General features: G+C 44.1%; 7 protein-coding genes across 26 annotated transcripts; 5 read left to right on the forward strand and 2 right to left on the reverse strand.

Moving 5' to 3' along the window:
• The first annotated feature begins 13,087 nt into the window (after nucleotides 1-13,087).
• Nucleotides 13,088-51,226, forward strand: LOC112299351 (protein argonaute-1). Of its 3 annotated transcripts, none has more exons than XM_024554569.3 (19): nucleotides 13,088-13,342; nucleotides 18,699-18,882; nucleotides 23,931-24,051; nucleotides 24,488-24,669; nucleotides 25,066-25,202; nucleotides 25,426-25,560; nucleotides 25,711-25,798; nucleotides 26,435-26,582; nucleotides 30,066-30,185; nucleotides 30,546-30,677; nucleotides 30,792-30,925; nucleotides 34,203-34,387; nucleotides 40,037-40,196; nucleotides 40,372-40,462; nucleotides 41,478-41,672; nucleotides 43,407-43,541; nucleotides 44,385-44,486; nucleotides 44,823-45,022; nucleotides 45,268-51,226. In XM_024554569.3, the coding sequence occupies exons 1-19, from the start codon at nucleotides 13,318-13,320 to the stop codon at nucleotides 45,374-45,376; spliced, it is 2,583 nt and encodes an 860-aa protein (XP_024410337.1). In that variant the 5' UTR covers nucleotides 13,088-13,317; the 3' UTR covers nucleotides 45,377-51,226. The 3 variants fall into 3 exon arrangements, with proteins under 3 accessions (XP_024410337.1, XP_024410338.1, XP_045046763.1); XM_024554570.3 differs by having other exon boundaries at nucleotides 30,546-30,668; XM_045190828.2 differs by lacking the exons at nucleotides 13,088-13,342; nucleotides 18,699-18,882; nucleotides 23,931-24,051 and having other exon boundaries at nucleotides 24,532-24,669; nucleotides 24,984-25,202.
• A 4,519-nt stretch (nucleotides 51,227-55,745) lies between these two features.
• Nucleotides 55,746-174,169, forward strand: LOC112299352 (protein argonaute-3). 6 transcript variants are annotated; one of them, XM_024554572.4, is made up of 19 exons: nucleotides 55,746-56,068; nucleotides 79,587-79,758; nucleotides 91,972-92,092; nucleotides 96,388-96,596; nucleotides 97,808-97,944; nucleotides 124,646-124,780; nucleotides 129,072-129,159; nucleotides 129,280-129,427; nucleotides 129,840-129,959; nucleotides 135,428-135,550; nucleotides 135,825-135,958; nucleotides 139,582-139,766; nucleotides 150,020-150,179; nucleotides 151,489-151,579; nucleotides 153,787-153,981; nucleotides 154,779-154,913; nucleotides 156,779-156,880; nucleotides 159,521-159,720; nucleotides 160,281-174,169. In XM_024554572.4, the coding sequence occupies exons 1-19, from the start codon at nucleotides 56,050-56,052 to the stop codon at nucleotides 160,387-160,389; spliced, it is 2,583 nt and encodes an 860-aa protein (XP_024410340.2). In that variant the 5' UTR covers nucleotides 55,746-56,049; the 3' UTR covers nucleotides 160,390-174,169. The 6 variants fall into 6 exon arrangements, with proteins under 6 accessions (XP_024410340.2, XP_053775582.1, XP_053775583.1 ...); XM_053919607.2 differs by lacking the exons at nucleotides 55,746-56,068; nucleotides 79,587-79,758 and adding an exon at nucleotides 81,600-85,417; XM_053919608.1 differs by lacking the exons at nucleotides 55,746-56,068; nucleotides 79,587-79,758; nucleotides 91,972-92,092; nucleotides 96,388-96,596; nucleotides 97,808-97,944 and adding exons at nucleotides 104,930-104,999; nucleotides 106,328-106,650.
• Nucleotides 174,170-182,772: 8,603 nt separating this feature from the next.
• On the forward strand, nucleotides 182,773-186,415 carry TEKT2 (tektin 2). Of its 3 annotated transcripts, none has more exons than XM_045190372.2 (10): nucleotides 182,773-182,827; nucleotides 183,461-183,657; nucleotides 183,738-183,863; nucleotides 184,070-184,275; nucleotides 184,805-184,948; nucleotides 185,035-185,149; nucleotides 185,331-185,438; nucleotides 185,574-185,717; nucleotides 185,898-185,977; nucleotides 186,121-186,415. In XM_045190372.2, exons 2-10 carry the CDS (start codon nucleotides 183,502-183,504, stop codon nucleotides 186,332-186,334), a joined length of 1,293 nt encoding a protein of 430 aa, XP_045046307.1. In that variant the 5' UTR covers nucleotides 182,773-182,827; nucleotides 183,461-183,501; the 3' UTR covers nucleotides 186,335-186,415. The 3 variants fall into 3 exon arrangements, with proteins under 3 accessions (XP_045046307.1, XP_024410605.1, XP_045046308.1); XM_024554837.3 differs by having other exon boundaries at nucleotides 182,777-182,827; nucleotides 183,464-183,657; XM_045190373.2 differs by lacking the exon at nucleotides 182,773-182,827 and having other exon boundaries at nucleotides 183,008-183,657; nucleotides 185,898-185,981; nucleotides 186,121-186,206.
• A 659-nt stretch (nucleotides 186,416-187,074) lies between these two features.
• ADPRS (ADP-ribosylserine hydrolase) lies at nucleotides 187,075-194,103 on the forward strand. Of its 3 annotated transcripts, none has more exons than XR_006654673.3 (7): nucleotides 187,075-187,316; nucleotides 189,800-189,896; nucleotides 190,154-190,361; nucleotides 190,461-190,645; nucleotides 190,977-191,077; nucleotides 191,870-192,215; nucleotides 193,013-194,103. XR_006654673.3 is itself a non-coding variant. In XM_024554573.4 (6 exons), the coding sequence occupies exons 1-6, from the start codon at nucleotides 187,094-187,096 to the stop codon at nucleotides 192,160-192,162; spliced, it is 1,107 nt and encodes a 368-aa protein (XP_024410341.2). In that variant the 5' UTR covers nucleotides 187,075-187,093; the 3' UTR covers nucleotides 192,163-192,733. The 3 variants fall into 3 exon arrangements, 1 of the variants encoding a protein (XP_024410341.2); XR_002974258.4 differs by lacking the exon at nucleotides 193,013-194,103 and adding an exon at nucleotides 192,470-192,733; XM_024554573.4 differs by lacking the exon at nucleotides 193,013-194,103 and having other exon boundaries at nucleotides 191,870-192,733.
• Nucleotides 194,104-194,149: 46 nt separating this feature from the next.
• Nucleotides 194,150-218,478, reverse strand: COL8A2 (collagen type VIII alpha 2 chain). Of its 3 annotated transcripts, XM_053920934.1 has the most exons (4): nucleotides 218,343-218,478; nucleotides 210,186-210,230; nucleotides 198,673-198,914; nucleotides 194,150-198,114 (listed from the first exon to the last, which is right to left on the reverse strand). In XM_053920934.1, the coding sequence occupies exons 3-4, from the start codon at nucleotides 198,896-198,898 to the stop codon at nucleotides 196,196-196,198; spliced, it is 2,145 nt and encodes a 714-aa protein (XP_053776909.1). In that variant the 5' UTR covers nucleotides 198,899-198,914; nucleotides 210,186-210,230; nucleotides 218,343-218,478; the 3' UTR covers nucleotides 194,150-196,195. The 3 variants fall into 3 exon arrangements, with proteins under 3 accessions (XP_053776909.1, XP_053776910.1, XP_053776911.1); XM_053920935.1 differs by lacking the exon at nucleotides 210,186-210,230 and having other exon boundaries at nucleotides 218,343-218,476; XM_053920936.1 differs by lacking the exon at nucleotides 198,673-198,914 and having other exon boundaries at nucleotides 218,343-218,472.
• Nucleotides 218,479-227,084: 8,606 nt separating this feature from the next.
• On the reverse strand, nucleotides 227,085-237,620 carry TRAPPC3 (trafficking protein particle complex subunit 3). The gene is made up of 5 exons (XM_024554574.4): nucleotides 237,461-237,620; nucleotides 230,210-230,307; nucleotides 229,869-229,968; nucleotides 228,323-228,505; nucleotides 227,085-227,850 (listed from the first exon to the last, which is right to left on the reverse strand). Exons 1-5 carry the CDS (start codon nucleotides 237,500-237,502, stop codon nucleotides 227,731-227,733), a joined length of 543 nt encoding a protein of 180 aa, XP_024410342.1. The 5' UTR covers nucleotides 237,503-237,620; the 3' UTR covers nucleotides 227,085-227,730.
• A 5,004-nt stretch (nucleotides 237,621-242,624) lies between these two features.
• MAP7D1 (MAP7 domain containing 1) lies at nucleotides 242,625-264,490 on the forward strand. 7 transcript variants are annotated; one of them, XM_045190838.2, is made up of 18 exons: nucleotides 242,772-243,084; nucleotides 255,211-255,564; nucleotides 255,767-255,835; nucleotides 256,336-256,499; nucleotides 257,482-257,596; nucleotides 259,028-259,138; nucleotides 260,274-260,396; nucleotides 260,493-260,665; nucleotides 260,768-260,913; nucleotides 261,398-261,726; nucleotides 262,042-262,219; nucleotides 262,308-262,446; nucleotides 262,554-262,658; nucleotides 262,955-263,008; nucleotides 263,190-263,232; nucleotides 263,335-263,425; nucleotides 263,544-263,737; nucleotides 263,904-264,490. In XM_045190838.2, the coding sequence occupies exons 1-18, from the start codon at nucleotides 243,039-243,041 to the stop codon at nucleotides 263,912-263,914; spliced, it is 2,445 nt and encodes an 814-aa protein (XP_045046773.2). In that variant the 5' UTR covers nucleotides 242,772-243,038; the 3' UTR covers nucleotides 263,915-264,490. The 7 variants fall into 7 exon arrangements, with proteins under 7 accessions (XP_053776474.1, XP_045046773.2, XP_053776472.1 ...); XM_053920497.2 differs by having other exon boundaries at nucleotides 260,274-260,665; XM_053920498.2 differs by having other exon boundaries at nucleotides 257,482-257,587; nucleotides 260,274-260,665.
• Nucleotides 264,491-282,821: the final 18,331 nt, after the last annotated feature.

Here is a 282,821-nt window from a genome sequence, read left to right on the forward strand (position 1 = left end):
CTGGCACTCAATCCACTGAACCACACCAGCCAGGGCTGCTTTTAACTCTTAAATATAGATCTTTAAGTGAAATGTCTTTCTGGGTTCCACATCATATGTTGAACCATGGATGAGACAACTGTGCTAGGATGTCTTTCAGGCTCTCCAAGCTCAATACATCAAAAACCATACTCGTTATCTTTCTTGCCAAGCCTGCTCCTCCTCCAGTGTTTACAGTCTCAGGATATGGTACCACCAACCTCCTATTTGCTCAAGCCAGAAACCTATGCAGAGGTGACTACTGGAGCCCAAGTTAGAAGCAGATAGGGATATAAGTATTTTAAAGGGTGTGACAGATTTTCTCTCCTCTTCACTTTCTATTTTTATTTACTATTAAAGGAAAATAAAACCACAAGAATGATTGAAATGATGTAGAATTAAAAGAAGGACCTGTTTCAGGAACATTATCAAAGGACCATAAGAATTATCATGTATTCAGCACCTATAAGCCCTAAGTACTGTGCTTAACCTTTGCCAGTCACTAATAATTTAATTTTCTCACAACTCTATGAGATGTTCATGGATGATGAAATTATAGTTCATAATGGGAATATGGCTTGCCCAAGGTTATATGTCCACATATGGTAGAGCTGAGATATGACCCAGGTTTGTCTGAGTCCACGTGCTTCAGTATGTAACTGGGTGGAATTATACATGAAAGAGCAGAAACACATCATTATGGCTGTTCATAAATATTACCAAATTGCTTTCTAAAGTAACATATTGGTATAAAATGCCAACGTACAGTTCCACCACAATATCTTTATTATCGATATATAATACAATTTTTAAAAATTAATAGACATAGAATTATTATTATGTATTGATTTATTCAAGAGTAATGATGATTATTTAGTCCTACTTGTGAAGACTGTTGTTTTTCCCTGACCCATTGTTATGCTGAGGCCATGTTTATGTGAATTTTTTTCATTGAGCCCAATTACAGATTAATGGAGGTGGGGGAAGATAATAGGAGTTAATTCCAGGTTGACAGTTGAGTTGTTAGTTTACATTTTCTAAGTGGTCAGGAAAGGACCCCACAGGTTAGCTACCATCTTTGGTGTCCACTTGCTATAGTAGATCTACATCTACTTTTATTTCAAACATGATGCCTTTCTTGGCCATACCTGACTCTAAATTTCAGATTCCTAGGGTTCTCTTCTTAGACTTGGATGTTTCTAAGATTCTTTAAACCACTCAGTATCAGCCTGTCGAAAGGCCTCTCCTGTTCTTCCAGGCCAGGTTTAGGGTTCTGGGTCGTCCATATGTGCTGCAGAAGACCCTGGAAAATAGGCTCGTTCTAGGTCAGCTCAGTTCCAGCGTGGTGGAACGAAACTGTGAACCTGCCTTGGGTGTCAGAACCAGGGACAGCTCCTCCTCTCCCTCCCCCTGCTGACCCTTCCCTGGTTTGGGCAGGGGAGAGAATGAGCAGATTTGGGCATGGTATACTTCTCTAGCATTTTCTCACTGTTTCTTGCTTCCTTCTTTATGATAGAATCACTACTGATAGTTCCTGGCATATATGTGCTGTTACTTCATGCTTTCTGCTAATGCTGCTTAGAAAGTCCCAGCCTTTGTCTAGCTAACTCCTGTTTATCCTTCCAACCTGTTCAAGTAGGTATTTCTTCTAGGAAACCTACTGTGATTACTCCAGACTGGGTTAGACAGACCTCCTTTTAGTTCCCATGGCATCCATGCTTGCCTCTGTCATTATACTCAAAATTACATTGAAATCAACATCAGTGCTGTCCAGCACAGTAGCCACTTGAAATGTGGCTAGTCTGAACTGAGATGTACAATGAGTGTAAAATACACATCAGATTTCAAAGACTATATAAAAAGAATGTAAAATATTAATAATTTTTATATTGATGGCATGTTGAAATGATAATATATTGGGGTTAAGTAAAATGTATTATTAAAATTAATTTCCTGTTTCCTTTTTACTTGTTATAATGGGGCTACTAGAAAATCTAAAATTACATACATATCCCACATGATATTTCTATTGGATAGAATTGATCTATATATTTCTCTCTTCTTAGGGGTAGAGACTGACTCAAATCCATCCTTGTCTCTTTGTATTTCTCGAGCATATTACATGAGATGGTTGGGGATAGCAGATGTCAGTCCTATTAACTTTGGGCTGGAGCATCAAGGGTTCAACACACATTATCACATTATTTGCTTTTTCTGACTAGGAAGTTGGCCTCTCTCTTTACTTAATTCAGGCTTTGTAAATGTCTTATTGATTCTTATAGATTTTCTCATAGATCATAAATATGTCTTAAAGTTTATTTCTAAGTATTTTGAATTGGATATTTTATTATTGTAGTTTATAATTAGTTATTACTGGTACCATCAGAGAATGCTATAGATTTTTTAATAACAATACCTGCCTGTTCTGGTTTTTTACCTATCGCTTCTCAGCTGAAGCTCACCTATTGTTCAATGATGCTCCAGGATTTTTGTGAGGATTATTTGAGTTAACATATGTAAAGTTTTGGAACAGTGCCTGGCACTTAATATTAACTAAACACTTAACATTAGTTATTATTATTATCATATTTAATTACTCTGCTATAGAATTCTGTATGCTAGTGTTGGACTTATGATATTTGCCTCCACATTCCTGAGGTCACTTTTTGTAGTACCATCATCTAATAAAAGATGAAGCTCTTTATCTGCTATTATGAACAAATTAGAAAAATCCTCCTTAACCCATATTCTATTTATTAATTTTTTGAGAGAGAGAGAAAGAAGAGAGGAGAGAGAGAGAGAAAGAAACATTGATCTGTTATTCCATTTATTTATGTATTCATTAGTTGATTCTTTTTTTAAATCCTCACCCGAGGACATGCCTTCATTGTTTCCAGAGAGGAAGGGAGAGAGAAACATCGATGTGAGAGAAAAACATCAATTGGTTGCTTATAATTGGTGCCCCAACTGGGGATCAACCCCCACAACCCTTTGGATACCAGACAGCTCTCCAACCAACTGAGCCAAAAACAAACTAAACTGAGCCATACCAGGCAGGGCTCATTGGTTGAGTCTTGCATGTGCCCTGAACAAGGATCAAACCCACAAACCTTGGCCTATGCAGGATGATGCTCTAACCAACTGAAGTACTTGGCCAGGTCCTTTCCCATACTGTAAAACCATTCATATAATATGGAAGAGAATTATCTCTTTCAAGAATGGTTAGAAATACTAAACAGTGAATCTTCTAGGTCAGGTATTCTTTGGTCATTTTTGATAACTTTCTCAGTGTCCTCCTTAATTGTTGCTCAATCTTTGTTTTGCATTTTTAAGTATATTTTATTGATTATGCTATAACAGTTGTCCCATTTTTTCTCCCCTTTATCTCCTTCTGTCCTGCACCCCCCTCCTGCCAGCATTCCCCCCTCTTAGTTCATGTCCATGGGTCATACATACGAGTTCTTTGGCTTCTCCATTTCCTACACTATTCTTAACCTCCCCCTGTCTATTTTGTACCTACCAATTATGCTTCTTATTCCCTGTACCTTTTCCCCTATCCTCCCCACTCTTCCTCCCCACTGATAACCCTCCATGTGATCTCCATTTCTGTGATTCTGTTCCTGTTCTAGTTGTCTGTTTAGTTTGTTTTTGTTTTTAAGTCCAGTTGTTGATAGTTGTGAGTTTGTCGTCATTTTACTGTTCATAGTTTTGATCTTCTTTTTCTTAGATAAGTCCCTTTAACATTCACATAGTAAGGGCTGGGTGATAATGAACTCCTTTAACTTTACCTTATCTGGGAAGCTTTTTTTTTTTCTCCCCAGGTGCTTGTTTCCAAGATCTGAAACTGAGAGCCACCAGCCAGGCGCTCAGTCATGTGTCACTGGAGCTGCTATGGAACGGAACCCGTCAGTCACAGTGGGTTGATGGGTCACAAACAGTGCTCCTGGGAAGCATTTTATCTGCCCTTCCATTCTAAATGATAGCTATTCTGGATAGAGTAATCTTGGATATAGGTCCTTGCCTTTCATGACATTGAATACTTCTTTCCAGCCTCTTCTTGCCTGTAAGGTTTCTTTTGAGAAATCAGCTGATAGTCTTATGGGAAACTCCTTTGTAACAGTCTCTTTTTCTCTTGCTGCTTTTAAGCTTCTCTCATCTTTAATCTTGGGTAATTTAGTTATGATGTGTCTTGGTGAGTTCCTCCTTGGGTCCAACTTCTTTGGGACTTTCTGAGCTTCTGGACTTGCATGTTTAGTTCCTTTGCCAGATTGGGGAAATTTTCCTTCATTACTTTTTCAATTTCTTGCTCTTCCTCTTCTCCCTCTGGCACCCCTATGATTCGGGTATTGGAACATTTAAAGTTGTCCCAGAGGTTCCTAAGCCTCTCTTAATTTTTTTGAATTCTTATTTCTTCGTTCTGTTCCGGTTGAATGTTTATTTCTTCCTTCTGTTCCAAACCATTGATTTGAGTCCCGGCTTCTTTCCCTTCACTATTGGTTCCCTGTGTATTTTTCTTTATTTCACTTTGTAAAGCCTTCACTTCTTCCTTTATTTTGTGTCCATACTCAGTCTTTTTTTTCCTCTTTTTTTTAAGTTTTTTTAAATATATTTATTGATTATGCTATTACAGTTGTCCCATTTCCCCCCCTACTCCACTCCATCCTGCCCACCCCCCTCCCTCCCACATTCCCCCCCCATAGTTCATGTCCATGGGTCATACTTATAAGTTCTTTGGCTTCTACATTTCCTACACGATTTTTACCCTCCCCCTGTCTATTTTCCACCTATCATCTATGCTACTTATTCTCTGTACCTTTCCCCTCCTCTCCCCCTCCCACTCCCTTATTGACAACCCTCATGTTCTAGTTGTTTGCCTAGTTTGCTCTCGTTTTTGTTTTATGTGTGGTCATTAATAACTGTGAGTTTGCTGTCATTTTTACTGTTCCTATTTTTGATCTTCTTTTTCTTAGGTAACTCCCTTTAACATTTCATATAATAAGGGCTTGGTGATGATGAGCTTCTTTAACTTGACCTTATCTGAGAAGCACTTTATCTTACCTTCCATTCTAAATGATAGCTTTGCTGGATATAGTAATCTTGGATGTAGGTCCTTGCGTTTAATCTTGGGTAATGTAATTAGGATGTGCCTTGTTGTGTTCCTCCTTGAGTCCAGCTTCTTTGGGGCTCTCTGAGCTTCCTGGACTTCCCGGAAGTCTATTTTCTTTGCCAGATTAGGGAAGTTCTCCTTCATTATTTGTTCAAATAAGTTTTCAATTTTTTGTTCTTCCTCTTCTCCTTCTGGCACCCCTATAATTCGGATGTTGGAACGTTTCAAGATGTCCTGGAGGTTCCTAAGCCTCTCCTCATTTTTCCAAGTTCTTGTTTCTTCATTCTTTTCTGGTTGGATGTTTGTTTCTCCCTTCTGGTCCACACCATTGATTTGAGTCCCAGTTTTCTTCTCATCACTATTGGTTCCCTGTACATTTTCCTTTGTTTCTCTTAGCATAGGCTTCATTTTTTCATCTGTTTTTCGAACAGATTCAACCAAGTCTGTGAGCATATTGATAACCAGTGCTTTGAACTGTGCATCCGATAGGTTGGCTATCTCTTCGTCACTTAGTTGTATTTTTTCTGGAGCTTTGAAGTGTTCTGTCATTTGGGCCATTTTTTGTTTGTTTGTTTGTTTGTCTTGGCGTGTCTGTTACTTTAAGGGGCGGAGCCTTAGGTGTTCACCGGGGTTGGGTAATGCTGGTCGCTGCGTTGTGATGCTGTACGTGGGGGAGGGGCCGAGTGGGAGCAATGGCGCCGGCCTCACTCTCCTCCGGATTTCAATCTTTCACTCCGATGCCCACAATCAAACTGGGCCACTCTGGTGCTGGTTTCCGAGTAAGTGGGCCTGTGCACACTCTAGGCCCCTGTGGGTCTCTCCAACAACCTCTCCCGTGAGGCTGGGAGTCTCTCCTGCTGCCGCCCCAACCCCCAGGGGCGCTTTCAATCAGAGGTTTGAGGCTTTATTTCCCCAAGCTGGAGCCCTGGGTTGCGCCGTCTGTTTCGCTCCCCGCCGTTCGTCCGGTTTATCTGTGGGCGAATGTGGTGCCGCAGGGTGCTACCCGCTGCTCTGCCTGCCCCGTTCTCCGCCACTCTGAGTCCGGCCCTCTGGGTTTATCTGTGCAAATGTGGGGCCGCAGGATCTGCTAGCGCTCGGACTGCCTGCGCCATTTGTCCCACACTCCGTCAGTCTCAGTCCTGCCACAGCCATGCGAGTCCTCTCCACCCCGGTGCCCATCTCCGCCCCTCCTACCAGTCTGGATGAATGTTTATTTTCTATTTCCTTGGTGTTGGTCCCCCTTGCTGTTCGATTCTCTGTCAGTTCTGGTTGTGCGAGGAGGTGCAGTGTGTCTACCTACGCCGCCATCTTGGTTCTCCCATACTCAGTCATTTTTATGAGCATCCTGATCACCAGTGTTTTGAACTCTGCATTTGATAGGTTAGCTACCTCCTCATCACTTAGTTCTTTTTCTGGAGTTTTGATCTGTCCTTTTATTTAGGCCATATTTCTTTGTCTTGGTGCACCTGTTACTTTGTAAGGAACAGAGTCTTAGGTATTCGTCTAGGTTAGGGGCAACCCACTCTGCTGCATTGTGGCAATGTATGTGGGGGAGGGGTCAGAGAGGGAACGATGCCACTTGCTTGGGTCTTGCCCCACTTTAAGTCACTTTCCCCGCTACCCACAAGCAAACTGAGCCCTTCTGGTGCTGATTGCCCTGCTGGGTACCTCCCATGGACTTTCCTGTGAGACTGAGAGTTTCTCCACTGCCATAACATGCACAGATTTTTATAGTCAGATGTTTTGAGACTTTATTTCCCTGTGCTGGAAACCTGGGTTGTATCATCTGTCCCACTCCCCAGTTGTTCCTCCTGGTTTATTCACACATGAATATGGGACTGCCTGGCCTGCCAGCCACTGCCTTGCCACACCCCCACCACCACCCCGCTGCCCATCTCTGCCCCTCCTACTGGTCTGGATAAATGTTTCTTCTTTAACTCCTTGGTTGTAGGACTTCCATACAGTTCAGTTTTTCTGGCAGTTCTGGTTGTTTTTTGTTTTTAAATAGGTTGTTGTCCTTCTTTTCTTTGTGTGAGGAAGCAAAGCATATCTACACCTCCATCTTGGCCGGAAGTCAGCATTTTTTAAAAAAACATTTTTATTGTTGTTCAAGTATAGTTGTCTCCATTTTCCCCCTACTACTACCCCCACCCAGCCATCCCCACCTCCCACCCTCAATCCTATTCCCCTTTGGTTTTGTCCATGTGTAGTTTATAGGTGTTCCTTAAAACCCTTTCCCTATTCCACTCCCTCCTATTATCCCCTCTGGTTACTGTCAGTTTGTTCTTAATTTCAACGTCTCTGGTTACATTTTGCTTGTTTGTTTGTTTTGTTGATGAGGTTCCACTTTTAGGTGAGATCATGTGGTATTTTTCTTTCACTGCCTGGCTTATTTCACTTAGCATAATGCTCTCCAGTTATGTGGCAACTTAAAATTTTATACAGGGTTTCAAATTTTTATAGTTATATAAAAATTCCCTTATATTTATCGAATCTCTGTAATGAGTTTGAAAATTGGGAGAGATAGATATGTTCACTGTCTTGTGGTAATATTTCACAAGTTGATGCCTATGTTAGAATTGATTATATTGTACACTCTTATGTATGTCCAGTTTATTATGTCAATTATACTTCAATTCTTATTTTTTAAAAGATTTTATTTATTTATTTTTAGAGGAGAAGGGGAGAGAAAGAGAGGGAGAGAAACATCAATGTGTGGTTGCCTCTGGAGTGCCCCCTACTGAGAACCTGGCCTGCAACCCAGCCATGTGCCCTGACTGGGAATCAAACCAGTGACCGTTGCTTTGCAGGCTGGCACTCAATCCACTGAGACACACCAGTCAAAGCACACTTCAATTTTTAAGAAAGTAATTTAAAAAGTCTACCAATTTCATAAATCTTTTCAAAATACCAGCTGATATTTATTAGTTTCAATGTACATGATTTCTTTTTTATTTTTATTTTTTATTGTTGACATTATTACAGATGTCCCTTTTCCCCCGCTTTGCCCTATTCATGATTTCTGATTTTTAAAATTATCTTCTGTAATACCATATTTTGCCATGTATAATGCACACATTTTTGAGGGAAAAATAAGTATGCACATTATACATGAGGATTACTAATTCTGTATCTATATAAATGTCTTTAATTCTTTTATTTATGCTTATGTGTTAAAAGCATAACTCGTATGCAAAATAATACCCTGGAATACAATAATCAGTTTTGTTTCTAAATATAAATAAATAAATAAATTGAGTTAAAAAGTTAAAATAAGGTTTTTTTCTTGAAAGTTTGGGCCAAAAGCATGGGTGCGCATTATACACAGCAAAATATGGTATATGAGAAATACATTTCATTATAGATAAAAAGAAGTGTGCACGCAAGAGCTGTTGGCGATTCGTTTCCTGATCGTTGGCACATATAACTTGTTTTATGTCTTTCATATTACCTGATTTCATTGTTCCCAGACCGTTTTTTAAATATCAAGGAACGGAAAATATAGACAGAGATGCAATCCTTCTTTTTCAGGCCATTCTTGTTTTGGGGCCAGGAAGCTGTAGGTGTAGAGAAGGTGTAAAAGAGGCTCCCGCCCACACAACAGGGGCCCTGGGTGTGAGATGCAAGGATTGAACTGGAAACACAAAGAGCAAATAGCTTTCCGAGAAAGTACATCAAGAGTTACTGAAGGCCCTGGCTGAGTAGTTCAGTTGGTTGGAATGCCATTTGTGCACCAAAAGGTTGCAGGTCTATCTCCAGTCAGGGCACGTACCATATTTTGCTGTGTATAATGTGCACTCACATTTTTGTGTGCATTATACACAGGATTATTATACCCATTTTTATACTCATGGCATGTACTCATTATACCCATGTATAATGTGCATCCTTGTTTTTCCCTAAAATATTCAGGCAAAATAGTGTGCATTATACATGGCAAAATATACTACCTAGGTTGTGGGTTCGATCCCTTGTCAGGGTGTGTAGGGGAGGCATTGTATTAATGTTTCTCTCTCATGCTGATGATCCTTTCTCTCTTTCTCTCTCTAAAAACAATAAATACATCTTCAGGTGAGGATTTAAAAAAAAAAGAGTGACTTTGTTTTTTTTATCAGTGTAAAAAAGCAAAATGCTATCTGTATTTTCCTTATACTCTACCACCTTGCCTAGCTGCGAGTGAAATCCCTAATGATGGAGACATTCTGCAGAAAGACATTGAGAGGCCAGGGCAGGCTTGCCTCTGCCAGCCACTTTGAAGAGGAGTCAGAGTAGTGACAATCACCCTTCCACAAACTTAAGTGTGAGGCTTGGTATTTTAGAACAAGGGATTCAAACTCTTACAGAATCCTGAGCTTCCAGCTTAGTTACACCATGGTAGAAAGGTCTTGCTGTTTTCTTTTTTTTTTTTTAATGAGTAAGAATATCAGTGCATTTATTTTCTTTCTTTTTTTTTGTATGTCTATGCTTTTTTAAAAAAGATTTTGTTTAGTTTTTTTTTTTAGAGACAGGGGTAGGGAAAGAGAAAAAGAGGGAGAGAAACACCAATCAGTTGCCTCTTGCATGCCCACAACTGGGGACGTAGCCTGCAACCCAGGCTTGTGCCCTGGCTGGGAATCAAAGTGCACAACCCATTAGGCAACACCAGCCAAGGCTACATTTATTGTACATTCATACAGGTAATTTTTCTACAGCTTCAACATTTTCCTCTCACAAAATAAAAGGACAAAAGAATCCCAAAGCTTAGAACTGGATGACTGGACATACAGGGAGTCCTCGTCCTTCTTATGCTGGGTCAGATTGTTAGGCTGATGCTTTCCACACTTCTCACAGGAAGTACTTCGGGTTTTAGGTACATTGATCATCTCTGCAGTAAAGCTGTTGGGAAACTCTGAGTCCACATTCCTCACCTTGCTCCGCTGGTGCCTAACAGGAAAATTGCCACTTTTAAAAAAGATTTTATTTATTTATTTTAAAGAGGGGAAGGGAGGGAGAAAGAGAGGGAGAGAAACATTGATCTGAGAGAGAAAAACATGTATCCGTTGCCTCTCAAATGCACCCCTACCAGAACAGAACCCACAACCCAGCCATGTACCCTGAGCAGGAATTGAACCTAAGACCTTTTCTTTACAGAACAATGCCCAGCCAACTGAGCCACACTGGTCTTGGCGGTCTTCCTATTTTTGAGGATATTTTGATGCCATCTGTTTGATTCAAATCAACCCAGATTTACTGATCATTCTAGGCACAGCTTTGTGGCAGGCACTAAAAGGGGACAGAAATGCATCTGATATGGGCCCTATTCTTTCTTTTTTTAAGATTTTATTTATTTACTTTTTTTGAGAGAGGGGAGGGGAGGGAGATAGAATGGGTGAGAAATATCAATGTGAGAAACAAACATTGATTGGCTGCCTATTGCATGCCCCCGGACCAGGGACAGAACCCACAGCCCAGGCACGTGCCCTGCAGCAACCTTTTGCTTTTCACTGTGCAGGATGATGGCCAACCAACTAAGCCACGCCAGTGAGGGGGGGCCCTATTCTTAAAAAGTTATAGTGCAAGAGGCAGATAATTGTGATAGCAGCCAACACTTTGCTTTCATTCTTGTAGGCACTATTCTAAGGTCTTTATATGTATTAACAACAGTCCAATGAGGTGGGTACTATTTTTCACCTCCTAAAATGGGGGAGGAAGAAATTGAGACACAGAGAAGATAAATAATTTGCCTAGTGTTACACAGCTAGTAAATGACAGCACCAGGACTGAAACCAAAACAGTCTGGCTCTGAACTCTTTGCTCTTAACTTTATATTCTGGAGCAGTAGTTCTCAAAGTTCAAAGATCAGCAGCATCAACCTCATCTGGAATCTTATTAGAAATGCACATTCACCCTGGCTGGTGTGGCTCAGTGGATTGAGTGCCGGCCCGTGGACCGAAGGTTTGATGGTTAGATTCCCAGTCAGGGCACATGCCTGGGTTGTGGGCCAGGTCTCCATTTGGGGGTGCACGGGAGGCAACCAATTGGCATATCTCTCGCACATCGATGTTTCTCTCCCTTTCTTCCTCCCTTCCTCTCTCTGTAAAAATAAATAAATAAAATCTTTTTAAAAAAAAGAAATGCACATTCTTGGGTCCCACCCAAGACCTACTGAATCACAAACTTCTGGAGGTGGGGCTCAGCAATCAGTGGTTTTCCTTTTTGAGAGAGAGAGAGAGAAAGAAAGAAAGAAAAAGTTGATTTGTTGTTCCACCCATCCGTGCATTCACTAGTTGAATCCTGTATGGGCCCTGTGCACTGACCCATGATCGAACCTTCAACCCTGGTGTATTGGGACGACACTAACCAACTGGCCTACCCGCCCAGGGCCACAATCAGTGTTTTAACAAGCTCTCCAGGTTATTCTCATGCCTGCTGCTTGAGAACCTTTTCTAGAGAGAAGTGAGGCAGACTGTGATGAGGGTCAGAAATTAATCTCTTTATGGTCAGGGACTGGGTACGGTCTTTCTCTTAAGTCCCTAGCCTTCTGCACAGCATCTAGTGTAAAGTAGGCATCAAGAAATACATATGGGTGAATACATATGAATGAATATAAGGGAAAATGATGTCTGAGCTGGGTCTATTACCGCCTATCAACTACAGCAGACCAAATAGAAGGAAGCTCCCCAGAAACTGTGAGGCTAGCAAAGAAGTGGTATACTTTGGGCAAAGTATAATAAGGGTCTGCCCTACCACAAGGAGTCATCAGAAAGGCAGGGAGATCAATCATGAGAGTAATTAAGGAGGTAAACATGTCAGGACTTGGTGAACAGCTGAATGGGGGGAAGAAGCAAGGGAGAGAGAGAAACTTCATATCTGGGATGAAGATGCCACTTGCAGAATTAGAAGGCATAGGACAAGCACATTTGTGGGGTAAAGATAGAGAATTCGGCTTTGGACTCTTTAAATTGAACGTGCTGGTAGGATATCCAGGTGGAGCTGTCCAGCAGACGCTTAGAAATACGAGTCTGAGACTTATCTGGAAACAGAGATTTGGAAAGATAGGTGAGCCATAAGAATGGATGAAACCTTCAAGAGGAAAATGGAGAGTTGAATTAGAAGAGAGCTGGGTTTGAAATCATGGTGAACCCTGTTAACAGGGCAAAAGCAAAAGGGGGCCCTTGAAGAAGACTGAAAAGGACTTAAGCAGTTGACCTCAGAAAATGCTGAAGCCAAGTAGAAGGCTCAAAAAGGAAGGAGAATCATAGTGTCAGAGAAATAAGACTTGAAAATTATCCTTTGAACTTCGACACAAGTCTTAAGTGACGTGGTGAGGACAGAAGCACATTGACTGAGTTCAGGCATCAGCAGTAGATGAGAAAGTGGAGACAGGTGCTTCCCAGGTCCCACACATAGAGGTCTGTAGGCGCACTTGAGTGTGACATCTTCCAGGGTAGGCAGGGTCTCTTTCATATCTGTGGTCTCAGCACCCAGCACGCGGCCTGGAAAAGAGGGTGGCGTCAGAGAGTTCAGTGACTAGGGACGGAGAAAGGCTTCGCGGAGGCAGTCGCCTTCCAGCCAAAGCGTGAAGGATGAGAGAGATTGGGAAGAAAGGTGGGAGGCAGGGCCCCTGGGTAATGGGTTGCTCGGAGTGTTGAGGGGGACCTGGCAATGAGGTGGGGTTCCGTAATGTGCTCGGGGCTCCGTGCAAAGCGGGGAGGCTATGTGTAGGCTCGAAGGGACCTATTTGGGGAAAAGACACAAGGCCCGAGGTTGCTGCTGGTGGGTGTCCTCCCCGCCCCGCCCCACTTACGCCGCTGCGCGGTTCTGCTGCGCCTCTACCGAAGCCCTCCCGCCGGGCTGCACGTTGACAGGCGACCGCCAGGGGCCGCTGCATCAGGTCCCCGGTGCCCCCGCCCCTCTCCATTGGCCTTTGTTGCCGTCGGAGCGCCCCGCTTGACTCGTTCCCGTCCGCCCCCTGGGCCTGGCGGTCGCGCCTGCGCACTGGCAGCTGGCTGGGTGCTCGCAGGGGGAGCTGCTGCAGGCTCCGCGGCGGCGGCGGCAACGGAGGCTGCGGGGGTGGCGGCGCGAGCGGCCGGGCTTGGGGCGGGAGCCGAGCCCGGCCCGGGAGCCCTAGCAGCTAGAGTGCGGGGTACCTAGGCCCCTCACACTGGACTCCACAGTCTCCAGGCCGCCTGATCTCCGCACGGGTATATGGGATGGAAGCGGGACCCTCGGGAGCAGGTAAGGGCCCCGGGGAGGTGGGGGGAGACGGTGCGCGTTCCAGAGGACCAGAAGACTCCCGCGTGAAGAGTGGGATTTCCGAGTGAGAGGAGGTTTCCTGAGTGAGGAGAGAGGTTCTTATGGGATGGGGGGCCCAGTTTAAAAGGGGCTGCGTGCAGTTCCGGGGGAAACCTTGTGAATGGAGCTCTGAGATGGGGGCCTTTTTATCAAAGGAGGCTCTATACAATCCTGGAGGTGGGAAGTAATCTAGAGAAGGGCCGCAACACACGTAAGAACTCCCGGAGGTCCCGGGAGGCCTAGGGAGAGTCCCGGCAGGTGGCAGGGGGCGGGCTCCAGGTGTCCTGGAGAGGAGGGGGTCGACGCAGATGGGCCCTAGCCGCAGCATGCCAGGGGCGGGGGTTCAGCGGCTCTGGGCTGGGCTAACGTCTCTTGGGGGAAGGCGCCAGGGCTGGACTGTGAGCTCCGCCCAACCGGGCCTGACGCGGGGGCGAGGGTCAGGGGGCGGTGGGTGGGGATCCAGCCCCAGGATTTCCCCCCGTGAGTCCGGGGAGCTGGAGCACAGGCGCCCGAGCATGCGCGGAGGTAGCCGTTGGAAGGGGCTGCCCTATGTGGTGGGGGCGTGGCTGCTCGAATTCCCCCCACTCTCCATCCCGCGTGGTTTGGCTTGGAAAAAGGAGCGCGCTGGTGGGGTACAGTCTCTCTAAGATTATGCTGGCAGAGTGCAAATGGAAATGGTCCCCTTCCCTATCTTAGGGGTTCTTACACTAGCCCTGAAAATCCTCAGTCACAGTTTGCCAAGTGCCTTATTCTGCCACTGGGATGAGGAAAGACTGGGATGGACGCAATGTTCTTGGGGCGGGTCCTCCTTAAAGATAGGCCTTAGAAAAGGTGTTGGTTACTGATGGACCAAGGCCAGGACCAGGTTTACCTGGAAGAGGTTGTCTGCCTGGTTTGCTCTCTTCTGGTCCAATACTGCGTAGAGGTGGGATCTTTTAATCAAAGGATAATGACCTTTGCGTTGAAATGGCCCCCAAGGTGACAGCTATCTCATTCTGTACCTTAATATGTCTGTGGCTCCACTCTCCCACTGGGCATCTTATCTATTTCCTCTCTCTAATCCCCAGAAACTGCTAGGGCCATGTCATTAGACCCAAGGTTGCCAAGTTAGCCTTTTGTCACAAATAAGTTGTTTGGGGGAGGGAGGGGATTATATCGTTTACCTTGCTGGGTCTCCTTGCTCACGGGTAATCAGGAGTAAAGGAGATAATAACAGGAGAAACTGAGGCTTGGCTTCCACAAGTAGACTGAAGTCCCCAGGATGGGTGGTGGGATGGTGACACCTCCTGTGTCCTAGGTACTTTGATGGGCAGAGCAGCCTGGACCTGGGAATCCTTTTTTTTTTCTTTTTAAAGATTTTATTTATTTATTGTTAGAGAGAGAGGAAGGGAGGGAAAAAGGGAGAGAAACATCAGTTGCCTCTCATAGGCGCCTGACCAGGGACTGAACGCAGGTTGCCCACAACCCAGGCATATGCCTGACTAGGGAATCTAACAGGTGACCATTTGCTCTGTAGGACAAAGGCCATCCAACTGAGCCACACTGGTCAGGGCTGGACCTGGGAGTCCTTTAGATCATATCTCACACCACCTCCTTCCAAGTGGTCTGGGAGTGGGAGTAGGATTTCCATTTGGGACATGAATTTCATTTCTGGTGGAAGAATCTTGGTCCTTTATACCAGACCTAATTTCAAGGAAATAGCTCCTACCAACTCATTCAAGTTATCTATTCAATGATCTGTAAGTCCTTTTCCCCAAGCAAAAACAACCTGGTAAAGTCTGGATAGGTCTTAAGATAGAGATCAGGGAGCAGCTGAGTTCAGAGAACTACTCCTTCTCTTAGGCCTGTCTCACCATTCCAGGAACTCTCTTGGTTTTCTAGGCTGGAGACTGTTTGCAACAACCTGTGGACTACACTAGGAGTGGGGCACAGAGGTTACCACAGATTGCCAGGAGCTGACATCCATACCAGGCTGCTAATTATTTTATGCTGATGAGTTCTTAATGGGATTCTTGAAGAATTGGCTGGAGCGATTAAAAAACAAACAAAACTCAGCCTGACTGGTGTGGCTCAGTGGGTTGGACATCGTGCCACAAACGAAAGGTCGCTGGTCCCACTCCCAGTCAGGGCACGTGCCTGGGTTGTGGGCCAGGTTACCTGTTGGGGGTGTGCAAGAGGCAGCTGATCGATGGTTCTCTCTCACATCAATGTTTCTCTCCCTCTCTTTCTCCCTCCTTTCCCGTCTCTCTAAAAATAAATAAATAAATAAATTTAAAAAGCGTTAAAAAAACCAGACTGGTTATAAGAAATGAGCTTCTAGGGGAGGGACTACAGCCTGGTATCTGGAGTTGACTGTAGCCTAGTAGGGCAGGCTTTGACTCACCAAACGGTGTCATTGAAATTCATTCTGGAAGCTGTGGATGAAGGTACCCCATAACTGTCTCCTTGCCAGGCCCAGACTATTATTCTCTAGGAACTGGGAGGCCAGAATCCACAAAAGTGAGGTGTTGTTGCTGGCTTCACTGGGCTTGTGTCCAAAGGTGCCTTCCGTGCTCAGGTGTGTTCTGAGCACATGTACTGGCCTGGGAGCCCCCTGGGGGTCCAGGTAGTGTCAAATGTTTAGGCCCTGACACAAAGTGCATATTTATTAAGTTGAATCCCATTCCAGGGTGACATAAATTGTTAATAACATAATCGGATATTTAACATTTTGTATATACTTATGTGTAGACAAATTCTCCTTGGAGAATTGGCCTCTTAGCCTTGCATTTGTCTTTTGTACAAGCTGTCTGGTTCCTTGGGAGGTTATGTGTCTCTGAACTGCAGGGAAGGAGTCCCTGAGCCTGGCCTTTCAGCTCTGTTACTTTTCCTTCTCAGGGCTGGTTGGGGATGGGGGAGGGGGAGTGTCCTTTTCACAGCCCCTCCTTCCTTGCTTTTGTCTGCAAGGAAGGGCCCCGCCCCTTTCCCCCAAGGCCCAAGCTTTGTCCTCTCTGCTGGGGCCCTCATCTGCATCACAAAGTGGCCGTCTGTCCCTGTCTGGGTTTGAGGGGAAGTGTCTCCCTTTCTCAGACTAAAAGATGGGGGCAGGGTGAAGTAAGGGGGGGGCTTGGCTACAGCTGTGAGGCTTGCAGGGGGATGGGATGGGTCAGAACTTACTCCTTCCTCTTGCCTTCCCTAGTTTGGGGATGAGGGAGTGCTCTGGGCCTTTCCTGTTTTCCTAAAGCCTCCTTGGAGTGACGGGTGCCTGGTACCTAAGACTGTCTGGCCTATAGTCCTCTTTCTGGGGATGAGAAGGCTTTGAGGATCCAGTGTTTGTCCCATCCCCGGTCAGTTCTACCCTGCCCCCAGCTCTAGGGACGCCTTTCTCCTAGGCTCCAGCTGATTATTCAGTCTGGGGAGGCTAAGGAGGTTAATGGAATGTAAGAACTTGGAGAGGGGAAGGGTGTCTTTTACCAGCTACATCTACCAGGGTGCGTGTTTGTCCTGCGCAGAGTTTATAATTGTTTATAGTTTGCAGGTGTTTTTGTGTTTGTGCGCTGTGTCTGTTCTTTGCGGTGTGTCTGTGGATCTGTTTGTTAACTTAGTATCTGTATATTGAACATTTCCTGTGTGTCAGACATCCACACAGGAGAGTCAGCAGTGACCAAAGAAGATGGTCCCTGCCTTTGAAGAGCTTACAATCTAGGGTAGTAAGGGGTATTTGTATAAAGGTTTTGTCCAGGTCTAAATGAGTGTTTGAATGCCAATGACAGGTATGTGTCACGTTGTGTGTGTGTGTCTGTGCCTTGTGTGTAATTTCTGTCTACCTCTTTTTAGGGTAGGTGGTCAGGTGCTCAGAGTTAGGCTTTCACTTCCCCACGTGGCTGACTCTTGAAGGTCTTTCCCCTCAGGCTGGGCCTGCCTTCCCCAGTCTGCATGGTGGGGGTGGGGGGGGGGGCTGGATTTGACAGGTGGTTAGAAGGAGACAGCAGCTTAGCTCTGGGAAGCGTGCCCCTCTCCATGAATGGTTCTGACCTCTTCCTGACCCCCCAGCTGAGGATATGCCCCATCCCCCCGCCGCTTCCCCCCCTCCCCAGTCTGGCCCACTGTGAAAACCGAGCTCTGGTGATGGGAGGTTCTGGGCTGGCTTATTCATCTTGCCTCCCACCTGAGCTGGTCCTCTACTGGCAAGGACAATAGTAGCTCTGGACAAAGGCTTCTCTTCTATTGTTTTCCTTTTCCCTTTAGATAGAAAATAAAACTAGGGGCAGCGATCAGGCTGGTAGCCAGAGAGGAGAAAGTAGTGGGAGCTGGCCTTGCCCTAGCCCTGTCCCCAGGGCCCTATCCGTCTTGCAATTGATTCCCTTCTGCTGCTGTCTGGCTCTGTGTGGAAGGAGCTGTGGGCCATGGAGACAGTCCTGTATCCTCCCCAGAGCCCATATCTCTCCCTTCTCCAGCGTTCTAAAGGCTGCCTCTGCTTCCCAAGTCCTCTACTCTAGCCTCCGCTTGCCTCAGTCTCCTATATTCAGTGTGTCTTCATTCCCTAGCTTTTTCTTCTTGTGAGCTTTTCCTTTATTGTTTCCCCAGTTGCAGGCTTGCTTCTTGACCAAACTCCCGACTCTAACCTGTCTTACCTCAGCCCCTAACTGCAGCCTTCTGTCTTTCCCTGGCTCCCAGTTCAACCCTTTTTTTTGTTAAGACCACCAGTCTGGTTTCTTCATCAGCTCCCTATTTCAGCCTCTCTCCTTTTCTTAGTTTCCAAACTCTATCCTTTTAGCCTTTTCTTCTTTTCTGTCTCCAGCCTCAGCGACTCAGTTGTCTTTAATCCTTTCTCAAACACTGTCCCACCCCTCAATCTGGCCTTCTTTGGAATTTCCTCCTGCCTACAGAGGAGCATTAAGGTGATGCTATTTTGCGTTCAGGGTGGTGATGAATGAAGTGAGCATCTGGCTGGCAGAGAATAGGGCATTCTTGGTCTGTTAGATACCTGGTGGAGGCATGTATCTTAATCTGGTAGAAGGAAGGGTGTTGTTACTGGGAGCCAGATTTAGACCCTCTACTTAACATGTAATAGGAACTTATTACATATTCACTTGATGAATTTATGATAGACAAGGGTAATTTTCCTAATTGGAGAGAGCTTTTAAAAAAATGAAACTGGGATGTCTGAGCCAGTGGAAACCCTCAGTTTGCTTAGGTGGGCAGAAAAGATGCTCCCCTTGCACTCTCCTGCTCCTCTTCTGGGGAGCCTTGTGCCTTCTCTGATACGTGTGTAAGGAGATCGCCAGACTTTACCCTCATCAGCCTCTTTGTCTTGTAGCTGCGGGCGCATACCTGCCCCCTCTGCAGCAGGTGTTCCAAGCACCTCGCAGGCCTGGCATTGGCACAGTGGGGAAACCAATCAAGCTCCTGGCCAATTACTTTGAGGTGGACATCCCTAAGATTGACGTCTACCACTACGAGGTGGATATCAAGCCGGATAAGTGTCCTCGCAGAGTCAACAGGTAAATGATGCACACCTAAGACACCAAGTGCAGGAGAATTTACTTTTCTGAATCTCAGAACCTTGAAAGAGGATCCAGAGAGGTAAAAGAAGAAAAAAGAAATACACACACACACACACACACACTTATACACTAGAGGGTGATACCACTAAATTTAAGATAGTTTTTGAGGAGGAGATTTCAAGTAGGGAAGATGCTGAAAAATATCATTGGATTTGACTATTAGGTATCCTCTGTTAGAGCAGTTTTGTTAGAGTAGTTCGGCTAGTAATATAAGTACAGTGAGTTAAGGAATAAGGGGAAGGTAATGCGGTAGGAATAGTGAGACCAGATAGCTTTTGCCAAGTAGCTTGGCAGTGAAACGTGGGGAGAGGAAATACATTGGTTAGGAGGATTATAGTGGTCACGTACAGTGCCTAACCTAGCACGTTTTAATATTTGTTGAAATGAATGAATGAAAAGTATTTAAGAATGAGACATGGATATATTTATAAACTGAGGAGAAGGAGCTAGTGGAGAAGAGCTTAAAGGTGCATGACAGAGGGGAGGAATGAGTGGGATGTCCTTGCCGAGGCAAGGAGACTTTATAGGACACACATTTGGAAGGACTAGCCAATTTAAAATCTTTTATTTTAATTTTATTACTATTTGAAAATTATATATATACAATATAAAGAAATTTAAAAAGCCCTTGCTGGTGTGGCTCAGTGGATTGAGTGCCAGCCTGCGAATCAAAGTGTCGCCAGTTCTATTCCCAGTCAGGGGACCTGCCAGGGTTGTAGGCCAGGTCCCCAGTGGGGGACACATGAGAGGCAACCACACATTGATGTTTCTCTCCCTCTCTTTCTCCCTCCCTTCCCCCCTCTCTATATAAATAAATAAAATTTTTTAAAAAGAAACAAATTTAAAATATTAACAAAAAGAGTAGCAGTGAAAAATGTCTTCTGTTACCCTGGTTTCCAGTGCCCTAGTCCCTTTCCCTGGAGGCATCTATTGTTACCATTTTTGAGTATGTTTGTTACAATTCTTGAATGTGCTTCCAGCTATTTTTCTTTGCACATGCAAGAATATATGTATGTAGAGCATTTTTTTAATTGTATAGGATATAGAATCCTGTATACCTTACTCTGTATTTTGTTTTTTTCCTACTGAACAATACATTTTGGAAAATAATATATATCAGTGCATACATATCTGCCTCATTCTTTTTCATAACTCTACAGGTATTCCCTTGAATGTGATGTTGTTATAACTTATTTAATAACTCTATTGAGGAACATGTAGGGTGAGTCTAAACTTGTTACAAAAATGAAACTATCAAATATTATTAAATATAGATACATTTTTGAACTCAAGTATGAGTGTATCTGTAGGATAAATTCCTAGGAGTGGATTTGCTGGCACAGTGCATTAAAAATTTTTGAGATAATTGCTAGTTTTTATTAGGTTAGTTGTACCAATTTATACTTCCATGAGCGAGTTATTAAGAATGCCTCTTCTCTATATCTGCAGCAATCCAGTATATTGTATTTTTTGATCTTTGACATTTTGATAAGTAGAAAATTCATTTGAATTTAGTTTTTCAATTAAATTTCCCATCTTTTATTATAGAATTTTAATTCATTTGAAAAATATTTATCATCTCATAAGTTGAGTCATGGTTTGGCTTTTTTTTTTTTAATTGAGATAACATTGGTTAATAATAACATATTTCAGGTATACAACATTATAATTTGATATCTGTATATTCTGTTGTGTGTTCACCACCAAAAGCCTGGTGTTCCATCCGTCACCATGTATTTAACCCCCTTTATCTGTTCTGCCCTCCCCTGACCCCTCTTCTCTCTGGTAACCACCAATATGTTGTCTGTTATCTATGAGTTTGTTTTTGTTTTGTTTTGTTTGTTCATTTGTTACTTTTTAGTTTATGTTCCATGTATGAGAGAAATCATAAAGTTTTTGTCCTTTTTCTTCTGACTTCACATAAAACTGTCAAGATCCCTCCCTGTTGTCACCAATGGCAGTATTTCCTCATTTTTACGGCCGAGTAGTGTTCCATTAATAATACATCTCACGTCGTCCTTATCCATTCATTGGTTGGTGGACACTAGTGGTTGTTTTGAAATCTTGACTATTATAAATAATGTTGCGATGAACATTAGGGTACATATATCTTTTTGAATTAATGTTTTCATATTCTTTGGATAAATACCCGGGAGAGGAATTGCTAGATCATATGGTAGTTCTTATGTTTTTTCGAGGATCCTCCATACTGTTTTCTATAGTGGCTGCACCAATTGACAGCTCCACCAACAGCATATCAAGGTTCTATTTTCTCCATACCTTGCCAACATTTGTTATTTTCTCTTTGAAAATAGCTATTGATTTTTTTCATTTTTTAATATATTTTATTGATTATGCTATTACAGTTGTCCCATTTTCCCCCTTTACCCGCCTCTGCCCTTCACACCCGCTCCTGCCCACATTCCCCCCCTTTAGTTCATGTCCATGGGTCATACATATAAGTTCGTTGGTTTCTACATTTCCTATACTATTCTTACCCTCCCCCTGTCTATTTTCTACCTATCATTTATGCTACTTATTCTCTGTACCTTTTCCCCCATTCTCTCCCTCCCATTCCCCTGTTGATAACCCTCCATGTGATCTCCATTTCTGTGGTTCTGTTCCTCTTCTAGTTGTTTGCTTAGTTTGCTTTTGTTTTTGTTTTAGGTGTGGTTGCTATTGATTATTTTGATAATAGCTATATGATAATAGCTATTTTGATAATAGCAATTGCCAGCACTTGTTATTTTCTCTTTTTGATAATAGCCCATGGTTTTGATTTGCAGTCCCCTGATAATTAGCGATATTGAACATTTTTCCTGTGCCCGTTGGCCACCTATCTGTCTTCCTTTGAAAAATATATGTTCAGCTCCTCTGTCTACTTTTTTATTCAGTTATTTAATTAATTAATTATTTTCAAGATTTTATTTATTTTCAGAAAGAGGGAAAGGAACATCTGTGTATGAGAGAAACAATCAGCTGTCTCTCACATGCCCCCAGTGGGGACCTGGCCCACAACCCAAGCATGTGCTCTGACTGGGCATTGAACCAGCCACCTTTTGGTTTGCAGGCTGGCACTCAATCTACTGAGCTACACCAGCCAGGGCTAATTTATTTTTTTATTGTATTTTTTCTCATTACTATTTATCCCCCTTATAAAATGGGCCCTCGCCCCATTTGTTTGTTTTTTTGTTATTGAGTTGTATGTGTTCTATATATATTTGGATATTTACCTCTTATTAGAAATATCATTTGCAAATGTTTACTCCCATTCAGTTGGTTGCCTTTTTGTTTTGTTGATGATTTCCTTTGTTGCAAAGAAGCTTTTTAGTTTGATGTAGTCCCATTTGTTTATTTTTGTTTTTTGTTTCTCTTGCATTTGGAGTCAAATTCACAAAAACACCACTAAGGTCAATGTCCAGAAGCTTTGTGTCTATGTCTTTATTCATTTTATTGTTTCAGGTCTTACATTCAAGTCTTTAATCCATTTTGAGTGAATTTTTGTGTATAGTTTAAGATAGTTGCCTGGTTTCACTCTTTTGCATATGGCTATCCAATTTTCTCAATACTATGTATTGAAGAGACTTTCTCCATTGTGTATTCTTGGCTCCTTTGTTGTAAATTAGTTGTTCATATATGTGTGGGTTTCTGGGCACTCAATTCTGTTCCATTGGTCCATGTGTCTGTTTTTCTGTATTTTAGTCTAATTAAAAATTATGTTCCTGTAACGAGTGAAATTGGACATATTTTTTAGATGTTTAAAAATCACATATGGGCGGAGGAGGGTATAAAGGGATTAAATGGTGATGGAAAAAATACAATAAAGATTAAATTTTAAAAAGTCATATATAGAAAGATTTCAAGTGAGGAAAGAAAAAGAAGAGGCTTGCTATGGTTTACTCTGTTTAGAGTTATAGAGTTGCTTTCTTTTTTTTAAAGATTTTATTTATTTTTAGAGAGGGGGAGGGAGGGAGAAAGAGGAAGACAAATATTAATGTGTGGTTGCTTCTTGAGCGTCCCCTACTGGGGATCTGGCCTACAACTCAGGCATGTGCCGTGACTGGGAATCAAACCAGTGACCCTTTGGTTCTCAGGCTGGCACTCAATCCATTGAGCCACACCAACCAGGGCAAGTTGCTTTTTGAAAGGAAATAGAAATGGATTCTGGATTTAAAAGGTAGTAGAGAAGTTTTGACATAGTCTGTGAGGGGTGGGAGTGATCAGGAAGATGAAAAAGATTGTTGGGTAGCACTGAAGCCTAATTGGGATTGAAACCATGTGTTTACAGTTGCTTCCAATATACATTTTGAGTCTTTTTTATCCAGTAGTTGTTAAAAGCTTTGGTTTAGAAAGTGAAGATGTGAGATCGTTGGATGGGCTGGGATTTTGAAGGGTAGATGGATACGTTGTTATCTAAGTGGCAGAGGACAGGAAGTGAAATCTAGTAAGAGATGAAAATGGAGAGGAAACAGGGTGGTGGGACCTAGGGCTTCAGAGACATGGGAGAGATGAGGTTCTTCTTTCATAGTTCATTCCTATTCCAATTTGGATCTCTTCCCCATCTATATGTTTTGCTTACCAGCTTGGGAATTGGAGGGGCCTCAGTTCTGTTCCTGATTCTTGATAGGCCCTCAGAGGAAGCCCTTCTCCCCTCAGCCTCCCTCTCTGTTCAGAAGGCACTTACTCTTTCAGGTCCTTTAGAGCATTAGTAATGTGAAGACCAGAAGCATCGCCTGGGGTGTTAGAAATGTAGAATTTCAGGCTTTGCTCTAGATCTACTGAGTCAGAATCTGCATTTTACTAAGATCTCCAGGTGATTCATAGGAACATTGAAGTTGGAAAAGCACAGTGATAGAGTAGATGAGATTAAACGTAGTTACTAGGAGAGAATGTAGTAGACGAGACATTGCCTGGACTTTGAATTACTTCCAGAAGCTCGAAGTGGTAGTCTGTCAGCTTTTACAGGCTGTTCCTATCCCTCACAGGGAAGTGGTGGAATACATGGTCCAGCATTTCAAGCCTCAGATCTTTGGTGATCGCAAACCCGTGTATGATGGAAAGAAGAACATTTACACTGTCACAGCACTACCCATTGGCAATGAACGGGTAAGGTGGGAGTGAGGCCTGTTTCAGGGGGCCTGGGGCAGGACAGAGCTCACGTAAGCCTCTTTGGAGTCAGGCATTCCAGAGATCCCTTTCATCTTTTGTGCTGAGAAAGTGTGTTTTAGGGTGAGGGAAGGGTAGGTACTGGTGTTTATTTAGCCTATTGTATGTCTATCCCTGTTTTAGACAGATTGAGAGTAGACTCAAAATAGACCTAGACCTTGAGGACTTTCTGCTAAGTGTGGGTGAGAGAGACAGAAGCACTGAGCCAAGGTGGCTGGAGACTAAGGGGCTGCATTTACTCTGAAGTCTTCCTTGTGAGCCCCTTTAGGGCTGAGTCTTAGCAAATCCATGGGGAGGGGGACAGTTGAGGCAGGGCAGAGGATGTTGGCTTGTGGGAAAGTACTGGAAGTCCTTCACCCCTTTCTCTCTACTGAAGGTTGACTTTGAGGTGACAATCCCTGGGGAAGGGAAAGATCGGATATTCAAGGTCTCCATCAAGTGGCTGGCCATTGTGAGCTGGCGCATGCTGCATGAGGCCCTGGTCAGTGGCCAGATCCCTGTTCCCCTGGAGTCTGTGCAAGCCCTGGATGTGGCCATGCGGCACCTGGCATCCATGAGGTACTGGGTATAGTTAATATTTGGGCTACTGCTGGTGTCAGAACTGCTATGGGGGGAGGAGGGGAACGAGCACATATTAAGGTTCTACAATGTGCCTTTAAAACAATATTCTTTGAAGCCCTACAATATGCCAGGCAAGCATATATATACATTTAGATGGTTTAAACCATTGGCCCTGTCCCTTTTAGATATCTTTGGGCTGTGACCCATCTGTCCCTTCAGGGCAGAGAAAGGGTAGAGACTTTCACAAGGTCAGTTACACAACTAGCAAATGATCAGAGCTGGAATTAAAGCCCTGGTGTCCTGCCTTCCAGGCCAGGGCTCCTCCGTGCCCAGGATGCCTCACAGGGTGGGGGCCTGTGCCCGAGGGACCAGTTCTCTGCCTGTCCCTGCCAGGTACACCCCTGTGGGCCGCTCCTTCTTCTCACCGCCTGAGGGCTACTACCACCCGCTGGGGGGTGGGCGCGAGGTCTGGTTCGGCTTTCACCAGTCTGTGCGCCCTGCCATGTGGAAGATGATGCTCAACATTGATGGTGAGTGGGGAGAGCTATGGAGCCAGGGGCACCCTGAGTCCAGTGACCACACTCCCAGCCTTATCCCTCCCAGCTCTGCAACCACACTCCTAGTCTAATCCCTACAGCCCTGGGACCCCTCCCCCATCCCAAACCCTATGAGGAAGAGGGTGTACAGAGCAGTATTTCCATTTATTCTGGAAGAGAGAACCTCCGTTGAGCTAGGCCTACTCTGTCCCCACAGTCTCAGCGACTGCCTTCTACAAGGCGCAGCCGGTGATCGAGTTCATGTGTGAGGTGCTGGACATCAGGAACATAGATGAGCAGCCCAAGCCGCTCACAGACTCTCAGCGTGTGCGCTTTACCAAGGAGATCAAGGGTAAGGACCCAACCAGGCAGGGCAGGGAAGCAGCCTTACTTTCTCATTAGCCCTAAAAGGAAATTCCCCTGGGATATGTTCAGGAGAGGGGCCAAGCCTGGGAACATGAGCAACCTATTTCAACCCTGACAAGCAGTGTGTGTATTCTAGGCCTGAAGGTGGAAGTGACCCACTGTGGACAGATGAAGAGGAAATACCGCGTGTGTAATGTTACCCGCCGCCCTGCCAGCCATCAGACGTAAGTTGACAGGGCTGCCCAGCCATACCTTCCGCGGAGGAGTGCTGATACTTCAACACACTCCCATCACTCCTTCCTGCCCCACTGGCCCTGAGAATGAGCCTTGGACTGGCCCTGTTTTTGAATAAGCTGAGGGAATTTGACATCCCTCTCCCAACCTTATGGTCTGTTGGTATTCAACCTACCATTTTTACTTTCTTGGTCTCTCCTTTCCTCTGTGGGCCTTTATCATAGATCAGGCATCTTCCCTTGACTCCTTTATCAGTTCTGTAAATGTTAGAATCTCTTTCACCTTATTTTGCCTCCTGAGAAAGAAAGCTCCTGGGCTAGACCTTGGGGAAGCCCTCACTGATTTCACCTACCTTCTTGACCTCAGCCTATACTGGGTTAGGAGTGTCTACTATGTGTCAGGCTTTATGCTCCACACTAGAAATACTGGTGAGTCAGGTACGGTCCTGACGGTTGTGGATCTTGCTTCTCTTTTGGAGCCCTGTATTGCCTGCTTTCCCAAGAGTGGCAGAACTCTAACGAGGCTGGGTAGGGATAAAGCCAAGTCTGGGTTTTCCTGTGGTTATAGGTCTAGAGAGTTGAGATTCAATCCTGGGCTATGATACCTCCTTCCTTTCCCCAAAACAGGTTTCCCTTGCAGTTGGAGAGTGGACAGACTGTGGAGTGCACAGTGGCACAGTATTTCAAGCAGAAATATAACCTTCAGCTCAAGTATCCCCACTTGCCCTGCCTGCAAGTTGGCCAGGAACAAAAGCATACCTACCTGCCCTTAGAGGTAAGGCTGCCAAGTAATGGTTGGGCTGGGGAACAAGCATTGTATCTGCACATTGACCATCGGAGGTGTGTTCTTCCATTTGTAATCTCTCATCTTCATTTTGAAGTTCGGAAAATTGACATTCTGAGAGGTATAAGGTCATTCTGTGAAATGTAGGCCTCATTCTTACCTGCTAAATTTTCTTCTTCTTTCCAATCCTGCTCTCACGTTTTTTCAGGGCTGCCAGGCACAGGTGAAGGCTGTACTTACTGTTTAGTACGTAATTAGTTTGTTCAGGACAGAGATTTCAGATACCCACATTTGTGCCCTCTTAATTTCTCTTTCTCTGTCCTCTGAAGCTGGGGGTCTTAAGTAACCTGTAGATAAAAATATACCTTGTTTTACAGAAAATGGAGGTGAATGTTTACCTATAATGTGAATCCTATTTTCCTAATGGTCAATGTGAAAGAGTTTTAGCCCCAAGATTTTTTATATTTTTATACTTCAACAGACGTTTCAAGTCCTGCAATTAGAGAAAGAATAGTAATACTTCTTAAGTTGTAGCATACAAATACAGAACTATTTGGTTAGTCATACACTAGCCAAAATGTCTAATGAGAAACTACTACTGTTGACCACTCCATCGTCTAGCCTATTGCTGTTGGAAGTGTGCTCAGGGCAGATTCTCAGGTTCCACCAGACCTACTGAATCAGAATGTCTTTAAGCAGAATCCGTAGAGGATTCGTAGGAACATGAAATTCGGAGAAGCGCTAGCCTGGACTGTCGTCTTTGTTCCAGCAGCGGGAGTCAAATAGGGCCACAGATCAAGTCTTCTGTGAGCTTCTGGGATTTCAGAAGTAACTAGAAGAAATTGGACTGAAGGGAGAAGAAATTCCAAAACCCAAGAACTTGGATTTAGTTAGTAGATGCTGATGCACAGAAAGTGGGATGAAGGCAGTATTTTCTCTGAGGGGTAACAGAAATCTTCAGGGAAGAGCTAAGTAGATAGGCTGTAGGTAATAGCTACCACCAGTTGAGACTTCTCAGCAAAGTAACATTACTTCTGTTTAAACAATAGTTTTCTAGGTGAATAATTTATATACGACTTATATTTTGATTTTTACTGTTGTTTATTTGACAAATATTTATTGAGCTCCTACTATGTGTCATATACTCTTTTAGGTGCCGGGAATATAGAGATTAACAAGACAAGGTCCCTGCTGTCATGGAGCTTACATTCTAGAAGGGGGAGATAGACAATAAATTGATAAATAAGATAGTTTCAGATGGTGGTAAGTGCTATAAGAATAATAAAACAGGTTAAGGGGATAGAAGTAAGGGTGGAGAGGGTTGGAGAGCCACTTTAGTTATTGTGGTCAAGGAAGGCCTCTTCTAGGAGACATTTGAGCTGAATCCCAAATTACGAGATAGAATCAACCTGGTAACAACCGAGGGAAGAGACCTCCAGGCACGAGTTAAATAGCAAGTACAAAAGCTCTAAAGCAGATCAAAGCTTGGATCTTTTGAGGGATAGACGGAGGCCATAGTGGCTGACTGGCATGTAGTCTATGAGAGGAAATGCAGTGGATGATTTGGGGGGAGAGGTTCAGGGTCAAGTGATGCAGGCTATTATAGCCTGGTGGGATTTTTTTTTTTTTTTTTAAGAATAGCTTTATCAAGATATAATGCATGTACCTTAAAATTCACTCTCTTTAAATGCACAGGTGAGTGGATTTTTAGTACTTTCACAGTTATGCAACCATCACCACTGATAGTAAAATGTTTTCATCACCCCCAGAAGAAAGTCCATACCCATTGTAAGTCACTTGCTATTCCTTCCCCTCCCCCTCTCTCCAGTCCCTAGTAATCTCACTACTCTATTTCTGTCTCTGCGGATTTGTCTATTCTGGACATTTCATATAAATTAAATTACATACTATGTGGCCTTTTGGACGGGCCTGTTTGACTTAGCATAATGTCTTCAAGGTTCATTGATGTTGTAGCATATGTCAGAATTTCCTTTCTTTTTAAGGCTAAATAAGTCGTCGTATATACATACTACATTTTGTTTATCCATTCATTCACTGACAGACGCTTGGGTTGCTTCTTCCTTTTAGCTATTGTGAATAATGCTGTTTTGAATGCTGTGTACAAATCATTGTTTCAGTCCCTGCTTTCACTTCTTTTGAGTAGATCCCAAGAAGTAGAATTACTGGATCATGTGGCAATTCTGTGTTTAAATTTTTGAGGAGTCACCATACCGTTTTCCATAGTGGCTGGACCATTTTACATGCCATCAGCAAGGGTCCAATTTTCCACATCCCTGCTTTAGTCTTTTGCTTAGTGTGGCTAAGATTCCGTAGCTGAAATCATCTCTAGAGAGTGCTACAAATTTAAGGTGACTTCAAGAGAGTAACCTCATACATTTTAATTCTGGATTTCTGCTAAGTGAATTTACTGATTTGTGTATTCCTTGGGATACAGAGTTTAATGGCAGGTGACCTTGTCCTGGTTTTCCCAACCCCTGTTCCTCATGAACTCTGCTGCAGATTAGAGTGAGAAGTGTGCTGTCATAGTGTTGGCCCTGTGCAAGCAAGTTCTATATTTCATTTCTTCTAAATCCTCACAACAACTTCACGAGACAGTGTTTTCTCCCCGTGACTTAAAGCAAAGAAGCAGTTAAGTGACCTAGACCTGCCCAAGGTAACATAACTAGATGTGGCAAAGCTGGGCTTTAAATGCAAGTCTTCTGTACCTTCTGGCTTTCTCTACTCTGAAAGGCTTTCTGTCCATGGCATCCTGAATATAGTATATTGGGGAATGGAATTCCTGTATATCACTAGAAAGTCTTTTCTGATCTCCACTGTATTCTTTGGGGCCCAAAATAGAGGGACCGAATGGCAGGATATTTCTCACACCAGCAGAAGACACTCAGTCAACTGAGACAGTGATTTCTATAGCGGTCATCTGTAGATGGGCTCAAGAGTTAATGGCCGTCCCTTATTCTTTTGGTGGGTTTCAGGATGGAGCAGCAGACTACCTGCCACCGTTTACCGACTACCTGCTGCTTACTCCTTTAGGAATCCAGTTTGTGTAGATTGAGTTTTTTAGTATTTAGAAGAGCTCTATGCTGAGACCTTTGGTAAATAATAAGTTATCCTGCAATTTATTGAGCATTTTCTGTGTTCCAGAATTGTACTCAGTCCTTTAAGTGCTTTATTTTACTTAGTCTCTGAACAACCCTGTTTGATTCTTACTGTTCTCCCCACTTAACATATGAGACCTGAGCCCAGATCTGGTGCTAGATCCCTAGCTCTCAATCACAAAGTGGCTATATTGTCTTTGGTATTGCACACGGGTATTTTCTAACTAACCTGTATGCCCAAGGGATTTTGCGGTCTTCTTCCCAGGGCTGACAGGCCAGGTCTCTTCCCTTACTCTGGGGCTGAGTATAGGGCGGACTGAACTCCAGCCAGAGCTACTTATCCTCCTTGTTTCCTCAGGTCTGTAACATCGTGGCCGGACAGCGCTGCATTAAGAAGCTGACTGACAACCAGACTTCGACCATGATAAAGGCTACAGCTAGATCTGCCCCAGACAGACAGGAGGAGATCAGCCGCCTGGTCAGTGGGGCTTTGGAGAAATGCGTGCTCTGTTGCTCAGTCACTGGGGCCCCTGGGAGCATAGATGCTTTTCTGCCTGGACAGGACCCTCAGGAGGGCTCAAGTCTAGATTTGTTGCTTGGGACTCTGTAGGACCACTTTTGCTTCTTGACCCTATAGCTACTTTGCTTCCTGTTTTTTTCCCTTTTATATTACTTCCCTATGTTATCCACTCCCACTACATCATCTTCCAGTTTCCCTCCTTTTTTAGGGCTATTTCTCACCACTCTCAGCTGCCCAGGGAATTCTACTTGGGACCCAGAGGGTGAGCAGTATTGCCAAGGGGCTGCTCTCCTGAGATCCCCTTTTATTGTCTTGCAGATGAAGAATGCCAGCTATAACCTAGACCCCTACATCCAGGAATTTGGGATCAAAGTGAAGGATGACATGACGGAGGTGACGGGACGAGTGCTGCCGGCTCCCATCTTGCAGTATGGCGGCCGGGTGAGCAGGGTCAGGGCCAGACAACATCTCTGGGGCATTTTGGGGGGAGGTTGGGATTTATAACCAGGGGCTTTTACTCCCTACCCACGAGGCTCACCTGGGCTCCCCGTTTGCCTACCCCAGAACCGGGCCATTGCCACACCCAATCAGGGTGTCTGGGACATGCGGGGGAAACAGTTCTACAATGGGATTGAGATCAAAGTCTGGGCCATCGCCTGCTTCGCACCCCAAAAACAGTGTCGAGAAGAAGTGCTCAAGTAAGGAGGGCTGGGTGTATGGAGGGAAGGGTGGGAAAAGGACCCTAGGTTGCCTACTTTCCCCTACTTCCGAGAGGCCACGATTAGATCTGCAGTGTGCTCTCGCTGATTTTTGGCTCTGCCCCTGGTGCTGTCTGGCTCAAACTTCTGCTGTTCCTCTCTGCCAGTCTGTGGTCGGAGTCTTGATAAGGAGCCCTCTCTGTTCAGAGATGATGATGTCAGGGCATGAATCTCCTAAGGGCGTCCTGAATTCTTTTATTGTTATAATTATTGACATGGTAATAGGTAATAGTAATGCCTAGCATTTATGCCAACACCGAGCCTAATTTTATGGTTTTTTATTTCATCTTCACAGTGAGTAGGTGGTGGTATTTCCATTTTCAGGAGACTGAGGCTCAAAGAGGTTAAGTAACTTGTACAAAGTTTGCATATGAAGAAGGTGTCAGGGTTTGGGATCAAATTGGATTTGAGGCTTCAAAGCTTACATTCCTAATTGGAAACAAAAAAGAGCAACTTATTCAGCTGGTCCTCTGAGCTGTCCTCTCCTTGCACAAAATTTGTTCAGCCAGGTCCAAATAACCTGAATCAGGTGAACGTGAGTTGTAAAGGCCTCTGAGCCACCTCCAGCTGTCGCTGAGGGGCTAGCGTAGATAGCAACGAAGAAAGTGATGCAGCCAAGTGGTTTAAAGGAACAGGGTAGGGGAGTAATGGTCTGGAGTGAGTGAATGAGTTAGGTGGAAGAAGTCACTGACTCTTTCCCTGCAGTCTTTTTTTTTTTTTTAATTTTATTTATTTTTAGAGAGGGGGAAGGGAGGGAGAAAGAGAGGAAGAGAAACATCAATGTGTGGTTGCCTCTCCTGCACCCCCTACCGGGGACCCAGCCCACAACCCAGGCATGTGCCCCGACCCTTTGGTTTGCAGGCTGGCACTCAATCCACTGAGCCACACCAGCCAGGGCCAGTCTCTCTTTTTTTTTTTTTTTTTAAAGAGAGCTCTATTGAGATATATTTCAAATACCAAAACATTCACTCTTTTAAAAGGTACAGTTTGGTAGTTCCTACAGTCTGTTGAAGTGGTAGTTTCTTACTTCTCTGGATCTGGGGTAGGGTCGGTTTCCTATGAGGCTGAGGAAGAGTTGGTGGAGCTGACCACTTTGGACATTTATAAGGATAATAGAGATGTGTGCCCTGGTGAGTTCAGCTGGCCTTGATGAATATGGGGACTCTGGTTTCCCTGCCTCCTCCTTCTCCCCTCTCCTCACAGGTAACCAGCTACTACTGTATTTTGCTGTACTTTGTTTTAAACGGGTTCCTCTTGTGCCCTTTCCTGGGTTCTTGGTATTTTAATCCCATCTAAGCCAGGCTTCTTCTAGCCTTGGCCTAGCATTGGAGGGCTGGTCCTTAGCAATATTAGAAATGCTCCCAAAGAGCTTTGTGTCCTTTATGCCTTTGTGTCCCCTTGTTGGTGGCTCTATTCTCTGTGTGCTTCTCTCTTATTCTCGTGTCTTCTTGTCTCATGGATGAGGCAATACTCTAGGGCCAACCCTCAGATGTTTATTTATTTATTTATTTTTGTTTTGTTAAAGAGGCCCCTTATATTTCAGATATATATATAATTTTTAGCATAGGATTTCAGGACCTTCCCCATTTTAAACTTCGCTTTAAGACTTTGTGGCCCCCAGCACTGGACGCAGTGTCCCAAATGATCTGGTAATAGAGAGAAAATTGGGACTACCAGTTTCCTTGAATTAGACATACACTAGTGGAATCTAGTCGCACATTGGTTTTCTTAGTGGCTACATTGCAGTTGTATATAGAGAAATGGAAAAAAAAATACTGGTAACAGTTTGTCAGAGACATAACTCTTTATTTACATGAAATAATTGTTAGGTTGTATTTATTTATTCTAAGATTTATTTTGAAAAATTAGAATAATATGGCAAACACCCATGTATCCATTATCCTAGTTATATCATTTATTTTATTTTTTTTAGGTAGATACAACATTATAAATAAATTTGACATTTCCTTTATATCCCCCATCCTGGTCCCATTTCTCCCTTCTGATGCAGCTAGTCTTATGAATTACTATATATAACCTTCCCATCCAATTTATATCTATATGTATATAAATGATATTAAATTTTACATAGCAGTGTCTTTCTTATGGTTTTTAATAAACATGTGGAAAATACTTTCTCACTACATCGTGTTTACAATCATATTGATATTTATATATTATATAATAACATTCTCTAAACAATTCACTTTTTTCTCTATTTGTACATTATTGCTTTTTTTTTGAGAGAGAGGGGAAGGAAGGGAGAAAGGAAGAGAAACATCAGTGTGCGGAACAAACATTAATTGGTTGCCTCTCACACGCCTCCAGATGGGGACCTGGCGTGCGACCCAAGCATGTGCCCTGCCTGGAAATTGAATTAACAACCTCTTGGTTTGCAGGCTGGAACTCAGTCCACTGAGCCGCACCAGCCAGGGCTCTTTTCTTTCTTTCTTTTTTTAAATCCTCACCTAAGGTTATGTTTACTGATTTGCAAAAAGAGAGAAACATTAATTGGTTGCCTCCCACATACGCCCTGACGTGGGATCGAACCCACAACCCAGGCATGTGCCCTCACTGGGGATCGCACCCGCAGCCTCCTGGTGTATGGGATGATGCTCCAACCATCTGAGCCGCCTGGCCAGGGCGTTACTGGTTTTAATCTAAATGCAGGATTCTCACAAATTCCCTACTGTTCATTGCAGTCGCTATACTTATGTAGCTTAATTTTTTAAACCTATTACATGTGTATCCTCTCTTCCAACTTTGTCTTCCTTTCCCAGGGTATGGCCCTAAAGCCAAAGGAAAGAGGCTTGTTGAATTACTCTTTCTTATTCTTAGCCTCAAAGAAACAGTAGGGGAGGAGGGAGCTCATTTTTACTGAACATCTCCTATGTTCCAATCACTTAATTTGAACAAAGAGGGCATCTGCCTATTGCTGTGCACTTGTAACAGCATGGGAATAGCTGCTTTGAGTGGGAGATGGTGAGGACCCTGAGAATTCCCTCAGGTCCCCCTGAGCTCTCTGCATGTGCCTTTAAACATTTGGCGAGCTCTGTCTTGTCCTCCTCAACTATGAATGTTTTTGGCACTGGTTGCGATCATGCCTCATTCATCTCTGTACCTGTCATAGTGCTAGGAACCTAAGATGGAGGCGTTTGATCAGAGGTATTTAAGTGGGACCTAACTGCCTCCTGTTATGACCATGCTTGTGCTGCAGGAACTTCACAGACCAGCTGCGGAAGATTTCCAAGGATGCGGGGATGCCCATCCAGGGCCAGCCTTGCTTCTGCAAATATGCGCAGGGGGCAGACAGCGTGGAGCCCATGTTCCGGCATCTCAAGAACACCTACTCAGGGCTGCAGCTCATTATCGTCATCCTGCCAGGGAAGACGCCAGTGTATGGTACAGTTCTCGTGGGACAGTGATAACAACGATAGAACTCTTCTCAGGGTAGTTTCCTGGAGGCTCCAAGGCAGAACTAAGTGTGGATTCTTGGATCTAGCCAGAGCTGAGCTGTTCCTTAATGTCAGTGCCCCTCTTAGAGGAGAAATGTCAGCCTGTATGAGCCATTGAGTATACTACCTGCTCAGACCCCCTTCCAGTAACATTTACTAGGGTCCTCTGTGTGCTGGCCTTTATGCCAGGCTAAGCTGGGCCAGGTACAGAGATGGGTTAGTCCACATTCTTGTTCTTAGGAGAGCGTTGTCCATCAGGACCCAGTGCAGCACACCCAAGGAAAATGTGTGGTGGTTCTTTTACTGCCTGGGAGTGACTTGGACTTTCTTGGAAGTTTTCTTTTAAGAATAGGAATGACTGTTCATTTTTGGCTCAATACTTTCACTCCATTTTCTTTTTCCACCTCTTCTGGAAAAGGTGTCCCTCTTCTTACACTGCTCAACCTGTGTGTGCTTTTGTTCCCATCCCCTGCTGCCACCATTGGGAGTTCTACCCTTTAACCCTGAAGCCCCTTCAGATTTCCCATCTTAGAGCACATTATACAATCTGCCGTCTCCTTTAGCTTTTGTGTTTCTGTTCTCTTGTTTTTCTTAATCAAACTCTTTGAATGAGTACATCCACTTTCTCGTCAGCCACTTATCCTTTGCCGCTTTCGCCTATTTTACTTTTGTCTCTGGAACCTCTGCACAGGGTCACCAGTAACCTTTCTCAGTTCTTTTCTTGATATTTTCTCCTGTCTCTCCTTATTTTTCTCATTAGCAGGAATGCCTGGCATTCTCCAGATTTCTGTACTCTCCTTCTCTTTTCCTTTACATTCTAGTGAAATTCTCATGCATTCAGTTGCTTCAGTCATCACCTGTTATTATATGTTGTAATGTATATAATGTTAATATCTGGATCCAACCCTTGGTCTCTGTAGCTCCCATCTATCTCTTTGACCTCTCTCCCTTTATCAAGAGTTTATTGATGACCTACTCTGTGTGAAACACTGCTAGATCCTGAATACACTGGTGACAAAAGCAGTGCAGTTTCCGCCCTTACGAAGTGTTTCAGTGGACCATCTCCTTAGGAGCTTGTCGTTCCTGTCTACCAGTAAGCCTCTTTCTTGACTTTTCTGTGTCTGGCATCACAATTGCTTCTGGGTACCTTCATCCAAACTTTGGGGGCAGTCTGTCTTCTCTTTGCCTCAGCTTGGGTGTTCTTTTTTATAGTTTTAAGATAGATTTCCTACTTTCCACCCATACTTCTCAACTTAGTTCTAATATTTCTTCTTAAGTCTTTCTTGATTTTGTTATTGGATGAGACATTTGTAGACAAAAAACCCTTAGTCCCCATTCACAAAATAAAAGGTTTTCAGAGCCCTGATCTTAGCTTAACCTTTTTGGCTTTATCTTGTACTCTTCCCATTGCCACACATACAGGAAAGCTCACATGCTGTGGAATTAGATAGAACTGGATTTTAATCCTGGTAATGCCAGTGTACTGATTTAGGCGAAGTGCCTAACCTTTCTGAGCCTCGTGAATTAACCGCATAAAAAGTAGCATCTAACACGATGCCTGGTGCAGAGTAGATACTCTAAATGCTTGTTCCTTGTTTGTGCTTTTTCCAGTTTCCAGTTTTGCTCACATCATTTGCCTTTGCCTAAAATATCTTAGTACTTTACTTCTTATCCTCCACATTGCCCGTAAAATTCTCTTTGTCCTACAAGTCTCAGTTTAAATGTACTTATTCCTTGAAGCCTTCTCTTGTCATTCCACCTGAAGGATGAAGTGGTCTCTCTGGATTCTTGTACAAATTTTATCAGGTTGCTGATCTATTACTATTATGCTTGATATTATTTTGAGCATGGAGTAGATCTGAATCTGCACTGAAACCTCCCTTCTGAATATGTACACCTAAGGTAGAGCCTTCTGTTGACATAATGCTCACAATTTATGGATGGAAGTTGGTTGAGCTCTGATCCATGTCCCTCTTGGGCCTTAAATTGATGGTCCTTGGATGGAAGATAAAGGCGCTTTTTAGAACTGCCTTGAGTAAATATCCATGTTTCTGGTTCTCGCCATTAAAGGGAGAATCTAATGTTTTGGCTTGCCTGGGGTGTATATAGTGCAGGATGCTTGGGGAAGGCAATGCTTACCCGGAGAACTTTCCCTTCCCTGGAGCCAGTAATGGTATACCTCTCTACAGTCCTAATACCTTTATTAGGACCTTGGGCTTCTTCCACTCACATGCTGTTCCTTGATGATACCATTTAGACAATGGGACCACCTGCCTAGGCATTAAACCAGCAGAGAAGAGCAGCAGTCACAGTCTTCTAAAGACCCTCGTCTTTTCTCTTGGGAGGCCAAGTGAATGGAATTCTCTGTGTGATTGTCTGAGTCTATTTACGTTGTGGTTGCCCTGAGAGTGTGGGACAGTGTGACATTGCCCGGTTTTGATCCGCCGTATCTTGTCCTTTCCTCAATGTTTACCTTCTTTCTCCCCACTAAATCAATACTATTGTCATTTTTTTAACGTAAACATTTTAAATTTACTTTTTTTAATCCTCACCCGAGGATATGTTTTTTATTGATTTTCTTTTTTATTTTTTAAAAAGATTACTACTTATTTTTAGAGTGAGGAAGGGAAGGAGAGAAATAAAATATTGGTTGCCTCTCGCATGCCCCCAGCTAGGGATCTGGTCCACAACCCAGACATGTGCCCTGACTGGGGATCAAACTGGTGATCTTTGTGTTCCCAGGCCGGTGCTCAAGCCACCAGGCCTCACCAGCCAGGGTTGTTTTTATTGATTTTAGATAGAGAGGGAGGGAGGAGAGAGAAAAACATCGATCAGTTGCCTCCTGTGTGTGCCCCAACTGGGGATCAAACCTGCAACCTTTTGGTGTACTGGATGATGCTCCTATCAGCTAAGCTCCCCAGCCAGGGCTTTAATGTAAACTTTATTGACATACAATATACATATGGAAATACTATGTATTCAGTTCAGTGAATCTGCACAAAGTCCATAGAAGTATAAACAGTACCCAGTTCTGTCTGGCCGCAGAACATCACCGCAACCCCAAACTCCCAGTCGCTACAATGCCCCCTCAGTGGTAGTCACTGTTATTCTGGCTTCAACACCATAGATCAGTTTTGCCTGTCTTTAGGCTTTATATGAATGGAATCACATGCTATGTACTTTATTTCTGTCTGGTTTCTTTCTTTCAACATTATGTTTGTGAGATTCATCCACGTTTGTTTGTGTACTTGTAGTTTGTTAGAATTTTCCATCATGTGAATATGTCACGATTTAATGTATTTATCCATTCTACTGTTAATGGACATATTTGGGGTGTTTCCAGTTTCTACTTTATAAATAATGCTTCAGAGAATGGGAATCGAACCGGTGACCTCCAGCTTTGCATGAGGATACCCAGCCAACGTAGCCACACTGGTCTGGGCTGTCTTTTCCATTTTAGCTGTTCTTGTGGGTGTTTGGTGGATAATGCATTGTGGTTTTAATTTTATTTCTCTGATGATTGGTAAGGTTGAGTATCTTTTTCTGTGTCTATTGGTTATTTCACTAGTGTGTTTTGTAAAGTGCCTGCTTAAGTCTTTTCCCTTTTATTATTGACTAAACTACCTTTTCCTTACTGATAAATATTCTTTTTAAAAAAATTTATTTAATTCTGATTAATTTTATTTAATTTTATTTATCTATTTACTTTTAGAGAGAGGGGAAGGGAGGGAGAAAGAGAGGGAGAGAAATATCAGTGTGTGGTTGCCTCTCATGCACCCTCCACCAGGGACCTGGCCCACAACCCAGGCATGTGCCCTGTCTAGGAATTGAACCAGTGACCCTTTGGTTCGCAGTCTGGCCATCAGTCCACTGAGCCACACCAGCCAGGGCTGATACATACTCTTTGTAATGTCTTTATTAAATATGTATTTATATTACACATGTTCTCTGCTCTGTGGCTTGCCTTTTTACTTTTTAAAGGTGTCTTTTGTTGAACAGAAATTTAAAATTTTAGTGTAGTCCAGTCTATCAATATTTTTCCGTTATGGCTATATTTTCTGTGTCCTATTTAAGAACTTCCCAGGTCATGAAGATACTAGTCTATGTTTTCTTTTAAATTTTTTTTAAGCCTTTCATGTTTAGAACTGATCTATCTCTGCCAGAAACTCTGTTGCTTTCTCTGTCTCCTGTCAGTGGTTCCTCCGCTGGCACAAAGCCTGGACTCTCAGCTCCCTGCCCACACCTAGAATCAGCAGACGTACCCAGGATATAAGCAGCTGCAGAAGATAGCTCACCTCTGTGAGATTCCCTTTGTGGCGTTTTAGCCCCTCCAGTTCTTATTGGTATCCCTCTGCTGCCTTCAAAAAGATGATTTCTGTACTTTATCTGACTTTTCTGAATGTTTTCTGTAGAAGCTCTGGTTTACCACTAACTATTCCCTCTCTCTTGAAAGTGGAAGGGATCCCTTTAGCTTTTTAAATATGCTAAAGTCTCTCCCATTGAAAATATACCTACCCCTTCCTTGGTCCTACATCTCCTTAATATTTCGCATCACCAACATAGTTGTTGCCTCTATATGTTAATTTTTAGATAACACTAAATCCAAAGGGCATTTCTGGTCCTCATTTTACCTGATTTCTTAGCAGCATTTGACTTTGTTGAACACTTCCTTCTGCTTGAAACACTCTCTTCCGTTGGCATTCATGATACAACTGTCTTAGTATTCCTCTTAGTTCTCTGGATTTTTCTCCTTTGCAGACTCATCTTCTTCCTGTTCTGCAAATATTGGGAGTTCCTGAAGATTGGGGTCTAAGCTGTCTTCTCTTTTGATTCTGTTCTCTTCCTCGGCAACCCCATCAAGGTCATGCCTTCACTCACCTGGGCCTAAGATTCTCACAGATTTGCATCTCTGTTTGACTGCTCTTCAGCTGCCACTATACCCAGGCTCCTAGTTGATGTCCTCACTGGGATGACCAAAAAGCACTTTCAACTCGAAATGTCTCAAAAAGAGCGTATGATCTATCTATTCTACTGCAAAAGCGAGAAACTCAGATGTTACCCATAAAAATTATTTTTTCTTACATATGTAATGTGAGTCGTTTAAATATGTCTTGAATCTATTTGTTTCTATCTCAACAACTGCTCGTTAATACGAGCTATCCTCATTTCTTCCCTAGGGCAGTCCCTTGGCTCTCCTTTGTAGTTACTTTGACTTTTTCATTTCTCAGACACATAATGCTGTCTCCTCGCACAGTGCGTTTTTGCATGCTATTCCCTCTGCCTGCATTGCTCTCTACCAAACTCCCCCTCTTTTCTAGGTCTTTTTTTACCTTTAGATTTCAATTCAGTCAGTACCTAGTTCTTTCCTGGCTAGGGTATTACCCCCTATTGAATGCTGTCATAGCACCCTGAAGTTTTCTGTAGTATTTTTCATGACTTTTAAACTTAATCACTAGGTAGTAAACACTGTAAGATTAGGGGCCCTGTGTGTTTCTGGTCACCAGTGTGGTCCCTAGTACCTCATGTACTTCCTGGATCTCATAGGCATCCATGAAGTATCTGTGAATGCGCTAATCACTCCTCTCCCTGCTCGTAGCTGAGGTGAAACGTGTTGGAGATACACTCTTGGGGATGGCTACGCAGTGTGTGCAAGTGAAGAACGTGGTCAAGACCTCACCTCAGACTCTGTCAAACCTCTGCCTGAAGATCAATGTCAAACTTGGTGGCATAAACAACATCCTAGTCCCACACCAGCGGTATGAACTCTATTGCCCACTTGCCCTTTTCAAGCAAGGTACCATTCTGGGGATTGATGGAAAGATAGGACCCCGGCCTGGCAGAGTGAGTCGGGCACAAGGGAGAGATGACCAAAGTGGGTGCCAGGAAGGGAAGACGCACCTCCTCACCATTTATTTTCTCTTCTTTGTTCAGCTCTGCAGTCTTTCAACAGCCAGTGATATTCCTGGGAGCAGATGTTACACACCCCCCAGCAGGGGATGGGAAAAAACCTTCTATCACAGCAGTGAGTTACACTCTCCGACTTCCTCAGATGGTTCTCTTAGCTCTGAGCTCCCAAGACGACACATTCCCTTAGCTCTAGCACTTGACCCTTCATAAGAACTTTTACATCCAGCTGATCATCCCCATTAACCACTCCCTTGGTGTCTTCATAAAATTAACTGTATGATGTCTTCTTTTTTCCCCCAGTGAGAGCAATGGGTGTATAGGCTGTGGCCAGAGACTTGGCCCAGTCTCCATCACTCCTGCCCCGTGTTTAAGCATTTCTTTCTCTCCCTGCCCACTTTTGGGATTTGGTAGTGACCTATCTCTTTTCTGAAATCCCTTTGAAGGGAGTTACTTAGTTGCTGAGACTGTCCTTTCCTCTTTCCCATTCCTACCCCTGATCCACCTAGTAGATTAGTTATCTCTCTTATCCCTCTCCTAACTTCTCTGCTCCCTGTCCCCTAGGGGCTTCTGAATTGCTGGAGAGATCAGGCCTTCCTTCCCACTTCTATTTCCCACATTTCTCTAGGCAGACTGGGATGCAGGGAAACCCTATACTATGCATATCCCTATTTTTCTTGTGGCCAAATATCTTAGGCTCTGGCCACTGTCCCCTTTGAAAATGATGTTACTCTCGCCACCTGCAGGAACAATTTTCACTGTGGTTCCTGGGTAGATTAGCACTTGAATGAAAAAAAGACAAACTTGTGGCTAAGGGGTAGGGAAATCAAACTTATTAAGGACCTTCTGCGGGATAGACCTTGTGCAGGGTGCTTTATATGTACTATAACAGCACTGCACAAAGGGGTGTTCTTATTCTTATCTCCATTGGAGAGGAGGAGAAAGATCAGATGGATTGAGTAACTTCAACATGTGTGATAGAACAGAGATTGAAACCAGGACTCATTGAATCCAAAGCCCTACTCATTTGGTGACATAGTTTTCTTTCTGAGAAGCCTTTGCCCAAACCCATAGCCTGATGATGTTGGGTGGGTGGAGTTTCTAGGAGCTCATCCTGCTTCTCTGATTGTCAGGTGGTAGGCAGTATGGATGCCCACCCCAGCCGTTACTGTGCTACTGTACGGGTGCAGAGACCTCGGCAGGAGATCATCGAAGACTTGTCTTACATGGTGCGTGAGCTGCTCATCCAGTTCTACAAGTCCACCCGCTTCAAGCCTACGCGTATCATCTTCTACCGAGATGGGGTTCCCGAAGGCCAGCTCCCTCAGGTAGGGCCCACAGTAGGTGGGTAAAATCTTCATATTGAGGCCACAGGGCCTAATGCTAGCAGAAAGTACTGCTACCTCTCCTAAGCTATTAGCACTTGGAACTTGGCTAGGTGGAAGGGGTTTAGGAGAAGAGATCACAACTGAGAGGTGGTCTGTACAAGCATGTGTAGACCTTTCTTCTTCTAACAGAAGACCCTCAGTGCCTGTTAGTAGTTGTTTCATGTTGGAACACAGATTCTTTACACCAGCGGTCCTCAATCTGCAGTGCGCGTCAGAGTCATCGGGAGGGCTTGTTAAAACGTTTTGCAGGGCTTACCCTTAGAATTTCTGATTTAGTGAGTCTAGGATGGGGCACTAGAATCCGTAGTTCTGACGAGTTCCTTGGTGATGCTGCTTGTCTGGAGGCCACTGCTGTTGATCTTTCTTCATCACGTTCCTTCTGTTCTTTCTGCCTGCCAGGGCTTCATATTTTGTTGTTTAAACTTGTAGACCGAAGTAGTGTCCTTGACTGCCATTCACTACTGTAACTACCGTTTACTGGGTACGTTTTATGTGCCACAAACTGTGCTAAGCACTTCACATGTGTTCTATTTAATGCTTACAGTAGCCCTATCAAATAGTAATTATTCCATTTGACAGATAGGAAAACTGGGGCTTGGAAATGTTAAGTGATTTCTTCAGTGTCACCCAAGCTGTAGGTGGTGGAACTGGGATTTATTTAGACAAATTGGTCTGGTTCCAAAGTCCACGCTATTAACCATTATGCTCAGTTTCCTCCAAGGCATCATCCAGTGTTTCCCAGAATACCAGATACATACATCATATCACTTTTCTGTTCAGAAATGTCTAGTTCACGTAGCCTTGGGTTAAAATTCAAACTGCTTAGCAAAGCAGTCAGCTATTATAAGCCCCTGCTAGGTTTTATATGCTTTACTTAATTATTTGTTTTAGTCTTCACAACAGCTTTGTGCAGCTGGTCTTACTAGTAACTTTAGTAATTATGGAGAAAATGAGACTTTAGAGGGGTTAAGGAACTTGCTCAAGGAACTACAATTAGATAAAACTTGGGTTTGAACTTAGTTTTAATCGATTGTCAATTCTACCCACTTTCTACCGTACAGTTTTGGCTCCTGATAACTGATATCCAGGGCCACAAGGCAACTATTGCCTATGGTTACTTACCTGTGGCTGCTTCTTTAGCTAGTCCATTTTCTTCTAATCCCGCCTCTTTGTAGGACAGAATTTATCTACTCCCTCTGCTTCTGTTTCTGAGCTATGTGACGACTCTTCTCTGGTCGTACCAACCTTGCCTGCTTTTGCAGGTCCCAGGGGAATTCCCACTATCCTCCTGATACTGAAAGTGACCTTACTTTGGGCATTGCGATTTTGGGCATTGGGATTTCTCTGTGAACCTTGGTTCTGTGTCTTGATTTAGGCCATAAAAAACAGGTAAGTGCTCTCTGCTGATGCCAAAACTCCTAGCCTAGGTTTTATAGGAACATCTTAGGTGAACTGCATATAAGGCTGATTTTGGCAGGATGGGCCCATCAGCTCTAATGGTTGTGTGTCAGCTTATAAAGGGAGACCTAGGGAAAAGCCATATTATGCATCTTGACTGAACTCTTCCTGAGTTCACTCATCTTTCTGAACTGAGGGGTTGCCGTTAGTTCAGAAAGATGAGTAAACTCAAGAGGAGCTGTATGCCCTTTGTCTCCCTCCTCACCCTTTGCCTAGATCCTCCACTATGAGCTGCTGGCCATTCGTGATGCCTGCATCAAACTGGAAAAGGACTACCAGCCTGGAATCACTTATATTGTGGTGCAGAAACGCCATCACACCCGCCTTTTTTGTGCTGACAAGAATGAGCGAGTGAGTGAGGGATTGAGGAAACCACCTATACCCTCATCCATGCTGTCTCCCTTCTCTTTTTCTTTAAATTAAAAAAAAATTTTCTTAGATTTCATTTATTTATTTTTAGAGAGGGGAAGGGAGGGAAAAAGAGAGGGAAATATCAATGTGTGGTTGCCTCTAGTGTGCCCCCTTCTGGGGACCTAGCCCACAACCCAGTCATGTGCCCTGACTGAGAATCGAACTGGCGACCCTTTGGTTCACAGACCCACACTCAGTCCACTGAGCCACACCAGCCAGGCCTGTCTCCCTTATCTTAATATGGAAAGAAGCCCTTGAGATAAAATCTGGGGATTTAGTCCTTGGCCTATTCATCCCCTCTGGCCCCTTCCCTCTAGCTCTTGTGGCCCTTCCTGTACCACTTCCTTCCCTTTATTCCCCCCTTCTCCCCTCCTTCCCTTATACTTCCTCTCCCTCCTCCTAGCTCCCTGGCCTATAGACCCCATATATAGACCAGCTCCCAGAGAAGGGAAAGGGAACTACCATTTATTGAACTTCTCCTATGTGCCAGACAATGTACAAGGCGTCTTCCTCACAGCAGCCCTGTGAGGTAGGTACTATTATTACCTCTAGTTTAACCTCAGAAGGTTAAGTGACTTGCTAAGATCACACAGCTAATAAATGGTGAAACTATCACTTAGAACACTGCTCTGTGTGACTTCAGAAGCCCATTATTTCAAGACCCAGTGCCCTCTGGGAACAGTGATCCTCTGGGATTCTGGCGGAGTCAGAGTAGAATTGAATTGGGGCCCTAGTTAGGGCCAGGCAGGTCTTGGGATCTTGGTTGTCTTTGTCTCTGTACAGATTGGGAAGAGTGGTAACATCCCAGCTGGGACCACTGTGGACACCAACATCACCCACCCATTTGAGTTTGACTTCTATCTGTGCAGCCACGCAGGCATCCAGGTAGCTGGGCTGTGTCCTGGGGTTTCCAGTGGGTTGAAAATTAGTTGATTATTAGCAGTACCTCTAGAATATATTCGTCATCACTGAGTGGCATTCAAATTAGGATTGCTCTCTTAAATAGAGTGTACCTTTTAGTGTACTTGAACAGAAGTACACTTTGGATATCTTAGGCAAATTGTCCATAAGAGGGGTTCTTTATGTCATAGGTGACTTTGTGTTTGCCTGTTTATGGGTGGGTCTTCCAACATAGCCATAATCTTAAACAGTGATCCTGTTCCTTATTATCAGCCATCCCCTCTGCCCAATCTGGGGCCCCTCACCTTCCTATCTTCCCAGGGCACCAGCCGACCATCCCATTACTATGTCCTTTGGGATGACAACCGTTTCACAGCGGATGAACTTCAGATCTTGACGTACCAGCTATGCCACACTTATGTACGATGCACACGCTCCGTCTCCATCCCAGCACCTGCCTACTATGCCCGTCTGGTGGCTTTCCGGGCACGATATCACCTAGTGGACAAGGAGCATGACAGGTGAGGCATGGGATCAGGCTGGCTTTCTTTTTGCTTCAGCCTCTGGTACCAGACCCTCCCAGCTTTCCTTGGGTAGAAGGAACGTGGGTATTGTTCAGTTTGGTGTCTCTGGTGTCATCTGCCAAATCTGGGTTGGATTTTTTTTTTTCTTAAGCCGGTATGGGAATTGGCACCCTAGGGTTGGGGGAAGGGATTAGCAGCAGCTCAGTTTACCAGGAAGGACTTCTTTCATTTTTCCTTTTCAGTGGAGAGGGGAGCCACATATCGGGGCAGAGCAATGGGCGGGACCCTCAGGCCCTGGCCAAAGCCGTGCAGGTTCACCAGGACACTCTGCGCACCATGTACTTCGCTTGAAGGCAGAAAGCTGTTACCTCACTGGATAGAAGAAAGTTTTCCAAGCCCCAAGAGCTGTGCTGCCCAAATCCAGAGGAAGCAGGGAGGAGGGAGGTGGAGTAGGGAGGAGCGCAGAAGGCCTTGTTTCCTTCTACAGATGGGGCAGAAGGGTGGGGAACAGGGCCAGTAAGCCAGAACACCAGCCAGAAATTTCTGATACTCACCTCATACCCCTCACCCCATCTTGTCACATCTGGCCCTGACCACTGGACCAAGAGGGGCAGCACCGGTGCCCACCATATACACAGGTGTCTCATGTGACTCACAGTGCTAAAGACTCATGCCTGACAGCTTGGTAAGGTCGGCTCTGCAGTCCTTCGGACGAAAGCTGGTAGGTTTGGGTTTGATACTTTAGATGGGAAAGTGAGGTACTTGAGAAAGTGGGTGGGAGGAGGGAAGGATTTTTTAGGAGCCTTAATCAGAAAAGGTCTAGATTTGTTTAAAAAGAAAAACGAAACCAGACCCAGATCAATATTTTAGGATACAAGATGTTTTGATGGGTTAAGTATCCACTTTGTAGGAAGGTTTTTTAATGCTAATGGTTGGTTGCTCCTCCCCCTGCCGCCACCCCCCCCCCCCTTTTCCTTATTCTTCTCTCTCCACCTTTTCCTACCCTACCTTATACCTCCTCCCTGATAAGACATCCAGCCCCTACTATGACTTAAGGCACTATGGCACTTAGCTCTGAAGTGACATGACCCTGTCTTCCTTCCGCCTGCTGGTGGGTAACCAGTGCCTTCCCTGTAACGGTAATGCTGCAGAACTGCAACCTTTTGTACCTTTCTTTGGGGGGATGGGGTGGGGGTGGGAGAGGAGGTAGGTAGGTGGGGAAGAAATACCCCTAACCCAACAAGCCTCCAGCCAGACCGCCAGCTATTTTGCATTTAAAGGAATTGACTTTCATATTCATTGAGCTTTTTAAAAGGTTACAACCTCAAGATGGTTAAAATCCATTGACATTTGCACTTTCAGACCTGACAAGTCTCTGAAGCTGCTGAGATGACTGGCTATACCTCCTTTCCTCCCTGTCCTCCCACCACCGTCCCGCCTGCCTGGGTCTGGAGTTACTTTCATAGCTTTTCTCACTCTTGGCTTATTTTTTCCCCAATGGTCAAGTCTCGTATGTTTCAATATTTCTTAACTGGGGTGTCTTAAAACAAACGATCCTTAGGTCTAAAATAAGAAAAAAGAGCAAAAACTAAATGTTATTTTTATACCATAACTTGAGTCTATTGCCAAAATCTGGATATCCCTCCAATGCCCAATGAGTTTACATCCCAGAAACATTGAGCCATTAGAAGGAACTATGTACCTGACTTGTTCTTTGGCCTGGCTGGGTAAGGGGCGGTTATCTCCCCAATGTGGGGCTCAGGCCCCATCTTTCCTCCGTGCAGAAAATACCTTTTTCTTGCTACAGCTCCCCCTCTGCACTGCCCTGCACTCTGTCCTGCAAGTGCGTCTTCCCCTTCCTCTGGGCTGTCCTCTGACACTGCGGCTCACCCCAGATTCCAGCGTGTCCCGTGAATAGGCTGGAGGATTTTGCTGCTCCCTATTGCTTCTGTTTACACAAATGAATTTTTCCTGGTTTCCCACTAGGGCATGTGAATGAGTGGCATGGGCTTTTTTTTTATTTGTTTGTTTGTCTGTTTGCCTGGATAGAAATGGGGTTTGGCTGTCTTGTAGAACTGGAAACGTACGGGGTTCTAGCTTGGTGCCTGCTGGCCTTAAGGCAAGGCCCCCTCTTTCTTTGACTGTTCATTTTCTCCTTTCCCACTGCTTGGGATGAGAACTTGCAGCTTCATTGTGGAAATTCCTCTTTTTGAGGAGCCTGGGCTTGGGTTTGCCCCAGTCTGGTGATAAAGCCATGACACTTTAGACCTAGTTCAGGCTTCGAGGCCAGTCGGAGGAGAGCTGGTCTGAATCTGGCCCTGTGCGGTTAAAGCTACCACTTTCCCTCCCCAGCCGCCCTTGTACAGACCCAGATTTGCTATGCAAAACAGTCACTCCCAGGTTCTGTTCTGGTTGGCTACTTTGTTCAGTAACTTCACAAAACATAGCACAAACATTGACTATGGAGGAAGGCATCAGGACTGTTGAGTAACTCTTCCTTTACTTTTTTCCTACTGGCTACAGCATTGGGTGCCCCATGGGCACAGCCCAGCTGAAGAACAGAATGGAGGGCTGTGGGAGGAGTTAGCTCACTGGAGAGCCTACATTCCTTACACAAGTGCCTAAAGAGAGTGATGCCAACACTCCATCTGCCCTGTCCATCGCCTTCATATACTGTCTACTTCGTGTTCAGTCACCCTTAGGGGAGGGGAGCTCTCTTGGGACAGTGGGCTCTGCATGTTCTCTTCTTGGGTGCATTTTGGGGCTAGGATCAGGGCATTATTCCTGAAGGGTCCAGTCATTCACCAGCATTTGCAATTATCCATAGGGAGCTGGTGGTAGCCACCTCCTCTCAGCGACAAGTTTGTGTTCTTTTTCTCTTTGCCTCACTCTCTCCAGTTGAGTTTGGAGCTGGGGCTCGAAATGTATTTTTTAGCCCTTTGGCATTGCACATGCCATTCAATAAATAAAAGCAAGAGAAGCAGCTTGGGCAATAGCAAGAAAATGACTTCTTGCTCTGGTTTTATTATTTTTTTAATCTTTGAGACTTGAAAAACAACCTTTGACCTTGAGGATTATTCTTGTTTGAAAGGTGGTGCATGCAGATTGGGAATTGGTGTTGGCAACAAGCTTTGGCTTTCTTGGATATGGTTTAGGTGGTGCTACTCACTTAAGCTCTGAGGAAGCACTGGATAACCCCAGCCTCATCTTTTTAGACCAGTCTCTTGCTCCTTTGTTCCACTCTTTGCCTTGCTTTTCCTCTTCTCTCTTTGCCTGGCTTCCTTTTTTCTTTTTCTTTTTTTTTTCTTTTCACTCAGCTTGCTTGCTGATCTGCCTGCCTGAAGATGAATTCTCTATATGGCTACAATGATCCCACTGTTAGCTGGCAAGGTCAGGCTTAGCTTTTTGGCTGCATAAGACCAAGAATCTGTTCCCCAAGCCCAGTGATATTCTCCTTGGGCTGGACTGCGCTTGAGCTTACAAAGGGGCTGAGCAGCAGGCCTGCCCAAATGGCATGAAATCGGGGGCTTCTGTCAACTTTGACACCTATCCACTCCTTGGAGTTGGTTTCTCTCATTGCTTTTCCTAGATCTAGTTCCATTTTTCTCTACCTTGGGCTTCCCTATCCTGAGAATCTGTTAGGATTGAGCTAATTAGGTATCCAGGGTTCAGTATTAGGGGATAGACATGAGGAAAGAAGAGAGTGATGGGAAGAGAATGGAGAGAATTTGGGGGGAAAAATGGGAAGGGAGAACACTGCTCATTGATCATTTTTCCAGTCCAGCCTGGGCCCTTGGGGGTTGAGGTGCTATTGCTTATATCTGGGGATAAGCCCGGTCTCCTATTGCTGGGAACTTTGGGTCAGAATAATACTGAAGAAGAAGGTACCTAAAGGCATAAAACCTCCCTAAAAAGCTCCTGGTTTTCACCTAGTAGATTGTTCTTCTTTGGCTAAGCTACAGTGTTCTTGGAGTTTTCTTTTTCTTGTCCAGAATTCTGTAAATGAGACTTAGCACCAAGATGGGCAGCCAAAGAGATATTTCTTAGCTGGCCCATGGAACATCTGCAATGTAGGTGGGGCAGGGTTTTAGACCTGGCATCATAAGTAACACAGAAAAATGGAACTTTTTTCCTCTTCAAGGTAGAAAGTCATCTCAAACTAGCCAAAATGCAGTTTTGGAAATTACATAGGGGGAAGCTATTTTTATTTATATTTATTGGGCCTAGGCCAATCCAGGATGGTAGCTGGGATGCCTTCCTTTTTAAAGTCTGATCATGGCAGGGATGTGCGGGGCTGTCTTTTCTATTTGGCCTTCTAAGCTGATTGGGGAGAAGGGAAGCTCCGGTTTTCTGTTTCCCCCATTTATTAGGACTTGCCTTCTCCCTGAGCAGGGAGAAGCTAGGTTGGTGCTTTCCTCTTACTCTACTCCTATTGACTTAGAACCTCTGGCTGTTGTTTGAGAGCCCAAGAATGGGAGTGGAGGGAATGGCTCAAAACAACAACAAAAAATCAGAATAAGGTGGGGAAGGCAGACTTCCTTTTTTAAAAAGGAAAATAAACTCCAAGGATTGTGCAAGTAAAGACAAGGTATCAAATGCACGGTGTCCCCTGGTATAGTAGCAATAAGGAAGAATGAAATGACTTTCTTGTGCACACAGTCCAACCTGAATGGTGTGTGATGTTGGCACTTAGCAGCCATCTGGTGGGCATGTGTGACTACTCTGGGTTTTACTTTAGTTTCTAAACTTTTTATCTTTCTCAAGTCCAGCATGGATAGGGAGATGTCCCTGGAGCCCCACAGCTGTGTACTTGTTTGCATTTGTTTCCCTTTGAGACTTGTGTTTGTGTCCTGCTTTGAGCTGTACCTTGTCCAGTCTATTATTGTAAAATTATCCCAGCAGCTGTAATGTACAGTTCCTTCTAAAGCAAGCAACAGCAGCAGCACAATTCCGTGTTTTATAAAGATATTGGTGGCTTCTGTTTCTAAAGTGCGGTCTCTCTCTCGCTCTCTCTCTTTTTTTCCTGTTGGCGAAGCGAACTGTTGGGATTAATTATATCTCTGATAAATTTTAAGCTAGGATAATTGATTGCTACAAGAGCAGAACCATCACTTCTAAGGGAGGAAAATGGACAAAACAAATCCCAGAGTGTTGAAACTGCAGATTGTATGTAATCATACTTCACAGGGCCTCCATTTATTCTTCAACAAACATGCAGAGTACTGTGTCCAGAAATATTGTTGGGAGAAAGGCAGGCACAATTCCAAAATGAGGAAGACTGTCCTTAAGGAGCCTAAAAGTTTGGTTGGGGTTATGAGTAGCCATATGGTCCCCTGGTACAGGACAGAGATGATGAGGGACTGAAACAAGGCTTATAAGGCTATAGCAATGAAGATAGGAAAGGGCAGATTTGAGGCACACTCAGGAGTTAGAATTAATAGGACTGAATGGATAATGGAAGGGGAAGAGAGGAGTAGAGGCTAATGACCACGTTTCCGCTTGAGCAATTGACTGTACTGGGACATTCTTCTAACCAAGATGTGAATAGAAAAGACTATAGAAGGAAGATGGTGAATTTTGAGAAGAAAGACAATTAGCCTTGTATAGACTGAGTTTTGAGGTTCCCATGGGGCAGTGAGGTTGAGGTTTCCAGTAAACAACTTATGTTTTGGTGCTCAGGGAAGACTACAAAACTGCAATTATAGATACGGGATTATAGATGATAGTTAAAGCCATAGGAATGAAAAAAATGGTTTAGATAACGAGTAGAGTGAGAGAAACATATACAACTCTAGGAAACAATGTGAGGGATGCGGAGAGGAAGCAGAGCCTAAGATAACTGTCAAATCACTAGTAGATATTTTGTATATTTTTGATTTAATGAGGTGGGAGAAAAGTCAAAAGAATGGAATAGAATCCAAGAAGGGCGTGATTAACAACATGAACTGCTACAGTGGGAAAGGGGTATATTTTTCTACTCAGTTTACCATCCTCCACCCCATCTTCTTTGAGATTTTAGAACTTTATGGTCATTCTCCAGTATTTCTTGAAAAGGAGCATTGGAAAAACCTAATTTAAATAAGGCTAAGACTAGGTCTTCCAAGCTGTTCACCACAACCGCCACCACCACCTCCAGCTTCCTCCTGTTTTCAGGAGATACTTGTAAAAGAATAAAATAAACAAGTCTAATTTTGTTCCTAACCAGTGTCATAGATGGTGTTCAGTGCATTCTACATCTACAGCACTTAGCAGCTTGCTCTATTTATTTTCATGACTTGTTTCCCTTAGAGCCTGTGAACTCCTAAAAAGCAGAAACTACATTCTATTCACTTTTGTCATCTTAGGGCCATAGCATATATTAAGGGGTTGATATTTGTGAACAGAATTGAAATGAGCTAGAAATCTGTGGTTTATAGTGTGGTGGTGGGGAATCAAGATGATACTGAGTGTACAGGATGGATTTAGCACTTCTAAATCTTCAGGTAAGCAGAAACTTAACCAGATTATCATCATCTTTTCTCATTCTCATCCCACCTTGGAGGTCCCATGGTCTTGTATTGTACCCTCAGCTGATGGCACAAATGTCGAGCATGTAAGCTCTGGCATTTCTCCCTGGCACTGTGAGAGCATTGCTGCTCTGTGGGGAGATTGCTTGGAGGACTCTGGCACAGAGCCCAGTGAGAAATTTTCAGCGGCAGCTAGTGTGTGCATAAGTGGGCCTAGCATTCCTCTGCAGGCCACATGTGATTTTTCAAATTTCGGAGGGAACCTGTGGACACCACCTGCCAGATTCCCTTGGGAGCAAATAATCCAGACCCATGCTCCTTTTCAGCAGCACGGTTTAGTGAGTTTAAGTGAGGTTGGTTAAACTGAGCAGATTGGAACACAGAGATTTTTTTCCCCCAATTGAAATAAGGCTTAAATTTATGACCCTTAATGAAACAAGTGAAGTATTTAGCAGAGCAAGTGGGAAGATGATCATTATGGCACTTTTTTTTTTTTTTGCCATAAATTCCCGTTTTTAGAAATGATTGATGTTACCAAAAAAAAAAAAAAAAAAAAAAAGGTTTCAGGATTAAATTAAATAGCTGTTGATCGCTAATAAAGAGAAAAATATGGTGGGAGCCCAAGCCTGACTTATCTGGTTCTGGAGCTCAAGATTTTTAGTTAAGGCTTGTCCTAGCACCCAGGCACATCTCTTTTCAGTATTGGTTGAGCAGTGTTCCCTCTGCCCTGTTAATTGGCAACATATATTTGTAGCAAGTGCTTGAGGAGGTGTTTTGTACAGTGTCTATTTACCTTATCTGCATTTTCACACCATTCATGTGAAGTAGTTTATCAGTTAACTTTGATTGCCTGTAACAAAACACCAGTTAAGTTGGCTTAAATAAGGGAACTTTCACATTACAAGAAGTCTTGATTTAATATGGTGGCTTAATGATAATACCAACAAACCAGGGTCTTGCAGGCTTTTTGCTCTGCTGTCCTGTGTTGGTTTATGCTCATCTGGTTCACCTCAGGGTCCCAAGATGGCTATTGTAATTCCAGGAAGGAAATGCTGACAGAACAATGTCTTGCAGAAGAGGGACTAATTTTTTTTCCCAATGTTTCTTTTAAAGTTAGAACATCCCTGGAAACCCCAGTAGATATGGCCTCATCTCATTTGCTAGAAATGGGTCACCTTCCCACTCCTGCCATTGGCAAAGCTAATGAGATCATCCATCCTGCCTGGCTGAGATTAAATCAGTGTTACCCTCTAAATCAGTGGATTAGAAAAACAAATCATGTCTCTTAGGCAAGAAAGAAGGAGGTAAGGGCTTGGATAAGTATCCAGCAGTGTCTGCTCTATGTAGGTCCTTTGGTGTTTACAGATGAGGAACATCAGGACAAGAGAGAATGACTTTAATAGGATCGGAGATAGTAGCGGAGGGTCTTCCGTGTCGGCTTTGACTGTCACTAAAGCCAGGATGTTTTATGTTATGTCCTGCTGCAGTACAAAGTACAGTTGACCCTTGAACAGCATAGGCTTATACTGCACAGGTTCCCTTATATATGGATTTTTTTTCAATAATTACATAGCTAGCCCTTTGTAGTCCCAGGTTTTGCACCTGCAGATTCAACCAAGTGCAGATCGAAAACAGTACTGTATTGTCAATCCCCAATTGGAATTCTGTAAATGTGGAGGGCCAACTGTACACATTGTTCTACATCATATAAGGAACCTGAGCATCCTTGGATTTTGGCATCCACAGGGACTCCTGAAAATAGTCCCTCAAGGATGACCATAGTTAAATTTGGGGAAGTCAAAAATTAATACCCAGGATTTTAACTACCTGGGGCTCAGCATCCGTAACCCCAATGTTATTAAAGGGTCAACTGTAGCTTGCTTTCTGCTATTTAAAAACTTCTGGTCTAGGAGAAGAGATTTGAACTCATTGCAACTAACTTCACCCTGTGAGAGGAGAGAATTCAATCCAGTTGCCCTCATCCAGTGGCATTTATCTAGCACAGGAAGCCTAGGAATGCAACATTCAGCGTGCATTGATTTCCTTGCCCCTGAGATTGCTGTACTATTTTACACTGCCTTCTGAGAGCAACCAGTGCCATAAGGGATAAGGGCAGAGTTTTAGCCTACTTCCTGAGCCCCAATCTTGGAGCCCACTTATCCACCTATCCCACAACTATTTATGGAATGCTGCTATGTGCCAGGCACTGGCACCGTTGTAGGCACTGAGGCTGTGACCGTTAACACGATGCACAAAGAGCCTCTTGTTTGCCCTTAAAAGCAGACTCATTTGGGAATGAGGTTATCCAAAACTAGGGTGTGTGTTTGGTTAAGAGCAAGCTTCATACAACTTTTGTTTCTGGTGGAATCATTCAATTTTTTTTTGCCTTTCCTCTTCCTGACATTACAGTTCATGATATTTAAGATGGGCTCACTCCAATGAGGTGGAGGTCATAGCAGAAGTAGATGGGAAGACGACATTGACATTTGTTACTCTGGATCTAATTAGAAGGTCCAAATCCTGCTTCATCAGTGTCAACAAAGAAGACAGTGGCCCACTTCTGGGGTCCATCACGATCACTATGTCTACTCTGGGAGACGCAGAAGCAGCCTGCAGTCCTTTAGGGGACAGTTCCAGAATTCGGGGTTGAAAGCGTGATAGAACCTTGCACAACAGTTGGTATTTACCCTGTTAGGCGCTCCTATAGACAGGGATTGAACATAATTTTGAAGATACCATGTTTTACCTGATGACAATTAATTTGACATTTTTAAATTGGAGAGGCATTTTCACTAAAAGGTGTAAGGATGGAAAGGAAGAAATGAGAGAAAGACTTGAAATCAGATATGGGTTTGAATCCAGTTTATGAAGTGTTTACAGGCACGTGCATCTATTAAGTGCTTTAAAATGGTAACAATAGTAACCATCTTAGTAAATAATACAAGAGTAATCAAATAACTACTTTTTAAATTCACTAACATTTAGGGAGGGTTTTCTTTGTGCTTTATGTACATTCCTTAACCTCACAACTCTAAGGTACATATTCTCTACATTTTTTAGATGAGAATGAAGCCCAGAGGCTCAGGTGACTGAAGTCCCACAGTGATTGGGGGAGGCGAGAGGGGACACACTTAGGATACTTTTTCTTCTTTGTCCCAAGCTTTTAAGAAAACGAATATACTTGATTTTTTTTTTTAAGTCTAACCATTACTGATGCGTAGGGACAGGGAAAAGTCATGAATCATTCCTGAGCCTGAATAAAATAGTATCACCAGTAAAGTCAACAAATAAGGACCTACTACCTGCCAGTTAATGTGCAGGTCCTGCTAATCTTAGAGTTTACATTCTACTGGGAGAGGGTTAACTAGTAAAAACAAGTTACAGATTGGGACAGAGTTATTAAGGAAAAACACTGTAATAGAAAAACGGGTGCCCATCATACCGGAAAAGCACTCAGGTAAGCTGAGGTAAAAGGCGGCAAGAGTGGAGGGAGGGGAGAGAGAGAGAGGATTCCCGACCAAGGGAAGGAAAAGCAGAGACGCCCCACGCCAGACAGAGGTGGCTCGCCGGTGCGGGGAGTGAAGCAGAGCAGTACAGGTGTACGAGTCTCGCCAAAGACAGGGTCCCCGTTACGCCAGGCGTTTTGGCCCTGGAAAGGAGTTCGGGTCTTCTCAGTGTGACGAATTGCTATTAAAGAATTTTAAACTTGAAAATTATTCGATCTGATCTTTGCCGGAATGTCCTGTTTCTTAATCATCTTTTCCCAAGTTAAATTGTACATTCCCCCCCCCCCCAAAAAAAAAATGGTCGTCAAAGCAACCCGATTGAGTTGATCAGCTGTGGCGGTTCCGTGCTCTCCGGTAGAGGAGGAAGAGCGTGGGGCCGCCCAAACTGGGCGTGGAGGGAAGAGTTCGGGAATGAGGGCGGCCCTCTCCGCTGCAAGTCAGGGCCCTGCACCTCCACCCGCCTCGCTCCAGGTAGGCTCTTCCCCGGAGAAGCCACACCGCCCTCCGCGACGTCACGTCGGGCAGGCACGGCTCCGCACCGGGGCGGTGCGAGGGGTGCGGCCCCTCCGGGTCGTCGCGGGCCGGCACCGCCCGCACCCGGCCTCACTAGCCGCAGGCTCCGCCCAGCCTCGGCGTCGGCCGCACGGACGTCGGGCGAGCCGGGGCAGCGGAACTGACGCCAGCGGGCTTCCGGGGGCGGCCCCCGGGGAGGTCGGCGGCGGAGCCGCAGTCCTGGAGGGGCAGTGGTAGCGTAAGCGCCTGCGGGCGACGCAAGTTCCGCGCCGAACTCACCTCTCCTTCCCTCACACTTCCTCCTCTCGCCTAGCCGTGTGCGGCCGGCGGCTCCTCCGGACGAAAGCTTTCGGAGTGCGGGCGCGGAGAAGGAGCTGTCGCCACCTCGCCTCGCGGCCAAGTGAGAGTGCCTGTCGCACCTCGTCGCCCCCCATCGCCGCCTCTTTGCCCCCAGTTGCGGGCGCCCTTCTCGCTCGAAGCACACCCCCCAGCTCCATGAATGGAAATCGGCTCCGCAGGTGAGTGTCAGAGCTGTTGGCCGGCTCAGTGGGGTGTCCCCGGAGCTTTGTCGCTCTTCAGCCCCGGCGCCGGTGTGCGAGGTGAACGCGGTCCGGGCGACTCTCCTTTCTGCCGGCCCCTCCTCCGCGCAGCCCCGCCGCAGTTTCCCGGAGCCACTGAGTAGGCGAAACTGCGGGGAGGGGACACTGCTTAAAGGATTAAAGTTTGGGGCTCTCTAGGCGATGTTATCCTTCCTGGAGCCATCGTTTTGTTACTCCGGTTGGAGATGTAACGGTGTGCGTATCCTTTAACCGGGTTGCGTGTCCCGTAGAGGCGCTTGGGCGGCCAGCCTTCTCCATTCCTTACCTCTTAAGGTAGTTAGGAAGATAGAGTGAGATAACAGATGAGAATTAAGCTTGGTTTTAGTGCAACGTCATCCCCGATTCTCTTCTGATGTTTGTGGCGGCGTAGGATATACAGGGTGTGGCAAAAGTAGGTTTACAGTTGTTGGTATGGAAAACAGTACAATGATTACTAAATAACCCAAGGATAAACTATATTTCGCGTACTCACCACTGTAAACCTACTTTTACTCCAGTATGTAGTTCCTGATGCTCTTAGAAATGTCCTTCCTATCAGGCTGGATCACTGTTTACATGAGGTGGATCCTAAAATTGCTGACAGTATTTTATTGTTTATTCTCTGGTCCCTAGAGAAGCGTTGTCATATTCCTGGAAATTCGGAATTTAAGAAAACCACTTTCTCTCCTTAGGAAAAACGGTAATCTTGAGAAAAACGGTAGTCTTGAGAAAAAAATCCAACTTGGGCAGTACTTATCTTAAAAGAAAACACTCTTTATGGTTCTAAAGTAATTAATTGAGGGACATAAAGTAGATGTTACATAATGGTTTGCTTTCCAAAGGATCACTCATACTTGGTATGTTAAATTTGAAAGTTTGCTTCATCCAGACTGTCACAAACGTATAAATTTTCAAAATATTGGGGGGGGGGCGCTTGTTACTAATGGTATAATAAGCCCTGAATTTCATATTTCGTTTTGCCAATTTGTGAAGTACCTGAATATGAGATAAGAAGAACTTACATGAAAGAAGCCGGTAACATAGTGATAACAGAGAATTTGTTGATTACGTTAAGAAGTATAATTGTCAAATACAAGCAAAAACAATCCAGTGGTAGAGGTAGGATGGGGAGTTTTATTATAAGTCTTAATGTATGGAATTTTCTCTAATCAATTTGTACCATTCTCTTTTGCATGCTCCATTTTTTTTCTTAATATCTTCTTAAAAAGGGAAAGTTTATCTAGATTGTGAAAAGTTTTAGACTGTCAATTTGTCATTGATTTGTGTTTTTCCGCAACTGTGTCCTGCCTTTGTTTTTTACTTTTGTTTTTTTTTAATTTTCTACTATACTATTAAGGGAATGTGATAATTTGTGGATATCGGTGATTTTTACATAACTATCCTGTTGTTAAGCCTAGAAAACAAAATGTGAAAGTTAAACTTTGTTAATCATTCTGAAACTTTTAAAGATATTTCAATTTTTTTTTCAGAAACATCTTTTCTCTATACTGTTCTAGTCTGGGTTTTTTTATATATGAAATTATGCCCAGTATGGACAACATCTTAGAAATTTTTCTGAAATCAAACCACCTAGTCAACTGGTCCAAGTAGCCAAGTATGATTCAGTAAATGCTACTATGAATTCTTGATCTAAGAATTGGACATCTTGAGATGCAAAGTGTATGCATAATTGACTGTAATCTCTAATGAAGATAAGTCATCATCAAAAACAAAATTTCATTCTTCCTGAAACTTACATGCAGTTGTTACGCTGAATATGGAATTGAAACTATGCAATGGGGGAAATGTGCAAGTAAGTTTTAAGTCAAGAATCTGCCGGATACATTTTTTGTCTTAAAATATTTTAGATGTAAATGTTCTCTAATTGTCTGTGAAATCAGTATTGGATCTTGGCTCTCCAATTCTTTTTAAGTTTTTCTTATGTATGGAGATTTTTCAGGAATCCTCTTAAGTTTATTTACATTAGAGACTTTAAATACAAATACTACATAATTGTTTCTTGATGAATCATTCCTCACTAAAAGTTTTATTTGTCTTTTCTTCCCTTTTGCATGAAACCTCTTAAGTGATTTTTAAGCGTGTTGTATACAAACTACTGACCGAGTACTATGTGAACTTTGATTTAACCAAAGCTGGCACAATTGTTTTGGTTTTTTTTCCTTAAGATTTTATTTATTTTTAGAGAGAAGGGAAAGGAGGGAGAAAGAGAAAAATTGATTGGTTTCCCCCTTCAAAGGCCTGGACCAGTCCCAGATTAGGATGGAACCTACAACCCAGTCATGTGCCCTAACTGGGAATCAAATCGGTGACTTTTTGGTTCGCAGGCTGGCACTCAATCCACTGAGCCACACCAGCCAGGGCTCTAGTCTGTATTTTTAAGTCAAGTCAGAATACTGTTTAGGGCCAATGGAATTGCACTTATCTACCAATGGAAGAAAAACATTTACTTTTATCTTAAATTATTGATATGCAAATCGATTTGACAAGTTTGGGAGGTGTCTTATACATTCATTGATTTTAGAGAGAGAGGAATGGGGGTGCAGCTTAGAAACATAGATTACCTCTTGTAAGGGCCCCAACTGGGGACTGAATCCTCAACACAGGTATGTGCCCTGATCAGGAATCGAACCCAGGACCTTTCAGTGCACACTGGACAAGGCTCCAACCTGCTGAGCTACACTGGCCAGAGCTCTTAGGTGTACTTTTAAGTTCATGTTTAAATAGTTGCTTTAGGGCTCTGCATTCTTTAGTAATAAAAATCGAGAAAAATCATTTGAGAACTAAGTTCCAAAGGGATAAAAAACTTTATGTATAAAAGCTAGATTTGGATGAAATTGATCAGAGTGGGTTCAAAATACTAAAAAATATAATGCCATTAGGTTCTCAGTTGAATATTTAAATCTCTAATCACTTTGGAAAGTTTTTATTGTTACATAACTTTTATATAAATTTCCTCACTTATAGATTTTTGTCTTGGAAAAAATGTCAAAATACTGCTCTGGAAGGGCATGAATTTTGAACATGGAAAAGATTTTTTTTTTTTTACTTGGTTGTCACTTAAATTTTAGCTTGTGCTGCTCTGGAGTGGCTATTAAAACTTTTCCCACCCTACTGGTGTGGCTCACTGGGCTGGGCATCACCCTACAAAGCAAAAGGTTACTGGTAGGCTGGTCCCCAGTTGGGGCACGTGCAAGAGGCAACCCAAACAGATGTTTCTCTCCCTCTCTTTCCCCGTCCTTTTTCCTCTCTCTAAAAAATATGTGTGTGTGTGTGTATAAAAGAAAAAAAACTTTTTCCCTAATATTTGCTGTTCATAATTGGCAGTGAGACATATAAAATTGTGGATGATTATTTTGATTTTTGAGGGTTTTTTTAGGAAATTTCTGACAGTGATGGAATACCATTGGGGGAAACTAAAAAGTAGACAAGAGATAACTTATTTCTTCTAAACAAAGACTTTACAGGAAAAAAGAACCTACATGTAACCCTCAAATATAATTCCTTGAACATGATAAAGACTCATGATTCACTCCCCCAATATAACTACTCTTTAATAAATTTTTAAACCAAATTCCAAACTAATAACTCTATTAGTTTTAAAAAATTATAGAAATTAAGAAATTTAGGAAAATGGTTAGAATGAATGAAATGATTTCTAGATACTACTTCCTTTTGCTCTTCTGGAAAATTTTATATAATAAGTTGGTATTTTAGAATATATTTATTTTTTCCATTGAGAATATATTCCATTTTTTCCATTGTACCCATTTGATTCTACAAGCGTGGCCTGATAGTATGCAAAGAAGTCCAGGGCCCTGTGGATTCTTGCAGGGGACATTTCCTGCAAGAATTCTCTGTTGCACACGGGAAAACCCTAGTTCAGAGTAGAAACCTTGCCAAATTGTCGTAAGCTGTTGAATTCTAGTTGAATACTATGTTGCTTTATATCACAACCTTTTTCACATTGGTTTCCGGCCTTAAAATACTTGAGGGTCTACCTGAAAGAAGAATTAAATATATTTTGTTAATCTTAGAAAATATTTTCTTTTAATAGCTAGAGCTGGGATCTTAAATAACTTTTTTTTTCTTTTTTGTTTTTTTTAATGGATAAGGAGAAAAAAAGTCAAATGATAGTTCTCTTTTCATGCAGGTAAAACTAAAAAGATATTTTATTTAAGATCAGTGTCCCTTCCAAACCTGCTTACTCTCAGTTTTGTTGGGATGAGCAGCCTTCACCAGAAACTCCTACTTCTATTTCAGTTAACTAGGATACTTAATAGACACTCATTCTTGGCTCATTAACAAAATATGTGAGAGAGAATATTGTGTGGTTTTTCAACCATAATGGTTATGCTGTTAGGATACATGAAAAGCCTTTCTGTATTTGGAGTTCCTGTAGTTTTCTGCCATTGTCTGTTAATATTAATGACTTTGGCTACCCATTACTTAAAAAAAAAAACACACAAAACTTGAAATTTAGCAAAACTTTGTCATACAACCAGTGCTTGCTCTTATATCTTAAACGTGGGCTTTTTGGGGTTTGATTGCAATGAAAATTATGTGTATTATTCTGGAAGGTCAGTTTAATTAAATAATTTGGAAAAACTCTGATTTATATCAGTCAGTTTTTCCTACATTGTTTCTAAATTGCTAAGTTCTTGAGAAATGAGAAGATAGCTATAGAATATAGACAGGGATATTTTTATAATTTTCATTTGTGAAAGAATTTTGCAAGAAAATGTTCTCTGTTGTAGGCTTACATAATAGTATTTTTGAGTCATTACCAATACTTGATATTTTAAGTGACTTCTAATCTAATAACAGCACTTCATTAGCGTATCTCTGAATTTTAAAAATGGTTGAAGAATAGATTGCAAAGTGGGCTTATACCTTAGCAGTGAATTTCTTTTTTAAAGAATCTTTTGGCTTCTAGATTAGGACTTGATTTCTATCTGTGGCATTACTCTAAAGTTATGGAAAAAATTTCTAAAATTTTTGCTTGGGTACTCAGTTTTTCAAAAGCTACCTAGCAAACAATTAAAATTTTGTTAATTGCAAAATAAATCTCAAGGCATTGCCATTGGACAGGAGACTTGGATAATGTCCTTTCTTGTTTTCAAGGGGCAAAATGCCTTTTAAAAATTGTTCCCCAGACTGCCATCTGAGAAAATTAATCATCAACAGGCTGAATGTTCGTTCTCTGAGTGATTATTTAGCTGTAGTGATTGTAGTATATATAATATGATAATAAGTACAGTCTGTACAGGTCTGTTGAATGAATTAAGTGGAATTATTAGGTAGGTAATTACTAAAATCTTATGCTGATATTTACTAGTTAGTTTTGTGGGTTTAACTAGTAAACAGAAGCATTTTATTATGTCACATTTTGAGGTCAACACGTTTATTTTTCCAAAACAAAAATAGAATTTTTTCTGATTATAAAAATGCATGTTTATAATTTAAAAAAAACCAATATAGGAAAGTCTAAAACAGAAAGTGAAAATATGATCCCATCCTCCAGCTAAAATTATTGTTAATTTTTTATTGTATTATCTTCCTAAACAAACATCTGTCTATCCATCCATCATATTAATTGTTTTTAACCTTTTTCTATTCAGTAATGTATTGTGGACATTTTCCCCATAATAATACGTAACCTCTGTATAATAATATAGTAATGTTTACCAAGTACATAGCACTTAAATTTATGTGTAATTTATGTAAATAAATAGTTTAGTTTTTATTGATGGTGGTTTAGGTTTTCTCCAGTTTTTAAAATTATGGATCAAACTTTGGCAAGTATCCTAATATATACATCTTTGTATAGTGGGTTCAGTGATTGCTTTAAGGTAAATTCCTAGAAGTAGAATTGTTGAAACACAGTATTCCATGAATATTGAAGCAGAAGTTCCTAGTGAAAACCTGTGGTTTGGAACTAGGCTGTAGTAACGCTATGGTAGATTTTGATTTATTCACTGCTTATTTTTCATTAGTTATGTTTGCTTTAGGCTGTTATTTCTCTTGGGACTCAACAACTAGTACCCAGTAGGTGGTTAGGTCAGTGAACAGCATACACACGCGCATGCTTCGAAAGGTACGGTTTTATGTTTGCAGTTTCATATGGCTAACTGACATTGGCCAGCACTTGCTGTAGTTACTGAAAGAAAAGTTTCAGGTGGAGAGGTATTCCAGATAGTGCTTTGAATTTCTGTGTAATTGCGTTTTTAACTGTAGTGGCAATATGTGTATTTGTTAAGTAAAGTATGCTTCACTAGGAGTGTCATTTGTTGTATTGGCAGAATTGTTTCTTGTATTAATTTACATTACAATATTTTTGGGTACTTAAACCTTATTATTTTACAGCTAATAACAGTAGACTTCTGTCACATTGCTTATTCATGAAGCAGAATTTTGGTTTTCGCCAGTTTGTATAAAAAGCACCAAGCAAAATAATGATAATGGAGAAAAATGGCAGTGTGATAATAGTGTAAAAAGCATGGGTTTTAGAGACAAATCCTGCCTCTCAACTTATCTGTAACTTGATAATAATGTGTCGTTTTAGATTTGTTTATTGTAACAAATGTACCATTCTGGTGCCAGGATGTTGGTAGTGGGGGAAACTGCTTACGTGGGGGCAGGAGGCATATGGGCAATCTCCACCTTCTGCTCAATTTTGATGTGAACCCAAAGCTGCTCTAAAGAATAGTCTATTTAAAAAAATTAACTGTGACTTTGAGCAGTGCATTTTATTTTCCGTAGCTGTACAATGGGATAGTAAAAAGAGATTTAAGAATACAAAGGAAATGGGACTTCTCTTCTTATTTTTAAGACAATTTATTTATTATAGAGTATTGAGCATATATAATAAATTCCCATGTACCTATCACCTAAACCCAACAATTACTAACCCATGTCCAATTATGCCCCTTCTACTTTCCCCACTACTATATCTTTTGAAGCATATTTTAGACATAACACTATTTCATTCATAAATGTCTACTAAGTATATCTATAAAAGGTATAGATTCTTTAAATAAGCAACAGTACCATTATCACATCAAAATAATAATAATGTTTTATATCAAGTATCAAGTCAATGTTCAAATATTTACTTGTCTCCGGTATTATGTTTGTTTTAACAGTTTGCCATTTCTTCATTCATTCATTCTTTCTTTCTTTCTTTTCATTTCATTTCATTTCATTTCATTTTTGAATCAGGATCCAAATAAGTTCCACACATTGCGATTGACTGATAGGTATTTTTTAAAAGATTTTATTTATTTTTAGAGCGAGGAGAAAGGAGGGAGAAAGAGAAGGAGAGAAACAATCGATGTGCAAAAGAAACATCTATCAGTTGGCTTTCACATGCTCCCAGCTTCCAGCCTGGGACCTGGCCCGCAACCCAGGCATGTGCTATGATTGGTAATCCAACCAGCGACCTTTCGGTTTGCGAGGTCACGTTCCACCCACTCAGCCACACCAGTCAGGGCTGATAAGTCTTTTAAGTATCTTAACCTGTAAGTTCTCTCTTCTTTTCTTACCCTCCAGCATATTATTATTTTTCCTTTTAGTTTTTCTCAGTCTGGATTTTGCTGGTTCCATCTTTATGGTGTAATTTAACATGTTCCTCTGAGTCTTCTGTAAACTGCTGGGATTTAAAAGCTTGGTCAGATTTAGGACATTCTTTTTGAACTTACCCCAGTCAGATTTTTGTCTCCACTACTCCACTGAAATTGTACAACTCAATAGTTAATTTCCAAATCTTCATTTTATTTACTTTTCAGTTGCATTTGATTAAGTTTCTTCTTTCAACCCTCTTTCCACTTGGCTTCATGGGTATCACTCACTCCAGGTCCTCCAACAACCTTATTGGCTATCACTGTTTCTCTTCTTTTGCTGTTTTCCCTTCATCTCCCCAGTCTCTAGAGTGAGAGAGTCCCAGGGTGAGTATTCTTCTGTAAGCCTACCGCAGTCTGGGTGATCTCTATTCCTGTAGTTTCAAATACCACTAATAAGTTGAAGATACTCATATTTACATTTCCAGCCTGGGTCTCTCCCTTGAACTTGATAGCCATCTAACTGCCTACTAGACACCTACTTGTATAGAGACCACAAACTTACAAAGTCCTAAAAATCCCCTTGAATTTCTCTCTAAACTTTCTTCTATCACTGAGTCTTTCCTATCTCAGTGAATGCCACTTCATTCTTTCAGTTGCTCAGACCAAAATACCTTGAGTGCTTTTTCTTTCTCTCATACCCCGCACCTAATTTATTAGCAGTTCCCATCAGGTTTATGTTCTCATGTTTTCCACATCAACATTCCCCTAGTTGCTACCACCCCTGCCCTAGTCAACATTGTCCTTTGCCTGGACAGTCAATTGGCCTACTAACTAGTCTCTCTGCTTGAACCCCACATAAAATTTTTCATACCAAGGTGCATTTTTTAAAAATTTTAAGTCAGAACCTTTTGGTGGTTTCTCATGTCTCAGCACAAAGACCTCATCATGGCTTACAAATATGCTCTGATCTCCCATTATCTCTCTGATGTCATATCCTACTATTCTCTCTCTCACTCACTCTGCTCTCTTTGCTATTCATCAAACACTAAGCAAGCTTATGCTTTTTCCTTTACACCTGTTTTTTCCTCTGCCTGGAATGCTCTTCCAGATATCTACATGACTTGTTTTCTCACTTCCTTCTGTTTTGTCTACTTGTTACCCTTTCAAAGAGGCCTTCTTTGACAAATCCATCTAAATGGCTACCTAGTCTATTTTTCTCCACCCCCTACCCCCACAAACGTATTCTATCCCCTTAACCTATTTTATTTTTCTCCATTGCACTTACTAGTTATCTGATTGGCAAAAAAGAAATACAATATAATTTGCCTCCCACCCCTCCCATAAAACTTTCCTCAGGACCAGGTCTTCATTATTATTATTAAAGTTTTTTCTCATCTGATGCCAGACCAGGAACAGAGAGGTCACTGGTTTGATTCCCAGTCAGGGCACATTCCTGGGTTGCAATCTAGGTCCCTAGTTGGGGGCGAGCAAGCTTACTTGAGCCTGAAAAATGTTTGACATTTAGAGACAGTCTAAATATTTGTTTGTTTGTTTTTAATTTAATTTACTTTTAGAGAGGGAAAGGGAGGGAGGAGAGCAACATCAGTGTGTGGTTGCTTCTTGAGTGCCCCCAACTGGGGACCTGGCCCGCAACCCAGGCATGTGCCCTGACTGGGAATTAAACCAGCGACTCTTTGTTTTACAGGCCGGCACTTAATCCACTGAGCTATACTAGCCAAGGCTAAATATTTGTTAAAATAATGAGTCAGTGAATAATTAATGATAGACTTTCACAATGTTAGTTTATAGTATAATACTGTGTACTGAAATAAAAAATGCTGGCTCTCAAGTCAGACTATTTGCAAGTCATGGCTTTGCTACTTTCTAACTGTGAGCATCTTTTTTAATCTCCCTGTGCTTCAGTATAATATAGTGCCTGCCTCAAAAGTTATATTGTAAGGGATCACCTAAAGTATATCAAATATGTAATACTCAATACAAGTTAGCTACTGTTGCTAATATTACATTCCTTAAATATTAAGGTGGGGTTCCCCCCAATACATTATGAATTATTTAAGCAAAGTAACTTTGAATTATTAGTCTATGTATCTGTAAAAAACTTGAACATAATAATTTTAAAATAGAGTAGGAAAATGAATTTTTATGTTTTTGATTTTTTTAAAGTTATCTATGGGGGCAGTGAATTTCATAAGAGAATGGGGAATATGAAACAATAAAATGCTACTTTTAAGCCAGTCTTGTTAGTAATTCACATGTAAATAAAACAAAATTATTTTTTAACACATAAAAGGTTTTTTAAAATTCTAATGCTAGAGAACATAATGGAGAGAAGTCTGGTGATAGTAATATGTTCACATGCCAGTTTCGCAGGAAATATCAAGAGTCAGAAACTTGTTTGTGTTCCTACCTTTGACCTGGTAGGTCTACTTCTTAAATTTATCAGAAGAAAAAAATTCTGTATGCCACTTTTCCTCCACCTCTCTCAAATAGGCACTTGATGCAGGAAAAATGCACTAAGTATATTGTGTGACATATTGTAGATGCTTATTAATATTTGTTGAAGAGCGACTATACTTTTATAACTTATATAGCAACTACCTCCATAATGTATAAGTAATTTTATCTATTTTTTAAAATAACTGATGTACCTCAAAATAATAAAGGCCATGTATGAAAATCCTACAGTTGTGCTCACCTAAGATCAGGAACAAGACAAGGATTCCCACTTTTGCCACTTTTATTTAAACTGGTACTGTAAGTTCTAGCCAGAACAATTAGGAAAGAAAAAGAAATAAAAGGCACCCATATTGGAAGGGAAGAATTAAAATATTCAGTACAATTCATATCAAAATTTCATTGGCATTTTCCACAGAAATAAAAAAAGTAATAAAAGAAAAAACTACCCAAAAATTTATATGGAACTACCAAAAGACTTCAAATAGTCAAAGCAATCTTGAGAAAGAAAAGCTAAGCTGGACACATCAAACTCCCTGATTTCAAACTATATTACAAAGTTATATCAAAACAGTATGGTGTTGGCATAAAAATAGACAAACAGATTAATAAGTGGTGTTAGGAAAATGGATATTCACATGCAAAAGAATAAAACTGGACCCCTACCTTACACCGTACACAAAAATTAACTCAGAATAGATTGAAGTCTTGAATGTAAGACCTATAACCATAAAACTCCTCGATGAAAACATAGGGTGTAAATTCCTTGACATTGGTTTTGGTGGTGATTTATTTATTTATTTATTTATTTATTTATTTATTTATTTATTTAAAAAAGATTTTATTTATTTATTTTTAGACAGAGGGGAAGAGAGGGAGAGAAACATCAGTGTGTGGTTACCTCTGGCACACCCGCCACCAGAGACCTGGCCCACAACCCAGTCATGTGCCCTGACTGGGAATTGAATCATTGACCCTTTGGTTCCCAGGCTGGCGCTCAATCTACTGAGCCACACCAGCCAGGGCTGGTGGTGACTTAGTTTTGACACCAAAAGCAAAAATTAACAAGTGAAACTACATCAAACTAATAAGCATCTGCTCAGCAAAGGAAAAACCATCAGCAAAATGTAAAGGCAACCTATGAGATGGAAGAAAATATTTGCAAATCATATATTCCATAAGGGGTTAATATCCAAAATACATAAAGACTTCATACAACTCAATAGCAGAAAAAGAAAAAAAAACCTGATTTAAAAATGGGCAAAGGTCCTGCATAGACATATTTTTAAAGAAGACATGCGTTTGTCCAAGGTGCTCAACATCATAAATCATCAGGGAAATGCGAATCAAAACCAAATGAGGTGTCACCTCACACCTGTTAGCATGGCTATTATCAAAAAGACAGGAAATAACAAGTGTTGGTGAGGATATGGAGTAGAACTACTATATGATCCAGCAATTCCACTTCTGGGTATATATCCAAAGGAAATGAAACCATTATCTTGGAGAGATATCTGTACTCCCCTGTTCATTGTAGCATTTACAGTAGCCAGGATATGGAAACACTCTTCATGTGTCCATCATGGATGAATGAGTCCAGAAAATGTGATGTAGGTATACATAAAGCTATTATTCAGCCTTAAAAAGAAGGAAATCCATTGTTTGTGACAACATGGATGAACCCGGAGGGCATTACGCTAAGTGAATAAGGCAAAGACTAATACTACATGATATCGTCACACATAGAAACAGAGTAAAAAAATGGTTGCCAGGGGGTAGGAGACATAAGGGATTGTTAAAAGGGCACAAAGTTTAAATTATAAATGAATATGGTCAGAGTATATAATATATAATATGGTGACTGCTTGATAACACTATGTGCTGTAATTGAAAATTGCTGAGAGTAAAACTTGTGAGGTGATGGATGTGTTAACTAACTTGACAGGGAGAATACTTTCAGAGTGTACATTTATATCAAATTATCGCCTTGTTAAAATGATATTTAAGGCAACTGACTCTTAGAGGTTGTGGCTTTGCCATGGTGATTTGATCTGGAATTTGAACTTAGGTCTGAGACCACACTTCAGTTGAAATGATTACTATAAGTACTCTTTCTATCAGTTAAGACTTAGCTACAAATGACAGAAATCCAGCTGAAACTAATTTAAGCAAAAAGGGAGATATAATGGTTCATGGACTCCAAGGAAGGTTGAATAGCAATGGGAAGAACAGGTTTTCAGTTGAGCTTGCCTCTGAGCGGTTGGAACTAGGAACTCATGGTTTCAAACTACTCCATCTCTTATTTTGACTTCTCTCTACACGTGTCTTCCATTTTTCTCTTGAGTGTTGATTGGCTTTTTCTACATATTGGGACACCTGACCTCCAAGAGCTACTACATCTTTCAGCTTTAACCACTAGGGAGGAAATGCCTGATAGTTGTTTAAGTCCCAAGTTAAACAAAAACAGTCCCAGGGTAAGGACTCGTTACTTGGTCTTGGATCTGGTCTCCATTCCTGGACCAATCAACTGTGAATCAAGTTCATGTAGCACATAGCAATTGCTGGTATTCATGTACTTGAGAGAGAGTGCAGTTTTCAAGAGAATAGCCAATAGGTGGAGGAAAAGGTTGAAGGTATATTTGGTATACAGTCCTGTGAGTATCTACTATAACTTCTTATGTTTCACTATTTATGAGAGTGAAAAACTGGAAGCAAGCTAAATATCCTTCAATGGAGCTTGATCAATTATAGTTCATTGACTTAATGGATTACATAATCATTAAAATTACTATTATTTTGAAGATCTCAGAAATATAGATATGCTTATGATGCTAAATGGGAACAATATAATGTTGTATACACAATGTGTTTGCTACTGTGAGTATTGAAAATGTAGTAGAAGTGATTCAGCTTACTCAAACAGAAATTTACGAAATAGGATGAGACAGGGTCACGGGGGTCCACAGTCTGGTCCCTAGCTTGCAGATCTTCGTGCTTGTTTTTCTCAGGGCATCCAGAGGTGATTATTATCATGAGGGACTGATTGATGCTAACTGAATTCACAAAAGACTAATATATAAATTATAATGCTAATTTAATAATTTACAAAGAAAAATATTTCAGGAGCATCAAGATGATTCATATTGACTAGTCAGCAGCTAATCTTCCTCAGGTATTCTGTCTGGGTATCCAGACAATAATCAAACCATTGCTCTGTGATCATGGAATCAGAACAAGGGACTTTATATATGATGCACTCTTAAGCATTAGGGATAGAAATATGAATCACAGTTTCTGTCCTCAGATCACACTCATAGTTTGTATGGAAATATAGGCAGTTAAATAAGTATAGAATTTTCTCTGTGTATAGTAGGCAGACTTTTATTAGGCTCTCTCCCACTCAAGAAAGCTAAAAAATATGTGGATAAAATACAACAAAATGTCTTCTTAAAAGCTTGAAAGAACTGATTAAGAGCAGGTAGTAATCTGTTCCTGAAAATCAGACATTCTGCATCACAATGACTAATTAGGAGGCTGTTTCCTATTATTTTAAATGGGAAAGACAATAATGTATTAGGTATCATCCTAACCTTAACTAATTTTTAAAAATGTAACTAAAATACAGTGAAATATCACAGATTATCATGTTAAGATTAAAATGCTTAAAACATCCTTTCTGATCACCAAATAGTTAATGTGGTTGGTTGGTTACATATGGTGGCTTTGAGAGTAGTACATGACTAGAACCTGACCTTTTTTTCTTACTTTATTGTATTCCTTCTTAAATTGAGATAAAATTGACATATAACATTATATTAGTTTCAGATGTACAGCATAATAATTTGATACTTGTAAATATTGCAAAATGGTCACCACAGTAAGTCTAGTTAATATCCATCACCATATATAGACTTTTTTTTCTTGTAATGAGAACTTAAGATCTCTCTTAGCAACTTTCAATTATGAAATATAGTATTATTAACTATAGTCACCATGCTATGCAGAACATTCCCATGACCTCATTATTTTAGCATTGGAAGTTTGTACTTTGTGACTCGCATCACCCATTTCATATTCCCCTCCCCCCTCCTCTGACAACCACCCTCTGTTCTCTGTATGTCTGAGCTTAGGGGATTTTTTGTTTTGTTTGTTTTGTTTTAAATTACACATATAGGTGAGATGGCGAGATCATGTGGTATTTGACCTTTTCTGTCTGACATAATTTCACTTAGAGTAATGACCTCAAGTTTCATCCACATTGTTGCAAAAGGCAAGATTTCCTTTTTTGTGGCTGATTTCCTTTTATAATATTCTAATGTGTATACATAGCACATTTGCTTTGTCCTTTCATCCACTGATAGACAATTAGGTTGTTTCCGTATTTTGGCTATTGTAAATAATGCTGCGGTGAACTTGGAGTGCTTGTATCTTTTCAACTTAGTGTTTTCATTTTTTTTTTATAAATCCTCTCTGGAGGATATGTTCATTGATTTTTTTATTTTATTATTATTATTTTTTTAGAGAGACGAAAGCCAGGGGGGGGGGGGGAGAGAGAATATCATCAATGTGAGAGAGAAACATCAATCAGTTGCCTTCCTTACATGCCCCAACCAGGACTCAGCCTGAAACCTAGGTATGCGCCCTGACCAGGGATCAGACCCCACTTCCTTTTGGTGTGCTGAATGACCCTCCAACCAGCTGAGCCACCTGGCCAAGGCAGTGTTTTCCTTTTCTTCAAATAAATGCCCAGAAGGGGAATTGCTGGTCATATGGTAATTCAGTTTTTAATGTTTGAGAACCTCCATGCTGTTTTCCATAGTTGCTGTACCAATTTACATTCTCACCAAGAGTGTACAAGTGTTCCTTTCCTTCATATTCTTGCCAACACTTGTTTTTCTTTATTTCTTTTTTATAATAGCCATTCTAGCAGATGTGAGGTGATATCTCATTGTAGTTTTGATTTGCATCTCCCTGATCATTAGTGATGTTAAGCACCTTTTCATGTATTGGATTGGCCAAAAAGTCTGTTTAGTTTTTTCTGTAAAATAAAAGACACATTTTTCATTTTTACCATTAACTTTATTGATTTGGATAATTCGAATATGTCGGCTATCTCCTGCTATTGGCTTCTAGTAGAGGTCAGGGATGTTGCTAGATATATTCCAAAGCATAAGACAGCCCCACAGCAGATAAAATGTCAATAGTACCAAGACACTTCACAGACCACTTTTGACACATTCGATCAGTCACAGCACCTTCTCTGTATACTGCACAAATCTTTTTTTGCATTTCAGTTGTGTTTTTACCTTTCCTGAAATAGTAAAGCATAATATGCCAAAAATGTTGCATATTATCTTCCATCTTCAGTATTAAAATGGCTGCACAAAAATTCACCAATTTTGATTTTTTTTTTTAAATGCACGCTGATATGACAGCTGTCCCAACACAATCTAATAGAATTGTTTTGAATGAAGTTAAAGACAACTAAGCACAACTAGAGCCATCATACAGAAAATAGATGAACGTTTTGGCCAACTCAATACCTCTTGGCCATCTGCATGTTTTATTTGGAAAATGTCTGTTCAGATCCTTTGCCCATTTTTTTTTAATATATTTATTGATTATGCTATTACAGTTGTCCCATTTCCCCCCCCCACTCCACTCCATCCTGCCCACCCCCCTCCCTCCCACATTCCCCCCCTATAGTTCATGTCCATAGGTCATACTTATAAGTTCTTTGGCTTCTACATTTCCTACACTATTTTTACCCTCCCCCTGTCTATTTTCCACCTATCATCTATGCTACTTATTCTCTGTACCTTCCCCCCCTCCCCCTCCCACTCCCTTAATGACAACCCTCATGTTCTAGTTGTTTGCCTAGTTTGCTCTCATTTTTGTTTTATGTGTGGCCGTTAATAACTGTGAGTTTGCTGTCATTTTTACTGTTCCTATTTTTGATCTTCTTTTTCTTAGGTAACTCCCTTTAACATTTCATATAATAAGGGCTTGGTGATGATGAACTTCTTTAACTTGACCTTATCTGAGAAGCACTTTATCTTACCTTCCATTCTAAGTGATAGCTTTGCTGGATACAGTAATCTTGGATGTAGGTCCTTGCGTTTAATCTTGGGTAATGTAATTATGATGTGCCTTGGCGTGTTCCTCCTTGGGTCCAGCTTCTTTGGGACTCTCTGAGTTTCCTGGACTTCCCGGAAGTCTTATTTCCTTTGCCAGATTAGGGAAGTTCTCCTTCATTATTTGTTCAAATAAGTTTTCAATTTTTTGTTCTTCCTCTTCTCCTTCTGGCACCCCTATAATTCGGATGTTGGAACGTTTCAAGGCGTCCTGGAGGTTCATAAGCCTCTCCTCATTTTTCCAAGTTCTTGTTTCTTCATTCTTTTCTGGTTGGATGTTTGTTTCTTCCTTCTGGTCCACACCATTGATTTGAGTCCCAGTTTCCTTCGCATCACTATAGGATCCCTGTACATTTTCCTTTGTTTCTCTTAGCATAGGCTTCATTTTTTCATCTGTTTTTCGAATAGATTCAACCAAGTCTGTGAGCATATTGATAACCAGTGCTTTGAACTGTGCATCCGATAGGTTGGCTATCTCTTCGTCGCTTAGTTGTATTTTTTCTGGAGCTTTGAAGTGTTTTGTCATTTGGGCCTTTTTTTTTGTTGTTTGTTTGTCTTGGCGCGTCTGTTACTTTGCCCATTTTTTAAATAACTGACTTTTTTCTGTTGAATTGTATGAGTTCTTTATATATTTTGAATATTAATCCTTATTAGATAAATGTTTTGCAAGTATTTTCTCTCAGTCTGTGGCTTGTAAGTTCATTGTCTTTCAAAGAACAGAAGTTTTTTGGGGGGGGGTTAAAGATTTTATTTATTTATTTTTAGAGAGAGGGGAAGGAAGGGAGAAAAAGAGGGAGAGAAACATCAATTTGAGAGAGCAACATGGATCAGTTGTGTCTCCCACACACCCAGATCAGGAACTACTCCCGCAACCCAGGAATGTGCCCTGACCAGGAATCAAATAGGAGACCTTTCACCATGCAGAGCTACACACAACCAACTGAGCCATACCAGACAGGGGGAGAAGTTTTTAATTTTAATGAAAACTTACAATTTTTATTTCATGGACTGTGCTTTTAGTGTCCTATCTAAGAAGTCATCACCAAACCCATGGTCACCTAGGTTTTTGCCCATGTTACATTGTAGGAGTTTCAGTCTTACATTTTACATATAGGTCTATCAGCCAGTTTGAGTTCATTTTTTAAAAAAAGTATAAGGTCTGTATGTAGATTCTTTTTCTTTTTCTGCATGTGGATATCCACTTGTTTGGTACCATTTGTTGAAAAGATTATCCTTTTCCATTTAATTGCTTTTGCTCCTTTGTCAAAGATCAGTTGGCTCGGTGGGTCAATTTTTATGCTGTGTGTTTTGTACCATTGATTTATTTGTCTATTCTTTGACCAGTAGCACACTGACTTGATTATTGGAGCCTTATAGTAAGTCTTGAATTATAGACAAGCAATGAACAATTAGAATTTGAAATGAAAAGCACACAACCATTTGCATTAGCACATACACACAAAGAAATACTTAGGTATAAATCTTAACAAAATATGTACAAGATCTATACGAGGAAAACTACAAAACTCTGATCAAAAAAATCTAAATAGAGATATTCCATGTACGTGGATGGCAAGTTCTTTCCAACTTGATTTATGTATTTAGCACAATCCCAATCAAAATCCCAGCAAGTTATTTTATGGATATCAGTAAAATGATTTAAAGTTTATAAGGAAAGGCAAAATACCCAGAATAGCAACACAGTATTAAAGGAGATTAAATGGAAGTATGGACAGTGTGTAACTTCAAGACACTACAAAACTGTAGTAATTGTGCTATTGGCAAAGAGGTAGACAAAATATATCGATGGAACAAAATAGAGACCCCCAGAGGGTGGATTCCAATCCCAGTCCTGCTACTTACTAGCTATGGAAATTTTAGTCAAACCATTTCAGTTTTCTTCATCTATAAAATGATTAAAGGGTTTGTATGAAGACAAAGAGAGATAATTTATATAAAGCATTTAGCAACATTGCCTGAAACATAATAAGAACTTGATAGATTTTAGCTATTGTACATTTTCTAATTTGATCCTAACAAGATTTATGAGAGTAGCAGATCAAGTTTCAGGGCTATTAATATTTGACAGAGGTCAAGTGGTTAAATAAATGGCAGAGCCAGAATTATGACCTAATCTAGAATTACTCAATATTACCCACCTCACTCTAGGATAACAGGAAGGAGTACGCTTTCAGAAGAAATTTTACAGATATGAGAAAATAAAGTTAAAAATAAATTACACAAGCAGCACTTTAATGTACTTTTATCCACAGTGAAAAGAATTCTTGTTAACTCAACTTTTAATTCCTGATATAAACTCATCTTGGTAATGACGTGTTGTTCTTTTGATGCGTTGATAAATTTTATTTGTTAACATTTTATTAGGATTTTTGTATGTATGTCCTATGATTTTTCTTTTTCGTAATGTTCTTGTCAGGTTTTTGTATTGGGTTTTTCTGGCATCATGAATTGAATTGTGGTATGTTTACTTTTTTCCTGTTCTCTGGAAGAGTTTGTATAAGATTGCTATTATTTTTTCACTTGAATACTTGATATAATTCTTTAGTGAAGCCTTCTGGGTCTAGAATCTTTTAGTGTGTATGAAAATGTTTTTAATTATGGATTTAATTATTTTCAAATAAATAATTTGAATAAATAATTTTCACATATTTTAAATGTAAGTCCACTCAGATAGTAGTTACTAATTTATAACTGGGTTTTTGTTTGAACTTTGTTTAACAATGCTACAACATTTTGAGCTTTAAAAACTTAATGTTGACTTCCACTCAAGATGTCAGCGTAACCAGACATGGCTCGCTACTTCACAACTACATCAAAATTACAACTAAAATATAGAACAACCATCACTCAGAACTGTCAGAAATTGAGTTGAATGGAAGTCTGACAACTACAGAATTAAAGAAACCACAACCATCCAGACTGGTAGGAGGGGCGGGAGCACAGACACAGAACAGGCTAGTCCCTCACCCACATACGGCGGATAAAAATCTGTGAGGGATATCTCAGGAGCAAGGAGTCCCAGCCCCGCACCAGGCCCTCCAGCTCAAAGTTCCAGTGCCAGGAAGATAAATCCCCACAACTATGGCTGCAAAAACCAGTGGGGATTAAATCAGTGGAAGAAACTTCTGGAGCCCCAGCAGTTCTTTTTAAAGAATCCACACACATACCTACTCAGACTCACTCCCTCTAAGCTCCATCACTGGGGTAGCAGCTTGAAAGGCACCAGTGACATACGGGGAGAAACAAGTGTCTGGCATCAAGGCGAGCAGAGGCCATTGTCCCCTTTCTAGACTCTTCCCTCACAGAGCCAGCAGGCTGGTGCTGTATCTGAGACTGCATCAACCTGGCTAACACTGTTTGACCCAGCTAGGAGATCCCCAGAGACTCCCCGCCTCCCAACTTACAGGCCCACCTAACCCGCTTTTCCATATGAATGGCTCGTCTTGGCTTTTGCTTCACAACTTCCTAAATCCTCTCAAACAAGCAACAGCTGGCCTCAGTGAGCCCCAGGCCTAGCACTAGCAGTATCCAGCCTAGAGTCACAGCTTGGCTTCCTCTGGGAATTTCCAAGCCCACAATGAGTAGCAGCAACCTCAGATTGCTTTATAACTCAGGCAGGATGGCCCTGGGCAAAACACAGGTGGTAGCTGACCTTGGCCTGCACCACCCGGAATCCCCCAGGCCAGAGCACCCAGTGGACAGGTACACACCATGTCTGGAGCACCACCATCCTGCTTTTGTACAGCTAATCCTCCACAGAGGGCTGAGGTTGGTGGCAAGTGGTCACAGCCAATCCTTGCAAGCAACTGGCCTGGGTAAATCCCTCCCATTGATCTGCCAACAGCAACCAAGGCTCAACTACAAGAGGAAGATGTACTCAACCCACACGAAGAGCACACCTCAAGTACCCAGCTGGGGTCATAAGGGAGGCATTGTTACTGGACCCTATAGGACACCTACCACATTAGGCCACACTACCAAGACACAGAGTCAAAGCAGCTCCACCTAATACATAGAAGCAAACACAAGAAGGCTGCCAAAATGAGGAGATACAGAAACATGGCCCAAATGAAAAAAACAGATCAAAACTCCAGGAAAAGCTAAATGAAATGTAGATAGGCAATCTATCAGGTGCAGAGTTCAAAACACTGATTGTAAGGATGCTCAAGGAACTCAGTAAGGACCTCAGAAGTATTAAAAAAAAAATCCAGTCAGAAACAAAGGATACACTAGTTGAAATAAAGAATTTTCAGGGAAACAACAGTAGAGTGGATCAGCTGAGAAATCAATGATTTGGGACATAAGGAAGCAAAAAACAACCAATCAGAACAACAAGAAGGAAAAGAATCCAAAACAATGAGGATTGTGTAAGCAGCTTCTGGGACAACTTCACGAAGTCCAACATTCACATCACAGGGGTGCCAGAAGGAGAAGAGAAAGAACAGGAAATTGGAAGTCTATCTGAAAAAATAAGAAAATAAAACTTTCCTAGTTTGATGAAGGGAATAGACATGCAAATCCAGGAAGAATAGAGAGTCCCAAACAAATGGATGCAAAGAGGCCCACTCCAAGACACATCATAATTAAAATGCCCAAGGTTAAAGATAAAGAGAGAATCTTAAAAGCAGCAAGAGAAGAGAAGGTAGTTACTTACAGGGGAGTTCCCATAGACTGTTAGCTGATTTCTCAAAAGAAACTGCAGGCTAGTCGAGATTGGAAAGAAATATTCAAAGGCATGAAAAACAGGGACCTACAGCCAAGATTGCTCTACCCAGCAAAGCTATCATTTAGAATCGAAGGGCAGATAAAGAGCTTCCCAGACAAGAAAATATTAAAGGAGTTCATGATCACCAAACCAATATTATATGAAATGTTAAAGGGACTTATTTTAGAAAAAGAAGATCAAAGCTATGAACAATAAAATGGCAAAAAATACATATCTTTGAACAATTGAATCTAAAAATCAAACTAAGCAAACAAAACAGAGACAGAAACATGGCTACAGAGAATGTTTTGATGGTTGCCAGATGTGAGGGTTGTGGGGGGAGGGGATTAAGAAGTACAAATAGGTAGTTACAGAATAGGCATGGGGATGTAAAGTACAATGTAGGAAATGGAGTAGCTATAAAACTTATATGCTGTGTGGGAGCTCTGACCAACAGAGCCACCCCCCACGGCCGGCATGGATTAAAGTAAGTCTACCAAGACATGATCTGCTTGGGGAGGAAAGGTAGCCAATCTCTCAAAGGAGAAGGGCCTTGAGCCTGTTCCTCAATGGGCTTTTATTGGGTTTAATTTGTATAGGAATACAGGGTGTATACATAAAGCTCAGTCATTGTCAGGCAGTAATGATCAAACAATATATAAAATTCAAAGAAGTCTGAGGGCTTATTCTGAGTCAGGGTCAGATAGCCAAAGGGCCATAAAACTTTGGGAAACAAACTCATTTTATGCTTGGACCCTTATCATTTAAATTGAGGACATTCTTAGCAAAGCAGGTTTCACAGGATTTTATGCATTCTTTGTTAGGCCTGATTTCCTTGGAGAACCCACCCTTTCCAGCACAGCACAGCACCGCACCCACCTCCGGCCTTGTTTCAGGCTTAAGTCAGGTAGAAGATGCAAGCAGCCAAGAGATTAGAGGACTTCTTACAGATAGAATGAGGACTCAGGCTATGTCAAAGCCAAGGGATGAGGATCCATCACCCCTGTGTTCTATAGTACCCCAAGTCCTTCCCTGATGGCCCCATCGTGACCATGCCTGTCTTAGGTCGTCTCTCCCTTGAGGAATCTTACCCGTCATTGGCTAACCAGTCATCTGCCCAGGACCAAGCAGGGTGAAGTGGGCAGAGGCTGCACCCCTGCTGAGAGGATAAGCTTTGTCTCCTTAGTGGCTTATGGTCCCAAACTCTTTTTACTCAGCCTTAGCCATGGGGCGTTACAACTTCCGAAACCAGGTGCTACGGTTCCCAACAATACCCATCACCTGTGGACATGAACAATGGTGGTGGATTGCCTGAGGGATCAGGGGGTGCTGGGTGGAGAGGGACAAAGGGAGAAAAATCAGGATAACTGTAATAGCATAATCAATAAAATAATAAAAAAATAAAAACAATGTTAGCTATCACTTAGGTTTCTTTTAAACTGTGATAAAATATAGTGTTAAGCTTACCATGTTAGAAATTTTTAAGTATACTGTTCAGAATGTATATAAGTACATTCACATTGTTGGCAGCCAATCTCTAGAAATGTTTTCATCTTGAAAAACTGTACCCATTAAGCAACAATTTCCCATTTTCTCCTTCCCCCAACTCCTGGCAACTGCCCTTCTACTTTGTGATACTAATAATAGGAATCATACGTACAGTGTCTTTTTGTGACTGATTTATTTAACTTAGCATAACTTCTACAAGGTTCATCTATGTTGTAGCATGTGTCAGAACTTCCTTTTTAAGACTAATATTCCAGTGTATGTATATATCACCTTTTGTTTATCCGTTTATCTATCAGTGTACATTGAGGGTTGCTTCCACCTTTTGACTATTGTGAGTAAGTCTTTGAGCAATAGGTGTACAATTATCTCTTCAACACCCTGCCGTCAATGTTTTTGGTAAATACCTAGAAGTAGGATTGCTGCATCATATGGTTATTCTATTTTTAAAGTTTTGAGGAACCGCCATACTGTTTTCCAAAGTGACTGTACCGATTTACATTTCTGTCAGCAGAGGACTTTTCATATTTCAAATTTTTTCTGTTGTTAGTAAGCTATATTTGTTTCATCAAGCCTTGAAATTTATTGACACAGTGTTTATAATGCATTCAGTGTCTGGGATTTGTAGATTATATTTTCAAATAATTGATCTGGTGCTTTGCTGACCCTTCTTATTGTATATTGTTTTTATTTTGTTCATTTGCTCTAATGCTTCTAGTCTCTTGAGTTTGCGGTGCTGTCTCACTCTTTGGGTCTGATTTGTGTTTGCACATGCTCTCCTGAGTTTGTGTGGTGGTTCTCCCTTCTTTCTACCCTTCCAGAACAATTTTCCAGAAGAACTCATGGTTTTGTTTGTTTGTGTGTTTTAATAAGGAGAGTAAATTGGGAGGAAAGAAGTAGAGGTGTTAGAAATTGTCATCTTTGAGCACTAGGCTTCAACCCCATTATCAGCTATGCTTAAAATTCTAACACACTCTGAATGATAAGATTATCAAATGCAGTTTGTAACATTGTTACTTTTTTCCCCTCCCTCGCAGGACCCGTTGGGGCCCAGCCCCTACTCATGGTGCCCAGAAGACCTGGCTATGGCACCATGGGCAAACCCATTAAATTGCTGGCTAACTGTTTTCAAGTTGAAATCCCAAAGATTGATGTCTACCTCTATGAGGTAGATATTAAACCAGATAAGTGTCCTAGGAGAGTAAACAGGTAAGAATCATGAAGTCTTGGAGATTTTTTTTACTCTTGGTATTTGTCTTTACCATAGTAATTGTTTATCTTGTATATCTGAATAAATGTGATAATGTCTAACAGTTTGACCAAGGGCACATGGTAATTTGTTTTGAAATTGATTGTTCTTTAGGTGTGTGATGTTAGGTAAAATCTCCATACAGCCTTGAAATTTTTCCATTATAACATGAACTCATATGTTCTCTCTGTGATGATAGAAAAAGTCCAAGTCATTTTTAGGTGCTTTTGAAGTCACTGAGCATCTTTTCCTTTGCTGTTAGGTAATATATCTCTTAACTCCCCACCCCACCTTATTTACCCCTTTTCTAATGTTCCCTTTAAGATGATGGTGGTGTAGAGGTAGTGGTGGTTGTCATGGTTTCATGCTTTCTAGTCCCCTGATCCTCAACTGCTAACTGTTCCTTAATCTTACATAGGTACAAGTACATAATGGTATCTAAAGGTTTTTCAGTCTGCTTTCAGTAATCTGCTTTTCTCACATTCCCTAAGTACTCTATGTGTGTGTATGTGTGTGTGGCTGTCGTTTAGGAAATACAGGAAATAGGAAAGGGAATATGAAAAACATCACAAAAGGAGGTTTTTTATAAAAGACTATGAAAAAAACATTTAGAAAACGATGCTACTCAACATTTTGGTTTGTAGAATAAAATATCTCAGATTTTTCTTATTCAGTAGTTATTGTTAAGTGCCTTCATTTAAGACATAGGTGAGTACACCTGAAACTTATCTATATTATAAATCAGTCTTACCTCCATTAAAAAAAATAGATGGTTCTTTCTGTCAAGAAACTTATAATTTAGTGGAGGAGTTAAGACACATAAGATAGATGAAGTGAATGATGATAAGAATCTTTGTGATGGCATGTAAAAAATCATATGAATATTATAACTAACATATAATGCCAAATTCTTTCTGAGGTCAGGGAGGTAATTGTGGAGTACTACATGTGGAAAGAATCAAAGAGATCAGCTAATCTGATACTCTTTTTTTTTAATAGCTGAAATCCAGAGAGGTTAAGGGACATTCAAGAACACATATTTCTAATAGCAAAAGTGAGACCAGAACTCCAGAATCCTAACTTGATAATCATTAAGAAATATTTGTAAAGCAAGAAGATAATAAAGTCTTGCTATTTGTGACGACTTGAATGGACCTTGAGGAAATTTTGCTGAATGAATGAAGTCAGACATGGAAAAACAAATACCATATGATTTTACTTACGTATGGAATCTAAAAACATCATAAATGAACTTTATACTTTGTTAATATTATGGCTTGATTTTATATCAACATCTGCAAAGCTTAATTCCCTTTATTTCCTTCAAAAGACTAGGTTTTTGTTTTAACTTTTTGTAATATCACTACAACTAGTCAGTTAAAGTTGTTGGTGGGCTTTTGAAATTAGTTACTACACCTCAACAGTTGGACTTCTGGAAATTAGAAGGAATTAGACAGAACTACAATTCCTTTTCAGTGTTAGCTCAACAGTTACAGGCCAAAATGCAGCAGTATTTAAATCAATACATATGAGGTTTCTCTTCTCCACATGCCACATGCTCAAACATTTGGCACTATGACATTAATCACAGTGGCAGCATAGTGATATATTGTAGCCACACAAGTTTCCACTTTAGTCAGAGGAGTTTTCGTGGACAAAATATCCAAGAAATGCTCATGAATCTTTGTGAGTTGACTTCTCTACTTTAGATTTTCTGTCCATTGGTTTTCTTTTGCTTTCCTCACCCCTTTGGTGTGGTGTGGTGTGGTGTGGTGTGGTGTGTGTGTGTGTGTTTCTTATGTAATGATTTTGATTGAAAATGATTGTTTGGCTTAGGAGCATGTTTAGCAGACTTTAAATGTTTTTGGGTTTTTTAACAAGTGAATGGTCTTAATAACTAAAGATAAATTTTTTTAGAAATATGACCTAGAATGTAAGTTCTATAACTTAGATTTTATGTTAGTTTGTCCAGCTACTAAATACTTGTCTATATGGGGATAAACCCTGAGTAGACTGTTATGTACTTATTCAAAATCATTGAACAATGAAATACATGGAAAAAATTATATACACAATATGAATATAACAAATCTATTTTAGACACATAAAAATTTGAAAGAATCTTAAAATAATTGATAGTAGATGTAGTTGGGGGTTTTTTGGTTCAATTTTCTTTTATAATTTAAACACTATAGACATTTTGCTGTTATAATTGTTGGTTTTTAAATATTTTATTTATTTATTTTTAGAGAGAGGGAAAAAGAAGGAGAAAGGGAAAGAAACATCAGTGTGTTGTTGCCTCTCACATGCCCCCAACTTGGGGACCCCGTCTGCAGACCAGCGCTCAATATACTGAGCCACACCAGCCAGGGCACTATTTTAATTATTGTTGCTTTTTCTTTTAATTTTTAAATTGACTTTTAGATTTTGGAGATAGGGGGAAGGGTGGGGGGAGAGAGAGGAGTGAGGCAGACATCAGTCTGTTCCACTGATTTATGCATTCATGGGGGTTGCTTCTTGTATGTGCAGACCTGGGATTGAACCCATAACCTTGGCGAATCAAGGAGGAAACTAACCAACTGAGCTACCTGGCCAGGACACCATTACTATTATATTATGACTAATGGTATAGGGACAAATATTTGTGCATATTGTATATGGATGTAATATAATTCTGATTGAATTTTAGAAGGAAAAAATAAATCTATATTGATGTTATTTCAGATTTTAAATGGAAATCTCAAATCAGAGTGTTTGAAGGAACACCTTTTCTGCTGTTATTAGGAATATCATTGTCATAGTGTTATAATTGGGTAATATGCCAAGAGAGGGATATACTTTTTTAATGTAACAACTTTATTGATGTAAAATTCACACACCATACAAAAATTCACTCAGAGGTGATGTACAACCATCACCACTCTCTAATTTAGAACATTTAGATTCCTAAAAAGAAATCTCATAGCCATTATCAGTCACTACCCATTGCCTCCTTCCCCACAGCCCATGCTAAACACCAGTCTACTCTCTGTCTCTGTAGATTTGCCTTTTCTGGACATTTCATATAAATGGAATTATACAATGCCTGCCTTTTTGCATGACTTCTTTAAATTCACATGTTTTCAAGATTCATCCAACTTGTAACATGTGTTACTACTTCATTTTTTTTGTTACTAAATAGTATTCCATTGTATAGATAGTTTATAGATTTATCAGTTGATGGATATGTGAGTTGTTTGTACTTCTTGGCTCTTATGAATAATGCTGCTATGAACATTTGTGTACAGGATTTTGTATGGACATATGTAACTTTTCCTTTACTCTTTCAAGGAACTGCCAGACTCTTTTCCAAAGTGGCTGCATCATTTTACATTCCCACTAGCAGTGTGTGGTGATTCCAATTTCTCTACATCCTCACCAAGATTTGTTATCTGTCTTATTTGTTATAGCCATCTTAATGACTGTTAAGTAGTACCTCATTGTCATTTTGATTTTTCATTTTCCTGTTGGATAATGATGTTGAGCATCTTTTCATGTACTATTTGCCATTTGTATTTTTGGAGAAAAGTCTATTCAAATCCTTTGCCCATTTTTAGATTGGATCTTTTGTCTTTCCATTAAGTTGGATTTCTTTACACGGTCTAGTTAAAAGTCTCTTATTTGACCTTTTGATTGATAATGATAATGGTCATTGATAATGATTTGCAAAATTTTTTTCCCTTTCTGCATGCTGCCTTTTCACTTTCTTGATGATGTCTTTTGAAGCACAACATTTTTAATTTTGATGAAATTCAGTTTTTTCTTTTGCCAGTTGTTCTTTTGGTGTGATACCTAGAGAACCATACTTAGAGGACATTAACCCCAAAAAACATTAGAGGACACTGACCTCTAGAAAACACTGCCAATGAAAAATCAAATAGTACGGTGTTTAGCTATCTTGGGGAAATTGTACCATGCAAAATATGTCAATTAATAATGTGTCACTTTGTTTTCCTTGTTTGTTAATCACTTGGAAGAAAAGAAATCTAACAGATAGGGATTATTTCAAATCTCAGAATTGTTCTTTAAAAAATTTATTTTTATTGTGTTTTTTTTTTCATTACCATTTAGTCTCCTTATACTCTCCACCACCACCACCACACCCACCCCCCCAGACCCCACCATCATAATCACCACATTGTTAAAGTAGCACCAGAATAAATTACTCACTGGTAATTATAGTCTTTTGGTTAATAGTACAGTATATTTGGGATTGAAAGATACTTTTATAAGTAAATATATGTCTAGACATCAGGGACTAGTAGGTAGAGTTTATTCCTAACATCTATCCATTGTGTAGATTTAAATTATAATAACAGCTATATAATATCCCATTGTATGGATGTGCCTTAATTTGTTTACTTTAGGTCTGCTGCAGTTTTTTTCCTTAGACTAAGTTAATAAGTCCATTTAAACCAATTACCTCAATTTACCAAATAGTTTTACCAAAAATAGAATGCTGTTGGTACTAGATACAAAAATATATGGACCCTTACTGGAATTACAATTCTAAATCCTGCAGTAACTTTACAAACTTAAAGATTATTTTTTGGATACTCCCTATTTTCATTTAACTGTTTAATTTATTGTGCTCCTGCTTTTTGTTGCACACCGTGCTATGTTCTGGAGGTCACAAGGTAAATACGACATGCCCCTTGGTAAGGATTTCATAGTCTATATGGAGTGACAAGTTCTGTGAGATGTGCATTATGTGCTGTGATGAAAGAGTAATGGTAATTTTATTAACCACTGTCACTCCAATCAATTCAATGATTTTTTTTAAATTAATGGTTTCTGCTTTTGGTTAGGGAAGAAGATGGGGTACATGACATGGTATTTGAGCTGAATAGTTTGTCCAGTGAGTCAGGGGAAAGAATAATCTGTATAGAGAGAGCATGAGCCAAAGGTAAGACATGTTTATGTAACAGAGGTAGGCCAGTATAAATAGAGTCTGAAAAGTTAGCTTGAGAGTACATCATTATGCTAAGGCCTGTGAATTCAGAAACAGTAGAGAGCCATTGGAGGCTTTTGAGCAAATGAGGAACATCTATATTTAAAAGCATTAACTAATGGAAGTGTGGAGAATGAATGAGAGAAGAGAAAGACCAGTCCTAGAGAACATTTTTAAGGCTGTTGGAATAGTCTATATCAGTGGTCTTTAAACTTTTGGTCATACATTCCCATTAGTTAAAATGTTTGACCATACACTTAATAGACAAATATATATACATACATGTGCTTAAAAAATGTATAGACATGTGCTACTATTTTAACATATTGCATAATTATAGAAAACTTAAAGGTGGAAAACAGTATTTTGAAATAAACTTTAAGAATATATTTACTAATTTGAAATTTTTAGGTTAATGTATCAAAAACCTGACAATGTGTACCATACAATTGAACTGAAATAAGTTGCAACATGCTGAAAATGAAGAATGAATGAGAGTTCACCATTAACCCTTATATGTTGCAGAGCTCCCATTATTCTGTTAGGATTCCTGGTGTACCATGTTACACCTAACCATCTGACATGGACTAAGTCGGGGCACCAGTATCAAGCCATATTCATGAATATTAGTAAGTCTTAATTTCAAATTGTTAGCTGAAAATTAAATATAAAAATTTTTTTCTCATGCTTCAGCATACTGTTACTATAGCACTTTTCGTACCTACTTTTCTAGATTAGAAGTAGTGTGTCGTAAGACTTAACTAACAGCAGTGGTGAAGAGAGGGCTTAGATGATTTAGAACAATAAATAATTTAGGTATGTGAAGAAAAGGAAGAAATAAGAATGGCTTCAGAGTCCCTAGCTTATGTAATCGCAATGACTTTAACAGAAATACAGATGGTGAAAGGACCAAATTTCTTATTTTCTCATTTGGACATTTGGATGTTGAAATGTGTAAGAAACATCAAAATGGAGTTCAACAGATTATTGGAAATAAGTGCCTAAAGCTCAGGAGATATGTCAAGGTGGAGATTGAGATTTGAGACTCGTCAGCATATAGGTGATAGTTAATAGGGAGAGTGAGTAGAGTCAAGATACGAGGACTGACAATAGATCTCTGGGGATACAATTGTTTCAGGTTTGCCAGTGAAGACACGTAACACACTAGAAAGGAAGGAGAACCAGGACAAAGTAGAAGGTGTTTTAGAAAAGGTTTCGCCCCATGCAAGATAGATACTCTACTCAGTTTTTCACATGATTCCATCAAAATAGCCAAAGACTCACATAATTTCTTTTGAGTCTTCTATTCTAAACTAAAAGTCCTTAGTTTGATTTATTTTTACTCATATTACATGAGTTTCTATCAGGATTACCTTCTGGTGGTTTCATTTTTTAGGGCCTTATTTCCAGATTGAACAAAGTACTCCACAATATGAAATGACCTCTGCAGTATAGGATGGGATGATTACCCACCTTGTACAGGGTACTTAAATATGTGCAGCCTGAGTTCTTCAATTTTGAGGAAGCTACATCATACCATTAGCTCTTTCTGGACTTACGTCACCCAAAGCCTCTTTCCACAAGAGCAATAGTAGGTAAGTTCAGATAGGTGCTCTAATTTGTTCTTACTGCAGTTGAACTTTTCAAACAAGTGCTTAAATTTCATAATTGCCCTTGTTACGCTTCATCTTCAGTGTTATAGTTTGTCAGTAGCTTTTAACACACTTATTTGTTTTTAGCTTACTAGTCATGTCTCCCAAGTATGTATCATTTGGGGGTTTCTTACACAATAGGTATTTTTGATTATTTATTAAAGGTAGGACACTAGATACGTTTCTTTTGCTTATCGTATTGATAGGGGTTTTGGGGGAGAGGCACTTTAGAAGTTTATTCTGAGTAAAAGTTTTCGTGAATGTCTAAGTTAAGTTAGAAAAAGAAAAGGAACTGGCCTTCCTCCACGTTATAACATAACATAATAAAACCCTCTAGTAATCGTGAAAACATATGATACTGGTCCGATAACAGACAAATAGACCACTGGGATAAGATAGAGAACTAAGCCATATTTGTTTATATGTGAGAACTCAAGATAAAACAGAACCTGTCAAGATGGAGGTTTAGGTAAACATGGCTTGCCTCCTCACACAACCACAGCAAAAATTACAACTAAACTACAAAACAGCTATCACCCAGAACTGTCTGGAAATTGTTCTGTGTGGAAGTCCGATGAGCAAGGAATTAAAGAAGTCACATTCATCCAGATGGCTAAGAGGGGTGGAGATGCAGAATGGGTGGTCTTACACCCTTGTGTGGTGGATAAAAATTGGGAGGGATCCCAGCCTCACACCAGACCACCCAGCCCAGGGTTTCAGTGCCAGGAAGGTAGGTCCCCATAACTTCTGGCTGTAAAAACCAATGGGGGTTGGAGCAGCAGAAGAAACTGCAGGATTCTCAGGTGTCTCCTCTTAAAGGGCCCACAACAGTCTTAGGAGTTATGCAGACTCACTCCCTCTGGGCTCCAGAACCAGGGCAGCAACTGGAAGGGTGCCAGTGGCATATGGGGAGAAACTGAAGTGTCTGGCACTAGGCTGAGTGCTGAGGAACAACTTCCTCTCAGACAAAACTCCAGAGGCCGGGTAGCAGCCATTGTCCCTTTCATAGAATAGCAACACCATATCTGAGACTCTTATCAGCCTGGTTCACAGGGTTGCCTTGCCCTGGAGATAACCTAAGGCTCCTTCCCATCCAATTTATGGGTATACTTTTCTATAATAGGCCACACTGTAAGACAGAGAGTCAAAGTAACTCTATCCAATAAATAGAAACAAACACAGGGAGGCTGCCAAAACAAGGAGACAAAGAAACATGGTCCAAATGAAAGAACAGAACAAAACTCCCAAAAAAGAACTAAACCAAACGGAGGTAAGCAATCTATCAGATGCAGGGTTCAAAACACTGGTTATTAGGCTGCTCAAGGAACTCACTGGGTACTGTAGCAGCATAAAAAGACCCAGGCAAAAGCATAGGTTGCATTAAGTGCAATAAAGAAAAGTATACAGGAAACCAACAGTGGAGGGGATGAAGCCAAGAATCAAATCAATTTAGAACACAAGGAAAAAGCATTCAATCAGAACAGCAGGAAGAAAAAAAGAATTCAAAAAAAAATGAAGATAGGCTTAGGAACCTCTGGGACATCTTTAAACATACCAACATTAAATCATAGGGGTACCGGAAGGAAAGAAGAAGAGGAAGAGCAAGAAATTGAAAACTTATTTGAAAAAATAATGGAAGAAAACTTACCTAATTTGGTGAAGGAAATAGATTTGGTCCAGGAACCACAGAGAGTCCCAAACAAAGAGGACTACACCAAGACACATCATAATTAAAATGCCAAAAGTTAAAGATAAGTAGAGAATCTTAAAAACGGCAAGAGAAAAGCAGAGAGTTACCTACAAAGGAGTTCCCATAAGGCTGTCAGGTGATTTCTCAAAAGGAAGTTTGCAGACTAGAAGAGACTGGCAAGAAATTTTCACAGTGATGAAAAGCAAGGACCTACAACCTAGATTACTCTATCCAGCAAAGCTATCATTTAGAATTGAAGGGCATATAAAGTGCTTCCTAGACAAGGTAAAACTACGGAGTTCATCGTCACCAAGCCATTATATGAAATACGAAAGGGAATTATGTAAGAAAAAGGAGATCAAAATGATGAACATTAAAATGGCAGTAAATTCACAACTATCAATAATTGAATCCAGAACAGAAGCAGAACAGAAGCAGAATCATAGATATGGAGATCATTTGGAGGGTTGTCATTTGGGAGGGGGAAGGAAAAAAATGGGGGAAAGATGCAGGGATTAAGAAGTACAAATTGGTAGGTACAGAATAGACAGGGAGATGGTAAAAACAGTACAGGAAATGGAGTAGCCAAAGCACTTATATGCATGACCCATGGACATGAACTAAGTAGGGGGATTGCTGGAGGAAATAGGAGGTACTGGGGGAAGGGGGAAAATTGGCACAACTGTAATAGCATAATAAGAAATTTTTTTTAATTATAAAAATAGAATTATAGATTGATCAGTTATTATACTGGTCAGTAGATGGTATGAGAAAACTGGCTCACAATATGGGGAAAAATGAAATTGAGTCCTTACATAACACTGTTTATAAAGGAGGGCCTCAGGTGGATTAATGACCAAAATAATGTATATAAAACCATAAAGTTAATAAAACATAATGCATCTTTGTGATGTAGCATAAGGAAAGTATTTCTTAAACCCTCAAAAGCATTAAACCATAAGGTGAAAATAATTATTTATTTGATACAACAGTAAGAATTTCATTTCAACAAATACATGAATCATGTTAACAAGCAGGTAGCGTTTTGGGGAAGGTATTTGCAATAACTAAACCTGTTAATGAATTAATATCAAGAATTAAAGCCGGAATAAAACAAGCCTTTAGTTTTACCAGTAGGCTAGCAAAAATTAGAAAGCAAAATTGGATAATGCCAAATCATGTCTGGGATGTAGCGAAATAGGAATCTCCGGGAGTATAGATGAGTGCAGCCACTGTGGAGAGCAGTTTGGCAGTTCATCATCTAGTTGGTAAAACTCACTTGGATCTAATAGTTCTCTTTCCGGGAATATAACCAGAGATTAAGTCTCACGCAGGTTCATAGAGGGCCATAAAATAAGGTACTGCATGGTAGCATTGTTTTTGGTGGCTGGCAGTGAATAGACAACACGTAGAGTACTTCGCATCAATCAGAAAGAACTAAATATCCCACAGCAACTTACTTGTTTTCAAAAAACCTAGTACAGAGGATAAAAGTAGGAATATATACAAACAGAAGGATATTCATGAACACATTAAAGAAATAACTTATTGGGAATGGGTTTGAGGATAAGGAGTATGGAAGGAAAGAAATCCGTTAGAGGAGGGGTCTTAACAGATGAATGATGATAATGTACCATAAATTGAGGAGTGTGATTAACCTACCCTTTGTCCTAAGGAATACAAGTGGAGTTGGGGGACTCATTTGACAGTGGTGTGTAAATTGGGTTAGAGAAGAAAAAATTAAAGGCATTAAAAAAACAAGAAAAAAATAACTCAGGTATCAATACTAGGACATGAAGTTTTAATGTAGGATAGTGGTACTAAGGAATGGAAAATAAAGGACTGATGTAAAAAATACTGCAGCCTGGGCTGGTGTGGCTTAGTGGATTGAACATCAGCCTGCGAACCAAAAGGTCACTGGTTCAATTCCTGGTCAGGGCGCATGCCTGGGTTGTGGGCTGGGACATGCAAGAAGCAACCAGTCAATGTTTCTCTCTTTCTCCTTCCCCTCTCTCTAAAAAGTAAATAAATAAAAATATATGCCAAAGAAATACTGCAGGGAGGTGGAGTCAGCAACTAATTGAATGAAGAGATGAGCCATGTTTTGAATCTGGATACTTATCCAAAGTGGAAAGAGGTGCCAGTAATTAAAAAGAAGTAATAAACAGGAGGATAACCATATTTGATGTGGGGAATATATGTTGAATTCAACTTTAGATATATTCCATTGGAGGTCCTAGCAGTTCATTGAGGTACACTGTCCACTGTTAGAACATTGATCAAGAATATACTGTATGCTAGGCATCAAAGCAGAATATTTTTTATCTCTGATATGTTCTGGCCCTGCTGTTTTATTTTAATCTCCACAGCTGTGATCCTTAGAGTGGTTTACCAGGATTTGGTTAGCTTAAAACTACACCAATTTGCCATTAATTAAAAAGTGACAAAATAAATCAAAACATTCTGACAAATTAGATCTGTAAAATTTCACCTGAGAAACTGGAATTGGTGTTAATGGCCACGAAAGTAAACTTAAAATTGAAAAAAAAATCTTTGAAATTTGTTTTGTACCTAAACACTGATCAGTGAATCAAATCTTCATTGTAAAATTTAGTCTAGAGAAGACTTGATTTAAATAATTTCAATAAAATAGGAAAGGGGGGGAATATAGAAACTTTGAGCATGTAGAAAATTGCTCTGGGTGTCAAGTCAGCTTAATTATTTGTTCCAGAAAATGCTTTTTTCCTCCTTTCCTCCTCACCTATTCACTTCACTGGGCTAGAATTTTTTTTTTAAGATTTTATTTATAGAGAGAGGGAGAGAAACATCGATGTGCGATAGATACATCGATAGGTTGCCTCTCACATGCCCCCTACTGGGGACCTGGCCCGCAACCCAGGCATGTGCCATGACTGGGAACCAAACCTTCAACCTTTTGGTTCACAGGCCGGTACTCAATCCACTGGGCTACACTACCCAGGGCTGAACCTTCTTTTAAAATTCTTTCACATGTATTACAAATTATACCAGTACTATGTAAGTATACTCTTATTGTAATATATTTAGATTTGTATAAACAAAATAAAAAATCATTCTTCTCTCCACCTCTCTCTCCAGAGGTAGCCTTTGTGTGTATTTTGGTATCTATCCTTCTAGGTATCATTCCACTGCTTTTACAAAGAATGTGTGTACAAAAATAAATATTGACTATTGGATATTTGGTAATTCTCTCTGTAGTCTGTACTTTTTATAAAAAAATATATGTCTTGAATATCTTTCCATGTAAGTATGTGGGATAAAAATGTTTGCTGGGTAAAAATGGAGGTTTCAAAGTATCCTTACTAGCTAATTACTATGGTAAAAGTTGGGAGCAGGAGGTAAAAGGATAGGGGTGGTGGGAGATACAGGTGTGCTTATTGCTGTCAAGAATCTCACAGTCTAGTAGAAGTGAAATATATAATAACGGTAATACAGTGGAGTCACTGTTCCCATACATACATGTACTAGTTGCTATTTGAGCGCACAAACTCTGACAAAGAGAGGTGAATGAGTCAGGTGATGGTGAAAGGGATTTTGGATCAGTTTCTGAGGTTAGTATTTCCCAGGTCAACTGTGACCCAGAACAATTAAGTAATTCCCTGAATTCACTCTTCTCTGTTTTTGTGAAGTTCAGATCATTCCTTTCTGGTATCCTAAGCCATAGTTCTGAAAGCAAAACTTTTATCATGTATGATTGTCTTTTAAATTTTTGATAGCTTTAAATAATGTAAGAAATTACTTTAGCTAAATTTTTTAAAATTTCATCATATAGAGGATTATGTTAATGTATTCCCTTTTTTAGGGAGGTGGTTGACTCAATGGTTCAGCATTTTAAAGTAACTATATTTGGGGACCGTAGACCAGTTTATGATGGAAAAAGAAGCCTTTACACAGCCAATCCACTTCCTGTGGCAACTACTGGGGTAAGATACGTGTTCCTTTTTTGGAAAGCTATATTTTTTCAGTGTCTCCTTTTAAATGCACTTTTTATCATTTTACTTTATTACAGCCCATATATCATTTATCTTTTTTAACTTTTTATTTTGAAATAATTTCAAACTTAAGGAAAACTTGTAAGAATTATGTAGAGAACCCATGTGTATCCTTTACTAAGACTCACCAGTGTTCTTAATATTTGCCACATTTGTTTTAATATTCGCTTTCTTTCTCCCCTTTGCTGCCTCTATATCTAATAGATACAGGTATATATATACATATACATAGTTATTTTTTCTGGACCATTCAAGAGTAGTTCGTATACACCATGCTTTTTAATGTGTATTTCCTAAGAACAAAGATAAAAACCATAGTACAGTTATCAGCTTCGCTAAGGTTTACAGTGATACACGGTACTTTTTATCTAATCAACAACCCATATTCCAATTTTGTCATTTGTTCCAATTATGTCCTTTAGCATTTTTTCCTTTAGTACAGAATCAAGTCCTGGTTGATGTTTTTATTTACATATCATGTCTTTCTAGTTGTCCTTATTCTGGAGCAGTTCCTCAGACTTCTTTTCTTTCTTTCATGACATTAACATGATTGAAGATGGCGGGCAAATTATTTTTTAGACTGTCCCTCACTGAGTTTATCTGATGCTTCCTCTTTATTAGATACTGATTAAGCATTTTTGGCAGAAATATTACATGTGTTCTTTCCTTATCAGGGCATCATAGCAAGAAGCACATAGTGCGTATTTGTTCCATTAATGGTGATGTTAACTTCGATCCCTTGGTTAAGTTTGTATCTGCCAGGTTTCTCCTCTCAAGTTACTCTTTTTCTCCTTGCTCATTGTGGGGAGATAAATTTTTTAGAAATTGTGGTAAAATACACAACATAAAATCTACTATCAGAGCCATTTAAAAAAAATAAAGCTCTTAACACTTTTTAATGTCCTAAATATTTTTTTAGTCTTTTTTTAAAGATTGTATTTATTTATTGTTAGAGGGGAAGGGAGGGAGAAAGAGAGGGAGAAAAATACCAACTGGTTGAGGGAAACATCAATTGGTTACCCCTGGCAGGTGCCCCAGCTGGGAACCAAACCAGAACCAAGGCATGTGCCCTAACTGGGAATTGAACCAGTGACCTTTAGCTTTGTAGGACAATGCCCAACCAACTGAGCCACATGGGTCAGGGCCATCTGAGCCATTTTTAAGTACAGTTCTGTGACATTAAGTACATTCACCACTATCACCACGCATCCATCTCCATAACTCTTTTCATCCTGTAAAACTGAAACTCTGTACCCCTTAAACATTAACTCACCCTGGCAACCATTCTACTTTCTGTCTCTAGGAATTTGACTATTCCCATTACCTCATATAAGTGGAATTACACATTTTCTTTTTGTGACTGGCTTATTTCACTTAGCACAATGTCCCCAAGGTTCATCTTCGTTGTCACATGTGTAGGGATTTTCCTGCCTTTTTAAGGCTGAATAACATTTCTCTGTGTGTGTGACACATTTTCTTGTTTGTCCATCCATTGATGGATACCTTTGAGCTATTGCAAATAATGCTGCTGTAAGCATGGTTGTAGCAATACCTGTTCTAGTCCCAGCTTTCAGTTTTGTTGTGTGCATACCCAAAAGTGGAGTTTCTGGATCACATAAATGGTAATTCTGTTTTTAATGTTTTAAGAAATCACTATACTGCTTTTCACAGCAACTGCACCATCTTATATTTCCACCAACAACAGTACACAAGGTCTCCAAATTCTCTACACCTTTGTCATCACTTGTTGTTTTCTGATGTGTTGATAGTAGCCATCCTAATGTATATAAGGTGATACCTGATTGTAGTTTTGATTTGAATTTTCCTAATTACTGGTGATGTTAAGCATCTTTTTTGTGCTTATGGGTCATTTGTGTATATTCTTTGGAGAAATGTGTATTCAAGTGCTTTGCCCATTTTTTAATTGAGTTTGGTGGTTATTGTTGAGTTTTAGGAATTCTTTATGTATTGTTAGATATATGATTTGCAAATATTTCTTTATATTTTATCGGTTACCTTTTCACTTTGTTACTTTTGATGCACAGAAGTTTTTAATTTTGATATGGGTGATACTTTTAAGAATCTTGTTTCTTTTTACAATTTTTAAATAATTGATGTTTCCTGCTTGGAAGAATTATTTCTATATAGTAATGGCGATTTCCTAATTCTCTCATTCCTTCTACATTTATTAGATGTATTCTACAGTAAGGAAGAGGATTTTCTTCTCCTCTGTATATTCTATTTAATTTGACTGCTCAAATTGGTTCCTTTGTCCTTTTGACATGACACACATCTTTTTTTTTTCTTTGAGTACTTCCTTACTTTGTGGCACAAGATGTTCCAGGCTCATCTTATTTTTTCCCTGCATAAGACCTGCAACAGGCCATTTCTCAAAGGAACACTAGTTTCTTTCAGTTGGGGAACGCAGTTTAGAAACCAGAATCTGGTTTACTGCATGTGCTCATTGCTACTAGGGTATATGTGCTTCCAAGCCCTTTCAGTGGACAGAGGTAGGAATAGAAATACATACATATATACATACATACTTAGATACAACTAACAGACAGTAACAAGTAAATATTAGATGGCATACAGTAAACCTAACTTAGGTATCCTGCAAGTACCACTATTTGTGTATAACGTACAGTCTATTGTATGTTGGAAGTCATGACTTCAAATCAGTTCTTCCAGTTCTAGTCTGTCCTCACAGGATTTCTCCTTAATTCTTCACATTAAATATTTGAATCTTCTCCCCTAGCTGGTGTGGCTCAGTGGATTAAGCGCCAACCTCTGAATCAAAGGGTCACTGGTTCAATTCCCAGTGTAGGGCACATGCCTGGTTGCAGGCCAGGTCCCCAGTAGGGACACGCAAGAGGCAATCACACATTGATGTTTCTCTTCCTCTCTTTCTCCCTCCCCTCCCCTCTCTAAAAATAAATTAAAATATTTATAAATAAATAAATATTTATTTGAATCTTCTTTAATCCCCTGGCTCCCCAAAACATCGCCACTTTTACTTATGTGTTCAATCCTACAGTACATATAAAACAGTATCTGAATGACTATACCATACCACTGGAGAAAACAAACCTAGTAATGAGAGTTTAAAGTTTTATTTTGTAGGCCGTTCTTTCCTACTTACCCCTCCTCCAAACTCCCAACTGAGACTAGAGTCAATATACTGTGTTCAAGAGTTACTTGGATTGGCCCTGGTTGGTGTGGCTCAGTGGATTGAGTCCTGGCCTACAAACCGAAAGGTTGCTGGTTCAGTTCCCAGTCAGGGCATATGCCTGGGTTACAGGCCAGGTCCCCAGCTGCAGGCCTGCAAGAGGCAGCCAATCAAGTTTCTATCATTCATTGATGTTTCTCTCCCTCTCTTTCTCCCTTCCCCTCTTTCTAAAAATAAATAAATAAAATCTTAAAAAATAAAAAGTTACTTGGATTAGTGTTTTATTTCTTGCTTTCTCTTCTTTTGGTGTGGTATATTATTCATTTGAAATGCATTTGGTTTCATTTGATTTTGTTTATATTCAGTTTTAGTCTTTTTCCTCCAGCCTTGTTGATTTTATTTTTAATTTTTAATATATAGAACTTTAACATGCTTTCAAAAGTCAAAACTATACTGAAAAATATACTCTGAATTGTTAATTCTTCTTTTATTTCTTCCAGTTTGTTTCTTCCCATCCTTTCAGAGTAACTAATTTCTTTGTTTCTGGTTTATGCATCCTGTGCTTCTTTTTACATAAATAAACAGATACATAAAGATTGTTCCATTTTCCCCTTCTTTCTCATATAAAAGATGACATAATATTTGTAATCTTCTGTACTTTGCTTTTTTTCACCTAACAATTTAGCTTGAAAATCATTCCACAACAATTCGAAGACATTTTCCTCCTCGTTTTTTTATAGCTACCCAAATGTTTGGGCATTTAGGCAGTTTTCCAATATTTTGCAGTGACAAATAATTCTGGCATAAGTAATTGTCATTTAAATTTTAGTCTATTGATTTAACATTTAGATTGGGTTTTTAAATTATATTTGCCTTGTTTTCTCTGAAATATTTTTATGAATAAAAATTAAATTTTAGTCTATTGATTTAACATTTAGACTGGGTTTTAAAATTATATTTGCCTTGTTTTCTCTGAAATATTTTTATAAGTTAAACTTAAAAATAATTGTATTTGTATTTTTCAACTCTTACCAGATAAGTCTTTTCCCATCAACAGGTAGATTTAGATGTAACTTTACCTGGGGAAGGTGGAAAAGATCGACCTTTCAAGGTGTCAATCAAGTTTGTCTCTCGAGTGAGTTGGCACCTACTACATGAAGTACTGACAGGACGGACCTTGCCTGAGCCACTGGAATTAGACAAGCCAATCAGCACTAATCCCGTCCATGCCGTTGATGTGGTGCTACGACATCTGCCCTCCATGAAGTGGGTCCTTTGGCTTATTTTTTATCTTTAGATTTTAAATGTGAGGGCTTTCCTCCCAAGAGTTGTGCGGGCCTCCTTTGGTTAACCTTCAGATGCTGTGTATTTTGATTATTTCAGTTGAAGAATAGCATGCATACAAGTTCATTGACAGATGTAAGTTATAGAAAGTTCTGACTTTTTTTTTTTAAGATTTTATTTATTTATTTTTAGACAGAGGCAAAGGGAGAAGAACATCAATGTGTGGTTGCCTCACATGCGCCCCCTACTGGGGACCTGGCCTGCAACCCAGGCATGTGCCCTGACTGGGAGTCGAACCAGTGACCCTTTGGTTCAAAGGCCAGCACTCAATCCACTGAGCCACACCAGTCAGGGCTAATTTAACTATTCTAATGGATAATTTTTAGAGAAATGTCTAACCCTTTCTCCTAGGAGCCATAAATCTTGAGTAACTGATATATTTTCAGATACATTCCTATAGTTAAATCACCTTGTGTTAAAGGTAATTTCATTGTTAATATAGTAGTGTCAAATTGTGTTAAAATGGCTGTTTTAATCACACTAGCACCTCACATGTGTATGTGTATATCTGTGCTTATATATACAGGATCAGGTAAGCTTTGTCTTTTTAAAGAAAAGTATTATGTCTTACAAACACATTTATATAAATAGCTTTTTGATCAATGATTATTTACTATAGCATTTTCTAAGACTGGAACTGTTAACTTTTTAAATCTATTTTTAAGAAAGTATTTTAGCTCTGGCTGGTGTGGCTCAGTGGATTGAGTGCTGGTTCGCAGTTCAAAGGGTCACCAGTTGGATTCCCAGTCAGAGTACATGCCTGGGTTCCCAGGCAAGTCTCCAGCAGGGGGCACTTGAGATGCAACCACACATTGATGTTTCCCTCTCTTTCTTCCTCTCTGTAAAAATAAATAATCTTTAAAAGAAAAAGATATTTCAAATAAACTTTATTCTTATTCAGACTAACATTAGTTGTAACAGTAGAGAATTTCAGTGAAGGATGCTGACTTTTTTCATTTAGGATGGCTGCTTTTTTTGCTTTCACAAATTGGAAAGTGTTTATAGTTTCCTATGTTCATAATGATAAGTATCATTATGATAGTATAGGTTATGTGCTCTAGAGTTACCTGTTCTGCAGATTTAAATACTTACACAGGAAGGAAGGATTGAACATACTATTTTGATTTTTGTAGGTATACACCCGTGGGGCGTTCCTTTTTCTCGGCTCCAGAAGGATATGACCACCCTCTTGGAGGGGGCAGGGAAGTATGGTTTGGATTCCATCAATCTGTTCGGCCTGCCATGTGGAAAATGATGCTTAATATTGATGGTAAGGGAACTAAACCCAAATTTTGTATTAAGTAGTTGATTTCTGTATGGCTTGTTTGTGTGTAATATGTATGTGTGCATTTTATGTATAATTATGTGTACTGGTGTCTTGAAGTAATATTTGGACATCTACTAAGACAAACTGGAAAACCTTCATATTTATAACACATTTCATTTAGAAAACCTTTACACAGAACTTGTCCTGGTTTGCTACTAAAGCAAATAAAAAAGCTTTGACATGATTAGTAGAGCAGTCTTCTGTTATAACTCACTTTTGCCCTTTTAACCATAAGTCAGTATTTCATTATAAAATACATGTTTTACAGGAGGAGAAGTCTTTTGGTCGTGGTGACCCCTAGCATTATGCCTACTGCTGATGCATAATGTGGAGCTAATTGCATCCATTTTTAGGTGTTCTCTTAGATTTTTGAGCTTATGGTAAAAGTAGAGAGAATAGTATGATAAACTGCCACCTATATAACCATTATCCAAATTGTCAGTATTTTTTTCTATCTTTACTCAAACTCTCTCCATTTCTTCCTCTACTATAGTAGTTTAAAGTCAAATCCCAGAATGTTATCTTGTCCCTACTAATTCAGTATGTACCTCTAAAAATAAGGATGTTTTCTTCTACAGTCAAAATGCCCCTGTCATATATAAGAAAATTGAAAATAATCATTTATTTGTAGACTCTACTACTCTGTCTATAATCAGATTTCCCTGATTGTTTCAAATATCTTCTTATAGTTCGTTGGTTCTAATCAGTGTCTAGACAAGATTCACACCTTACATTTGGCTATTATGCCTTTTTTTAATGTACTAGTCCCATTTCCTTCCCTCTTGTTTTAGTTTGTTTGGTTTTTCCTTTTTTTTTTTTTTTTTTTTTTTTCCTAGTGCCATTGGTTTCTTGTCGGTTGTCCAATAGAATATCCAAAAACCTGGGTTTGGTTTTTGTTTTCTTGTGGTGTCATTACTTTGTTCCTCTGTCCCCTATATTCCCTGAAAATGAAAGTTGGCCCTAGAGGCTTCATTCAATTCTAAATCAAAGTACTTTATAAGTGCTTTATATTTTTATCATATTAGGCACACAGAATTTAATGCCTCCATTTTTTAATGATACTAAAATTGTTTAGTATGTTTGGAGATCAATAGGCCTGATCTCTCCATTAAAATTTCACAATCAACCTTTCAATTTCTAATATTCCATTCATCGATCATTGTTACCCGAATCACTTGTTTCACTAGGGATTTATCTACTGGTATTTTTCCAATTCTGTTACTCCTTTTGCATTAGATGGAATTCTTATGTGGAAAAAACACAATGTCCTATTGATAATTCATTAGTCTTTGATAGCTTTCTTGATTTCTGGCACAGCAGGATATTCCAGGCTCATCTTATTTTTCTTATCCTATACCTGGAATCAGCCATTACTGCAAGGATCTCTGGATCTTTCTAGATCAGTACATAGTTTCCTCATTATTTTCAGCTGCATCTGCCATTGTGGAGATATGTCATTGAGGGGATGTATTTCAAAAGTCTCCTTTGGATGTGCTAGGACAGTTTTTAAGTGTATCCCATTGCAGAACATCATTTCATATATATGTAGGTGTTTCTTTAAGATAAATTCCAAGTAGTGAGATTGATGGGTCGGGGGCAAATGTATTTGTAATTTTGATTGCTATTGCCAGATTGCCCTCCACCAAGGTTATAAATATTTATTTTACATCAGTGATTGAGACTACCTGTTCCCTTACGCCTTTGCCTCTATAGGTGTCAGCCTATTATTTTTGTCAATCAGATTTGCAAGAATTAGTTTCATTATGTGCTTTTGTTTTCCATTTGACCATCTTTTCACACATATAAGGGCCACCTTTCTTTTTTGTTAACTGTTTATGTCCTTTACCCATTTTTTTTTCTGTTGGATATTTGGTCTTCTCATTTACTGACAGTGCTTTCTAAATTGAAGAGATTAGTTAGCCCCTTTTCTGTGAAGTGAGTTACATATAATATCCATTGGTTGTTATTTGTCTTTTAAAAGCCTTTGATATGGTCTTGTTTTTGTTTTTGCTGCATAGAAATTTATCCCTGCGTGTATGTGTGTGTGTCTACACATACACACTTAAAGGTGATCAATAGTTTCTTTTTTGACTTTTACTATCTAATAGAACTAGTCTCGTTTTTTGTTTCAGGTTTTTCTAGGCCTTTCTTACTTATTTTACCACATAAGCGTTAGAAACACCTTGTTTAGATCCGGTGGGTGTGGTGGAATGGGCTGTTATTTTTATTGAGATCTAATATTAATAAGTTAAGTTAGGACAAACTGGCATCTTTAAAATACTGAATCTTTCTGTCAAAGGAAATACTACACCATTCCATTCGTTCAAGATTACTTTTGTTTTCTTAGGAATGTTTTAAAGTCTGCACATAAAATTTATACATTTCTGGATATTTTCTCCCTTCTTTTTGCTGTTAAATGCATTTATAGGTCTAACTGGTTATTGTTCATAGACATGAAGGCTTTTGATTTCTATATACTAACATTTCTCTCTGCCTTATTGAATTCCATTATTGATTGTAGTAGCCTTTTAAGTGATTTTCTTGGAGTGTCTAGTTATAATCATTTCATCTACAGATAGTGATAGATTTTCCTCTTCCTTTGGATTTTTATACCTTTTAACAGGTTATATTAACTAGTTAGGGCACTGTTAAACATTAGTGGTTAATGGGCATCTTCTTTTTATTTCTAACTTTAGAAAGAATGCTTCCAGGATTTCTTCATTAAGTATAATGCATACCCACGTATATGCATAAAGCATCTGTTGCTTCCTGTTAAGTACTTTTCAACATCCATTTCTGATTAATTTTCTCCATAAATTAATATTTATGGAGCTAATGATATATTTCTATTTTTATAACAAATATTGAACTAAACTAATGTTTCTGGAGTTTAATGTGATGCTGGATTCTCTTAGTACTGCATTTAATTCAAATGCAAAAGTAAGATGGATCTGATCTGCAGTCTTCTTTTGGGGCAGTCTTTTTCACGTTTTGGTATTAATGTTACATTTTATTAAAAATCTAGAAGTTTTCTGTTTTTTTAACGTATAACAGTTTTTTAATAGTATTGAAGTTATCAGCTCTTTTAAGATTTTGTAGAATTTTCCTGTAAACTGTTGGGGCCTATGTATTTTGTTTGGTAGGTAGATAGTTATTTTAAAACTTCATTTATTTTGTGAAAGTCTGTTTAGGCTCTCTGGATTCAGTTTTGGTAGATTATATCTTAGTAGAAAATTATTTTATCTATATTTATTTGTACGGAGTTTTATAAAGTAGTTTCTTATATTTTAAAATTTTGTCTATTTCTGTGGTTTACCCTCATTTCTTATTTTGTGTGTTTTGCTTTGTCCTTTTAATTTTTGCTCTTGATTAGGAGAGGTAGTAATTTAATCACATGACTTATCCCCTTCCCCTGCCCTCAGCAAAAGAGATTTTGAAATTTTTTTTCAGTTCCCTGGCTTTCTGTTTTTTACCTTCTTAATTTCTGCTTTTAGCTTTATTCTTTTCCTTTTCTTTAGTTAATTTAGTTGTTTTTCTAGCTTTTGGAGCTATATTAGTAACTCATTTACTTTCATTTTTTCTTATTGATAAAAGTACTTAAAACTGAATTTTCTTCTCATCACTGTCTTAGCTATATTCCAAGGCTTACAATACGTAGTAAGTATTTTATTATATGTTGTAGAAACAGCACAAATTTTATTTGTATTTCACCTATTACCCAGTGTTCTTTGAGAGACTTTTTAAGTTTTCAGATTGGGGATCTCTTTTTTTCTGATTTTGTTATAAATTTCTCATTCTGTTGTGTTGTTTAATCAGAGAATGTTTTGTATTCTACTTTTAGAATTTGTTGGGATATTTTTGTAGCCTAATATTTGGTCAGTTTTTACAAAAGTTCAATAATCTTTAAAAATATGGTATATTCAATTATTTGGTAGTGTTAAATGAATATCCATCCACCCTACCATTTTGATTATGTTGTTCAGATAATTTATTTCCTTATTTATTTTTGTTTACTTGTTTTCTCAGACTGGTAGAAATAAATTTAAATTTCCTATTATTACTCTGTTTCTGTGTATTTCTCCTTTTATCTCCTATCATTTCTCCTTTTTTAATGTTGCTGCCATATTCTTGGGAACACACACATACCTGTTTTCTTCATTGTGAGTTGTATCTTTTACAATGGTACACTTTTTTAAATACTTTTAGTGACTTTTTCAAATGCTTTTGAGCCAAAATTTGTTTACATTATCCAAATAAAGGATGACAATCCATGTTTTTGTGAATCTTACCTATCCATTAATTTTTAATTTCCTTTAAATTTTCTTATATTTCCTAAATTACAAATACATTGTGGCCATAGTATAGAGTGGTTTTACTTTGTGGGTCAGTCCAAAGCTTTCTGTTAGTGAATGGATCATTTATGCCAGATGGATAGGAATAATATACATGTTTCATCTTTGTGTCAAATTATTTTATATCTTCTATTATATATGTTTTTTTTAAATGGTCTGTTTTGTGCTTTTTAATTGATAGTTTTGGTATTAGGAAGGTTTTCTTTTCCCATCAGTGGGTTACCTGTATACTTATAACTTCAAGTAATACCTGACTTTCTTTTTTAAAGCAGTGTCTTTTGTTTTCCTCAGCGATTTACAATCATATTAGCTTCATTCTCTTTTCTTTCCTCCCTCTCCTTTACTAATTAGTTTTAGCAATTATAGCATTATTTTATTCTTTATAATTTTGCCCAAATTTTTACTACTTGACTTTCAGCTCTGGCTGTCTATTACTCTAAGGTGCAATCAGTGAGTTGATTCTACTTTTATGTCCTCTACTCCTGTCATTTCATTTATTTGTATGTATTATGATCCCCGCAGTGTTCGAGTATGTAACAGTTACAGTTCCTTCTGTCACATGTATGTTCACTTCTTTTCATCTTAAATTTACAATGAACTATATTGGTGTTACCAGTCTTCTAACATTTGTCCTGTCATCTCTTGATTGCAATATGTCCTCATTATTTCTTCAAGAAAGGCTAATATGAATTAAGAGCTGAGTTTTTGCTTATTGAAAACCATTCGCCTACACCCTTATTCATGAAGGACTGCTTGGCTAGACATAAAATTATTGACTCGTACTTTCCTGAGTACTTTATAGGTATTTTTCCATTGTCTTCTGACAGTGAATGTTTAGTAGGTAAAGTATGATGTCAGCTTGATTTTCTTTTTTAAACTATTTTTAATAGTATTTCACTAGATTATTTCTCAGTTTTGACTGTTTGGGGTTAGTTTTATTTTTAAAACTTTCGATTTCCTTTGAAAATGTAAGTTTAAGTCTTTTTTTTTATCTATCATTTTCTTTTAAACATTTTCTATCCTATTTGTCCCTTATTGTGCCTTTTGTGGTATAATTTTTACCATGTATTCATTGTATTGAATAGTTTAGTCTTCATTTTTTGAATTAAAAAAAAATCTTTCTATTTCATTTCTTTCATTGGTTATGCAATGCTTATTTCACTTTCTCCTGTTGACTGGGCTGTCTCTTCCCTGAGTTTTTAAATTTCTGATCTGAGGTCTTTCATCATAGCTGTTTTAAGAATCTTTGAATTTATATTAAAAAGTAGTGTTACAATTTTCATCTAATTTGTGATGTCTTCTGTTGAGTTTTCTTCATCAGGGATGTTGTGCTGACTTTTTATGGTATCTTTCCATGGTTATCACTTTTTTGTTATTCATATTTAAATCATACTAGTTTTTCCAAACCACCTATTTAGAAGAGACTAGAGTGGGAGAGAGAGGAGGGACAGGACATTAGGAGCAAAGTAGTTTTCCAGGTTTCTTGCCCGACCTCTGTCCTTTTGTTCTGATGGGTTCTTTCTTCAAAATATAACCACGTCTCCTTTGCCTTTCAGTAATTTACACGTTTAAAAGATGTGAACTACCAGCCATAAGTTCCACCGGGTCCTCACTAGCTTCCGCTAATGCAGCTCCTGCCTTTTAAAGTGCCTGCTCAAATGTTAATAATTAGAGAATTTGGGAAGGTTATACAGGAGTTCTTTGTACTGTTCTTTTAACTTTTCTGTAAGTTTGAAATTAGAGAAGAAAAGTGCATGCCTTTGTTTTAGAAGGGTAGTCCTATCTGAGATCTGTCACTTCTGAATCACCCTCCACTCACTCTCATGACACTTTCTACATCTCCTTTCTCTACTTTCCTGCTGAGATTTCCCCACTCAGTCTCAGTTCTAAACATTGCAGTTCCCTATTAGGATAGTACCCTCTCTTTGTGGGAGTGAAAATTTACTCTTCCCCCCTACCAGGCTCCTTTCATACTTTGTGTCCCTCTCCCTTGCATAGGTTCTACTAGTCCCAAGTACTTGGTACTATATTTCCTTATAACTTGGCATTTTTGGGTTTTATTGTTGTGTAGGTTCCCTGAAGATACAGGGTTTTCTTCTTTTTATTGACATCCTTTTTGTAGTTATGTATTGAAGAAAGTGGGAAGATTAAATAAGTTGGTGCTATTTTCCCACTGGAATTTAAAGTCCAGCTTTGGACATTATTAATAAATAATCTCTAAATAACCTATTGGTAAAAGATATCACAATGAAAGTTTTTAATATTTTGAACTGAAGGGTAATGAAAATGTACATATTGGTATGATTAGCTAAAGCAATGCTTAGAGAGAATTTAAAACCATAAATCTATTAGAAAAGAAGAAAAGCATCAGTGACCCATTCATCTTAACAAGTTAGAAAAATAACAGAAAATTAAATGCAAAGAAAAATATAAGGAAATGAGAGTTAAAAACAGAAATTAATGAATAGTAAACAAATTTACCTCTGTCCTGTAGATAGGAAGACTTCAAAGGTATTTAAGAAGGATAGTGACATGATCATATTTGTTTTCCAGAAAGAGACCTCTGGCAGCAGTGTGGAGAATAGATAGAGGAGAAAAAACTAATCTGAGAAGCCAGTTAGGAGGCTTTTTCAATCACTAGTTCAGGTAAGAGATGGTGATGGTCTAATGCGGGATGGAGAGGAAGGAATATATTAACAAGGATTAAGTTTAAAAAAAAAAAAAAAAAGGTTTAAGAACCATAGCCAGGAAAAAACTTTGTGTATAGTTACTAGCACATGGAACTGATTGGAAATGGAATAGAGCAGAGGGTTTACTAGATTTTTTAAGGAATTGTTATTGGAAATAAACCTTACACCTGGTTTATTAGTTAGGTTCAACCACAGAAACATAACCTGCAGGAGATATGTATGGAGAGAGAGATTTGCCTTGCACATTTGTAGGGGCTAGGTGGGCAAGTCTGAAATTCTTAGGGCAGGCTATCAGGAAGGGCAGGCTGGAACTCATGGGCATTGGCTGAAGCTGCTCTCTGTAGGTGGAATTTCTTCTCTCTCTCTCGGAGAAGCCTCAAGCCCACCTTTAAGGCCTTTCAGCTGACTGAATGATGCCCACCTATATTGTCCAGAAAAATCTTAATGTCAACTGATTATGGACTTTAATTACATCTAAAATATATCTTCACAGCAACACCTAGATTAGTGTTTGAATAACTGGCAACTAGTAGTCTAGCCAAACTGATACTTTAAAATTAAAAAAAAAAAAAAAAGAGCATACCTTACCTGCAAAATTCTGTGGTTATTCAATCTTTGAAACAGCCTTCACGTTCCCAAACCTCAGGCTCAGTAACTGTGCTATGTTATAAACTAGCTTCTAAGAAGGACATAGTCACCAACATACATTCAGAGCAGTGACTCACTCATTCATACCCAGTATGAATGGTTATGCTGTCAGCTGAATATGGGAGGTAGATCTGCTGTTGCTGGTTAGTTGGCAGTGTGCACCATGTATAAAAATAGACCAAATGTTAATAAATCTAAAGCTTGAGGATTCTTTGAGACATCTGGGTAGAGAAATTTAGTATATAGTTAGAAATGCAGGTATGAAAATCTGTAGTGGCAGGAGCTAAAAATAAAATTTTGGGACTCCTCCATATATAAATCTGTACTTAGACTACAGAAATGGAAAAACTCCTTTAGGATAGTATTTAGACTGAAAGCATGAATGAGAAGGATAATGCCATGGGGAATACTAGCATTTAAGGAAGGACGAAGGACCAGTGAGCAATTGATGATTATTGCAGTCAATCTGAGAGCCAGAAAAATGGTGTCAAGGGAGCTGAGGGAGGAAACATTCAAAGAGTAGATACCACAGTTAAGCAGTGGGAGCTTTTCCGACAAAATCAAGAGTAAGTCAAGGGTATCAGTGCTATGATATTTAGTCACTATTGTGTTTGCTAACTTCTGTTCTTCTTACAGGTTTCAGTCTACATGTTACTTCCTTGAGAAGCAGTATTTGACACCCTTCACCCCCCAAGTCTGAGTTAGGTATTTCTCTTATGTATTCCCATAGCACAGTGTACTTGCCCTGTCATAGCATGTGTCACCCTGAATGACAAGTTTTATTGTTCTGTGTCTCCTATTAGAATGAAAGCTTTATGAAGCTAATCTAATTCGCCAGTGTATGTACCCTCCATGCCTAGCACAACTCTTGGTCATATTAAGTAAAGAATAAACAAAACCATGAACATGGAGGAGGAGCATCCAAATGAGCTTGGAAAATTAGAAAAATGTTTGTAGAAGTAAGTGATGTCTTAGCTGAGCTCTAACAAATATGATGAGATCAAGAATTTGTATTGAAAAGGAGTTACACAGAAATAAAAGATTTCTGAGAGGTCTCTAAAATGTAAAATTTTATTAAAAGACATAAGAGAAATACTGAATGAAATATATTAGGCTTATTGAGAAGACTCAGTTTGATGTTAGTTCTCCCAAAATTAATCTGTAAATGCAGTTTTAAGTAAAAATCTCAATAGGGATTTATTGATAAGTCAATATGAAGATTTATATGAAAAAATTAATGACCAAGAAAAGCCAGTATAATTTTCACCATCCGTAACCAGTTTAATGTAAGGTAAACTGATCAGTGTGTTACCACTGTATCCCTATTCATCTATCCTGGATGATATTTAGAACATTTGTGAGAATCTGTTATGTTTTACTTGTGAAAAATATAATCAGGATTATATTAAAAGCCAGTATAATTTTCAAAAAGGATAAAGAGGGAGGAATTGCCCTTCTTACTTTAAAACTGTAATAATTGTAGCGTACTGATTTTAAGTGAAGGGACAGACAGATTAATGAAACAGAATACAGAGCCTAAAAAATAAACCATGTGTGTATATGGAAATTGTGTAAATGTTAAGGTGGTATTTCAAATCATTAATGAAAGAGCAGAATATTTAATTAATGGTATTTATACAGTTGTTAATTGTATGGAAAAAATAGTTAGACTCATCTCACATCATACCCCAAATTTCTTTCTAGGTGGATTACAAATCCTAAATTTGAAAAGCAGAACTTTGAAGTTCTTTTAGGAAAATAAAAATCTATCTCTCATATTGAAGAAAATATAAAATTACAAATCATAAAATAAAATACTGATAAACTTGGCTACATTAAAATTAAAAACTTGTATATCATAAATGACAATAAAGTTAAAAGGCTAGGAGAATATTTTCATAAGGATAGATCGATATAGAAAAGCACTTCTCAAAAGAGGAAACCCAAATGGCTAATAAACACACGAAAGTCAGATTGTCAGATTCACTAGTAATCAGGAAAATGTAAATGAAATCATTATGTTACCATTTCACACCCATCAGATTTGTAAAAATTAAAGTCTTATGTCAAATGTTAGTGAGGATAAAATAAAAGGAACTCTCGTGCACCGCTGCTACGAGTGTGACTTGATATTACTTTGCAGAGCAGTTTTCAATATTTAGAAAAGATGAAGTGAAGATGAAATTACAGCCCTGACCAGTGTGGCTCGGTTGGTTGAGCGCTGTCCCACAAAGCAGAAGGTCACCGGTTCAATTCCCTGGTCAAGGCACATGATTGGGTTGTAGGCTAGGTTCTCTGTCAAGGTGCATACAAGAGGCACCAGTCGATGTTTCTCTCTCACATCAATGTTTCTGTCCCTCTCTTTCTCCCTCCCTTCTCTCTCTAAAAATAAGTAAATAAAATCTTTTTTTTTTAAATGAGATTATATGTGTCTTAAAATCCGTAGTATATCATAGATATATCTGTTATATGTGCCTGAAGTATTATATGTAATAGCAGGAAATTGGAAACCCTAATTCCTATTAATAGCAAGCAGAATGAGAAAACATTGTAAATGATTACATAAATTGTTATATAATATTATATAATAATATATACTGTAATAGTTGAATGAATGAGCCAGATCTACATTTATCAATATTGAAACCAAAGTTAGGGGCAGAGCATATAGCAAAAGAATACATTATTTATGCAATAATTTAAAACGGAACAGAAGTATATACTGGGTATATACAAATGCAGTAAAATGAACAAAACCTAGATGAGACCAATACATACCAATTTCAAGATAGTAGTTCCCTTTAGGTAGAAAGAAAGAAGAGGAATGGAATGGGTCGGCTGGAGTAGGGAGAAGGGATCGACCTGCAAGACTGCATATTTCAAGAAAATTTGACAGTTATGTTCATTTGTATAAACAAAGTCTGTAGATAACTTATTGTGCCATTGTGAAGCAAAGAAATCAGAAGATTGATTGTATTTTTAAAGACCTATATTTACTTAATGAAATGAAAATAAAACCTAAAATTTTAAGTGGGTTAATTTTTTAATTGTAGTAGTATGCAACGCTGCTCTGAAAAATGAGTGAAAATACTGCACTGACCACCTTACTTGCTTACATTTCCTTTTTTGTTTTTGTGTGATACTGATTTTGCAACCCTTGCACTTAGTATATGGTGTTGACTTTAAAACAGCCCTTACTGAAATCTACTGGAGAAGACTGGTATTCCGTAATATAATGAGTACTACAAGAAGTACTGAGTGCAATGGGAGCATATAACAGAGGGATCAATCATTCTAGTCTCAGAGGAACATTTCTCTGAGGAAGTGACAGATGGGAGCTGGGTGAAATTGGTGGAGATAAAGAGGGCAGTTTAATTCTTATTGTGTGACTTAATCTTGTCTGCAAAATGATTATTTTCATGGTACTTAATAACCTAACTCTCAACTATCTATTAAAGTTAAACTTACTTGATTTTACCAATTTAAGTCTCAAAATTTTTTCACGCTTCTTCATCTCTGAAATTGGGAGATGTCTTATTGTTGATGGTTTAATTGTCACAGTTTAATTGGCAGGTTTCTTTTTTAGGTTACATAAAATATTGATAAACCCTACCTTCTTTGGCATCTTAGATTCAATGAAATGTGGAATTTATTCTTAGTTTAGCCTGCTTTTAGGCCAAACTCATTTTCAGCTTTCATTTTACTATTTTGATTCACACATTTTAAGAGCATCACAATGAATCTGATGTTTATTAGTTGTACCTCCCTTAAGGAGATACTTGTATTTACCTGTTACCAGATAGAATGCTAAGGGTTTTTACATGAATTATCTCATATAAACTCCATCACAGTTGTATTGGTTAGGTGGTACCCCCAACTGAAGTTTAGAGAGTGAAAATCTCTAAACTTTCTCTAAAGTAACTCTCTCTCTCCCTCTCTCTCAAGGTCACATAGTTTATATTTTATATTTATATTAATACCCTATTAAACCTATACTTAAGTGTAACTATAGTTTACATTTAAGGCTCAAGATCATATAGTTTATATTTAAAAGATAGAGGTCAACTTTTCTGACTCCAAAGCTTATGTTCTGAATAGTCACAGCTTTTTACAATATCCCTTAAGAAGCAAGATTTCTGGCGTTTAATTTGAGAATGTTACTTTATTTTCATTTACTTTTTTGTGCTTTTCAGTAAAAAGTAGCTTTCTGTTAACATATTCACTGTGTGTTTTGCTTCTAGTAGGAAGTAGTCAGAAAATATAAATGGTTGTAAATTTTAGTAATTATAATTTATTCTGGCTGAGTCAGAAGTTCTTTGTAAGGAAAAGAGATTTTTAGTAAGTAGTTTATTGATCACTGTTAGTATTGCTTGCTTCATATGTTTGTCTTTAGTTTAGGTATAAGATCTCTGAAGATTAAGAAATAGTTTTATTTTTATAATATTCCTATTAGTCTTCTGAGAAGTAGATCAGAAAGGAGAACATATCTTTTTAGTGAAATTAGAGTCTGATTTCAGGCAGGCATGGCAGGAACTTCATCAACATGAGATCAAGCAGGGCCAAGTACAGATATCTGTATCAGGCTATGCATTCGATGCTCTCATTAGAAAACCAGTATAATAGCTGCAGGAATCTCGGTGACAGTCTTCATCAGATCTGTTTCTTGATTCACCCTGTTTCCGTCTGGTCAAGCATGCCCTTCATATTTGATGCACAGCTATCTTCTTGGAATCACACTTCACTATCTCCCTGGGGAATTTTGTCTTTCTCGCAAATTAATCTCCTGTTTCCTGCGTCCTTTTTCAACCCTACTTCCCTTTTTTCAATGTTCAGAAGTTTCATGAGAAGAGTACACAGTAGCTAAGGGTGTGTTTGGGTTTTTTTGACACTTTAAACATTGGAAAAATATATCAACAAACCTAGATGATACTTTAGCTGGGTATTTATGTTGGAAATAATTTTCCTTCATAAATTTGAAAGCAGTGCTCCATTTTTTAATAGCTTTAGTGAGGTTCAATTTACATAGAAAAATCACAGAAATCACCCATTTTAAGTATATCTCCATTGTTGCACACTTATTGTCTTGTTTCCCTTGTTTTGGCTTTACTTCGTGGAAAATGTTCACTTTTTTTTCCTGCTATTATGTTTTATATTTCTGTTTTGTTTTTATTGTCTGAGTGTTCTAATATAGAATACTATTCTTATTTCATAAATGTACTATCCTCTCTTAGCTCTGAGAATAATTTATTTTGGTTTTTCTTTTACCTGCACATGCTTATTTCCCATCCATCCCACCCCACCCCCCCAATTTTTTTTGTTTAAATCTATCTTCCATTTTGGAGGTTTTCCTCAAATATGTATTATCCCTGACTATTTACTCGTGATTCAGTGGGAGTATAAATACTGATTAGAAACTTTGAATGCATTGGTGGGGCCTGTTGACCTTGAGCTTCTTCACTGGGTGATTTCAGTCGGCTGATGTTGGGGAGCCTACAATGTTAGAACCTTTAGGTCTCTCCTCCTGGCTAATCAAGTCACCCAAACATGAGTCTTCCAAACACCTGCCTGAGAGTAACAGTCTGATTGCCCGCCTTCTGGAGGCCAAGTTGGGGATTCTGGCTTGGGGAATGTCTGTCTGTATTTAATATTTATAGTTATTTAATCCATTGTTTTTGGTACAGTTGTTTGCCCTCAGTTGTACCTGAAACCCTCTTTCCAAACAGCCTTTTACTTTGTCCAGAGAATAAACCTCCAGACTTATACAGGGATGAAAAAGAGGCAGTTGTTCAGTAATGTGCAGCTAGACAAAGGATCCAGGACTTCACCTGTTTCTCAAACAGTTTTTCTCTGTTTTTCTGTACCACCCCTTCCTTCTGTCACCAGTTTCAAAGGTACCCAGTACTGCCGTGTCTTGTGCCTTTTAAAGATTCTATAGGGTAAATGCAGTTGTTTCTTATTCCCAACATAGCCGGCTTCTAATTTTTTTTTTTATCTGCTGTGTCAGTTACAACTTGTTCACTTGCTTTTCATCTTCTAAAATATTGGTGCACTTCCTGTTTTCTTCCCTCCTTCTAGATTTATGTCTTTTGTTTGTTTGTTTGTTTGAATTCCTTACTGTAGTTATACTGGAGTTTGGGGAAGGAATGAAATGTGCTCCTTCTGGTTACTCTTTAACCTTAACCCAGGATCTATTCTTACAAGGCAGAAGTTTTGTCTGATTCCTCTCTAAATTCCAGCCCATGAAGGAGTCCCTAATAGTCACTTAATCAGTGTTTAAGTGGAGAATTAAATCTTGTTTGACATCTGTAAAACTCAGTTGGTAACAGTTGCACTGGAGGCCTAATATCTTGCCCCTGGACTTCTCAACAGGGCTGGTTGTGTCTCATGATGTTGTACCTGGCTTTCTCTGGAGTAATCCTGACCGAGCAAAAGAGAAACTGTAATGGCATTAAGGCCTAGCAGTGAAAGTTACATTCTGCCATTTTTATAATGTCCTATTGGTTACACAAATCAGATACGGTTAGTGTAGAAGAGACTTAGAAAGGTGCAAATCTTACAAGACAAGACTTACTAGGGACGTATTGGAGGCTGGCTACCACACAAAGCTTTTGTCTTCAGCTAGAAGAAGAACACATTAAACCCGAAGTTAGTAGAAGGTAAGAAATAATAAAGAGTAGAGCAAAATTTAAATAGAAAACAAACAGTACAGAAAATGAATGAAGTCAAAAGATGGTTCTTTTAAAAATATTAATAAAATTAATAAATTCTTATCAATACTAATGAAGAAAAATAGAGAAGAACAGATTATGAGAATCAGGAATGAAAGAAGGGGTTGTCACTAAAGATCCTTCAAAATTGAAAGGTTAACAAGAAAATGTTATGAACTTCATACCAATTAATTTGATAACAAACACACTTTATAAAAATTTTCTCAGAATCTGAATAGCTTTGTATCTGTCAAAGAAATTGAATTCATAATTCTTTCTAAAAAGAAAGCCCATCCCAAATTATTTCACTGGTGAATCTTATCTAACATTTAAGAAAAATACCAATCTTTCACACCTTCAGAAATCAGAAGAGGAGGAAAGGCTTTTCAGTTCAATTTTATAGGTTAGTATACCTTTTGATACTGATACCTGAGGAAAAAATATTAATAAAATCCTCTCAACAGAAAAATCATTTGACATATTTTAATATTCTCATGACAAAAATTTACAACAAACTAGGAATAAAAAGAAAAACTTGGTCAACCTGATCAAAGTACCCAGAAAAATATACAAGCATCATCACAGCAAATGCTGAAAAGATTTAATGCTCTTGCCTAAAGATCAAAAACAAGGCAAAGATACCTGCTCTCCGTACTTCTATTCAGTATTGTGCTAGATGTCCGAACCAGTGCAGTGAGGGAGGAAAAATAAAGACATAATGTTGTGAAGGAAGAAGTATCTCTTTTTACAAAAGACATAATTGTCTACATATAAAATCCTAAGGAATCTGCAAAAAAAAAAAAAACCTATTAGAATTAGGCAAGGTCACAAAATATTAGTTATATAAACAAAAATTCACATTAGAAATATAACAAGAAATAGTACCAGCAGTCAACAGTTGGGAAAATGGAAAAGTATGCATACCATTTACAATAATATGACAAAAATAGATTTAAAGAGACATGTGCAAGACTTCTACATTGAAAGCTCTAAAGCATTCCTGAAAAAGATAAAAAATAAACAGAAATACCATGTTTGTGGACCAGAAGACTCAAGATATCTGTTCTCTCCAAATCTATAGATCAATACAATCTCAAAATTTTATAAAGCTTTTTAAAAATATAAATTGATGATCTGATTCTTAGGATTAGTATTGAGATGCAAAGAACCTAGAATAGCCAAAGCCATCTTGAAAAACGGAGTTGGAGGATTTATACTACCTGATTTCAAGACAAGCGTTAGCCCTGGTCAGAGTGTCATCCTGTAACCGAAAGGCTGCAGGTTAGTCCCCCAGCCCAGGTGCGTGTGGGAGGCAACCAATCGATGTTTCTCTCCACTCCTCTCTCTAAAAGCAATGGAAAAAAAAATCCCTTAGGTGAGGATTTAAAAAGAAAAAAAGACATGCTTTAAAGCTACAGTTATAAAAAGGCATGAAAGTCGGGTAAAGATGGACATGTAAATTAAGTTATAGAATAGCTACAGATACAACACTTAATCTTAGCCAAAAGGCTGAGGAGCAATTAGAATAGCTACAGACATAGACCCACCCATGGTTTGGTTGATATTTGTCCAAGGGGCCATCATAACTTCAATGGGGGAAAAAATCTCAAATGATTCTAGAAAAACTAGATATTTATATGAAAAAAATAAACATTAACCCCTATTTCACACCATACTCAAAAAGTAATTCAAAGTGTTATCACAGTCCAAAACATAAAAGCTAACACTGAGAAATTTCTAACAGGAAAAATGTTCATGTCCTTGGAGTAGGCAGATTTCTTCATGTGTATTGGAAACCTCCTCTCAATGAAAACCCTCTCCTAAGAACACTTAAGATGAAAAGGCAAGCTACTACCATGAGAAAGTAATTTGCAATACATATCAGGACAAAAAACTTGTACCCAGAATATATGAAAAATGAATAACTCACACAATTTTTAAAAATATGTGAATGGACAATAAGCACTTGAGAAGATACTAATCATTGGTCATTGGGAAATGCCAGTAAGAACCATGATATATCATTTCACAATCACTACTAGGTTGGCAGCTAAATTTACAAAACTGGTATATTAAGTGGAACAACTGGAAATTGTAGTAATGAAAAATTGCACTACTTTGAAAAAATGTTTGGCATATTTTAAAATTAAACATTATCTTGCCATATGACCCACAAATTTTGTTCCTAGGTCTTTCCCCAAAAGAAAAGAAAAATAGGTCAATACAAAGATTTGTGCATGTATGTGTACATGTTCATAATAACCAGAAACTAGAAGCAATCCAAATGTCCAGCAAGACAGGTGAATGGAGAAACAAATTGTGATCTATTCATACAAGAAATACTACCCAGCAATTAAAAAGAACTAACTGCCACCTGGCCAGTGTGGCTCAGTTGGTGGGAACATCATCCCATACACCAAAAAGTTGCTGGTTCAATTCCTGGTTGGAGTATGTACCTAGATTGAAGGTTTAGTCCCCAGTTGGGGCACGGGCAGGAAGCAGCCAATTAATGTTTCTCACAAAAATGTTCTCTTTCTCTCTGGAATCAATAGACTTTTTTTTTTTTAAAGAGCTAACCACTAATTTATTCAATGATATGGATGAATCTTAGCTAAAATGTTCAAAAGAAGCCAGATACAAAGTGGTATATATAGTATAATTCCATTTATGTGAACTCCTGGAACCAGTTAATCTGTTCTAAGAAATCAGTTAAGTGGCTGGCTGGGGCAGCTGTAGGTAGGAGGAACTGATTACATTGGGGCAGCAAAGTACTTTTCTGGGGTGTTGTAAATGTTCTGTCTCAACGGGGCTGGTATTAGCCAATATGTGTACATTTGTCAAAATCATTGAACTTCACATTTAAGATGCATTTTATTGCGTGTAAATTATACCCCAAAGTCTTTTTTATGTGACATCACTGCATACCCACCAGAAATTCTAAAAGTCTGACAATACTAACAATTATTGAAACTGTGGCACAACAGTGATTCTTACACGCTGCTTACAAGTGAGAGGGTCACTTGTTAAAACTACTTCAGAAGTGTTTGGCATCACCCAGAAAAGTTAGAGATACACATCCATCATGATTATGGCTCAGCAGTTCTCCTAGATACAGCCTTTTCTAGAGAAATTTCTATGTGTGTGCATCAAAAAGGCCATCTGTAAGAGTGTTCGTAACATTATGCTAGTAACCAAAGTACCAACACAAACATCCACCAGCATTAGAATGGATAAGTTGTATATTTCTTCAACAAAGTGTTGGAGCAATGCAAATGAAGAAACTAGTTACATTTAATTAATATAGATGATTTAGACACAATCTTTATCAACCGTCTCAAAAAGAATACATGGTTTATGTTTCCAGTTATATAAAGTTCAAGAACTAGGAAAACTGGTATTTAGGGATCTGTACTTATGTTGTACATCTGTAGAGAAAAGGAAGTGATTACCACAAAAGCCAGGATTTTGGTTACTTTTAGAGGGGAGAGTTGAGAAGAAGCTAGGGAAATGTTTCTAGGATACTGGCAATATTGAGTTCTTGATCTGAATGCTGGTTATATGGTACTCACTTTATTGTTTTCTAAGTGGCACATTCATGTTTTCGACACTTTAGTAAGTATGTGATACTTTGTATTTTAAAAAACTTAAACAGTTTTTCAGAATCTGTGGATACTATGTCATTAATATTTTGCTAGGCAGTAATATAAAATGCAAAGATGTGTAATACCACCTCAGAAGTTCTCACTAATGATTTCCATAAAAAGGCATTGTATAATGAATGAGTGCTCTAAATTTCTGTTCTTAAACCTTCAGAGTCATGGAAATAAACTATAAAATTGAGCCAGATGCCCTGGCTGGTGTGGTTCATTGTTTTGAGCACCAGTTTATTTCCCAGTTAGGGCACATGTCTGGGTTGCAGGCCAGGTCCCCAGTTGGGAGCATGCGAGAGGCAACCACACATTGATGTTTCTTCCCCCCTCCTTCCTTTCCTCTGTTTAAACAAAATCCTTTAAAAAAATAAAATAAAATAAAATTGAGGCTGATAACAGCCATACCATGTAAACTCTCAGGAAAAGTATGTACAATGTTTAAAGTATAATTGTTATGTTTTTGCCAGGATCCAACATTAATTACTGCTTTGTTTTATACTATTCCTTTGGACCTAGACTCATTTTGATATGTGTATTTCTAGTTATTTTAACTATGGCAAATACTTATTATTTTCTTTTTCACATCTGTTATTTTAGCTGTGTCCTAACAGAAACGTTTAGGTTCAGTACAGTGAAAAGTGAAGTTAAGAATCTTAATCTCCTTTGTGTAACATTCTCTCATGTAACTCCTTTAAGGAGTTCACATTGACAAAATGAGTTTGCCTAGAATTAAGACTTAATCCCTGGAGAACCAAGATGGCGGCGTAGGTAGACACACTGCGCCTCCTCGCACAACCAGAACTGACAGAGAATTGAACAGCAAGGGGGACCAACACCAAGGAAATAGAAAATAAACATTCATCCAGACTGGTAGGAGGGGCGGAGACGGGCACCGGGGTGGAGAGGACTCGCGTGGCTGTGGCGGGACTGAGACTGGCGGAGTGTGGGACAAATGGCGCAGGCAGTCCGAGCACTAGCAGACCCTGCGGCCCCACATTTGCACAGATAAACCCAGAGGGCCGGACTCAGAGTGGCGGAGAACGGGGCAGGCAGAGCAGCGGGTAGCACCCCGCGGCACCACATTTGCCCACAGATAAACCGGACGAAGGGCGGGGAGCGAAGCAGACCGCGTAACCCAGGGCTCCAGCTCAGGGAAATAAAGCCTCAAACCTCTGATTGAAAACTCCCGTGGGGGTTGGGGCGGCAGCAGGAGAGACTCCCAGCCTCACAGGAGAGGTTGTTGGAGAGACCCACAGGGGCCTAGAGTGTGCACAGGCCCACTTACTCGGGAACCAGCACCAGAGTGGCCTAGTTTGATTGTGGGTAGCGGAGTGAAAGATTGAAAGCCGGAGGACAGTGAGGCCGGCGCCATTGCTCCCGCTTGGCCCCTCCCCCACGTACAGCGCTCGGCCCCTCCCCCACGTACAGCGTCACAGCGCTGCGACCAGCATTACCCCGCCCTGGTGAACACCTAAGGCTCCGCCCCTTAAAGTAACAGACGCACCAAGACAAAAAAAAAAAAAATGGCCCAAATGACAGAACACTTCAAAGCTCCAGAAAAAATACAACTAAGCGACGAAGAGATAGCCAACCTATCGGATGCACAGTTCAAAGCACTGGTTATCAATATGCTCACAGACTTGGTTGAATCTATTCGAAAAACAGATGAAAAAATGAAGCCTATGCTAAGAGAAACAAAGGAAAATGTACAGGGAACCAATAGTGATGAGAAGGAAACTGGGACTCAAATCAATGGTGTGGACCAGAAGGAAGAAACAAACATCCAACCAGAAAAGAATGAAGAAACAAGAACTTGGAAAAATGAGGAGAGGCTTAGGAACCTCCCGGACGCCTTGAAACGTTCCAACATCCGAATTATAGGGGTGCCAGAAGGAGAAGAGGAAAAACAAAAAATTGAAAACTTATTTGAACAAATAATGAAGGAGAACTTCCCTAATCTGGCAAAGGAAATAGACTTCCGGGAAGTCCAGGAAGCTCAGAGAGTCCCAAAGAAGCTGGACCCAAGGAGGAACACGCCAAGGCACATCATAATTACATTACCCAAGATTAAACGCAAGGACCTACATCCAAGATTACTGTATCCAGCAAAGCTATCACTTAGAATGGAAGGGAAGATAAAGTGCTTCTCAGATAAGGTCAAGTTAAAGAAGTTCATCATCACCAAGCCCTTATTATATGAAATGTTAAAGGGAGTTACCTGAGAAAAAGAAGATCAAAAATAGGAACAGTAAAAATGACAGCAAACTCACAGTTATTAACGGCCACACATAAAACAAAAACGAGAGCAAACTAGGCAAACAACTAGAACATGAGGGTTGTCATTAAGGGAGTGGGAGGGGGAGAGGGGGGGAAAGGTACAGAGAATAAGTAGCATAGATGATAGGTGGAAAATAGACAGGGGGAGGGTAAAAATAGTGTAGGAAATGTAGAAGCCAAAGAACTTATAAGTATGACCTATGGACATGAACTATAGGGGGGGAATGTGGGAGGGAGGGGGGTGGGCAGGATGGAGTGGAGTGGGGGGGGGAATGGGACAACTGTAATAGCATAATCAATAAATATATTAAAAAAATAAATAAATAAATAAAAGGGCTGCATCACCAAAAAAAAAAAAAAAAAAGACTTAATCCCTGGCTGGTGTAGCTCAGTGGATTGAATGCCAGCCTGCAAACCAAAGGGTCACTGGTTCGATTCCCAGTCAGGGCACATGCCTGGGTTGCAAGCTCGGTGTCCAGGAGGGGTCACATAGAGGCAACCACACATTGATGTTTTTCTCCCTCTTTCTCCCTCACTTCCCATCTCTCCAAAAAATAAATAAGTAAAATCTTTTAAAAAAAGAAAGAAAGAAAGATATATGAGAGTAGTTATAGGGTATATTATAAAACCTTAATGAAATTTAAATGACCTTAATAAATTCAGAAATATGCTGTATCCACAAATTGAAAGACTGTCTCACTGGTGTTCTAGATATCTAGTCAATTTTTGTAAAAGAAAAAATTCCCTTAGTTTTGTTTGTGCATATCTAGATTCTAGCAATGTAACTAGTTGAAAATAATCTTAACTTCCACCAAATTCCTCTTAAGTAAATGTCTGTACTTTATTTCTCAATTTTATTTATCTGAAATCTTGTACCTGCCCGTTAACTTGAATTGTATGAATGAATATACTGTACATCCATTCAATTGATGGACATTTAGGTTGTTTTCATTCTTTTTGCTATTATAAACAATGCTACAGTAAGCATTCTTATTTATATCTCCTTTTGCAGATATGGAATTTCTCTAGAGTATATATTCCAATATAGTGGAATTGCTGAGTTGAAAATTATGCCCATCTTTAAATTTACTGGATATTCCTATAATCTTTATGAAAACTTTCTTTCATTGGCTTGTCAGTTTGGGTTACTACTCGACATTTTTTGCCCATCTTAATTAGTGTAAAAAGGGTTTTTACATAATTACCTTTATTACTAAAAAGAAAAATAATGAAAATTCACGTTTTTAACACTTGGCTTTTTTCTTCAATGAAATGACTGCCACTTTTATTGTTTTACCTTAACTTTTAGGAACTCATTAAATGTCTTATGTACTAATCATTTGTTATATCTATTACACATATTCCCTACCACTCTATAGCCTGGTTGATGGGTTGGGGTTTTTTTAGCTTTGTTTATGTTGTCTTTTTTCTTACAGTTTTAACATCTGTAGTTCTGCATCTTGTTTAGGAAATTCTTACCTCCAAGTTTAACATATTCTATTTTTTCCTCTAAAGTCTTTCTTTTCATACTTAGTTTTCTGAATAGGAATTGGCTTTTGTATGGAGTGTGCTACAGGCATTCAGGTCTATTCTGCTGGTCTGTGTATCTGTCCCTACAGTCTCTTGATTTGAATAGGATTATAAAATCATAATGAATGATAGGGCCTTATTAAAAGTTGTCTTGGCTATTTTTTATTACTTTTTCATACTAATTTTAGTATCAGCTTCTTAAGTTCTGGAGGTTGTGGGGGTTGTATCCTGTTGGTATTTTGGTTAAAATTGCAGATTAATTTGGAGATAATTTACATGAATTGGGTATATTCATATATTTAGACCTTTTGTAATATCTTTCAATAGGAAAGACACCTGTTACTTCTATAGGTCTTACACATATTTTGTTTGGATTTCATTCAAATTACCTTATGTTTTTGTTGTGATTGTAAGTTTTTATTACATTTTAAGTTGGTTGCTAATGTATAAGAATATAATATATTTTCATATGTTGATCTTAAATCTAGCAACCTTGCTGAACTCTCTCATTAATCCTTTAATTCATCTGTAGATTACTGGGCTTTCTGTGTAGACAGTCATATTGCACAGAATAATAATTTTGTTTCTCCCTTTCCATTCTCTTTACCTTTTATTTCTTTTAACTTGAATTACTGTGTTAGCTAGGACTTCCTATCAACTGAAGTCGACCTTGCCGTAGATTTTTGGTAGATAACTTTTATCAAATTAAGAAAACTCCCTTCTAGCCCTTGTACTGTGAGAGAGGTAGCTATGCTACTGAATTTTATGTAATGCTTTTTGGGGGGAATCATCTGTGGAAATGCTTATGTGCTTATTTCCTTTAACAAATTAATGTGATACATTTTGTTAATAGATTTTTTTTAAGGTTTAACAAATATTTTTCAATTAAAATTAGCTAATTTATGAAAGGGGAAGGAATAAAATACATATATATGTAGGTTTATAAAATGTTAAGGATTTGACCAAGGGATGTAGAAGCAGGTCTTTGCTCATTGAAACTCATACCTAATTCTGCTGTGCTCAACGCATCTTTTGTAAGAGCTGTTTTAAAAATTTTTTTGAAACATTTATATGGTAACAACTGTCTTTGATATTAATCAGTTCACAGAGTGTTTCCCATACACATTCATACTTAATTACTACTGTAAATGAGATACTCATAATTTCTCCAGTTTCGATCTGAACATCTACCTTGTTCTAGATGTGGGGTCTAGTACAGGTTTTCTCATTCGCTCTATGCACAGACGCGCATTTTAGATCTCTACCTTCTCCCACATCTAACAGGGGTAATAAATAATACCTTTCTAAACCTACTCTAGAGGGAAGTGGGCATAGGATTTATATGAAAACATTTTGCTAAACTTGCTAAACAACCATAAGGTAAAATATGCAACATTTTATTATACCTTTTTCTAGTATTTGACTTTCTTTTTATATTTTAACCAAATAAAGATTACATACTTTCAAACTACAAAATTCAGTAGTTATACAAGGTGAATTAAAGTAGTAAAGCTGGCCATAATAGTAAACCCATTCATCCATGCTCTCATTTAATTATATTAAAAAATAATATTTATATAAAATAGGTTAAACTTTGTGAAAATATTCCTATTTATTCTATGCTAGGAGTGTTTGCCCATTTTAGTAGATTGTCTGGCACTAGCCATGGGATCAGGCAGTGGAACAGTCATTTTTTCCATAGACTTTGTCAGATTTGGCAGCCCAACCAGGATCCGTTAGCTGAAGGCCAGATCAGACATGCCATTCTCCTCATCAGAGATTGTTTCCGATTTCTCATGTACATGCTTTTCAAAAATGAGGTGACAGAGTGAGCCAAGGTCCCCTCATGTGCACCCAAGCCATCAGTATCTAGATTATTTTCAACCACAACATCTAGCAGAGAGCCACCGACTTTTCCTCTGGTTATTAATGTTTCACCCTCGCGGTTTAAAAAGTGGACTCTTATCTTCTGAGCTGCTCCATGTCCATGCCAACACGCTCAGTGTCCGGATTGCCACTGCCCAGACCCACCTCAGTGCTCCCTTCTGGCCTGGGTCCCGCGTGGGCTGTGGCGAGGAGCAGCCACCCATGGGCCACAGAGGAAGTGTGCAGAAGCCGGGCGCCGCAGGCTGCACAGTAGCTGCAGTGAGAAGTTCCCATTTGCAGGTGGAGAGCCTGAGCCCGGGCCTCCGTGAGGGGCCCGTGGGCTGGGGTGCCGGAGTAGTCCCACTCCGTGCCACGTGTTGAGGCCTTAAGAGCTTTTTTCCACTAAGTTTGTCACCTCAGATGCACACATTTCTTCTAGAGAAGATGGTAAACAGTAAAATGATTAGGAAGCATAGCGGGATACATAGTAAGGAAAAATAATAGAACATTAAATAGGATACATGGTTGTTCCCTAGTTTCAATGCTGATGTAAGCACACATTGGTTATTGGCTAGTATTACAGTAATCCAGTGAAAAAAATTTATCTGTAGGATTAAAGGAAAGACAAATGTGTTACTTATCATATGTTTATTTTCCTTTATTTACTTTTTAAAAATTAACCTAGAAACAATATGTGCTTATTTGGTATGTGTCCTGCCAGCCTTTTTCGGTGCACAAGAACAGTTTTCCCTCTTTTTATTATTTATTAAATTTATTGGGGTGACTGGTTAATAGGGTCGTATAGGTTACAAGTGTACATGGCTATGATACATGATCTGTATATTGTGTTTCCGCCACCTATAGTCAGATCATCTTCCATCTTCAAATATTTGGCCCCCTTTACTTTCTACCACCCTCCTACCTCCTCTCTGATAGCCACCATACATTTTCAATAGAATGTAATGTATACATTTTTTTTAAATCTTCATCCATGGATATGTTTATTGATTTTAGGGAGAGAGAGAAATATCAATGTGAGAGAGAAACTTCAATTGGTTACCTCCCATAGCCTCCCCGATGGGGGATCAAACCTGTGGCCTTTTGGTGCAGGGAAGACGCTCCAACCAACTGAGCCACCTGGCCAGAGCAATGTATACACTTTAAAAACTACTTTGGATTTGAATAAAATATCCAAAATGTTAATCCACCCTTACCAGTCTCTCCTTTTTTAAGTATTTGAAATTGTGGAGGTGTTTCTAAAGTTTATTTGCATGGAATTTTAGCACTGAGGATTGATTCCTCTTAAATCTTCTAGAGAAGTGCTCATGCATGTACATGAACACACACATAGGCCATTCAATAGAATATTTTTTGTGCTAGTAAAAAAACAAAACCAACGTAACTATTCATTGTTAGGGGCTTGAATTATTGGATACATCCGTGCAATGAGATACCTGTAGCTGTGATAAATGATGGCACAGTTCTTTATTAGTACATATGGATGGATCTATTAGTTATATAATGAGAAAAAAGAAATCAAAGCCCAAAATAGTGTTTCTAATGTTTCACCATTTGTGTTCTTTTTCACTGAGGGGAAGGATCTATATACTTCCTTAATTATTATGCACCAAACTGTAGAATAAAACGAAGCCATTACAAAGTACGTTATGACGTGGAAGCCATTATAAAGAATGTTATAAAATGAAGCCATTATAAAGAATGTTATGAATGTTATTCTCTTAAGACACGTCATTGATTTAAAAAATCATAAATAAGCCATAGAACATTGATCTCATGTAAAAAAAAGTTGTATGTACATTTTATCCCTGTAAGTGCACATCAGAAGAACACAGCATATTCACATATACTCACCTACCAAAAATGGTTACTTGGAGACTGGAGAAAGTCTTTATTCTGTATATATTATTGGAATTTATAATAAAGGAAAAGAGAACATGTGCTCACTATAAAAAATGAAGATTTAAAGATCAAAAGAAGACAAAAAGTATCTACAGTAGCTTCACCACCCACACACATCCTTAGATAACTGCTGTTAAAGCCTTGATAAGCGTTCTTCCAGAGGGAAGGGGTGTTTTGTGGAGGACATACAATCCTAAACCAAGTAGAGGGAGAGAAAGAGCACCACATAAAAAGTTTACACTTATCTTAGCAGACAGTGGGCATGTTTTTTTAAGAAGGAAAATAATATAGCATGTAGCTTATTGTCTATTTTGGTTTTACTTTTCATTATATCCCTACTGTCTTTATAGCATATAGTAGCAGTCAGTAAGTATGTGTTTAAGAAATATGTGAAAGTGATCTACCAACCATTTGTGAAGTCCTTGCAGTTCCAAAACTCAAGATTAAGAAATCATGCTGATTGACTATTAGAAAAGTTCAACTGTAGCTAGATAACATTGGGCGATACTCCTTACTATGATTACTACCTATAGCTTGCATTAGTACTAATAACATTTAATACTACTGTCCTCTCAAATCTGTACAAGACAGGGAATGCGCTCATTAGAATAAACATTCTGGAGTGGCGTAGAAAGCTTTGTTTAAGAAGTAATACCTAATCTTTTCATTTGCTAAGGAGCTCAGGCTTGCTTTGTCCCTTTACAGGCCTTGTCTCACACCCAGAACACTACTCTGTACCTGTAGTAGAGAATGCAATGATTCAATTACTGTGGTGAAAGAGAGAGATTATAAGAACCGTAGTGTTTAGCTTTTCTGTTCTTGTGCTTGTCTTGCAGTCAGAGATCAAATTGAAACTGCTTAATTGGAAAATATTTTTATATGTATGTAAGTATACATAAAGGATAATTTTAACTCTATAATTAGTTCATTATCATGGACCCTGATACTGTTTCTGAATTTTTTAAGGAAACATTAATTTGTACTGTTTGTGTTTTTCTTCTTAGTTTCTGCCACTGCCTTCTACAAAGCACAACCTGTAATTCAGTTCATGTGTGAAGTTCTTGACATTCATAATATTGATGAGCAACCAAGACCTCTGACTGATTCTCATCGGGTAAAATTCACCAAAGAGATAAAAGGTGAATTAGTATTTGGAACAACTTAATCATAAAATGTATGGGTATAACAAACTTTTATTTAAAAAACTTTTAATTAAAATCTAGTAGCATTACCAGTAAAACAAAAATCAATTATAAAATGTTGCATTAAGTTCATTACCATAACATATCAGGTAGTGTTTTAAGGAAAGAAGTACCAAGTAATGGAATTAATATTAATACCAGCTAATTTTTTGTTAATACTTTTCCATACTAGCTGACGGTATAAGAGCATCTCATAGGAAATACTTCTATAATACCAATAAATGTGGAAAGCTTATTTCTACAGTGTTAGAAACATTGTTACTTCAGAACTAGAATCATCCTTTGAACATACTCTAATACAATGACTTATATTTCTGAAATGATAACAGACTATTTTATTCCTTTTAAAATTTACGGATGTGGGGTTAGCCTGTTTCCAGAGTTAGAACATAGTTATTTCACATACGTGATATAGTTGATCATGTATCTTGCCTTTTTTAGTTAGTAGCTAAAATATGTACAGTGGTGTTGCATCGTGTGTGTTTTTTACTGATAGAAACTCACCTCTCTACACCGTCTTCCGGAAAAAAGAAAATAATTTTAATAGTGTTCTAAAATGTATATTATTTACTCTTTATAGGTAGGTACATTTCTGTATACAGTTAAATATACATACACGGTTTTATGTACAAATCCACATACACTGACTCTATCAGCAAGTTAAAGGATTTTTGAAGAGCAGTTTTGATTCAGAGTAGCTGAATACATTCTGCTTGTTACAGTAATCAATCATTCTTTGCCATTTAGTGACCAGGAAAGAGGTAATCATTGTAATAAAACATTACAAGGAAAATCCTTACAACTTTGAAAATAAGTATCCATTTACCTCAAGTAATGGAAGTACCAAAATGAGAAAATCTTATGTAATGCTCTGTTGCTGTTATACCATTATCCTTTCATAGTCCGTATTAACTGCATGGTTAGCATTTTGGGAGGTAGTACATTACACACCATCGATATGTGATTATCTAACTGCCATGGTTTCCAGTGGAGTTACTGCTTAGTTACCACTTCCGATATCATGAAATCACTTACATTATCTTATGGTAATTATATGTAATGAACTCATACCACCACTTTATCACAGAAAATACAAGATTTTCAGAACAAGGATTCAACTACTGCCCAAAGAGCATGGACTCGATCTTAACTTCAACTGCTCAGGGGCCTAAAGTAATGACTGAAAAAATGACTAGAAAAAATTTTAAAGTTGATCTTATAGTGAAGGTAAAGCAAAGTTGATAGGTTAAATATTTATTAAAGCCTTCTTTTTTTTTGGTTGGATGGAAGATTTGAAGAGGAACCTGGGCAGAGAATTATGTAGTTGTTTTTTTTTAATTTCAACTTTTTTCTAACCCCTGGATTTGGGTCTAATCCTTAGGAACCTATGACGTTAGATTTAGGGTAGAAAAAATCTGAGTTGGATCTAATTAACAAACTAATGATTTTTTTCTCCACTCAAAGTCAAGAGGACTTTTTTTTAAAAGAGGGCTCTTTAAAATATATCATGTTTTCCTACCACAGTAAATCAAGAAAATGAAAGTTAATACGTTCTGGTCTGTATATTTGGGTTTAATTTTTAGCTGGTTTGAGGAATTTGATGAAAATTTAAATAATGATTCAGAGTGTGCTATACAAAGTGTGAACACATTTCCTTAGTATATTCGTTTGGTGCCATTTGAACTTTCTCCTAACTATTAGGTGGATTCTTCGTGTAGTAATTCATCATGGTTAAACAGCAGAAATACTGGGGGAAGAGTATGGTAAAAGTACCATGTGTATATAAGAATACTAATTTATTTTGTAAAAACTTACAGTAGGCTTGTAGAACCTTATTAGTAAATTATTTAGGGGGAAGACTTGAAAACAAATTGCTAAGTGGTGTAAGATAACAGAAATTTGTTATAAATTTTCTGTTTTTTCCCTAAACATACTATTTTCATATATTATATACTTCAGATTGTTGGTATTTCCTTCTTTTAAGGCCTTCCCTTGATAATATTTTATTTTCTAGTCTTCTTAATAACGTAGAACATAGATCTGAAATTTTAGTTTATAAAAAGGTAATTATTAAAAAATTATTTCTCATTGATTCAGTAGAGTACTCAAGAAAAACCCATACCAATCTGGTACAGTGACACTGTGTTCATTTAACATTAATTTTTGCTGATAGATCAGAAAAAACAACTACTGTGAGCAAACTTTATATTTGGTTCTGTAGTTAGTAATTAGATAGGAAAATGAGTTATACTATCGTATGGTTTCTCAGCATTGGCACTGTTGATATTTGAGCTGGATAATTTTTTACTGTGATCAGAGGTGGGAGTTAGTGCTGCCATATGCATCATAGGATATGTAGCAGCATCTCTGGATCTAAGTATCCCTAAATCTAGCATCCACTAGATGCCAAGAGCACCCCTAATTGTGACAATCAAAAAAGTCTGTAAAGAACAGCATAGAAAATACAGTCAATAATATTGTAGTAATTATATATTATACCAGTTGGTACTTGAAATATCAGGGCTGATCGCTTTGTAAAGTAATATGATTGCCTAATCACTACGCTATACACCTGAAACTCAAACAAAATAATATTGAATGTAAACTGTAATTGAAAAATTAAAATTTTTTAAAACTCTCCAAATATTACCAAATGTTCCCTGGAGGGTAAAGTCACCTTTGTTGAAGAACCACTTCACTATAGGAATCACAGACATAAAAGGAAAATAATACAAAAGTAACTGTAAATACTAGCACGGAACTAAAGTTGTCCTCCATCTATCCCCTTTTAGATTTTCCACCTTTGGAGTGTAGGCCATTGAAGTGGAATTGCTCATCTGTGAGCAGGAGCCACCGTACCTGTTTAACTCTTCTCTAGGTAGCTCCGAAACCACTGGCCTACGCAGGAACCACTAGCCACGTGTAGCTTTTTAAATTTAAGCTAGTTAGAATTAAATTGAGTTTTCAGTTTCTTAGGCGTACATATTGCTAGTGATGACCATATTAGCACTGAGATAGAAAACTCGTATTTTATCATCTCAGAAAACTACTGGACTGCACTGCTTAAGAAAATTCATCCCAAAGAATTTCAGCCAATGATTTAAAAGTTCGTTGCTTCACTTTCTAAAACAGGCCTGGGATCCAGAAACCCCTGGAACAGCGATTTTCAACCAGTGTGCCGCAAGAATTTTTAAAACATGCAATACCTGACTACTTAGTCAAGGGCATTGACCTCTTTTCCCTTAGATTGTCAATAAAAAATTATAGGTCTTATAATAGTAGAGTTGCATCTTATTAGTCACATCACATAATAAGGTTGCATCTGATTGGTTAATTCTTAATACTAGAAATCCTTATATACAAGTATAGGCGCCTGATTTTTTTTTTAAGTCACTTTGGAGCAAAAGGAATAGGCAATTACTTTTTTTTCTTTTTTTTTTTTTTGTAAATCAAAATTATACCCTTTTTTATCAGATTGGCAAAAAATATTTTTATTGTGTGTGCCGCATAATTTTAGTCATTAGTTTGTGTGTGTCACGAAATGAAAAAAGGTTGCAAATCACTGTACTGGAGTCCACAGATGGGCTACAAGAATCCAGGAACATATAAAATCATATGTTAAATTATGTGCATTTTCCTCAGTTTATTGCTTTCATCAGATTCTCAAAGAGGTCAGTGCTTCCATAAGAAAGTAGGGATCACCTGATGTAGGAATTATTTTGGTTACATTTGATTTCTAATAGTCAGTAGTAAAAGCTGTGTCACTATATTATACTTCCACAAAATTGTCACTCTGCTTAAATTTAAAAGACCAGGAATTTTTTTTTTTCTTCCCTGCTTTAAAAAGCTGTGAAGGACTTCTTTCTTGAACTTGATGAAATTCTGATCTTCACTCAGTATGTGATTGGGCTATTCAGCCATCACGCACTTTGAAGGTTATAGAATATCCTGAGAATTACTGCAACTCCTTCCCTTCCTCCTTATGATACTATTTTTTTTTTAATGTGTAGGGTTGGACATGACAGGGAAAATGTTTGGAATTAGGTGTATTGAGATTGTAACCATTATTTTCAATGTTATATATAAAATTCTTTGTTAATATCACAGTGCCTATAAAACAGGTTTTCTGTTTAGAATTTATTTGACTTTTTATAATAGTGAATAGGCTTCATAGATACAAATATTCATGTGACAGTTCAGTAACCTCAGTTTTTCTTGTTGGGAACAGGTCTGAAGGTTGAAGTGACTCATTGTGGAACAATGAGACGGAAATACCGTGTTTGTAATGTAACAAGAAGGCCTGCCAGTCATCAAACGTAAGAAAAGCTGGTGTTTGTCAGCAGAGAGGATATGAGGTGGCTTGCTATAGTCAGCAGATTGGGACTTTTGCTGGCTCATAATGAGATGAGTTATTAATGTGTACTTTTTTTTTCCAGCTTCCCTTTACAGTTAGAAAATGGCCAAACTGTGGAGAGAACAGTAGCACAGTATTTCAGAGAAAAGTATACTCTTCAGCTGAAGTACCCACACCTACCCTGTCTGCAAGTGGGGCAGGAACAGAAACACACTTATCTACCACTAGAAGTAATGTGTTTGGGCTTCTTATTACTATTCTCTTACTCATCTTTCTGTTGTGGCCTGTTATGGGCTGTAACAATTTATATTCACATTTATACTCACATTTATTTTGGAGATTTGTTTTTTAAGTTTTGTTCCAAATTTTTGGTAATGAAATAATATGGAAAAAATTTATCCACGATCCTGCTACCCTAAATGTAACCACTCTTAGCATTTTGATACACTCCTCAGCCTTTTTATTCAAGCGTACATTTTACCCAACTATTATCATACTGTAAAGCAGTGTTGTTCACTATTTTTCTATTTAATATGATATTAAAAAGAAGCAGTTTAATGAACTAGATTTTAAAATTTATTTTCATATGTAATTAGCACTGAGTTAAAAATATATATATACATCTAGATTTTTTATTTATAGGTTTGTAATATTGTGGCAGGACAACGATGTATCAAGAAGCTAACGGACAATCAGACTTCCACTATGATCAAAGCAACAGCAAGATCTGCACCAGATAGACAAGACGAAATTAGCAGATTGGTTCGTACTTAACCCCTAGACATGGGAATTAAAAATATATTAAGGCGGCCCTGATCTGTGTGTCTCGGTTGGTTGGTTTCACAAAGCGAAAGGTCACCAGTTCTATTCTGGTCAGGAGACATGCCTGGGTTGCGGGTTCGGTCCCCTGTTTGGGGGCGTACCAGAGGCAACCTATAGATGTTTCTCTCTCACATCAATTTTTCTCTCCCTCTCTTTCCTCCCTCCCGTCTCCTGTCTCTAAAGTAAATAAATAGTAAGGTAACATAAACACACATACACACAGTGATGCCTCAGTGCTCATCCTTCAGAACTTGTTAGACCTGCTCCTCCTCACATTTTGACGTGAAAAAATGTTTTAGTACTTGGTACTCAAGCGTTGCACCTGCTAGAACTTGTATGAGTCACACCACCACCGCGCAAGAGAAAATACTTCAATTGTTGCTTGCCCACCCCTCATGAGAATGAATGAGTACTGAAGTACCACTCTGTGTGTGTATGTGTGTGTGTGTGTGTGTTAGGGTGAGCTACTGAAAAACCATATCCTTATCAGCTCATACCTTATTGCTGTTTCACGAGCTATCAGAATTAGAACAAATCATGGAAGTAAATAATCTAGTAGTTTTCTGGGCGTAGACCTTAGTGGGTTCTACGAGAAGGGTTAGATTCTTCTAATTTAATCCCAAACTCTAATTAGGTTCAGAACAGATTCTCTCAGAACTAATGTTTCCATTTAGTGAACTGAAACTTTACTGCCTCCCACCTAAAAGAGGAAGGAAAAAGGAAGAAAAGTAAAGGTATTATGACTAGTGATAGTGAAAATTTAACACTCAGCATAGAAATGCCTAGTCCCCAGTATCAGGATGGCAACTACAAGATGAAGAAAGAAATATAAAACAGCTCTCAACTTCCGGCCAAGATGGAGGCGTAGGTAGACACACTGTGCCTCCTCGCACAACCAAAAGAAGGACAACAACAATTTAAAAACAAAAAACAACCAGAACTGACAGAAAATCGAACTGTATGGAAGTCCAACAACTAAAGAGATAAAGAAGAAACATTCATCCAGACCAGTAGGAGGGGCAGAGACGGGCAGCCGGGTGGAGAGGACTCATAGCAAAGTAGCGGCTGCCAGACCCAGTGAGGTGGCGGATTGTGGGGTGGGACAGGCCAGGCTGCAGCTGGCTGGTGAGGCAGCACTGGTGGACCGGGCAACAGACTGAGCAACCCAGGGCTCCAGCGCTGGGAAATAAGCCTAAAACCACTGATTGAAAACACCTGCGGGGGTTCAGGCAGTGGGAGAAATTCCCAGCCTCACAGGAGAGCTCATTGGAGAGACCCACAGGGGCCTTCAGTGTGCACAAGCCCACGTACTTGGGAATCAGCACCAGAGGGGCCCAATTTGATTGTGGGTAGCGGAGGGAGTGACTGAAAACTGGCAGAGAGTGGAGCAAGCGCCATTGCTCCCTCTCGGCCCCTCCCCCACATACAGAGTCACACTGCAGAAACGAGTGTTACCCCGCCCTGGTGAACACCTAAGGCTCTGCCCCTTTAACAGAAGCACCAAGACAAAAAAAAAAAAAAAACCCAAATGAAAGAACAGATCAAAGTTCCAGAAAAAATACAACTAAGCAACGAAGAGATAGCCAACCTATCAGATGCACAGTTCAAAACACTGGTAATCCGGAAGCTCACAGAATTGGTTGAATTTGGTCAGAAAATAGATGAAAAAATGAAGGCTATGCTAAGAGAAACAAAGGAAAATGTACAGGGAACCAATAGTGATGGGAAGAAAACTGGAACTCAAATAAATGGTGTGGACAAGAAGAAAAAAAAAAATCCAACCTGAAAAGAATGAAGAAACAAGAATTCAAAAACATGAGGAGAGGGTTAGGAACATCCAGGACATCTTTAAACTTCCCAATTATAGGGGTGCCAGAAGGAGAAGAGGAAGAACAAAAAATTGAAAACTTACTTGAACAAATAACGAAGGAGAACTTCCCTCATCTGGCAAAGGAAATAGACTTCCAGGAAGTCCAGGAAGCTCAGAGAGTCCCAAAGAAGCTGGACCCAAGGAGGAACACACCAAGGCACATCATAATTACATTACCCAAGATGAAACAGAAGGAGAGAATCTTAGAAGCAGCAAGAGAAAAGGACACAGTTACCTACAAAGGAGTTCCCATAAGACTGTCAGCTGATCTCTCAAAAGAGACCTTACATGTAAGAAGGGGGTGGAAAGAAGTATTCCAAGTCATGAAAAGCAAGGACCTACATCCAAGATTGCTCTATCCAGCAAAGCTATCATTTAGAATGGAAGGGCAGATAAAGTGCTTCTCAGATAAGGTCAAGTTAAAGGAGTTCATCATCACCAAGCCCTTATTATATGAAATGTTAAAGGGACTTACCTAAGAAAAAGAAGATAAAAAATATGAACAGTAAAAAGGGCAGCAAACTCACAGTTATTAACAACCACACCTAAAACAAAAACAAAAGCAAACTAAGCAAACAACTAGAACAGGAACAAAACCACAATAATGGAGATCACATGGAGGGTTATCAACAGGGGAGTGGGAAGGGGAGAGGAGGGGGAAGGTACAGAGAAAAAGTAGCATAAATGGCAGGTAGAAAATAGACAGGGGGAGGGTAAGAATAGTATAGGAAATATAGAAGCCAAGGAACTTACAAGTATGACCCATGGACATGAACTGTAGGGGAGGAATGTGGGAGGGAGGGGGTGTGCAGGATGAAGTGGAGTGAAGGGGGGGAAATGGGACAAATGTAATAGTGTGATCAATAAAATATATTTTAAAAAAAAGAAAAAATACAAGACATACAAAAAAAAAAAACAGCTCTATCTGTGTAGGGCAGCATTTTTCAACCAGTGTGCCATGGCAAGCATACAAGAATTTTTAAAATATTCAGTACCTAACTATTTACTCAGGGACACTGATCTCTGTTCCCTTAGATTGGGGGGAAAAAAAAAATTACAGTAGTCAACACAGTAGTTGTCCAGTGTGAATGAGTCAAAATTATACCTATCTTTTGGTGTGCCACAAAATTTTAGGAATTAGCTTATGTGTGCCATGAGATGAAAAAGGTTGAAAATCACTGACGTAGGGTTTCTAAGCTCTCCCATTGTTCTAAATGGGGAGGAAGGAGGAGTTATAAATACCACTTTATAAAACTGATGGGATAAGGCAAAATGAAAAATAAAAGGCACCTGGATTTTATGTTCTTTAATATCATTTAAATTGCCCAAGTGAAGAGAAAAAAGTCTAGTAATATGAGTATTACCTAAAACAATTTAAAAACACTTTCAAAAGCAGTCTTAAAGATTGGTGAAAAAAGATTACAGGGCTCTTTCATTTTGTAAGCCAATTACAGAAGAAAGAACTTTTTTTCCTTATAGTTTTATAAGGAGTGCATAAAAGTTATTGCGTGATATTTAATTAGGAAAATACAGGGTGGTTCTCATGGATTTTTCTCTGATCTATGACAAGATTTTAAAAACTTTAAAGAGACTAGAACCTCTCACTGTCTATAAAATCCCAATAACTACTTCCAACTTATTATAGCTTTTCTGTTCGTGGAGACAATGTTGTACAGTGGTTAAAAAGTGCTGGCTTTAGAACCAATCAGCTCTGGGTTCACACACTAGCTTCTCCACATACTATTACTAGTAATGTATTACTATAATTATGGCATCTGGAAGGCTAGCACAGTGATTGAGAGTAGAAAATCTAGAATCAGAACATACATGGTTTCAGATTCTGTGTCACTTGCTTAACTGTATGGTTTTAGGCCAGTCATTTCACTTTACTAAGCTTTAGTTTCAGCCTCTATAAAATAAAGATTATAAAAGACCTACTTTTGTAGATATAAGACTAGTGTCAAAATTAATGATTAAACATTTAGCACCTAGCACATCATGCAGCAAGTCTTGGTAAACAGAAATTGTTATTCTATATAATCTTACTATGAAAAAATACATTAAAACACACAAGAAATGGATGGAGTTTAAGCTTGAAGAAATGCTACACCAGTGACTGGCTTGTGAACAAAGTAAACTAAGGAACAAAATAGAATCAGAAACATTAGATACATAGAACAGACTGACAGCTGTTGGAGGGGAAGGGGGAAGGGAGGGCGGGAAGAAAGAAGGTAAAGGGAGTACCCAGAGAAATACATGCGTGACCCGTGGACACAGACAATAGTGTGATGATGGCCTGAAGGTGGGATGAGGGGAGCACAGGGGCTAGGTGGAAGTGATAAAAAAAAAAAGGGGGGGGGGAGTGGGACAACTGTAATAGCATAAACTATAAAAAAAAATAGAAAAAAGGTGCATCAGTGTCTCATTAGAAAACAACTTTTCCTGCCTTTGGGGGGAGATTCTTTTTACATATTTAGATCATATAGTTTTGGGGGGGGGGTTTAAGATTTTATTTGTTTTTAGAGATAAGGGGGAAGGAAAGGAGAAAGAGAAGGAGAGAAACATCAATGTGTGGTTGCCTCTCACATGTCCCCTACTGGGGATCTGGCCTGCAACCCAGGCATGTGCCCTGACGGGGAATTAAACCAGCAACCCTTTGCTTTGTAGGCCAGCACTCAATCAATCCATTGAGCCACACCAGCCAGGCTCATATAGTTGTTTTTTAAATGGATTGTTACTCAAAGACTTGAACATTGCCTTCTCTTGGTAATCTTATTTGCCCTTTACTCTGAGACCAAGTAAATATATTTTGAAAAACTGTCACTATATAGCATGCTGTAAACATGAATTACACTCTGAGAGCCAAGTCCACATCAAATTATGATAAATTCCTTATATGTATGGATGTGATAAATTTCTTATATATATGGACATACTATGTAAAAATTATAATCTGTGTTTTGTATTGGCTTTCTTATCTGTCTTAAGTGTATCCCATTAAGTAAATTTTTGCAACATGGCACTTTTTATCTCAAAATACTGAAGTAAATTTTATATAAATTATAAATCATGTAATTGTGGGGGAAGCCATAGTAATTAGAAAAATAATTATCAATAGTTGCTATTAGACTCTGTGTAACTTTAATAGTATATATCTGGATCTTCTAACTAGAGGTTCTTAACCTTATTTAGGTTAGGCATTTCCCTTACAATCTCTAGACCACCCTCCCCAAAATATATTAGTTTTAATCATATAAAATTACCATTTTCATGTGTTGAAGATAATTGAAATTTCTATTTTTCAACCTAATACATTCAAATCTTCTATACTTTACCAGGACATTCACAGACTCCCTGCAATCCGTTAATAATCTGAGGTCCTGGGTTAAGATCCTCTTCTCTGTAGTTTAGGGCACCACTAACTCGACCTGCTGTAAAACATTGTTGACATAGCGAAGGAAAAAAATAAAGAGTTCTAATAAGTAAAGCAGGACATTTGGGAAAATTTTGAAAGTAACTGCTAACTTTCTCTTGTTAGGTAAGAAGTGCAAATTATGAAACAGATCCATTTGTTCAGGAGTTTCAATTTAAAGTTCGAGATGAAATGGCCCATGTAACCGGACGTGTACTTCCAGCTCCTATGCTCCAGTATGGAGGACGGGTAAAACCTCTTGATAGTTTTTAATTATAAACATATAGTTTCTGTGTATGGAGAGAAGGGCATTCCTAGCTAAGTCTGGAATTTAGAAACTTTTATTGTTCCGACAATATTTTTTTGTTTCAAGATGTCTTAGCTTGATTAAAATATAACTAACATTGGTTTAGAATAATCTGTTCCATGTAGAATATCAGATATATACATATATGCTTATTGAAATAAACTATGTTAAGTGTTTGTTCTTTATTGCTCATATTTCTTTCTTCTTTTCCTGCAGAATCGGACAGTAGCAACACCAAGCCATGGAGTATGGGACATGCGAGGGAAACAGTTCCACACAGGAGTTGAAATCAAAATGTGGGCTATAGCTTGTTTTGCCACACAGAGGCAGTGCAGAGAAGAAATATTGAAGTAAGTCTTGTCATTAGTTTGGCTTTGGAACCTTTTTGTGTTTAAATTTTATATTTCAGTTTTAAATTATTCAGAGAATGTTCTAACCCATATTGCCTCAGTATCAAGTATACTTAATCACTGAGCCTTTAACAATGCTTTTTCTAATTGCTTCTTGGCCTTTTGGCTAAGATCAAGTGTAAAAATGCTTTTTCTCTCCCCGGCCGGTGTGGCTCAGTGGATTGCGGGCTGGCCTGCAAACCAAAGGATCACCTGTTTGATTCCCAGTCAGGGCACATGCCTGGGTTGTGAGCCAGGTCCCCAGTAGGAGGTGCTTGAGAGGCAACCACACATGATGTTTCTTCCCTCTTTCTCCTTCCCTTCCTCTCTCTAAAAATAATAAATAAATAAAATCTTTTTTAAAATGTAAATGTATAAAAATGCTTTTTCTCATTATTTTTATGAAGATTATTAAATTTGTTAGTCGTAGTAAAGTCACTGATACATTCTTCTAGGCATTTGTGGTATAGCAAGGAGCATCACTGACTTTTGGTAGCAAAAAGGTTTTTTTGCACTTCCTAGCTTTTTTACTGTAGATAATTTTTTAATCTTACTTTCCTTCAGTGTTCACCTTTTTAGAGTACAGATAATAGTATCAACCTGCTGGGTGAAGATTAAATGAGATTCTTATTTCTCATTTGAGTTCCTTGAAAAAGTGGTTTACCCCCTCATTTCCATTTCCTTACTTTCCAAGATTTGGCCTCCATCTCCAACATTTTCTTTCTTCCCCAGATTTTTTTCCCTCAACATGTAAGTGCTCAACAACCTTCTGTTTAAACTTTTTAAAAATCTGCAGTTTTCAGTTACCTAACTTATTCTCTCGGGCTCTCAAGGCTTCCAAATCTTAGTGCTCTGCTGAAACTGGTTTCTGAAAGATCTCCAGTATCTTGTCAGTTCTAATGGTCTCTTCTCAGCCATTATTTTTCTCAAAGTTTGTGCAGCTTTAGGTACAAGTGACTGTCTTGTTGACATTCCATTCTTGCTTCCTGGTTCCTTTTTATGTTGGCTTCTTCTCTGTCTCCTCTCCTTTGGAACTCTAAGGACATTGGGCCTTTGGCAGTCCTGGGAGCTTCTGCTGTCACTCTTGTTCGAGGAGGCATGCTGCTGTGGAAGAGCACCAAGCCCTTTTGTGACCACCCCTGCTCCAAAACTTTTAGGCTTCTCTTTGACAAAGAAAAACACTAAAAGTCAATATCTCCCTGGCATTTTTTTTTCCATTTCCACGCATGCTTCTGTTTACTGTCTCTACTCATCTAAATACTACTCAGTCTTCTGTGATTTGTGATGCTGGAAGTAATCTCTTAACTCTAAATATACTAATTTCCTAATATCCTCTTTATTTGCACTTGTCACTTCCTATGTAAAGTAGAATTATATTATAATTATTTGTGTAGCCCTGGCTGGTGTGGCTCAGTGGATTGAGCACCGCAGCACCTGCGGTTCAATTCCCAGTCAGGGCACATGCCTGGGTTGCGGGCCAAGTCCCCAGTCAGAGGCACATGAGAGGCAACTACACATTGTTATTTCTCTCCCTCTCTTTCTCTCACCCTTCCCCTCTGTCTAAAAATTAATAAATAAAATCTTTACATAATAATAATTATTTGTGTAAATTTTTTATCTCCTCTCTAGAATCTAATTTCCTTAAGAAAATGATTATTGTCTAATTTAAATCTCTAGTAATTGCGGGCCAGGTCCCCAGGTGGAGGTTTGCAAGAGGCAACCAGTGGCTGTTTCTCACACATCAAAGTTTCTCTCCCTCTCTTCCTCCCTCCCTTCCCCTCTTTCTAAAAATAAATGAATAAAATTTTAAAAAATTATTTTAAAAAATCTCTATTAATAGATCCCATAAAGTATGCCCATAATGAATAGTTGTTAAGTGATTTAGAGACCAATTACACAAGTCATTTCAAAATCTACCTTATTTTCTTACATGAGAAATAAATTTTTTTTTCTATTCTGTTCACCCTTTTTATTAGCTTCAAATCTCTAAATGTATGATTTAAGATTCACTAAGTATACTTTCCTCTAAAGTTTTTAACCCCCTGCTTTTTTTTTTTAAGATTTTATTTATTTTTAGAGGAAAGGAAGGAGAAAGAGAGGAAGAGAAACAGCGATGTGTTGTTGCCTCTTGTGCACCACCCACTGTGGGGCCTGGGCCATGACCCAGGCATGTGCCTTAGACTGGGAATCAAACCAGTGACCCTTTGGTTCGCGGCCTGTGCTCAATCCACTCAGCTACGCCTATGCCAGCCAGGGCATAACCCCCTGCTTTCAAGTGAAATGTCACAAGGACAGTTTAACTACAATGCTACGGTTATCTTACTTAACCTCTAGAGACCAAAGAAAAATTCTCCAATTATTTTTCAAGCTTAGAGTTATTCTTTTCCTTTTACATTTGTTATTCTTGGCTTGACAGAAGTCTCATAATCATTGGGCTTATGGCTCTTGCTCAGGCTGATTGAAAATATTCACCTTTGTACTCCTTGAATTAAACACAAATAAGAAAATAGAGAAGGGAATTTCTGCACACTTAATCTCTGTCCTAACAGAATTGCAGTGTTTTTGATCAAAGATAATTCAGATCCTTGGCTTAGAACCTTATTTTTGTTTTGATTTTTCATTGAATGGGTTAATTTATTTTATTTTTTATTGTATTTTTTCCATTACCATTTATCCCGCCATACCCTCTTCCACCTCCACCCACCCCTTCCCCCCAAGACCTTATTTGTTTTAAAAACAAGTAAAGTTATTATTAAACCTTGACATCATTACTCATTTATCCCAGGCTAAATGCAGAATTTTGTCTAAATATGAAATTATTAGTCTTTGGGGGGGTTTAGGATGGATAAAAGTACATTAAAAATGCTGCCTGCCTAATTTGTTTTTAAATGTTGGTTTCTTTTTTTTTTTTAATGTTTTCTGAGGGCACAATCTTTCCCGATATCTTAGTTTGAGAAAGGTGATACTATGGAAGGAAATTTAGGACTAGGTCAGAGTTCTGACTCTACCATCTGACCTTGGCCAACTACTTAATGTGTCTGAAACTGTTTCCTGATCTATAAAATGGAAATAATACCTGACGTACCACTTTCTTATGAATTTTGTCAGGATCAAATTAGAAAAGGTATAATAGCTTAAATTTATCATTTTAATGTCTTGGGCAATATGTAAGTGCTTTGCATGTATTGTCACATTTAATCTGCACATCAACCCTATTCTTAATGATTTTACAGATAAAAGGAACTGGAAAAAATTGCCTAAAATTTCATAGCTAGTTAGTAACAGAACTAGGATTAGAATCTCTCAGGCAAACTCTAGTGCTGAGCTCCTAACCAGCACACTCTATTACTAATGCCCTTTGTAAACTACCAGAATGCCACATAACTGTATAGTAGTGTTAGTGTTAATTTGCAAAATAGATTACTGACCCACATTGTCCTTAACATCAGCGGTCTAGTGACCTCTTCATTTATGGAGCACATTAATCTTTGCTTCATTCTCCGTTCCCTTCCCAAACTTTCTATTACTACTTGTAGGTGTTGATGACTAGACAAAGGTTTTATTTTAGTGTTTTCTCCTTCTAGGGGTTTCACAGACCAGCTGCGGAAGATTTCCAAGGATGCAGGGATGCCCATCCAGGGCCAGCCTTGCTTCTGCAAATATGCGCAGGGGGCAGACAGCGTGGAGCCCATGTTCCGGCATCTCAAGAACACCTACTCAGGGCTGCAGCTCATTATCGTCATCCTGCCAGGGAAGACTCCAGTGTACGGTAAGGATATCTTAAGATTGCATTTTTCCTCAACTATGTCATATTCCGTTTAAAATTATGCTAAAAGATATCCTAAAACTTTGAAAAATTGAAACATTTATAGCTTATAGTATTTTAAAACCATGTATTGTTACTCTAAAAAGACAGATCGGGAGGGGCAAACTTAATGGTCTACGAAGAAACCCTATAAAAAGAATTTCAGTAATTAAAGTAGGCATTACAAAATAATGGTTAAGGGAAGAATTGTTATTAAAAATGCCCCTGAGATAACTTGATTACCAGTTCAATATAATGGTTATGGAGTCAGACTATGGTCTTAGACTAGGCTACTTAATACCCAGGTTACTGACGAGTATAGTGCCTGTATATGATCTGGTTGAATTACTTAAACCTTAGTTTCCTCATCTGTAAGATTGGGATGCCAATACCTGATCCCTACAAGGTAGTTGTAAGGATTAAATAAGTTTACTATGTAGAGCCTAAAATAGCACCTGTCATATACTAAAAACTTGGTATTTATTAGCTATTATTATAAACAAATAAAAGTTTTGTGAAATTAGTGTAAATCATTGAATCATTGAAAACAAAGAAAGTATAATTTTCAAACTACTGAATGGAGTACGATCAGTGAAACCTAGAAATTATCAAAACATTCACAAAGGAATTATTACATTTCACTGCATAAAAATTAAAATCTGTATGTCACAAATGTATAACTAAAATTTAAAGGAAACCAATAGAAAGTAAAAGATATTTGCAGTAAATGGAGACAATAAAAGACTAGTTTATTAGTTAAAATATTCTTATAGGTATGTAATCATGTTCAACAAAGAATTACACTTTTAGATGAATATACAAAGAATATGAACCAGCCCTGGCTGGTGTAGCTCAGTGGATTGAGTGCAGGCGTGCGAATCAAAGGGTTGCCAGTTCGATTCCCAGTCAGGGCACATGCCTGGGTTGCGGGCCAGATCCCCAGTTGGGGACACTTAAGGAGCAACCACACATTGATCTTTCTCTCCCTCTCTTTCTCCTTCCCTTCCCCTCTCTCTAAATAAATAAGTAAAATCTTTAAAAAAAAAAAAAAAAAAGAATATAAACCAAAATTTCTCAAGAAAACACAAAACAATAAATATATGAGAAAATGTTAGTTTTTACCAGTAGTTAAAGTACAGATTAATAAAAAGTAAAAGTGTAAGCTACTAAATTAACAAATATATTTAAATAATATAATACCTACTGCTTGTGAGTATGCAATGAATCTGTCATTTTAATGCCTTGTTGATGTATTAAAATTGGTGATATCCTTCCCATCAAAATTATAGAAATATGTTTTTAGTCTGCACTTCAGTATTTCCAATTTCAAAAATGTATTCAAAGGAAAGAATTCATAATGTAGAACCACCTTGGCTGGTATGGCTCAGTGGATTGGGTGCTGGCCTGTGAACCAAAGAGGCAATGGTTCAATTCAGGTCTGGACACATTCCTGGGTTTTGGGCCAGGTCCCCAGTAGGGGGCATGAGAGAGGCAACCACACATTGATGTTTCTCTGTCTCTCCCCTTCCCCCTCTCTATAAAAATAAATCTTAAAAAATTTTTTTAAAAAAAGAAAATACTGAGAACTGGTCTTAATCAATGGGTAAATTATAATACGCTGATGAAATATTATGCAATGATTTAAAACTATGGTTATAAATTCAAAAGATTTTTAAAGTTGTGACAGAATACAGAGGTTTTTAACTGAAAGAGTTTGTAAAATCAGTAGAAGAACAAAAAACTGAAAAAGAGACACATGACATAAAACAGAAAAACAGATGGTCAAGTATCTTATAAAAAAAGGTGTTCTGCCTCATTAGTCATTAAAGAATACGAACTAGAATAAGTTATTTTCACCAACAATTATAACACTCATTTTTGGCGAAGGTATGATTAAATATACATTCTCATACACTGTTGATGTGAAGAACAGCCACCAAACTGGTGTTCTTGCCTGCTTTCCCTCTATTTCTCTTTTAGTCCATTTTCTACACTGCTTCCAAGGTGATATTTTTAGTTAATAGATTTGATTTTATTTATGTTTTAGAGTACTCCGTTTATTAGTCCTCTCATGAAAAATCTGCACACTCACCACAGTCACGGAGGAACCTTCACTGCCGTTGGCCAGCGTCGCTTTCTGCGGCGCCAACGCTGGCCTGTGCAGTCCCCTGACTGTCTCACGTCGCTTCTGCGCGCCTCCCTCTGTTCTGAGCGCTTCCCGTGCAGAGTGTCTGGCAAGTCTGTGGGCTCGTTTTTCTTGGTGTGACCCAAGGAACCATACGTCACTACGCCAAAGTCCACTGTCTTACCACCCCCGAGACGGGTTCTGAATCCAAACACACATGATGTCTGGTGTGGTCTTGCACATTTTGGCTCGTTTTCCCCAAATTTCTGTCTCAGGTACTGTTGCCTTCCCACAGTGAAGGACGTCAGTGACCATTTTTCTCTGAAGTAGTCTGGTGTTCATGAACAACCAGATAGTTAGTGTGTCGTTCATGATGGTGCCCCATCTTCAAGGAACCAGGGAAGAAAAGAGCTAAATTTATTTTTTAGAAGAGTTTTAGATTTACAGAAAAATTGAGCAGATAATATAAAGTTCCTGTATGCCTCCCCTCCCTACTATATGCACAATTTTCCCTACTATTAATATTTTGTGTAAGTGTGGTATATTTAATGAACCAATATTGATAAATTATTATTAAATAGCTCCACAGTTTATTCACTCTTTGTGTTGTAGAGGTCTGTAGGTTTTGACAAATGCGTGACGCCATGAACCTACTATTACAGTGTCTTAAAGGATAGTTTCACTGTGCCAAGAGTCCCCGGTGTATCCCATCTCTCCATCCCTCCTTCCTGCCCTCCCTCTCTCTCCTCAGACCCCTGACAGCCACTGGTCTTTTTATGTTTTTATAGTTTTGCCTTTTCTGAAATGTCATATAGTTGGGTCTTTGTATGTACCCTTTGTTAATCGGCTTTGTTCACCTAGCAGTGTGCATTTAATGCCCCTCCATATCTTTCTGTGGCTTGATAAATAATTTCTTTTGATTGCTGAAAATTTGTCATTGTATGGATGGACTACAGCCTGTTAGCCATTTACTTATTGAAGGGCAACTTGATTGCTTCCAGGTCTTGTCAATTATGAATAATGCTCCTATGAACATTCATGTTCAGGTTTTTGTGTGGACATGAGTATCTTTTTTTTCTTTTTGTACTAATGAAAGTCGTATTGTGTTTTTAATTTTAAACTCCAGTTTATTTTTGGTATTTAGGAAAGCAGTTGACTTGTCCATGTAACTTTGTATCCTCAACCTTGCTATAATCGCTTAATTAGTTCCAGGAGGCTTTTTGTCAATTTGAGGGGATTTTCTGCATAAACAGTCATGACCATTGTGATCAGAGAGTTTTATCTCTCCCTTCCCAGCCTGTACACTTTCATACTGTTTTTCTCGCAGCAGCTAGGACTTCCAGTATGATGTTGAATGGGGTGGTGAGAGGAGACATCCTTGCCTTGTTCCTGACCTGAGGGGGAAAGCATCTAGTTCCTCAGCAGTAAGCATGTTAGCTACAGGTTTTCTGTAGTTGTTTTTTTTATCAAGTTGAGGAAGTTCCCCTCAATTCTAGTTTGCTGAGAGTTTTTATCATAAATGCATGATGGAGTTTGCATATCCTTTTTCGGTATCTGTTGATATGACCCTATGATTTTTCATTTTAGTCTCTTAATGGGATTGATTACTTTGATTGATTTTTGAATGTTGAGCCCACCCTTACATACCTGGGATAAATCCCACTTGATAGTGGTATAAAATCCTAATACAATTTTAGATTCAATTTGCTAGTATTTTCTTGAGGATTTTTGCATCTATGTTTATGAGAGATGATGATCTATAGTCTTTCTCGCAAGGTCTTTATCTGGTTTTGATATTAGGGTAATATTGGCCTCATACAATAAGATAAGAAACATTTCCTCTTGTTCTATTTTCTAGATGCAGTTGTGGAAAATTGGTATCATGTCTTCTTTAAATGTTTGGCATAATTCACCAGAGGAACTGTCTAGGCCTGCTACTTTCTTTTTTGGAAGGTTATTAATTATTGATTCAATTTCTTTAATAGACGTAGACCTATTCAAACTATCTAGTTTTCTATGTGGGTTTTGGTAATGTCATTCAAAGAATTGGTCCAGTTTATGTAAGTTATCAAATTTAGGTCCTAGAGTTTCATATTATTCTTTTAATATCTTTTAAATGTCAGTGGGATCAGTAGCAATGATCCTTTTTTCATCTCTGATATTAATAATTTGTGTCTTCTCCTTTTTTTCTTAGTTAATATGGCTAAAGTTTTATCAATTTCATTGATCTTTTCAAAGAACCATCTTTTTGGTTTTGTTGATTTTTTTCTATTGATTTCTTTTCAACTTTATTGATTTGTACTCTAATTATTAATATTTCTTTCCTCTGCTTGTTTTAGGACTATATTGTTCTTATTTTCTTTCTAAAGTGGAAACACAGAAATTGATTTTAGATCTTTTCTCCTTTTTAAAAAAATTTTTGTTGATTTTTAGAGAGAGAGAGGGAGGGAGGGAGAGAGAGAGAAACATTGATTTGTTGTTCCATTGATCTGTGCATTCATTATTGTCTTCTTGCATGTGTCCTGACCAGAGATTGAACCTGCCTCCTTGGAGCATTGGGACAATGCTCCAACCAGCTGAGCTACCCGGCCAGGGCCTTCCTCTTTTCTAATAAATGCATTCAAGTCTGTAAATTTGCCTCTAAGCATTGCTTTCACTGGATCCCACAGATTTTGATAAGTTGTTTTTCATTTTCATATAGTTCCAAATATCTTTACATTTCTCAAGACTTCTTTGATCCATGTGTTACATAGAATCATGTCATTTAATGTGGAAATATTTGGGGATTTTTCAGCTATCTTTCCATTATTGCTTTTAGTTTAATTCCATTGTGACCTGAGACCACATTATGTATGGCTTCTATTCTTTTATATTTGTTAAGGTGTGTTTTTGGACCAGAATGAGATCTATCTTGGTGAATGCTCCATGTGAGCTTGAGAAGAAGGTGTTTCTGCTGTTATAAGTTGAAATATTTTACAGATGTCTCCTAGAGGCAGTTGATTGATGGTGCCATTCAAGTCATCTGTATTCTCACTGATCTGCCTACTGGATCTGTCAGTTACTGATAAAAGTGTGTTGAAGTCTCCATTATAATAGTGAATTTGTCTATTTCTCCTTGAAGTGTCATCAATTTTTGCCTCGCTTATTTTGATGTTCTTTTGTTAGGTGCAGACATGTTCAAGATTGTTATGTCTTCTTAGAGAATTGACCCTTTTATCACTAATGTAATGTCCCTCTTTCTCCCTGATAATTCGAGTTCTGAAGTTGGCCTTGTATGAAACTAATACAGCTATTCCAGTTTTCTTTTCCTTGTGTTAGCATAGTATATCTTTCGGTCTTGCTTTATTTTTAATATGTCCTTAATTAAACATTTCTTTTTTTTTTTTTTTTAATCCTTACCTGAGGATATGTTTATTGATTTTAGAGAGAGAGGAAGGGAGGTGGAGAGAGAGAAACATCAATGTGAGAGAGAAATATGGATCAGTTACCTCCCATACATGCCCCAACCGGGGATTGAACCTGAAACTTAGGTATGTGCCCTAACCTGGGGTCAAACCCTCAGCCTTTTGGTGTATGGGATGACGCTCCAACCAACTGAGCCACCCAACCAGGGCTTAATGAGTCCTTATATTTCAAGATGGTTTTTTGAAGGCAATATGCAATTAGTTCTTAATTTTATCTTCCCCTTTTACTGCCTTTTCTGGTTTTAATTAAGCATCTTTAATTATTATTTCATTTTCTTTCCTCTCTTAGCATATCAACTATACTTGTTTTATTTTATTTATTTTTTTATTGGTTTGAGAGATCAATTCATTGTTCTACCCACTTATGCATTCATTGGTTGATCATTGTATGTGCCATGACCAGGGATTGAACTGGCAACCTTCATATATCAGGACAACATTCCAACGAGCTGAGCTGCCAGGCCAGGGCCAATTTTAGTTGTTTGAAAAAAATTTTTTGGTGGTTGACCTAGAGTTTGCAATATACACTTACAACTGATCTAAGTCCTGTCTCAAATAACTCTATACCACTTCACAGATAGTGTAGGTACCGTATAACAAAATATTCCTAATTCTTTGCTCCTGTCCCTTAAAACATTGCTGTTACTCATTTCACCTATTCACAAACTATGATCACCCAATACATTATTATTATTATTATTATTATTATTATTTCAAATAGTTGCCTATTCATTTAACAATAAGAAAGTAAAAGAGTTTATTAAAATTTTACTTACTCTTCTCTGACCTATATAATTTTCTTTCTCTCTGAAAAACTATCATTTCTTGTAAGGCAAATCTACTGTCAACAAATTCATTTTGTTTTTATCTGCCTGAGAAAGTATTTCTCCTTCATTTTTTAAAAAGTCATTTAATTGTTTAATGTATGCTTATAAATCAAATTACCACCCACATAGTTTCAAGTGTTAAAGCTTTCCAGAATTCTTATTTTTAAAAACAGTCCTTTTATGCCCTGGCTGGTGTGGTTCAGTGTATTAAGTGCCAGCCTGCAAACCAAAGGGTCGCCAGTTCCATTCCCAGTCAGGGCACTTGCCTGGGTTATGGGCCAGGCCCCCAGTAGGGGGCACACAAGAGGCAATGACACATTGATGTTTCCCTCCCTCTTTCCCTCTTTTTCTCCCTCCATTCCCCACTCAATAAATAAATAAATAAATAAATAAATAAATAAATAAATAAATTTTAAAAAAAGAACAGCCCTTTTAAACCCTTTATCCCATTTGTTTTTCTCATAGAAAAAATCATCATTTGCCACTTCTTTTTAATTTTGTGTTTCCTGAGTGCAGCTACCTGTATTTCAGCTGCTTCTGTATGTAGTCTTGCCCTCTTTTGCCTGAGCCCTAGGATCTCTGCATTTGTCTCATGTTAGTAGAGGTGATGGCATCCTTACGTCATTCGTTTGGTGTCAGGCTTTGATTATGGTTTTCATTCCTTCTGATGTGCTGTTTTCATGGGGGTATTCCTGGGTTAACTATTTTTTAAACAAGTTTTTGTGTGCATGTGTGGTAAAATTTACCATTTTAACCATTTATAACTGCACAATTCAGTGGCTTTAAGTATATTTACATTGTTGTGAATCACCACTTACCCATTATCCATTTCTATCACCACTACTCAGTTCCAGAACTTTTTTATAATCCTAAACAAAAACTCTGTACCCTTTAAACAATAACCTCCCAATCCCCTCCCATCAACCCCTGGTAGCCTCTGTTCTGCTTTCTGTCTCTATGAATTTACCTGTACCTGGTAATTCATATAATACAATCACATAATATTTGTCCTTTTGTTTCTGGCTTATTTCACTTAGCATAATGTCATCAAGGTTTATCCATGTTGTTGCATGTGTCAGAATTTTATTCTCTGTTTGGGATAGTATATATAACATAAAATTTGCCATTTTAACGAGTGTACAGTTTAGTGGCATTAAGCATAGTCACATTTCTTGCACGACCATCGCCACCACCCACCTCCGGAACATTTTCATCATCCCTAACTGAAACTCTGTACCTGTTAAACAATAACTTCCCACTCCTCCCTCATCTTAGACAACTACCATTCTTTCCATCTCCCTGAATTTGACTGTTCTGGTTTCCTCATCTAAATGAATCATACAGTATTTGTGGCTGGTTTATTTCATTTAGTGTAATAGCATCACGGTTTATCCATATTGTAGTATGTGTCAGAATTTTTTTTTCTTTTTAAAGCTGAATGGTATCACATTGCATGTGTATACCACATTTTGTTTATCTATTCATCCATCAATGGACACTTGGATTCCTTCCATCCTTGCGCTATTGTGAATAATACTGCTTTGAACATGGGTTTGCAGCTATTTGTTCCAGTCCTTTTACTTCTTTTGGGTGTATTCCCAGAATTGAAATTTCTGGATCATACGGTAATGCTATGTTTAATGTTTTTAGCAATTGCCATACTGTTTTTCACAGTATCTGCACCATCTTGCATTCCTGCCAGCAACGCACAAAGGTTACAATTTCTCCATACCCTTGCCAACACTTACTTTCCTCTTTTTAAACGTCATCCTAATGAGTATTGAAGCGGTATCTCATTGTGGTTTTGGTTTGCATTTCCCTAATGATTAGTGATGTGGAGCATCTTTCCATGTGCTTGTTGGCCATTTGAATATCTTCAAAGAAATGCCTATCCAAGTCCTTTGGCTACTTTTTAATTGGCTTATTTGTTTTGTTCTTATTGAGTTGTGGGAATTATTGTTAATTGTTCCTACCAGTTACTGGCTTCATCAGCTTCTACTTGTAATAAGCGGGTCTTTAATGTGATTCTGTACATTTGCCTGTTTTGGGGTGGTATTCTGTTCTGTGACTCAGTTCTCTGATAGATCTGAGAAAAGTCAGTGATTGTCAGTTTGTGTAGCTTTTGCCTTATGAGGACAGGAGTGGTGACTTGCGAGCCTTTTTACATATTGGAGCTGTACCCAGCATCCGGGGTGGTCTTTTTAAAATACAAATCTGATTTTTATCTCCTTCCTGTCACCCCCTACTTTAATCATTTTTCATTATGTAATTGATAAAATTAATATTTAAGTGAATTTTCCAAGGATTTGCATATTCAAATCATGACTTTCTACCCTTTAAGATTCATCTCACTTTATGCTTTTTTCCCCCCACAGAAATTCTTTGTTCATCCCCTTCCTTCTACCTGTATTGCTTCTCATAACCCACTTTCCACCCGTCACCAAGCAAATGTACACTCTTGTGAATTTAAGCTCAAACATCCCTTCCTTGGGAAAAGCTTTGCCTGACCTACTTGACCAGGTCTAATTCTTTCACTTGTACTGTCTTACAGCACCTTGTACCGCTCCTTTATGTTGCTTTCACAGTTGTAGCGTTAAATTTGAGTTGTAATTTAATTAGTGCCCATTTCTCTGACTATACTATAAGCTTTGTGAAGACAGCCACAGTGTCTCTGTTGACTCATTATTGTATATCGAGAACCTTGCACAGTACTAGCATGTATTAGGTGCACATTAAACATTTGTTGAATGAATCTTTAAAGAGAGCTTTTTGTCATTATCTATAAAAATGTTAAATATATATATTCCTTTGACCCCTAATTCTACTTGTAGAAATTTATTCTGAAGCTATAGTTTCACAACCAAACAAAAATAACTATACAAGGATATTATTCATAGCATCATTTGAAATAATGAGAACTGAAACAAGCTAAAAAGATATCAGTGTATGACTGGTTAGATACCTTATGGCATTTAAAAGCAGGATAACTATAAGAACATACTGTATTAGTAAGTGAAAATGACAAGTTGCAAAATAGAATGTATAGTGTTCTCAATTTTTATTTTAAAATGCTTTCAATGTGTTTTATATATAAAAAGTTATATACACTGAATTCTTTATAGTAGTTATAATGACAGAGAAGGAGAAATAAATAGGAGCCTTTTATTCTTTCCACTGTAATATCTCTGTATTTTTAAATTAAAGGTTGGAGAATAGGATTATAACTGCATTAAAATCATATAAATGAGAAAATTACTGGAAGAGAGTACAGTAAAATACTAATAAGTGATTTATGTATAATTTTTCTTTATGCTTTTTCAGTTATGGGTATAGTTTTATAAGATATTATTTTTGAGAGAGAGGAAAAGGTGGGAGAAATAGAGGGAGAGAAACATTGATGTGTTAGAGAAACATCAATTGGTTGCCTCTCTCATGCCCCCCAAATGGGGACCTGTCCTGTAACCCAGGCAAATGTTCCCAATGGGAATCAAACAAGCGACCTTTTGGTTCACAGACCAGCACTCTATTCACTGAGCCATACCTGTTAGAGCTAAAGTTCTTTTATGCTAGTAAAAATAAACTTTCTTTTACAAAGAAGAAAACCATTGGAAAAATTATCAGTAAATACTTAAGCTGATCTTCAAAGCAGCATACATTAACTTTTAGCATTGTTTTAGTAGTGCAGTAATTTTTGCTACCCTGTAATACAGTAATATATTTCAAGGGGAAAAACACAGTAGCTTAATTTTCAGTAAAGTCCGGCCTTTTTTCTAACGAGAGATACCTGCATTTGTTCCATAGCGGAGGTGAAACGTGTGGGCGATACACTTTTGGGTATGGCTACACAGTGTGTTCAAGTCAAGAATGTAATAAAAACATCCCCTCAAACTCTGTCAAACCTGTGCCTAAAGATAAATGTTAAACTCGGAGGGATCAATAATATTCTTGTACCTCATCAAAGGTAAGTTAAGCTATTCACTTAATAAAATATTCATTATTTTTAGTATTTCAATTTTTTCTGTATATTGCCATATCTAACATCTGTGTAAGAAACCACTTTGATGATTCTAAGTAGATATTTTGGCAAACAATTAAAAGATTTTGGATTGGCAAGATTAAGAGATTTTCTTGTGAAATCCCCTCCCACCTCCATTTTCACTTAGTATGCAAAATACCTCTTGCCTAGCTAAAAAGTATGGAGAGCTTTATTTATTACTGGAGAGCCCACCTTGAAGAATTGTTTCGTTTTGTGATAGTCATCTTCAATCTGATGTCATGTGGCTGTTTACCTAGAAAGTGAGGGAAGAGTGGAGGGTCTGAGGGATGGGGAGGAGTATCAGTTCAGTAGATCAGTGAAGGGAACCCATATTAATCCTTGTTGCAGTCAGTGGGACAGCAGATGTTACTGTTGGGTCACCGTCATGTCTAGGAAGCTGTCAGGAAGTATCGAGACATAAGAAGCTAGAGACCGGAGCTGGCGAAGAAGCTGTTACGTGGAGAATTGAACAGCAGGTTTCCTTTTAATAGCTGAAGCAACTAGGGCTTTAAAAAGTTAAATATCTTGACCATTATGCACACAAACAATTATTACAATAAGGATATATGTTTAACATAAAAGCTCTTTTCCTCTTTTTCCATCTGCCTCTACTTCCTATCCTTATTAAATATGAGAGGAGATTCATAAATGGAATGAATATAGAATGTTATCAACAATCCCAAAAACTAAAAAATAATCGTTTGAATCTTAAAAGATATAGTTTCAGAAATAAAATGAACTACTTGAGGATGGTAACTATGTGTTATTCAAATTTATACTTTTCGCCATAGCATGGGGAGTAGTAATCCCTTTCAGTGTATAGTTTAATGATTCTTTTTCTCCTTAAGAGATTACATAAGCTAAAAACATAAGTAGATTAAAGAAAGATTAATACAGATTGGTAGATTGATATGAAGAAGTTTAGCATTTTATGCCTGTTATGAGGAACACTGGCAGCAGTTGCCCTTTGCAACCACCATCACCAAGACTTAAGGCAGAAAACTGCTCCGAATAAGACACTGGAGAGACCCACGGTGACAGCTTTTACTTCATTGACGGGGGGATTCATGAATCAAGAGCAGAATGCTGTCAGTATTTCAGGCCTATGAAGCTGTCTGTATAGAACCTCCTCTGTGCTGTGTCAGCAGCTTGCAGCTGTGTTACAGTAGTATGAAACAGTTAAATGGATAATGAAAAGATTGATTGACTAACTCTTTTTTAAAATGTGTTTAAGACCTTCTGTGTTCCAGCAACCAGTGATATTTTTGGGAGCAGATGTCACTCATCCACCAGCTGGTGATGGGAAGAAGCCTTCTATTGCTGCTGTGAGTATCATGTATCATAAGGCAGATTTATCTTACCTAAAGTTTAGATCAATATTTTGGTTTCAACTTTTGAATTTTAATGATAGTTTCTTTGAAACCAACTTTTATAAATATATATAGAGAGAGTCAACTTTCATATGTTCTTTAGGTTTTTGGAAAGAATGATTCTGCTCTGGTTTGGGGCTACAGGTTCCATATATACCTATTAAATCGTTTATTAATTATATTGCTCAAATCTTCTGTTTCCTACTTTAATTTGTCTATATGACCCCTCCATGATTGTATATTTTCAGTTACTTTTTGTAATTCAAAGAGATTGTTTATGTATTTCAGTGGTGACTTTGATACAGAAAGATGCATTATATTTAAGATTGGTAGAATGAAGTTTTTCAATTTTAAATATCTTCCATCTTCATTTTAATACTTTGCACTTGAATTCTTTGTTTTAATGCTGCCACTCCTACTTTTAACATCTGCCTGCTGTAGCTTTGCCCATTTCTATGCCTGTAACCATTCTGTGTCAGTTCTTCTAAGTGTGTCTCTTACAAACCACAGAAAGCCAGATGATATTTTACCCAACTTGAAAATTGCTTCATTTTAACTGCCAGTGCTTTCCAATGTCAACATATTTTAGGAATACTTAGTAAAGTTTAGAAATTAAGCTGTAAGATTTTTATATATTGTTATTATCCATTATAATAATCTTTATATATATTTTAAGTTTGAACAATCTGATAAACCTTACTTATCTTTGAAAATTATAGTAACATTAAAATTTTTTACATATTATTGAAAAGCTATTTTTATTAGTGAAGAAAATTGACTTTTATCTTTTAATAAATTATGTTGCTTTGTATTCTTATAGTTATACATGAATTGTTTAATTTCAAGTGCCCTAGAGATGGTAGTGAGCCATTTGATATTCATAGAAATGTTCTTATAAAAGATAAAATGATTTAAAAAAGAAATTCAGAAGACTTACTTTGGATTTGCTATTTTGAGGTCCTTTTCAAAAAAAGTTTAAGCATATTGGAATTCTTTTGGACTTCTGGGTAGTCATTGCCCTTTTCTACTAAACCGGTTTTTACCAAATACCCACTTTTATGATTATTAGAGATCTTGGAAATAGATTTTATTAACTGATTCTTTTTGCTGTATGGCTTTTTTTCCCAAGACCTTAAAGACTAGTATGAGAAACACATATAAGTAATAAATGCCACATAGTATAATACATGTAACCTTGATTGTGATGGAAATTAAAATTCAGATTGCCAAAACCTGGTGCATTTGGAGAACGTTGAAAAATGCAAGGAATGGAAATGTAGTATAGCAGCCCGTAAGGCCAGTACGCTTTTGTGAGGCTTTTTGTGCCATCAGAAGGGGTATAGATTTAGTTTTCGGTAGTGAGATGCCATACAAGGGGGTGTGTGTGTGTGTGTGTGTGTGTGTGTGTGTGTGTGTGTAAAATGAAGAAAAAACAGATACAACCTCATGTACATAAATAAGTAGGCAAGTTCTGGCTCATTTTTGTAAAACTTGGTTATTTTCTAATCTAAGACAAAAGAAAAAATGTAAGAATTTTCCACATTTCAGTTTCAAATGAGTAAGATATACCTAACAGGAAGTTAGCTTCCCTAAGTACTAGATAAAAAAACACAAGTACATTGATTATGGATTCAAGCCTTCTGGTCTAGGATATTGCAGTAAGAGAGGTAGAATTCTTTTAAAATTTATGAAACTTAGCATTTCTAAGGTGATGCCAAGTCTTCAGTATGGCTTCTGGTGGTGTGGTTTCCTGAAGTGTAAAAGATACAAAGAGAAATCAAGGGTTTGAATGGGTCCTCTTTTTTACTTACCTCCTTTATCTTACTGTCTATGTACATCTTTTGTCTCTTCCCCCCTTGCTAATCACTAGGTCTACTAGCAACATCCAAAAATTCGAATCTAATTGTTAAATGTGAAGTGCAGCCTTCTTATAGGAAAATAATTTTTGACCCTGTACTGGGCCTTTTTATTTTGTTCTTCACTAGGAATGAGCTATTTTTTATTACTCCCCAAATGAACAGTGGTAAATAGTAAGGTTAAAATAAAATACAAATTTAAATGAAATCCATGTACTTTTTTTCAATTTTTTTTATTTCAGTAAGTTCATACTCATATAGTTTTGATTATCTTAATTTTTCTTTTTCTTTACTTTTCCAACTTAGGTTGTAGGGAGTATGGATGCCCACCCAAGCAGATACTGTGCTACAGTAAGAGTTCAGAGACCCCGACAGGAGATCATCCAGGACTTGGCCTCCATGGTCCGAGAACTTCTCATTCAATTTTATAAGTCAACTCGATTCAAACCTACTCGTATCATCTTCTATCGGGATGGTGTTTCAGAGGGACAGTTTAGGCAGGTTGGTTGCCTGGGATCTCATCATACTATGGTTAAATCAGATACTGTGTTTATAATATGGTGTTTAGTTCTGAAGTTAGAAGCCTTAATTAAGTCGAGAGTTCCTAAAGTCAAAATTTGTTGCTTCCTTAGAGATTTCCCTTCTAAAATGTTTACTGTGGATGTGTAAGCCTAGATTGCTAAGACCATCCTTTATTGCTAAGACTGTTCTCTGATAATAGTTAAGATGAAATAGATGAGATTAAGAAATACTGAGACTGCTTTGACTGGTGTGTCTCAGTGGGTTGGGTGTCATACCACAAACTGAAAGGTTGCCAGTTCAATTCCCAGTCAGGGAACATGCCTGGGTTGTGGGCCTGGTCCCCTGTTGGGGTTATGAGAAGCAGCTGTTAGATGTTTCTCTCACACATCGATGTTTCTCTCCCTTTCTTCCTCCCTTCCCCTCTCTCTAAAAATAAATAATTTTTTTAAAAAAGAAATCCTGAGCCCTGGCTGGTGTGCCTCAGTGGATTGAGTGCCAGACTGTCAACCAAGGGGTTGCCAGTTCAATTCCTAGTCAGGGTACATGCCTAGGTTGCGGGCCAGGTCCCTGGTGGGGGATGCTCAAGAGGGAACCACACACTGATGTTTGTCTCCCTTTCCTTCTCCCTCCCTTCCCCTCTTAAAAAATAAATAAATAAAATCTTAAAAATAAGAAAGGAAAAGAAAGAAATACTGAGACTAAATAATTATCTTACTTTGAAGTATGTGTAAGAGAACAGCTGACTATATCAACTCTTTCCATTTCATCTACTCTAGGTATTATATTATGAACTACTAGCAATTCGAGAAGCCTGCATCAGTTTGGAAAAAGACTATCAACCTGGAATAACCTACATTGTAGTTCAGAAGAGACATCACACTCGGTTATTTTGTGCTGATAGGACAGAAAGGGTAATCTTACATCTGTTGTCATACTAGCATAAGCCAACCTTATCTAACATAGTTCGTAGAGCACTTTAAACAAAGGCTCTCTGCCAGCAGCCAAGTTTCTACTGTATAGTAGCAGATTTCAACAAAGCAGATTATGAATATAGAATCATCAAGATCAGTTATTATTTAACAATTTTTAGCTTTCTAGAATTTCTGGTAATATTCCAAATGTTCCAAATCCCATTCATGCTTTTCTGTTGTTGTGATGAAACTCAGTTTTAAATTTTTTTTCTTTCTATTCATAATGTCCTTAAATGTTAAAAGAAAAAAAGTACATTCTCCTTTTAAAATATCTTGTAAAAATTAGGTGTTTTTTTAGAGCTAGGGACTTTGATTAGTGGAAATTCTTACAAACTAATTTTCAATGATTTCTTAAAAATTCACAGAATTATTTTCTATATTTTTTAATGTATATATTTTTATAATTAGGAAAGGGATGGAAGTATATGAGGTATGTCCAGAAAGTATCCAGCCATGCACTGTGAAAAATACATTTATCAAAGAAGATACAAGAAACATTGCACATAGGACAATGACACCTCAGTCCCCTTCAAAGTAGGCACCTGGAGACCTCACACAGTTCTCCCAATTCCCATCAGCTGCCCCATCATATTTTCCTGAATTTCATCAACAGTCTGAAATCTCTTCCCTCTCAAAGGTGATTTTAGTGTTGGGAAAAGCCAGAAGTCTCAGGATGCCAAATCTGGGCTGTTGGAGGGGCTGAGTCACTAGGGTGATTTGATATTTTGCCAAAAAACTCTGAGTAAGATGTGAGGTGTGATGAAACTGCCAGTCACCTGTGGCCCATAGCTGCGGCCTTCTAATCATCCGAATAGTTTCTGCAGAGGAATGTTCAAGCATAGCACAAAATTTGATGCAGATTCGTTGCTCTACTCTCAGTCATTTTGAATGTGACGGTCACACAGTACACATGCTCACTCAACAGCATCTACCATCCCCACTGACCAGTACAGTGAAGTCGTCATTGTTCACACATGCGCATTCCAGTCCACTCTCCTTGGCTGCCAGGTTACATCAAAATCGCTCAAACCGTTCCCATCATATTAACAATTGCTGGACTTTTTCCAGCCAGACTTCATATGTATTTTAAAGTGTTTTATTAGGAGCCCTTTCATTATTTTTGAACGATTTCATTTCACGTATCTACTCAGAGAAAATCATGGTGTCTGTTTCCTTACAAGATGTTGAAACTGCTAGTATAAAATAAAAGGAACAGGGCCTTTGCTGTGATTTCTGTGTTTGACTCCCAGCTCTGCCCTTTATTGTATGCTAGTGGACAAATTAGTCTTAGTTTCCCCAAACAAATGGGAATAATACCTAACTTGCAGGACTATCAGGATTAGAAATAATGTATGTAAGGTACCTGACAGAAGTGGTTAACCAATGGTGACTTGTTGATGCTGTTGTCAGCATTCTTTCTCTAAAAATACAGTGTTCTGCAAGGCAAATGTTAATTTTCATAAATTACACACTCAAGAGTCCTTACTATGAAAAGTACCAGAAATTAGAGTATTTAAAGTAACTTGAAAAAAATTTTTTAAGTCTTCTACCCATAATGGGATCAACTACCAGCTAAGCATAGAGAAGAAACTAATTACTCTTTTTGTTCATTATCTCTCACTTTCAGCAACACTTTAAGAATAGTTACCAGGACTAGAATAAGGTCTGCTCTTATGCCTGTTTAAGTAATATTTCAGTCTGAAATTAGTGAATTGTGAGATCAGCCTATATATTTATACATTTTTTTAAAGTGCTGTCAGACACATTTTTTTACATTTGTTTAAATTTTGACCAAATAAATCCAGGTTGGAAGAAGTGGCAATATCCCAGCTGGAACAACGGTTGATACAGACATTACACACCCATATGAGTTCGATTTTTACCTCTGTAGCCACGCGGGAATACAGGTAAGCCAACACTTGGGTGAAATGTTTTAATTCAGGAACTTCCATTAATATTTATACCTTTCTTTAATCTCAGAAAAAGGAGAAAGAAATACCCTTCTCTGCACTCCAAATGGTTTCCACATGAAATTAGATGAAACTTTCAATAAATAAATTTCTTCCCCTTTCTTACTTTGAGAGGGGCTTATTTCTATTTCATTTAGTGCTGCTTAAACTTCCCAGCAGCAGAGAGAGAATCTGTATTCCTAGGATGTCTGAGAGAATGGAGCCCAAAACTGTTTTAGGCTACTCACCATTGATTAAAAATGATATTTCAGGAAGATGTACCTTACTGTACAGCTGTATCTTAAAGCTTTATATATGTACATTTCACATACACTAACCCCCGCTTTACTCTTACAGCTTTAAAATTATTGTCCCACTTACTTATCTGTTCTTGTGTCTGCTTCTCTTTACAATCAGTGTTGTGCACCTTCGTGGAGGGTAGTTAAAAATGAAGTTGACAGGACCTTCTAGAATAAAATCTACATTATCAGAGCACATGTTTGAGCCTAGTGTTTCCCTCCATGTATCGCAAGGAGCACTGCTGCTATGACTTTTTAATAAATACCACAGATGAGGAAAAAAAGGTTCTCTGTTCAAATTTTGAAAATGCCGGTTAAACAAGATTTTTTTTTACTTTGGAACTTATGGATACCACTGATAATGCAAATGCATCTTCAAGACAGGAATATTTCCCCAATATATCTAACCAAAAACTTTAATTCTCTTTATAGCCCAGTTTCTGATGGTTTTATTTATTTCTTTTTTTTTATGGTTTTATTTCTGTGTTACCTGTCTCATCTCTAGAATGTGTGTCTTATTCATTACTGGGTGGCTGGCACCTGATACAGGACATGGCATATAGTGAGTGCTTAGTAAATATTGAATGTGTGTGCGTGGAAAATATATTATACAGGCATTCTAAACATAATTTAGGGGAGGTAGATTTGATAATAATTTGAATTTTATCCCCCAAATCTTGCACAGTGGCTGACAAATACTGTTAAAGTACAAGCTAATCTTTCTCCTTTACTCCTTTGCCACTGCCATTTCCTTAGTTCACACCTTCATTATCTCACACCAAAATTAATGCAACAGCCTCCTAATTGCTTCCTTTGCTTTCAGTCTCTTCCTAGTTCTAATCCATCTCCATTTTATTGCTGATGTTATTTTTATAAAACCTCAATCTCATCCCACCTAAAAACTCTCCTATAAAAAACAAAACAAAACTGTGTGGTGTTTTCTCTGCCACCTACAGGTGAAAGTCCAAATTCTTAAACATGTCATTCAGTCTGATTCCAAAATTTCTTTTCAACTTCATCTTTTTCCCATCATGCACCAAACTTTGTTCATACTAGTCTGTTAGCCATTCCCCAAATACACCATGAAAAATTATGCCCCCTGTGTTTTGGTTAAGGTGGTTACTTCTCTCTAGTGTCTCTTTACCCCAACATCCCCAAAAAGGCCAAATCTCACTCTTTCCCCACTCAGTGAAGAGCCAAGGCTTACCCCTACAATTACTGCCCTTGGTGTTCTCTTACAGGTTAAGTGCCAGCACTATTATGGCCACTTATTAGTTGTTTTATAATTGTAGATGCTCTGTCTCTAGGCCTCTATAGATTTGTTTAAAAAAAAAAAACAGGCCCTGGCCAGTGCAGCTCAATGGACTGAGCGCTGGCCTGCGAACCAAAGGGTCCCCGGTTCAATTCCCAGTCAGGGCACATGCCTGGGTTGTGGGCTCTGTCCCCAGTAGGGGGCATGTGAGAAGCAACCACACATTAATATTTCTCTCCCTCTTTTTCTCCCTCTCTTCCCCTCTGTCAATCAGTCAATTAATAAAACAGGAAATCTTTGACTTTGTTTTTCTTGGAGCCCCTGTTACCTAACATAGTAACTAATACATAGGAACTCAAGTAAATGTTTTGGTGTTTTTATTATGGTAAAATATACATAACATGCAGCTTACTGTTTTAACCATTTTTAAGTGTACATTAAGTACATTCACATTGTTATGCAGCCATATCCCCATCTACCTTAAGAATGTTTTCATCTTCCCCAACACTCTGTCCCCATTAAACACTAACTCCCCATACCCCCTCTCCCCAGCCCCACCATTCTACTTTCTGTCTCTCTGAATTTGACTACCACAGGGATCCAGGTACTTCAGATCAGCGAATCATATAATATTTGTCTTTTTATAACTGATTTATTTCATTTATCATAATGTCATCAAGGTTAATCCATGTTGTCGTATGTATCAGACCTTTCTTCCTGAGTAATATTCCACTGTATGTATATACCACGTATGTATAAGGGGTTGTTCATCCATTCACCTAACAATGGACACTTGGGTTGCTTCCACCTTTCGACTATTGTGAATAATGCTGCTTTGAACATAGGTGTGCAGGTATCTGTTCAAGTCCCTGCGTTCACTTTTCTTGGATGTATACCCAAAATCAACGAAATGTTTTTTTAATTGATTATTAAATTAGAATATGTTTTCCTAATATACAAAGCTGGCTTTTTATATAACTTAGTCTGAGCTGAATATTTATTTAGAAGTTTAGAAATCAACAGAATATGTCATTGCCTTCTCTGCAGGGTACCAGCCGTCCTTCACACTATCATGTTTTATGGGATGATAACTGCTTTACTGCAGATGAACTTCAGCTGCTAACTTACCAGCTCTGCCACACTTATGTGCGCTGTACACGTTCTGTTTCTATACCTGCACCAGCGTATTATGCTCACCTGGTGGCATTCAGAGCCAGATATCATCTCGTAGACAAGGAACATGACAGGTAATATAAAAGTATAACGAAACAGATTTTTACCCAAATTCACATATGGCCTGCATGTTAGGATTTTCTTGGGAAATTTCTTTGTCTCCATGTAAGTATGTGCCTCTCTGTGTACCATAAGCCTAGAGGTGCCATTTACAATTAAAGTTGCGTGAACTATTAGAGGAGTCAGTGATCCATATGAAAAGCAATGATAGAACTGATTGCTCAAAATAAGGGTTCCCATTAAAATGTGCAGTCTAGGTTTGTTAGTGTTAGAATGACAGTGATTTACTTGCTCTACCAAATTAACTCAAGGGAGAGATTATCAATAATTAAAGGAATATATACCAACAAAATGATAGGATATCTTGGATTTGCTTCTAAATAATCCTGGGCAGGTGAGAGAAGTAAAATTGGCCTGAGTTAATTATTGAAGCTGGGTGACAGACATGTAGGACATAATTATACCTGCCTCTGTTTTTAAAAAAAAAAAAAATGGAAATTTTCTATAATAATAATGTTTTTCAGAATTATTACATCAGATAGAGTTTGTATGTTCATTGCCAATTCTCTTACAGTGCTGAAGGAAGTCACGTTTCAGGACAGAGCAATGGACGCGATCCACAGGCTCTTGCCAAGGCTGTACAGATTCACCAAGATACCTTACGCACAATGTACTTTGCTTAAAAAATCCGAGAGTATTCTCTGAGAGGAAGAACTGAAAGATGAATTGACATACAACGTATGTTTCCGTGGAGTCTGTTGAGTGGGGATGCCTCCAGCCATACAGAAACCAACACTGTGGGGACCAGGGTCTGATTTTTATGTTGATACAAGGACGATTGTTTACGTCATCAAGGAACACAGCACCATTATGCAATATGAAACCAGCCAACTGCTTTTCTGTGCGGTCTCCTGTAGGAAGTATCGCCGTTGTTTTGTTTTCACTTTCTGTAGTCTAACCCTTTTAATGCCTTTACCTCAAGTTGCTTGGCAGCACAACTATCTTTGCAAAAAAAGTATAGAAAAGGTAAATGATGATTTTAAAAAAACACACCTACATGAATAATCAGTGATTGTTCATAATTATGTGTGCAAAAAAATTAATGTGCATTCGTGTATTCTTGTAAAAAGTATCTGTGTATACTTTAAGTGTATACATGTATACTTCATATACATATATATCTGGATCGACATGGATAATAGATATATATGTTCTCTGTATATATTTTATAGTTCATTCCATTGGGAAATTTCTTTCCCTTTTATTGTCCTCTCAGCACCACTTTTATTTCTCACTCTACCTCCCCTGCCTCATCACCTACATTTTTTTTCCTTAATGCTACCAGTGACATTCAAATGTCCGTGTATCTGATTCATTTGAATATGAAGCATGGTAAAGTAGACTTTTATTTTTATTTTGCACAGGCACTCCTCTCTCTTGTCTCATACACAATATTGAGTCCTCAGTTCTTGATGTTGCTTTCTTAAGGAGCGAAGTTATTTTATGTATGCGTGTGTGTGTATATGTGTTTTTGTAAGAGTCTGCGTCTACCACCTCCTGCTCTGCGTTTAATTTGCCATTTGTGCAAGGTGTGCATAAGCAGTAGCAACCCATTCTTTTTTTAGTGAGTTTGTTAAAGCTGCTATAAGTATAAAACCTTGTCAGAACTTACAACTCTTTCTCTCTGTAAGTGATACTTATTCTAAAGTCTTCTGTTTCTATGGATTATACATGGAAATCCCTTAAAGGATTTCTTTAGAGGGTAAATATTTTAAATGATTAGAACTCTGTAGGGTTGAGACCTCTGAAATTGGAGGGAGAGAAAGAAGGAGTTGTTTGTTTTTGTTTTGTTTTGTTTTGTTTTTTGCTAGTTTACTTGCTGCCTCTCATACCTTAATGTGATTTTCATATATATATTTTTATATATATGTGTGTGTATATATAAATATATATGTATGTATTTTGAAGTATAGCTTCCTTTTCCTTTATATTTATTAGAGTAGTGCTCAATGATTATAGAACTGTATTGGCAGCATCTTTTATAGAAATATAATCATGTTTATTTTAAGAACTGACAACCTGTTTTTGCTCTCTTTTCGTGCAATAAGCCGTTTGAAAAGAAAGCTGTATCTGTCTGACTCCTCTGCCCCAGACAGTGTTAGAGCAGGCACCTCCGCGATTTTAAAAGAGCAAAGTGATACAGCCTTAATTTCAGAAGGAAAGTTTTTTTTAATTTTCAAATCTAAAGCATTCTGACCCTTGAATATTAAAGATAAAATTGAACTTTTACCTAAATGATCATGAATAGATTAAAATTTAGAAGATATTTAAATTCTTTGAAATTAAATCATGTTTATGGAAGAATCATACTGGTTAGGTGCCCATTTTCATTTATTAAAATGAATCAGGAAAATGTGATATTTTAAAAAATATTTTTGCCAATTTACCACCAGTGTAACTTTCCTTTTAAAATTAGGGTTATGGTGACAAAGGAAGTTAGGACTTTGATTATTTTAAATGAGTTAAATCACTGAAATGTGGGGGAAAGTTTTGTAAAATTTTGCTTGATTGATTTCACTGTAAGATATTAAGAAGTACTATAAAGCTGTCAAAACCAAGTTCACCAGTAACATTGGATTCAGGGGAACTTTGCACTTTGTAACTCACGAAAATTGCATTTTACTATTCTTTTGCACTGGTTCAGAGTATAACTATTACAGATTGTTTCCAGGGGGCATTGTTAACCTCTCCAAATGTCATCTGTTCGTGAAAATGAATGGGTTAGCTCTGTAGTTTCTCTCTTACCTGTAACCCACTCTTACTGCCAGTTACTGTATTTTGAGCCTAAAATCTGAGCCCATGTCCTCCAACAGTTATGAAATCTTTTGTCCCTCTTCAGAAAACTAAGAAAGTACTGTATTTTGTATGTTTATTATATTGAAGTGTCTGAAATGCAATTTACAACACTGTTTCAAAGCTCTTTACATGAGGTAATATTTGTATAGTACAGTATATACATTTTTTCTCCCAACCCTATCCCCTTCTCCTCCAAAAAATCCTGTAAAGCATGTATTTTTTTTTTACATTGAAAATTCACTAAATATAGTAGTCAGCAACATGGGTAAGGGAAGAAAATTGTGTATTCTAGATGGTAAAAACTCGTTTGCTGTGTGCTTGCTCAGTATGAGTAAAACATCTTCCTTTGTCAGAGAGAGTTACACAGATTCATGTGGGAAACTTTAGGGCCCAGTAAAGAACTGTAAATACCCTTTCCCTATTCACTGCTTTACCTAATTTTCTTCAGTTATTTAGTGCCACATGCACTAGAGTGAAGCCCATAATTTAAATCTATTTGGAAGGACTTTTACAAAGGAAAAAAAATATTTTTTAAATATAAAGCTTTACCTTTGAAGTGAGTTCTTTTTTAGGGTTTCTTACAGTTTCAACATTATTAGTTTAAGGTTGGTTAACTTGAAAGAGTATGTAGAGTATATTTCTATTTTGCTTACTAACAAATTAGTATGTCACACTTACTTAGAAGAAACATTGTACTTAGAATTTTAAGATAAAAGAGTAAGAGGCAAATACTGTTTGAATTTTGTTTTAATTATTATTGCACTTCTGGTGTAGAATTCCTGATCATTTTTATTTTTTAAAAAGATCGTTCTGAATGTAATGGCCATGAAACTCAACAGCGACCTGTCTGTTCTGCCCTTGCTCACTAGCTGTATAACGAATGCTGAGTTTTGGTCTGCTGTTGTCTGTGATGGACAGTATCAGAGTGACTTTAAAATATCAGTTCCAAAAACTGGTGTAACCGACGTTCATGCAAAGAAGAGTTGGGAGTTTAGTGTATATCCTGGGTAGCAAATGAGTCTGTGTAAAGTGCTGATACATGTTATTATATTGTAGTTTCAAGTTACTGGCATTGAGGACCATACATTTATAATACTGTAGCTGCTATATTTATTTAAGTAGAGTCCGACAGTTACTACACCAAATAATAAGGAGATGAGCAGGATTCAAGGCTAGTGTTAGAACCCCCTCTTTTTTCCCTAAATAATAATTACGAACATGAAATACCAAGGTAACAAAGGGTGCTGCCATTTTAGTTTCAATTTAATACCAGGATAGTGTTTGTTTGTTTTAGAAATACGGAGTTTTCCTTTTAGCAGTTTTGAAAAAGGGTACCTCAACCTCCTCAGTACTGGTTTTGGCATATTTTCATAGAAGTAAAGATGTCCTTTATTTCTTAATACTTTACCTTTTGCCCTGGCCGGTAGCTCAGTCGTTTGGAGTGCTGTCCTCATGTACCGGGGTTGCGAGTTTGATCCTCAGTGGGGCACGCTCAGGAAATCAGCCAGGGAGTGCATGAATGAGTGGAACGGCCAGTCGGTGTTTCTCTCTCTTCCTCCCTTCCTCCCCTTCCTCCCTCTCTCTCTCACTCGAAAAATCAATAAATAAAACTAAAAATATATATATATATATATATATTTTACCATTAACAAGTTTCTCACAAAAAATATTCTTCTATGGAAATCTTCCTGTTTGTAACCTGTTAATTTATTTCTCTTCCTAGAAGAGAGTCTAGAAGGAATTCTAGTAGGAATGTACTGGGTGTTTCGGAAGGCACACGGTAAAGATTCATCTCTACCTTCTAGCATAGGGACTCCTAGCCTTCTGAAGTTCTATACTAGTATTCCCGACGAGGTTCTCTGATGGCCCACTACTGCCTAATGTTTACTTATATATTTGTACTAAAATGGATTTTAGTATGATAGAGCTCGTGACGGACTTGGTCATGACGGACTTCAGGTGTATCTAGGGAAATACAAGCTGAGTTGCCATTCAGTAGAAATGGCTGGCAGAGGTTCTCAGTGTTTAAGGAAAAGGTGAACACTCAGAGTGCCAGTAATACATCTGAAGTAATTAGATGGATTATAGGCCAGGAAATAGAGACCCTTGTTCAAGGAATTTGGTGGGTGTTTTCAGAGGCTAACCTGAATTTACCAGGAGTGGTGATTTTATGAAATGGACGAAGCCAGCCACTTGGTTTTAGCTAGAGTATTTTGTAGTCTTGCTATTTCAAATTTGATAATAATGTTTTGCCAACAAGCTTAACTGACAGCTCTGCATAACTTTTATTCAGTATCATAAAACCTGAGTTTAATATTTGCTTAACTCATCATTTTAAATGTTCTCCTATTGAATACTTCTAAAGATAGGTTGTCCCCAACAGTAGCCTGCCACTTAAATTACCTTTTATATCTTTCTTTATTTTTCTCTATTCCTCCTGCAGTCTGTTTCTTGTTTTATAAAAAGCTTTTGTCCTTTTTTAAAAAAATGATCTTTTATGAGTTATCAGTCAAGCTTCATTGGCCTGGCATCTTTATTTTGGCTTTTTTTATCCCTAGATAGTTTTTTAGTCCTTTTCACTCTTTTTGAGAATTCATGAATGTGTTACAGCCACAGTCATAATAGTTGGGAGACTCTATGTCAAGGAGGGCGCTGTAACTCCGACTCTGGAGTCAGTCAGTATTTTCCCGTTTCTCTCCCATTTGTTCATATAAATAAAGCACTTTCGTGATTCTGCAGGAGTCAAAAAATAAAAAAAGAAAACTTGGTAAAATCAGTACTACAGAAATATATGAAAGTGAGAATTTTCCTCAAAAAAATCTTTTTTTTTAAATTCCTGCTTTTGCTAAGAACATTCTTGATCAGTGGCAATGTTAAAAATGATACTGTTTTTAGTGAAACCTAAGCTGACTCCCAGAAGTAATAAAATTTCTCCCATTTACTCCTCCTTCGCTTCCCTTCTCTTTTCCTTTCCCTTCCCTTCCTTTCCTTCCCCACCCTCTCTACTTATATATATATATATATATATATATATATATATATATATATATATATAAATGGGAAAATATTTTGACTTTCTCCTACTTTTAAAAATGGTACATTTCAGTTTATAATTTTCCATGTCAGTCAAAATAATTTATTTTAACTAAGATAAATGGTCAGTGCTTGTACTAATACTATCTACTACTAGTTGAATTTTATTTTTCTTTACCCATGAAAGATAGTGCCCTAGGTTTTTACAGTGTTGATTGAGCCTCAAGAATCTTTTGCTTTTAAAGTACGGAAGTTAAAGGTTCTAATTCACATTAAAGATAGATAATAAATTTAATATGGATGATTGAGATTTATCAATGAGAAATCGGTTGAAGTATCAGGTAACAAATAGTGTTACAAAATGAAGATTCTGTCCAATCATACATCCAGCCATGGGTCTCATTTCTTTTTGAAATCAGTGTCTGAGGTAACCGAAATCCAGTGTATCTAGGGTCTCAGTAAAGAAACGATATTCTTTGGGTTGGACTCTTGAGTTAAATTTTTAAATCATTTTTGTGAAGCAAGGAGGTTCTTAGAAAGTGCCTTTTCAGAAGATGGTGCTAAAGATTTTTATTTTTCAAATAGTGTGAGGCTAAAACTTTAAAAAATAAATTATTTTAGAACTCCAAGAGTATGACAGTTTCATATAAATAATGTTACTTGTTGTCCTGAATCTGGTCCAAGGGAGTGAAGGGAAGCTTTTATTCGGTAAAGTATCTAGGTAAATGCTCACCAGATACATTTTGTAAGTTTGAAAACAAAATTTTTAATGCTTTCAGTTCTCAGCTGTGTTGAAGCTAATCTTGAAGGCACATAAAACAGCAAATTTGCTTTAACTTTTTAACAAGAATATAGGTAAAATTGCAGGTGCCCAGAAGGAAAGGAACTATATGTCGTAGGCTCCCTGTCCTTTTTGTCCCCCGGCATAGACTGGCCCTTTTATAAATATCTATTGGGCCACCTTTTCTAAATAATTTTTTTTTAAAGATTGCTTGTCAAGGGAGAGCCAAGTCATCGTGGAAATCAGTTTAAGAGAAGGATTATGTCTCTATATTTAGGGAAGTTTTCTTTTTTAGGAACCAAAACATATTTTTAATTATTCTTTTTCTGGCACGGGGGAACTATGCAAAATGACACTGCATCTAAAAGGGTGTGATCAGTTCCTTCGATACAGAAATGCGAAACTGGGCTTTGGAGGAAGTGCGCAGAAGGAAGGGTAACAGGGCCGTTCATACTTACTAGAAATTCAGTTTTCTGTAGAAAGCAGTTTCCCCCCGGACTAGGAAACAGTAACTAGGAGTAAGTGATCACCTAACCAGTTCTTGCTTGTGAATTTGGCGAGCATTCTTCGAAAAAAGAGTAGACTAAAAACAAAAAAACACCACACCTCAGTAACCTTCTATGCTGCATTATGTAATAATGATAGTAAAATTATATTGTTTGTTTGGAGTGTACTATGTCCGCAAATATCAATGCATATTAAACTTTTTCATTTTTATAATGTCTTAATAGCAGTTACGAGTTTATTTTTTAATATTAGTTTTTCTATTGTGATGTTTATATTTATTGGCAATTTGTGTGCGACTTTTATATTTTGCTTAGATGTTGGTTTTAAGGTATTTTATTTTTATAGATATTTCTAGCTTTTCCTCTTTCTTTGTAATACTAGCAAAGATTAAGGTGGAATGTTAATACACCAACCAAAACTACTAATTCTATAAAGTCTAGAATTTGGATTTTTACCAATAAACTATTAACGCTGTTTTCTAACTTAGAATATTTAATGTTGTTTATATAGTGGGCATTAAAAACAGTCTTTAGACAGATTTCTAAATGTGGAGGGGAGGTGGGTCTTTTCTGTAATTTAGATTTCTTTCCCGTGAGTAGCAAACTAACACTAACAGATTGGATTTACTTTACCTGATCTGCAGTTTCGGAGTAACTTGTCAAATAAATGAGTGTTACATTTCTTTTTAACTTCAGTTGCTTTGAAACCACTTAAATGGTTTTATCTTCCAGCATTAGGATTATGATACCATTTTTATAGGCCTGGAAAACAAATAGCAAACAATCCAGAAGTCATTGATAACTGACTTCAAAGTGGGATTTTTTCCCCCATAATTATATTATATGGAAGATTTGCTACCCTGATCTTTTCCCTAGCATGCTTTAAAGTTGATTCAACCCTGAGCCTCAATGAAGAAACAGAGTTTAAGTGACTAGGGGAGCTAAGGATAAAGACTGATTAATGTATTATTTCAGCTCCTTAAAAATTTAGCAAGGTGCCCTGGCTGGTATGGCTCAGTGGATGGAGCACTGGCCTGTGAACCGAAAGGTCACCGGTTCAATTCCCAGTCAGGGCACATGGCTGGGTTGCTGGCCAATTGGGGTGTACGAGAGGCAACCAAGCCATGATTCTCGAGCACATGGGTGTTTCTCTCCCTCTCTGTCTCCCTCCCTTCCCCTCTCTCTAAAAATAATTAAATAAAAATCTTTAATTAAAAAAATAAAAAGTTAACAAAGTAATAATAATTGATGAATGTGAATTAATTGAAAGGAGTGAAAAACATTATTATAGACTATTAATTTCAAGCATATATGGTCACTCTACTTTCGTAGTGAACAGATCAAGCTTATTTATATTGGCAACTAACTTTTTATAAAGGTACATGAAAAAAAAATGACTTCTCTTAAGCAGGTAAAATATTTCCACTGTATTTTTACACTGTGAATTTGCTTGGTAAGCCTTTTTTTTTTTTTTCCTGTAAGAGATCAGAAGATAAATATTACCCCATCCTCAGAGTTTTAAATTCTAAATTATCAGGGTTCAGTGTATGGCATTTTACTGTATTATAATCTATTCTTCCACTGAGAAGGGGGTAGATGAGAAAGTTTTAAGTAATTGGGAGAATGTTATTTTTATATTATGTAAAATTTTGCAATTTAAAGTGAATCAGCATGAGAATTCATATACACATTAGCCATATTGTTTCTTTTTGCATTTTTGCCAGTTACAGTAGTTTTATATAGGAATCAGAGCTACTTCCTTCACCCCTCCCACACAGTGGAAGATTGGTACTCTGATTATAGCAATTTGTTGCTACTAAATAAAAGCTAAATATGTTTCAAGCAGTCATACGGTTTTGTTACACATATATGCTCCCCTCTTAAGGATATTTACTGTGTATATAACTTTAATAGTTTTATTCATTGTTTCAGCATTGTCCTAGGATGACAGGCATATAATTGTAGACCAACATTGTTAAAGCAGCCTTGAGTAGAAATAGTCCTTTATTTATTTTTTTTTTTCCTTCTGAAAGCTCATAGGAACCTGGCACATAGAGCTTATTTTGGTCTTTTAACTGTTTGCCTCCATAAATCAAGGTGCCTGGCCTCAGTACTGAGTTGCTGTGGCGGACTGCGGGGTGACTTGCCCTTCTTTGTCATCCACCTCTTCAGAAGGAAGTGTTTGTGCATTACTGCTGGTTCGTCCCCAGAACTGTCAGGAACGGTCTTCCGTGAGTAGAAAACAGATGGGACGGTTGGTCATTAGAACTTTGCTTTTTTTATTTCTTTTTTTGTGTGTGTTTTCATACAAATGAAATTTTTGTTTCGTTACAGATGTGCATACAGTTAAAAATTGACTGTATGCACATCTACAATTTTATGTTTTAAATTTAAGAGGCTGTGCCAGAGAGGAAGATTACTCTGGTATTTAATGCCTAAATCTTTTCCATCTTTATTTACTTTGTGGCTTTAGTTGGAAGGATAAACAAACAAATCCCTTAGTTTGGCCCTTTAATAATAATTTCAGCACAAATGAAGGAAAGACTCTCTCTACAAAGATGTGGCATTTGTGACTAGCTTTATTATAAGAACCTGTGAAAACCGGAGGTCTTTGTAAAGAAATAAACTAGTGGGCCCTGGCTAATGTAGCTCAGTGGATTGAGGGCTGGCCTGCAAACTAAACGGTCGCCAGTTCGATTCCTAGTCAGGGCTCATGCCTGGGTTGCTGGCCAGGTCCCCAGTAGGGGACGTGCGAGAGGCAACCACACATTGATGTTTCTCTCCCTCTCTTTTTCACTCCCTTCCCCTTTCTCTAAAAATAATTAAGTAAAATCTTAAAAAAAAAAAAAAAAAAAGAAAAGAAAAGAAAGAAACTAGTGGAATTGTGAGAGTATGTAGTGAGGATGGAAAAGAGGAAAAAAATTCTTTGCTAGGATCCTTGAATAGAAACCTTAGAATTACTTCATATTTGTCTAGTTTTCACAGCCACATTGTAAAATCTGTTTGAACAAGAAGAGTGCCTCTGTGTGTGTTGTCCCACATGTAAAGCTGCATCTGTTCTCATTAAATCGGAGACGTCTTGGAAGTCGCTTCTGAATTATAATAAAGAAATTGAACGAAGTATTTATCCTTAAATAGACATTGCTGCCAACATGGCATCTCCAGCTTTTCCCTTTACACAGAATACACCAAGCAGGGCATTTCCAGACAAGGTAGTCTTTCCTGTAACAAAAATGTTTTTGGTGGAAGGTTTAGGGAAAACCCCGATAGGCTGTAATGAAGGAGGGATTCTGCCTCATGGACACAGTCCAGCCAGGTTAATGAATTCAATTTGGTCCCAGGGAGCTTAACAAGAAGCTTTGGGTTTTGGTAGCAATAGACTTGGCTCTTCAATAGTAATGAACTACAAATACCTCCCAGTCTCACAGAAAGTGATTGATGTCAGGGTATTGATGATGGCCCCGCAAATGTGCACGAGCTCTTTCTAGTTCAACGCCAGGTATATAGCAAGCACTAACTGAAATCTTTCATAGTTTGTCCCTGTAAGATTCTTTAAAAGTTTTGCAAGAGATTTCTCATTTCTTACTTAGCCCAGGCTACAACCCCTTTCTCCTGCAAAAAAGAAAAAAGGGATTTAGAAGCAGTTAATATAGAATCCTACTGTGAGTGAGTAATAAAGTCTTAATACCTGGGGCACGAGGGTCACATGCCACAAGTTACAGCTTGATTGGGAGACTGAGCACTTTTTTACGTGCAGGTTCTAAAGTTTTTCCTTTGACATACTTTTATTTATTCACAGGCCATCCTGTTTTGTAAAATAATCTGTTTATGCCATTTATGAATCCTGCAGGGTCTCACCCCTCATACGCACACACACAGTTAAAAATAAAGGGGGGAGGGATAAAAGAAAAAGGGTATAATACGAATCCTTAGAATGTAACTTCCGTTAATGCAGATGGAAAGAAACCCTAATTCGGTTAAGTGGGAATTAAGACGGAAGTGTTAACGCAGCGGGTACAATGTCTAGCCATAGAATTTTTTTGCTAGCTTTAGAGTGATAGTGTTGACAGCAAATCTATCTGAAATAGGATGCTACAGCAAAGTGATAAAAGAAAGTTATTCTTGGAAGTAATAATCGTCTGCAACAGAGATCCCCGTATTCTGAAGGAATATATAGTTTCTGGTTTTAATGAATCAAACTGTGACTTAAACTTTAACAGATTTGTGATTTTTATTCTGACACGTTTTCTTCAATATATGAAAATCATATTGAATGGACACTTAGACTATTCTTTCCTCTTAATTTACATACTGATTCATTCCGACTTCAGTCAGACATGTCTCTCACATATCCCTCTTGGTGTGTGCAAAATTCCATAGGAAAAAAATTCTTAAGCTCATTTCCTAGTCAAACTTGAGCTGTAAAGAACAAAGCATTTCAAAGTGTTTTCAAATTGCAGGAACTTGTAATTTGAAGACTGTTAAGAACTTGTTGCCTTTGAGGATTGAGAAAGGGCTCTAAAACTTGAGGCAGAGATTTGGAGATCAGTCAGAGCTGTGCCACTAGTTCGCTCTGTGTCCTTGGGCAGTTTCCTAATCTCTCTGTGCCTCCTTTCTCCTTTTAAAATGGTAGGGACAATACCGGCCCTTACCTCACCAAGCTGCTGTAAGAATAGGGTGTTTGCAAGGTGCTTGAATTCTCCAAAAGAAAAGCTGGTCGGAAGTTTCAAGCTAATACTGTAGAATCTTATTGTATGAAGGGTTCACTCACAGTTTGCCTCTATGAAAGTAACTTTAATTACCATAGATCGTTTTATCAAACAGGTATAAAAGAAATGGCGGCCTTCTCGTGGTATGCTGTTCACTGACAAACATACCCTCTTCTGTTTTCTCCCCTGCCAGATAGATAGCACACCAGCTGAATTTTCTCTGTAATAATCCTTAGCAATAGTATAACTTCAAGAGCCAAGCCCCATTTAGCGGTGCTATGGCAGCTGCCATTGTATTTTGAGGTAGATTTAGGCGGTGAAACCATGAGATAATCAGAAATTAACCTTGCCTTTTCCCTCCAGGTATTTTCGCTGCATATTGCACCAGAGGCTGTTGTACAGCCTCGTCATTAGCCCTTTGTTTCTTAGCAGATTTTTGGCACCTTGTTTAGGAGTAGGGGATTGCGTTTTATGAAGGAAAGGGTGCTTATTTCTCTCATCAATTTGCAGAGTTCAACCTTGCTTTCCAACCACCATGTATCTGTAAAAGTTAAAACAGAGTGAAAGGGGTTTTTGCTTCATTTTAATCCAATTTTCAACATCTGCAGGTGATGTCGGCCAGCCTGTTAGTGTCTGATCCAGTTATCTTTATGGATCGAGGGCGAAACCTTACATTTTGTAGACTTACCCATTTCCCCCAGGGGCAGGGGGCTCTTTTTTCTAGGAAATAACAAAGGGCACATCACCACAGGTCGTGTAAGCAATTCCTTGTTGCAACAAACAAGTTTTGGTTTTGGTTTTCAGGAAAAAAAAAATGCATTTTAGGTACACAGGGTATGGATACGTTCAACATCTATTTCGTATCTCAAGAGACGCTGGCCTCCCCTTGTGGCGGGCAGCCGGGCTTTTCCAGCTCATCACTGACGTAGATACTGTCTGTCGTAATTTTATAGGATGATGAGAATTGCAAGTCCTGGAAGTAAAAAGTTGAGAAGTTTCATGTTTGGAAAATAAAGTCCACCTTGCTGAGTGAGACAGCTACGAACATTAATATATCAGGAGTACTTGTAAACAATTTTTGCTGTAGTCGGCAGCTTTAATGTTTCTCTTCAGTTATAGGCAGACCCATAAAAGTATTACTGTGTCGTTCTCGTGGACTAGTTCGTGGATGCATCCACAGACTGGGAAGCAGTGGGGTGTGTGTGTGTGTGTGTGTGTGTGTAAATATTTGATGTTTATAACACTGTATTATATAAGTTTATATAGAGAAAAACAACATGTTTCTTTAGTGTTTTGGGGACTAAAATTGTAATGTAACCATTCCAGTGTAATCTGACCCCTCAGCCTAGAGAGCATTGATACTACACACAAATGCGCACCCCTAAAGCATTGCTAACTGCTCCCACTTTTGATAAGTGCTGCTTTTTTTTAAACCCTAAGTAACGGAGGAGGACATAGCACTCTTTTTAAAGGGGCTCTTCTGAAAAGTAATGTAAATTCAGGACCTGTGGGGAGGGCGGGGCCACCTGCAGACACCCTGCAGATGGACAAAGAGCCTTTTAAATTTTACTTTTTAACCATCTTGACCGTGTGTGCCTATTTGTATTGCAGATGTGAACTATTTTGGGGGGTCAATATCAGTATGTTTTGAAGCTGAATTGTTGCATAAAGTCAGAGTAACTTGTTGTCCATCTTCCGTTTCCACACTAACTGTTCTTGCCAAATACTTCTACTGATACCAGGTTTCAGCGTGGTAAAATGATGGGAGTCCCCAACCTCCTTCCTCACCTTCCCTCCCCGGTCTTACACCTGGCCTTAAAGAACAATTTCCTGTAGTAATTCAAGGACTGTAGAATTTCAAAACGCTCATAAGCCTTCCTTTGTCAATGTTTGGTTACACAGTAACATCAGTTAAAACAGTGGAGTGAGTCCGAGTTTGTAATGTGCTGTCGGACCACGTAAGATCTTGAATTACACTAAACTTGACTGGCACGTTTTACTGAGAGGAAACACGGTGGGGGTGGGAGAAGTCTATAATATCTTTGGAATCACTGTATAATTAGAAACACCAAATGCTCGATCCTGTCACTGTGTACTCGGGGGCCAGGCTTTGGATTTGATTGCCATTTTAATTCCTTGAAGACTATATGTAATTATGATGAGCAGAAGGAAAATAAAGTTTTTAAACAAAAGGTTTTTTTTTTTTATTTGTATTTAAAGTTTGGTAGTAAATTTTCTACTTTCAGTTCATTTATCTTCCCAAAAATTACTACAAAAACTGAAGGTTGAGATTGAGACGCTTGAAGAAGCCGCTTTTTAAGCACTTCAGTCACAATATTTTGTTAAAGAAATTCTCATAATTCTTTCTGAGCCAAACTGTCACCTTAATGTCCTGTGACAGAACCACTCCTGGTTTTTATTTTTATTTTATTGCCATTCTGCATTTTGGAAAGGTTCTATGTTGTATTTGTTTTTGATCCTTGGTTTTTAAAAATGAATGGTTTTAATGTTGCTTAGCTTCAGTTTGATGTGTAATTCTCCCTAATAATTGCAATAAAAAGAAAAGCTTTGCTTCAGACTTTCTGTTGTGTGACCATCATTCCAGCCATTAGGTAAAGGGGACCGGCGCGATAGCGGGGAAGGAGTTCAGGTTTCAGGACACAGGAAGTTTTGGGCTCAAACCTGGCTTGTGTGACACTCGGACAAGCTCCTTGGTGCGTCTGAGCCTCGGTTCCGTCTGCTGTGGGACAGGACGTGAGGTAACACATGGAAAGTGCCTAATAATGCTGGGCGTGTGGACGGAGCTCGGGTTTTAAAGATGTTCTCCCCCAACTCTGTGTTTCCTTAAATAAAAGACATTGGGCGGAGAGGTAAGAAAGGAAGGCAGGAAGTGAGGCTGTAAAGGACTTTAAGAACAATTAGAAAAAAGCCCTGCCTGATACCGCTTGGTGGATGGAGTGCTGGCCTGCGAACCAAAAGGTCACTGCTTCAGTTCCCAGTTGGGACACATGCCTGGGTTGCAGGTCAGGTCCCCGGTGGGGGGGTGCATGAGAGACAACCACACATTGATGTTTCTCTCCCTCTCTCCTCCCTCCCTTCCCCTCTGTCTATAAGTAAAATCTTAATTAAAAAAAAAATTAGAATAAAAATTGAAATGAGCTAGGGGACTCTTCACAGGCCCAGAAGTGGATAGCCCAGGTATAATCAAGAAAACACTGGACTAAAGCTTTGGGAACCGACTCTCACCTGTCATACCTGTGTATCATAGGTATATCACCTCACTGTATAACTGAAGTTACTGGAGAAGATCTCACAAAAACCCCTCGACAAGTGAGGAGGGTCAGCAACTTCATATTATTACTCCCCCATGGCTACCGTCGGGAAACGCAGTAGTGGTCGCCCCCTTTGCGTGGGGCAGGCCGTCTCCACAGCCCCCAGCACTGTCTCTCTGCCTCACTGGCACTGGCATTTCTCTTGCCACCACTGGACTCAAAAGTGCAAGGTGAGGCCTCGCAGGAATGCCTTTGAGGACGGGCTCCTTACGGAGGGGGGGGGGCAGGCGGGACTAACTACTTTGAAGCAGTTCAGCCTAGATTATTAAAAACTTCTTCCTTCATAATTTCCCTTTACCCTATTTATGTTCTCCAGAACATCAGAAATTAAGTCTAATCCCTTCTTTCTATTACATATTACATATAGTACATACTACATACATATTACATATTCCCCATCCTAGTCTCCCAGCCACACGTCCCCAGACTGTAGACGAGCGCTAACAACACTGTGCTCTTGAAGAATCCTGGGACTAATGCTAAAGAGGTACTGGTTAGCTTGCTCCCAAATGCTGGTGGGTTTGTGGTTGGTTTGTTTTAACTATGTGTCAGTTGAAAAGTACGACAAGTTGAAGAGAATCACTTTAATGCCAGTCTGCCCAGTAACTACACTAGTAGAGAAGGTTTCAAAAAAAGGTTTTTTTTGAAGGTTTCATTCAGTAATGATGCCCAAGTTCATACAGTTAAATGGGAGAAGTATGTGTTACAGTAACACTAAGACCGCACTCTGAAAAACGTAATACCAGAAAGTATGGTACCGGAAGTTACCACAATTAGCTAGGCAGACTGTAATCAGCCCATGACTTTGATTGAGATGTGCTAAACTGGACAGAACAGATCACCAATTATATGAGAGCTCAAGTGCTTGAAATTTTTCTGCAGAAAAGGGTGCTCAGGGCACCACACCGCAGCACGCAGAAGGGAGGTGCAGACTCAGGTCCAGTTCCAAGGTGAACTTTAGGGGGCTGGTGGGGTTTTGTTTGGTTTTTTTGAAGAGTGATCGACCATACATCTTGAACTGTGAGTTTCCATGGTCTTCATGTTTCAATTGTGTTACCATTTGACACATGCCCCTTGGTTGCTGAGATTTGCATACCTTGTAGGAAATTAATTAGGTTAATCTGTCAATGCCAGGAAAGGCTGTGATCATTTTCGCAGTATTTGATAAAATGTCTTTATCATGAAGGGGGCTGAAATCTTTAGTTTTATCTGTAGAAGATAAGGTATACAACATAATGATTTGATATATGTACATATGGCAATGATTACCACAATAAGCTTAGTTAACACCCCTCACGTCATAGTTGGATTTTTTTTCTTGTGATAAGAATTTTTAAGATTTACTCTCAGCAACTTTCAAATATATAATACGGTATTGTTAACTATAGTCAGCATGCTGTGCGTTAGGTCCCCAGAACTTATTTTTCTATATAACTGGAAGTTGGTACCTTTAAAAAAAATTGAGGTATAATTGACACATAATACTTAGTTTTAGGTATACAACATCATGATTTGGTACTCATATGTACTGCAAAGTGATCACCACAATAAACTTAGTTATTTTACTGTGGCGATCACCGCAGTACAAATAAATACCAAATCATGATGTTGTACATGAGCGTCGTCCCTGAACCAGGAGGTGATCGGCTCAGTTTCCCATCAGGGCACGTGCCAGGTTGCATGCTCATTCTCGGGTTGGGATGCGTGTGGGGGGGAGCCGATTGGTGTTTCTCTCTCACATCGACGTTTCTCCCTCTCTCTCCCTATCCTTTTCTCTTGAATGAGAATAAAATAAACCTTAAAAAAAGAATAATGCTTGGGTACAATTTTATGTATAATTATAGAGAAAAAAGACACCTTAGAGACTTAGGGTTATGAAGCCTGAAGCAATGTCTGATTTTCAGCTGGAACAAAACATTAGTAATAGACTTTTTGCTAAGTGATTTTAGGAACAGCCCGATTCTAAATATACAAAATTACTCTTTCTTTCCTATAATATACTTTGCTAAGTGGAAAAACTAAAACCAAAACCAGAACGTAGGAGTAGTTTTGATGCTGCACCAGACAGGATTTCAGTCACAACATCGTTCCAGTGGTTTTCACTTGTACTTTATACAAATGTAAAACTAAGTGTATTTAAATATATATAATATACACATGAGTTTAATTTTTCTAATTTATTTTTGGACTTTTCTAAAGATTTTAGATTATACAAGCTTGCCATCTGTGGTATCCCTTTGAATAGTATTTTTAAAAATATATTAAGAGGTGCTATCTAAATCTTTAATGAGAAAGTATTACTACTGACTACATTAAGGCCCTTTAGATACTAATTTAAAGTCTGCACAAAATTCTTTTAGATATTAAAGTCTGCACAAAATTCTAACCCTTTACTTTGAATTTATCAAAGCTACTTTCCATTGACTCTAACTGAGAGACGTGTCTTCTTACGCAAGAAGAGCAGGCTTTGAAGACGGGCAAACCCAGTGGGAAAACGGTCTCCACGCACCTGCGGCTGTGCAGCTGAAGCAGCAGTTACTTCCGTCTGGTGAATGTGTCGCATGACACTGCAGGGTCCAGCAGAGGTGGTGCCCACGTGAGTGTGGCTGGTCGGGTAATAACACGGGTGTAATCATTTATAGTCTTAATTTGAACATTTCACTTAAATTGTCATATGGTGCACTTGAGTGTGACATTGTTATATTACAGAATTACATGCTTATGAGTTTGTAATAAAAGGGGGCATTATTTGTGCTGGACCCTGTACTTAGCCTTGACTAAGTCTCAACCTTGACAATCTCAACATGAATGTATTTGGCCTGAGGCAAGTGCAAGATCAGCAGAAAAGTAAGCTGGAAAAAACGCCAGTGTCAAGCAATTTCCTCTGGAGTGATGTACAAACAAAAATGTCTACATTAAAGTGAGAGAGGCCAACTCTTTCCACCCACTCCATGCTTTAAAAAATGCAAGTTAGCCCTGGCTGGTGTGGCTCAGCGGATTGAGTGCCTGTGAGCCAAGGGGTCACTGGTTCAATTCCTGGTCAGGGCACATGACTGGGTTGCAGGCCAGGTGCCCTGTTGGGGGCGTAAGAGAGGCAACTGATGGTTTCGCACATAGATGTTTCTCTCCCTCTCTTTCTCACTCCCTCTCCTCTTTCTAAAAATAAGTAAATAGAATCCTTAAAAAAATGAATACTGGAATTTACTCTGGGGAAATTATGCCCAACTCCCTTAGCAAACAGCTCATATGAAACCTCAAGATCTTCCATTACAACTTGGAGGAGGTTACTTGAGAAACAGCCAAAGCCAGTCCCAGTTTAAAGCAGAAATCTTCTAATGTGACACGGAATTGTTGTTGCTTCACAGCCTTTTTCACAGTCCCAGTTCTCCCATTTCTAAAGTAGTCATGTCCAGAGCGAAGGCCAAAATTTGATGTAATAGTAAAACCACAACTTAAATCTTTGCTGTCATTTGCCAAGCACGTTAGTAAACTGCTTCAGACTTAAATTCAATTATCTACATATGACAAAAAGAGGATAAAAGAAAAAAAAGTCTTCAAATTTATATTTTGTTTTTCCACTTAAGAGGGAAGAAAAGCTGAAACAAAACAAGCTTTTAAGATGTTCAGTTTTGCATTTCTGCTTATTGGAAATAACAGTATTGTCACATGCTCCTAAACAGAAAAGGGTGAATAAAATGATTATTCATCCTCTGAATTGTCTTTATATCTATTTTTCTCTAGATTTACCTCAACACCAAAATAGGAATTACTATTTTGTTAGAGATCGGCCATTTGAAAGAAAAAAAAATAATAACTTACCTGAAATGAATCCAGATAAAAGGTAGTTAACACTCACGGAGAAATTATAATCTGGCATTCAATTCTCTTATAATATTTACAGTGATCAAGAAGCATGGTAGTAAATTTCAGTAGGAAAAGCGCAGGAAGGAGATGGAGTATGAAGAAGTACTGTGTTTGCCTCTAGGCATTAGAAGTGCAACCTAGCCTTCGCTGGTGTGGCTCAGTGGATTGAGTGCTGGCCTGTGGATCAAAAAGTGGCCAGTTCAATTCCCAATCAGGGCACATGCCTGGGTTGCCAGCCAGGTCCCTAGTGTGAGAGGCAACCAATCCATGTATCTCTCACACGTTGATGTTTCTCTCCCTCTCTTTCTCCATCCCTTCCCCTCTCTCTAGAAATAAATACTGTATTTTTTGGACTATAAGACGCACTTCTCCCCCTCAAATTTGGGAGGAAAAGGGGGGTGCGTCTTATAGTCCGAATGTAGCTTGCCTGGCTCGCTGGGTGGACGGGGGTCAGGGGACCTAGGTGCAGCTTATAGTCCGGTGCGTCTTATAGTCCAAAAATACGGTAAATAAAAATTTTTTTTTAAATAAGTAGTGCAACCCTGGCTGGTGTGGCTCAGTGGATTGAGCATGGGCCTGCGAACCAAAGGGTCACCCTTTCGATTCCCAGTCAGGGCACATGCCTGGGTTGCAGGCCAGGTCCCCAGTAGGGGGGTGCGTGAGAGGAAACCACACACTGATGTTTCTCTCCCTCTCTTTCTCCTTCCCTTCCCCTCTCTAAAAATAAATCAATAAAATCCTTTAAAAACATGTTTTTTAAATAAAGAAGTGCAGCCTAAAGAAAGATACTTAGGCTTCAGAAGACAATACACAAAGTAGGCTCTGCAAATACGCACCTCCAGGAAAAGTTATCCTGTAGCTACATGTGGGGATACCTTATGAAGATACTATTTTTCATATTAGAATAAGATCATATGACCAAGTTTTAACTAAAGTACTTTTAAACGTGTTCTAATTTGATAAAAGTTGTACTCTCTATTTTAATCATTGGAGTTTGCTAAATTGGGTAATCTATGACATTTACCGGGAGGAGAAATTTGAGGAGAACAGAGAAAATAGATATCCCAGGACTTCACAGATTTTGAGAGAAAAAGGCTTTCTGCAGAGACAGTGCATGTCTTCTTTGGCTAAATCTCAATCACTTAAAAAAATGATACGCTCACATTTTTCCGTTTCACATTTTTTTATATTTAAAAAATTTTCTTGCTTCATTGTCTATATCTCTAGGATTTTTTTTTTAGTTTTAGTTATTTACTTTTTAGAGAGAGGGGAAGGGAGGGGGAAAGAGAGGGAGAGAAAGATCAATGTGTGGTTGCCTCTTACATGTTCCCCACTGGGGACCTGGCCCACAACTCAGGTATGTGCCCCAGACTGGGAATCGAACCGGCAACCCCTTGGTTTGCAGGCCTGCGCTCAATCCACTAGCGACACCAGCCAGGGCTCTAGGATCCTTTTTAATCCTTGAGAATATCGAATGGATACTCAGGTTCTTTAAATCTGAAGAGGCAGAGCAGCTGACTAAAGGACACTACAACTAGACACATAACAGCCATGCACACATCTTCCTCTTCCTAACGTTCATTCGAGATGCGGCTGCTTTATCCAAGAACAGCCATGCCCAGGCTACTACATTAAACAGAGAAAGGATGTTTATAACAGAGTAACTCACTCCTTGGATATCATGTGTGTGTCCTGTGTGAGGATTCCTTTGAGCATACGGGGCTCTTTTTATGAGTCCATATTTGACCAGGTATCATGATGATCACAAAACACAGAGCTAAAACTAATGGTGGTTGAAAATAAATTTCCTATTTTATTTCAATAAATACACAAGTCCATCAATAAGAACCAAAAATATCCCCAACTTAAAGGGGTCGTGGTAATGTGCAGGCCACCTGACTCTGGTGTGGGCCTTCCTTCTCTCGGGTCTCCGCTATCCACTTAATTGGCTGTTTGCTCAGCTGGGAGATCCCTTTTCTTCCAAATGATAAATGTCATCTGATCTAAATTTCCTTTTAGCAGAAAAAATGGAGGAAACTTGAAACTGACTTCACCTGGAGCATTTGAGAGGCCTCAGGGTTCTCATCATAACCCACTATAGCAGAAAATACGTCCCTGGTGAATGCACTGAGCTGTTGCCAGGTATTTGCCAAGATCTGAAATTCTTCAGCAGTATGTTTGCACATTGCACATGTCCTAAACTTCTGGGCAGTCGTAAACAACACAATTAATAGAGCAGTTCCTTTCTAGTACAAAATACTAGAACATGGTTCTTATCACTCTGTTTTCTTGGTCCCATTCACCAGCCTCCTCACCTTTTCTGCTAACATTGTCCTCCCTCGGCCGGGGTATGTGGGGCCTCGCAAGTCATGAGCACCAAGGCCGCCACCACAGTCAGAGATATGCACCAAAGCCACCACCACGCTGCCATTTGTTTACTTCTTTCTGTTATAAAATGTTTCAAAACATATGAGCCAAAATTTGACCATTTCTTCCAGCAAATAATTTGTCCGAGACATGTTTTATGGTCTTCTTTAATCCTAGTAAAAGAACTATATCACAATTTCCCATGTATGTCTGGTTTATGAGCCATATATTAGAATTTAGAAAATAGTCCATGGGAAAAAAATTTTCTGTGGTCATTGGTCTGGAAAATGTTCTAGCCTCAGTCTCTCTGCGGAGCACCAGATTCGCATTCCTCGCGTGTCTGGACAGCACCTGGATCCACCACGAGCACCGCAAACTTCTCAAAAGCCAGCTTTTTCCTCCCCTTGCCTACCAAGTTCTTGATTCTCTGCCTCTCCTTCCTTTAGGAAGGCTAACACCATCCCACCTATTACTGACGTTTTAAACCTGAGGAGTCCTTCTTGGACTCCTCTCATTCCCTCATTCATCAAACCTGAACTTGGCCTCTGAGGCAGACTGCCTGCGTTGCATCTAGGCTCTCCCACTTAGTTATGTGACCCTGAGCACGTTCCCCTCTCCTCTGTGTCTTAGTTTTCCCACCTGTAAGACGAACATGATAATAGCACCCCACCCCCCTCTTCCTAAGGTCCTTCTGCACTGTCCCCACAAGAGGACTAGGCCGTGGCGGGGAAATCGCATCCCTGCCTTCCTCTCGATTTCCCGCGCCACCACTAGAGGCAGTGTGGAGTCATAACGCACAGAGGACGTGGACCTGTTTTTAGATACCTGTGAAAACGGCACTGATGCTTACCTCACGTAATAGTTATGAATATTAAACGTTAGCGTTTCCACCCTAGTTGATGTAGCTCAGTGAACTGAGCGCCAGCCTGCAAACTGAAAGGCTGCTGGTTCAATTCCAGGTCAGGGCACATGCCTGGGTTGAGGGTTTGGTCCCTCAGTCCAGGAGTGTAGGAGAGGCAACTGATCTGGTCGGTGTTTCTCTCCATCTCTCCCTTCCCCTGTCTTTAAAAAATGAATAAATAATATATATATATTTTTTTAAATGTTAACATTTCCCAAGGCCTAGAACAGTACTGGCACGGTTGAATTGTTTTTCCTTCTCTTTTTTAAATGGTTGGATTTCGAGCTTTGCTTCTAATGTTGCAGTTACCACTCCCAGGGATGTGCCCTCTCCAAATACGATTATCATTCCGCTTGTGCCGTCAGGCAGATGGATGACATTGTTGGACAGGGCAGCACCAAAGGAATGCGTGCAAATAATCTCATATATATTCGCACTTCTGGAAGGATACCTGCTAGGGAATGATGAGCGGGAGATTCCTTTTTCTATGTACGTAAGTTTTATCATGTCAATTCATAACATTGATCAAAATTAAAATGTTTAACTTGTAAATGAAGAGAACGCCACAGCCTCCTGGCCTCAGCCGTTTCACGCCCCATCATGCAGCCGGGGCCCCGCAGCCTCTAGGCCTCGCCACCCCAGCTAGTCTGTTGCCAAGGTAAACACGCGGGCGGGCCGTGGTTACCAGCGCAGGGAACCGCGGGTGCCTAGCAACCAGGGCCCTTAACAGAGGAGCTGGCCAGAGGAGGCGGAAGGCCGAGCTGGGAAGAAGGTGAGAGGCCAGCGGAGCAAGTAATTTAAACCAAAGACGATTATCCTGGGGAAGGGAGGGGTGGGGTTCACGTGGGAACTAAACGGACCCCAGCTGCTCCTCCTCCAACAGGGGCGGGAGGGTCGGAGAGGGAGTGAGACGAGCAGATAGGGAGGGGGGCCAGCGCACGCCCCAACCCCTGGAGAAAAACAAAAAACAAAAAAACCCTCCCCTATGCCAACCCGTATCTCGGGCAAAACTAGCCCGTCCTCTCTGGATGGGGAGAAGGGCTCTTCTCTTAGAACCCCCGCAGGCCCTGACCGAAGCCGGGACAGAGGATGTAGAGAAAGCTCCACGAGACTTGGTTGATGAAAGTAGGGATGGAAACTGGATTAAGGGCTATTTTCCCTGTTAAGCCCCACCCACCCACCAGCCCCACTAAGCTCTCGGCACCACACACACACCCTGCTCCAGGGCCTGCGGGGTCCAGGAGTTCATGTTTGTGGATGAGCAAATCGAGGGCTGTTCCCAAGCAGGCTTCCCCCAGCAAGGGGCTTGGAGCAAAGGGGACAGCAGCAGGTCCTTTGGACGGGGCTTTTGATCTAGAAGAGGATCTCCTGAACAGTCTCCTGCAGCCTTGTTTACCTTCTCCAGCAGAGGTGGGTGTCTTAGAACAGGCCTAGCGGCCCAGCACCATGGCCACGCTGAGCGTCAAGCCCAGCCAACGTTTCCGGTTGCCGGACTGGCACACCAACTCAGAACTGTTGTCCACCAACGCCGAGCTGAAGCGAGATGCATCACACCAGATCCGCCAGGAGGCCCGTGTCCTCCGTAATGAGACCAACAATCAGGTTGGGAGCGGGGGCTCCAGGGGGCAAAGGGATAGTCCCTAAACCCAAACACCCTCTTCATCTGGCTCTCTCTCTTCCAGACCATTTGGGATGAACACGACAATAGGACTCGACTGGCAGAGAGGGTTGACACAGTCAACCGATGGAAGGAGATGCTGGACAAGTGTCTGACGGATTTAGATGCAGAGATCGACGCCCTGACACAGGCAGGGAGCTAGAGCAGGGGCTGCTGACAGGAAACCCGCTGCAAGGTCCCCACCCCCTTCCCCACTTCGAGGTCTGGGAACCCGTGATGGGGTGTTTAGTGGCATGTCCATCTGAGTCACTCGCTGGCCCCTCTACTAACGTGGGGATGAGAGCTGGCCCCCAGTGAATGGCCCACCAGCCTCCTCCTGTGCCTTCATGTTTCCAGATGAAAGAATCAGCAGAGCAAAACCTGCAGGCCAAGAACCTGCCTCTGGATGTGGCAATCGAGTGCCTGACCCTGCGGGATAGTCGGCGTGACATTGATGTGGTGAAGGACCCTGTGGAGGAAGAGCTGCACAAGGAGGTGGAGGTCATCGATGCCACCAAGAAGGCCTTGCAACAGAAGATTAGCCAGACTTTCGAGAAGCTCTGGTAAGGAAGAGACGGGCCATTCTCACGTGTACCTGCACCTGAAGGCTGCGTGTCTCAAATGTGTAGTATTTGTACTGTGGGTGGCGAGCAGCTGGCTCTCAGGCTGGCTGCCTTCTGTCCCTGCTGTGTCCACGGCAGAAACCACTAACTGATTGTAACGCTTTTTCCACGGCCTAGACATGCTCTCAGAATACTTCTCCCGACCCTGCTTAGGGAGCCATTGTCAATTGATTGGAAACATGAGGGATGAAGCCTGAGGGAGGTATTCTGACTGAATACCCTATTGTGAATGTGTATGTGTGAGCCTTTGTGAGTGTAACGAATACGTGTGCCCCTGCAGTTGTGTGCAAGCATGTGGGTGTCATAATTTTGTCTGCGAGGAGCTCATCCAGCTTTGTGATCTTTGTCCCAGCTGCAGCAACAGCTCCATTGTCACTTCAGCCCCCCCACCCCTCAGTGGCCCTGCAGTCCAATGGGGCCTGAGTCCTGGGGCTTGGAAGGATCGTGAGATAGTCTGTTCCTTCTCCAGCCTCCTTCAGGAAGTCCGGCAGCAGCTCAACTCTGACCATCGGGGCAAAATGGAGACACTGGACATCGACAGAGGTTGCCTCTCTCTCAACCTCAAGTCCCCAAACATTTCTCTGAAGATTAATCCCACCCGTGTCCCCGATGGGTAAGAAGTATTTTAATCAGTCTCTCCTTCCCCCACCCCCACAGTGGCCCTAGGCTTATGACCTCGGTATTTCCCACCACCTGCAGCTCCTCCACACTTCAACAGTGGGATGAATTCAGTCGGTTCAACAAGAACCGGGCGGAGGCTGAGATGAAAGAAGCCGCAGAGCTGAGGGAGGCCATCGCCCTCACTATTGCTGAGGTAGCTGACCACTCCCCTGACCCTGCTCCTCCATGGCTAATGGGTGGCCCAAGTGTGCACTCATGCCTTTCCCTTTTCTTCCCTGTTGCCCCTGTGGCCTCCCAACCCTTCACTTGAGCAGCATCCTCAGATGGTGAGGAGCTCATACTCTCTCTTGCCTGGCCCACTTCCTGTCCTTCAGACCAACAATGAACTTGAAGCCCAGAGGGTTGCAACAGAATTTGCATTCAGGAAGCGGCTGCGGGAGATGGAGAAAGCGTACAGTGAGCTCAAGTGGCAAGAGAAGAATGTGAGCCCTCTCTGTTGGATCCCCTGGGGCTTAGACCTCCCATTGTGGGATGAGGAGCCCAGTGCCCATCTGGGAAGCCCTGGGTGCACCATGGTGGGTTCAACCAGTGGACAGCTGACACTCTGTCCCCCGCAGACCTTGGAGGAGATTGCTGAGCTACAGGAGGACATCCGGCACCTGGAGGAGGATCTGCGCAGGAAGTTACTGAACCTGAAGCTATGCCATACCCGGCTGGAGTCCAGAACCTACCGGCCCAATGTGGAACTCTGCCGGGACCAGGTGTGAGGGCACCCCAGTCGGGCACTGCCCACCTGCTAAAGTTTCCTCAGGATCAACTCCCCCCCACCCAGCACATAGCCCTAGTGGAGCAGGGTTGCTAACAGAAGGCAGCACCCAAGTCCTTGGGCTAAAGGATAGTATGGCTGACCTGGGACTCCCAACCCTCATCTCTGCTTCCAGGCACAGTACGGCCTCACTGATGAGGTTCACCAGTTAGAAGCAACCATCACTGCCCTAAAGCAGAAGCTGGCACAAGCACAGTAGGTTTGTGGGAGTGGGCAGGAGGGGCAGGGAGACACCTCCTACCCATGGGGCCTCTTGCTGCCAGCTGGCTTTCCTACTGCCTTCCTTCACCTTCCAGGCTCATGCAGGGCTGGTGGGTTGTTTATGCTTCCTCCCCCAGTGACGCTCTGGATGCTCTGTACAAGCACCTGGCCCGGCTGCAGGCTGACATCGCCTGCAAGGCCAACTCCATGCTGTTGGACACCAAGTGCATGGACATTCGTCGGAAGCTGACTGTGCCTGCTGAGAAGTTTACACCTGAGGTGGACACCTTCACCCGCACCACAAACCGTACCATGAGTCCACTCAAAAGCTGTCAGCTGGAGCTGGCCTAGCCTTGGGGTTCTGAGGCAGGAGAGGAAGGTTAGGTGGGAGGGAATGGAAGAGAACTTTGGAAAAAATGAATCTAATAAATGTTGGGTTTCTAAATCTAGGTTTTCTGCTACCCTTGCATGTAGCCAGCAGAGAGTAAATGGCCCTCCTGTGAATGGAGGAGCAAAAATGGTGACCATCATCCACCAAGCTCCAAGTTCCAAATCTGATCCCTTCTTCCTCTTTAGGGAACCCTTCTTAGGCCTAGGCCAGCACTCCCCGCGCTCTAGCGGGATGACTTCTAACCAGCTCTGCCCCAGCTGAACACTTGCCAGACCTTTTAAGGCCTAGGGAAGGCCAAGAGAAGACTAGAATCACAGTGGGATTTGGGGATGCGGGCCCAGACCTGCGTGGGGGTCAAGAAGAGGGGCTGTTGTGGGAGGGCTGGGGTGGTAGGGCAGAGTGAGGCGTCAGAAAGGCAGGACCCAGAGGGCAGTGGCCTGAAGGGGCAGGGCTGCTACGGTCCAGATAGTCCCTTCCGGGATCCTTTAGTGGCCCTCCTGCCAGGTGTAACACCAGTTACAGACGGGGAAAATGGGATCCAAAAGCAAAGGCCCGGTGGAGTCTAACCAGCGTTGTAGGACCGGCTCTGGTCCCATGCACGTGGACCTGCGCCTCCGGGCCGCTGGGTGGCGCTGTGGGGTGGGGGAGCGAGGGGATGGGGTCAAAGCGCGCCTTGGGGCACGTGCCAGCCGCACCGGAAGTGGTGTCGGTCCGCGCGGATGGCGGCGGCGGCGGCGGTGGCGGCGATGACAGCGGCGGGCTGCGGAGGGGCTGGGGCAGCCCGCTCCCTCTCTCGCTTCCGAGGCTGCCTGGCTGGCGCGCTGCTCGGGGACTGCGTAGGCTCCTTCTACGAGGCGCACGACACCGTCAACCTGACGTCAGTCCTGCATCACGTCCAGAGTCTGGAGCCGGACCCGGGCTCTCCGGGGAGCGCGCGGACAGGTGGGCGGGACGGAGGCTGCTTCCGCGGGGGACTCCGCGCGGAGTGTGAGCACGGCGGGGAGAGGCGCGTGTTAGGAAATGAGGCTCCGTAGGCGGGTGGGGCCAGATCTGGGGATTGGACGGCCTGCAAGGCACTCTGGGCTCAGCGTGGCGAAATCGAGCTCCATCTTCACAAGACCTTTCCCAACTCCGGGGAGGCAACACCATCCTTCCTGTTGTGCAAGCCAGAAACCTGAACGTCATTCTCCTAAATTGCGCCTGATCCACTGTATACATCCTCCCGATTTTACCACTCTTAACCCAGTTGTCTGGAATCAGTGCGCCCCGAGTCCATTCTCCACACAGCAGGGAGTGCACGGCTCAAAACAGATCTTATCGCGGCCTCCCCCACATGAAAGTCTGCAGTGATTTTCCATTGCCCTTAAGATAAAGCCAAATTCCTTTGCGTGTCCTACCAGGCCGGCCCTTCCGCTGTGGCGGGTTTCATCTTACACCGACCCATACTTGCTTTCTGTGGCTCAGCTCCTCTCACATCATGTGTCCTTTAGCCTAGGCCTGTCCTGTGCCTAGGTCGTTCCTTGCCTATGAAGCCCCGCACCCCGCTTCTCTCTCCCCTTGTGCAATCAACTCCTCACCGGGATCTTGGCTCAGTATCACGTCTGAGGTCAAGCACTGGATGATTCTTGGAGAGCATGTAGTATAGCAAGGAATAGGGGCTGACCCCTGGAGAAGGAAAAAGGAGCTAGAGAAGAAAACAGTTTGACAGGAGAAGCAGGTGGCGTGCCTGTCAACAAAATCCGAGCACATTTCAAGGGGAAAACGCTGGTCACTGGTGTGCTACAGGGAGGTTAAGAAGAGGGCAATTTGGATTTAGAAAAGCATTTTTACTAGAAGCCTGGGAGTCAGATTTCAGTCGGTTTAGGAGGAAATGGGAAAATAGTATGGTTTAGCATGAAGGGAAGGAGAGGAGGGATGAGCTAGGGTTGAGGTGAAGACAGGATGCAGGGACAGTTTTTAATTTCATTTTGGTTTGATGTTAAGATGAGGGTAAAACAAGTTTTAGGTCCCTTTGGGTGCAAGTGGCAGAAAACCAAACTCAAAATGGCCTAAGCAAAAAGAACACATTGACATAACTTTAAAGTCTAGAGGTGGGTCTGGCTTCAAGCGAGGCTGAATCCAGGGTCTGAAGCCGCCCTCCCCAGACCTAGTTCCTCTCCTTGTTCAGATCTGCGTTCTTAGTGGGCTTCACTCCCTTTGGCAGACCCTTCCATGGTGACCCTCAGCAGCTCCCACAGCGGGAGAATTTCTCTGTACAGTAGTCCCCATAAAAAGTCCCCAGGAGTCTTAGGTTTAGGTCATCTGTCCCTCCCTGAACAAGGGAATGGATGTGCTCTCTGATCAGGCTAGAGGTGGCTTTAGCTCCATGTGCTCATCACATGGATGAGAATGGGAGAGAAGTGGTTCCCTGGGGAGAAGCAGGGTGCAGGGCCCGAGTGAAAGGAGAGTGGGTGCTGCTCCACCACATGGGGAGATACTAAGGAAACAGGAGGCAGGACAAAGGAAGAAGCAGCTCCCCGGGAACTGGGCTGGGGGGTGGGCCAGAGGAGGGACTTACTCCCTCCAGGGGAGACTGGAGAGTACAGCTGTAGATAAGAGGGCTGTTAGCCTCTGGTCCTAGTGAAGTAGGTGGTGGAGCCCCCTGACAGTAAAAGGGGAGGGGAAAGTGGGGTTGAGGCTTGGCATGCACAGAGAGAGGGTGGCATAGCAGATGAGAGGACGGGAAATGGGGCTGGCTAGAGTGTACTTTGTTCTCTGTAATCGGCTCTTCAAATAAAATCCAGTCCCTGTCCCTAGCCCATTTATGGCCTGTTTGCAAAGTCACCACATAAGCAGTGGTGTTGTGTTGGAAGTGTCAGAGCGGCCCTCCTGGGCACCCAGAGGAAGGATTTGAGACAGGAGGAAGGATGGGAGCAGCCCCAGCTGGAAGGACTTGACCCAGACTCCAAGACTGGTCCTGGGGATGTATGGGGGGAAATGATCGAAGAGGGGAGAACTTTGAATGCCGAGGCAGTGAATGTGGGCCTCGTCCTGAAGGCAACGGATAGCCATATGGAGCAGGAGAGAGATAAGGGAAAGGATATGCTACTCCTAGGAAGACTTTTCTGGCTGTGCATATGGGCTGGTTGGAAGGTTGGGAGCGCACAGGAGGTTTGAGAGGCCCACAGCAGGTCGTATTAAGGCTAGAGCTGCCGCAGTGGCAGCCAGAGGGGGTGGAAGGTTTTCCTTCAGAAAACAGGATATGGTCACTGATTCAGAACAAAGAATTGCTGAAAATCCCGGAGCCTAGGAAATTGGGTGGGAGTGAGAGGCTGACTTACAGCATAAGTGGGAAGTAAAAGGAATGAGCAGGAGGTCCAAGCTGCCACCCTTGAGCCCTGCAACTCCTGTCCCCCCATCATCCCCCCGCAACCCTTTCTCTGCAGAGACTTTGTACTACACAGATGACACAGCCATGTCCAGGGCCCTGGTGCAGTCCCTGCTGTCCAAGGAGGCTTTCGACGAGGTGGACATGGCTCACAGGTGAGGGGGATGGTCCTGGGATGAGGCAAACCAGGTGGCAGTTATTGCACCGCTTGGCCAGAGCAGTGGTGTCATACATGCTGGGACCCCACCCTCAGCAGGAAACAGCCGCTGCAGCTTCCCAGGCTGACAGCACCACTGGAACAGGCTCGTTAGGCCCCAGGGCTTCCTTGTTTCCCAAACCAGCCAGGTTTCTTCTCTTCCTGCCCTGACAGGCATCTTTGAAACCCTCATCCTGCCTCCCTTCCATCCCCTAGATTTGCTCAGGAGTACAGAAAAGAACCCGACAGGGGTTACGGTGCTGGAGTAATCACCGTCTTCAAGAAGCTTCTGAGCCCCAAGTGCCGAGACGTCTATGAGCCTGCTCGGGCCCAGTTTAACGGGAAAGGCTCCTATGGCAACGGGGGTGCCATGCGGGTAGCTGGCATCTCCCTGGCCTATAGCAGCGTCCAGGATGTGCAGAAGGTAGTCTGGGCAGGCTTGCTTCTGGGCTGTCCCCTCCCTGCCCCCCTCTCCTCTGGGTTCTGTGACAGCAGGTCTGAGTCTCCACTGCCTTTGCCCTAGTTTGCCCGGCTCTCGGCCCAGCTGACACATGCCTCCTCCCTGGGTTACAACGGTGCCATCCTGCAGGCCCTGGCCGTGCACCTGGCCTTGCAGGGGGAGTCGTCCAGTGAGCACTTCCTCAAGCAACTCCTGGGCCACATGGAAGAGCTGGAGAGTGATGCCCAGTCCGTCTCAGATGCCAAGGAGTGAGTATATGGGCTGGAGGCGGCTGGAGGCGTGTTTGTGAGTGCACATGTGTGTGGGGTGGACTCCTCTGGTATTGTCACAAGCTGAGACCTTCCTTTAACTGCAGACTCCAGGGAGGGGTGTGGCGAGTCCCTTCACCTTGGCTGTGTGCTTCAAGCAAGGTTCGGGGCCCCAGAGAACAAAACGAGCAGCTCACACCCAGCCCTCACCCACTTCTTGTTAGGACACCTGGGCCTGGGTGTCAGCCTGGCCACGTCCCCACCTCGCCTTCCTACACTGCCCTCCCTGGCCTGGCTTCAACCTCCCTGCAATCTTGTCCCCGACCCACAGGTTGGGCATGGAGGAGCGTCCATACTCTAGCCGCCTGAAGAAGATCGGAGAGCTTCTAGAACAGGACTCGGTGACCAGAGAGGAGGTGGTGTCTGAGCTAGGTGGGCAGTCCCCCTACACCCGTCATCCTTCAGGATCAGGCTTGGCCTCAGGTGGGAGGGGAGCAAGGAGTCATACCTGCCGTCGTTTTTACCTGGGGCTGGCGTGACACAGAGCCAGCTCTGTAGGGTCCGTGGCAGGTTTTGAGTGAGTGTAGCGCCTTCTTGCTCTGGGGCTACAGCACCTTCAGCCTCACAGTAAATATCCCCAGAAATGGCAGCTGGCCACCAGTTCTCACAGCTGATGGTAATAACCAGTGTTTATTTATATAGCACTTTTACTGTATTCTGGGCACTATGCAGAACGCTTTATATCTGTTTGATATAAACCAGCCCTGTGAGAATTCCTAATCCGGTCCACTCTACACGAGGAGTCAAACCCAAGATACAGATCTTGGTCATTAGGGAACTTTCCCAGTAACCCAGCCAATAGGTGGGAGAGCCAGGATTTCAACCCGGGTGGTCTAACTATAGAGCAGGGGTGTCAAACTCATTTTCCCCGGGGGCCACATCAGCCTCGCAGTTGCCTTCAAAGGGCCAAATGTAATTTCAACTCCTTAACTGTTAAGGAATAATTACATTTGTACAGTCCTAAAATTATTTCAGCCCTTTGAAGGCAACCTCGCGGCTGATGTGGCCCCCAGGGGACATAAGTCTGACGGCCTCTGCTCTAGAGCCTGTGACCTCAGTCACAGCTCACCTTGAAGCTGAGAGTGTTGACTTGCTGGAGTGGCAGGAAGCCTGGGAACCCTTGGGGGAGTGGAGTCGAGTTCCTGTAATCTGGTGTCCCCACAGGCAATGGCATTGCTGCCTTTGAATCTGTGCCCACTGCCATCTACTGCTTCCTGCGCTGCATGGAGCCCGACCCCGAGATCCCCTCTACCTTCAACAGCCTCCAAAGGACTCTCATCTATTCCATCTCACTTGGTGGGGACACAGACACCATTGCCACCATGGCTGGGGCCATTGCTGGCGCCTACTATGGGATAGAACAGGTGCCAGAGAGCTGGCAGCAAAGCTGCGAGGGCTATGAAGAGACAGACATCCTGGCCCAGAGCCTGCACCGAGTCTTCCAGAAGAGTCCGTGAGGGCCGCAGTTGCTGGGGCTCCGCCATGCCCAGTGGGACCAACCTCAGCTCAGGTTGGAAACCCTGAGCTTCCTCGGACTTTGCTCCCTGCTTCAGTCTTCCGGCCACGTGGGCAGAGTGCACCGCTAGGTCTGGGGTCTCTTTGGGGGAGGTCATTGGAACAGTGAGTGGGGGACTGGCACCGCCCTGGTGCTGGGTTTCTGGCTTGCTGCAGAGCCTTGGGTGCCCCTGGCTCCTCAGTCAGACAGGAGGAACCAGGGCAGGTTTTATTGGAGGGTACTTGTGGCATTTTTCCTTTATTATCTAGGACATGGAATTGGGGAGGTGGAAGTGATCTGCAGCAGCATCACTTCTCTGTGGGATTTGGCCAGTTTGCAAGAAAGCCTGTCTTTGACTGGACATGGCCCCAACAGCCGGTTTCTCTGGACGGAAGAGAGAGGCATTTGAACCACGCCGATCTCTGTACACGATCCGGATTGGGCCCTTGGCTGTCAAGGGGCTTAACAGCTTCCAGCAGGAGTCACAGAGCAATAAACAGTTTTTGGTTAATCCCAGTACTGTTCCCTCTGTTTCTCCTCTGCCCTGAGTGGATTCTCCCCCCTTGACCTATGCTTAGTGCCTCTCTGAGCTGCGCTCTCCTAGGAGCTAGGATCCCAAGGCAAGAGCTGCTGGGTTTCCGAGGCGGTTTCCTCCAGGTCTGTCAGCTGGCTGTGTTCTGCAGAGAAGGGCAGAGTAGGCATGTTCTGGTACCTTTTCCTGTCGGAGGTCACTCAAAGCGGCCCAGGCAGGGGGTTGGGAACAAGACAGGTTTTCTTGCTCTCAGAGCCTGACTTCATATGTTGCTCTCCAGGTAGGGCCCAGGCCCAGGCAGGCCAGAAACGGGAGCCCTGTAGGAGGAAGCAGAAGGCACCTCTATCCCCGGACTGCCAACCATCGGCTGGAGAAGCACATCATCCTGGGTGCCCTGGGTGGACTGAAAGCTGCCTCATTCTGCATCTTGGGCCCCAGGCAAAGGCCTCAGCCTGTTGGGATGTTCTGCACACTGGCCATTTCAAAGAAAGGGAAATTGAAAGGGAGGAGACAACTCCGTCAAATAGGGACAGTCTCTGAGCATCCTTCCAGCCCTAGGGGAGAGAAGCATGCCCTCTGCAGCTAGCCTGAGGTCTCAGGACTGCTAAGCAGGTCTGCTCTCAGCTAAGATGGGGTTCTGCCAGGCTGGGGCAAACCATGGGACTTGACAGGGTGTGGGATTGGTCTCGGATATGTCACCCTGATTTCCGCAGCTAGGGATAGATCCTAGCTGCTGAGCATGGCAAGGGGTGGGGCAGGTGCTGTCTGTCCAGGACAGCTCCCCCAGCCCAGCTGTAAGCACTGGGCCTGGCCCTCGCCCCGCCCACAAGAGCAAAGATTCCTGATTTCATTCATAATTTGTATCAGATGTTGAAACTTGGCCCTTGGGGTCCTGTGCTAGCTGTCATGCTCCACTACCCCTGAGAGCTTGCAGGAATGTTCCAGGGAAGCTTGATCCTTTGGTTTCTCAAGGCACTTCAGGGCATTTACTTGGTGGAGAGCCTTGGCAGCTCAGGAGCACTGAGCGCTCCTGATGTAGTGATGACAGAACCCATGCCTGGGCAGCACCTGGAGGGGCTCAGCGAGAGCCCCAGCACTCACCCTGGATGCCTCATAAAATCCAGGGTCTTGAGACCGCTCTGCGCCGACGCCTGTCTCGGCACTGTGCTGTTTCATACAACAGATTTACTGAGGCTGTGTCGGTACAGTCAGCACCATGGTTTTTGTTTTCAAAGAGAAATCCCGGTTTCTCTGGTTCCCCCAAGTGCGTCTTTCCCAAAAGCTCTGTGACACGGGCACATGCCAGGTATGTAGAGAAGCTTCTTATACCAGGTTAGAAATGAAATTGCAATGAAAAACATTTAAACCTTAATCTTAAAAAAAAAAAAAAGAGCAATCAATATAAAAACACACAAGGTAATGTAGTTTTCATTGTTAAAACCTGACGACATTTAACAAAGCTGGTCAATTAAGTAGACAACACCTGGAACATAACATTTTCAGAAGCACCAACCACCCCTCTCAAAGGCGTCAGGAATGACTTTTAGCAGAAACTGAATTTAGTGAAATAGCTTTTTTGGCTCCCCTAAACCCTCCTTGGTTCCCTGGGTTCCCACCGGGAGCGGGATGAATCTCCGCCCATCAGAACCCCTCCCTAACAGGTCAGGCAGCAGTGTCTTTGACCCAGGAAGGAGGCTGAGCAAAGGGCCCACCAGGTATGGTTTGAGATGCTCTCAGGTGTTCAGGAATAAGAAATCCACCATGAACCCCAACCAAAACCTGTTCTTAAAGTGTCACTTGGGCAGATTTGGGGTTTTATTCCTCCTTTTGAAAGTTAGCCCGAGTAGGCAAACGGCCTGCTTTGCTGGGAGAGGTTGGGGGGTGGGGGGTGACCAGCCAGGGGCCCGTGGGAGCTGCTGCTCAGCGGGTCAGAACTCAGCTGTCACCCTCAGTTTTCCACACGGACGGTCTGGCGTGGCTGGAATGGGAGCAGAGTGGCAGGTCACGCTGACTGACCCGGGCTCACACTTGGTCCCGGGAGGTGGGCTGGCCTGGGCAGGGCTGGAGGGGAGGCCCCTGCCGCTGGGAGAGTGGCTGTCCTTGCGTGGGCAAGAGTGCCCACCACCCCTGCCCCAGCACAAACCTCAGCTTTACCCACTCACCTTGAACTGGGGGCTGAGGAGAGGGGAGGGGATCCTGCCTGTTTCTTGCAGGGGAGCTCTGATGGGGGGAACGCCCGAAACACCCAGAGCCAATTCATTCCAGAGGGGCCTGTTGGCACCCTTTCTCCCAGAACCTCAGCCTCCTGGGCCCTAATCCTGCTTAGAGCAGGAAATTGGAACCAGAGGCAAGAGGAGAGGAAGCCCCTCCAGTTAACCCCTTTAGTAGACACGTACATGTGGTTCTTATTAAGGAAGAGCAGGCAGAGCCTTCACCCCCAAGCTCGTGTGCACCTTGTTCTGAGGGCCAGATGAATGGCCTACTCAGGGTCGCTTGGGTTGGGGGTGGCAAGGATCCCTTACAATTTTGTGTGAGAAAATCAGCCCTCCTCCCAGGGGGCGAAAGGAGATGAAGGGAGGAATACTCCCATTCACTGACAGTGGACTCTGCCCGTGCCCTTCCTTAGGGGCCTGGGAAGCCGCCCTCTTGATGAGCAAAGCCAGAGCTGGTGGAGGCAGCCTAGGAGATGAGATGCATGTGAAGACCTGCCGTCCTGCCCCAGCCCCGCACAAACCCCATCCCCCATGGCTGCGCTGGAGCCACGGAAGAGGGATGGCCCTTCCCAGGAACCTGCGGAAGGGGCCACGCACCTCTACATGCCTGGTGCCACAGCACCATGCCTGGGATGGCTGTCATGGCAGGGTGTCCACACTGGCCCGCTCCACTCCCTTTCCCTGGAGGGAAACTCTTCAGGGGACCCACCACCATATGCTGGAAGTCCCAGGGGAGCTGGAAGAGCCCCAGCCACAAACTGAGGGAGGCTACGCCCCATTCCCTAAGCGGGTGCCATCTGGGGCCAGCAGGAAGGGCAGGGTTTGCAAATATGTGCCCCCCAGCACCCAAGGGGATGGATGGGGTAGCTCAGTCCTCTTTCAGCTCTGACTCACAGAGAAGCAGCGTCTCTCACCACGCAGCAGGGCCCAGGACTCAGGAGCCAGGGACCCCCGACAGCTGGACCGAGTGTGCTGGGGCCCTGCCTGCAGGCCAGGCAGGGCAGCAATGGGGTCACAGCCCTGACACTGCACAGACACTCAGGGGCGAGGAGGGACCCAGGCCAGCCTCTTCCAGAAACAGCCTCAGCCTGCATGGAGGGAGAAGCCAAATCAGTCTCTTCGGGCCAGGGCCCCCTCTGTTCCCACCTCTGTCCAGCCTTCGGTTTTTTCTTTAAATGCAGATTCTTTGTAACTGAGAAGTTCTCTCTACCACTAAAGAGGAGGAGGCCGGGGCAGCAGTGCCCCACGGGTTATGTGGGGCAGAGCAAGAACCCTGAAAAGGAGGAGTGGATATACTCAGTGGAGTAGAGGCCATTGGCCTGGTCCGAGGGCATCTGCACCCAGACCTGGTCATTGGGCCGAAGCTGGAGCACAGCCCCGCCAGACGCCTGGTCCAGGTAGCCTTTCTTGTACTCGTCATAGGTGTAGGTGGCTGGCACGTTGTTCTTGTACAGGGCCACCCACACATTGGTGCCCTTGACATGCACGTGGTAAGCAAAGTAGTAGACCCCGCCCACAGGGCAGGTGAAGATGCCCGTGGCAGGGTTGTAGCCACTGTGGCCGTTGTAGAGAGTCCGGTCAAATTTAACAGGCATGCCAGAGGCAGGAAAGGGTGAGGTGAGCACAGCGGTGAAGGCGGGAGTGGCGTGGGCCGACAGCTCGCCCAGCCCAAACTGCGGCTTGCCGCCCTTGCCTAGCACGGCGCCTTCCACTCCACCGTCAGGCAGGTGCAGGCCGGCGATGCCCGTCTCATCGAAGGCCCCAGGGGCGCCAGGGGGCCCAGGAGGCCCCGGAGGCCCAGGAGGACCTGTGAGTCCTGGGGAACCGGGAACTCCAGGGGGCCCTGTAGGCCCAGCCATGCCAGGTTCCCCCACTTTCCCCTCTCCGGGGGGCCCTGGCAGGCCTGGTTCACCCTTCAGGCCTGGCAGACCCTGTGGCCCGACAGGGCCAGCTGGGCCTTGGAGTCCTGGGATTCCTGAGGGACCCCGCAGGCCAGGCTGTCCAGGGAGCCCCAAGTCACCCTTCTGTCCCAGGGCTCCTGCCACCCCTGGTCCCCCAGGGCGCCCTGTGAAACCCTGCTCGCCCTTGGGCCCAGTTGGTCCAGGGGGTCCATGGGCCCCTGGAAGCCCCCTCTCTCCTGGGAGTCCAGGTTTCCCAGCCAGGCCACTAGGTCCCTGGTCACCCCGAATGCCAGGTATTCCTGGGGGTCCTCCAGGCCCTACCTCCCCCTTAGGCCCAGGGGGCCCACGTCTTCCAGGGAGCCCTGCAGAGCCTGGAAGTCCAGGAGGGCCCCCAAGGCCCTGTGGGCCCTGCTCCCCTGGTTCCCCATCCTCACCTGGCTCGCCCCTGTCCCCTAAGAGCCCTGGGACCCCAGCTTGGCCTTTGTCCCCTTTGGGGCCTGGCAGTCCTGGCATCCCATAGCCAGTGGGGCCTATGAGACCAGGGGGGCCCCGGGTCCCTGGTTCTCCTTTGGCCCCTGCTGGGCCCTGTGGCCCTGGCACTCCTGCTGACCCCGGGATCCCCAAACCATCTATCCCAGGGGGCCCCTTTGGGCCCATTGTCCCTGGCTCACCCCTGGGTCCTGGCACCCCGGGAGGGCCAGACTCACCCTTATCTCCAGGGGCCCCAGGAAGCCCATCCAAACCCGGTTTGCCCAAGCCAGCTGGACCAGGCAGGCCAGGGGGTCCAGGAGCACCCCCTTGCCCTGGGGCCCCAGGCAGCCCTGGCTGACCCACCCCATTATCCCCCTTGAGGCCTCGATCACCTGGGGGCCCAGGTTCCCCCTGAGGCCCTGGCTCTCCCCCAAATCCTGGTGGCCCTGGCACCCCCTGGGGGCCTGGTTTCCCAGGGACAGCAATGCCTGAGGGCCCAGGGAGTCCAGGGGGCCCTGGGGGCCCCCGGAGGCCCTGGTCCCCTCGTATCCCTGGCTCCCCACGAAGCCCCGGTTGCCCAGGTGGTCCAACCTTGCCCGGGAGCCCTGGGGGACCAGCCTTGCCCATCCGTGAGAAGCCAGGGGGGCCAGCGGGTCCAGGCTGCCCATGTAATCCTGGCTTTCCGGTGCCTGGTTTTCCTGGGAAGCCAGGAGGGCCAGGGGGCCCCCGAGGCCCAGGTTTCCCAGGGGGTCCAGGCTCTCCTTTGAGGTCCATTGGCAGCAGCGGTAGAGGCATTTCTGAGAGAAAGAGAGATAGAAAGAGTAGTCAGGGGCCTGGTCAGTGAGGACAGAGAACCCATCTACCCACTCCCACACACCAGCAAGGGGTGCATTGGGAGAGGACAAGGTCCTGTATCTCCTCACGAAGACCACGCCCTGCTCTCCCCCTCCCTGCTCTCAAGAAAGATGGAGTTTAGGGGGGTCCAGTGGCAATCCTGGGGGCCTCAGGGTGTCCTCATCCAGGGCTCCTAGCATCCAAGCTGCCCAGGATGGGCCGTCCCCCAGAGCTTGGGGAGCCTCTCATTCCTGCTTGATCTGGGGTGGAATGGCCGCCAGGTGGCGCCAGCCACCCTCCAGAGCCAGTCGGAGCAGACCACTGCCCCTCCACTACCTCACCCCCACCCCTCACACCTGCCTGCCCCTCCTTCACCCCACTAAAGACCCCTGTGGCCAGCCAGCCGATTAGGGCCCTCCGAGGGTGGGAGGCCCCGGACTAGCATCAGGAAGAAAGTGGAGATGGGATCTTTGGTGGGGACTGGGGGGCTGTGACCTGGCGGGGGAGGAGGTGGTGCTCACCCAGGTACTGGCCCTTGCCCTCGCGGAAAGGCGGCCCCACGGGTCCCTTGTGCATGGGCTGCACATACTTCACCGGCGCGTAGCCCGCTGCCCCGCCGGCCCCGCCACCGGTGGCCGCCCTCGGCCCGCACCCCAGCACCAGCAGCAGCAGCGACAGCAGCGGTGGCAGCAGCAGCGGCGGTAGCAGAGGTGGCGGTGCAGAAAGGGGCGTCGGAGCCCACCGCATGGCGTCCGCGAGCGAGCTGCAGGGAGGAACCGAGAGGGGCCATCAAGCCCAGCCCCTGGGAGGTTTGGCACCAGGCCCGGGGACGCACAGAAAATTAGAATTTAGATATTATTCACAAGCAATTCCCAAAGTCTCAGCGTCTGCAGAGTTATCTCCTAACCCTCCCCCAAGCCTGTCCGTGGCTCTCCATCCCCACTGCTGTCTTGGCCCTTCCCCTGGGCAACAGCCTCCCCGGACCAGCCCCTCCGCAGCCAGACACCCTTCCTTCCACAACACGGATCTGACCACGGCAGCCCCTGTGAGGCTGGTAACACCCACTATCATTCGCTGGGCTGGCACTCTGCCAGGCCCTGGGATGCGCTCTCCAGAGACAGGAACTCAGTCCCTGCAGCGCTTTAAACAAGGTATTTTTCTTGTCATCTGCATTTCCCACATGACAAAGTAAAAAGCGAAGGTTTCATGGAAGCAGAACTGGGTTTTGCCTTACATCTGTCTGACTTCACATTACATTGGTATCCGTCTGGGTGGCTGCCCTGCCTTCAGGGTCAAGTTCATGTGCTTAGCATGGCATTCAAGGCCTCTTTTTTCAAGATGGGAATTTTAACTTTTATTGATAAACCATGATTTCCTATTGAATACATAATATAGAACAATTAACAATAACATAACCTTCTGACATTTAAAGTTTTAACTTTCAGAATTACCTTGATCAATACACAAAGCTTTAGTATCTAGGAAAATAATGTTCTATTTCAACAGTATTCTTATATACAAAACAGCCTCTCAACATAAGGGATTTGGAAATAAAATTTTATAAAGCTTCCTGTGTGCAAAAGAAATTGGCTACCACGTCAACTGCACCCTCCTAAAAATCCAAAACATAAAGGCTGGAAGGACCTGAGTGGCTACCCCACGTGCTACTGAAGCTGTCAGAGATCTACGACTGGGACGGGGAACTACCCCTCTTGCTGACTCAGTGCCCCGAGTGGTAAATCCTGGTCTCGTGACAGCATGAAATGGACTTACTCTTATGTAGGTAGCAACACAGGTATCAACATCATGCCTACTACAGAGACACACAGAGAAACTCAGAAATCATCTAGGAAAGACCTGCTTTCCTGTGTTACAATAAGTGACATGAAAATGACCATAGCTTATGGGATGCGGCAATGTGGTACTGTCTTTCGATGAAAATACAACTCATTGGCTAGAAATCGTTTGGCTAGAAACCTGTGCCTGTGTCTCCAACCCTATCACCTACCGGTCCTTTCTCTGCTTCTCCCCAACCCCAGACCTCTGCCCCGACAAAAACTCCTTACGGCTCCCGGACACCAGGCAGCCTCACGCCTGTAGGCCTTTGCACCCGCTGCTTCTCCACCTGCAATGTTCTTCCCCTCTCCTACTCCTCTTGCAAGACCCGGGGAACCTGTCACCCCTTCCTCCGTAGTTACCCCTCACTCCTTTTTGTCCTGACCTAGCTCTGTTACAGCACTTAGCACAGCTCCTGGGCAGGGAGAAGCACAGGCTTTAGGTCGGAACAGCCAGCCTGAGTCCTCCACTCACCCACTGGAGGGGGGCCTAGGTGAGAGGTTTCCGCTCTGTGGGCCTGTTTCCTTATCTTTAAAATGGGATAATGTATCCACACGAAATGTTTTACATGAACGTTCATAGCAACATTACTTATAACAGCCACAAAGCCCTGACTGGTGTGGCTCAGTGGGCTGGGCGTCATCCCGCAAACTGAAAGGTCACAGGTTCATTTCCCCATCAGGGCAAATGTCAGGGTTGCAGGCCAGGTCCCTGGCTAGGGGCGTGCAAGAGGCAACCAGTGGATGTTTCTCTCACACACCGATGTGTCTCTCCCTCTCTTTCTCCCTCCCTTCCCCTCTCTCTACAAGTAAATAAATAAAATCTTTAAAAACAGCCGTGAAGCAGAAATAACACATACGTGCACCAACTGGTGAATGGATGGAGTGCGGTACATCCATGCGACCCAACAGCGTGCAGCAGTGAGGAGAAATGCAGTACTGATGACGCGCTACAAGGCAGACTGACCTTGCAAACATTATGCCAAGTGAAGACCAGTCACAAAATCACACGACGTGATTTCATGTACACGAAGTGTCTAGAGTAGTTAGTCTATGGCGACAGAAAGATTAGAGGCCGCCTAGGGCGGGGGCAGGGAGATGGGGGAGTGACTACTCACGGGTATAGCTTTCCACTAGGGGTGGTGGAGATGCTCTGAAACCGGCTGTGGTGAGGGTCGCACAACTCTGCGAACACATTTCTAAACCCATTAAGTCGTACGCACTATGTAGGCCAATTATATAATATGTGAATCATATCTCAATAAAAATATTAGTTTTTTAAAGATTTTATTTATGTGTTTTTAGAGAAAGGGGAAGGGAGGGAAAAAGAGAGGGAGAGAAGCATCAATGTGCGGTTGCCTCTCACAACCAGGGACCTGGCCCGCAACCCAGGCATGGGCCCTGACTGGGAATTGATCTGGTGACCCTCCCGTTCACAGCCTGTCACTCAATCCACAGAGCCACACCAGCCAGGGCTTATTTTTTTTTAAGCTGAGCTAACAACCTGCTTCTAGGGCTGCTGTGATGACTAGGGATAGTGTCTGCCTCACAGGGGGCACCCATCAATATTTGCATGGGGAACTACATGGCATTTTGCACGCCCAAGGAAATTCCATTTCCCCTCAGATTTCTGCTCCGGGCTCCCCTCACCCCACCCACGGGCCCTTTGACACCAGTGCCTGGCCTCCGGAGGGGCTTGGGGGAGGGTTGTGCACCCTGCGGATGCATGGTGGAGCAGAGCCCTTCCCAGTAACTGAGGTGCGCCCGGGGTTGCAGTTCAATGTTCCTCTCAACTCAGTCACATGCAGAGCTTTGCAGGAACGTGTGCAGGGCTCCAGAGGTCTGTGAAGCTGGAGTCCCAGCTCCAGGGTTCAAATCCCAGCTCTGCCATCAACCTGTTCTGTAGCCTTGGGCAGGTCACAGAAGCTCCCTGAGCCTCAGCCCCATGCGTCAGCCCCAAGCTCAGGCCTAGCAGGCTTCACTTCACAGAATCCTCTGAATGACCCCGCCTCCCCGAGGCTCATGCACTTAGGTCCTAATTTTGTAGACCCTGAAACAGAAGCTTAGACTGCAAGAGTCTTGCCCAGGACACGTGACTGGGAAGTGTGAGAGCCGAGGCCTCATGGGAACCTGCCCTCAGCACCGTTGGTTGACAACGTCAGAACGCCGCAGGCCTGGGCCTCAGGTGCTGCTGATGGAGGCTCAGCCAGGTGCGACCCTAACATTTTACATCCCCTCCGCATTCAGCCCGGTAAAGCATGCTAGCCCTGTTTTAGAGATAGGGAATGGAGGGGAGCGGGGAGTCAGGACCTAAACCCAGGCAGTCTGACCCTTGACCCCCGCCCATGACCACCTCACCATCCCACCTCTCCTGAGCAAGCAAAGGGCGCCCCTGCACTGGCACCGGAGCTGGGGGCCCTCAGGGGTAGAGGGGGAACAGTGCTCACAACCTCACAGGACCAGAATGTTCTGCTTGGTGTATGGCAGGAGGTGGGAGCAGGTGGAGGGGCAGAGCATGCAGCAGGAAGCAGGGGGAGGGGTGGGAGCCATTCTGGTCTGAGTGAGCCAGAGGCCAAGGTCATGGTACTACCTCAGGACAGCCCTGGCTCTAGGGTCCTGAGCCAAGGCCTCACTGGGAGTGGAGGGTGACAGAGGGGACAGGCAACCTCAGGCTCAGCTGGGAGGACTGTGGAGGAGCACGGAAAGGCAGGGCACCAAAGGAAGAGCCCTAAGTCTAGATAGTAGTCAGGGCAGGGTGTCCCACGAGCTCCCCACCTTTCATTCCTCCAGGGCAATGTGGGTCTCCAGGGAGCGTCCCTGCCCCACCTCCTGTGGCTCCCTGAGTTTGTCCTATCCCAACACCCCCTGCACTGTGTCCCCTCTGCTGAGATGGTACAGGTCTGCTGCGGGAGCCCAGAACAGGTGCTGCCTCTGGAGTGAGAAGTGTCTGCGGGAGAATGACAGCTCCCACTGAGCACATGCCAGCCTAGGTACTGCGTGTTCAATCAGTGCCTTGATTCCCACCGGGTCCTGGGAGAGCAGAGCTGTTGGGACTCCTCCTTCTGTAAATGAGGAGCCTGGGGCTCGGAGAAACACGGTGATGTCTGGAATGGGAGCCAGGATTTGAACAGAAGTTTGTAAGGAACCTGAGCTCTTAACCACTGCGACATCCTGCCATGGAGGAGGGCGGGGAGGAGAGAGCAGCCAGGGAGCAAAAGCCAGACTGAGAGACAGAAGCAAACCAAGAAAAAGTCTTTCGTGCAGCGCCAAGCCGCCTATGGGAGGGGGGTGGAGATTACCCCAGCTCTTAGAGGGGAGGCTGGCATTGCCAGTCCGTGTGGGGCTGGGGGATGGGAGCGAGTGCCTGGTCAAGAGAAGAGGTGCCCAGCCTGCTCCAGGGCCTGCAAAGAGAAATGGTGCCCTGGAATGTTGCGATGCTACAGCCAGGTGGGACAGACTGCCCCCAACCCAGCCACCATCAGAGCCAGGGTGCCTGTGCCCTCTGAGCCCCCGCCCCCACCCACCCAGGCTCCCTGAGGCGCTCTGGCCCCTGAACAAGCAGTTCCCTTCACTGGTCTCCACAGCCTGCCTCTTCCTTGCTCCTGGGCATCCAGAACCTGCTGGATGCCTCCCAGACTCCACTGATGCCTGTGGGTCCCCATCTCAGCTCACATTTCTCTCTTTGGCTCCTCCAATCTCTCTACCCGCCACATTCCCCCCACTCTGTGCCCAGCACAGGACTGGGCTGGCAAACAGTGATGCTCAATAAATGTTGGTTCATTTCACCATCAGATTTAAAGATCACGCCAATAACTCACTCAGTCCTTTCCTCAGACTTTGCACAGGTATTTGTCACACAGCCCTGGGAGCACCGCCTCCACCCCAGGACAGAGGGGAAGAGGTGGGGACATTCCCATGGCCTCCATCAAAGAACTTCAGCTAAGAACAGCCTGCTGGGGGACAGAGGTGCAAAGAAAGAACGACTGACTCATTCCCCTGCTCCTTGTTCGTTCTGCAAGGAACAGCAGCCAAGAGGGATGTCAGGGGTCCGGGGCGGGCCCTGAGGCTCAAGTCCGGCTCTGCTGTGTGACCTTGGGCTAGTCATCACCCTCTCTGGTAACCTCTTAGGAAGGAAGGCAAGAGCCAGGGCAGCTGGGAAGGGGCTGGGCTGGCAGGGGCACGAAGTGGGATGCACAAGGAGACGCTGATTCAGGGGATTGAGCGGCGGCGGCAGCAGGGTGGACGCAGTGTTTGGACAGCTGCAAGTCCTTAACGGGGATTTCCCCCCTTTTCAACAAATCCCCGTAAAACGGCATTTTGTCCAAGTCAGCGTTTTGTGGCAGCCAGGGCCTCCTCCCGGGGTGGCCAATGAGGCTGGCTGGGCGCGGGTGGCACTCAAGGGTCTTTCAAACTGGGCGGGGGGTGGGGGGTGCGGTGGAATAGCCCCCAGCAGGAAGAAGTGGCATGAGTGCAGACCTCCCCCCACACACGTGGCTCCGGGAGGGGAAGGGGCTTCAGCTCACTGTGACCCCTCCCCTCCTATCTCTTCTCTCAAAGGGTCCTATCCCAGGGGTGACCAGTAGAGGGGGTCAGGGAACCCTATGGATTTAAAGGCCTGCCCATTTCACGGATGAGCTATCAGAGGTCCAGATAATAACAGGCCTGAGGGAGGGGGTTCCCAGTGGACTATGCCGGGTGTGGCTGGTGGGGCCCCAGCAGCCCCCCTCCCGGGTGGGTGGATGGCCCACAGCCCTGCACAGGCTCCTTTGGTTCCAAGCCCCCTACCCCAGACAGGCGGGCGGCTGCAGCTGAGAGAGCCACGGGAGCGCTCGGGCAGCCCCAGGGCCTGGCCAAACCACAGGTATGTTATGAGACGCTTCCTGTTGTGGAGACGTTTCTGCGGGATCGACTGCCCCGCTTGCTCCCCCATGCCTCCTGGCTCGCCACTCTCCCAGCCTTGCTCTCTGCTCTCTCCCTGGGCCTCTGGCCTCACTCATTTCTCTCTCTGCCTCTCTCCAGTTCTGTCTCTGCCACCTCAACAGGTGAGCAGCATTTCTTGCTCAGTCTGTCCCTATCAGGGGTCCAGCCTGGGGGTCCCTAAGGCCCTCCAAGGTTCCGGCAGCCCCTGGATTCCCATTCCAGCACAGCTACTTACCAGCTGGGTGATCTTGGGCAAGTGAATTAACCTCTCTGAACCTCAGTGGTCTCAGTTTTGAGACGAGCTGAGCCATCAGCACCCTCAGGTGTGCTGCCCTGTCCTGCTAACCTGCTGGCCAGGAAGGTCTATCATCAATCTGACCTCAATTCCTCCTGCTGCAAAGCGGTAGCTCCTCCAACCCTTACAAAACTCAGGTGACTTGCTGCCAAAGGCCAGGACCTTGTGAAAGCTCCCTCAAGTCATTTCTGTCCTTTTAGGCCTTTTCCCTGACTACGCCTAAGATGGAACTGATCAGGGGTCGCAGAACCTGCCCAGGGTGGGAGAGGAACAGAGACACTGTCCTCCATACCCACTGGGCGCGATGCCTACCCCCAAAGGCCCACCCGGGTAGCGCCAGATTCTCCAGGATTCCTGAGTCCCTAAGCCCCCCATCTCTCTCCTCCCAGCTTGTGGAAAGTGGGGAGTCTTTTCCTGCCCTCGTTTCCTGAGTCTTAGATGAATTGAGTCCTGGCTCCCACTCAAGGCCCAGGCTCCTCCATACCTCTTCCTCAGGGGCTTTTCTCACTGTGGGTGCCTCCCTCACCTACCCAGGCTCAGCCTCTCCATCCCAGGTCCTCTCAGGCCTAACTCCTAGCCCATCCCCCGACACCCTCCTACCCCCCCAGCCACCCTCACCTCTTTCTAGCCCTTCCAGTCTTCTTCTTTTTTTTAATTTTATTTATTTAGAGAGAGGGGAAGGGAGGGAGAAAGAGAGTGAGAGAAACATCAATGTGTGGTTGCCTCTCGTGCGCCCCCAACTGGGGATCCAACCCACAACTCAGGGGTGTGCCCTGACTGGTGACTAGGAATCGAACCTGCAACTCTTTGGTTCACAGGCTGACACTTAATCCACTGAACCACATCAGCCAGGGCTCAGCCAGGCTTCTTGAAAGAGCTGTCTTTACCTTTCACCCCCCCACTCGCTGCTCACTCCCCACCCTCTGACCTCCCTGCTTCCTCCTCTCTAGCCCTGAATTCACCCTGAGACCCAGCTCTCCTCCTTCTGGGAAAGGTTCCTCCTCAGATTCCTCTCTGCCCACCCCGCAGACCCGGCTTGACTCCAGGAGCTGGCTCAGGCCTCTTCTCTTCTCTCCAGGTGTTCCTCCTGCGTTTTCCAGTCCTCACCAATCCCATCACCAAGGCCTCCCCGCCTGCCTCCTGCTGTGACCACTCCCCTGAGCCCCACACTCTGTGCTCAATTATGAGTAGAGCACATTCACCTGGCTGGCCCTCAGCTATCTCCACCACATTGCTATCATTCCCTTCTCCCCATTCCTTGCTTCTCCTTTACTCCCAGGTGCCCAAGCCAGGAATCCGGTATCACTTCTGACCCTTCCTTCCTTACAGGGCAGTAAGGAATCTCTCTAGCCTATATAATGCCTTAGCGCAGTTAGAAAAGGCTCCTCCCAGTTACCTCGGGTGCTACTCACTGCCTTTCCTGGGTATCCCTGAACAGTAGCGAGCCTACACAACTGTACGAAACAGTCCTGTGCCTTGACCCTCAACCCCCCATCCAATCCTGTGGACTCTGCCTCCTCTACCTCTCCCCCTGCTGTTCCTGCTCCTTCCCCAGAGTCTCCGCCCTCACAGAGAACTCGTATGCTCCCAACACGCAGCCCAGAACCTGGTATACTCCAGACACTTGGTAAAGGCTTGTTCAATGAAATGGCTAAGTCCATTTCATTTGACACGATCATAGCAGCCTCTCTCCACCTCTCACCCTCAGCTTCTCTGTTTCCATCAGTGCATCCCGTAGAACCTGCCACAGTGCTCCGCAAGCCTTAGTGTGCATCAGGCAGTGCAAACCGCAGGCTCTCAAGTGCCCCCAGGGATCCTGACTCAGCAGGTGTGGGGCAGGGCCCAGCATCTGCACCTCTAATGAGCCCTGTCTCCTGTCTGTGGACCGGACTTCGGCACAGCTCTGCCCATGCCTCTCCCCTGCTCTGGATTCTCCAGTGGCTCCCTAGTACCAACATGATAAATTCCATGTAATTCTCCCGTGGCTTCCAGGAGGAGGCACACTTTACACTCAGTAGGAGGTGAATCAATTAAGATGGGAAGGGGGGTAAAAAGGGTGGAGCCACGAATAGCCCTGAAAGCAAGACTGTGAGGGGGTGGGGGACACGCTGTCTAAGGCTTATGTGTAAGGGAGCCATGGGGGCGGGCACCCCACCCATCTCTGTCCCTTCCTTCGTGTCTCTGTCACTGAACCCAGGTCCTCACCTGCCTGTGTATCTCGGGCATCTCTTGGTGTGTTTTTCCTCCTATCTCTGTGTACCATTCCATTTGCCTGCCCATCCTGGTGACCCTGCTTGTCTTTTTTTTTTTTTAAGATTTTTTATTTATTTATTTTAGACTGAGGGAAGGGAGGGAGAGAAAAATCAATGTGTGGTTGCCTCTCGCACGCCTCCCACTGGTACCTGGCCCGCAACCCAGGCATGTGCCCTGTCTGGGAATTGAACCAGCGACCCTTTGGTTCACAGGCTGGCACTCAATCCACTGATCCACACCAGCCAGGGCTGCTTGCCTTCTTCTTTTTTTTTTTTTTAATTACTTTTTTTATTCATTGATTTTAGAGAGAGGGGGGAAGAGGGGGAGACAGAAAGAGAGACATTGATTTGTTGTTCTGCTTATTTATCCATTCATTGATTGATTCCTGTATGTGCCCTGACCAGGAATTGAACGAGCAACCTTGGCCCCTGCTTGTCTTTCTCTGTCCTCTCCTATGTGTTTGCACCTACATCCCTGTCTGAGTTCCAGGCTCTGCACATCTCTCGCTGTTGGTCTCTTGAAGGGACCCCCCAAAAGACCAGCACTGACAGCCCTGATACTCATGCTAACTTCAGGTGTGTATCTGACCTCCCGGACGATTCCTGAGCAGCCCCACAAGGTTGGTCCGGGGACCTGTGGGGTCCAGTGCCCATGAGCAGAGCTGTCCATCCTGAGGGATCAATATGAGACTCTGGCCTCCTCAAATTTAAATGTGCAGGTGTGAGGACTGCTCCAAAAACGAAGAGCTGCCTGGAATCTGGGAGGTGGGTGGGAAGAGGGTGGCAGGCTGGGGCAGGGCTGCCTGGGGGCCGCCTCTTCGTGCAGGCAGGTGGCAGGCCAGGAGTGCTGCCCCTGCCCATCATGCATACCTCCCCCAGGCTCCAACAGCCCTAACATCCTCACCTTCGCAGGTGAGGCTCTCAGACCCCAGGGGACCTCAATTTGGGAAGCAGCATTGGAAGGAGGCTTGAGGGGCAGGCGATGGTGGAACATTCCAAACTGAGAGCAGAGCAAACAGCAAGGCAAGGAAGATGGGGGCCCTGGAGGCATTTCTGGGGTAGATATACAGGAGGTAGAGAACCTGTGGGTCTGGAACTCCAGAGAGACATAGGCTGGAGATAAAAATAGGGCTACAGCCCTGACCTGTGTGGCTCAGTTGGTTGGATGCCATCCCACAAAGCAAAAAGTCGCCAGTTTGATTCCCAGTCAGGGCACAAGCTTGGGTTTTGGGCCAGGTCCCCAGTTGGGGCACATGCAAGAAGCAACCGATCCATGTTTCTCTCACACATTGATGATGTTTTTCTCTTTCTCTCTTCCGTCCCTCCTTCTAAAACAAACAAACAAACAAACAATTTTTAAAAAGATAGGGCTACACTAACAGGGTTCCTGCAGCCTGGATGAGAGCCAGGGACTCGCCCTCGGAGAAAACACACACATTTAGGGGGTGTGAGGAGCCCACTGCACCCCTGGTACCCAGACACTCCAAACTTCTCAGTGTTTCCTTGAACCTACCTGCCTGCCTTTGCCTACATGTTCTCCTCTGCCTGGACTGCCCTTTCCATCTCTCTCCAGGCAAACACTTTATTCCTCATTTAAGACCCAGCTCAAATGTCTCCTCCTCCAAGCAGCCTTCCTGGCCCCCCTCAGGGAGAACCTCCTCCTTCTAGGCACCTCTGTCCACACCCCCACCTCCTCCATGATGGGGATTTGGCTCACAGTAGGTGCTTAACACAGTCTACAGCCCAGGTGCTCTGGCTCCAGACCTCCAACTTCCCATCTCCCACTTCCAGCCAAGTCTGCAGGGTGGCTGTTCATAGGACCCCTTTTTCTTTGTGGTTCTTCCAGAGTTCTTCTCAGCTCTGAGCTGGAGGGGGCTAGAGGTGAACCTCCCTCCCCACAGGGAACTAGGTCCACCACCTAGGCACCCAGCCTTTGCCCATCTCCGAAACTAGACACCCCACTACTCCCCTGGGGAGGAGCATCTTGAGGTAACTAAGTGTCCAGGGAGATAGGAATAACCAGATGGGGGCAGATGACCCAGAAGAGGCCCAGCAGGGAGCAGGACCCAGGGCAGAAGCGTATGCTCAGGCAGGTGGCCAGGGGTCCCCGGGCTCAGGCCTCAGCTGGTGCCATCACTCTCACTTACCAGCAGGGGCCCTGAGTTTCTGACAAAGACTGGACAAGGTCCCCCCAGCCCCCCGTCCCCCAGAGCCAGCCACCCCCAGGCCCCAGGCCAGGCCATGCAGGGCCTCCTCACTGCCAGTCCCTCGCTTCTGGTTCACATTTGCAGCCTTTTCCGGAGCGCCACCCACCGCCTGCTGCCTCCCCACGCCTGCCAAAATTCCTGGGCCTTCGTGGCTTCCCCACGCGGTGGTGGTGGTGGCAGCAGCAGCAGGCAGCGGCTGCAGCAGGAGGGGCTGGGCAGGGAGGGGGCCCGGCAGGAGCACAGCCAGGCCACTGCACCCGGGCAGGCCGAGCAAACACAGGCCCACGCCAAGGAGCCAGAGAGAAATAGTTCATAAATGAGAAAAAGCTGCTTCCGAGTTGGGCTGAAATGTTCAAACCCAGGCTGCAGGGAGCTGAGGTCACCTGCAAGAGGGGCTGCCTGCTGGACATCCTGGGGCTGGGAGGGTCTGCTGCTGCCGCAGGAGGGAGCAAGGTTAGACAGCAGCCAGCAATGGCCTCACCCAGGCACGGATGTCCCTGGCCAGGTGCCCCAAATCCAGCTTACCTTTCAGGTTGGAGGGGCCGCTAAAGGTCCCAGCAGAGGGGCGGCCTGAGGGTGGAAGAGAGAAAGAGTGAGGAAGATTCGAGGAGCCCAGGAAGCCTCCTGCCCTAACTCATAGCTGCCCCAGCGCCGGCCACAGGCTTCCTACCAAGAGCCCCTCCTGGACCATTGGCCCCACCCTCGTCCCTCTTCTCAGGAAGGCAGGATGCAACTCCCTCCATTCATTTTGTGCATGTCCATAGGGTGCCTGGCCCTCACCTGATGGAGCTCCTCCCATGTTAGGGCCCAGGCTGAGGAAGCCCCTTCTGTGTGCCCACCTTCACACTAGAGAAATCCCTACGACATATAGGCCCTATGCTGGGGTGGCCCCGCTATAGGCTAGGGTTCCTGCCTGGGGAAATGCCTACTGTGTGGCAGACCCTAGGCTGGGCCTCAGGTCACAGAAATGGCCCGGCCCCTGCCCTGCCCCTGAATCAGCCGGAGGCATCAGACAAGTGGCCGCCGCACAATTGGCTAAGATCTCTGGGCTGTGGGAGCACAGAGTGGGGAACACTGCCTCCCCCTTGAGTTTCCCCAGAAAGGTTCATGTAGGAAGGGACACTGGAGCTGGGTCCTGAAGGGTGAGTAGGAGTTTGAAGACAGACAAAGTGAGAAAAGAAATTTCTGGCCGTAGGAAGCTGCTTGGCAGCCTCAGGGAAGATCCAGAGCTGTGGGGTTGAGAGGAGGGGCAGGAGCTGAGAAAGCTGAGGCAGCCTAGTGAGGAGCCTTGAATGCCATGTTTGCATTCCTCCAGAAGGCAATGGGGAGCCATGGAAGGTTGTGGGGAGGTGATATAGTCAGGACCCTGAATGGCCAGGTCCCCATTTTTGCCTCAATCAGCCATGATGCCAGGCTGTCGCAAGCTCTAGTCTAGGTTACACAGCTGTCCACAGGGGGCCCGGGGCTATAGTCCAGGGCCAGGCGTGACTTCTGGGTGGATGGGAAGGGGACACACAGCCAACCCACCTGGCAGGGAGACCTCCCGGCCGCATCACTCTCTCCCCAGCTGTTCATTTGCCTCTGCCCGCTCCCATGGAAACTCTGACAGCCCGGGCCTGTCTCTCACTGCACAGTCGGCAAGATGCCGAGGCCAGGGGCTCCCAGGCCTTCTCTCCAACTTAGCGGGACCCTGCCCCCTCCCCACCTCTCTGAACACCCTGACCCCACAGGTGGGTCTGAGGGCCCAGCCCGGCTGATGGTGCTGGGTGGGAGGGCCTCACTACCCAACTCCACCCACCACTGCTCTGGCCCCGCCCTCACCCCACCATCAGGCTTGGGGAGGGGAAAAGGCTTATTCTGGATCTGAGTTTTGAGGAACGAACGTGGATTTAACTGGGTGAAGACGGGGGAGGCAATCCGTCTAGGCCAAGGAAACAGCATGTGGGAGGGTATGGAGAGGCCAAAGCTCGGGATGAAAGTTAAAAACCACACAAATTAACTAAATATACTTAACAATGATAGCGCATCTACTACATGCCAGGCACTGTTCTGAGATCTTTCATGGGTTAATTTAATCTTTACAACAGTCCAGTGGAATAGGTACTTTGTCTTCCCTTTAAACAGATGGGGAAACCAAAGGACAGAGAGGTTAAGTAACTGACCCAAGGTCACACAGGGGTAGAGCCTGATTTTGAACTTAGCTGTTGACTCCAAAGCTGGTGCTCTTAACCTCTCCATTCCACAGGTGATCTGAGGCAAGAAGGGCTGGCTGGGTCAGCGTGAGAAATGCCTTGGGTATCAGGATGAGGGACCCCAGGCCCAGCTTAAAGTGGCTTCCCATTCCTGCCGCCCATGTTAGCCCTTTAAATGCCAAGTACATTTCATGTGCCAGACATAGCACTCGGCAGGCTCCAGGCATTCTTTCATCGAACTCTCCCATAACTGTGTAAGGCAGGAATCGCGGTCGTATTTTTCTGAAGAGGAGCCCCAAGGCCTGGAGAGATGACACCCACTCTCCAAGATTACAGGGCTAGGAAGCACAGGGACCAGGCTCTGAACCTTGGAGCTTGCCCAGCCCCCCAAAATGGCCAAACCCTGTATACTGGGGCTTCCTGGAGACCTCAGCTACAGGTCCTTTCCCCACCTCTCCATCCCTATCTGGGCTACCTGGACCAGGTGGCAACATGGACCCGCAAGGCTGGGCACAGAGTAGGCAGCCCTCATCAGGGGCGCCCTCCAGGCGACAAGGCTCCATCCACCCTACAAAATAGGAAGCTGGGGCAGTGCCTGAGCCAATTTCTAAAGGACTCTGTTCTTAACCTCCTCCCCAGCTGCCTTCCCTAATCCCCTCCTTGAGCTCCTCCCCTGGCGATGTCTCCTCCTCGCACAGAGCCTGCTGCCGCCTAAATCCCAGGCCAGATGTGGGTGGGACAGTAGGCACCCCCAGCCCCCATCAGCTTCCAAGAGCTGCCGGGCTCCCGAGGGGGCTGGCCAGGACGCCAGGCCCGCCTCCTCATCCCAACTTTCCAAACCGAGGCGCTGAGAACCATAAGATGAATAGCCGGCCTCTCCCCACTGTCTGAGCCTCCATCACGAGCAGGCTTGGGGCTGAGTCTTGTTCAAAAAATCACGACGGCTTAAGAGCCCAGCTTCATGCCTTCTCCTCCCAGCCCCACGTCTTGTCTTACTGGCATGTGACCTCACTGGTCTGCGCCTCCGCTTCCGCTCCAAAATGGGAACGATTCCCACTCCCCGGAGCGTTTGTGAGGGTTAAACGAGTCCATTTCACAGAGCAGACTTCAAGCAGTGCTTGGCACAAAGGAACTTTCAATAAATGTTCACCGTTAGTGTATTATTCGGACCATCACGACCATGACCCCTCCCAAAAGCCCGTGAGGTTAGATCGTACACCTTTCTTCACAGGTGGAGAAACCAAGGCTCAGCGGGAAGTCACCTGCCGGAGTGCGCCCAGCCAGCCAAGGGTGGAGGCCCCGGGGTTTGGACCCGAGCGCAGCTGCAAGTCCATAGATGGTGCACGGGGGGGGGGGGGGGGGGGGGGTAGGCTCCCTGTGGCCAGCAGCTGGGGACGGTGTGTCGGGCGGGGTGGGGGTCCTCCGCCCCCCAACCCCTCCTGCCTCCCCGCCAAGGGCTCCTCCACCTAAGCTCCTGCTACCGTCGCGGGAGGGGGCTCTGCATTCCTGGCTAAGCGGCAGGATTTGCTGGGCTCCGGGAACTATGAGAAGAATGTTCGCAGCGAGCTGAGCCGCGGTCGCCCGCCCGTCCGAAGGAGCGTGGCCTGACGGGCTCACGCAGAGCCGTGCATCCGCTAGCCGCCGCCACAGCGGGAGGAAAGAACAGAAAATTTCTGGGTATTCAGGGTGTGGGTGTTAGATGTGGGCAGGCCTCCTGAGACCCTTCAGGAAAGGAGAAACGGCTCCTCCACCCCACAAAGCCTGTGCTCCTGGTCACAGGCTCTAAGGAGAGCCAGGATGGCGTTGCTGGCCCATTTCACAGGTGGGATGATGGAGACCCAGAGGAGAGCTCACCTGAGGTCACACAGCAGCCGCAGCAGAACTGAAACCAGAGACCAGGACCCCTTCCTCCCAGAGGCTGCCCCCCCTCACAGAGCTCATGGGGACAGCGCATTTCAGATACTAGAAGACCCCATCCCAGCCCTCACTGTTTTGGGCTCACTCTGGGCCTGACCTTCTCATGCCTGCTAGCCCCCCATAAAAAAGGGGTTCCTCGCCCCTCAAAAAGCACCTCACCTGTGCTATGAAAATGCATGGCGCACTGCGCATGCTCGACAGCTGAGCTTCCTTTCCTTTCCCAGCCAAACCAGGCAGAGAGCAGGGACCAGGGGTCAAAGGGAACGTGAGCTGTGCATGTCACAGACCTGGAGTGAATCCCAGCCCCGCATGCAGCAAGGGGACACTTGGCCAGGTTACCCGCCTCTTGGGGCCTCCACTTCCCTCTCTGTTAAATGGGCCACCAAACCCTGCAGCTTTGTTACAAGGGCTAAATGAGACACAGACCTTCTTGGTCCCTTCCTCCAATGGGACAGAAGGAAGAACTGAAATTAGAGAACTTCAGGTGACAAGGTCCCCTCCACCCCAGGTACTCTGGGAGGAAGGGAGCCTGGAGCCCAGGGTCCTGGCCTCTGGTCTCAGTCCAGCCACTGGTTGCTGAGTGACCTCAGGCAAGTTGCTCCCAGAGTCTCTGTAAGCACATGCATGAGAGGAGCCCACAATGCCACACGGCTCTCCCGGGGGGCACCAGCCCTCTGCCATCCCCTTGTTCTGCCCTCTAAGAGCCAAGAATCTTAGGCCATCCAGGTTTCATGGGAAGAGTCATCTCCCAATTCAAAACTTTCCCAGAATCTGAACGGAAGCAGAGCCAGGTCCCCCCACCCAGGCCCTCCCCAGGATCTAGTCACACAGCTACACCACACTGACCGGAAGCCTGGGTGAAAGTGCCACGCTGTGCCCGGGTCACTTGCGTGAGCTGGGACCCTCCTCAGCCCTCTGCAGGCAAGACAACCCTGGGGACAAGTGTTAGCATTCCCATTTGATAGATGGGGAAACTGAGGCCCGGAGCTGGGAGGTCCCTTACCCAGGGTCACCAGGAAAATAACCCAGACCTGCCGGACTCCCAAGGCCATCTCTTCCACTCGCTGCACGTCCTGCCTTACTCAGGACCGGCTGCAGACAGAGCGGGTCTGGAAATCCCTGCCTAGGAGTGTGACCTCCCTGGCTGAGAGCTGGATGCTCATGTGTACACATGTGACCTTGCACACCCCCTGGGCTTCTGTACACATCCCAGGCCCCCCAGACACTATTTATTCCCCCTGCCCCAATGTATGGCCACACTCAACACCCAGACCCCTGCCATCCCAGCGTACCAGACCCTGGGGTCCAGACCCATGTGTCCCCTTCACCTGCCTCCTCTGGGGACAGGCCACAGTCACCCAATGCAAAGTACCTGGCCTGCCCCCTGCTCATCCCCCCAACCAATCAGGCACCGAGGCCTGTCCAGTCCCCTCTTATTCCTCTCCATCTACTTCTTCCTCTCATCCCCATGGCAACCACCCACCTCAGCTCCCAGCACCTTCCTCCTTGACTATAAGGTGCCCCTTTGTCCTTGACCCCCAGGGAAACCAGAGTGAAAGCCAAATCACACCACTCTGCAGCTCACACCCTTTCTCTGGACGAGGCCTTTAGAAATTTGACCTTAAAGTGGTTGCCAGTCCCCTCCACTCACTTCCCCAGGGCGTGGGCCAACAACTACTCACCGCCCCCGAGCTCCCTGAGAGAACTCTGCAGCTTCCCACCATCACACCTCTACACAAGCTGCTGTTCCCTCCGACTGGAATGTCCTCCCATTCACCCCCTCACCACCTACACCTGTTAAAGTTCTCATTGGTTTGAAAGCCCTAGCCAGGCCCCGGCTGGTGTGTCTCAGTGGACTGAGTGCCAGCCTGCAAACCAAAGAGTTGCTGGTTTGATTCCCAGTCAGGGCACATGCCTGGGTTGCAGGCCAGGTCCCCAGTAGGGGGTGCACGAGAGGCAACCATACACATGTTTCTCTCCCTTTCTCCCTCCCTTCCTCTTTCTCTCAAAATAAATAAAATATTTTAAAAAGAAAGCCCTAGCCAGCTGCTGCCTCCTTGACCAGCCTTCCCTCACACACTGTGACCTGCATCGTGTACCTCAACAGACACCCCAAGACATGGCTGCACCCCTTATGAGAGGTTGCTGCACCTCTCTGGTTCTTCCTCCACCTCAACTCATCAAGTGCCTCAGGCCACAAATGGGGCCAGTTCATCTGAGGCCCCACTTTTCTACAAGGGGAGCCCCATGCCTGCCACTGGTCGGGGGGGGGGGGTCTGTTGTGGGAGAGCAGCAGGGCAGGGAAGCTGGGGCTCTGCCAACCTCTGGTCTGGCTCAGGACCAGGGCAGGGGTGGTAGTGAGGAGTGCTCAGGCTGACAGCCCTGTTCAGTATCTTTCCCTTCTTTCTCTCTCTCTCTCTCAAAGAGTTTTTTTGTTTTGAAGATTTTATGTATTTATTTTTAGAGAGAGAAGGGAAGGGAGGGGAAAAGAGAGGGAGAGAAACATCGATCAGTTGCCTCTCACACTCCCCCTACTGGGGACCTGGCCCACAACCCAGGCATGTGCCCTGACCAGGAATCGAACCAGCAACCTTTTGGTTAGCAGGCCGTCACTCAATCCACTGAGCCACACCAGCTAGGGCATTGATAAACTTTTTAAAAATTTATTTTAGAGAGAGAGAAAAGGACAGAGGATGAGAGAGAGAGATCAATTTGCTATTCCCCTTATTTATGAATTTATTGGTTGATTCTCATATGTGCCCTGACCTGGGGTCGAACTTGCAACCTGGTGTATCAGAATAGTGCTCTAACCAACTTAGCTACCCAGCCAGGGCTTTTCCCTTCTCTTTTGCTAGCAGACACATTTGCTTCCATTTTTTTCTTTCCCCTTCCTCTGAGCCAAAGAGTGGAAACACTCATTTTCTCTGTGATGGACAGTGTGAAACTGGAGAGAAAGACCCTGGTGAGTGTGTCTGGGTGTGAGAGTATGTGCATGTGTTCTCCTGAGTACGTCTGGCTGGGCCTTGTGGGGCTGCCGTGTGTCCGTAGGAGTTTGGGCATGTGCGCAGGTCTGCATGTGCCGCCTGTCTTTGTTTCAGCATGTTTGGTGGTGTGTGTTTCCGTAGAGCATGTTCACATGTGTGACTGTGTGTGACTGTCAGTGGGAGGCAGTGTCGTTGTGTGTGATGTGTGAGAATGTCTGTGATGTGTCCTCATTGTCATTGGGGATGACTGTGTTCAAGAGTTTGTCGGTGTTCACCAGCCCAGTAGGAGGCAGTGGGGGCATCTTCATCCTAGCACAGGCCGCCAGTTCCCCATGGTGCCTCCTCAGGGGACCCACTGCCTCCCTTGGGCCCTAGAATGGGTTCCCTGAGGGCCTCCATCTGCTCAGGGCAGTAGGGATCAGCCCCAGAGAGGGACCAGGCTGCCTGCGCCTCCAGCCACCTCAGCCCCACAGCCCCCAGACCATCCAAGTGCTCCCGGCAGCTCCTGGGAGGGCACCTTTGCTAAGGGCACTCTGAGGAGGGGCTGGACCCTTGCCACCAAACAAGGCACAGGCCTTAGTATGAGGCGCTAAAGCAGGCAGGAGGAAGGATGTGTGAGTTGCCAAGGTCCCCCTGAGAGAGGTCAGTGGCATTTCTGTGTCAGGAACCTAGCATGTTCCCCCACACACTGAGGGTCTCACACACTTACTGACACACACACTAAGAACACACTGGCAGACACTCGCTGTCCCTCTCACACCCGGCAAGTGCGCACACTGACGGGCTCACACACAGAAAATCACACAGCAAGCAAACGCACAGGGCCTGCCTTTCCTGGGCTCCCGGGTCTGAACAGCATTTCTGGTCGACGGGCTCCTGCGCAGCTCTCCTGCCCCCACCCCCCGTCCCTCTGGGCCAGGCACCGCTGCTCACCCCTGCAAAGCCTCAGTCTGGAGAGCTGGGGGGAGGTGCTGAGCCTCCTGCAGGGACATTCCGAAAAACCTCAGTCTCCCGTTTGGGGGGTGGGGGGGGGGTGCTGCCAGGACACCTAGAATAGGAGGGACGTGAGGACAGAGGCAGAAAAACGGAGACACTGGAAGGTGGCCAACAAACCAGCCGTGGCAGAGGCGGGGGCGGGGGGGCGGGGAGTTGAGGGGTTTCCCTGCTTGGGGCTGGAGGGCGAGCGAAGGCCCTGCACGCACGCCCTCCTCTCCCCTCCACCCTGCCTGCCAAAGAGGCTTTGTCACTCCCATTCCGCAGGTGGGAAGGAAGATGCCTGGAGGTGAAGTGACGTGTTCTGAGCCACATCGTCGGGGAGACCCCTTTTGGGAGACGGAAGGAGGAGGGGGCTTTATCTGGGATCCGGCCTGGGCGACTTCTGTGTGGGGAGGAGAGACCGGGCGCAGGGAAGTGGATGGGCTCCCCCATCCTACCGCCGACCCCCAGGCCCGAATCCCCATCCAGTCCCCTCCCGGAGTCCGAGGAGGCGCCGGGCCAGCAGTCCCTGACAGTCTAGGTGAAGCACGGGCCGGGTCCTGCCCTCGGAGCCTCCCGAAACCTGGCATCCGCACCAGCCTCCCCGCCGGTACCTGCAGGGCAGCCGCTGGACGCCACTCCCGACCCTCGAGGGCGGCCCAGGGCGTGCGGTCTCCGCGGAGGGGCCGTCGGCGGCTCGGGGGCGTCGTCGGGGTCCACGCTGCCGGCGGGGCTCCGCGTCGTTCTGCCCGCCGTCCCCGCGACTGCCGGAGTGGGCGGGCGGGGAGGGGGGGCCCGGGGCGGCGGGAGGGGCGCGGCGGGGCGGGGCCTCCACCCTCCTCTTTCCACAGCCACGGCCAAGGCCCGCGCCCCGCCTGGCCCGCGCGCCCGGCTCGGCCTCGACGTCGGCCTCCCTCCCGCCCCGAGACCCGTTGTGAGCACCCCCACAGCCTCACACATCCCGAGCAGCTGGTGCCGCAGTCACTCCCACGCACCCTCTGCCTGCGGGCCCCGTGCCCTCAAGGGCTGCCGTCTAGGGCACACAGGCCCGCTGAGAGGCGCGGCATGGGGTTCTCAGTGCGGGGAAGGGGCAGCACAGGGGCTGTGGCCCGTCAGTGAGCAGTCACAGAAGGCTTCCTGCAAGTGGTGACCTAGGCTGAGGGAGGAAGGGGGGTGGGATCGGCACACGCGGGTGGAGGGAGGTCAGCCTGTGTGTTCAGAGGCAGATCGGGGCTGCACGCGGCGAGATCCTGTAGGCCACGCTGAAGCTGCTTGAACTTCACCTTCAGGAACATGGGAGCCACAGAAGACACTGCAGCAGCGCAATGACTGGTCAGGGCTGTGCTTTAGAAAGAGCCCCCTGATTCTGTGCGGAGGAAGACACAGGCAGGGGACGCAGCTGAGGAGGCTGCTGGAATAGTCATAGCTGGTCCAGGGAGGTGGACAGCGGGGGCCAGAGGGAAGGGCCCAGTGTGAGAGGAGTTGAGGAGGTGGAATAGGCAGGATGTGGATGGGGGTGAGGGGGAGGTACCCAGGACGGTGCCCCCGTTTCTGGCTAGGCAATGGGAGATGGCCCTCCAGGAGGAGGGTGGTCGGATGCATTGAGTTGGATGTGCCTGTGGGACTTCATGTACCCACAAGAGAAGTGAAATTTCTTTTCTTTTTTTTTTAAGATTTTATTTATTTATTTTTAGAGAGAGAGGGAAAAGGAGGGAAAAAGAGAGGGAGAGAAACCAGTGTGTGAGAGGTACATGTGTTAGTTGCCTCTCGCAAACCCCCAACTGGGGACCAAGTCTCCATGTGCCCTGATTGGAAATTGAACCAGTGACCCTTTGGCTTGCAGGCCGACACTCAATCCGCTGAGCCACACCAGCTGGGGCGGGAGTGAGATTTCTGGGCTAAAGATTAGGAGTTCATGCTGTGCAGGTGGTGACTGATGCCGCTGGGACAATGCCCAGGGAAGGAGTGCAGGAGAAGAGGAAGCCAGGCCAGCGTGTGGGCATGGTCAACATTCAAAGGGAGTGCAGAGGAAGAGGGTCAGCAAAGGAGGCGAAGAAGGTGCTGCTGGGGAGTGGGAAGAAACCAGGAGAACAGTGACTCAGAAGACAGGCAGATGTTTCTAGAAAGCCAGGGAGGCCTCCAGGGTCATGGGTCACAGAAGAGCATCCTCTGGAACGGGCAATTAGGGGCTGGTATTGAGGTGGAAGGCAGGGGCGGGAACCAGGCTCTAGGAGCCAAAGGACCAGCCACGGGGGTGGATGTGGAGGCAGTGAGTGTGGTGGGGGAGTCTAGAGAAACAGGCCTAGAGAAGGGGGGTTTGGAGGGGTGTGTGCGTGCACTCGCATGTGTGCACGTGTTCAACAGGTCCAGAGAAGGAGCAGGGAAGGCCCAAGGCTGCCTGTCTCTGGGTCTGGGCCTACCTCCATCGCCCCTTCCCCCTCCTCCCTCCTGCCCTCTGAGGGCCTCCCACTTTGCTGTCCCCCTGCCAAGGTACACACCAGCCCCGCCACTCCTCGGTGGGGCCTCTCACCCCTGCCCACCTCCAGAGCCTGGGCCTGCTCCTGTCCTGCCACTCAGACTGGGGGGACTGAACAGGGCCTTTGGGTATGGCCTCTCGGCCAGAGGCAGCCCAGAGGGACCACAGGGGAGCGGGGCTGGGGCATGGCCTGAGGAAGAGGAGGGGACCTGGTTGGCAGGTACCTATTAGGCCCTCCCCCAGAGCTGGTGTGAAAACCAGTCCTTTGATGGGGATCAGAGGGGGGTTGAATGTTCAGGGAGGGGTGGGAGCTAAGCAGCTGAGACTGAAGGTTGATACTATGGACTCAGGATGCCTGGGCTCAAGTCCAGGAGCTTACCAGCTGCATGAGGTGCCCTTGAACAAGGTACCTAACCTCTGTAGCCTCAGATTCCTCATCTGCAAAGCTCTCACAGGCTTGTGAGGATTAAACCCATGAGTCTACGTAGAGCATGTAGCTCTGAGTGTGAGCTGTTCTTGGAAAGAGGAGGGAGCTCAGCGAAGGGGAGTTGGTGAAGCAAGCAGGCAAGTGGGGGGGTGCACTGTGCTGAGGAAGGGGCTCTCGTGGGCTCCACACACACAGATACTCAGACCTGCTCCGCCAGTCCCCCATGATCTCACCCCTGACTCTCCTGACTCACTTCGCAAACTTTCCTGCGGCCTCTGGCCTGACTCTACTGGCACACACCTCCCCCAATCCCCTCCCTTGTTTGACCCCTGCCGATTGCCCTGCAGGGACAGAGGGCTCCAGGGCCTCCTCCTGCCAACCAGCCCTGGGAGGCCTGACCTGTTGTCCTGTGGCCCCTTGTTCATTGGACCCTCCAGGTGGGCCTCAGCTGCCCGTCCTCCTACAGCGACTGAGACAGCCACGCCATGTCCCTGCCACAGCTGCCTCTTAGTGTAGAAACCTCAAGGCAGGAAATGAGTGTCCTGGAGCCAGAAGTCTGGGCTAGACTAGCCCAGACTCCCAGCCAGGCTCCCCACCCCACCTGCCAGGGGCTTCCACCTTCGGTCTGTCTCTGGTAGCGTCTGGATTTCAATGGGTCGGCTTTGTCTGTTGTTATCTGTCGCGTGGCCTTGGACAAGTAGCTGTGTCTTTCTGGCCTGAGAATCAAAGACTGGCCAGAGAGGATGCAAGGACTGTTCTAGGCCTGAGCGGAGGTATCAAATGGGGTGGGTGGTTAAACTGAAGCTGATGAGGCGTGTGACCTGCTTGGCACAGCCCCTGGCTGAGCCGGTGCTGGCATCTGTCTGGCAGTTCCGAGCATAAGCTGGGGAGTTGAGCAGACCTGGGTTTGGATCCCTGTTCTGCCTCTCTGTGGGCAAGTGACTTAATTTCCCCAAACCTCAAATTCCTCCTCTTTAAAAGGGGGTTAATGATAGTCTGATAGTCTTTTTTTTTTCAAGATTTTATTTATTTACTTTTTTAGAGAGAGGGGAAGGGAAGGAGAAAGAGAGGGAGAGAAACATTAATGTGTGGTTGCCTCTCGTGCGCCCCCTACTGGGGACCTGGCCCACAACCCAGGCATGTGCCCTGACTGGGAATCAAACCAGGAACCCTTTGGTTCATAGGCCCGTGCTCAATCCACTGAGCTACACCAGCCAGGGCCAGCCGGGGCTAATGATAGTCTTTAATAGCAACAGCTAAACCTCTCAGGGCTCTTACTCAGGCACTAGTCTGAGCACTTCACATAGATTAACTCATTTAACGCTCACGACAACCCTTTGAGATTGGTATTGTTGTTGTCCTCCTCTTGCAGATGGGAAAACTGCGGCACGGATTTTCCCAGTCTTTCCCTGAGGCGGGCTGGCCCCCCAGTCCTCCCCTTTCCCACCGTGCTCTGGAGCCCCTGAGAAGAGACAGTTAACAGAAAGGGCTTAACACAAGCCTGGCACCCAGTGACAACTAAATAAGTGTGAGTAACTGTGACCACTGTTACCACGACCCTCCCATTCCTTCTCAATTTCTAACTTGATCTGTAGAAATAAAAAGAATCTCTGGGCTCCAACCACCCCACCCTTCCATCTGTCTGGCAAGCAGAGGGGAGGGAGGGATGTTTGCACAGATGTGTGGCCATGGGTGTGCAAGCAGCTTGGGGAGGGGGTGTGGTGCTGGTAAATTTCTGTTCCACCACTGCGTTGGTAATTCTGCACCCTCCATCCTCACCCCTGGCTTCCCACATCTGGTAGAGAGAGGACCAGACTCCTGGTTCTACAATCCCTGGGAAGTCCTTCCCTCTGTCTAGCCCTCCTTCCTTCTTTTCAGTTGCCAGAGCCCTCGCCTACAGGACTAGAGAAATGAAGTCCACCTGCTGCAGCTCCACCGTTCTCCTCACCTCCACCTGAGCCGCTCTCTCAGCCCTGTCCTCAAAAATCCCAGCAATGTGGTGGAAATTAAAGTTACCTTAAATATTCTAATCTTATAACAATTTTGCTTCAATCAACATCTAACTGTGACCACATGTGCCCAGACCACCCAGCGGCCTGGTTGGTGGCTTGGGAGGAGGTGGTACGGGACTCTCTGGGAGAGAGGTCTGCAGGTCATTGGGTCCCTCTGCGTTCTCCTGTCCTGCCACACTGGGCCACCCTTCCCCTTCCTCACCTTTCCTCAGACAGCTCAGGAAGCCTAGCAGGCCTTGGGTAGAGTCTCCTTATCTGACCCCTAAAGAGCCGGGCTGGGGGCTGGAGAGCCTCCATAGGCCAGAGGACGCTGGGGCTGTTTCACGGGTGGGCAGCCCGTGTGGTCATGCAAAGGTCCATATTCAGAAAGCCTTGGTTTAATGCTCTGCTGGGTCATCCTGAAATTCATAATAATTTTTTCCGTAATAATTTGTGAGCAAGGAGCTCTGTATTTTTACTTTGCCCCGAGCCCGATAAATTATATAGCTGGCCCTGGTGCAGGCCCACACAGCCCGCACCCCTGTCTCTCTGGGGCCCCTCACTCCATTCTCACACTCAGTCAACACCCGTGCAAGAAAAACGTCCTGAGCGCGTACTTTGTGCTGCAAGTAGCGCTAGGTGCTCAGGAAGCACAGTGACGAACAAAGGCATGGCCCTGATGTCACAAAATCACACCTGCACACCCTCAGACTCTCGTCTATTCATACACCGTGTGACAACACAGCTCCCCCAGTAACAGGCACACTCATCAAAACTGCCAGCTAGGGAGCACTCAGACTTCGCTCAAAACAGACAGTGAGGGAGGCGTTGTGACCCCCATTTTCCAGATGAAAAAAATGAGGCTCTGGGTTCCAATCCTTTGTCCAGGGTCACAGGACCAGTAAGGAGCCAAGCCAGGACCTGCCGTCGTCTCTTTTTCAGCCTCTCCTCTCCTCCCCATCATGCACACACTGTGTTCAGCGGCTTCCACGGGCTGAAGCTCCCAGGACCTCCATGTCCCCTGCCCCCAGCAGGGGGCCACATGCTTATTAAATGAAAGAATTCACATACAGACACACTCCCCAAGAAACACAAGAAAAGAGACACACACTGAAGCACGCACACATATGTGTAACACATGATGTACTGGATAAGAAGTGTGCCGCTCTGGACCACTCGGGTTCCAGGCCTGATTCTGCTACACATTAGGGGGTGTATCTGTTTTCTCACCTGCAAAATGGGTACAGTGACAGGGCTGGTGTGAATACTACGAGAAATGTGTGGGAAGTGCTTAGCCCAGCACTGGCACAGTCTTCAATAAATGTTAGCTGTGGCTGTGAGTCACATCTGTGCCCACTCATGCGTGTTCTCCTGCCCATCACACCGCCTTCCCACCCCTCCTCTAGCCCAATTCAATCCTAGAGGCCCTCGTGGCTGACAGTCCAGGCCCCAGAGCCAGGAGGGAAGAGCCGCTGCTTCTCTCAGCGTCCTCCATCCTCCTTGGGGCTGACCTGGGTGGGCTCATGTGTGGTGGTGGTAGATGGGGGGTAGGAGCTGCTCCCCCAGCTCTGGGTCTATCAGAGAAGGCTTCCTGGAGGAGGCTTCTACCCAAGAGGCTTAGGCAGGAGAGTACTGCCCTGTGCCTTGGCTCCCTCCCTTGTTCCTCACACACCCACCCCCAAACTCTGCTGCAGCGCCCTCTCTCCACCCCCTTCCCCACAGTAGAAACTTTCCTCTCCTCCTGCCAGAAGCGTAAATTGCCCCCAGGAATGCGCTGCATCCCACAGCTCCCCTGGCAGTGGCCGGCAGCAGTCCTGGGGTCAGGCCTGGCCCTACATCAAAGGCTGGGGATCGCAACAGCGAGGCTTGCCTGCTGCCACCCCGCCCCCTCCCGCCTCCTACGGGCCCTCTGGCTTCCAGGGAACAGCACATGGTAGCACTTAAGCTCTGGGAGACCGGGAGGATGCTTTTCCTGCACCACCCCCCCAACCATCCACAATGAACTACTTGTTAGGAGACTATTTTAATTTTACTTAATGCAATTTCTGCTCCTGGGTCTCTGTTGCCACCTCTTTCCCAGACCAGGATGCCCAGTACAAATGTAAGGAGGCCAATCGTCAGGGAGAGGCGTGACCTGAATATGGAAATGTCACTGGTGGGAGTCTGGGGCAGGAACAGGACTCTCTTACACCGGGGGAACGGAGCTGGCGCTCTGGTCTCCACTCAGGAGGTGAGGGGTTGGTTAGGGGAGGGCTCAGAGGTAGCTCGTACAACTCAGCAGGCCAGCATGAGAGTTGGGGGTGCGTATGGGGGCCACGGGCTTCTTAGCCAATGTGCTCTTTCTCTCCAATGCCCTGGGTTTAGGAGGCAAGCCCTCAGCCCGGCAACCACCGGAGCATTGCAGTCCGGTCCCATGGTCATGACTGGAAGAAGGGGACACTTCCTGGTTCTGTCTAGCCTCTAAGATTTGCTCCATCAGGTGCATCTTCTAGCAAATTCCGAATACCTGGGGTCCCATGGTCACTCTCTGGGACAGTACGGTGGTGGTCTGGAGACCCCTGGTGGCCAAAGGTTGCAGAACAAGTGTTTCCTTAGAGCTCTGTGCAGCCAGCGTCCAGCCCAAAGGCCACCGGCATGGACCTGTCCAGGTGCAGAACTCCACTGCAACCCAGGCTCTTTGGGAACCCTCCTTAGTCAGCGCCCCCCATACAGCCAGGCACACCTGCCCAGAGTGCAGGAAAGGTGTGCCTGTACATCAAGGACAATGGGTACTGGCCCAGCCTGGGGCCCGGGGAGGGTCCCAACCTCGCAGTCACAGTGAAGCAGAGGGATATGTAATCTACAATAATTAATCCTGGGGTGGGGACACCAGCAGGTGGGTTGCTGGGACTTTTATGCTTGGCTCACTTGGGAAAGATGGTAGGTGACGTTCCGAATGGCTCTGTAGTCCTCAACCCTTTCCTTTCCCTGTGGAGCTGTAACTGGAAGAAGTCACGGGGGCTTTGTTTCCACAGCTTGCCCACCCTGTCACATTGCCCAAGATTCACTCTGGGAAAGGAAATATCCAAACCTCAGGCCATACGGACGGACGGACGAAAGGCTGCGGGGGAAGGGGCTGCAGCACTGGGAGGAGAGGAAGGGCAGGGCCCTGGAGAGGGAGGGTGGTGCAGCTCACTTTTCTTGGCAGGGTCCAGGCACCACACAACCTCCCCATGTCTGGGTCCAGCATTCATTCCCTCTCTCTCCTTCATCCACTCAAGGTCTCGTGCAACTGGACCCAGCCTTACACCAGTTCTAAGAATACACTTGACAAAAATGGGGTGTGTGCCCTGGGGCCCCATATTCTACCTGGCTGGGGAAGTAGAGGCTCAGAGAAGGATGGCATCCCAGAGAAAGCATGAGCCTCCCTGTACTTGGGAGACACAAAGTGACCCTTCCTCCTCCTCAGCAGGCCAACCGAGCTGGAGGAGGCAGGTCGTGTGCAGGCTGCCTCTTACTGGTGTCCCAGACGCTGGTCCTAACCTGAATAACACACTCCTCACGCACAACTCAACATTACTGTTCATCTCAGGCCTGTCTACCAATCTTGCAGAAGGCCTGGCCAGTACCCCTCCCCCCTGCCCCGCCCCCAACAAACTGAGTATCTGGACCTCAAGGCCCTAGATATCCCTAAAAGTGCTACCAAACAAGGCCTGACTACCTCTGGTCCCCACCAAACCCTTTAAAAGCTATCCTAAGCTCTGTCAAACTAGGAGGGGAAGTCACAGGCCTGCTCCACCCACCACCCCTATCCTGCCCCATGGTGCTAACCAGGCATCAAGAACATAGGCTTTGCCCTGGATGGTATCGCGCAGTGGGTTGGGTGTCACCCTGCAAAACAAAAGGTCACCGGTTTGATTCCCAGTCAGGCACATGCCTGGGTCACGGGCCAGGTCCCTGGTTGGGGGGTGAGAGGCAACTGAGATCATTGTTTCTCTCCCTCTTTCTCCTTCCCCTCCTTTCTAAGAATAAATAAAATTAAAAAAAAAAATTTTTATAGTCTGGCTGGGGCTTTGAACCCTGGCTTCTCACTTAACTGTCCAACCTTGGGCAACTTGCGGCCTCCTCTCTAAAAACGGCGTTACTGTGCACGAGACAACGCGCAGGGTTCGGTACAGAGGGCGAGCACACAACACGTGGTGCCCAACACCAGGGTTCACACCGTCTTTCTAAGCCAAGTCCCCCAACCTGGTGGCTTAGGTATGTCTGACAAGGGTCTGATTCTAGATTTTATTATAGACCCAAAAATGACTCTGAAGGAGGCTGGCTTGCTCCCGGGTCTCCCAGGCTCTCTGGTCTGTGGGGAGAAGCCATTCCTGGACCGGGTAAAAGGCAGGGCCCAGGAACTTCACGGGTCTCCTTGCCCCATCGAAACAAACTCCCAGGGCTGAGCAGAAAAAAAAAACCAGGACAGGATTGGGACTTCACTCAAGAATGTGTCTTTATTGAAGAATTTGTAAGAAAAAAGGATGAACCCTCTGTAAAAAGAGATGTTGCCTCCAAACAGCAGGGAGGAATGAGAGACCTGGGTGGCTTCCCAGAAGTCAGCGTTTCCAGCACGACTGGCCCCCCTTTCCTGGAGAGCCCCAGAGAGTGCCACACTACCACTAGCAGCTCCGACCCACCCCTCCCCGCCTCTCCTCCCTGTCCCACGACCCTGGGTCCCCTACAGCCATGTGCCGATGGCTTTCTGAAGGCCCAGGGATAGATGCGCTAGGCTTGCCTCTTAATGGGGTCAAAGTGGGTTTTGCTTTGGAAAATTCAAACAGGAATGTAAAATGGTTGAGCTCTTTCTAGTCCAACCAAAGATGACTACATCCATCCCCTTAGAAGGGAAAGGGAACAAAGGGTTTCCCTCCTGAATGTACACACTTACGAGGTAACTGGACTGTATCACAGTCCTTTTTTCCTTATACTGGCTTGTCACTAGCATGGACAGTGGAAACAAGGTTAGAAGAATATATAACATCCGTGGTAAAGAGTCACTCAGTTCTAGAGGGCAGAGGGGGCACTGAGGCTTCTGACTCCAACCAGTGCTCCTGCTGGCTGTCCCTAAGTCCAGGAGATGGTCACTCCTCTCCAGCGGGGAGGTTGTCCTCGATCCGCCTGATGAACCGCATCCTGATTTCTGTCACACCATCTCCCTTCAGGGTGTCCTGGACAAACTTGGCCTCCACAGCCATCTGGACCTGGGGGACAGAGGGAAAAATGAAGGGGTGGCTGCCTAGCTGCAGCCTCTGGGGAATCATTGGGGACAGGGCTGTAACTGGCTCATCCATAGCAGCCAAAACAGGGGGTTGCTTTCCCACACAACAAGACTGTCAATTCCAATGTTCCCTTGTAGAAGGCAGTGGCCCTGACCCATAAGGAGAGACTTAGCAAAGAACACACCCGGAGGAGACTGGCACCAAATTAAGTCAACCTGCGAATGGATGTTCTGGGCTTCAGGTGCTCACAACACACCTCCCAGTCTAGCAGGGAGGCTCATCACCACGCAGAGACGTCCGGCTTGCATCCTATGCTCAGCAGCATCACCACCTCACGCAGCAAAGTGCCAGGTGAGCCACAGGCCTTTCTTCTTTCTCCCTCTTATTCACGCAAACATTTTATCAAGCCCCTATTACATTTCGGGTGTCCCAGAGGGTAAAGAGCTGCACTCACCATCTCCAAGGCTCCCCGCAACACCCCACACAACAGATTGGAATAAATAAGGGATGAGTGGTTATCAGGAAGTTCCACAAAGTCCACCAAGGGGTTATTTTCCAAAATCAGGGAGAATTCGTCACCAGCTGGACTCCAGTTGGTGATGCTTGGCGTGATGCCCAAGTACATCTTGAACGCCACCTGTCAGGGGACACACAAGAGCACTATGGGAAGAGCAACAGGGGCTGTAGAATAGGGAAGGTGATGGTCTGGCAAAGGGGAACTAAGTGGATCAGGAACAAAACTGTGGCCTCTGCAAGACATTGAAGCTTTAGGTTTTCGGGTGTAAAGGCATCTATGCACAATTCCACACCACTCCCTTGCACACAGTTGGGCAGCAGTTTGCTGTCCTCCTGCACTTCTTAACGGAGGGGAGCAGTGACCTTCTGAGTGGGGTGCTATCTGAGCCCTTCCTCCTGAATGTGAAAGCAGGTCCTGGGGCAGAATTCCTCTGAAGACATCCTTCCCTCTATCCACCCTCCTAATTCCAAATCCTCACAAAACTCTCCACTGGATTTGGGCAAGGCTAACACGCTGTACATCAGAAAGAACTAACCTTTAGGTAAGGGACACTACAAAGCTATAGGTATTTTACCATTTATTATTACTCCTATATTATATGACACTAATATTAACAGCAAACATTTACTGTATGCACACTACATTAAGCGCACTGGTTTCACCTGAATGCTCATGTTTTTTAATTTACTCTTTACAACAACCCTGTGAGAAAGCTCTTACTTTCCTCATTTTAAAGATGAGGTAACTGGGCCCTGGCCAGGTGGCTCAGTTCCTTGAAGCGTCATCCTGCATACCAAAGGCCTGTGGGCTGAATCCCTGGTCAGGGCTCAAACCTAGGTTGCAGGTTTGATCCCCAGTCGGGGTGTGTACTGGAGATAACCAATCGGTGTTTCTCAACTGATGTTTCTCTCTCTCTCTCTTTCTCCTTCCTCTCTCTCTAAAGTCAGTAAGTATATTCTCAAGTGAGGATTCTAAATAAATAAACACAGTCAGGGTGTGTACAGGAGGCAATCAATTGATGTTTCTCACGTTGATGTTTCTCTTTTTCCTCTCTATCTAAAATCAGTAAATATATCCTCAGGTGAGGATTATAAATAAGCAAGAAAATAAATAAATAATAGTAACTGGTAATTGAAAGGGTAAAAAATTAAGTTACCTAAGAACTAGTAAGTATTGGAATCAGAAGTTGAAGCCAAGTGTGTCTTATCCTCAGCCGCCATGCTACTCTGCTACACCTTCCCAGCTGAGATCTGGCTTTGATCTCAGTGCTGCTTTAATGCACAGGGATGATCCTGACCACTCTTTTCCTTTTTTCATGATTTGTTCTATTCCCAAACCACCAGGAAGGCTTCTTTGCACAAACAGCTGCCTAACTATAGTCTTTTCAAATACCAAAGGCCTCTCTAAGGGAGAGGGGTAGAGTGGTAAGCTGTGCCTCCCAAAGACAATCCTTCAGCCTGGCCAACTGGCCCAGGATAATGACCTTGGCAATGACATCTGCCGTTTCCCGAAAGTCGTGGCACCTCCCCACACTAGATCGTGCCAAGAAATCTTCAATCAGTCGAACTCCAATGTTATAGCCCCTGGGAAGGAAATGAGAGAACAGACTATATTACAGGCTTTGACTGTCTTACATCTGTACATAAGGCTGTCAGCGGTAAAATAAAAACGAAGATAATTCCAAAACATCCCAATAAAAGAGCTCAGTGGAAACCAAAACATTGGTTATGAGAGACAGGACCCTGTTCTGAACTCTCACGGACCGTGTGGAGCCAGGTACTAGGGAGACCCATTCTTGATGCTTCTGCAGAGGGGCTCACTCACATTTTGTCCAGCTGTTTGTTCACGTCTTCATCGTTTTCGTAGTCCTTGCACAGTTGGGTGACCAGAGCCCCATAGGTCAGGGTGAAGAGCTCAGAGCTCTGAAAGAGATTCAAAAGGCCATCAGGACTAAGACGCACAAAAAAGAAAGTCTGATGAGAGTCTGGACTGGCCTCAACGCAATCGTCAGGATTCAAAGGAAGGTCACCTGTGTCTGGTAGGAGAAAACATCATCCCCTAAAGAGTGGCCAAGGAACTTGATTCCCCAGGGTCACCAGGGGAGGGCTGCCGCCAGACCCACCACAAAACAGGCTGTACGAGGCACCCCATGCACCGAGCAGTCACTCTTCCAACACTTGACCAAGGTGGGCTTCTGCCAACCCACAGCCCTCGACAGCTACCAGCCTAAGCTCCAGTCACCAGAACCGAGTGTGGCAGCAGTAGTTACTCACTAGATCCTGCGAAAGACAGTCCCAAAGCAAACATTTACAAAGGGTTCTCTGTGGGTTAGCCGGTGTGACCCACAGCCTCCCCATATCCTAGAGCGCGGGAGTGTCTGGCCTGGAGTTAAACTACACTCCAAGGCCCCGCCCAGGAGCAGCAGAGGCCCCAAGGGGTCCTCTCCAGGGGGAAGCAAGGATGCAAGTCCTACATGAAGTCCACTGTGTGAATGGCACCCCCTCTTCTAAGTCACCAGTATGGGAATTTATGTTCTTTTGATGCACAGCTAGAATGTTTCCAGGAAAGGGGGTAACTCTAAAAGGAATACAATCTTTTGTGTACTTGGAACACAATACTGACCTCAACTGGTTTCTATTATAATCACAGTTAAAAGCACAAAAACTCTTTCTCAGGTAGAGAAACCAAGAAACAGAGAGATGTGGAAGGTAAAAAGAATGGCAAGACCCAAGACAGATGAAAAACAGAGTGGAAGCAGCAGGTCGGGGAGAAGGCACCAGCAGAGTCAAACAAAGTGAGAAGTGTGCTAACAGTATACCTGGACGGACGGATTCCCACAGACACAAAGCTAAAAACTCAAGACTGCCGCTCAACCACTCCCTTCTGAAGGGAGGCTTGTCAATCTTGGAGCAGAGCTAAGTGTCCTGGGGAAGAAAGTCCCAGGGTCTCAGGACCCAACGCTCCCCGCCTCACCCCCACCTCATCCCCATGGCCCTGTGGTGAGGTCACTACAAGAGTAACAATGTGAATGCCTTTTGCTTACACACTGCGTTGTTTTTCATCATCTCATTTCCCACCCACAATAACTCTGTAAAGCAGAAGGGCAGGAATTAATCTCATTTTAGAGATGAGGAAACTGAGACTCAGAAAGGTTAAGTAACTTGCCCAAGGACAGACAGCTAATTATTTTTTAAACATTTTATTTATTTATTTTTAGAGAGGAGAAGGGAGAAAGAGAGTGAGAGAAATATCAATGTGTGGTTGCCTCTTGCACGCCCTCCTACTGGGGACCTTGCCCACAACGCAGACACGTGCCCTTAGAGGAAATCAAACCAGTGTCCTTTCCATTTGCAGGCCAGTGCTCAACCCACTGAGCCACACCAGCCAGGGCCAAACAGCTAATTACTGACGAAAGTAATTTTGGGGGACAAGAACCAAGAATTTCTAAGCCAATGTTCATCCTATACACTGTTCCCCACAACTGCAATATTAATAAGCCCCCCTAAAACAAAACAAAACATTTTGCTGCACTAGGAAGTCAAAGAGAATCAGTTTCAGAATCAGGAAGCTCTTTAAACTCAACTAAAACAGTCCGAGAGGGTGTCTCCAAGAGACCATTTACCAAATATGGCAATTAAGGAGAAGCTATTAAGGAGGAGAATGATTTTTTTAGTAAAGTTAAGGTTTGGCACTAGAATGGCTTAGGCATGAATGGATGGAAGCAATCCAGCAGTAACCAGTCCACAGACTTGGCCTCATTGCATTAAGTCAGGAGAGCTTTCCTTCCATTATTAATGAGCCCTTGGATAGAAACTCCAAGAGCTGCAGCCCACCATGATGCCAAGTAACAAGCATATCATGATGTTATCAAGCTCCTTATAAATGCAACAGACCCCAATTTACTGATAAGATAAATCAGCCCTGGCTGGTGTGGCTCAGCAGACTGAGTGCCAGCCTGTGAATGAAAAGGTCGCCAGTTCAATTCCCAGTCAGGGTACATGCCTGGGTTGCAAGCTTAGTCCCCACTAGGGGGCATGAGAGGCAACCAATCAATGTATCTCTTGCACATCGCTGTTTCTCTCCCTCTTTCTCCCTCCCTTCCCCTCTCTCTAAAAGTAAATAAATAAAACCTTTTTTAAAAAAATAAAAATAGGAACAGGGGTGTGGTATAGGAAAAAAAGCAATATTTACTATGTACCAGGTACTATATAATTGCAGGGAGACAGATAATGAACCAAATAAATAAAATATATGGTTTGCCAGACAGTGATAAGTACTGTGGAGGAAACTAAGCACAAAAGGAGATTAGGGGGTATGTGTCAATTTTAAATAGGATAGTCAGAGAAAGCCTCCTAAGGTGTTATCTGCAAAAGAACTGAAGGAAGGAAGGAAGGATAGGCATGAAGGTGATGTCCAGGTGAAAACATTCTAGGCAGCCAGTGTAAAGGCCCTGAGGTGGGAGTATGCTTGCCCTGTCCGAGAAACAGGAGACTAGTGTGATCAGAGAGGAGTGGAAGAAGAGAGGACTGCAGAGGAAGTCAGAGAAGTAAAGAGGAAGCCGCAGAACCTGAAGACCTGGGTTTTCAGTTCCGGGACCCTTACAACAGAAGGTTCCGTGGGACCTTAAAGGTCAGCAATTTCAACAAGTCCAATTTCTTCAGTGAACCTAATTCCCACATTCCTCCTCTCAACAGAAACATGAATCTTTTTTGCAACACTTCTACTTTCTGATTGCTTTAATTATGTTTATTAAAAATGGTCATCAAATTTATAAAACTTTCAGAATGTCTTCACAGTTTCTCACTGTTCCTTGTAACAACCATGAGAGGTCAGCAGAACAAACATTACATACCCCCACTCTACAGGTGACAGTGTAAGTAACTGAGACTCAGGCTCCCTATAGTCGAGCCCTATCCTGTGAAAAGCGATGTGACCCTAATCCACTGCTCAATCTCTCTCAATTTCCGTTTTTACCGTCTGTCCAATGGCAACAATACTGTCTGCCCTGCAGGGTTACTGTGGGATTCCAACATGTGTGTCGAGCGCCCAGGGCACAGTACGAACTCAGGTAGAGATTTTTATTCTTAAACTGGTTCTCTGTGGTGTGGTGCCAGAGCGCACCCTGAACTAGGTTCAAAGAGGGAGATTTTGAATCAATATAAAGAACTTTGTGACAACCAATAAGGCATATAGAAAGAGCATTTGATTTGTAGTCAGAAGACCTGCTTCTGACTCTGATCTTGCCACTCACTAGATGCGAGACTTTAGGTTGGTCACTTCACTTTGCTAAACCTCCATCTCGTCACACGAAACACTAACAGGAGAACCTGTCATGCCAGTGCTTGGGAGGATCTACTGCAGTGGTCCCCAACCTTTTTGGCACCAGGGACCAGTTTCATGGAAGACAATTTCTCCTTGGGCCAGGGGGTGGGTTTCAAAATGATTCAAGCGCATTATGTTCGAGCTCACCTCCTACTGTGTGGCCTGGTTCCTAACAGGCCCGGACCAGTACCGGTCCATGGCCCAGAGGTCGGGGATCCCTGATCTAATGGACTTAAAAGCTGCTTGGCAGACCAAGAGACCATAGGAGTGGTTTCACACTCACACAGTCAACATGATCTCCAAGTACTTCAGGCACAACCTGAGCAGAGCAAGCTAAGCCAAGCCTTACACTCAGGTGAGCTACTACCCTTGATGGTTTTCAGAAGGCTTTTTAATTAGTACCAAAACAAAACATCAAATCTCCTTAAGGGGGCTGATTTTTGGAGCTAATGCTCCAAGAGCCACACTTACTATTTTTGTCAACACCAGTAATCTAGTGTGACTGCCCCGAGCAGCTGGGCAAGGAAGGCCGGTAACAGGACTGAGTCCCTGCCTGTCTGCCTCTCCAGCCACCCGTCATGGAGATTCTGAGTGCTGCTATGAAGTAGGAATTCATCTGAGCTCTGGACAGTAGAGCAGCTGGGGTTGGGTTTCTAGTAACACAACACAAAAAAAGGGCAGGCTGATGGTCCCTGAGATTCAAGAACCAAACACTACACAGACACACGAAGGCTAATCTCTCTACCAATAAAAATGCTAGCTGACATTTACTGAGTGTCAACCGTGTCCTTAGGTGCAGCGCCACACTGCTCACTTTGCATGCGTCATGTACCTCAATTAACCCTCAGAACATCTCTGTGATGTAGATACTATTATTACCTTTTTAAATTTACTTTTAAAGCTGGTGCTTAGGCCAGTGAATAAACTTGCCCAAGGTCACACCACAAGTCAGCAGTGAAGTCAGGACTCAATCCCAGACAGTACTGTGCCCGTGCTGGTACTTTCCGACTCTCACAGAGTTCGCGCTTCCCAAGTTAGGGACTCGCACTCCATCTCTGCGTTTCCCACGTCACCTAGCACTGACTCTGCATGCGGCTGGGAATCAAGAAAAGACTGCTACCCAAATGGTCTGTTTTCACTTGGGCACATCAACACTTTAGGTCTTGGAAGGCTTAAGTGGGAACACAGCAATCAAAGACTGCTGACTGCAGAAGACTGGGCTGACTGGGAGGAGGGCTGTTAGAGGTGGGGACTCCCCAAGCAGAGAAGAGCAAGGGAAACCAGGTGGCTACAAAGAGGATCATGTGACAAGCCCCGAGTAGGTACCCGCAGGAACTGCGTGAGAAGACATACCAAACCTTCATGGTGTTCATTCAATAAATATACACTGCCTAGTGCCAGGCATTGTTCTAGGTCATGAGAACGGAGCGGTGAACAACTATTCCTACTGTCATGGAGTCTCCATTCTCATGGGGGAGACTGAAAATAAATAAGTAGATATATTATTTATAATGCAACATTTAAAATGAAATAGTGCCATGAAGAAAAAAAAAGAGTAGAGTAACAGAAGAGAAAACTGATCACATGATCAGGGAAGGCTCCTCTGAGGAGGTGACATTTGAGTAATTGTGCATGAAGTGACTACCTGGGGAAAGGGAGTTCCAAGCAGCAACAGCAGCTGCAAAAGCTTTGAGGCAGAAATGTGCTGTTAGCCCTCCACAATTCCCTCACTTAACAAAGCTGAATGGATGCTGGGGCTGGGGGTGGAGACTGCAGGTCCCCACTAAAGTGGTATTAAAGATTGCAATATTGATTTCAGGTAAGAAAAAAAATGTACAAAACAAGAACAGGTTATGAAAACTAAGCAGGAAGTTTTGCTCATATCTTAAGACAAGGAGGAGGCTGCCCTGGCTGGTAGCTCAGTTGATTAGAGCATCATCCTGATACACCAAGGTTGTGGGTTCAATCCCTGGTCAGGGCATGTACAAGAACCAAGCAATGAATACATAAATAAGTAGAACAACAAATCAATCTCAATCTCTCTCTCCCCTCACCTCTCTAAAAGCAACAAATTAAAAAAAAAAGAAAAGAAAACTTAAATAAAATAAAGCCCTGGCTGGTGTGGCTCAGTGGGTTGAGAGCTGGCTTACAAAACAAAAGGTTCCTGGTTCGATTCCCAGTCAGGACACAAGCCTGGGTTGCCAGCCAGGTCCCCAGTTGGGGGTGTGAGAGGCAACCGATGGATGTATCTCCGTGTATCTCTCACACATTGATGTTTCTCTCCCGGTCTTTCTCCCTCCCTTACCCTCTAAAAGTAAATAAATAAAATCTTAATAAAAATCTAAAAAATAAATTAAAAAAGAGAAGGAAGCAGAAACATATTCCATGCCCCATGCATGTTATACTGAAATCTCACATTTAATTCTAAGTGGGCATTACTGTCCCCATTTTATTGATAAGGAAACTGAGGGTCAGTTGAAAAAGACAGAATTCCAACCAAAACCCATGCTTCTCCCCTACACGAGTTTCCTAGCAAAATATCATTTTTCTTCTTTGTTTAAACTCTTGCTATATCCTCTAAAACAGGAATTTTTACCCTGTAATCTATGGAGGGGACCCACAAATCCCCCTAAAACGTAAGTAAATGTCTGTGCATATGTTTTTCTACTTAATATTTCTGGAGAGAAGATCCATGATGGACACATCAGCTTCTCAAAGGGGGTCTGAGGAAAAGGGCTCCTCAGGAGTAACAGGGCCTCCTGCAGCACATTTTTGGTGGCTGTTCCTGGTGTGAGATGCAAAGGCCTGAGGGAAGTTTACTCATCCCCTCTGGGGCTAAGTGTCAACAAAAGACCCCTCCCCCCATCCGCCCAGCGTGCAACCCTGGACAACCTGAGAAATTCTGGAGGAAATAAAAATATGCCAAAGAAAAGGAACACTTGTCCAGAAGTCCCCTGAGTTTGGAGGAAAATGTCATCTAGTTTACTTCCCAGGCCGACCCTACTCACAGCCGAACGTGATGGGACTATACGGTGTCCCACTATTCCCGGGACGAGGAAGGCGCCTCCCCTTACCAGAGGGGTGCCACTTACTGCCTACGGTGGCCCACCTCTTACTCCACCGAACAGAAAGTTCCTCTCTGGCAAGACCAGCCTCTGAGCATCTCTTCCCAGGCTAAGGCAAGCGTGAGAGACAGTATGGCCTAGAAGGCTGAGATTAGCTTTGGAGTTTGAGAGACAGGGGTTCAAATCCTAATTCCTACCAACTGTAAATCTGGGCAAGTTACGTAACCTCTCGGAGCTGGAAAATGGCGATAATATCACACACCTGAGAGGACTATTTTGCAGATTAGATGAGATAATATACGGAAAATATACGTAGATGAGAAATATAATTAGATGAGATATATACGGCTAGCCCAGTGCCTTACACAGAGCAGAGCAATGGGTGGTTACTACCGTTACCACCGTCGCTGTTGTTGGCCTCGCCCACAGCGGCACCGCCGCACTCAGGCCGTGGGGTAGGGGTCTCAGAGCTACTCCAGTGGCCCTCCCAACCCGCCTCGGGCCGGGGACGCGCCCGGAGTGGCTCTCCTTTCTCCAACCCCCAAGCAGCCTCCGCCTTCCTCCTGCGGAACCACTCCCCTCCCCGAGCTCAGAGGAGGGCCCCTTCTCAACTGCGCCCGGCGCCGGGCCCCTTCCCCACAATGCCTCTATTGTGCCCCGCTCGCCGAAGTCACACGCTCCGAATTACCATTTTCTTGCTCTCGGTGCCACGATTCGCCTGCCTCGACATGGTGCCGGCCGCCCACCCCGCCTCGCCAAAGGCCCACTAGACGACCCCTTCTGACACGGTTCAACCCAGCCGCGGCCCCTCAGCCTTCCGTACTGACCGGCAAGGGTTCACCGCGCCTGCGCGGCCCGCCGCGGGGCAGCACGGGACTCGTAGTCCCGCGAGGAGGGTAACTCCCTCCCGCCCCTTCCCGAAAAACGTCGGGTTACCACACCCCACGGTCCAGCACCGCCCATTAGCACAGCTGGACTACAACTTCCAGGGTGCTTCGCGCGCAGCTGACTTGCAGAGCCTGTCTTCCCCCAGGCTGCATTCTGGCCACTAGGTGGCGTCCGCACCTTACAGCAGTCCTGTATCATCCACACACTTCCCCCAACTCCTCCCCACCCCCCAGCCCCCACTCAGATATGCTCTGCAAATTCCTCTCTTGCCGGGTTTGGTCTCGGAAAGTCCCTCTTTGCAACTAGCTTCTTATGCTGTTGCTGCAATTCAAAGCTAAATCATCTCAAGGTGTCCCAAAAAACTAGCAATGGTTCACATGCAAATCTGGCGTCTTACAAAAATGTTTAGTGACCACCTACTGTGTCAAGCATTTTGCTAGTGACTGTCTCTTCAAACTGCCATCAGTCCCCAAACCCGAAATGCAGCCAGCATCTGCATCTTACCACCTGTGACCTCCTGCTGGAATATCCAGTGTGTCGGATAAAGTTCAGGTCACTTTCTCTCTGCTCCCCACCCTAGAACAAGTGCACTGCCTGGCTTCCAGAAAAGCTCACTAGCGTTGGTGGCAGTCGGTCCTGGGTTGTAATCCCAGGACCTTCGCCATTTTAGGCAAGTTGCTGGTCCTCTCTGTTATGAAGACTGGTGAGAAGTGTATGCAGAACACTTGGGCACAAAGTAGACACTCTCTAAAAACACAGCCCAACAAACAGGCCCCAGAAACACCAGGGGAATGTGCTGGCCACACCCTCACCCATGACCAAGGGGAACTCCTACAGTCCCCGACCAGAGCTGTTTGGTTTCAGCTCCAGCAATTGTTCCCTGGCTGGTCAGTTCTGAGGGGCAGGGCTGGAGTAGCTGAACACCCTCTCCTCACTTCCCCCTGGTTGCCTGACTCTACAGCAGCTGCATTCTACCCCGTAGCCTTCACCATGACAACCAGCCCATCCAGACTTGAGCCAACCAGGCTGGGAAAAACTGGGGGGGCTCAGGTGGCTCAGGCTGAAAGCCAGTGCCCAGGATTCTCCTGGTGTCTACCTAGGGGTGCAGGACAAATCATTACTATACGCCGCTCCCTGTGGCAGACATTCTGGGGCCTCCCTAGAGACAGAGTGCCCCTTGACTCTCCCTCCCATGTCAGTGCCTAGGGAAGAGGGCCAAAGGCTGAGGGTTTTGGAAAGGAAAAGAGGGGGTGGAGTGGGGAAAGCAGGGGTCAGCTAGCCCCCAGAGGCCAGCACAGCCAGAGAAGAGCATCCTGCATTCCCAGGAGAGAGGACAGCTGAGGTGAAAGCTGCAGTTGGCTGGCCTGTCGGTCTGGGCTCCTCCCTGCCGGCTGCCTTTGGCTGCCCACAGAAACCTGAGTCAGAGTCACGGCCAGCCGCCCGACCCCACCCAGCCTGCTGTCAAGCAGGGAGGTTCTGGAGAGACTGGAGGTGGAGCCTCTCCTTGCTTGTCTTCCAACCTCTGAGATTCTTCTTCTCTCTGTCCCTGATTTGTCCTCTTGGCATCTTTTTCTTTGGGACTCCACAAAGTGTCAACAGTCCTGAATTAAGGGTGGGGTGGGGTCCATCTCAGGCTGAACTATAGGATCTCCTGGCTTAGATGGGAATTTAAAGGCTCCTTAGCCACTCCAGGGGCTCTTAGTAAAGCTCATCATTTTCCCAAATCCCAATTCTTCTCCACCACCCCTCAGGGCCAGGACATTTAGGAACACTAGGCACCCCACCCCCCATCTTCTTCTCCCTACAACACAGGAGGGACAGCTTCCCATCCCTAGCAAGGGCTTTAGACAAGAACCTCTTCCCAGGAATCCAAAAGGTTGAACCTATTTAGTTTAGATCTGAGTTTCTCCCCCTCCAATCCCTCTGTTCCTCCAGCTCCCCAAGAGCTGGAGGGAGGGCTTATTACAGCTGATGTCACCAGTGCCCTTGGGGACATTCTCCATCTCCAGCACCAGGGAGTGGGCCCTAGGGGTTATGCCTCCCTGGGAGAGAAGCCTGGGTTGGAGACCCCTTCAAGCAGTAATACCTTGGGGGTGGAGTAGGAGAATCTGGTGTCTGTTCTTCCCAGCCGTCCCCACCCCACTACGAAGCCCCTCCCACTTCCTACTTTCTGGGTGAGAAAACAGTCTCCAGGGCCTGGCTCCTGATTCATATCCTCCTGTCAAATCTCCCAGTGATTCCCTTCACCCCTCCATCAGGTTCACCCTGCACCCTGCCTCACCAAACCTAAGAAGTTGTATAAACTCCTGTCCTCTTTGTAAAAGGATCAGAAAGGGGACATATTTCTGATCCCCATTCAGTGACCTACCCTGAGTCTGGCCTGTGGTGAAGCCAACAGCTCATTCATTCCTGTTTCCACAGAGGGGGAGGGGACTGCCCTGGGCGGTAGGGGAAGTACAGGAGAGGCCACAGAGTTCCCAGCCCATCACCTAGGAAGTCAGGGCATCCTGTTGGAGTTTTAGCTCTTTAGCTCGGGATGCCGCAAGTATCCCCACTTGCTTCTTCCCCAGAGTTTTTAATGTTTTCTGGGGGGAGAGGGACATGTGGAGCCCCTCAGGTACTGTCACTCAGACTTAGAGAGAGGCGCCCACTCTAAATCCTCTCAGTGGGGGAGGCCCCGGATGTGCTGGCGATTCTGGTCAGTCAGGGGGAGAATGGAGAGAAGTGCACTCCAGCTGTGTCTTTTGACTGCGGCTATCACAGGACACGGGTGCTCTCCAGGCTCCATCCTCCCAGTACTTGCTGTGGGCCCCTCCACATGCAGGAAGCCTCCTGAGGCCAGACATGGAAAACTGTGTGGCAAGTTGCCTAATGCCCTGCTGGTCCACACCACTAGCATCTTGTGAGGGGGTACTGGTGGCCCCACCCTCAATCTAGGGAAGGGCTCCTCAACCTTGGCGCCAGTGATGTTTTGGGACCTGACAATTCTTTGTTCTGGGGGCAGTCCTATGCACTGTAGGATCCCTAGTATCTAAGCACTGGATTTTAGGTACAGCCCCAGTTGTGACAACCCAAAGTGCCTCTAAACATTGCCAAATGCCCCGTGGGGGGTTAAATTGCCTCTGGTTGACTATCACTGATGGAGGCTAATACAATGCACTGTTTCTTTACAGTGAGCTCCACAAAGTCAATCTCAGATCCTTGGATGCAATAGAGGGTTTCCAGTTCTACAGCACTGCTCACCCTCCCCTTCTGAAGACTCTGCAGCAGCTCTCCATGATCTGCATCCGGTAGGTCATGATGCCCACTGGCATTCAAATCCATCCCTGGCCTATCTTTTCATTTTTAGCTACCACCCCCCCCCCCCACACACACAAACTCTTTCTGAGCTCTAGACAACGGAGAGCATCTCACTAGTCCCACCTACACGTCTTTGTCCCTGAGGTCAGCTCAAGAGCAGAGGTGGGAGGCAGAGGAAGATCCATCTCTGATGGCTCTCCCCCGGTTGGTTCTGTTCATGAATTCCCGAGTCTAGTCGCTGCCTGGCTCAGGGTGGGCCTGTCCAGCTCTGGAACATGCAGGCCCTGAGGCCTCTCTGACCTCACAAAGGACAGTCCTGGACATCATCATCCACACGACCCCCCATCCTCACCCTGCAGATGGGATGACTGCACACAGATTGGGGCATCTGCTCCTCCTTATAATGTGCTTTTACCTTGAAGCCCCCCCACCATCATCACGCCTATTTATTAAGCATTTCCTGTACGCCAGTCTCTGTGCTCAGCACTTCGTTTGTGTGACAGTATTTTTCACCTTTTCCAACAACCCACAATACCCCATTCCATTATTTTCCTGACTTTATAGGTGAGCAAAACTGCTTTCGGAAAAGTTAAAAGACACTAGCTTAAGGTTACCCGCTCCACCTGCAGGCCTTCTATCAACCTCTGCTAATGATTTTGGGCAGGAGGGAGAACTATTCCTTCCTCACCCCCTCCCCCTGAGAGCTCAGGCCCCTGAGTTACTTACTCCTCCTGAAACCCAGATTCCTTTGTTCTCCACCCTCCTCCTTGAAATGGCTGCTCTCTGGAGCTGCTCAAAGGAAGGACACATTGGCGGGAAAGGGGGGCAGGAGAACAACATCTCACTGGGCCTAACCTCTGGATAATGGAGACCTGGAGGACTGGAGAACTGGCCTTCTAGAGTTCAGGACAAAGGGCAGGGCTGGGGTGGACAGGCCCAGTTGCACCTCCTCCTTGCTCTGTCAACCTCTGCAGCACCACCATCATCGATCCACCTTCCCAGCAGGCTCCCCCTTCTCTGCCCAGGCTTCGCCTGACTTGGCTGGAGGCCCCACCTCAGCTGGCACTACTAAGGGGATTTGGGGCATCCACTCTGCAGGGCTGGGAAGTGGGGTTCCTTGTGGGAGGGGAGTCAGAAGGTCTCAGTCACTCCAACAACAGGCCACAGGGGAGAAAATTCTCCCTAGGATCGACAGGGTCTTCTGAGGAGGGGTGGGGAGGTACTGGGCCAAGACCACCCAGTTTGGAGCTGGGAGGGACTCAGCAGATTAGAGACCTGGGTAAAGCAGTGGTGCAGGCCTGTAATTACCCTAGAGGAGCAGGGAAGACACCAACCCTAGGATGATGCAAAGAGATAGCCCAGCCCATTTAGGGGTCTCCCTGTGACCCTCCTTCAGGATTTTATTTGAGGTGGGTTTGGGAGAGAATTTAGACTTGAAGCTACCGCCAAGGCCCCAGAGCCTGAGCTCCCGGGCTCCAAGGTGGGACTGGGGGCTCCCTAGCCCGCTCCCCCCGCCCAGTCCTAGCGGCGGGTGAGTCACCAGAGCGCTCCCTACATAGACCTCTCGCGCGGCAGCGCGTACCAACGCGCGGCTGCAGGGGGAGGCAACTGGATGGGGACCCTCCCGGAGCCTTAGTGGTCCTTCAGCTGAGACCACAGGAGAGGTGTCAGGAGGCTTAAGGCCCGGCGCCTCAGGGCGGGGGCGAAGCGGGTGGGAGGGACGCGCCGCGGCTCCGTCCCCGGGCACTGCGGAGGTGACTCTCCCCGCGTCGCACTTGGTACGCGCCAGCGGAGGGGCCAGGCCCAGCCCGGGCGGTACAATAGGGTTGGGCCGCGGCGGTGACTGGGCCGGCGCCCGGCAGGGAGCAAGATCGCGGCCGGGCCCATTAGAACCTAGGCGGCCGGCGACTCCGAGCCTCGCAGGCCACCAGGCGAGCCAGCCTCTACCTTCCCCGGAGCGTCCCGCCTCCGAGTCGTTGCCCGCCGGGCCGGGCTGGGCGTGATGCGCCGCGGGATCCCTGTCCTGGCCGCTGGCCGCCTCTGCGAAGACCCCAAGACACCCCAGTGACGCCGCAGCCATGGAGAACGGCCCACAAGCAGAGCCGGGTGCCGGCGCACCCTCAGGTATGCCGGGAGCCACGCAGAGGCGAGATGGGGAGAGGTCGAGGCGCCTCGGGGAGGCCGAGGACGAGGCTGGCCCGCTGGGCGGGGACCCCTCCCCCGCCGCGCCCTCTGAGCAGTTAAAGTTTAAAAATAAAGGCTGCTGCGGTGGCGGCGACTCGGGACCACTGATACATCTTCTGACAGCTACCCCTTCTATATCAGCTCGGGCGCTGGGGCGCACAGGGCGGCGGGATCCGCGAGGATCCCGCTCCGGAGTTGTCGGTTGACCCTTCCCCCCCCTCAACCCCAGCCCAGTGCCACCTCGACTTCCCTGCCCCCACCCCCCCTTCCCATCCACCCAGGCCCTGAAGATCCTCTTCTACTGAGCCAGGGCGCGTCTGTCCTCCTTCCTATCCCCGGTCGGCACGTGTGACCCTAGCCTGAATATGTGTGTTGGGAGCCCCTATTCTCAGGACTGGAGCCCTGCATACCGAAGCCTGGGCCCCCGGTATCCCACGCTCAGGCCCGGGCTCAGACCTCGCTCCCACCCCATCCCTCCAGCTGCCGCGCAAAGGGCCTGTTGCTGCTGCGGGCGGGCGGGCGGAGAGGCGAGGCGAGAGGGGAGGGGAGGGAAGGGGGAGGTCTTTAGAGGCCGCTGCCAAGTAACCCGCCGGATAAAGGCGAGGGGGAGGGGGAGGTAGCATTGTTTGGGGCGAGGGCGGGAGCTGGGGAGTGGGCCGACTCCCCTGAAGCCTGGCCTACTCCGGAGCCCACCCAGCCTGATTTGGGGAGGAATGGTAGAGAAATAAATCTGCTTATCCCGCTCGTCCTCCTTCCCAGCCCCTCTGGGCCTGAGTCTCCCGCCGGAGAATGAGGTGAAGGCTTGAGCCGGCACTCCGGGGACTTGACACATCATTCCTCATCCTGAGACTTTGGATACATACCCTTTTACTGTCTCTCTCTCCTTTTCTCCTCTCCAGGCCCCAGACCATCAAAGCTCTCCCTCCCCTCTCCCCACCTACCCAACCACCATTGCCCAGGACTTCTGCAAATCCCATTCGGATCTGGGAGCAGCTGATGAGGGGGTGGGGACAGATTTCTGGTTGGGCCTGGCGTTGGAGGGGAGGGATTTCTCTTTCTTTTTCTTCCTGGAAGGGGAGGGAAGAGGATGATTACTGAGGACCCAAGTTCTCTTCCCACTGACTCAGGGGGAGGTGGCCCCATCCCCACACCTCCAAGGAGTCCTAGAACCTAATCCCCATTGTCACCTCCCTGGCCCCTGGGGCATGGGTGCAGGATGAAACAGTGTCTGTGGGCGTGGAGAGCCCAGGACAAGGTGGAGCCACTTGGCTGTGGGTGGGCTCCTCCCCATGCCTGTGTGGGTGCAATGAGGGGACCCTATAGGTGTGGGAGGTGGAGGACGCAGAAGGGAGGCTATTAGACTGGTGTGGTTTGGGAGGTTTGTAGGTTGTGCCGAAACAAGGATGCTTGGGTAGGCTGTGGCTCTGCGCAGAGCCTGAGAGGGGACACCCAGAGAGGCCCAGCCTGGGTCCATTCAGGCTGGTTACTGGCCCTTGCATCTGAGGGTCCCCAGCACTAGTGTGCACTTCAGGGCCTGAATTGGGGAGATGACTGGGCTATAGATAAGGGCCTGAGTGGCTGGTCACTTAATAATTAGGGCACTTGAGTGGGATGCCTGGATTGGGTATGAGGGCATGAGCGGGATGCTTGTCTGTATTGGGAAGCCTGCATGGGGACTGTATACAGGGTCTTAAGTTGGGAAGATTAATTTATGTGCAGGGGTCTCGATGGAGTAACGTGAGAACTTGGATCATAATGTTGCCTGTTCCTTACACAGAGAGAAGTAGAAGGTGACAGAGGCCCCCTTTGAGCCAAGGGCTTCCTAGGAATAAAGGTCCTGCTCACTACATGTGCCCTGTGAGACTTTGGGGCCCGGTTCTGAGACTGAGTGCACGTGACATGATCCCTTTGCACACTGAGCATTAACAGGAGGGAGGCTTGGAGTAGCGGACAAGTGTGGTACCACCTTTGGGTCAGAAGACCAGGATGGAAATCCCAGTAAGCCATTTACTGGCAACTGGACTAGAGCAAGTGACTTACTTTCTCCAGACACAAGTTATGCCCCTGAAACATGGAGGCAGTGTTATCAATCTTGGGGGGTTAGAGATGAGATACGTGAAAGACCCTGGCACACGCATACCCTCAGGGCAGTGTCATTGCCACTACTGTGGTCACGCCCGTCGGTCGGATCTGGTGCCAGCAGAGAGGGAGGAAATATGTTTGGGGGAGGCGAGGGCAGGGGTTGGGAGTCACTTTGCTTAAGAGTGTAGACTCTGGAATCAGTGTTTAAGTCTCCACTTCATGACTGATTCCTGTGTGACCTCAGGGAAGTCGCTTAACCTAAGTCTTAAGTTTTCCCGTCTATGAAATGAGAATAATGCTAGAAATCATTTCATAGAGACAGTAGGGTCATTAAATTACACGAACACATAAAACCTTTAGCCTCAGCCCTGGCACGCAGTTAGTGCTCAATAAACACTAGCAATTCGTTTTTTGTCATTATTATTCTCAATTCCTTTGGAGACCTGAGGAGGAGATGTGATTGATTAGAACTTCAGGAGGTAAATGTGGAACACAGCTAGGGGTGGGAGTTCTAGACAGACGTGAGCCAGGGTGTGATGGGGTAGTGGGAGTAGGAGAGGACACAGGAGACGGGTGTGGCCGGCCACCCAGCACACCCCCTGTGGTTGCCATGTGCCAGCTCGGGCGGCTGTGCAGACAGCAGACAAGTCAATCAGACAGTCCCTACCCTCAGGGAGCTGCTGGCCCAGGGGGAGAGGCAGATGTATTCACTGCAGGGAAACCCAGGCAGAGTGGTGATACAGTGGTCAGAGGGCTCTACTTTCGGAAGGCTTCACAGAGGAGGAGGCATTCGAGGTGAACCTGAAAGGAGGAGAGAAGTCGATGAGGCTGGCACAATGGTCCACATTTCAGCTTACAGCAGCCAGCCTGGCTAGCACCTCCCACTGACAGCGTCCTCCCTCCTTGGCCTGGTGGGCCCAGTAAAGAAGCCTCTAACGAGCCCCTAATGGGCAGTCACACAGATGCAAACAAGGAGGAAAGGGCACTAAGCCAGCTCACCCCCTGCTTTCCCTCAGGAGGCCATCAGTTGGCAGTGGGGCAGGGCTGGGGGCTGGGGAAAGGGGCTGGAAACAGGTCTCAGTCTGACCTAGGTTGCAAGTTAGGCCCCAGCAGCTGGGAGTCGTGTCCTTGGGGCCAGAGAGGGAGTCAAAGAGCCAGGTCCAGATAATGCAGCTTTGTTGACAGTGGCAGCTCTGCCTGGCACCCCGGGACACAGCCTTCAGCGGCTTCTCCATCACCTCTCAGCTGCAGCTCTGTCCTGAGGGGAGCAGAGAGCATGGTAGGGGTTATACAACATGGCGTTGCTGCCGCTATCAGCAGCACTCCTCGCCACTTGTAAGAGCAGGTGTGGCTGAGGAATAGACTCTCTGGTGAACTTACTCTCCACTCCTATTTATTAAGGGCATTCTCTATGCCAGGCACAGTGCTCAGCATGTCACATGCCTTGTCTCATTTGATCCTCAAAACATAAGTACAGACTAGTATTATCCCCATTTTACAGATGAGGCTCAGAGAAGCAAAGTCACTTGCCTAAAGTCACACAGCTAGGAACTGGCAGGGGCAGGATTTGAACTCAAGCCTGCCTCACTCTAAAGCCTGCACACCATACCTCTCTGCTGAATTTTCATGCCAAGCTGATGGGTGGCAGTCTGGCCCACTTCCCTTGCATGATTGGTCTTCTGCTGGCATCTTGGTCTTGGGGACCCGATGATCTTTTTTCTTGGGTAGGCAAAGGTAGAGTGTGTGTCTCCCTCCAGCCCCTAGTCCTGCCAGGTTGGAGTCTGAATAAGTCAGAACAGAAGAAGGGCTCGGTCGGGCCCAGGCAGTCCAGCCAGTGGGCCATCCTCAGGCCTTGGCCCAAGGCTGGGCCTCTGCCCTCAGCATCTAGGCCTCAGTGTGGGCAACTCTGCCGGGGGCTGAGGGAGGGCCATGCTGGAGCCGGGGCTGCTGGATGGGGTCATTTCCTGCCGCCTAAAATAACAGGAAGTGGGTGCTCCTGATTGGAGGCTGGGAACAATGGCCGCCAACCCGGCCAGAGAGCTCCTTCAGATCTGCAGTCTCAGTTGGGTTCCCAGCTTTATCAGAGGCTTTATCAGAGGCCCGTGGCCTAGGTTCTGAGGACTGCCGGCTGGAGCAGACTGCCCCCTCCCAGCTCACTCCCCCAAAGCTGGCTCCGACGGAAGTGATGCTGCCCCCTAAGGGCCCCTCTGTCCCAGCCCCACAATCAGGCATCCATCCCCCCGGGGTTTGTCCTTCCTGTCTACCCCCATGCTCCCAGCAGGTCTCTTCAGAAAGAGAGGAAGCCCAGGAGGTTGTCCCTTTGGGTGGTAGACTGAAGGTACAAACTGTCAAACTGATTTGTGTCCAAACCCCAGCTTTGCTACTGACCAGCAGTGTGGCTTAAGCAAGCATCTTAAGATCTCTGGATGTATTTCCTCATTGGTAAAATGGGGTAATATGATCTGCCTCATAGGATTGTGGTGAAGATGAAATGGACTGACATGTTTAAAGTGTTTGGTTGTAAGTGACGCAGCATTAGCTGCTGCTACTGTTAACTGGACTTTCCCTGGCCCAGAGGGGCAAGGCAGAAGTGACCTGGATGAGGCTGTGTAAATATACTGGGGACATTGTGTCTCTGAGCGCTCTGTGTGTCTCTGAGGCACGCAGGGGATCCCGGGCTCTGTGTGTATGTGTGAAGGGGGAGAGAGAGAGAAATGTGTCTTGTCTCTTGCCATTGTGGGGTTCTGTCCACACTGGGTGTTTCTCTCTGTGGTGTGAACTCACTCTCTCTCTCTGTGTATCTTTTCCCCTTTGTCAGCCTTGCTGTTTTCATCTGTCTGGTCCAGTGCTACCACTTAAGAAGTTCCCGTGAGAGCCAGGAGGCCTCTGGCTGGAGGTGCTGATCTCTGTCCCCATTCCTCTCTCTCTGCCTTACGCCTCTGCCTCCCCGCTCAGTGGTGCTATCTGTGCATCCCCTCCCCACCAGCTTTCCCTGGCACTCCTTCCCTCTGTCCCCTGCACTCTCTGCCGGATGCCTCACTTCCTGCCTCCTGGTGGCCAGCCTGGGCAGGAGCCTGCCTTCCCTGCATTCCTGCACTCTGAGCTCAGTGCCTGCAGGCCCCACCTGCACCCTTCATCGTCATGGGGGTAATCTCCTTAGGGGTAACCTCCCTGGGGGAACCACCGAATCACTTCCTTCTTCAAGGAATAGGCTGGAGCCTTGGGGAAAAGTGATGCCTATCAGAAACAGTTTTGACATAAGGGTTTTGTCATCAGATAGCCTTGGGTTCATGACCCACCTCTGACATTGACATGAGCAATTCACCTCATCTAAGTTTTCTTACCTGTGAATCGGGGACCATCCGTACTGCTTTCCCTTTAAGACTGTCATGAGAATTCAGTGAGATGAGGGAAAGTGCCTAGTATACAGTAGGGCTTCGATGCGTTGGTTTGTTTCCCTTCCTGGTCTTAGGAGCTGGCAGGGCATACACAGACAGGGCTTTGGTAACGATCAAGATGTTTAGGATTAGAGAGGTTACGCTTTTGCAACTATATGCTGGCTAAGTAGCTTTCCACAGTCTGTCCATCCGTCCGTTCACCCGCGAAGGTATTCCTTAAACAGACACAGAACTCCTGCTCTGTGCCCGGCAGGTACTGTATAAGGCACTGGGGCCGCAAGAAGGATGAAGACCCAGGCTCTTCACTCTGTGGCTGTCGCACCGGCAGGGAGGCACACCAAAAAGCCAGGCTGCGTTCTCAGTGTTGGGAGTCTTTGGCCCGGCAGCGGTTGTTGAGGTGGGAGGAGGAGGGAAGGACAAGAGGACAGGACTGCCAGCTCCCAGAGGGTGGAAAGGGTGAGTGATGTGAGGAGCCCTCAGAGAGGCTTGGCCTGAATCTTTCCACAGACCCCAGATACAGTCGTTCTTGGGACTCTTGAGAACACAAGACTTACTGACCCTGTGACCAGCTCCTGCACCTTTGCCCTGCCGGCGCTCTTTGTGCCAGGAAATAAATACAAACGGTCTCTTATCCACTTCTGAACAAATACTTCTGGTAGATAGCAATGTAGCAAAATAAAACTAACAGTGGCTAAAACCTCACATTTATTTTATTTATTTTTTCAAGACTTAATTTATTTATTTTTAGAGAGAAGTGAAGGGAGGGAGAAAGAGAGGGAGAGAAACATTGAATCAATCAGCTCCCTCTCGCATGCCCCCAGCTTGGGACCTGGCCTACCACCCAGGCACATGCCCTCAGTGGGAATTGAACCAGTGACCTTTTGGTTTGCAGGCCATCGCTCAATCCACATAGCCACATCAGCCAGGGCTAAAACCTCATATTTAGACACAAACCAAAAATAAAATAAAGTGAAAGATCACATTTAAGGATTGAAAATGGGACTTGTCAGAAATTAGTTAAATCATACCATATAGATAATTTACCAAGGAATTAATTTGGCTTAATGTAATTTATTCTGGATAACACTGTCCCAGTGACATTTCATTAGGGCTGGCATAATTCTGAGGAAAAATATTTGTATTCCAGGTCAATAGTCCACCAGGTCCAAAAAAGAGTTCCAAAAGTCCTATTTGCCTCTCTAGAAGTCTTTCTTGTTCAGCTGCTGGAGTTAACACTCTTTATTATTGTTAATAACTTCTACCTGAGTGCCTTAGTCCAGGAAGCTGCCCCAACTCAATTGAGATGAAGCTGCTTGTTGTTTCGCTTCCCTTCAAGAGTTTATTCCTTAGCGATAAATTGCCACATGGGTTTAGTCTTTGTTAGAGTAAAAAATCTCCTCGATGCATCTGCTTTAGTACAGGGTGGCTTCCAATACAGCATTTTATTCTCACTTAACAGCTTTTCTTGACTGCCTGCATGTACTTGTCAGCGTGGTGTCTGCTGGCCATGCAGCAGTGAGCAAAGCAGACGGGGCCCTGCCCTCGGAGGGCCTCCTCACAACCTGGGGGGAGGCTGACAATGAAAAAAGAACCACATGAGGAAGTCTGAGACTTCGACAGTCACAGAGCTCCTAACAAGAGGTGCGTGGAGCCATGGCTGTACGTAAGAGGGACTTTACCCTGGTCAGAGAAGCCAGGAACAAGCTTCCCTGAGGGAACGCTAACTGAGCTGGGCAGGATAGGAAGGGTCACTGGGAGTTGTCTGAGAACAGGAGAGAAAGAGCATGCTCCCCCACGGCTAGGGGCTGTGTGGCTGGTTATCTGAATTGAAAGGTCAGTGTGGCTGCAACTCAGAGCAAGATGGAGAGGACATTCAAAAGGTTGGGGACTTCAAACTATGCCAGATTTGCATCTTGGGTTCAAGAATTTCATCTGCAGAGCGATGGGAAGCTACTGAGAGGTTTCAAGTGAACCATGATCAGATTTGCATTGGGAAACAATTACTCTGGCTGCTCCATGGGGTGCAGAGCGAGAATGGGCGTGGGGAGGGCAGTGGGCGGACTCTGCAGTCATCCAGGTAAGAGAGATGCTGATGGTATCTGCCAGGGTGGAGTTCATTGATTTATTCATTCAACAGGTAGTTGTGGAGCACCTGTGTGCCAGCGTCTGTTGGCGCTAGAGATAGAATGGCTGACAATATAGACAAAAATGCGTTCCCTCATGGAGATTATCTTCAGCCAGTGGTGGAGGGGAGTATTAAAATGGCGTTAATGCTTGTGGAGAATAATAGAGGTGGAAAGAAGGAAGCACAATTGGACAAGGGAGGGAGACGTCAACTACAGTTTGTAATTTTGAATAGGGGAGTCCAAGAAGGCAACACTGGGAAGTGACATTCTAGTGAAGACCTGAAGGAGTTGAGGAAGTGAGATGAGCATAAACCAGGACAGAGAATTCTTGGCAGAGGGAACAGCAAGTGCAAAGCCCTGAGGCAGCAGCGTGCCTGGCACACGTAAGGAACAGTGGCTGGAACAGACTGAGCAGGGGGTGAAGCGGAGGAAGAGATGAGGCCCGAGAGGGAGGATCCTGAAGGGCCTTGGAGGCCATTGTGATGCCTGTGCTTTTTCCTCCTCCGGAGATGAGGCATCATTGAGGTTCAGGGTGTGATTTGATCTGACTTGTTTTTAAACAGAATCATTTGCTGCTGTGCTAGGAAAAGACCAGAGGGGCATAAAAAATGGCAGGCAGTGGGGGTTCTTTTATAAAGGGATGGCAGTGGCTGAACTAAGATGTTAGAAGTGGAGATAGTAAAAGCGATTGGATTCAGAGTACATTTGCCACACTGAGCCAAAAAGATATACTGAAAGATTAGATGTGGGGTATCAGATAAGAAAAAGATTCTAAAATGACTCCACGGGTTTTGGCCTGAGAAACTGGAAGGGCAGGGTTGCCACTGACTGAGATGGGAAACCTGGGAGAGGAGCAGCCTTTGGGGGAGGGGGGGAGGTAAATCAGAAACTCATTTCTGGATGTGTTAGATTTGGGGTGTCTGTAAGACATCCTGGGGTGTTAAGTAGGGTGTTGCACGAGTGAAACTGGAACTCGAGGGAGAGGTCTGGGCTGGAGAAACAAATTTGGTTGTCGTCAGCAGAGTGATGGAATGAAAGCCGTGAGCCTGGATGAGATCACCGAGGAGGTGCGTGTAGACAGAAGAGAGATGCGGTCCTCCACTGAGCCCTGGGGCACTCGGGCGCTGAGAGGTTAGCAAGTTAAGGAGGGATCAGCAAAGAAATCTGAAAAGTCGCAGCCAGCAATGTAGAAGGAAAACCAGGAGGGTGTTGTCTTCAAAGCCAAGTCAAGAAAGTGTTCAAGGAGCACCAAGGGATCGACTGTGTCAGATGGGCTGACCAGTTAGCAAGACAAGGACTGAGAGATGGCCGTTGAATTTAACAACGTGGAGGTCACTGGGGACCTTGAGAAGAGCAGTGTCATGGAGCAGCGGGGGTGGGGGCCTGACCTACGTGGGTTCTTGTGGCAGAGATGGAAAGAAGTGGACAGATTCTGTCAGGCGCAGACATGATGGACCTGCTCCATGGGTCCCAACCACTCGGTGAGGAAACAGGTTCAGACGGGTTCAGGGCTTGTCCACCGCAGAGCTAGGTTTCCCCACTCAGGCCTCTCTGACTCCGAAGGCTAAGACCTCTCTGCTCCGCTGCGCCTGACGCCCAGGTGCAGGTCCTTGGAGGCCTCCCCCCCCCTCCTCCCGGGTTCCCTTTACACGGCTCATCAGGACCTGGTGGAGATTGACTGCCTTGCCTGGTGGGTGTGATTTGCCTAGGTCTAGACAAACATCCGCCTACCTGTTTTCCTTGCAACACCCGCAGCACGCACAGGTGCTAGGAGAATGGCAACATACGGACCTCACCCTCAGCCTTCAAGCTGAGTGCTGATACGCCTAAATGCCTTTTATTCCTTTTGGTCCCAAACAGTCCTGGGTTCAAATGCTGCCATGTACTAGTTCTAAACAAATTTTCCCTAAAGGGTCTAGCTCAGCTCCGGGCACATAGTAAGCATTCACTGTAATGAATTCATTGTAAGCTACTACGGTAAGTCCTCACTTAACATCGTCAGTAGGTTCTATGACTTTAAGTGAGACAACATAGAATGCAACCAGTTTTACCATAGGCCAATTGATGGAAACAACAGTTAAGTTCCCACGGCATCAACGTCATAACAAAAAGATGTTGTATGGAACTACGTTATCTGAGGACCTGCTGTAGTTTTCTGGCCGGTTGGAGTTGGAAAGGAGTTTGCAGGTGGCCGGGAAATAGACTGGCAATGACAAGGCAGCTTTCTGGCGCTGGCGCAGGGAGAGCTGGGTGGACTGGCATGGAGTCTGGGTGCCGCTGGGGAGGCAGGGCCTCAGCTGAGGCTCTTTCCCAGAGCCCAGAAAGCCAGAAGGAAAGGAATGAGGGGAAAATAGTGTGCGCCTTACATAATTTCCTTGTGTAACACGTATTGCCTCATACTGCCTTAAACAGAGGCCGGGCGGTGCAGTGGGTAAGAGCACAGGTTCCAGGGACAGAGGCTGACTTCCAGTCCAGCTGCCCTCACTTACCAACTGAGTAACTTCAAAGCACTTTACTCAACATCTCTTTGCTTTGCTTTCCTCTTCTGTGCGAAAGAGATATTTATAGTGCCTCCTTCCTTAAGTATTGTCAGTGAGGATTAAACTAATGTGTGTAAAACGCTTTCAATATAGAAAGCTCTGGAGAAGGATATAACTGTTCATGGTTATTGCTGTCACTGGAACTCCTCACGTCCTGTCTGTGTGGTAGGTACTGTCTGCGTTTTGTAGAAGAGGAGCTAGCCGTGGCACAGAGAGGGTCTGCAAGTAGCCCCAGGCCACACAGTTATTGGGGAAGTCAGAATTCACATTCAGATAGTCTGCCCTTAGAGCCCATACTCAACCACCAGACACCCGTCTCCCTGAAAAAGGTGCCCAGCCCCAAAGGTGACTCCTTGGGAGTCCCTGCATACACACATTGTCACCCGTAGGGACGGGGAGTTTGCCACCCCCTGAGAGGGCCAGAGTTCCCAGAGCCGAAGACCTAGCATAGTGGAGTCACCTAGTAAGAGCAAAAAATGCTTCCCTAGATTCACTTTCCTATGGACCATGGCCCTGCTCCCTAAACCCAGGTCAGTGGCTGTGTCACCACTTGTCCCTTCAGTGCCCAGAGTAGCCTCAGATGGCACCCTAGGACTCAACATGCAGAGGCTTCTCTTTGGGAGCTTTGTAATTTGCACAGGGAAAGGGGGGGCAGTGCTATTTCCTGGCACATGAATTGTGCCAGGCACTTTACTGGCATCTCTACTATCTTGGGATCATTGCCCCATTTTACAGATATGAAAACTGAGGCTTAGCCCTGGCTGGTGTGTCTCAGTGGTTTGAGCACCAGCCTGCGAACCAAAAGGTCGCAGGTTCGATTCCCCGTCAGGCCACATGCCTGGGTTGCCGGCCAGGTTCTCCAGTTGGGGGCGTGAGAGAGGCAACCAATCGATGTATCTCTCGCACATTGATGTTTCTCCCCTTCTCTTTCTCCCTCCTTCCCCCTCTCTTTAAAAAAAAGTAAATAAATAAAATATTTTTAAAAAGAGAGAGAGAAAGAAAACTGAGGCTTAGTGAAGTTGACTAGCCTGCCCAAGTTTACCTGCCCAAGTTTATAAGCAGGCCCTCCTTTCCTGTCTTGCGGTGCTGACGTCAGAATTGAGCCCTCACTGACTGGTGCCAAGGCCTGTCTTTAGCTGCCCCATGGTGTCCGCTTGCCCGCCTGTGTACGTACGCAGGCACATACCAAATCGTGTGGCTTTCTGACTTCGTTCTTTGGTATCTTTCACAAGGCCCCTGAAATATTAATGTCATAAAAGAAGAAATCTGAGGGTGGCTGGGAAAGAAGAAAGGTCACACAGTGGACAGAGCTGGCTGCCTACCCGACTGGGGTCCCACTTGTGCCCATGCGCTGTCCTTCCTCTTTGCCAGTCCCTTGTGCCCAGCACCGGCTCCCTCTGAGTCCCAGACCCGGGGTTCGTGGTGCCCCTGAGGTAAAGCGGAAAGATGAAGGAGGCAGACATGGAAACCAATCATGACCATTTGGTACAAACTCTTTCTCAGTTTTTCCAAAACACGCTGCTCCCTTCCACCCCTTTGTAAATGCTCTTCTCTTTGCCGGAACCCTCTCCTGGTTTTGCCAACTCTAGCTCACCTTTCAAAGCTCAGTTTAGTCGTTCCTTCTTCAGGAAGCCCCCAAATGTAGGTTAACCATCTCTGTTGTGTTACCCCCCACATAGTACTTACTCTCTACTGTAACTGCATAGCTCCTTGTCTGCCCTGCTAGAGGGTGGGACCATGGCTGTTTTCTCACCGTAATATCATTAGTATCTGGAACAGGGCCTAGTACATAGAAGGAGCTCAGTGAACATGTCGGGTGAATGAATGAATAAGACAGTTGGGCAAGGGGGAGAGAGCTTCAAGTTGAACTGATGGTGCCTATGTACCGCCTGACTGTCCTCTCTTGTGTTGGTGTTCCAGCTGTGGCAGCCAGGAGCCCCCCAGAGCCAAGACCTTCTCCAGAGGGTGACCCCTCACCACCACCACCGCCGCCGCCATCGATATCAGCCCTCATCCCAGACACTCCCCCGGATACCCCTCCAGCCATGAAGAATGCCACTCACTCTAAGCAGCTCCCACTGGAACCAGAACGCCCCCCAGGGCCACTCGGGCCTAGACCAGCCCCTCAGCAGGAAGAGTCCCCTTTCTCAGAAGTGAAGATCAGGAGACCCACCCCACCAGCCACAGGCCCGCGGGATTCCAGGCCTCCTCGGAGGAGCAGCCAGCCATCCCCAACGGCAGGTCCAGCCTCTGACAGCCCTTCTGCCAAACAAGGTGTGTGTGATGTCCTTAGTCCTGGCCTGAGCTCCTTAGCTCAGGGTCTCAGCCCTGGATGATACCACCAAAGGGAATCTCCTCTGCCCTGGGGGAGATGGGAAAAGGGATGGGGTGCGGCCTAGGGGGAGGGCCCTGAAGCTCACTGTCCTCCTATGGAGGAGCCACTTGACCTAAATCTGTCCTTGTTCTCTCTGCTAAGATGTGAAGAAGGCAGGAGAGAGACACAAGCTGGCAAAGGAGCGGCGAGAAGAGCGGGCCAAGTACCTGGGTGAGTGTTTGGGAAACATCTTCACCTTCCTCATCATCATCATCCTCAAGGTCCTATTTATAACATTAACACTTCTGGAGCACTTAATTATGTGCACGGTGCTAAGAGCGGCACACACGTTCGCCTGGCTAATGCTCTCAACCCACACCAAGGACGAGGAAACAGGCTCAGAGAGATGAAATCATTTGCCTAAGTCATGCTGCTCATGGAGTGCCTGAGATACAGACCAGAGGCTCGTGCTGTCAGTCACAGTCCATGAAAACCTGTCCGACAGGCCCCACAGTCAGACAGGGATCTGGCACCAAAGCACTCATCCGTCCTTCAGTGCTGAGTGACCATGAGGCCATTCGGGGAGAAAGAGGCCTCCCATTCTGAGACCTGGGAGTGGAAGCATCCCCCGCACGGAGCAGGCAGGAGAAAGACCCACCCAGGGCTGGGATGACAGGGAAGGCCCACCCTATGCAGACTCCCTCACTTCTCTTGGGGCTCCTTTCCCACAGCGGCCAAGAAGGCAGTATGGCTGGAGAAGGAGGAGAAGGCCAAAGCACTGCGGGAGAAGCAGCTCCAGGAGCGCCGGCGGCGGCTGGAGGAGCAGCGGATCAAAGCCGAGCAGCGCCGAGCGGCTCTGGAGGAGCGGCAGCGACAGAAGCTCGAGAAAAACAAGGTGCGTTTGTGTTGACGTCTGACTGTGTATGCGCGGATCTGCATACCTGTGTGCGCACACATCTGTGCTCAGAATGTACACACATCTGTGGTCACATCTCTGTGTCACCTCCATCCACGTGGTCTTACTGGTGTTCTCATCTACAGCTGGGTCTCTGTGGGCACAACATGTGGGCATCTGTGCAGCTATAGACATGTTTGGGTCGGTACTAGCCAGCGTGGGCACCTGTAGCCGTGTGCTGTCGGCATAGGTGTTTCTGTGTGCCCCATGTGTGTATTTACTTGTTGTTGTTAATTTTTATTCATTGATTTGAGAGAGAGAGAAACATTGACTTGCTGTTCCATCCACCCATTCATGCATTCTTTGATTGATTCTTGTGTGTGCCCTGACTGGGAACCAAATCCGCAGTGCTGGCACACCAGGATGACGTTCCAGCCAACTGAGCCACCCGACCCAGGGCCGTGTGTGTGTGTGTGTGTGTGTGTGTGTGTGTGTGTGTGTGTGTGTGCGCGCGCGCCCCCGTATGCAGAGATGTGTGAGTGTGCTGAGCTCCACGATGTGAGCAAAGACCTGGCGTGAGCACCAGTGAGGAAATGAAAGGAAAAGGTGGCCTGGCTCTGCCCAGTGACCTCAGGCTGAAAGGAAAACATTGCCCCACGGGCAGGATCCTCAGTGCCAAGGGTACACGGCCCCATCTGGGATCCTCAGGCAGGGAGAGAGTCCCACGCTGTACTCGGAGAACAGCTCACACACTCAGGAAATGACTCAAGAACAGTGAAAAGCTCCCCAAGAACAAGTTAAAAGGGATCCGTTGCAAATGGTCCTTAATCATAGCAAGGATTCAGTAACCTTGGTTACCTGCAATGAGTCAGAGAAAACATCTGGAGGAGGGCACTGTCACAGGAGAGAGAGGGGTCTTTGTCCCAGGTGTGATGAATGATTCTGAGCCCAGGCCTCTCTCTCTTCTCGCCCTCCCCACCAGGAGCGCTATGAAGCAGCCATCCAGCGGTCAGTGAAGAAAACATGGGCAGAAATCCGGCAGCAGCGCTGGTCCTGGGCAGGGGCCCTGCACCACAGCTCCCCAGGACGTAAGACCAGTGAGTGGGCTGGGGGGCTGGGGGGTGGGTGGGTGAGGCCGGGACCTGAGGAGTAGGGGAAGGGAGCAGCTTCAGTGTGGGGACTGGCAGCTCCCTGCAGCAGGTATGCCTTGCTTTGTGTGACTTGTGTCTTCTGGAATAGTCTATAAACCAAATTGTCCCTTCCCAAGGACTTCCATGGTCAAGTCAGAGGCGGATTCTCTGTCTCGGTTTGCTTGTCAAGCCTGTCGTTTTGGGTTTAGCTTTCTTTGCTCCTGACAATAACTATTAGTTGATGATATGTAAAAGGGGATTATAATGCCCCGTAGACATGGGCTATTTAAAGGAAACCGGCACACACACCTCCTTATGTACCTGTCTTACAAGGTAGATTTTTGTCTTTGAGTTTTCTTCACGTAGGGCCGTGGTGGGTTTTGGTCTGATTCTTTGCTGGCATGTATGTACTGCTGTGTTTGGATATCTTCGTGTAATGGCAAGGTTCAGTATCTCTAGCTGTGTATCTTTTGGTGTATGTGCTCATGGGTCTGGGCATTGTGTGTCTGAATATGTGTTTGCCGTGGTGTGTCTGTGGCCTTGTGGACCTCAGTGAGGGCTCCCAAGTCAGACAGCATTGGGTTAGGATCCCAGCTCTGGCACTTGCGATATGACCTCTAACTTCTCGTTGTCTCACTTTCTTCATCCATAAAATGGGGATAACAATACTACTTGCCTCCGAGGTTGTAGGTAGATGTTTGGGAGGATCAAGTGAGGTAACATGTGTGTGGTGTCCAGCACAGTGCCTGGTACACGGTAAGCATCCCCACGACCGTTAGCCGTTTCAGATACTGTGATTAAGCTGCTTCGATGTGTTCGTGCCTGTGTGCATCTGGGTCTGACACCTTACCTGTCAGTGTTCGTGTTTCTGTACCTGTGCATGTCTGCGCAAACGTACGCATGCGGAAGTGCCCATCGCCCCATCCGCCTGTGCCTGCACGTCTTTGTCTTTTTCCGTATGAGTATGTGGGTTCGTGCGAATGACTGTGACTCTGGATTCTTCCATCTAGGAACGTCTCTGCATTTGTCCCATTATGTGGGCATTGTAGCCATACGCCTTGGCCAGGCAGTGTCAGCGATTGCAACACTGGGTGGTCGTGGGGGAGGGCTTGCAGCGCCCAGCCCTAGGGAATGGCTTCCTGGCCAAGAAGGCTGTAGTTTCTCTAGTTTTACTCCAGCTCCTTCCTCTGCTCCTTCTCCGTCGGCTCCCCCAATCCAGGTTGTCCCTGATCACCTACCCCCCACCCTCCTCCCAGAGCCAAGTCTGCCTCCTCCTCCCCTTCCTAGCCTGCCCACTCTTCCCCTTCCACCTGCCCGCGGAGCATCCTGCATGGAAGGCCTCAGTGCGCCCCGGCTCCTGTGTGGCCCGGCCCTAATGCCGTGTCTTTTCCCCTCTAGGTGGGAGCAGGTGCTCTGTGTCGGCAGTAAACCTGCCCAAACACGTGGACTCTATAATCAACAAGCGGCTCTCAAAGTCCTCTGCCACGCTCTGGAACTCCCCCAGTAGAAGTAAGAGAAGGCCCAGCCCTGCTCCCTCCAGAGTCCCTTGTAGCCTCAGCCAAGCCTCCTCCAGAGCTCAGCAAGAGCCCCAGGTCCCAGGAGCCCTCACATACTCCAGGTCTCCATCCCCACTCCACCCCACCCGGGGCTCTGTGCCCCTCGGGGGAGCCGGCATTTGGGTCTGGACCCTGAGGACAGAGATGTGCCCTGCAGGGAGGAGAAAAGAGACAAAGGGCAGAGAGCAGGCAGAGAGCCTGGCAGGGGCCTCAAGAGCAGGTGGGGGTGGGGGTGGTAATGGGCAGGCAGCCTTGTCTGCAACCACAGCCAGCTGGCCTAGGCCACCCCTAGACAGGTGGCCCTGCCCCCGAGTACCAGACTGGCCTGGGTGCTGTGTGTGTGTGGAGGGGTCCCTTTTTCTGCCTCTACCCTGGGGGGCCCATGCAGCCCTGCCCTCTCTGCCTTTAGAGCCTGGCCATGGCCCTGGCTGGCTCCAGAATTGTGGCCAACCAGAGTGGCATAGCCTCTGCTTCCCATTGCCCTGGTGCTCACATGTGAAGGGCCATGGTAGGAGTTATTTATAAATTTCTGCAGCTTTTATTTGGTCGCTGTGTTGCCTAGCAACCAAATCAGCTGTTGTACCAAACCCACCTGACTGAGGCTTAAAAATAACCCAGCAGCTGAGGGGACAGAGCAGGGTGGCCCAGGGCAGCCAGGCCCCCTAGCAGCCTGTCCCTGGCATGCGTCGCCTAAAAGTTGGGACCCTCCTGAGTCAGAGGAGCACAAGGACCGTTACTGTCCCGAATCCATGGGGTCATACCTTCCCAGCCCTCTGATAGCAGGAGGGAAAGGGCCCTACAGTGGGATACCACCCCTGGATGGCTCACAGTTCAGAGCCCTTTCACCTGGGAAGGGTGGTAGGAGGGGACCCTCAAGCTCTGCAGCATTTTGCCCTGGAAAGTGTCTTCTTGCCTTAGTCTGCATTGGGGGGGGTCAGACCCCAGGCAGAGAAGTGTGGCCAGGGATGATTGAACAGAGCCCTCCTGGGGAAAACTCCTGGGGCTTGGCATGGAATGGTACCTGGCCACCCCCCTTCGCTTTTGCCTGGCCTCTGTGGTGACCAGCTCCTCTGGCATTCTCCCCCTAGATCGAAGCCTACAGCTGAGTGCTTGGGAGAGCAGCATCGTGGACCGTCTCATGACGCCCACCCTCTCCTTCCTGGCACGGAGTCGCAGTGCAGTCACACTGCCCCGCAATGGCCGGGACCAGGGTAGGGGCAGCGGCCCTGGGAGAGCCCCCACAAGGGGCCGGGCAGGGGCCAGCCTCACGTGTGGGCCACATCCCGACCACGCTCATCCCTCTGCAGCCGTGCCGGTGTGCCCGCGCTCGGCCTCTGCCAGCCCCCTGATGCCGCCATGCAGCGCCCCCCGCAGCAGCATGCACCGCTGCACCCCCTCCTCCGGGGAGCGTGGGGAGCGCCGCAAGCCCAGCTCAGTGGGCAGCCCTGCCCCCGCCCACCGCAGGCCCCAGGCCTCCCCGGTAAGTGGCCGCTCAGGTGGGGACAGGGAGCCCAGCTTAGGAGTGTGGGCACCACTGACCTCTGCTCCCTGCCTCCCCACTCTCCATCCCTTTCCTCACCAGGTGCAGAAAAAGGAGAAGAAGGACAAGGAGCGGGAAAATGAGAAGGAGAAGAGTGCTCTGGCCCGGGAGCGCAACCTTAAGAAGCGTCAGTCACTGCCTGCCTCTCCACGCCCGCGCCTCTCTGCTGGTGCAGCCTCTGAACTCAGGTGGGCACAGCCTGCCTGTCACCAGGCCATTCATTCATTCACAAGTATTTGTTGGGAACCCACCTCTAGTATGAAAACTCCTTGAGGGCAGATTTTTTTTTTTGAATGTTTCGATCACTGAAGTACCCTAGCACCTCGCTTGTGCCTGGCATCTGGTAAGCACTCAACAAATGCCTGCTGAATGAATGAACGGACCTGCCAGGTTCTGTTCTAGGTGCTGAGGAAACTTTGTGAGCCAAACCAGGCCTCATTTTTGTTCTTATCATCTTACCAGCTAGTGGGGAGACAGACATTAATCAAATGAATGTGAAATTACAAACTGAGATGTATACTCGCAAAGGAAACACTATGGTTCTGTGAGAGCCTATGGGGATGCTGACCTAGGCTGGAAGGGACGGTTCCCTGAGGAATGACATGCCCCGTGTGTGTCTGTGTCCGTGAGGACACTGTGTCCTCCAGGCCTAACATTTCCCTTTTCTCTCAGTCCCAAGTCTAAGGCCCGGCCGTCCTCTCCCTCCACATCCTGGCACAGGCCTGCCTCTCCCTGCCCCAGCCCGGGGCCCAACCATGCTCTGCCCCCAAAACCACCATCCCCCCGAGGCACCACTGCATCACCCAAGGGGCGGGTTCGGAGGAAGGATGAGGCAAAGGAGAACCCCAGTGCGGCAGGACACGAGGACAAGAACCAGAGCAAGGGCAAGGCCAGCGAAGAGAAGGAGCCTGCAGTCCCATCCTCACCAGCACCCTCACCTGTGCCCTCACCCACCCCAGCCCAGCCCCAGAAGGAACAGCCCACAGCCGACATCCCTGCAGGTGGGCATGAAGAGAGGACGCAGAAAGGCGGATGGGGCAGGAGAAGACAGCTTTGCCTGTGTAGGGGAGGTGGTCAGAAGTGTGGGCCCAGAGATGACTGGGGACTGGGTGTTGGGAAACAGGAAGAGAAGGCCCCTGTTAGCAGGTCCAATCCCAGGACACGGGCCAGAAAAGAGGATCTCATACACTCTTTAAGTGGATGGTGGAAGTTGGATGCGTGGGTCGCCCAGAGGTCCAGGAAGCACCGGACATGCAGGGGTGCTGCAAGTGCCTGAGCTGGTGTGTGCTGACTCTTGGACCTTGATTCTACCCCAGATACTGCTGTCCTGACCTCAGCCCCAGTGGCCGTCTCCCCAGCCACCCCTAGCAAACCCATGGCCGGCACCACAGACCGAGAAGAGGCTACGCGGCTCCTGGCTGAGAAGCGGCGCCAGGCTCGTGAGCAGCGGGAGCGCGAGGAACAGGAGCGGAAGCTGCAGGCCGAAAGGGACAAGTCAGTGCGCCATTGGGGACTGAGGGGGGCCCATATAGGGCCTGCTAAAGAAGCGAGGGACTGAGCACGAGTTCCCTTTGTCCCCCAGGCGAATGCGAGAGGAGCAGCTGGCTCTGGAGGCTGAGGCCCGGGCTGAGAGGGAGGCAGAGGCCCGGAGGCGGGAGGAGCAGGAGGCCCGAGAAAAGGCGCAGGCCGAGCAGGAGGAGCAGGAGCGGCTGCAGAAGCAGGTGCCCACGCAGGCGGGCAGGGCTGGGCTGGGCTGCTACTGGGCTGGGGCTGGCCCAGAGGAAAGGCTGGAGTCCAGCTGCTCAAAGCTCACTGGGGTCTTTGGCAGAAAGAGGAGGCCGAAGCTCGGTCCCGGGAAGAGGCAGAACGGCAGCGTCTGGAGCGGGAAAAGCACTTCCAGCGGGAGGAGCAGGAGCGGCAGGAGCGTAAGAAGGTAATAGAGCAGTGGGCAGGGCTTCTGTGGGCAGGGCAAGGGTACTGGTGGGCGGGGCTATTTTCTTGGCTGGGTCCCTGTTTCCCTTAAGGGAACTAATGGGGATAAGGGAGTGGGCCCTACCTTGAACTTGTAAAAGGTAGGACAAGAGGGCATTGGGGCAAGTTCTGGTTCCTGGCCTGTAAAAGATGGGTAAGAGCTAGAAGGGCCAGGAGACCCCAGGACTGGGGCTGGCTGGTGGAAGGTATAGGATTAGGGCAGCACTAGAGTCTAACCCATGTGGGTCCTCCCAACAGCGTCTGGAGGAGATCATGAAGAGGACTCGGAAGTCAGAAGCTGCTGAAACCAAGGTCAGGATTCCCCAAAGGGCAGCATTGGGAGTTGGGGTCGAGTGAAGAAGAAAGGCACTCAGGTGGGGGAAGGAGGCTATGGCCAGGTGTTCAGGGTCTGAGTGGGGGGAGAGAAGAATTCAGCACATCAGTTGGTGGCCAGACACACCTTGGGTCTGATTGCTCTTCTTCTTCAAAGCAGAAGCCGGACAGAAAGGAGGCAAACACCAATAATTCTAGCCCAGGTAAAGGTCCTATTCCCCTCACTCTGTCCCCTTCACCACCCCATCATCACACCTTCACCGCTCACCAGCCAGCAGCTAACAGCCATTCCTTCCCTGTGACAGACCCTGTGAAAGCCGGAGAGCCTCGATCCCCAGGGCTGCAGAAGGAGGCTATGCAGAAAGAGGAGCTAGCCCCCCAGGAGCCTCAGTGGAGGTACCAGCTCCCACTCTCAGGGGCCCTGAGCCCTTAAGGAGTCAGGGGCAGGCTGGAGCTGTGGGTGTCTGGGCTGCACTAGGACGTGAGGTGCTGAGCACTGGCCCTGCACCCACAGCTTGCCAAGCAAGGAGTCCCCGGGGCCCCTGGTGAATGGCCTGCAGCCTCTCCCAGCACACCAGGAGAACGGCTACTCCCCCAAGGGACCCACTGGTGACAAGAGTCTAGGCCGAACAGCAGAGGCACTCCTGCCCTTCGCAGAAACAGAAGCCTTCCTCAAGAAAGCTGTGGTGCAGCCCCCACAGGTCACAGGTAGGAGTCCCTGACTCCCAGCAGCCTTCCCAGGATCCCCCAGCCCTGCCCTCTCTCCCAGCCCTGCCAGAGGCCTCCTCACACTCCACAGCCCAGCCCCCCACCCTGGCTGCTCGTGCTTGGAGGCACGGCTGGCCTGACTGTTCGCCCCCCGCTTTTCCCCTAGAAGTCCTTTAAGGGGTTGCCTTGGATCCAGGCACAGCTATGAGCGCTCCTCTGCATCATCTACCAGGATGTCTGGAAAAGAGACAGGACAAAGCCGGAAGTGGCCTGGGCCCTGGGGTGGGTCCTCTCTGTTATTTTTAATCAGCACCTTATAGACTGTTGTCTCTTTGACTGGAGCCAGACCCTGCTCCTCAGTGCATTTGTGTGCTCACACGCGCAGACACCTCCCACACACACACATACACTCACAGCTCTCTGGCCTCCTCCCTCGGGGAAGGGCCGCCTGTAGTATTTGCCTTGGTTTGGTCGGGCGCAGTGGATGTGAATACTGTAAATAGCTTGTGCTCAGACTCCTCTGCCTGGAGGGGGCGGGTGCAGGAGGCAGACCCCCCCAAGACTCCCCGGGGAGATCTTCCTCTCTCTATTTAACTGTAACTGAGGGGGAGCCCAGGTCTGGGGGTGGGGGGGCACCTTGGGCCACAGGATGCTGGTTGCTTTAGGGGTACCCATGCCCCTGCCCTCGCCTGGAATCAGTGTTATTGCATCTGATCAAACTTCTCCAGAAATAAAGTGAGAATAATTCTGCCAGTCCTGTCTATCCTTGGGGCTGGCGGTGGGGGTGGTAGCAGGCGGCCTCCTGAGTTCTAAGAAGAACTGAAAGAGCCAGGGCTTGGGGCTATCTGCCCCTGCCTGGCAGCAGTCCTAGTGGGCTTCCAGTTTAGTCATGGATTCATTCATTTATTCATTTAACAAGGATGATTGCATCTACTCTTGGTCAGGCAGGGGGCTGCATGCTGGGGACACACTAGTAGGAAAAGAAGTAGCCTCTTTTCTCAGGGAGTTTACAGCTTAGCAGGTGAGTGTTGTAGACACTGAGTTGCCAACTCAACACCCATTCCCATCCCTGCTTCCTCATTCCAAGCAGAATTCTGATTTCGTTCAGGTGGCCATCTTCCTCCTGGATCCCACTCTGTGCTTCAGTGGAGGTGGACTGGAGCCCCAGGGTGAATTGTTATAGTAATGAGCCAAAAATGGTGGTCCGAAAGCCCTCGTGGGTGATGGGCTTAGGTATGGGCATGTGACAATTCCAACCAGGAGATAGAAAAGGCTCCTGGGGAAGGAGAGGCTTCCTCACTTCTGAAAAACATACCATGTGGCAGCCAGGCGTGATGGACCTTCCAGTATCCTGCCTCCTCGAATTCGCACCCTGCGTAGTTCCTTCTCTGTTGTACGAGGGTCGGGCTGAGTGGCTGAGAGAATACAGCAGAAGTGCTGGAGTCACATCCCAGATGCAGTCATTGAAAGACACTGCAGCTTCTGCCTTGGTTGCTCTCGCTCTCGGATGACTCCCTCTGGAGGAAGGCGGCTGCTGCCTCACGAACAGCCTTGTGGAGAGACCAGACCAAGGGCCAGGGGAATAAGCGTGGAAGCAGATTCTCCGACCCAGTCAAGCCTGCACATGACTTCGGCCCTGATCCACAGCTTGACAATAACCTCATGAGAGACCCTCTGCCAGAACCAACCAGCTAAGCCACACCCGGGTTTCTAACCCTTGGAAACTGAGATACTAAAGGTGGTTTTAAACCACCAGGTTTGGTGGTGATTTCTTATACAGCAAGAGTTACCTAAGATGCATCATGATGGAAAAGCCCTGCCCGTACAATACGAGGTCTGACTGTGATGCCTGGAGTTGCCGCATCTACCCTGTAACCGACCTGAGCACAAAGCCGACTTCGAGGGTGGCAGAGCAGCAAGAGGGGAGAACCTAGGTCCTCGAGAACCGCACTGAATTAACCAACCACAAAAGCAATCCTACCGCTAGACAACTTTTCCTTCTTTAAGCCAGTGGAGTTGGATGTTCTGTTATGTGGGGCCAAAAGCTTCTAACTCATCTAGGGGATACAGATGATAAATAAATGTATTTCCATTTTGAGCTACAATGAAGGTGTCCTCTAAAGGTGCAGCAATTAAACTTGACCTGAAGGATGTGGAGGAACTAGCCATGTGAAGGAGCAGGCAGGAGAGTTGCGAGTGGAGGGGTCAGTAGTATGTGGGAAGCCCTGGAGGAGTGGGAGCAGGGCCAGTGTTGTTGGGGAATGAGGTGAATGGGGTGAGCTGGGTGGGGGAGAGAGGTAAGTGGAGCCAAGTCACAGGTGTTGGGGATGGGGAGGGGCAGGGCAACAACTAACAGAACAGCTTCTAGGCCCTCCTCAAGGAGAGGTCCTTCGTACACACCTCCCAGCCTCCAGCTCATTCGCAACCAGGCAGAGGCACCCGCATTTCCCTGAAGACAGCACTCTGAATACTACGCTGGGGAATCACTTACTCACTTATTCATTCAGTAAATTGTGGAGCACCAACTAAGCACCAGAGGGTCATGATGGTAACAAAAACTAGGTGTGGAAGCTCCTAGAGCTTGCTGGTGGGGAAAGATGGGCATCAGCCAAATAACCACACAAACATTTAAAAATAAGTGTGGTCAGTGCTATGAAGGTGGCCTATAGGGAGCAATAAAAGCATCTACTCAGGGACCTAAGTTGGGGGTCAGGTAAGCTATCCCTGAGTAAACGGTGTTTGGGCTGAGAGCTGATAGGGGAGTAGGCGTTGAGTGGGCAAAGTCAGGAACGTGGAGAAAGGGGAGAGAAGCACTTTCCAGACAAGGGAAAGCATGTGCAAAGGCCCCACATGGGAAGGAGGTGTGTACAAGTATCTGGAGGATTGTAAGCAGGTCTGAAGGAGTCTGTTTTTACTTGCCTTTGAATCCTTAGTGCCTGTTCACCAGGTGCTCAATATTTGTTGAATGAAGAAAGGTCCGTTGAGGAGGTGGAGCTTGGCATGAGGTGAGCCAGACCATACAAAGCCTTATAAGGATGTGTCAGAAGTTTGGATTTTATTCCAAGAGCCATGGGAAGCCACTGAAGGCTATTAAAAAGGGGGTGGGGAGGGTGACATAGTGAGACTGGCGTTTTCATTAGACCATTCGGGCTGTTTGGTAGGAAACCCGCAGGGGCTTGATTGTAAACTGGGAGACCAGTGAAGAAGTGATTGCTGCGGTCCAGAACGGAGATGATGGAGGCTTGGGCTCAGGAAGCAGAAGGAAGAGTGGAGGGAAGTGTGCAACATGAGTTCGCTTACTTATTCAAGGACTACTGAGCACTACTATGTGCCAGACACAGCTGCTGGAGATGTTGAAGTGAGCAAAAATTGATGTGGTCCTTACCCTCATGGAGCTTACAGTGGAAGAAACAGACATTAATTAAATAATATAAACAAGTGGACAATTACAATTACAGTAGACCCCCTTATCTTCAGGGGATGCATTCCAAGACCCCAGTGGATGCCTGAAACCACAGATGGTACTGAACTCTATATATACGATGTTTTTTTTCTTCCTGTACATATATACCTATGGTAAAGTATAAATTAGGCACAGTAAGAGATTAACAATAACCAGTAATAAAACAGAATAATTATAACAATATACTGTAAATTATGTGAACATGGTCTCCCTCAGGAAACTAGCACAATGTTTTTTAAAGATTTTATTTATACTTTTTAGAGAGAGGAGAAGGGAGGGGAAAAGAGAGAGACACATCAAAGTGCAAGAGATACATCGATTGGTTGCCTCTCACACACCCCAACTGGGGACCTGGCCCACAACCCAGGCATGTGCCCTGACTGGGAATCGAACTGGCCACCTTTTGGTTCACAGGCTGGCACTCAATCCACTGAGCCACACCAGCCAGGGCACAAGTTTCTTTTCCTTCATAAGTTCCCAGACAGATTCGTTCTTAATGTAGACCTTAGCAACCTCAGCATGATTTTTAAAAATCTCCTTTTAAGTCAAAAACTTTCACCTTTTCCCTTAAAGGAGGCACTTTACGGCTTCCCTTTGGCATATCCGAATTGCCAGCATCACGACTCTTGGGCTTTGGGGCCCTTAAGTAAAATAAAGGAGACTTGAACACAAGCACTGAGATACTGTGACAGGGTCTAACCAAGACACCTGCGGGGTGACTAATCAACAGGTGGCACACACAGCGTGGCCGTGCTGGACAAAAAGGATTCATATGCCAGGCGGGACAGAGCAGGATGGTGAGAGAGTGCATCATGCTGTTTAGAATGGCATGCATTTAAAAACTTATGAATTGTTTATTTCTGGAATTTTCCACTTAATATTCTTGGACCGTGGTTGACCACAGATAACTGAAACTGTGGAAAGCAAAACTGTAGATGGGGGGAGGAGGGTAACTGCATGACAAATACAGGAAGGAGAAGTGTGAGGTGCTGGGAGAGTCAACAATAAGGAGATCTGGCCTGGTCAGGGAGGATAGGGAGGGTGTTCCTGAGAAAGCAGTGCTAGAGCTGAAATCTGGGGGAGCAGGAGTTAACAAGGCAGAACATGAAGAGCATGTGCAAAGGCCCTGTGACCCAGTGCAGTTGGAATATAGAGAATGAGAAGGAAGATGGTGCCAGAAAGGCAGGAAGGACTGCATCATTCAGGACCCTGTGGGCCATGCTAAGAGTTTGGTCTGCAAAGTTGTTGAAAGATGTCAGCAGGTGGATAACAACTGGTGGTTTGAAAAGATCATTGGGGCTGCCACCTGGAGAAGCAATAGGAGGAAATGGGGAGCAGTGTGGCAGGAGGGAGTCCAGACAAGAGCACCAATTCTGGCAAGAGATGATGGACACGTGGTCCCGTGAGTGGTGGGTAGAGACCAAGAGGTAGAAAGAGGAGGTGAAAAAATGGACTGGATGTGGGGAATGAAAAATAAGTGTGTCAAGGCTAATTTCCAGCTTTCGGGGTCAAATAACGATATGGATACTGGGCGGGAGCTCTGGTTTAGAGGGCCAGATCATGACTTTGACCTAAGACGTGAGTGGATACAGGCCTACCGCTCAGGGCAGGGGTCCATCCCTTAGGCTGGGAGGGGGGAGCCCGAGGAACGGGTGCAGGGGAAGGTCTGGGAGGGAACAGTGTTCAGGGGCCTGGGGCCTGGGGTCTCAGGTGCTGCAGTGGTCTTCCAGGAAGTCCTGGGCAGGGCGGGCTTTGGAAGAACTGGCCCAGGCTGCAGGAGGCTGGCCTCCGGGTCTATTTCCAGGGTTTCCGCCGGAGACTTAGGAATGTCCGGTCTGTTCTTGAGCGAGACTGAGGAGAACGGAGGCGGAGGCAGAGCCCTGCGCCCCGGAGAGTCCTCCCTCTCCATATCTCTGCCCTTTCCCCAACAGGGCCAGACAAGGCAGGGCTAGAGGAGGCAACAACTGCCCTTCCCTCCCCAACCCCCATCCCGCCGCCAACGCTCTTCAACTGCGGCTTTCTCTCAACACTCCGCCTACAGCCCCAGCACACACCCTTTCTTTACCAGGCCACCCCAGCTCCACCAGCCGGACCGAGTCCGGTGGGACTCGCTCTGAGAAGTCACCAGGCACTCCACCCACCCTAAACCTCGGCCCGGCTTCCCCAGGAACGGGCATCTGGCGGCCCCTGGTGGTTAAGTGAGCACATGGCACGATCTGCGACGTCGGAGGTGGTGGGTCCGGACGCTGGGCTAGAGTTGGGGGTCCTGGCTGAGAGGTCAGGAAGAGCCTGTCCAGGCTTGACTCACTCTATGGCTGTGGGCAGTTCCACTAACTCTGTGAGCTAGTGAAAATTAGAGCTAGTGATACGGGCGATCCATTTCTTAAGCTAACACATAGAATAAGAGTTTTGTTAGTTGCAAGGCCCTCTATCCACCTCAAGGGGCCTTGACTTCCTGGCGCAGCTCAGCGCCTGTGTACTACCAGCCCCTTCCCCAAACCATTTCACTTCCGGACAGCCACCTTGGACAGATCCTGATGAGGCCGTAACTGAGCACTAATTGATCCATAGGGCCAGGTCCTTACTTTCAGGGTGCTCAGCCTGGAAGTGAAAGGATACAATTATAATACAATGTAGGAGTTCACTGACAACCAGCATAGGGAACTATGAGGATATAAAAAAGTATTTGATCCAGATTCAAGGAGGAAGAGAACGCCAAGGGAGACTTCCTGAAGGAGACAACGCCTGAGAAGTTCCTTTAAAATTAGGGGCTCAGAACTTGAACGACTGCAAAAGGCAGCCCCTGGCACTCAGCTCTGGTTCACAGAGGTAATTGGTCCACAGGCAGCACTGGATTTCAGCATTGTGGGGAGTGGTCTGCTAAGGTCAGATGGTGGTAGGGGTCTGCCCCAGGTGCATTGTCTGTAGGGAAATAAAGCACCGTAATAAAAATGACTACAAATTGGCTCTTTTTATTACCACCATCCGTTGGCACTTTTAAACAATGTCAGTCAAAAAATACTTCACCTTGAAGAAACATTTCATTGGTCTAAGTTCTAAATTGCTGCTACGGACACTGTCGGGTTTTAGCAATACATATGTAAGTTTCAAATTAGCACAAACTTATTACTTAGCTTTTAATAAACATTGTGTTCCACATGGAAGTTAATAAGGAGAAGCCTCACTTGGTCGTCTCTTCACAGGCACAGACTCAGATACATATATTCATTTTGAAAGTAAAGTCTTAACAGCTGGGAATCGCTCCAGCTTGCCTTGCATTGGGCTCGGTTAGTGTCTCCAGCTCTGTGACGCTGCGTATCCCTGAGTTTAAACAGAAGTTTCAGAATAAACAACAATGACACAATGACTGCAAAGGCTAAGGAACAGAACTTAAGTTACTTCGGTTCCATCATTCTGTGATCACTTGTGCTAATTTAAAACTTATTTACATTGCCCTGACTGGTGTGGCTTAGTTGGCTAGGTGTTGTCCCACAGAGCGAAAGGTTGCTGGTTTGATTTCAGGTCAGGGTCCATGCCTAGGTTGTGGGTTCCATCCCTGGTCAGGGTGTGTTCAAGAGGCAACCAATCAATGTTTCTGTCTCACACTGATATTTCTTTCCCTCTCACTCTCTCTGTCCCTTCCCCTCTCTCTATATAAAATAAAACAAATAAAATCTTTAAAAAAACAAACATTATCAAAACTCAATAATCAAAATTTGGGTTTAAAATTAAAACAGTAGGAACCATAAGGTGTAATATTTTTGTTTGGAAAGTGCAAATTTAATTTGAACATAAAATGGTTTACAAAATGTAACTATCTTTAAAAGTTAAAGTTCTCCAAAAAATTAAAAAATAATTTTAAAAAGTTAAATTTATCCTTTTCATTTTCATCCATTTTTTATTATGGTAAAATGTACAATAACAGCCCTGGCTGGTGTGGCTCAGTGGGTTGAATGCCGGCCTGAAAACCAAAAGGTCCCCAGTTTGATTCCCAGTCAGGGCACATGCCTGGGTTGCGGGCCAGATGCCCAGTTGGGGGCGCACGAGAGGCAACCACATATTGATGTTTCCTTCTCTTTCTCCCTCCCTTCTCCTCTATCTAAAAATAAATGCATTAAATCTTTAAAAAATACAAGTCATATACCTAGGTTTCAGATTTGATCTGTGGTCAGGGCATATACAAGAGACAACAAATGGATGTTTCTCTCTTTGCCTTCCTCTCTCTGTAAAATCAATAAACATATTTAAAATTTTTAAAAAGCTCTGCAGCATTTTTATTATCTTTATGCTGTTGATGGCCAAATAAGAATCTCCAGTCCAGCCCTGACCATGGTGGCTCAGTCGGTTGGGCATCGCCCTGCAAAGAGAAAGGTGGTTGATTCCTGGTCAGGGCACATGCCTGAATTGTGGGTTCGATTCCAGACCAGGTGCACAGGAGAGGCAATAAATCAAGGCTTCTCTCTCATATAGATGTTTCTCTCCCTCTTTCTCCGTCCCTTCCCTTCTCTCTAAAATTAAATTAAAAATTTTAAACATCTTAAAAAAGAAAGAAAGAATCTCCAGTCCAGACCTCTTTCCTGAGGTTGACTGACATCCTTCATATCCGTCTGCTTAATACCCTGGCCTGGACGGCTTGCAAACACCAGGAACTCATCAAGTCCTAACTGGACTCGGAAACTCCGTCCCAAAGAACATCCTCAGGGTCCACCGGTCTCCCAAGCCAGAGACGTCCCTGGGAAGTCACTCCTCACGCTGCCTCTCCTCTGAAACATCTTTGACTCTGTCTCCAGGGCCTCGCGCCAGCCCAGGCCGCTGTCATTTTTTTCCATCCTGGGAAGAGCAGCAAGGTATTCTCCCCCAGCCTAGTCTCTGCCCAGTAGGCACAAATCGGCCCCCAAGCTCTCCTGCTAAGTCCCCCTCAGGCCTTCCCATGGGCCTCAGGATTAATGCACACGGTGTAGAGTGGCTTCCCAGGGCTTCTCACATTTGTGACTCCCCTCCAGTCTCCAGGGCTTTGCACGAGCTGTTTCCTCCACCCGGAGGCCCCCCCCTGCTGGCCCCCATACCCTACCCCGTGGTGGGGAGATGACTCTTCAAATCTTAAATACTACATCTTCCTGGGGGCCTTTTTTGACCCAGAGCACTGGGCCTACCCTATTACAACAAAGGCTTTCTTGTAACCATTTGCCCATTAGATGTTCCTCTGCCAGAACCTGAGTCATGAGAGCAGGAACGTTTCGGTTTGTTCACTGTGTCCTTCCTAGCCCCCATTGCCTGGCACACAGCAGATGCTGTCTGTGTGCGAGAAATGTCTGACAGAGAGAAACATGTGCAAGAGCATGGAAGCCAGAACAGGTTGGCGGGGAGAGGGAGACTAATAGGCAGGTCGTGTTTCTGTGGCGCCATGTGAGACAGGCTGGGGCGTGGCCAAGTGTCCCCGACGCTGGACAGGAATCAGGCACTGAGCGCCTTGTATCCTGCTTAGCTGGGAAGCTTGTTCTTTCTCCCAGGGCATGGAAAACCACAGAAGAGTTTTAAGTCAGGAGGTAAAACATGAGCTGGAGGCAGGTGGGCGAGATCGGAGGCAGGAAGACAGTTATAAGGCTGTGGCAATAAAATGTCTCTAGAAGGAGACACAGGGAAGTGGGGAAGGGAACTAGGTGGCTGAGGGACAGGGGCAGGAGAGGCATTTCATTGCATGCTCACTTATACCTATGGAATTTTGAATCATGAGACTGGATTACTTAGTAAAAAAAATCATTAAAAAATCATTTTAAAGAGTGGACAGAGGGGATATGTTGCAATAATCTAGGCAAGACGCAGTCTATATTATTTGATATTTTTATTGATTTTTAGAGAGAGGGGAAGGGAAGGAGAGAGTTATCAATGTGTGGTTGCCTCTCACACGCCCCCTACTGGGGACCCAGCCTGCAATTAAGGCATGTGCCCTGACTGGGAATTGAACTGGCAACCCTTTGGTTTACAGCTCAATCCACTGAGCTACACCAGCCAGGGTTATATTATTTGATTTTCAATGGCACACAAATGCTGACTCCTTAAAGAAAATGAGAAGATACAAAAAAAGTAGAAATAATAGCCCTGGCTGGGTAGCTCAGTTGGTTAGAGCACTGTCCCGATACGCCAAGGTTGCAGGTTCGATCCCTGGTCAGGGCACATACAAGAATCAACCAATGAGTACGTGGACAGGTAGAACAACAGATTGATCTCTCTCTCCTTTTCTTTCTCTTTCTCTAAACAATACATTTAAAAATTTTTTAAAGTAGAAATAATGAAAAATAGAATTCCCTGAAGTTCCTTCTACCCAAAAGTGAACTGTGTTAGCAATACTATTTCCTCACTAAGGCTATTGGAAGATAACTGGGGTGAAGGCTGGCGGGGAGGCTCATCTCCAGGTGGGGTTGCTAGATTTTATGCATCAAAATACAGGACCCACGTTAAAGCAGGATTTCACATAAACAGTGAATAATTTTTTAGTAGACGTATGTTTGAAATATGGCATGGTAATTCGCATACCATGTAATGGTATGGTATGTTCGAAATATGGTATGTTCGAAATACTTACATTTAAGAAATCTATAAATAAATAAATAATCTTTAAAAAAGAAAGAAAGAAAAGTAAAAAATCTTTGTTTTTACCTGAAATTCAGATGTAAGTGGGCGGCAGCCTGTATTTTATCTGGCCGCCCTGTACCCTGGTCTTTCTCCTCCTTCTGTGCGTATTGCTGGCCCTTTCCCTAATTTTTATTTTAAATCCTCGTTTAAAGAGTTTTACTTTAAAAGCTCCTCAAATTTCTTTGAAGAACCCCCACCAGGCTTTTCTACAGGGTCCCCGACCTCACTCAGGGCCTGCCTTGCCGCAGGCCTTGCACTCAGCAGCCCAGGCCCCCAGGGGCCTCTGCTAGCTGAGGTGAGTGGGAGGGGCAGAGCGGGCAGCTCTGGCTGCAGGCACTGAGGGCTGGGTCCTGGGTCCCGGTGATGGGCATTGGTAATTGGGCTTGACGCTAAGTATTGGGTTTCAAGCGCAGAGGACCATGTCCTGGCTCCGAGTTCTGGGCTCTTGGTCTTGGAAACCAGGGCCAGGTCACTAGGCAGAGGGTTTTAGGCTCACTGGCAGTCATGAGCCTGGTGTCCTTTACTGCCCAGGGCAGGGCCGGGGATGAGGAGCTGCCCAGCCCCCAGTTGTTGTGTAACAGCTGCCGGACTAGGCTAGAGGAGGAATTTAAGGAGCTGGGGTGGGGAGGAATGTGTCCCGTGGGCAGGGCAAGGCCACTTGGGCAGGCAGTCTTTGGTCCTGGGACCTGGGGGCAAGAGAAGGAGAGCAGGCTGGAGCTCCAGGCCTCTGGGAGGCAGGCAGTAGGGCCCTAGGGTCAAGACAGGATGGGTGGTGGGGAGAATGGGGACTTTTAGACCATCCTCCCCTGTCTTCCACACTCCCCCTTCACCAACCTCCTGGCCCGGCTCCCAGGCCAAGGCAGCTGGAGTGATTAGTGTGGGCCGAGGGAGGATGAATGCCAAAGGCTTGTCTCATGTCTCAGAACACAGGGATCCAGCCAGAGTAGATGGCATGACTGAGAGTGAGGAAAAGAGACCAAGAGATAAACAGAGATAAATGGGGACACCAGAGACAGCCTGGAAAGGCAGGACAAGAGACTGAGTGACCCACACAGAGAAATGGGTGTCCTGGGGGAGGAGAGGATCAGTGGCTCCCAGACAAACATGCCTTTTCTTTCTGTTTTCCTAGACCCCAGCCTGCCTGACTTTCTCCACACGTGTCTCCTATCCCAGGGTTTCCCAGCCTCAGCATTACTGATGTTTGGGATGGGATAATTCTTTGATGTTGGGTGGGGGGTTGTTCTGGGCATTGATCATAGGGTGTTTATTTGGCAGTGTCCCTAGCCTCTGCCCACCAGATGCCACTAGCACCTTTCCCCCAACTTGTGACAGCCAAAAATGTCCCTAGACATCACCAAGTGTTCGCTGGGGAGGAACTGCCTCCACTGACGACCTTCCCTGTTCCCAAAGAGATCCATGTGCTTGAGAAGAAGCAACTCCTTTTTCTCCCATCAGCCTTTGTGCATCCTCTCACCCCCCAGCATGGCTCAAAGGCCACGACTCAGCAGCCAGAGAAACTGGGAGAGCCGCCGAGACTGAGAAGGGGTCCGAGGGCCTGCTGAAGCGGCAGCGAGCAAAGCCCCTGCCCTCGCCCTGTTTCTGGCCTTATTCCACCCAGAAGGCACCACAGGTGTGTTGGGGGCATGCTAGGGGGTGCTTTGTGAGTGAGTGTGCACTCTCGTCTCTCATGGAGGGGAAGAGATGAGCTGTCAGGTATTTCTGGACCAGGTATTTGTAGCAACTGTGCATTTTATCCACCATACCCACATGTAAGACACGTCACATTGATTTATTTTCCCTAGTCACATCATCTCCTCCAAACCACCCCCCTAAATTCAATCACAGTCATATTTTGGGAATCCTCTACCCAGTGCTGTAAATGTTTACAAACAGCTTATGGGAGGGAGGTTGCTAGGGAGAGACTGGATTTGTAGTATTTGCCAATTTCCATGGTGTCAATGCTCCCGGGGCCAATTTCAAGCTGCCCACCTGATGTCACTGACAATGTTGCTGGAAGCGGTGGGCAGCAGTGCACCATTACGGAGTATTTCCGCCATACAGATGTGAATAACCCCAAGAGCACAGATAATAGCAAAATATAGTAAAATAATTAGGAAGTGATGAACCTGGAATGCTATTGCTTCCGAATGCACTCTATTTAGCGTTAAGCTTACTTAATTTATTTTTTATAATGCCCCACCCCACTGAAACACTGTGCATGATTCCTGAGCGTTTCTCCAGTCTACAGGACTCAGGGGAAGACCCTGATCATCACTCAACTTTGACCTTTCCTCATGGGTCTGCTGGCTGGATTAGCCACAGTGATCTTTTGCTGCAACTCTCAAACCACCGCCCTTAGCACGCACACCCAACTACCCCCTCCCTGCAAACAGCAGCTTCGTGCGTCCATCTGAAGCCCTGGGAGACCCCTGCGGGTGTGGTGAAAAGCTGCTACTACTCAAGGAAAGGCAACAGCAGCAGCAAAGAGCCCCAGACCCCGTTCACTTTCCCAGGCTTGGGAAAACTGACAGGCCTACTTCCACCCATCCCGAGCCTGGGAGCCCTGTGCTCCGGAATAACCCAGGCTCGTTGCCTAGAGCCCAGATCTTGGTAAACAAAAGCCCTGGCTGGGGATTCCTTTTGGTGCCTGGCAACCCCAAAGCCTTCAACAGCCTCAGTCCTCACCCCAGGCAAAAAGGAGGAAACATGTCCACCAGCAAGGGGACCAAATTGCAAATTAAACCTCAATCTGCTTCTCAGCAGCATAGTCAGACCATTGTGGTGGCAACAACCTGCTGAGGCCCTGAACTAAACAAAAGCAAAAGGAGAGATTCCAGCTAGACTTCAGAAAGGACTTTCGGACCTGCCTGGAGGGAATTAAACACAGACACTGAGGGTAAGCAGTCTCCCCTCCAGGCTGCCCCAGAGACCACTCAAAGCTGACAATCTTAGCGCTCCCTGGTGGCTCCCTAACTGCCTAAGGATGAAGTCGTATTATAAATAGCCGAGTGCCTAGTCCTTGTAAAGTAGGAGTTGCCTTCTTTCACAATAAGAAAGGGGCTCAGAAAGAGTAAGTCATTTGCCTGAAGGCACACAGCTAACCCCTAGTCAGGGCTGGAATGTGAACTCAGATGTGGCTCCAAAGCTTGTGTTCTCACTGTGTGACCCCCATCTCTCATTCCCACCTGACCCTAATCTCCCTCTGCAGCACCCCTCCACTACCACCACCTGGACCTACCACCTCCCCGCACAGGAGCTGGGGAAAGGAGAACTAGGATGAATTGCAAAACAACGACCTGGTGTTAGTTACTGCTGGCCAGACATTAAGCATATTTTAAAGCTCAGTGTTACTGAACTTTTCCTCTTTAAGCAAGATAAAGAGTTTCTGAACCTCAGCACTATTCCTATTTTGGGCCAGATCATTCTTTGCTGTGGGGGCCGTCCTGTGCCTTGGGGGATGTTTGGCAGCACCCCTGGCCTCTGGCCACCAGATGTCAGTAGCAACTCCTCACCCCCCTCCCCCCTCCAGTTGTGACAACCAAAAGTGTCTCTAGACACTGCCCAGTGTCCTCCTCTGGGATATAAAATCGCGTCCGGTTGAGAACCACTGAGTTTAACCAAAGATTAAAAAACCAGCTGTTTCAAAGAAGCAGGTCCTAGGAGTAAATACACTGTGCCAAAGAATAAGTCCCTTCTTCTGAAGTAGCTTGGGAGAGTAAGATCAGAGAGGTCCAGGCTCCTGCTTCCCATGCAAGAGGGGGCAGGGGAGGCAGGGTCTGGGCCTGACTCCCAGCCTGGAGCAAGGCCTGCGGTGATCCTCTGAGGCCAGACTCTGTCTCTCCTGGGAATAACTGGCGTTAGGGGGCCCAGCACCATCAACTCAGAGTCCAAGAGGGGTCAGTGATGTTAAACTTACTGCCACCCTAAAACGGGATGCCCCAACTGCAACAGGAACCTTTTCCGGGGCCTCTTTTCCTTCTATAAGGGTCTGGCATTGAGTGCTCAGTCTCAGGTGATCTGCCCACAGGAGTGGATTGAAGCCCCAGCCTCTGGTTTACTCAGAGACTGTGGAGATGTGGGGGTGTCATACAGAATGTTCCTTACAAGTGTCCTTGGGTAAGCACAGCATTCCCTCAAATGAACCTGTCGTATCTCCACACCTTTGCCCTTTTCCTGCCACACCCCTCCCATCCCTCCAGAACCAGGTCAGGTGCTTCCTCCTTGAGAAGCCTTCCCTGTCCTCTGAGGCTGTTGGTCACTGGAGCCCCCTGAGAGCAGGGGTTAGACTGCATCTCATCTGTGTATCTCGTGTCCCTTCCTATCTCATACATGGGACAGGAATTTGATCAAACCTGAGTAATTTACATTATTTATGTTGAGAACCGTGGTGGCCTCTGTGCCAGGGGAATACAAAGGACACAGGACATGATATACAGTCCAGTTCAGGGAGAAGAACCTATGAATGGAAGTTGGTACAAAGGCGAGTGTTAGGGTTTGAGAGTGATGCCTGCATCTCACCCCTGCCCCACCAGCTCCTGCCTTGGACCAACTGTTACCCTGACCAGAATGTTTGGTTTGGTTCTCCTGCAAAGCAGAGATGGAAGTCAGGGCACTTTGGGTGGCTGGAGCAAGAGCAAAGGTAACTGCTCCTCTTTTCCACAGGTGGCCTTTGAGTTTAGAGGGTCACACAGGGTGCTGGTCTCAATCTGTTCTGGTTCCCCTGCCCATCTTCCTTCCTACCCTGAAGGCATCTTGTCTACCACAGATAGCACCAACAACTTCTCTCTGCTAGTCCTGACTTTAGCTTAGAAGTAACAGAAACCCAACTGAAATGAATTCATTTATTGACTCTTGCATGCAAAAGTCCAGAGGCACTGCTAATTTCAGGCATGGCTGAATCCAAGGGCTCAATGGCGTGTCTTTCTCGGTTCAGGACTCTGCTTTTCAACCGTGGTAGGCTTCATTCTCAGGAGGGCTCTCTCCGATAGTGGCAAAGACAGCCATTAACAAGTCCAGGCTGCTACTCTTCTGGTTCAGCAATCCCAAAAGAAAGACGGTGTCCTTTTCTCAGTGTTTCAGCATAGGCCTGAGGCCAATGCTCATTCCCTCTGCTTGCCTGCTTTGCCCATCACTGAGGTCAAAGGAATGAAATGTGCTGATCAGCCAGTCACCTGTTCACCCTGGAGCCAGGGAGGGGAGGGAAGGCTTCTCAAAAGATTATCAGAGGGCTGTTACCAGAGGAGGAGGAATGGAAGGATGCTGAGCAGGCACAGCAACAGACGGCCACTCTATTTGTTCCCATGTTAGTGGAGGAATGGATGTGCAGAAATCACAACAAAGGCAAAGAGAGGTTGTAGTACTCGTCAGGGAGGGGGGACCCTGAAATGATGAGATAAGCCGTTGATGGGGGGGTCACTGGGGAGGAAGGCGTGTGCTGGCAGGAGGAGGCAGGAAGTGCAGAGTTTGGTCTAGAATAGCACACATGACTGGACCACTGTATACGAGGGAGCTGAGGCTGATGAGGTCAAGGAGGCCAGAGGATGGAAGGCCTTGAGCTTACCCTTCATCCCGATGGCAATGGAGAACCTTTGAAAATGAAGGTAGAGCTGGAGAGTTAGTCAGAGGTTAGACCATGAGGAACTTGTAGGCCACATTGGGGACTTAGGGTTTGGTCCTGAGAGTCCTCGAGTCAGGGAGCAACACAGTCAGAGATGTACTTGAATGACAGTGCTCTGTCTTTTGAAGATGGCCTGGCTGGAAAGAGCCATGAGGCAGGGAGGCCGGGGAAGAACTGTTAATCATAGCCATGCTTATATACCACTAACTGTGGCTCAGGCCCTGTTCTAACCACTTTACAGTGCTAAGACATGAGAGAGCCTGAAATAAGGTGACAGGGGTTCAACAGATGTGCTGGGGGTAGAATATATTGGACTTTGTGACTGATGCCATATGGTAAGGTAGAAAGAGGAAACTGAGATTCCTCTGAAATTTTGAACCTGGGCAACTGGAAGAATAGAGAAGCCTGTATAGGAAAAAGAGAAAGAAGAACTAAGGAAAGTCCATTTGCAGTTATTGCTGCCAATTCTGTGCCCAGCCCATCACTGGGCCCTAAGAAGGCAAGAACAAACTAGTTGCTACCATCTCGGACATGGCTCTCGCAGGAGACAAAGGCATATAATGGATGATTTCAGGACATTGTGATGAGTGTGGGCAGATTTGTACAAGCACAGTGGCATAGGGAGTCAGTAATAGTACTTCCATCCACATAGCTGCTCAAGCCAGAAATCTGGAGGTCACCTTTACCACTCCCTCCTTCTTTCATCCAATCACCAAGTCCAGTAGATTTGATGTCTTAAATATCTTCTGAGCATCTTTTGAATCTGCCAACTTTTCTTCATCCCCATTGAGAACACACTAGATCAAGTCACTGTGTCTTCTCCTTTCAACTACTGTAATAATTTCCTAATGGGTCTCCCCACTTATATTCTGTGTTGAGGCTTCATCCTCACACTGTGCCAGAATTATCTTTTAAAAAAGGAAATCCGAATCCCTCTGGTGCTTATAAACCTTTCAATGGCTTCCCATTGCTCTCAGAGTTAGAGCCAATATCCTCAACCTGGACTATCAGACCCAGAAGGATCTGGCTCATGTGCTTTAGTTCCTATTATGCTATAGAGTTGATGGCAGATCTAACAATATTCAGAATGTGCCAGGTTCCTTCAGACTACAGCGCTTTCCCCTGTGTTGTTCCTTCTGCCTAGAATGCTCTTCTCCATATCTCTGCCTGAATATCTGTGTGTTTATGGGTCACTTCTTCAGGGAAGCCTCCTCTGACCTTCTAGCCTGAGTCAGAACCTCCAGATTCTATGCCCAGAGTCAGTACACTTTTTCTGTAAAATGCAAAAAGTAAATAGTTTAGGCTTTGCAGGTCATAGAGTATAAATACTTTTATTATAGAAGCCACAGACAATGCTTAAACAAATTTATAAATGCTGAACTTTGAATTTCATTACTCTTTACACGTCATGAAATATTAGTTTTCTTTTGATCTGTTTTTCAGCCATTTAAGAATATAAAAGCAATTCCTAGCGTCTGGTTGTGCAAAAACAGGAGGTAGGTTGGCATTGGCTTGTAGACTGAAGTTTGCAACCCCTGTTTTATTGTCGTAGTATATAAACCATAGACTTTCCTGTGTTTCACCTGTCACGGTAGTACTTAAGTATGCATGTGATAGACTTCTTTTTAAATATTTTATTTAGTTTAGAGAGAGGGGAAGGCAGAGAGAAAGAGAAGGAGAGAAACATCAACGTGTGAAAGAAACACCTTATACACGCCCTGCAACCAACCCAGGGCCTGGCCTGGAAACCAGGTGTGTGACCTGACCAGGAAACGAACTGGTGATCTTTTGATCCATGGGACGATGGTCAACCCACTGAGCCCCAACAGTCAGAGCAACGGCAGGCTTAGTTTGAGATGCCAGCAGGAAGTCAGGGGTATGGTAATTTCCAAACATCTGGAACTAAGTTGATGCTAAGATGTAGACAGGAAGTAAAATGCACAGGAGGTATTTAAAAAGCTACCTGAGTATGCCGCATCACTCAAGGAGGGGGTCCCTCGGAGTAAGGCTGAATGAGGAGAGGAGAGGGAGGAGGCTGGAACTGTGGGCTAAGTTTCTGGGCCAGGGAAGGGGCAGAGGTGCGACAGAGGTAAGAAGAGACCAGTATAGAGTATTTTAGAAACCAAACAGAATGACTTGCATTTTTGTAGCCATCCAATTTACCTGTGTTCCTAGTTTTATATTTTGTACTGGGCATGACATAGAGTAGACACTCAGAAAATCTGTGAATTGAAAATTAAATTGAATCGGAACGTTTCAAGAAGCACTACACAGCACGTAGCCCACAGGACAGCTCACAGGAATTGCTCAAAGAAGAAAGAATGAACTGTGAAAGGAATGTTGCTACCCTGGCTGGTGTGGCTCAGTGGATTGAGTGCTGGCCTGCAAACCAAAAGGTCACTGGTTTGACTCCCAGTCAGGGCACATGCCTGGGCCTGAGAGGCCAGGTCACCAGTTGGGAGCATTGGAGAGGCAACCAATTATGTATCACTCACACATTGCTGTTTCTCTCCCTGTCTCCTTCCCTTCCCCTCTCTAAAAGTAAATAAATAAATAAAATCTTAAAAAAAAAAAAAGGCAAAGCAACGTTGCTGAGGCCAGTGAGGATGAGGCTGGCTGTGGCAGTCTGAGACTTGAGTTGAGCCGAGTGAGCTTTTCCTCGAAGTCCTTCGATATTTATTCATTATTCACTTTGCCTTGGGGATGCAGAAATCTATCAAAATGGATCTCGGTTCTTAAAGAGCTCACATCCGGTGGGGAAGACAAACACAGGCCCTGATAACATAGAATAAAGTGTAAAGGTACTGTAGGAGTATAGAGACGGAAGGAGCTAGTAAACTTGGAAGGCTTCACAGAAGAGGTGACATCTGAGCTCAGTCTTTACCGGTTCGATTTCACTACGTCAAGAATTCCAGTGGCAATCAGAATGTGCAAAACCCTGATACATGCAAGTGGTTCAGAAACTTGTATGTGCTTAAGAATCTCTAGAGAGGTCTGTTTATAATGCAGATTCCAAGGCTACACTCACCGGGAAACTTGTTCAATAGGTGAGTGACACTCATTTTAAGAAGCTTCACAGGACCCCACTTTCGGAAAACCTCTTTTGGTGCTCCCATTGTTATCGAAGGTGGGGATGGAGAACGGGCGCGGGGGCGGGAGTTGAGGCTGGAGAGAGCTTTACGAGCCAGGGCTCCTAGATCTCCGGAGGTCATTATCACAATAACAACTCCATTTTGAGTCGCGCTTCCAGGGTACTAAAGGCTTTCACGGGCCTTACTTTATCGAAGCCTCGGAACAGTCTGTGCGGTAGAAATTACGAGTCTCATTTCATAGGGGAGGAAACTGAGGCTCAGAGAGCGGAGTCGATTTGC

The sequence above is a fragment of the Desmodus rotundus genome, chromosome 3, assembly GCF_022682495.2.
Source record: "Desmodus rotundus isolate HL8 chromosome 3, HLdesRot8A.1, whole genome shotgun sequence".
NCBI lineage: Eukaryota > Metazoa > Chordata > Mammalia > Chiroptera > Phyllostomidae > Desmodus > Desmodus rotundus.

What these genes read in the sequence shown, in the direction of transcription:
- LOC112299351 (XM_024554569.3), top strand. Translation starts at nt 13,318, where the DNA reads ATGGAAGCGGGACCCTCGGGAGCAG. An exon ending in TGTCGAGAAGAAGTGCTCAA is followed by an intron (nt 30,926 to 34,202) that starts GTAAGGAGGGCT and finishes CTTGTGCTGCAG; the next exon opens with GAACTTCACAGACCAGCTGC. An exon ending in GTGCTGACAAGAATGAGCGA is followed by an intron (nt 43,542 to 44,384) that starts GTGAGTGAGGGA and finishes GTCTCTGTACAG; the next exon opens with ATTGGGAAGAGTGGTAACAT.
- LOC112299352 (XM_024554572.4), top strand. An exon ending in TTCCTGTGGCAACTACTGGG is followed by an intron (nt 92,093 to 96,387) that starts GTAAGATACGTG and finishes TCCCATCAACAG; the next exon opens with GTAGATTTAGATGTAACTTT. An exon ending in AATGATGCTTAATATTGATG is followed by an intron (nt 97,945 to 124,645) that starts GTAAGGGAACTA and finishes TTTTCTTCTTAG; the next exon opens with TTTCTGCCACTGCCTTCTAC.
- TEKT2 (XM_045190372.2), top strand. Translation starts at nt 183,502, where the DNA reads ATGGCCACGCTGAGCGTCAAGCCCAGCCAACGTTTCCGGTTGCCGGAC. An exon ending in CAGACTTTCGAGAAGCTCTG is followed by an intron (nt 184,276 to 184,804) that starts GTAAGGAAGAGA and finishes TTCCTTCTCCAG; the next exon opens with CCTCCTTCAGGAAGTCCGGC. An exon ending in TGGAACTCTGCCGGGACCAG is followed by an intron (nt 185,718 to 185,897) that starts GTGTGAGGGCAC and finishes CTCTGCTTCCAG; the next exon opens with GCACAGTACGGCCTCACTGA.
- ADPRS (XM_024554573.4), top strand. Translation starts at nt 187,094, where the DNA reads ATGGCGGCGGCGGCGGCGGTGGCGGCGATGACAGCGGCGGGCTGCGGA. An exon ending in TCCGGGGAGCGCGCGGACAG is followed by an intron (nt 187,317 to 189,799) that starts GTGGGCGGGACG and finishes CTTTCTCTGCAG; the next exon opens with AGACTTTGTACTACACAGAT. An exon ending in GCGTCCAGGATGTGCAGAAG is followed by an intron (nt 190,362 to 190,460) that starts GTAGTCTGGGCA and finishes CCTTTGCCCTAG; the next exon opens with TTTGCCCGGCTCTCGGCCCA.
- COL8A2 (XM_053920934.1), bottom strand. Translation starts at nt 198,898, where the DNA reads ATGCGGTGGGCTCCGACGCCCCTTTCTGCACCGCCACCTCTGCTACCG. An exon ending in GGGCAAGGGCCAGTACCTGG is followed by an intron (nt 198,115 to 198,672) that starts GTGAGCACCACC and finishes TCTTTCTCTCAG; the next exon opens with AAATGCCTCTACCGCTGCTG.
- TRAPPC3 (XM_024554574.4), bottom strand. Translation starts at nt 237,502, where the DNA reads ATGTCGAGGCAGGCGAATCGTGGCACCGAGAGCAAGAAAATG. An exon ending in AACAAACAGCTGGACAAAAT is followed by an intron (nt 229,969 to 230,209) that starts GTGAGTGAGCCC and finishes TTTCCTTCCCAG; the next exon opens with GGGCTATAACATTGGAGTTC. An exon ending in TGCGGGGAGCCTTGGAGATG is followed by an intron (nt 227,851 to 228,322) that starts GTGAGTGCAGCT and finishes TCTGTCCCCCAG; the next exon opens with GTCCAGATGGCTGTGGAGGC.
- MAP7D1 (XM_053920497.2), top strand. Translation starts at nt 243,039, where the DNA reads ATGGAGAACGGCCCACAAGCAGAGCCGGGTGCCGGCGCACCCTCAG. An exon ending in CAGAAGCTGCTGAAACCAAG is followed by an intron (nt 263,009 to 263,189) that starts GTCAGGATTCCC and finishes TCTTCAAAGCAG; the next exon opens with AAGCCGGACAGAAAGGAGGC. An exon ending in CACCAATAATTCTAGCCCAG is followed by an intron (nt 263,233 to 263,334) that starts GTAAAGGTCCTA and finishes TCCCTGTGACAG; the next exon opens with ACCCTGTGAAAGCCGGAGAG.